The sequence below is a fragment of the Leptodactylus fuscus genome, chromosome 10 (genome assembly GCF_031893055.1).
Source record: "Leptodactylus fuscus isolate aLepFus1 chromosome 10, aLepFus1.hap2, whole genome shotgun sequence".
Taxonomy (NCBI): Eukaryota; Metazoa; Chordata; class Amphibia; order Anura; family Leptodactylidae; genus Leptodactylus; species Leptodactylus fuscus.
This window is the reverse complement of record NC_134274.1, coordinates 48,991,142-49,279,499: the sequence shown is the minus strand read 5'-3', so window position 1 is coordinate 49,279,499 and position 288,358 is coordinate 48,991,142. Positions and strand designations below refer to the sequence as shown.

At 42.2% G+C, this 288,358-nt stretch overlaps 4 protein-coding genes across 11 annotated transcripts; 1 reads left to right on the top strand and 3 right to left on the bottom strand.

Moving 5' to 3' along the window:
• Positions 1 to 10,811: 10,811 nt before the first annotated feature.
• Positions 10,812 to 24,604, bottom strand: SNCG (synuclein gamma). Its single transcript, XM_075258500.1, has 5 exons — positions 24,336 to 24,604; positions 19,591 to 19,632; positions 16,844 to 16,971; positions 11,975 to 12,049; positions 10,812 to 11,061 (listed from the first exon to the last, which is right to left on the bottom strand). The coding sequence occupies exons 1-5, from the start codon at positions 24,454 to 24,456 to the stop codon at positions 11,041 to 11,043; spliced, it is 387 nt and encodes a 128-aa protein (XP_075114601.1). The 5' UTR covers positions 24,457 to 24,604; the 3' UTR covers positions 10,812 to 11,040.
• A 33,418-nt stretch (positions 24,605 to 58,022) lies between these two features.
• On the top strand, positions 58,023 to 80,047 carry MMRN2 (multimerin 2). 2 transcript variants are annotated; one of them, XM_075288206.1, is made up of 7 exons: positions 58,023 to 58,357; positions 67,043 to 67,165; positions 69,444 to 69,550; positions 70,697 to 70,771; positions 71,992 to 72,138; positions 73,558 to 75,450; positions 78,608 to 80,047. In XM_075288206.1, exons 1-7 carry the CDS (start codon positions 58,068 to 58,070, stop codon positions 78,988 to 78,990), a joined length of 3,018 nt encoding a protein of 1,005 aa, XP_075144307.1. In that variant the 5' UTR covers positions 58,023 to 58,067; the 3' UTR covers positions 78,991 to 80,047. The 2 variants fall into 2 exon arrangements, with proteins under 2 accessions (XP_075144307.1, XP_075144308.1); XM_075288207.1 differs by lacking the exon at positions 70,697 to 70,771.
• A 14,270-nt stretch (positions 80,048 to 94,317) lies between these two features.
• BMPR1A (bone morphogenetic protein receptor type 1A) lies at positions 94,318 to 156,822 on the bottom strand. Of its 2 annotated transcripts, none has more exons than XM_075258440.1 (13): positions 156,697 to 156,822; positions 133,198 to 133,306; positions 119,043 to 119,195; positions 104,388 to 104,550; positions 103,689 to 103,791; positions 103,140 to 103,239; positions 101,856 to 101,958; positions 101,634 to 101,772; positions 100,782 to 100,974; positions 99,968 to 100,265; positions 99,501 to 99,676; positions 99,127 to 99,257; positions 94,318 to 97,739 (listed from the first exon to the last, which is right to left on the bottom strand). In XM_075258440.1, the coding sequence occupies exons 3-13, from the start codon at positions 119,107 to 119,109 to the stop codon at positions 97,614 to 97,616; spliced, it is 1,599 nt and encodes a 532-aa protein (XP_075114541.1). In that variant the 5' UTR covers positions 119,110 to 119,195; positions 133,198 to 133,306; positions 156,697 to 156,822; the 3' UTR covers positions 94,318 to 97,613. The 2 variants fall into 2 exon arrangements, with proteins under 2 accessions (XP_075114541.1, XP_075114542.1); XM_075258441.1 differs by having other exon boundaries at positions 101,856 to 101,955.
• An 11,623-nt stretch (positions 156,823 to 168,445) lies between these two features.
• On the bottom strand, positions 168,446 to 286,781 carry LDB3 (LIM domain binding 3). Of its 6 annotated transcripts, XM_075258448.1 has the most exons (14): positions 277,627 to 277,751; positions 253,944 to 254,095; positions 249,156 to 249,231; positions 238,177 to 238,199; positions 234,908 to 235,111; positions 226,111 to 226,280; positions 225,402 to 225,438; positions 195,646 to 195,654; positions 195,340 to 195,476; positions 185,181 to 185,499; positions 184,855 to 185,035; positions 180,962 to 181,082; positions 176,045 to 176,160; positions 168,446 to 175,436 (listed from the first exon to the last, which is right to left on the bottom strand). In XM_075258448.1, the coding sequence occupies exons 1-14, from the start codon at positions 277,717 to 277,719 to the stop codon at positions 175,347 to 175,349; spliced, it is 1,728 nt and encodes a 575-aa protein (XP_075114549.1). In that variant the 5' UTR covers positions 277,720 to 277,751; the 3' UTR covers positions 168,446 to 175,346. The 6 variants fall into 6 exon arrangements, with proteins under 6 accessions (XP_075114549.1, XP_075114543.1, XP_075114544.1 ...); XM_075258442.1 differs by lacking the exons at positions 195,646 to 195,654; positions 225,402 to 225,438; positions 226,111 to 226,280 and adding exons at positions 198,333 to 198,380; positions 286,690 to 286,781 and having other exon boundaries at positions 195,340 to 195,485; positions 277,627 to 277,756; XM_075258443.1 differs by lacking the exons at positions 195,646 to 195,654; positions 225,402 to 225,438; positions 226,111 to 226,280 and adding exons at positions 198,333 to 198,380; positions 277,870 to 277,974 and having other exon boundaries at positions 195,340 to 195,485; positions 277,627 to 277,756.
• Between the last annotated feature and the right edge of the window lie 1,577 nt (positions 286,782 to 288,358).

Genomic DNA, 288,358 nt, shown 5'->3' with positions numbered 1-288,358 from the left:
TCCCTGCAAATAAAGTAACGGTACTAGTTGAACAATATATACTATGTGTCCTTCATTCTAAAGCTTATTGTATATACTCCTTTAACTGTGATTTATTATGGAAATTGATCTTTAAGAAAAATAAACATTTTATGTGCTACCTTTAGAAGTTTCTTGGCTAGCTTTGTTTGTTTCATTGCAGTGCTCCAAAGAGTTCTGTTTCTTGATCAAATGAGTCTTCTGAGGTTGCACTTTACATTTGGGATAATCTTTTTGGTGTTTCATGGTAGTTTTTGTATGATGAAAGGAATGGTTATCTTGTTGTACTTCCATATCCTTGACCTTAGGAGCTTCCATTTGATTTTGTTTGACGGTTTCCGTGACCTTGAGCTTAGGAGGTTCATCATGCCTGGAAACACCTGTATTTTTACTATCATAGGAACCTGCTTCATTTTTTATTGGTAACTCCTTCTGATGGACTTTAGTTGGTTTTTCTTGATGAGTGATGTGTTTTTGAGTTTTTTCTTGTTTAGTTTGATGATTTTTATGAGAATCTTCTTGTTGATACTTTGAAACCTCCACTTGTTGCTCTTGTTGTTTTGAGAGTTCCTCCTGACTGTAGTGTGAAAGATCCGCACCATCCGCATGGTGCTTGTGGTTTGGTTTCGCTTGCATTTCTTGGTGGGAACGATGACATTCTTCTTTTTCTGGTTTTAGTTGTTTTTGTTGAAGTTTGAAAAACTCTTCTTCCTCTCGTTTGGAAAATTTTTGATCAGTAATTTTTGGAGGTTGATCTTTGGTAGTTACTTCTTCTTGATAATATAATGTGTTATGTTGATCAGTTATTTGATTTTTATTTTGGCTATAAGTATTTGAGTGGTCTTTATGGGCTTCGTGTTTACAATCATTATGGGTCAACTCAACAGGAACAACTTTGTGGCTAGCATTCACTTTACAGTCTCCGGGTTCTTTGTATGTATGATCTGAATTTAAAAAGTAATAATTAACTCCCAAATGAAATTAAAAAGTCATAATTAATTCCTAAATATAGATCTTATAACAGAAACATATATTTTCTATATTACTGTAGCGAATATTTAAAACATCTCCAATCCAAGGAAATAAGCTGTAACTAAAGCTGTCCATAGCCAAGATGGGAATTTGTATCTCTTTCTCCAGAAGACAGCATAAGGAAACAACATAACTAACTCTGAGGCACATATATTTTTTTTTTTAGTTAAAATCCATATAATATTTAGAGATTTTTTTAAAAAGCAAATCATTTTGTTCCATGTAAAATAATGCCTGGAGAGATAAATTATATCTGCAATTCTAACCCCACAGAAACAGTGACCAATATCTGACATGTAACATTAGCCAAAAAAACACTTTAAGGGTGCATTCACACTATGTATACTGAAGCTTATTCTGAACGTAAAACACGTTCAGAATAAGCGGCGTATAAAGCAGTTCCCATTCATTTCTATGGGAGCCGGCATACGAGCGCTCCCCATAGAAATGAATGGGCTGCTTCTTTCACTATGAGCAGTCCCATTGAAGTGAATGGAAAGTGGCGGCGTGTACGGCAAGCTCTGCTCATGCTGAGCTGTACACGCCGGCACTTCCCATTCACTTCAATGGGACTGCTCGCGGTGAAAGAAGCAGCCCATTAATTTCTATGGGGAGCGCTCGTATGCCGGCTCCCATAGAAATGAATGGAGCTGCTTTATACGTCGCTTATTCTGAACGTGTTTTACGTTCAGAATAAGCTTCAGTATACGTAGTGTGAATGCACCCTTACACAAAGCGGGGTTTCATGTTTGAGTGGTAAAGCATGTGCATCAGTACACTGGTAGAACCATGGTGCAGCTCAGGGACATAGCTATAAGGCTCTGAAGCCTGAGAGGGCACCAAAGGACCCTCCACCTCATAAAATATACCACTATTCTAAATGGCAGAAGGTAGATAAGCCCCATTACAGGTTTGCATTAGGACACAGCTACTTCACGTTACAACTCTGGCTCCGCTGAGATGTAGTTGGGTCAGCATATGCAGCCAATCCATGGTCCATGTAGTCGTATGTGCAGCTCATGGGCCCCAGTGCAAATTGTGTAACTAGAACGTTCACTTAATATGTGTTGTCATTGGGTAACCAATTACTCCTGGGCCCCAGGAATGACTTCTACTTCTGCACTACCTATAGCTACAGTGTGAATACACATGTCAGTCTCTTTAATACCTATACATAACCAAGAGGTTAAACCTCCCATGTGTATCCTGGTCTCACCCATTATTATGGATCTCAACTGTCCAGTCTCCACCATTATGATATTTTATATTTAATATGATCAATAAATACATGGATTTATAAGTAAAGTATTAAATAACTGGAAACTCTTCTACAGTCCTATCAGTTCTTAGTAAAACCATATTACCGTATATACTCTAGTATAAGCCATATTTTTTCAGCACAGTCTTTGGGCTGAAAAAGCCCCCCTCGGCTTATACTCGAGTCAGCAAGAAAAACAAATTTATTTTTTTTTTAGGGGGGGTCTATGACCAGCAGCAATATCAATGTGTAGAATCTCCCATAACATAGTGGGAAAAAAAAAACAAGCTTTAAAAAAAATAAATGAATAAATAAAAGTCCTAACTCACTCCTTTCCCTAGAATACATACAAAAGTAGAAAATGACTGTGAAACACATTCACATTAGGTATCCTGTGTCTGACAGTGCCCGGTCTACTGAATATAGGGGATCTGCAGTGCTCCTGTTCTGTCGGGAAGGAGTTAATAGGAGCACTGCAGATCCCCTATATTCAGCCAGGCTGAATTCCAAGTGGGGGGGGGAACCCAGTCCTCAAGCTCAGGGAAGGGGCAGACAGACAACCAAAACACCCCCTCCCCTTCCCCAGCACTCAACAACTACTGCACCCAAAAAACTCCGACCATTTTAATTTTTTTAATTTTCCCGTAGCTGCTGCATCCCCCCCCCCCCCAGGCTTATACTCGAGTCAATAAGTTTTCCCAGTTTTTTGTGGTAAAATTTAGGGCCTCGGCTTATATTCGGGTCGGCTTATACTCGAGTATATACGGCACTTTTTTATACTAAATTCAAAGGTAGACCTCTACCATGGGTTCTACTACAAAAGGTTAAGCAAATTTTGTTTGCAAAAATTTGTCCCTAAATCGAAAATGAGATCCTTCAATTGAAGTGTAGTATAGATAAAACAGCTACATGTATATACTGAATATCTGTACCAGCTCCATACCCAGAGATAAATACACTCAGCAGTCCATAGTGTCAGCTCTATGGACATGTATATGCAAACAAATGTGTGACAGATCTGCAGCTAAGAAAGCGACACGAGAATGCTTGCTCAGTAGAATTACAAGTTAGTTAGAGAAACCATTGCATTTAGGATAAGGCATCTGCTTACAGTCTTTGCCAGATTCTCCGGTATTCTTATCCACATAACATTGACTCTGGTTTTTCCTTGATGTCGACATACTGAATTCGGCTCGAGGAGGAAATATTGAAACTGTTGAGGAGCAGCGAGGAGATGTTCCAAACTCTTTTAGACTCTTGAAGCGCTTTTTATATACATAATGTATGAGTAATGACTTAAGCGTCAAGACTATAAACTTATAAATTTTTATGAAGACATTATGTATTGAAAAGAGATTTTAAAATCTCTCATAGAGAAGCAGAAGGGATCACTCGTTCCCTGATGTTTCTATAAAGGTGCTTGTTAAACTATGAAGACTTAATACACCACAATCACATAAAGTTTACGTAAGATTATATATTATATTTTACCATCACACTAAATGACAGACAGTTATACATTTAGATACTCAATATGTTGCCATGAAGTTCTGCATGATAAATGGAGGTTGGAAATCAGTCAATTTTCCCCTGGTGATCTTTTCTCCATATAACTTTTTCTCATTACAACTTCTGAAAATTTCTTGTCCCCAAAAAAGAACACCTATACCATATCTTGCCTGGTTTTGTTCCATTCATTGAGCAGAATGATTTCATAATTCACTGCAAACTAAATAAAACTAAACTTAATCTATGGTGAAACATTGTTATATGTATTCCAAATTCTAAAGTCCTCTATGTACTCAACAATTGTGATTTATTGTATTTTTAGTCAGGGGTATTGGTATATCATACTTTAGGGCTTATTAATAATAATCCAAGCAAAATTAGGTATACAGTACTGATCCAGAGAGGTATATTCAATTTGATGCTCAAATGTCCAACATCTACTTTGTAAATTTTCTGGAAGTTGTGTCAAACAATGTGACACAAAAATTCCACTTAGTCCCAATGTCAAGCTTATGAGATTAATTCCGTTAATAGGTAATAGACAAAAAGTCTGTATAAGTCAGGTCAGGTAAACTTGGCAGCCATGCAGTGCTCCCACATTGCTCTATCCAACATTGTGGAAGGCATGGTCAAGGTGGACAAATTATAGAGGAGTCCCCACCTTGTTACAAGACTTGCGTGACTATGTTAGTCCTGGGTGCAGGTTGTGACACCACCACATTGTCCAATATTAGGTAATTGTTACCAGTAAGGTTGAGCCGATCTTGAGATTTCAGGATCGTTTTTAAAAAATCCGATTTCCGATCATTTTCCATCCGAACCTGATCCCAATTCCGATCCTAATGCAAGTCAATGGGATTTTTTAATGATCGAAAATCGGATTTTAAAAACAATCCTATTCACTATACAGCATGGAGTCCAAAAATTGAACGCTTCAAGTTTTGGACTTCACCCTGTATAGTGATTAAAAAATCCGCTGGCTATTTAGTCCCCCCTGCTGTCCGCTTACCTGCACAGAACCGTTAGCTCTCCCCGTTCTTCTCAGTCCTCTCCTCTCTCATTCACACGCCTTCAGAGCGCAGTGCACACCCCGCCTCCCTAGGCTAGTGTTATTGATGCTGGGAGTAGGCGGGGCTTTTTTCTTAGGAGAATGTGGGCGGGTACAGCGCAGGGAAATGTGGTGCATCACTCACGTCTCCCCTCCCAGTACCGGCCACCACTCTCCTAAGCCACAAGCCCCGCCTTCCCCCAGCATCTGTAACACTAGCCTAGGGAGGCGGGGGCGCGCACGGCACTCTGAAGGCATGTGAATGAGAGAGGAGAGGACCGAGAAGAACAGGGAGCAGCAGAGGCAGTGGTTCTGTGCAGATAAGTTTAGAGATCGGAATTCCATTCCCGATCTTTTTTAGGTGGGATCGGAACCAGATCATGAAATTTATTCGATTGCCAATGGAGATCCAATCTTTTTTGATCCCGATCGCTCAACCCTAGTTACCGTCTATAGTTGTATCAGGTGGATGACACGATCTCTGGGGAGTCCAGCCCACCCTGTAACATAGGACTGGTCCAGCTCAGTTGTGATATGTAAGTATTTTTATTTGCCTGGTAAGATCAATTACAGAGGTGTCCTTCCTTATCTATTCTCATGTCTGGACATGTCAAGATATGTATATCACAAGTTAAACAGCTTCTCTAAAAACAAGATAATTTTGTAAATGTTGCCACAAAAGGATATGCTATCTTTCTTTCTTGTGTGCATTTGTGGCCACTCTTTGGGGGTGAGAGAAAGTTTGAATTGCAATATTCAAAACTTTTGTTAGCATGGCTTGCCATTGTGTTGAGTTGGCATGCTAACCAAACCATGGATTATTTAAGTGTGGGTATACATGTATGCCTCTTCATGTGTCCTAACAAATTGGGGCAGTACTGCTTATGTCATTTTGGAGATAGGGCTGAGAGGTGTATTCTATGCGAGTACTATATACATAAGGTACCAAAATGTGGGTAATTTTTAACGTGGAGACTAAAACTTGGAATATGTGATCAATGAGGATCTGACCTCTGTACCCCTCACTGGTTAGCAGAATAATATGCCTAAAAGATTCCCCTCCCTTCTAACAAATAGTGGCGATCCTGAGGGTTGGACGACCACTAATACAAAAACTAAGGGAGTGTTCACACTACTGTCGGTGTCCGACATGTAGTGTCCGCTCAAAATTTGTCACGGACACTAGGAGCGAACACTAGATGTGTCCGTGACACCTGTCATTCACTTGAATGGGCATCGGGTGCGTTCTTTTGCACTCCGTGCCCGTCCTTCCCTGTCCGCAAGAGAAGATGTCCGACTTCTCAAGCGGACAGAGGAACCCTGCATGCAGGGTTTTTGAGCGGACACTAGGAGCGGACACTACATGTCGGACACCGACGGTAGTGTGAACGCCCCCTTAGGTCAAGTCAGGTCACTAATATTTTATTTTTTATAAACCCTTTTAGATTAATGCATTGAATTTGATTTAGAAAAAATCTGGGGATTGTTTTATCTGCTATTGAATTATTAGATCATTGCACAACTTTAACTCTTCTTTTGGAAAGCAATATAATGTGATCAATAAAGAACATCCCGGGGGCAAAACTAACAACTTCTCTTCAGAACAAATTATTATGTGATACAGAGATGTATTTGCAATTTGCGTTTTAATTGGTGTCCTCGGCTGTAAGCCAGCTCCTGCCTTACAGAATAGGGAAGATAGAAGTGAGGAGAGAAAGAGTTGAAAAGGGGAGCAGTGTGAAAAAGGAGAGAATATGGCCAAGAGCTGGTGAAAAAAGAGGGCATGTGGAGCATTGTGGGAAAGGAAGGGGCATGGAGATCAGCCTGTGAGAGGAGAGAAGTCAGGGAAAATGGGAGCCATTGATGAGTTAGAGATAGCAATGAGGAACAGTCTATAAGGTATAGGTCACTTTGGAAAGGCATGTAAAGCAATATGTGTAAGAGAAGGGGACCATAAGGAGAAATCTTTGAGAGAGGAGGGGGCTTTGGGATCAGTTTATGAGAGAGGAGGGGCACAAAAGTAGTTTGTCGCGTGAACAAACACGGACCTGGAGGTCTGTATCAGGAGATCCGCACTCACTGGTGTTGATGGAGAAGAGGCACAAATCAGATTTATCAACAATAGACTCTTTATTGAAGTGAAGTAACAAGTCATCACGACACGTTTCGGGCCAAAACTAGGCCCTTTCTCAAGTGCAAATAGACAGGTCATGTTGGGCCAGGGGCTCTGCTGCTCTTTGTGATGTCATGCATACAGGGTCACTGCTGAAACCTGTGATTGAGCCTCAGTAGCGACATGGGCATACTAAGCATCATGATCTGTGATGTCACACACCTAAAGGAGGAAGACTCAGATCGCCGAACACCACAAAGAAGGAAAGTGAGTATAAATTTTTATTTTTTTATTTCTCCATTGGACCTAGAACTACTAAACTCTGACCCCAGAACATGATGATTTAGCGTCTGGTTCTATCCAATCAAGTTCATACCGTACTAGAGGATAGCTTTGTCCGAACACCGGACAAAACAAATGTACAGAGGTTTGCCTGTTGTTAGCAGCAGTCTGTGAGGAGGATGCAAAATCATCTGTGAGAGAGTAGGGGGCATTAGGAGTAGTCAGTATGAGGAAGGGGCATACAGGGCTGTCTGTGATGGGGTATAGGACCAGGGACGTTTTAACACATTGGTGGGACCAGTGCAAAAGTTTCATGCGTGCGCCCCCACACCGCCATCTGAAAGCTGCCAAAAACTGGGATTTTATGTGGTGACATCCAATGGGTGTTATCTGACTGACTAACCTCTCTGTGAACTTAGCCTAAAGCAGGGAGTAGAGGGCTGCCTGTTTCATTATTGTATGCATCTGGGGCAGACTGAAAAGGGACATCATATGCAGGACTATCTCACTGAGGCCCCCACTACCATTTGGCCCAGTGCAAGTGCATATTTGTGTTTTTTATTTGCTACTGTAAGGAATGAAATATACTCTATTTAAGCATAGCTTATCTCAGTAGTCTCTTATTGTCTCTAATATGCATGACTTTAGCTTGACACAACTGGCTTTATGACCTTACTTTAGATGAAATGTTGGGCAGTCGGAGCAATTCTGTAAGCATGGAAATGGGCATGAGGAGACACCGTAAAACTCATTACATAAAAGAAGCTAAAGCTGGAGTTTAGAACACTGTATACCTACTGTATGATTGAAATAGATAATACCCAACCTCAAGGTTTTTAATTGTACTTGCCCAACTGAACTCGTATTTGAGATGTCCAAAAAGGTTGGATTTTTATTGAGAATTTTAATGGCTTTTGAAATATGTGACTGTATCTTTGTTACTCATGTACTTTCAACACATTCCTCAAGAATTACATGTTAAACTCATTTTTTTTTTATTTGTGTGATTAAGAAAAGATCATTTCCAATATGGGCATTAATCTACTAATATTGCAAAAAATAAAATAACCAGTCAATAACACGGACTGTACAATGTATAGTATGGATCCAATAGCAGACATTAGTTTAACAGGTAGAGCATTTAAGACATACAGTAAATCGGACAAGTACGACAGATGGAATAACAAATTTTGCAAGTATTGAGTGACCACTTTCACGTTCCAGAAGGAATTGTCCAGGATTTTAAAAAGAGTTATGGCTGCTTTGCTACAAAAACAGTACCACTTTTATCCTATACGTTTGTGTGGAGTTGCAGCTCAGCTCAATTGAAGTGAATGGGCTTAAGTGGCAATAACAACACTGTGGACAGGTGTGGTGCTGTTTTAGTAAGAAATAGAGATGAGCGAATGGTATTCGTTGAAACCTCACTCCCATAGGAATGCGTGTAAGCGGCCGAACACCAGGTAGTTATGCGCAGTGAATATTTGATGCGCTTAACCCCTTGGTGTTCGGCCGCTTACACGCATTCCTATGGGAGCGAGGTATTCGAGGGAATACTATTCGCTCAACACTAGTAAGAAAGCAACCATCATTTTTGTAATTTTAGACAATCCCTTTAATGCATCAAAGGAAGACTAGGCTGAGAAATTAAGTGAAATGTTTAATAATTTATATTTTACAGAACCAAAGTAAGAATAAACAAGTCATGTACAAAGAGATTTACTACACCTGTGGTACAGTTATGGAAAAGTGAACCCATTGGACTTTCCTTGATTGCTTTATGAATGGCTCTTAAAATGTGCTCTAATCTTAATATGATGTAAAATTGCCTTATTTTTATTGGGTAAAATCATTTTGTCCTTTGGAAAGGTAATGACATTAGAATAGTCAATTGCACGAAAATTCGATTATCTGATTTGATACCTGTCGCACCATGGAATTAATGGTGCTATAGAAATAGACAATAACAATATATTTCCATATAGAAATTCTATTAAAGTGCTAAATAAAGAATAGTTGATCATTTTCAGAAGGGTTAGATGGCCACATGAAACAGTCTCTTAGACCCTGCTAGAAGGGAGTTGTTAGTGTTAAGAGCATTGCTATTAAAGAAAACTTTTTACCACCTCTACCAACTCCAGTTCTTTGTATCTTTAATATTTGTCACTCCACTGATTCTGGAGCAGTGGGAATTATTTTCTCTAGAAAACAGTGCACTTAGTTTTGTTGCCTCGTAGGCCAATTAGCCTCAGAATCACACCCTCTTGCTAGTTCCGACTGACATCACCCATTTGACAGTAAAGAGCCTAACTGACATATCAAGCACCAAAATTGAGTGCACCAATTGCTCTGGAATGGTGGGGAGCAGAGAAAATAGTTTCTACTGTGCTGGAATTATTAAAGAACCCATTTAATGATGCAAAGAACTCAAGTTGATGGAGGTGGTGAAAGGTCATCTCCATCACCAAGTCACCCCACTCCCATTGCCTACCCTCCGGATCTCTGCTGGTTTCTGCTTCCTGGTCTCTATTGACACATAGGAAATGTCCACTCCCTGGATCCCACAGATATTAGACACAGTGATTGAACAATATATCCTGCGTGTTAAGAAGGACCATAAAGCAGAGACCACTGGGGGACCTGCGGATCATTAGACAATCACTGGTCTTGAGTAAGACTTGTTTTCTGATACCGTGCCATTTCAAGCTTTTAGATCCACTAGACATCACCTTTGGCTGGATCTTGTCAAGGACAATGGGCACCTCCAAAGACTGCGGTGTGTCTGGAAAGTCATATTCAAAGGGTTCAACACTGACTTTATTTGAATGTCTAGATCTGTAGTTTTAATAGTTCATTGACAAAGAAAAAGTGCTCCGTCTTAAAAACAAAGACTGAGACCCCACTTTGCGGAATTGCAGCTCTTTTTTGTTGCAGATTTTGCTGCAGTTTTTCGAGCAAAAGTCAAGAATGGCTACAAAAGGAATGGGAAATATATAAGAAGTACTTCTACTTCTACTTTCTGCCCAGTCCATTCCTGCCTTTTGCTTAAAAACACAGCAAAATCTGCAACAAAAAGGTCGCGTTTCTGCAATTTGGGGCCTCATTCAAAAGTAGTGAATGCTTCCACAGGTAAAAAATAAAGATGGAATAGCCTACAGCATACACTGGAGAACATGGACAGCACAGGAGTAGAAGTCACTTTAACGTAAAGGTGGAACTAAAGAGATATTTTTCGTGCTTCTAAGGTAGGCAAAGTGAGTCACCAGGAGTAGGTGTCCTAAAAAGATCTAATATGAGAGTTTACGAGAATTCTCAAACAATACTTTGCAAGCTGACAACTAGCAGGAAACTCTAGCAGTACATATCATCTGTTGTCATGAATTTACCGTATGGAAAGAATTGATCAAGGGTGGCACTCATGAGGTTCAGTAATAACCTTCCACCCATTGCTAAATTCTTTCCATACGTGTTATATCAACTATAACAGGAGTTTGTTCAGTAAAAATATGGCGCCGCTTTCTGATGTCAAATAAGACTTTTATGACTTAGGATTTCATCATGAAATCCAGGTCTTCCCGAAAGGTTTTCGAACATTTTCGCACGACTGCTAAGATGCTATTTTAAGTGAACGGATATATCAGAAGTAGAACTCGTAAATCTTCATGATAAACAGTGCGATGGATGATGGTTGGATATCTTCAGCTATGGAATTAATGGCTTTCCTGCTTTTGTAGTAGCGATAGATCTTTAAGGATTTTGGCAGCACTTAAGATTACATGACTAATTCTCTGCGTCACCGACCTGCAATAAGAAGACAATCACTTAGTATAAAATGTAATATAATGTAATATCTACATGAATTCATACAATGGTGACCAGCCTGTGATTGAATCTGAAGGCATCTCCAAACACTTCCTTTGTCCCACAGCATTGTGTTGGAGCTTACTGAGGGATTTCTCAAAGATTACATCATTTATTATAAAATCTCTCCAGGTTTATGGTATGCAACAACCTGTCTCATATAAACAGTAAATTGTCTAATAAATGACACCACTCAAGTCACAGGTACATTCTGTATAGCAAGTAGATGATGCATGCCCTGATCTTTCATATAAGCTCGAGAAAAAAGTTGTAGTTGAGCACTCCAAGTGGACATTGTTATGAACTGCATTCTATGGTTACTATCAGGGTGAATGTCATCAATACATTTTAAAGATGAAGAATCAGGTATTACCTTCAGTTTTATTGAAGTTATTGGTGGTGCTCCTTAGATCTTTTCATTAGTTCTAGCAATAATCCACAAAGTTTTTAGGTTTGCAATGGAACTTGAATAACTAACAGTTGTGGGAACTTCTTGCTTGAATCTTCCTGGCTTATTAGGGTGTTAGGGCGCATTCACATGGAGTAATGTGGCACTGATTCGGCAGATTCAGCGCTGATAAAAAGACTCCCATTGACTTCAATGTATTATGCGCGTTAAACAGAACCCATTGAAGTCAATGGGAGTCTTTTTATGAGTTATCATGGCAGAATCAGCGCCACGTTACTCCGTGTGAATGCCGCCTTAGAAGTGAAGTATACAGTGTAAATCTAAAGCTGATCGTCCCAGGTTTCACTCCTGGAACCTCAGCAAACCACAGGTTTACAATAATTGTGAGTATGTTTAGTGGCCCATGTGAAAGGGAGATTTTTTGGAGTGCTCCTGACTTCCTACCTGCTCAGTGGCTTCTGAGGCCTCCATAAACGGCTCTTCTGCAGCACCGGCTTCTTCTGGGTGTGCAAAGTCCTCCTATGTATAAAAAAAAATATGCAACTTCAGTTACACAGAATCCTCATATGTGCTTAAAACATACGACCCAATATGAATGAGAAATTGGTATATTGAAGAAGCAACCTGAAGCACATCGATGCATTCTGTGGGTTTTCTTTGTGGATTTCACCTTTTACAATACATACGATAATAATAATAACACATTTTATTTATATACTGCCAACATATTCCGCAGCCCTGTACGATGAAATCCATGGCAGATCAACCACTAATTCTGAGTGTAAAACATCCAGGTTTTCCATTTTTCTGTAACATTTAATGGGGGTTTGGTGCTTATAGATATTGATGACACATCCTCTTACATCTTACATCTGACATCGGTGAGAGTCCATCTTCAGTACAAACGTTTGAGCCATTTTTCAGTAAACTGCTCAAACAACAATTGAAAACTAGAATAATATTGTAATCCCAATCCATCTATAGGGTTGCCCTGATTTATGAAGGTTCTGATATTAAATTGGCTTCAGAATACAGGTTCTTATTAGAGATGAGCGAACAGTAAAATGTTCGATATTCGTTTCGAGTAGCCCCTCAATATTCGACTACTCGAATCGAATATCGAACTCCATTATAGTCTGTGGGGGGAAAATGCTCGTTTCAGGGGTAGGCAACATTCGATCAAATTATACTTACCAAGTCCACGAGTGAGGGTCGGGCTGGATCCTCCGAGAAGTCTTCTCCGTGCAGCGTCCCCACGGCGTCTTCCGGCTCTTTATTCACTCTGCCAGGCATCGGGCCTGGGCAGAGCCGACTGCGCATGTCCGCTTGTAGTGCGGGCATGCGCAGTCGGCTATGCCCAGGCCCGATGCCTGGCAGAGTGAATTCAGAGCCGGAAGACGCCGCGGGCAAGCTGCACGGAGAAGACTTCTAAAGGTAGGAGAAGAACCAGCGTTGATTGGCCGACTGTATAGCATTCGGCCAATCAATGCTGGTTCTGCATCGAACTTTTACATTCGAACAGCGAGTGGTACTTGATCGAGTATGAGTATTTCGAATACCGTAATATTTGATCGAATACCTACTCGATCGAGTACTACTCGCTCATCTCTAGTTCTTATGTAGTGCTCTGGATACTTTATGTTGCATTGGCAACACTCTCAGAGTAACAGACACTATGGCCGCTATAGGGACTGAGTATAGGGGCTCATCTTCACTGAAAAGTCAGGTACAGGTAAATAATTTGTGAATTAGAAGGCAAAACAATGTCCTTATGTGAGGCCACATGTTATGTTTTGTTTTGGGCCCCATAGATACTTGTTACGATTTTAGTGGACATTGTAATATGCTACAGCTGCCTTATTGTCCAGGACACATGGATACTCTAATGCGCTGTATTGTGCGCTGAGATTTGGCAGTATCACCACCTAGCAATTATTGTCTGACAGAAGGTGCATAGGAGGATATAGAAAATAGCTTATAACTTATAAGCTAATATTTTCCACCTTAGGGGTTGTAAATATTTGGGTAAAAAGGTGATCTCGGAAAGACAACATGACCTGCTGATTGACAACGACTACAATGCGATGAGTAAAATCCTAATAAGCTGCTTTACTATGTCAGGTATGCTGATGATAATAGGTTGTCTAGAGTATTACTTATTCATCTTATGGCTCTTACATTCTCTACACCCATTTCATCACAATGCTGCACCTCCACATTATTGGGCAGCGCTTCCCACCCGCACCTGTTTTTCCAGTTTAACTGAAACCTAAGCGGCTAATGAGACTGGAACAGGGAGTTATCCCATAGGATTTCATCAGCCCATATCGTATGATCGTGCGTGAGCAAGACACATGGCACATCATTCCACTATAATACCAAAATAGATTGTTTGTAGCAGAGGAGGGTAAAGACTTGTGTTTCAGGGACAGGTATATAGATATGATGTTTCATAAGACTTCCTATATAGGTCTGGCATGTACATTGAACTTTATGTGGTCTATACAGAAGCGCATGAGTAAGGGGAGTATATTATATTCACAATACGATGCAACAGATGTATATGTGACAATCCACCAAAAGTAAGCAACCATCAAAACACTTTATGTGGATCCATAGAAGTCTAAGGTGCATTCACACGGAGTAAAGTAGCGCTGATTCTGGCACGATAACTCGCGGCAGAATCAGCGCTGAAAAAAGACTCCCATTGACTTCAATGTGTTCGGCGCGGAAAACAGAACCCATTAAAGTCAATGGGAGTCTTTTTATCAGCGCTGATTCTACCGTGAGTTATCTTGCCAGAATCAGCACCACTTTACTCCGTGTGAATGCCCCCTAATAATACAGATCTGTTACACAGCCTAAAGATACTTAATAGTATTCCCCATATAGAAATGATGTGTTTTAGATTTTTATCTATGGGGAAAATACTGATATGTATTTCAATGGAGTCTCAAATGACATCTCAAGGTACCTCAGATATTGCAATTGTTGTTGGTTCCTTTGAATAAATGCATTGTGGAATCTCAGATGACCGCAACAAAATTAAAGGGTTAGTGCAGGACTAGAAAACATGGCTTCTTTCTTCTCATCAGGAAGTGAGCTCACGTCCATTGGTCATATGGCAATGAAGCAGCTCAGTCCCATTAAAAATGAATGAATTGTGCTGGAGCATGGCCATGTCACCAATGGATGTGATGTCACTTCCTGAGAAGAAGAATTCAGCCATGTTTTCTGATATTGTAAAACCCCTTTAACTTCCTGAGGAATGACCAGCTGGTCTGCATGGAACTCTACAGAGAGGTCTCTGAATGTCTAAAAAAAATTTCAAAAATTCTTTAAATAACCAGATAGCTTTAAAAACCAGCAGAAACATGTTATAGGGCTGGTTACTCAATAAAACGGTCTGCAGTTTTGTTTTAAAGGCAAGGACAGATCCCTTTAACTTTATTAAGGCATTTTACAGGTGCTCTAATGTAACCAGTAGGTGCAGTTTAATTGAATCCCTAGAATTATTCTATAAGCCCAGGGGTGTAGCTATAGAGGGGGCACAAGCGTTACCAATTGCTACCTGGCCCTGAAATCTGAGGAGCCCAAAAGACTCTGTAAAACATAAGAAGATACTAGTATTAGGGTTGAGCCGATCTTGAGATTTGAGGATCGTTTTTCAAATCTGATTTTCGATCATTTTCCAGCGATCACGATCGTGAAATTTACTCGATCACCGATCGGGATCCGATGTTTCCCGATCGCTCAACCCTAACTAGTATTATAGATACCACATGGTAAGTGCGGCCCCACTACAGATTTCGCACTGGGCCCCTGAAGTGCCTCTGTTTAAGTCCATTTCCCCAATGTCCTGTCAGAAGCTGCTGAAGGGTTTGTATTGGCAAAGTTACTGTTTGGTGACAGATTGGTGATGCTGAGGAGACTTCAGGGTTTAACTATAGAGATGTTTCTGCTCTAGATGTATGTAGAGTGATCCTCCAAGCAAGGAGTGACATACAGTCCTATCCTTGGCCGGGGCAAGTCCCCCATCCCAGGTCGGATGTATAAATATGGCACTTGCTGCAAATTACCCTGCTCCTATATTTCACTATCTTTGTATTGCAATTGGGTTCTTTCCCTAAAATCTCTGTCAGTCTCTACATGTAATAATTGTTTGTACTTTGATTATGGATAGATGATCTTTGCTACAATCAGAAATAAAGATCCATCTCTTTGGCTCTGCTGATAGTCTAAGGGTCCAGTCTTACATCTACAGATGGAATACAAGCGGTGACCCACGGTTCAGTATTAGTGCTACAACACTGCCCTCTAGCTGCACACACACATACACTTTAACATTGTAGTTAGTCATGGCTTATTACTGTCTCAGTAACTTCTTATACTTAGTATCGTACTATTAGAAATGTATTTTAGATTTATTAGAAAATGATTTATTTGTAGTGTTAGAAATATCAATCTGGCATTACTATTTCACTATATGCATGAGGCTATTAAGGTAACTTTTTATATGACCCAAAAATACTCACCGAAACCCCATAGAAGACATACATAGACATTGTAAAATCTACCCCAAGCCCCTACTTACCATGTGACACTTTAGAATGTTGTCATCTTCATACCTGGTAGAGGGGCCTTCATGATGTCCTCAAGAGCCTGGACCTGGGGGTGTTACTGCTACTGCTTTACCCCCTGCATATGCTTCTATAGTGACTTACTATCTGAACAGTGACATATCTAAATTCTTGTGGGTTTTGGGGCAAACTTTGATCCCTGTAACTTCTTAAAGAGGATCTTTCACCTCCTGGGGCACATGCGGTGTAATACACCGCTAGAAAGCCGACAGTGCGCTGAATTCAGAACACTATCTGTGCCCCCGGTGAAGAGCTATCGGTGCTGGTACCGTAGCTCTTCACTGTCAGAAGGGCGTTTCTGACAGTCAGTCAGTCCAGAAAACCCCTTTAAAAGATCTATTCATTATTTATTGCACCATTTTGCACTAAAACTATAAATGTAACACTACTAGAGATGAGCAAACACTATTCGAAACAGCCATTTCGAATAGCACGCTCCCATGGAAATGAATGGCCGCCTCCATTCGTTTCTATGGGAGCGTCCTATTCAAAACGGCTGTTTCGCATAGTGTTCACTCATCTCTAAACACTACCCCCACATGCTGGTTGGCAACGTTTCTTGCTACTCAATGGTTGCTGCTCCATGTGGCCTTGTCCTAACATTGCATATGGCTCCTGCTATTTATCCTATACTGATACTAGTAAGTTCCTATAGCTCCACACGACATGTCACCTTTTTTACAACGCCAGCTGAAGTGACGACGTTTTCTGCTCCTTCTACAGTCTTGGTTGCCACTTGGTTGACGCCGGTGACCACTGCTCCTCCCACCACATTGGCCTGTTCTTTGGTTTTTTCAGCAACTAAAAATGACAACAAAAGAAATGACAAGTAAATATTTGAGCGCTCATTTCCTTCTGCCCGGCAGGACCTTTCCTTGGAAAACAGTGTTTTGACTATCAATGATTTCCTTTACTTTATTACCAGTGAAGTCACAAAAAAACAGCAGCTATAAATAGTTTACAGGCAATATCCAAACAGCGATGTGACATTTGCTTAGGTGTAAGATGTCCAATGGTAGTTTTTCTATAATTCAGACATGTTATAGCTATTAAAGTATCAACTCGGCATGCAGGATAAGTAACCACGGAAGATGGTGATATTATGTACAGGGGTCATATTCTGTTAGCTATGAGGAGTGTGAACTTTCCACTATCCCTAATCAGCTATATCATGGAGGGGTTGTTGTGTGCAAGGTCACAGTGTCCTTGAAATAGGGGCTTACAAGTATTAGTGTGCTTCACTCTTAAGATGCATGTTTGGTAGGGCTGTGTCTGCACGGAGACGCTGTGGGAAAAATCGCAGCATTGTACAGTGCAGGCAAAGTGGATGGGATTCATGCGAATCCCATCCCCACTTTGCAAAAAGATTGCGGCTTTGCAAATTGCAGCATGTCAATTATATCTACGGAAATGCCAGCGGCTTTCCAGTAGATATAATGTTAAGAGAAAGTCCGCAGAGGAAAACTCTGTGAACTTTCTCTTAAAAGTGCTGCGGAAAGAACCGCAATGCGTTCATGCAGCAGTTTTTCCCGCAGCGCTTTAGTGCTTAGCCTTAAATGAGTTTCCTGTGATCCTCTTATATTAGATTAAGGGAGATGAAATGATATAACTAGCGTTGAGTCGATCTTGATCGTTTTTAAAATCTGATTTCCGATCATTTTTCAGTTGATCCCGATCCCAATTCTGATCCTAATGCAAGTCATTGTTTTGTTTTTTAAGATTGTTTTCAAATCTATGAAAAGTTAACAAAAAATACATACAAGTTCTTAGAATGCATAGAAAGAGCAAGGGACCGCTTAAATGGCCATTGTTTTTTAATCACTACACAGAGAATCTCTATGGGAAATGTCACTTTTCACATAACTCAACCTCCCAGCTTCTCCAAGTAGCATCTCATGGGCTGCCATGAGCTGTACTTGGCTACTCTTCTGCTTCGTCCCTGCTTTACCGTATACTCAGCTCTGCTACATCTCCATTACTGTACATTGACTTGTCCATCTACTCTCCTGCTTCATCTCTGTTTTATTACTAATGGAGATGTAGCAGAGCTGAGTATACGGTAAAGCAAGGACGAAGCAGAAGAGTAGATAGACAAGTCAATTTATAGTAATGCAGATGTAGTGGAGTTCAGTATATGGCACAGCAGGGAGGAAACAGAAGAGTAGATACTATCTGTGCCGTATACTGGACTCTGCTACATCTCCATTATAGTACATTGACTTCTCTAACTACTAGGGTTGAGCAATCGTGATCGGAATTTTACTCGATCGCCGATTGGGATCCGATCTTTTCCGATTCTGATCGCTCAACCCTAGATATTACATAAAAAAATCTAAAATTTCTCATGTTCCCGTTCTCACAGGACTGTAGATTTTTCTTGTGGTGGAGACATACTGTTCATGCACCATAGCCAAACACTGACCTTAGTGGTTATGATGCCATAAGATAACTGAGTTTACCGGTGACTGGCTACACCAGGGGATGTTAGTTTCTAGGCATGTTGGTACTGGAGCAGAGGGGCATTTATCCAATGAGTGAGTTATGGCTCCCTTTAGCTTTAGCTTAATTTTTTGATCCCACAAAACTAAAATTGACATTGCATACATTTATTTATCCATCAGCTCTACATCCCCAATGGTAACCAATGGCTGCATGATTTTGCAGTTAACATTGTGGTATCACTTTAAGGGCGGGGTCCCACATTGCGAAAACACAGTGTTTTCCCATGCAACAAAAAAAGTAGCATTTTACTTTACCTGCAAAGTGGATGGGATCCTGGCTAATGCTACCTACTAGAGATGAGCGAGTACTATTTGAAACGGTAATTTTGAATAACACGCTCCCACAGGAATGAATGGGAGCGGCCAGTGCGCAGGGAGTTAAGTGGCAGGACGCCGGCCCCAGCTGTGTGCCGGCTGCATCCATTCATTCCTATGGGAATGTGCTATTCGAAACTAGCGTTTCGAATAGTACTCACTCATCTCTAATACCCACACATTGCAGGAAAAAATCTGCAGCGCAGATGCTGCAATTTCACAAACACAAGTGTTTTTGCAAAGCACAGCATGTCAATTATACCTACGGAAAGGCTAGTGGTGTCCGCATAGGTACAATAGAAGCAGAAAACGCTGCAGAAAAAAACACAACGCGTTTCCGCTGTGGTCTTTTCCGGAGTGTTTTTTGTCTGGGGCCATAGCCTAAAAAGCATTTGGGGTACAGTTAAATGTAACAACCATCAGTCCTAACAAAGTGAAGGCAAATATTACCCAATACAGTAAAAAATAAAGAAAATGAAGCAGTTTTGCAAACATTTCCTAGCTTTTTGTGCATGGAAGAATGATGTTTGATACCTGTTGGAAAGAATCATCATATGCATTAGAATGTGTGCTATGAAAGGTTGACGTGTCTTCCATGACCTACCTGTATTGACACTGTGCACCACACCTTCCTTAGTTTTGGCACCTAGAAAACAACATTGGGACAATATATCACAGTTATGCAAGTCTTGGGTTTCTGGTTTCGAAATTATTTTGGTTTTTATGTAATTGAAGGCAGGAGCAGAATTGGAGAAAGACGTGACATAAGTTTATATAATGGGAGTTATTTGGTATCATGCTCTATATGACATTGACATTCATCTGTTATTCAATTGTTTTAATGTAGTGGGGCTTTCCAATAATGACAATATATGATAGGTAAGAAGACATGACCACTATGGTCTATCATGTATAGTGATATGAAAGGGGTACTCGGGTGGTAACACGCTACCCCCCCCCCCAACTGCTGAATCGACAGAGACCCTCCCCTGAAATCAGCAAAATTGGATTAAAAATAATCTTCATTTCTGGACAGTTCGGAAGTCTTTAGTGGGATTATCCCCTTCCTAATATTATGTGAGGGTCATAAATATTAGATCTGCGAGGATCCAACACCTAGGACCCTCACATATCAGCTGCTCTGGGGCAACACAGTTCTTAGTAATGTTTTAATTCCTACATGTGTAGTGGCAGCTTCAACGGTGCTGTACATTATTATGGTAATTCCATGCTGCTGTACATTATTATATTAATCCTATGGTGCTGTACATTATTATATTAAAGAGGATGTCTCATAACAAGGATCATATCTATATTGCTAGCTTATGTGGATTTAAGACCTTTCCTAAATACATTGCTTAAGCAAAACTGCTTTGTTTAGCTGCTGAGATTATTCACTTCATTGTTTACACTGTGTTTCCATAACCACGGACCTGGGGATGGTCTTATCTCTCCGCCTAGGACAAGTGACAGAGCTCCCTGCTCTCAGGAGGGAGAGGGAGCTGAGTGCTCGGAGCAGCTTGTATTTCTGAGCTGTTTATCTCCGACTCTTCCAGTTATTAATTGGCTAATTGAATTTTGCTGATAAGGACTGAGACAGGGAGTCCATTAAACACAGACCTAAAAGTGAGTATATTGCAAGCTGACTCTTGGTCCTGTAGCATGTAAGTTTGGGATTCTCCTAACAAATCCATCTCTGCTACATCAGCTTCATATTGTGCATCTTCCAGTGATACTGTGCTAATTTATTTACAACCATCCCTCATTACTGACTGCAAAAATGGACTGCTATGAAGAGAAATAGCAAAGCTGGTTTTATCTGTGAGATAGCAAGGGAATCCCCACCTACCAATTTACAGGAAGTGAACAGAGCATACAGCCTGCAAATTGGTGAACAAGAAAGTTGGGAATACCCCTTTAATTCCATGGTGCTGTGCATTATTATATTAATTCCATGGTGCATACCGTACACAAAATACACAAAACACGTACAATACTAACAGTGGGGCTGAAGGTCCTGCCTGCAAGAACTTAGTCTGTGACAGGATAACTTATCAATATAAGATTGGTGGGGATCCAATACTCATTTTTTTTTTTCAACAGGCATCAGAACTAGCATTTAGAACAGAGCAGGAAGCCTAACCCTGTTCTATTGGTTCTTCTAGTGGCTGTGCTGGGCTACTGCAGCTTAAACTCCCATTCAAGTGCATAGGAGCTGGACTGCAGTAACTCAGCACAAGCACTATGTATTAAGGAGCTGTGCCTTCTGCTCTGTGTTTTTTGTGTTTCCTCTGGAGCCCGCTGAGCATAGCTAGGGGTCTGATACTTACCCTTTAAGTTAATATGCAACAGGATTTCTGGAATCCCATGTGGATGTAAAGGCATTATATGTTAAAATGATTGTCCATTGTCAATGTCTATCTATTTATGCAATATTTCATCAGACATTCAATAATCCATCAGTTATAAAAAATCATGCATTTGGTTTCATCATGAAACGGCAATATAATGTAACTTAACAAGACCAGAAATAGAAAACTGTCAGAGAAAAGTCAATTCCTAAAATTGAAGTTATGCACAGATTTTGTCTTAATATTTTATACATGTTGTATTGGTCATCATATAGTCCAGAATCTATCTATCTATCTATCTATCTATCTATCTATCTATCTATCTATCTATCTATCTATCTATCTATCCATCCATCCATCCATCCATCCATCCATCCATCCATCCATGTTTGTTTCTGTAATATCGGATGCCAGACTATCACATTACAGATGTTGCTCTTTATATGTTTTCACATGTATTTCCGTGATGATGATATAAAGTGTGTTCTATATCTGGTCCAGGAATAGCTGAGGTCTTTATACTATGTAATAATGGAAGCCTATAATAAATGACCCTATGACTATCTAATTGTAGCATCAGGCGATGTGACATGTGGCTTGTGAGTACTGGAGCGTACATGTCCTTGTTTCTGCCGGTCCAGCCCTGTACTACTCTTCTTTCCCAGAGTAATGAGGTTTCCTGTAGGTGTGAGGATAATAGGCTTGAACAGGGCATGGTAGCCGCACCCAAATCTCTGCAGCTTTCTCTGGTGAATGGACACAAGACGCCAGAGCTGGCTTGTCCTATCTTGCAGCGATATGTCAGGAGCTTTCAATCTGATTGATTCTGGCTTTTGTGGAGAATGTAAATCAACTGAATGCAGAGGGCAGATCAAGATTTATGAGATATAACCTTCTTAGGCTGGATGTCCTTGTATTGTTGATGTGATTGCTTTATTATCTTTGTGCATTTCTATGTATTTATATGTATATTCTGTACACATAGAGTTAATACACAGCTTTAGCCTTTAGCATTGAGCTGTATGTGATACTTTTTGTCACAATATTTTCCTGTTCTAACTTTTGAGCTACAGCCTAGAAGACATGTCAACCGAATATCACTCAGCAGTAAAGCTAGCCATATTATTAAAGCTAACATATTAGATTACTTGTTCATTTCAGCAGAACCAGCCATCTAACCTATAGGGGGGGGGGTCTTCTGACTATTCCCCAACAATAGAGGTTGGGGGACCAATCCTATGTTTAGCAGCATCTTCTCCCTATTCAGAACATGCTGAGCCAAATTATGTCTAAGGTGCATGACCAGAGTTAAATTTAGGAACTTACTGTGTAGACCAAGACCAAATATATACTCTTACATATGGATCCAGTATGGAAATGTATAGAATAGATTCAGTATGGAACTGAATATTCCCTAGAGCCTATGGCTAAAGTTACGGGATGATGTGAAAGGCCCAATGAGTCAGCTCTTCTCGTATTACCCTAGTAAGCCACAAGAGGCATAGTGACGATGCTGGCGGTGTAGCTATATTTATCCTGATTTCAGAAGTTTAGTATCAAGCCTTAATCCACTGTACTCCAATGAGAAGAATATCGATGAATGCAATTTCCAGTCTTTATATTATAGTACGTAGACCGAATCATAGCGAGAAAGTGAAGTAGATGATAGATAGCAATATGTGCATAACTGCATTACTTTTTATGCATGTTATCACTTTTAATAGAAAATCCTGCATGTAAAGAAAACCCACATCCAGTACTCCTTCTCTGCAATGTACTTGCCACACCCAGCTCAGCCCTCCCCAGACACCGTATTATCCGCCACACCCAATAACACTGAAAACCAGTTTACTTTCTAAAATCTGTCATAGGAATGAGCCTGCAAAATGTTTCAAGTCAACACATTCTAGAATATTGTCCGACATTGACTTGCTTCCATGTAATCACCTATAGTATATCATACTTTAACTGGATCCATGTGCAAGTAGTGATACAATACAATGTATTTCCTCTTTATTCACGTTGTTTCTTATTGCTTATATAGGGTCAAGATGATATTTTATATACAGATGCAATAAAGCGGATCATTTTCTGTTCTTTTCTATAGGACACCCTTGGCTTACAAAACCCAGCTATGCTACTTGTATATAGCTATGTACATATCTGTATTATGTATTAACTTGTGCACTCCGATAATAACGGAGACGACACAAGTTATATGAGAGTTGACCAGTTTTAGCATTGTAAAGTGTTTTGTAGGGGTCAGATGGGACCCCAGTTGTAGCCAGAGATCAGCACTTTGGACAGCTCACATATGGAGGGATAATAGGCCCCTTGTGCATTACATAGAGCCAGGAGGTATCCAGATACTGACAAGATGAAAAACATTCAGGTCCCTTTAAAGTTTGCAGTCATTTCAGCATGGCATGGAAAGGGTGATTCGGGATCTCTGCATCTTCTGCATAGTCAGGCCGTGTCCTTCCATCTGTTAGTCTCACACACACAATGCTTTTTATGTAGATCTCTAACTTTCCTTTACCCAGACAGATTAGTTGCAATCTTATTCCTGTGTCTACCCAGGCCAAGACAGTGGTACCCCTAGAACATACCCGACCGGTCCTTCTCACTCCACATCATAGCAGTTCTATAGGAAACCACAGATAGTGCAGAGATTGTGCCCAATGACAAATTCAGTGCTGCTACATCTCTTTCCTTCTCATCCTCACAATTTTATTATGCAGTAAATGTATCCTGTTCAAGGAACTTTATTCAGTCTGACGATTTAATAAATGAGAAATACAGAAAGCCTTTGGTATTATTCCACAGTGCTGAGTATTGGCACTGCTACAACTGAATAATCATGTCAATCACTGAATTGCTGAAATGCGCCCGTCCTTTAATAACTCATGGGTTGGGTTGGGCAGGGCTGAATTATTGTCAAAGGCAAGGTCATTATTGTGGGAAATTCTGCATCATCTATCTAAGTTGTATCACTCACCCACATACATGACCCCCTCTTTGGTCTTCTCTGCAGCCTCCGTCACGCCCTGCTTGGTTTTCTCTGCAGCAGCCACCACACCTTCTTTAGCCATGGAGAAACCTTTCTTGAAGACATCCATGTTGCTTTTATAAATATAGCAAAGTTTAAGCTTGACCTAAGTCCTACTTGAGATGTGCTGGTCCTCAGTACAGTGGTGGCAGTGTGATAGTTTTCAGATCTTTCTCTAGCTTCTTATCAAATTGCTGCACTGCAGTCTGACCAATGACCAAGGGTATCCAGCTCTGAAATATTAATAATGTCAGAGTTAGGTGGGACAGGGGGCTAGAGAGGAGGAGCTGAAGGATGGAAAAAGGATGAGGAGGAGGGAGAGCGAGAAATGCAAAGGACCACTGGATCATTTCCAGCTACTTCTAGGCTAGAGAATTGCTGGGCTGCAGTAGGAAGCGCTCCTTCAAGGACAAGCTGCAGATGCAGGGAGAGATGCTGTACAAGCATGATCTGCGTTTTGTAGAAGTAATCTGTCTGCTGAAGGCTTTTTTTTTAACCCTTTCTAGGTATTCCCAAATATATGCGTGAGCATTGAATTAGACAAAAGATAATTGTCATACCGAATAGTAGTTTAAAGCTATAAAATAGAACATGTATAGTGAGAGGGATGAGTGGGAAATGCAAGTCTATAGGTTATCCTTGTAGATTATGACTACATGTGGGGAAAGGCAAGAGATCTACTGAACTACTAAGCAAGTAAGACATATTATAAGAGAACTTCAGCCTGGTGTTGGAGATGTAAGACAAGGAGATATGTGTGTGTATATGCATATATATATATATATATATATATATATATATATATATATATATGTTTTATATTTCACAGGTGTATTGTATGTCATTATCCATCATTATTATGATATCCCTGCGTCACATAGGAGTATACGACTATGCGTAGACATTGGATGGATTTGCCACGTCAGATGCATTTTGCTGCAGAGTGATGTCACGTTTGCATGCTGGTAGAGAGCTGAGCTTCCCTGTAGGCAATAAAGCAATGTCTAATATAATGGACACTAAAAGCTTATTGCTATAAATGAACGCCTGGCGATGCGATGTGGTGTGTATCTTATCTACCCTCCCCCCGAGCAATGCGCTCACATCCACCACCGCATAGTATGATTGTTTCAACGCCACATAGGCCTGATAGTTATTAAATAGAAATGTAGTAATGTGAAGTGTTACAAAATATTTACAAAAATGAAGTTTTCTAAATGTTTCTCAAATGGGGCAAGTTAGACAAGTGCAAGCTAGGCCTAAACTAATGTATCAAAGTGTCTAATGCTATTTAGTAAATCTGGTGAACATTTACACTGTCCAATTTTTAGTTGGCTTAGATGAGGACAGAAAATTGCAACAAATGTTGGCATGTTTTTATAGCAGTGAGGCAGATTTATTAAGACTGGCACTTTGTACACCAGTCTTAACAAAGGACCTGACAGGCGCAAGGTGTGTCTGACCTATCAAGAGGCTGTGACCTCTTAATAAAGATGAACAACTTAAAGTGGACCTTTCACCATATCCGGGCACATGCAGTTTTATATACTGCCAGAAAGCTGACAGTGCGCTGAATTCAGCGCACTGTCGGCTTTCCCGATCTGTGCCCGGTGTGAAGAGCTTACGGCCCGGTACCGTAGCTCTTCTATGGTCAGAAGGGCGTTTCTGACCATTAGCCAGAGATGTCCTTCTGCCTCGCGGCGCCAATCGCGCTGTGCTGTGGAGCCGGGAGGAACCCCCCCTCCCTCTGCTCACACAGCTTGTCTGTAGACTAGCATTATCAGGAGGGGAGGGGGCGTTCCTCCCGGCTCCACAGCACAGCGCGATAGGCGCCGCGAGGCAGAAGGACGTCTCTGGCTAATGGTCAGAAACGCCCTTCTGACTGTAAAGCGCTACGGTATCGGGACCGATAGCGCTTTACACCGGGCACGGATCGGGAAAGCACCTGGGCTGCTGATCGATCCCACCTTCCCTCCATTTAAGGAGGCTGTTTTGGGCCGTCGGGTGCTCTAGTCTCAATTTCCACATTGTGCATGTCTGTGCAAGACTTAGTTTAGCAGTAAGCTGCCTTATCTAGGTAGGGCTTTAGTTGGTGTTCTTGCCCTAGTAATTGGCAAGGGAACTCCCACCTAGCTAGCCACACACCTCAATTGTGTGCAAGTCTGTGCAGATATTAGTTGGAAGATCTTGGCCTTAGTTAGGCAGGTAGGGAGTATTGCCCTTTATGGGTACCCTTTCCCTTAGCTAGAATTGTGGAATCCCCTACCTAGCTAGTCTGCTACCTGTGGTACTACAGCTGCACATGGCTGTGGTGTGAGTGCGGCCCAGTGAGCTACTGGGTGAACACGATCTTAGTGTGTTACTTTGTGTTTGAATTCATACTGCACTGCAAGACATTCAGGTATCAGAGAAGCACCCAGTTGGTGGTAAAGCCCGGCAGTGTCGGGCCTTATTCACATCAGGGTGCCCTGCGGTTCAGAGTCCAGTGGGCTCCGCAGGCTTTTGTTTGTTCTAGTTTTTTTTTAAATAAGCCTGCCAACCGTAACATAAACCACACTCCTTTTGCATGCACGTCACAGATGAGTCTAAAGAGTGCCTTAAACACTGGATAAATGTGACCCAAGGTGCATTAGACCATTTTATGTGCAAATTAGACCAGAATTCTGATGCTTTTTGCTTATATTTGTCTAAAATTTTTAATGAATGTTCAAAAGCGGCCTCTTCATCTTATACTGGTTCCTATGTCATTCCCACTCTCATAGGTCCATTGTAGTTGAGAGAGTGACACCCTGTGAAGGCTCTAACCACTATACCACTGGGTAACCCAAAACGAAACATAGAAAGTGTTGTAAGTGGTTGTCAACTTTCCAACATTTATATACATAGCATTTAAAGGGATATTTCAGGACTAGAATATTAATGACTAACCCTTTAGATTGGTCATCAATATCAGATCTGACTATTGGCATCCCCACCCATCAGCTGTGTACAAGAACCAATTGCACCCGAACCAGCACAGCTCTATACACTTCATAGTGGCCATGAAGGGTAATGCAAGCTCAATCCTGTTTACTTGAAATGTGTTTCACAAAGTGAAGGCAATGATCATGACTGATCACGTGATCAAATAGATGGCGATGGCAGGAGGGAACTTCTGGGTTATAACTAGGCCCCGCACGACCTTAATAGCGACATTTGTCTTAGTGGCTGCAGAGCTTCACACTAAGATTCTGGTGTGAATACTTATTTATAATATCATCTTTTATTATTTTTTTTGGTGACATGCCATAATAATAAAAAATAATAATAAAAATATTGAATCAAATATTTAAAAGATTAGGCAAATTTTTCTGTAATCCTATCTAAAGCTGACATGTCATAGAATAAAATTAATGCCAAATTTTGAGAAAAACAAACTAAGTGTATTTTAGGGTTGACTTGTATGACTACATGAAAAATGGAAAAAAATTACATATTAATAAGAAAAAAAGAGCTTTGTCCTGTAATCTCAAACTTAACCCCTTCCCGCCGGTGGCATTTTTTTTATTTTTGTTTTCCGTTTTTGACTCCCCTCCTTCTAAACCCCATAACTTTTTTATTTCTCCACTCCCAGAGCCATATGAGGTCTTAATCTTTGCGGGGCAAATTTATCTTCATGATGACACCATTAATTATTCAGTATAATGTACTGGGAAGCTGGAAAAAAATTCAGAATGGGGTGGATTTGAAGATAAAATGCATTTCTGTGACTTTCTTTCAGGCTTCGGTTTTACAGCGTTCATTGTGCAGCCAAAATTACATGGCCCCTGTATTCTGTGTTTTGGTACGATTCCAGGGATACCAGATTTATATGGTTTTATTTACATTTTAACCCCTTAAAAAAAATCCAAAACTGTTAAAAAATTTTTTTTCTAAAAGTCGCCATATTCTGACAGCCGTAACTTTTTCATACTTCTGTATACGGGGATGCATAGAGCGTCTTTTTTTTGCGGGGCCGGGTGTACTTTTCATTTCTATCATTTTCGGGAAATGCTATTACCTTGATCACTTTTTATTCTAATTTTTATCAGAATCAAAACAGTGAAAAAACGGCAGTTTGGCACTTTTGAGTATTTTTTCCCGCTACGGCGTTTACCATACAGGAAAAATATTTTTATAGATTTGTAGAGCGGGCGATTTCGGACACGGGGATACCTAAGATGTATGTGTTTCACAGTATTTAACTACTTTTATATGTGTTCTAGGGAAAGGGGGATGATTTGAATTTTTAATACTTTTTAAATTTTATGGTTTTTTTTGTTTTTTTTTACTTTTTTTTATTTATTTATATTTATTTTTTTGCATTTATTAGATCCCGAGGGGTCTTGAACTCCAGGGGGTCTGATCACTAATGCAATGCATTACAATGCTAATGCATTGCAATAAATCATCATTTCTTTTGAAGGCTGTATTGGTCCTGCAAAAGAAAGTGAAAGCAGACCAGCCGGGAGCCTTTACACAACTCTCAGCTGTCATGGAAACGTGACGTCAGCCCTGGAGCTTGCTTCAGGCGCCGGCAATCACCGGCAAAATGGCGGCACCGGAGGGGTTAATGCCTCCGACCGATCCGGGGACTAATTGGAGGCATTAGCACTGGCTGTCTACTGTGTATCACAGTAGACACCCAGCAGCTATGGTGACCGCCCGACCATGCTCCATGTTCCATAGAAATCCCGGATTTCATTGGTATGCAAATGAGTTCTCTTGCAGCACTGTGGGTGGGCCCCAGCACTCAAACAGCACTGGGGGTGCCCCCAATGCTGCGAGAGAACTCTCCAGTGACACCTCCATCTTCTTCAGGAACGTCCTCTTCACGCATCTTCTTCCGGCGCAGGTGGTAAAACTTGTAGGCCTCGGGCCTTGGTTAGAGCCGACTGCATATGCGCGCGACCACAAGAAAAATGGCCGCTTACACAGTAAGTGGCCATTTTCTTGTGGCCTGTGGGTGCTGCCACTACTTTTTCCAAAGACCCCCCACACACACATGCACACATTTTTCTTAAACATCGGTAAAACCAATATGCTAATGATGCTCAGTGAGCACCCTGGGTGTTCCCCAAGACCAGATAGCACCCCCCTGCGTCATACCTCTTTCACGCCCACACCGTTGCTTATGCTCTGTCTGCACTCCTCCTCGCTTGCTGTAACCGCCTCTATCCTCCATCCCGTCTTGCTCCTGCGCTTCAAATCCCGGGCATACGCAGTAACGCCCGAGCGCCATTTTCTTGTAGCTCCCTATAGAACTTTGCATACTGCTCGGCTATTCAGGCATATCAGTATCTCAAAACACGTTTTAGCAATGATAGAGCCCCTTTAATTCATGTTGGACCATCCTCACTGTAAGGCCTCACTGTAATCGCAGGGTCTGTCTCTATGTTCCTCACAAACAGATTTGGAAATCTAAATGTAAATAGCCTGCACGTCTGCGAATATATGGCAGGGACGCTGAACCAAAATGGAGTTAATTACATGAAATGGTCAATGTGCAGAATCATCAGTAGGAGAATATTGACTTTCTCAAGGTCAGATCTCCTAAGCTTTCACGTCTCCATATGTTCCTGCAGTATCGATTGCCTTCTCATTTAGCAGGACCAGATCATGCCGAACAATTTTAGTGCTTTTATGTTGCATAAAGCTTTGAAGGTTGCATCATTGATGGGACAGAAGAATCATAGAGGTTTCCATTCATAGTTATAAGGGAGAAAATTCTAGACCCTAGGCTGTGTTACTTCCTTTGGACGTCTTCTATATCATAGAATAGTGATGGGCACATACCAGATACCAACCTCCTGTCAGGGTTATGTCTTCATTTAGGTACCTTAAATCTATGTTATATAAAAGAATAGATGATTTATGTTTCTCCATGGTTTACAATGTCCATGCATGGAAAAGCAAGAGGTGCAAGGGCTGGTGAACTACACGCTTTTATCAATGGTGAGCACACTGTGCAACACTAGATTGTGTTTATTGTGAATCCGTGTGTGTGTGAAAGCCTGGGCATTTGGGTGTTTGAGTGGCTACTTCAATGTATGTTTACATCCCTTTTCATGTATTTCCAGTTCTTTGCCACTCATGGACGTGTGCTGCGGTTTACTCCATATGAGCAGTGCAGAAAAAAATTGTGACTGATCTTTTCTCGGACCATGTGACCACGTTACTAAAATATTATATACATGCACTGATGGCAGATTATGAGAATAATTTTATGTGGAATTTAGCACCAAGTCCATGCGGAAATCCTCATTAAAGCCATTAGTGTACTTATTGTACCTTAGTCTACCTAAGAGTGAAATTTTTTTTAGTATGGCTTACCCCTCGTTCGCATCTGCATTGGTATTCTGTCCGGGGGAGTCCACATGGGGACCCCCTGAACAGAATATCGAACACAACTACAGGTACTGTCCAGTAAAAGCACACTGACACCATAGAGTATAATGGGGTCCATGTGCTTGCTGCACGCTACCCACACGAATCATGCAGGCAGGAAAGTAGATTGTGAACTACTTTTCTGTCCGCATGATCCCTGCGGAGATCTGGCAGCAAGCACACAGACCCCATTATAGTCTATGGGGTCCATGTGCTTTCACTGTCACCCCGCTTGCAGTTGCATTCGGTATTCCGTTCAGGGGGGTCCTCATGCGGACTCCCCCGGATGGAATACCAATGCAGATGTGAACAAGGGCTTCTTTGGAGATAGTCTTGAAATTGGCCATGTCAGGTTGTGACGGTTATGACGTGACTGATCTATACAATATGTGATTTGGTCATGAGTAGTGACAATTCCTTATTTAACATCATGTGGCTTCCTGCCATAGTTATTTGCTTTGGACGTGATCCTTTATCTGGTTTTGTTTTAACTTCACAGTCAGTTTTCATCTGGCATTTGTCTGGTTTTTTGTTTCGTTTCAGTTTTACTTAAATGGGGAATTAAAGTAATAATAGAATAACTCTGCACTTAGTGTAAAACACATGAAACATAACCACTGCGACAATTAACATCAGAACAAGTGAAAATACAAAATGGACTCGCTGAAGAATAGAAAGCTTTGATCTAATAGGATTGGATTCTGCAGTGGATGACAAAGCAACATTTGCTAATTGATATCATCATTTATAATTTAATAACTACTTCAGTTAAACTCAGGCAAGATGTCTACAGTGTTCAACTGGCCGAGTTTTTCCTGGAACTAGTCACTCTACATTATGTCTATTTCTAGGGTGTCGGTGCATAATCCGCACCCGTAATCACCCTGGTGACCTCTCCCACCGCATTTAGGCAGGACGACATGGTATGTGCCCTTCATCTCTGCACATAGAACAGATGGAGGCCCCATCTCAATTGGATTTCTTACTGATTGATGCCATTACACATAAGGCGGCCTTACACATTAGATACCAAATAAGTGTTAGGCAGACTATTATTCCTGATTCCAGAATACACATTCACAATGGGCGCAGATAAGCATGCTTGTGTTCATTTGGAAAACTGAATAATAAAGGGGCATTTTGACATCGATCAGGCAGTCATGGCACTCCCATAGATATTGGATAAGATTACTATGTATTGCTGTGTTCATGGATACAGTCAACCTTGTACAAGCTTATCTCACCAGCATTAACATTTATCAGATATCTATTGGAAGGTGGCAAATGCCAGATTGGTGGATGTCCAAATAACAGAATGGTGGGTCCTTGTATTGTGTCCCTTTCTGCCTATATGTCCTCAGAATCAGACACAGTAGAATGGGATAGCATCACAAATATAACAGCAGCAGCCTTGTTGGAAGTCTGTTCTTGTATATGCGATAGCCACCCCTTTTTTAAAGCTGTAAGGTATGAACATGCAACAAGCAATTGTTGACACTATGATGCAAATTTGCTAATAAATAAGTACCAGAATTCTGGTACAATTCGAACCAAAATGTGGCAAAAATTCCTCGCATTTATTAGCTGCTTTATATACTTGGTCCTCTATGTGCAACAAAGGAATGGAGGTAAGGGGGGAAACAGTGGGGTTCCTTGGAGATGGGTGGAATTTAAGTAACATTTAATAGTAACAGTGTCTCTTTGTTAGGAACCTGATGCAACACATAACTCAGTAAGTCCTGGGCAACTAGAACCCCCAAGCGCTGAGGCAAAAACAGTCCTGGGTGTGCTACGCTCTCCTAACCGGAGCAGAACCAGATCCCAGAGTTCTTCACCAGAGCTCCTGATGGTGGAGTTGGACTTGGTAATAGTCCGAGGCCAGGATCCGTAACTGCCCAGAGATCAATTCACACCCAGCGAACCCCAAGAAGGAGGACACAGAAGGACCCAGACACTAACCTTGGAGTGAAGTGCAAGAGGGCAGGTAGGAATGGAGTAACAGATGAGTAGGAGGGTAATCCAGGGAATAACACGCAGATACCCAAGGAGCAAATCAATTGTCAAGCAAGCCAGGTCGGTATTTGGAGGTCACGTGGTAGCAGTAGGCAGAGGCAGAAGCGAAGTCAGGGAAGCCGGATCATACACAGGAGGTCAACTGAGTAGCCAAATCAGGATCCAAAAGAGAGGTCAGGTGGAAGCCAAATGTCATACACAGGAGGTCAGGAAGGCGTCAAATCAGGATCACAAAGGAAAGGTCTGTAAAGCAAGCCGGGTCAACCAATCCAGGAATCCAAGAGCAGGGACAGGAGGCAGGAGGTAGGAGACCGGTACAGGTGACAGTGAAGCAGGAGAGGCTCGCAAGGCAAAACGCTGCGCTGGCTCCAGCGCCGGGGAAAACCAGAACCTCTGCAAACTCCAGCGGAGGTCTCCAGCCTACTCTGCGCTGGAGCCAGCAACCATCCCGACGCTGGACGCAGAGTGGGCCGGGAGCCTCCACGCAGCACAGCGGAAGTCCCGGCCCCTCCTAACACTCTTATATGGTTGGAACTTGGCGATAATGGTAACATGCTTTAACAGTCTCCACAACAATAACAAAAGTCTCTTTCGTAATTCTGGTTTTGAACTAAAATGGTGACATTGTCTAAGTCTCTATAACATCAGCACAGCAGTATTATGAGGGGAACAATCTTTACCTCCATTTGATATCAAGGCCACACTATACAGGGTGCTCTTTCAGCTATTTTGGGCTGCTTAGAAACTGAGATAGTTTGGTAATCTGTGTGTGTTTGGGTTTGGGCCTGTTTTTGTCACTCAGACGATGCTGGCATGCTCCTCCTGACATACTACCTTTGTGCCAGATTTTATAAGTGTCTAATGCTGTTTCAAAATGTGGTACATGTACACAGCCATAGTGATTTGTAGTGACCATACACATACAGTATTAAAACATGTTCTTGACCACACCGCTAAGAGCATATTCACATACGGCAGATTTGTTGCAGATATTTATAGTAATGAATGAGTTTGAAGAAATCCATGTTCGGAGTCACAATCATGGCAAAATTGAGGTCGCAGTGCACACTTACATTATTGTGACCCAGTGACATTTGGTTACGCAAGAGTCATGGCTGAAATTGCCACATAGCCCCATTTCTTAGGTGCATACAATTAGCCATCAGTGTGATTTACTGTGACTTGGAGGTTTCTGACCTATCAGTGTCAGCCTACCTATGATAATTAGGGTTGAGCTATCGGGATCAGGAAAGATCGGATCCCGATCGGCGATCGAGCAAATTTCACGATGAGGATCGGCTGGAAAATGATCGAAAATCGGATTTTAAAAATGATCCTGAAATCTCAAGATCGGCTCAACCCTATTCATGTACTGTATATATCATAAATAGGGTTGAGCGATCGGGAAAGATCGGATCCCAATCGGTGATCGAGCAAATTTCACGATTGGGATCGGATGGAAAATGATTGAATATCAGATTTTAAAAACGATCCTGAAATCTCAAGATCGGATCAACACCATTGATAATGTCTAACGTCTGGACAACATATCTATGACCAAATTAACCAGCTTCAATGTGTATTCTGTTTTTCCTAAATTCTAGCATTTGCATACTGTTTAGTTGCACACAAATCTCTGCATTGTTATTCTATTGCTTGAGTTCTTTCCTTTATCTGGGGCAGATCCCAAGTAGTTATTACATTGATGATGAGAAATAAATCAAACTAACTTTGACACAATGGAACAGGAGTGTCTTGGCATTCTTCACATTGTGCAATCTATTATCTTGGTATTTACTATCATATTAACGTTAACTTGTCACGGCCAGATCATAGGGTGATATCATGACCTTATTTACTAGAGTCATTATCATGAGCCGTGTCTATTTCACTATTGCCATGGGCGTGCAGCTGGGATGACGATAAACCTGGAATCCATAAGGAATTCACCATGCCAGTGGATAATGGTACACTTCTCCTCGCAGGAATTCAGTCATAGACCATAGAGTTAGGGGGCGTTCACACTACCGTCGGTGTCCGACATGTAGTGTCCGCTCCTAGTGTCCGCTCAAAATCAGGCACGGACACTAGGAGCGGACACTAGATGTGTCCGTGACACCTGTCATTCACTTGAATGGGCATCGGGTGCGTTCTTTTGCACTCCGTGCCCGTCCTTCCCTGTCCGCAAGAGAAGATGTCCGACTTCTCAAGCGGACAGAAAAACCCTGCATGCAACTAGGAGCGGACACTACATGTCGGACACCGACGGTAGTGTGAACGCTCCCTTACTGTGGTGGATATGTATTTGTGAATCAAAGGGAAAGTAAAAATTAAAAGTCCCACCATGAAAATAGAAAAAAATAAGATATAAGGGGACATGACTGAAAATTGGCACACCATGTTCTCTATGTTTTCTTTTTTTTTAAGTAGATTGTGAGCCACATATAGGGATCACAATGTACTTTTTTTCCCCGTCAGTATGTCTTTGTAGAATGGGAGGAAATCCACGCAAACATGGGGAGAACATACAAACTCCTTGCAAATGTTGTTCCTGGTGGGAATTGAACCCAGAACTCCAGCTCTGCAAGGATGCAGTGCTAACCACTGAGCCACCATGTTGCCCCCATGTTCCCTATATCGTCTCCTATAGAGCTCACAATCAATTATCTGAGGAAATATATTGCAGACACCATGGAGGTTTTACCCTTGGTCTTATTTGAACCAAGGTCTTCTGGAGTGCAGGCCAACAACTGAGCTTCCATAGTGCATTATAAATATAAAGGGTGCCAAGCTTTCCTTCTATCGGCATAAACAAAACAATGAATGTCAAATGGATGTGGAAAGGAATGAATCTTGGTTTGTTTTACTGAAGCTGAAAGAGCCGGATCAAAACATAGAGGCCGAACAGCCTACCATGCATCCCAAAGAGATCATGGATTCTAAAGAACCTTTAGGCTCACAACTCAGTTTTGCTGACCCTACAGTACGTTGGTACATTAACAAATACAATATCATATGAGCAAATTCTTTTCCTGCCAAGGATGACCAAACCTTTTACTGCACTGCAGTGGTTACCTGTTAATGTTCCTATTGCATGGACCTTTTACATTGGAATTTCCCAGAACCACTGGTGCAAACAGGGTAAAACTGCAAATACTGTATTTATTTGTTGCTCTGTTACCTTATTGGGTAACTAACACATGAATGACATAGGTATTGGTGTAACCTTTATTTGTTAGTGGGTTAAAATGTGATTGTGAGAGTCGGAGTCCCCCCTCCGCAACACACAACTTTTCGACTGTACATTACCATTGGGATGGTCAAAACCAGCGGCCACCAGTGAAAGTATCATGAGTGGTAAATGGCCAGTGACTGAAGAGCAAACCAATTGCAGCACAGCTTTCAAGATTCAAATGGAAAATGTGCTTAAAGTGGGACATAAGATGGTGACATTGAAACCAGAAAAAGATTTTTGCTCATTGAAATTTGGAAAGACGAGGTCAGAGGTCAGGGCTAGAGAGGAGCAAATTTTTCAATAATTCAATTTGGCAGCTTCATTGAATTTTCAAAAAATTAATTAGCTGCAAATCGTGTTAAAAAACCCCCCAGGTATTTCCTGACTGCAGAGAGCCGGGATAATGGTGTAGAACACTGTGCCTTGAGGTGGTTTTTAGAGATGTCTCACTAGGGGACCTGAACCAGCGGCAGACTGATCGCCGATTCAGCACTATAGACTGCAATACATGTTTATTGCAGTCTATAGAGGAAGTCAACCTATGAAGACGAATAGGCTGACTTCCTCACTTCCGGCCAGGATCAACCAGGTACTGGGGGCTACTAACAGTCCAGGATCACTGGCCAGACAGCGGGCTGCAGAAGATGCATATCAGCACCCCAGATCGCGCCTCGGGTTGTCGAGGGGGACATACAAGGGGTTAAAACCATAGCATCCAAGGGGTTAAAACCCCAATACGATCTGTGTTCCGACTGGTGGTTATGAAGCCAAGTGTTAGCTGTCAGTTACAACTAACCCCCCTCCCGATGCTGTGGGCGGTCGCAAAGAGGTTAAAGGGCTGTGACATCACAGGGTTGGCAGCTGATTGGCTGCATGCATGACATTGTGAATGATCCCGCGTTCCCAGAGTTCCTTGCCCCACATGCGCAGTGGTCATTTTATGAAAAAATGCAATTCATTACCTTGAAGCAGGTAATACGGATTTGATGTGAATTTAATATTTACTGAAATTAACATTGAATTCCATTTGGCCAGCTTTGAGTCACTCATATCTAGTCAGGATGATTGACATTACACCAAAACTTTCAGAATGAATTTGGTAAAGGTGCTCCACATAGAAAAAGGCATTTCATATTGAGTGAATCAATTCGCACCCAGGGAGTGATTCTGTCATGGGAAACGGTGTAAAAGTGTAGTCCTTGAAAGTCACGCAGCTGACTAATGTGAAAGTATAGGTTCCACAAACCACGAAATGGTGTATCTTACAAAAATGTCTGCATTGCAAACCATACAGATTACATCATCTTCAGGAGCTGAAGCCAAACCGAAATGCTGTGATTTTTGCATTAACTTGCAGGGTCAAATGGACAAGAACAAATTCTCTAACAGACTGGTGTTCAGCGATGAGGCTAATCTTCATGTCTATGGGAATGTCAATCATACATTAGATTTTACCAGAACGACCAAGAGGAATGAAGATCACCGCACTACACCGAATAAATAATGCAAATCTTCTTTATCATAGTCCAGTATTGGCGTTATCTTTTGGACTACAATAAAGCAGATCTGAATTATTTATTGGGTGTAGCGCGGTGATCTTCATTCCTCTTGGTCCTTCTGGTATTTGGTGGCACGGATCCTGCAGCTGTTTATCACCCAGGGACCCCCTGTTCAATGGTTCTGATGCTGGTTTGGCAGTTGTGACTCCTCACAACTTAACAAGGTATCTTGCCCTACGGTACTTTACCATGTACAGCTTGGTGCTGTTTTTGTTTTTTTTACACATTAGAATTTGGGGCTCAGAAAAACCATGTGCCTATACTGAATACAAGAAGGACTCACCCAATATATATGTCTTCTGTGGAGTAACCAGGTGTCCTTTTTTATGCCAAGGATATTGTCAATGGTCACTCCTACCATTGACAATGGTTTATGCTACAGATTACTACAGACTATATTTGGCAGATATTCCTCTATCAACTGGCTATAAAAACAGAGAACAGCACCGAGCCGTATACGGTGAAATAACATCTGATGAGTTGGTAGGTGAAATAGATAGAGCCTCTCACCTTGTGTGGTTGTGGAGAACCACAACCACTTAATAGCCTTTGAACCACTTAGTGGGGGGGGGGGCGTTCCTCCCTAGGTGATGAGTAGCCACAGGACCCGTGCCACCCTGGGTGTCAATGAAGTTGAGGATCACCGCGCTTCACTAGATACATGCAAACATTCTTTATTGAAGTCCAACAAACACAACGCATTTCAGGCTTACAACTGCCCTTTTTCAGCCTGTCAGTGAAGAGTTCATTACACTTGAAAAAGGGCAGTTGTAAGCCCGAAACACATTGTGTGTGTTGGACTTCAATAAAGAATGTTTGCATGTATCTTCTGATGAAGCGCGGTGATCCGTAACTTTGGTCTATCAGCTGGATGGTGCTCATTCACATTTCTAACTGGATGTTTGACCTGAATGAAACTTAACCAGAATGTTGGGTGTAAATTCTAGCAAAGACAGAGATTATCTAGACAGGAGTGGAAAAACACATTTTGATAAATGAGCCCCTCCGTTCTGTTGCTGTTCCTGTAAGCAGCGTCCTCATATAGAGACTGCCAACTCTCATATTAGGCCTGGTTCAGATGGGGTTATTTGGTCTCGGAGGCCGCCTCAGGTTCCGGTCCAAAATACGGGTAGCTGCTACTGAATGCCGATGCAGTGAACCAGCATCCAGTCGTGCACTCCGCTCCAAATTAGGCCTAAATGAATAGAAAAAGTTGTAATTCAGCTCACCATATATACTTGAAATGTCCCAATTCCAGAGAGCAGGTGTTGGGTGGACTCCTCCCAAAGAATACTTGTAATCCAAAAATAAAGGTGCACCAGCTACATCCAGAATGGAAATCAGACGTATTGCAGCAGATATATAAAATTTAACTTTTATTCTTCATTTTCCGATAAAAAAGTTACATCGTAACTATGGTGGTACATCAACAATAAAGCGACGCGTTTCGAGACATGTAGTCTCTTCCTCTCGGCCGAGACAGTCTGATTTCCATTCTGGATGTAGCTGGTGCACCTTTATTTTTGGATCCTAAATGAATAGGCCTTGTTGGAAGGAAGGAGCGTATTCAGGCGGATTCGCGAGGCAATTCCGCCTGAAGACTGAGCATGTCCGTTCTTTTTTCCGTCAGGAACTGGCATATCTTTGAGGAGTGAGTTATATTAAATTTGATGGGCTGAGGAATCCCAGCCTCGGCCCGCATTGGTCCTGCCCCACTCCATCTACTTTTGCAAAGGGTGCAAAATAACAAAGTGGCAAATCTTTGGTGCAAGAAAGAGGCCTGCGCCAAAGATGTGCCACATTTACACCCATCTAGATAGGTTAGTTAATTCTCCCCTTCCTTTGTTTCAGTTCACCTGCTGTTTCTGCCTGTCTAAATACTCTATCCTGGCGTGGGCCCCTTTTAGTAGGCTAAAGCTCCTGGTAATGTCTTACATATTTCGGTGGGAAACTGACCCAGTCATGAATGGTCTGTAGCTAATCTTGTTGATGTCTTATGTTCGGGTGTTGCAGTATAATGATGTTAAACCCAGTTTTATATATGATATATATATCTTTATATTCAGTGTTCACCAATGATTCACTCAGGCGGAGCACTCATAAATTAAAATAGCATTCAGCATACAAGACTAGAATACCATTCAGTGAGTCAGTCGAGTCCCTCCCAGGTACCTTGTTACTATCAACAGTGTAAGAAGATAATAATATTTTATTTTATCTTGTCAAAATTGTCATGGCCTCAAAAATGTTAGCATACTGAGTACATGATTTTGGTGATAGGCCTCATGCCTCTGGCCATATCATGGCTCCATACAACCTTTGGTGGTACCAAGCCATAATACAGCACTATATACTCAGGGGCATAGCTATAGGTGATATCAGAGGCTCAACTTGAAGCTTATGAGCCCCAATGCAAAATCTGTAAATGGGCCCACCCACCCACCTTTCGTTATTTAAAATAGTGGTATATTTTATGTGGTAGAGAGACCTTTGTGGCCCCCTCAGGGTCCACTGAATCCACTATAGCTACAACCCTGGGTGATTCAGGAATAGACATAGTACTCAGGTTGTCTTTTGCCTGAAGATGCTACAAAGGCCGCACTCCTCACTACTCTCGGCTATCTTCAATGTTGGACCAGATGTCACGTGAGCCAGGCTTGTGTAGTAACGCACAATGACGCCGGCCTGGCCCATGTGATGTCACCAAACAGGTCTGCAGACCACCGGAGCGCAGGAGAGGTAAGTAACAGTCTTTTTTATGTTCCCTCACCTCCCCTGGCCCTCCGATCATTATACTCTGGAGTCTGAAAAGACCCCAGACTCTAATGATAGCAGTGTCTTTTGGGGTTCACGGGCCTGTGGCCTCACTTACCAATCCCTGCTCCTATTGTAGTCGTAGAAGGGGAAGCGCAGGCAGCCGTGAGCAGGAGCGGGGACCGTATGTAAATAAGGCCCGTTATGCCACTGCTCCTAGGGATATCCTCTCTGATACCAATTGATCTAAAGAAGAACATTAGCAAGATCTTTCTCTAGAGCCTGATAGACAGATGTATCTTGTGGTAAAACAAAAAAGTTCAAAAAAAGCAGACACTGTCACTCACCATATAGTGGAAACCAAAGGGTGCACGACCTTCCAAATCTCTGGACTCCAAAGAGAAAAGCTTTCATGTGAAGGTAACAAATTGTTGAGGTCCGCAATACTTTGGTCCAATTAAAATTCAACTTTTAATAAATCTTCTTAAAAATCCATAATAATGTACATGATATAACAGAAGAAAAAATAACAAACGACAAGTAAAAAAAAAACGCCCGTTTTTTTTTTACTTGTCGTTTGTTATTTTTTCTTCTGTTATATCATGTACTTTATTATGGATTTTTAAGAAGATTTATTAAAAGTTGAATTTTAATTGGACCAAAGTATTGCGGACCTCAACAATTTGTTACCTTCAGATGTATCTTGTAGTAAGTTGGACACGTCCCTCAACTTGACCCCCTCCCTCAACTTGACCCACTTTGCCTAAAGCTCAAACTATAATATGTGGGTTATTCTCAAGAGTATTGAGGGTTGATCTCTCCTGCCTAGTCAAGTTCTAAGGGATTGATAGATGTGGCCAACTCTTGCAACTGCCTTTCGACAGTCCCTGGACCTCCGTATCAGGAGTTCTTGCTTGATTTTATATATCTGTTACAATAGGAGTGAAAGATACACCTGAATGCAGTGACTAAACTATGTGTCCCAATACATTTGTCCATATAGAGTATCTGCTGTAGTGGGATAATGTCGTTTTACATGGCACCTTCCTTACTTTTGGGTAGATTGTTGAGAGGTACTCTTGAGAAATAGAGGGAAGGGTTGCTTATAGAGATGAGCGAACAGTGTTCTATCGAACTCATGTTCGATCGGATATTAGGCTGTTCGGCATGTTCGAATCGAATCGAACACCGCGTGGTAAAGTGCGCCATTACTCGATTCCCCTCCCACCTTCCCTGGCGCCTTTTTTGCTCCAATAACAGCGCAGGGTAGGTGGGACAGGAACTACGACACCGGTGACGTTGAAAAAAGTAGGCAAAACCCATTGGCTGCCGAAAACATGTGACCTCTAATTTAAAAGAACAGCGACGCCCAGCTTCGCGTCATTCTGAGCTTGCAATTCACCGAGGACGGAGGTTTCCGTCCAGTTAGCTAGGGCTTAGATTCTGGGTAGGCAGGGACAGGCTAGGATAGGAAGGAGAAGACAACCAACAGCTCTTGTAAGAGCTAAATTCCAGGGAGAAGCTTGTCAGTGTAACGTGGCACTGACGGGCTCAATCGCCGCAACCCAGCTTTCCCAGGATCCTGAATGGAATACACTGTCAGTGTATTCCCGTATACCCGATATATACCCCGATACCCGTTCCAACGGTGTGCCCCCCCACCTTCACCCCAGAAATACCCTGCAAGTCCCCTAGCAATAGAATTGGGGCTATATACACCCACAATTTTTACTACTGGTATACAGTGCCATTGTCTGACTGGGAATTCAAAGAATATATTGGGAATACAAATACCCTCATTTCTTGCTACTGCCATATAGTGCCAGTGTCTGACTGGGAATTCAAAGAATATATTGGGGTTACGTGCACCCACAATTTTTACTACTGGTATACAGTGCCATTGTCTGACTGGGAATTCAAAGAATATATTGGGGTTATAAATACCCTCATTTCTTGCTACTGCCATATAGTGCCAGTTTCTGACTGGGAATTCAAAGAATATATTGGGGTTACGTGCACCCACAATTTTTACTACTGGTATACAGTGCCATTGTCTGACTGGGAATTCAAAGAGTATATTGGGAATACAAATACCCTCATTTCTTGCTACTGCCATATAGTGCCAGTTTCTGACTGGGAATTCAAAGAATATATTGGGGTTACGTGCACCCACAATTTTTACTACTGGTATACAGTGCCATTGTCTGACTGGGAATTCAAAGAGTATATTGGGAATACAAATACCCTCATTTCTTGCTACTGCCATATAGTGCCAGTTTCTGACTGGGAATTCAAAGAATATATTGGGGTTACGTGCACCCACAATTTTTACTACTGGTATACAGTGCCATTGTCTGACTGGGAATTCAAAGAGTATATTGGGAATACAAATACCCTCATTTCTTGCTACTGCCATATAGTGCCAGTTTCTGACTGGTAATTCAAAGAATATATTGGGGTTACGTGCACCCACAATTTTTACTACTGGTATACAGTGCCATTGTCTGACTGGGAATTCAAAGAGTATATTGGGAATACAAATACCCTCATTTCTTGCTACTGCCATATAGTGCCAGTTTCTGACTGGGAATTCAAAGAATATATTGGGGTTACGTGCACCCACAATTTTTACTACTGGTATACAGTGCCATTGTCTGACTGGGAATTCAAAGAGTATATTGGGAATACAAATACCCTCATTTCTTGCTACTGCCATATAGTGCCAGTTTCTGACTGGGAATTCAAAGAATATATTGGGGTTACGTGCACCCACAATTTTTACTACTGGTATACAGTGCCATTGTCTGACTGGGAATTCAAAGAGTATATTGGGAATACAAATACCCTCATTTCTTGCTACTGCCATATAGTGCCAGTTTCTGACTGGGAATTCAAAGAATATATTGGGGTTACGTGCACCCACAATTTTTACTACTGGTATACAGTGCCATTGTCTGACTGGGAATTCAAAGAGTATATTGGGAATACAAATACCCTCATTTCTTGCTACTGCCATATAGTGCCAGTTTCTGACTGGGAATTCAAAGAATATATTGGGGTTACGTGCACCCACAATTTTTACTACTGGTATACAGTGCCATTGTCTGACTGGGAATTCAAAGAGTATATTGGGAATACAAATACCCTCATTTCTTGCTACTGCCATATAGTGCCAGTTTCTGACTGGGAATTCAAAGAATATATTGGGGTTACGTGCACCCACAATTTTTACTACTGGTATACAGTGCCATTGTCTGACTGGGAATTCAAAGAATATATTGGGGTTATAAATACCCTCATTTCTTGCTACTGCCATATAGTGCCAGTTTCTGACTGGTAATTCAAAGAATATATTGGGGTTACGTGCACCCACAATTTTTACTACTGGTATACAGTGCCATTGTCTGACTGGGAATTCAAAGAGTATATTGGGAATACAAATACCCTCATTTCTTGCTACTGCCATATAGTGCCAGTTTCTGACTGGGAATTCAAAGAATATATTGGGGTTACGTGCACCCACAATTTTTACTACTGGTATACAGTGCCATTGTCTGACTGGGAATTCAAAGAGTATATTGGGAATACAAATACCCTCATTTCTTGCTACTGCCATATAGTGCCAGTTTCTGACTGGGAATTCAAAGAATATATTGGGGTTACGTGCACCCACAATTTTTACTACTGGTATACAGTGCCATTGTCTGACTGGGAATTCAAAGAGTATATTGGGAATACAAATACCCTCATTTCTTGCTACTGCCATATAGTGCCAGTTTCTGACTGGGAATTCAAAGAATATATTGGGGTTACGTGCACCCACAATTTTTACTACTGGTATACAGTGCCATTGTCTGACTGGGAATTCAAAGAATATATTGGGGTTACGTGCACCCACAATTTTTACTACTGGTATACAGTGCCAATTTCTAACTAGGAATTCAAAATGCGCAAGGCTCCCGGAAAGGGACGTGGACGAGGCCGTGGGCGAGGTCGGGGGAATGGTTCTGGGGAGCAAGGTAGCAGTGAAGCCACAGGGCGTCCCGTGCCTACTCCTGTGGGGCAGCAAGCATTGCGCCACTCCACAGTGCCAGGGTTGCTTGCCACATTAACTAAACTGCAGGGTACAAACCTTAGTAGGCCCGAGAACCAGGAACAGGTCTTGCAATGGCTGTCAGAGAACGCTTACAGCACATTGTCCAGCAGCCAGTCAGACTCTGCCTCCTCTCCTCCTATTACCCAACAGTCTTGTCTTCCTTCCTCCCAAAATTCCGAAGCTTTACAGAACAATAACCCAAACTGTCCCTGCTCCCCAGAGCTGTTCTCCGCTCCTTTCATTGTCCCTCAACCTGCCTCTCCACGTCACGATTCCACGAACCTAACAGAGGAGCATCTGTGTCCAGATGCTCAAACACTAGAGTCTCCTCCATCTCCGTTCGATTTGGTGGTGGATGACCAGCAACCCACCCTCATCGACGATGATGTGACGCAGTTGCCGTCAGGGCATCCAGTTGACCGGCGCATTGTGCGGGAGGAGGAGATGAGACAGGAGTTGGAAGAGGAAGTGGTGGATGATGAGGACACTGACCCGACCTGGACAGGGGGGATGTCAAGCGGGGAAAGTAGTGTGGATGTTGAGGCAGGTGCAGCACCAAAAAGGGTAGCTAGAGGCAGAGGCAGAGGTCAGCAGCTTAGGCGAAGCCAGGCCACACCCGGAATCTCCCAAGATGTTCCAGTTCGTACCCAGCCCCGAAAAACTCCCACCTCGAGGGCACGTTTCTCGAAGGTGTGGAGTTTTTTCAAGGAATGCGCCGAGGACAGATATAGTGTTGTCTGCACAATTTGCCTCTCGAAATTGATTAGGGGCTCTGAGAAGAGCAACCTGTCCACCACTTCAATGCGCCGTCATTTGGAATCCAAGCACTGGAATCAGTGGCAGGCAGCAACGGCAGGACAAAGGCCGCCTGCCGTTCACGCCACTGCCACTGCCTCTGCCTCTGCCTCTGCCACTGCCACTGCTGACTGTGCTGGCGATGCACTCCAGAGGACGAGCCAGGACACCACTTCATCTGCCTCCGCCACTTTGTTGACTTCTACCTCATCCTCCCCTGGTCCTGTCTTATCTCCTTCTCCTGCACCATCAAAGGCACCATCAGGCGTTTCTTTACAACAACCCACCATCTCTCAGACATTGGAGCGGCGGCAGAAATACACTGCTAACCACCCACACGCGCAAGCCTTGAACGCCAACATCGCTAAACTGCTGGCCCAGGAGATGTTGGCGTTCCGGCTTGTTGAAACTCCCGCCTTCCTGGACCTGATGGCAACTGCGGCACCTCGCTATGCCGTCCCTAGCCGTCACTACTTCTCCCGGTGTGCCGTCCCCGCCTTGCACCAGCACGTGTCACTCAACATCAGGCGGGCCCTTAGTTCCGCGCTTTGCACAAAGGTCCACTTGACCACCGACGCGTGGACAAGTGCATGCGGACAGGGACGCTACATTTCACTGACGGCACACTGGGTGAATGTAGTTGAGGCTGGGACTGCTTCCCAAACTGGCCCGGTGTACCTCGTCTCCCCGCCTAACATTCCTGGCAGGGACACGAGAAGAACACCCCCCTCCTCCTCCTCCTCTACCGCCTCCTCCTCCGCCACCGCCTCCTCCTCCGCCACCGCCTCCTCCTCCGCTGTTAGATTGACCCCAGCTACGAGTTGGAAACGTTGCAGCACTGGCGTTGGTAGACGTCAGCAGGCTGTGCTGAAGCTGATCAGCTTGGGGGACAGACAGCACACTGCCTCCGAGGTGAGGGATGCCCTCCTCGATGAGACGGCAATATGGTTTGAGCCGCTGCACCTGGGCCCAGGCATGGTCGTTTGTGATAACGGCCGGAACCTGGTAGCAGCTCTGGAGCTTGCCGGACTCCAACATGTTCCATGCCTGGCCCACGTCTTCAACCTAGTGGTGCAACGTTTCCTAAAGAGCTACCCCAATGTTCCAGAGCTACTGGTGAAAGTGCGGCGCATGTGCGCCCACTTTCGCAAGTCGACAGTAGCCGCTGCTAGCTTAAAATCTCTCCAGCAATGCCTGCATGTGCCACAACACCGGCTTTTGTGCGACGTCCCCACACGCTGGAACTCAACGTTTCAGATGTTGAATAGAGTGGTTGAGCAGCAGAGACCTTTGATGGAATACCAGCTACAAAACCCTAGGGTGCCACAAAGTCAGCTGCCTCAGTTTCACATCCATGAGTGGCCATGGATGAGAGACCTTTGTGACATCCTACGGGTCTTTGAGGAGTCCACAAGGAGGGTGAGCTCTGAGGATGCGATGGTGAGCCTTACAATCCCGCTCTTGTGTGTTCTGAGAGAATCCCTGATTGACATCAGGGATAACTCAGATCACACAGAGGAGTTAGGGATAGCATCCGATCCGTCACAGCTGGAGAGTAGGTCCACACATCTGTCCGCTTCACTGCGTTTAATGGAGGAGGAGGAGGAGGAGGAGGAGGAAGAAGAGTTGTCCGATGATGTGATGGTGATACAGGAGGCTTCCGGGCAACTTCGAATCGTCCCATTGTTGCAGCGCGGATGGGTAGACATGGAGGATGAGGAGGAAATGGAGATTGAACTTTCCGGTGGGGCCAGAGGAGTCATGCCAACTAACACTGTGGCAGACATGGCTGAGTTCATGTTGGGGTGCTTTACAACCGACAAGCGTATTGTCAAAATCATGGAGGACAACCAGTACTGGATCTTTGCTATCCTTGACCCCCGGTATAAAAACAACATCTCGTCTTTTATTCCGGTAGAGGGGAGGGCCAATCGCATCAATGCTTGCCACAGGCAATTGGTGCAGAATATGATGGAGATGTTTCCAGCATGTGACGTTGGCGGCAGGGAGGGCAGTTCCTCCAGTAGGCAACCAAGTTCTCACCGGTCCACACAAACGAGGGGCACACTGTCTAAGGTCTGGGACACCTTGATGGCACCCCCTCGCCAAAGTGCCGCCACGGAGGGTCCTAGTGTCACCAGGCGTGAGAAGTATAGGCGCATGTTGCGGGAATACCTTTCCGACCACAGCCCTGTCCTCTCCGACCCCTCTGCGCCCTACACGTATTGGGTGTCGAAGTTGGACCTGTGGCTTGAACTTGCCCTATATGCCTTGGAGGTGCTGTCCTGTCCTGCCGCCAGCGTCCTATCTGAGAGGGTGTTCAGTGCAGCCGGTGGCATCATCACTGACAAGCGCACCCGTCTGTCAGCTGAGAGTGCCGACCGGCTCACTTTGATAAAAATGAACCACCACTGGATAGAGCCTTCATTTTTGTGCCCACCTGTGTAAAGCACCCCAACATGAAACTCCATGTCTGTACTCAACCTCTCCAATTCCTCCGCATCCTCATACTCATCCACCATAAGCGTTGCACAATTCTGCTAATACTAGGCTCCCTCCAACATGATTTCCCCCAACTCTGCTGGTTAGAGGCTCCCTCCACCCTGATTTCCACCAACTCTGCTGGTTAGAGGCTCCCTCCACCCTGCTTTCCCACAACTCTGCTGGTTAGAGGCTCCTTCCACCATGAATTTGCCCAAACTGGGCTGTTTAGAGGCTCCCTCCACCATGAATTGGTCCAAACTGGGTTTTTTAGAGGCTCCCTCCACCATGAATTGGTCCAAACTGGGCTGGTTAGAGGCTCCCTCCACCATGAATTGGTCCAAACTGGGCTGGTTAGAGGCTCCCTCCACCATGAATTGGTCCAAACTGGGCTGGTTAGAGGCTCCCTCCACAATTAATTGGTCCAAACTGGGCTAATTAGAGGCTCCCTCCACCATGAATTGGTCCAAACTGGGTTTTTTAGAGGCTCCCTCCACCATGAATTTGCCCAAACTGGGCTGTTTAGAGGCTCCCTCCACCATGAATTGGTCCAAACTGGGCTGGTTAGAGGCTCCCTCCACCATGAATTTCCCAAAACTTGGCTGTTTAGAGGCTCCCTCCACCATTAATTGGTCCAAACTGGGCTGGTTAGAGGCTCCCTCCACCATGAATTTGCCCAAACTGGGGTGGTTAGAGGCTCCCTCCACCATTAATTGGTCCAAACTGGGCTGGTTAGAGGCTCCCTCCACAATTAATTGGTCCAAACTGGGCTAATTAGAGGCTCCCTCCACCATGAATTGGTCCAAACTGGGTTTTTTAGAGGCTCCCTCCACCATGAATTTGCCCAAACTGGGCTGTTTAGAGGCTCCCTCCACCATGAATTGGTCCAAACTGGGCTGGTTAGAGGCTCCCTCCACCATGAATTGGTCCAAACTGGGCTGGTTAGAGGCTCCCTCCACCATGAATTTCCCAAAACTTGGCTGTTTAGAGGCTCCCTCCACCATTAATTGGTCCAAACTGGGCTGGTTAGAGGCTCCCTCCACCATGAATTTGCCCAAACTGGGCTGTTTAGAGGCTCCCTCCACCATGAATTTGCCCAAACTGGGCTGGTTAGAGGCTCCCTCCACCATGAATTGGTCCAAACTGGGCTGGTTAGAGGCTCCCTCCACCATGAATTTGCCCAAACTGGGCTGTTTAGAGGCTCCCTCCACCATGAATTTGCCCAAACTGGGCTGGTTAGAGGCTCCCTCCACCATGAATTGGTCCAAACGGGTTTTTAGAGGCTCCCTTCACCATGAATTGGTCCAAACTTGGCTGTTTAGAGGCTCCCTCCACCATGAATTTGCCCAAACTGGGCTGTTTAGAGGCTCCCTCCACCATGAATTGGTCCAAACTGGGCTGGTTAGAGGCTCCCTCCACCATGAATTTCCCAAAACTTGGCTGTTTAGAGGCTCCCTCCACCATTAATTGGTCCAAACTGGGCTGGTTAGAGGCTCCCTCCACCATGAATTTGCCCAAACTGGGCTGTTTAGAGGCTCCCTCCACCATGAATTTGCCCAAACTGGGCTGGTTAGAGGCTCCCTCCACCATGAATTGGTCCAAACTGGGCTGGTTAGAGGCTCCCTCCACCATGAATTTGCCCAAACTGGGCTGTTTAGAGGCTCCCTCCACCATGAATTTGCCCAAACTGGGCTGGTTAGAGGCTACCTCCACCATGAATTGGTCCAAACTGGGCTGGTTAGAGGCTCCCTCCACCATGAATTTGCCCAAACTGGGCTGTTTAGAGGCTCCCTCCACCATGAATTTGCCCAAACTGGGCTGGTTAGAGGCTCCCTCCACCATTAATTGGTCCAAACTGGGCTGGTTAGAGGCTCCCTCCACCATGAATTTGCCCAAACTGGGCTGTTTAGAGGCTCCCTCCACCATGAATTTGCCCAAACTGGGCTGGTTAGAGGCTCCCTCCACCATGAATTGGTCCAAACTGGGCTGGTTAGAGGCTCCCTCCACCATGAATTTGCCCAAACTGGGCTGTTTAGAGGCTCCCTCCACCATGAATTTGCCCAAACTGGGCTGGTTAGAGGCTCCCTCCACCATGAATTGGTCCAAACGGGTTTTTAGAGGCTCCCTTCACCATGAATTGGTCCAAACTTGGCTGGTTAGAGGCTCCCTCCACCATGAATTTGCCCAAACTGGGCTGTTTAGAGGCTCCCTCCACCATGAATTGGTCCAAACTGGGCTGGTTAGAGGCTCCCTCCACCATGAATTTCCCAAAACTTGGCTGTTTAGAGGCTCCCTCCACCATTAATTGGTCCAAACTGGGCTGGTTAGAGGCTCCCTCCACCATGAATTTGCCCAAACTGGGGTGGTTAGAGGCTCCCTCCACCATTAATTGGTCCAAACTGGGCTGGTTAGAGGCTCCCTCCACAATTAATTGGTCCAAACTGGGCTAATTAGAGGCTCCCTCCACCATGAATTGGTCCAAACTGGGTTTTTTAGAGGCTCCCTCCACCATGAATTTGCCCAAACTGGGCTGTTTAGAGGCTCCCTCCACCATGAATTGGTCCAAACTGGGCTGGTTAGAGGCTCCCTCCACCATGAATTGGTCCAAACTGGGCTGGTTAGAGGCTCCCTCCACCATGAATTTCCCAAAACTTGGCTGTTTAGAGGCTCCCTCCACCATTAATTGGTCCAAACTGGGCTGGTTAGAGGCTCCCTCCACCATGAATTTGCCCAAACTGGGCTGTTTAGAGGCTCCCTCCACCATGAATTTGCCCAAACTGGGCTGGTTAGAGGCTCCCTCCACCATGAATTGGTCCAAACTGGGCTGGTTAGAGGCTCCCTCCACCATGAATTTGCCCAAACTGGGCTGTTTAGAGGCTCCCTCCACCATGAATTTGCCCAAACTGGGCTGGTTAGAGGCTCCCTCCACCATGAATTGGTCCAAACGGGTTTTTAGAGGCTCCCTTCACCATGAATTGGTCCAAACTTGGCTGTTTAGAGGCTCCCTCCACCATGAATTTGCCCAAACTGGGCTGTTTAGAGGCTCCCTCCACCATGAATTTGCCCAAACTGGGCTGGTTAGAGGCTCCCTCCACCATGAATTGGTCCAAACTGGGCTGGTTAGAGGCTCCCTCCACCATGAATTTGCCCAAACTGGGCTGTTTAGAGGCTCCCTCCACCATGAATTTGCCCAAACTGGGCTGGTTAGAGGCTCCCTCCACCATGAATTGGTCCAAACGGGTTTTTAGAGGCTCCCTTCACCATGAATTGGTCCAAACTTGGCTGTTTAGAGGCTCCCTCCACCATGAATTGGTCCAAACTGGGGTGGTTAGAGGCTCCCTCCACCATGAATTTGCCCAAACTGGGCTGTTTAGAGGCTCCCTCCACCATGAATTGGTCCAAACTGGGTTTTTTAGAGGCTCCCTCCACCATGAATTGGTCCAAACTGGGCTGGTTAGAGGCTCCCTCCACCATGAATTGGTCCAAACTGGGGTGGTTAGAGGCTCCCTCCACCATTAATTGGTCCAAACTGGGCTGGTTAGAGGCTCCCTCCACCATGAATTGGTCCAAACTGGGGTGGTTAGAGGCTCCCTCCACCATGAATTTGCCCAAACTGGGCTGTTTAGAGGCTCCCTCCACCATGAATTGGTCCAAACTGGGTTTTTTAGAGGCTCCCTCCACCATGAATTGGTCCAAACTGGGCTGGTTAGAGGCTCCCTCCACCATGAATTGGTCCAAACTGGGGTGGTTAGAGGCTCCCTCCACCATGAATTTGCCCAAACTGGGCTGGTTAGAGGCTCCCTCCACCATGAATTGGTCCAAACTGGGGTTTTTAGAGGCTCCCTCCACCATGAATTGGTCCAAACTGGGGTTTTTAGAGTCTCCCTCCACCATGAATTGGTCCAAACTGGGGTTTTTAGAGGCTCCCTCCACCATGAATTTGCCCAAACTCTGCTGGTTAGAGGCTCAATCCACCCTGATTTTCAAAACAAATGTTGGTGCCAACCTCAACTTACTACAAGGGCCAAATTCACTGCTGGTGACAAGCTCTCCTCACTGCAAGTGCCAAATACACATGTTTCAAGGTGTTTTCCTACTGTCAGAGAGGTGGTATTGAGTGTGTAAAGTGTGTAGTTGTTAGGCTGTGATGTTGGGGTAATAGAGGGTCTTTGGTGTGTTAGATGCCCCCAGACATGCTTCCCCTGCTGTCCCAGTGTCATTCCAGAGGTGTTGGCATCATTTCCTGGGGTGTCATAGTGGACTTGGTGACCCTCCAGACACGGATTTGGGTTTCCCCCTTAACGAGTATCTGTTCCCCATAGACTATAATGGGGTTCGAAACCCGTTCGAACACACGAACATTGAGCGGCTGTTCGAATCGAATTTCGAACCTCGAACATTTTAGTGTTCGCTCATCTCTAGTTGCTTATTTAATTGATATTTTCCCATGCAGTCCTCCGGAAGGTAACTTTGTTATGTTCAAAGAGCAACTGTACAAATACTTTTCAAGGATGTTGTTGAGATAAATCAAGGGTCACAAGAGAATAGAAGTTTTACATGTAGACCACGGGGTCAGTCTCATCTACAGGAAGGTGAATGAGAATCTGAAATTTCCTGTTTGTTCCCGATCAAGCTCATCCTCTGCCTGTCATATGAATTCCGAGTGTAACATATCATATATTGCTTTATTGTTAATTTCCTATCATGACATGGTTAGGTTAAAGCCCCACGTAGCGAGCTTCATCCAAAAAACACTGCGCAAAAGACTGTGGCAGAAACGCATCAGGGTTTTTTCCATAGCCATTTTAACTAAAATTCTGCAGAGTTTTCCTTTGCGGACTTTCTGTCCCTATTATACCTGTATGGAATTGCCAGCGTTTCTGTAGGTATAATCGACATGCTGCGATTTACAAAATTTGTTGAAATCTCAGTATTTCTGCTGCAGATTTTTTTTCTGCAATGTGTGGATGGGATTATTACAAAAAAGCAAGAATGTCCACAGCTCACAAATATAAGGGAAACAGCCTAACCTCATGTGCATGAAAAAAACGACTTTAAGGTGTTATTACGGTGTTTTTATTTTTCATTCCTTTGAAGTACTTTAAGGTCTAAAATGCATTTGTAGCCTTAAAGCAGTTGTCCATCAGGGAAATCCAGGACATACAGACAACCTAAAAATGGGTTCCTTGGTTAAGCAAGATCTGCTCTGTAACATTTACCTTGTATATCTTGTATACCATATCTTCCCCGGAAAAATCAGCTGTTAGTTGGGAATCTCAGGGTTGATGCCATCTTTTTTTTTATTTTCTTTTTGTGCTTTTCCGTTGGGGCTCCTACATTTTTCTATCTCAAACATCCGCATCCTTTTCGGAGAGTCTCTTAAAAACTACAATATTAAGCCGTCTCTTCCTGCCGGAGTTTTGTCTCCAGTCAACCCCCTGCGAGTTTGGTGGTGTAATCCAATGCTGTAGATTTCCTTGTTTGTATACATGTTCTTTTAAGTATATTATAATAGTTTCCTCTTCCTATGAGTCATATTATTTTCTATACATTATGAAGTCATACCTCCAACTGTTCTCCTTTATGGAGCTGTCTTCTATCCTAATATACTAAGTATTGTCTACTCCTTGTTTGGACCAATCCTGTGTGACCAATGTTGTTATTTGTATAATAAAAAGTTAATTTACAATTTTCCTATACACTTTATCAATTCCCCCTGTCTTTCGTGATCACTGCTTGCATTCATCCTGCTTACTCCCAGCGGATAAAAGTCATCGAGGGAGGGCTGCAGCACGCGGGGCCTAGGGGCAGAGGCACAGGGGAGAAGAGGGGCCAGGGGCAAGCGGTAGGTAGGGGGGCCAAGGTAGCAAGTGGGGACTAAGGGGGACAGGGGGACGGCGAGGGGGCACACGCCGTGGATCATACACACCAGAACTTGGCTAACTATACGTGGCTCAGCACCAACACCAACGCGGGCAGATGCTAGTGTGATATATAGTTCATGGTCATGTGATACAGACATAGGTGCACAGCTCGCTACCAGGCAGATGTCTGATGTGCTGTGACTATTATGAGCTGTGCACTTATGTGTTCATCACATAACCATGGACTATACATTACATGACCATGCCACGGACTGATTTTTATCCATTTGGAGTACGCTGAATGAATAAATGACAGCGAGCAGAAATCTTGAAAAACCATGAGGAATTGATACAGAAAGTATATTGGAAAATTGTAGAATTTATTTATTATACCAACAATAACATTGGTCTCTCCATATTGGTCTGTAAGTGTTCAAATCCTTTAAGAAAGTAGGATTAAGATATAGATTATAGTCAACAGGATAATTTTCAAGTGTAAAAGAAACCACTGGCCATCCTGTGGTCACCTATCAGTTTTATGACTTGACACATCAAGAGTTTTGCAAGAACCCAGTTTTGGTTAAGTAAGTATAGGCGTGAACCTGTTAAGATACAATTTCCTTTGAAAGATATTGTGAGATTATTTGACAGTGATAGCATTTCAAGATGTACATTATGATAGATAGCTTGTCTAATATTTATGTGGGATAAGTTTGTCTTTGTCTTGCTTGTGGCTTTGTTACACCATTGATCATTCTGTTTGATGCATAAAGAACCTACTGCCAACAATCCTGAAAGGCAAGACAGAGATCATGTGTCTACTAATGTGATTTCCATGAGATAACATCAAAGTTGCATGAAATCACTTCCAGCTCAAACACTAACAGGTGTTAAGGTTCAGTAGAAGATATTAAAGGGCTAATGTCCTCTTCACCAGTAACAACATCCTAACAAAAAAGTTATGTAGCCCAAACATGAGACCCTAGAAATGCAACACTACAAATAACAAATATCCAAAGGATTGTGCTCATGTCAATACTTTGATGCCTCCACAAACCGTAAAATGACCATGTCTAATGGCTTATTGGAGATGTTATTAGATAAGTGTTCAGACCCACCTGGTTGATGTTTTTGAGAATGAGTTCTTATGCATATGACCTTGTGCACTGAATGTCAGTTTGCTGCCATACAAACTCTATTGGATACTAATTGTCAGAATACCTCCATTCATAGTTAGATAGTAGATGAGGTTGGATAAAGACAAAGGTCCATCAAGTCCAACCTATAACCCAGGAAGGCAAAAAATCCAATGAGACCTTTGTCAATTGCCCCATATCAGGAGCAAAAATTCCTTTCTGACTCCAATATGGCTGTCAGTATAAAACCCTGGATCAACGTGTCCTTAACAAAATCTTAAACCTGTAATATTTTGCTGTTCGAGAAAGGCATCTAGGTTCTCTTTGAACTTGCTCCATGAATCCAAACTTTCTAGCTATTCCATCGAAAAATAATCCTGAGAAAAGTATAAAAATGGTGACCTGGCGCCCGTCTGGTGGAAATAGTAGACTCCAGTCAGGAGCCCACCAGGCCAATTGCAGCTCTTACCCAGGCACCGTCCCACACAGTGGGTGGTGAGGCAAATAGGAAAGAAAATATAGAAACACCGGGGAATGATAGAACGCTAATGGCAACAAAATTCTAAATGAACTTGAAAATTAAAATAACGATGTGGATGGTTAAGATGGTTAATTGGTTCTGTTTATTGCTCCAAGGAGAGAAACAACAGCTTAAAATTGCTATGTGTTTCGACACCGGGCGGGTGTCTTCTTCAGGCCGAGCAGGAGGTGTCCAGCAATAGCCTTAGAACATAATGTTATAATAAAACCTAAAATAATATTACAAGATATGCAAAATGAGTAATGAATACAAACATACACCCATCACTTCTCTACAATGTTTTCCCAAAACAAGTGTTTTTGGAATAAAGCATTATTGGGTGCCTGCATGCTTTTTCCTAGGCATCAGTATTACAGGTAATAGTTATTATGAGATTTTCGGTGTTGAACATTGATCCAGGAATCTATTCCGATTGCCATATTGAAGTTGGGAAGGAATTTCTCCCCTAAAATTGGCTTCTACTTCATGGAATTTTACCTTCCTCTGGATCAGTGATACATTCATGTGCATGAGGCTGAATTGTCCATGTTTGTATTAGGAAGTGGATCTATTACCAACATCCTGTTTATTCTGATTTCCTTTTTCCTTCATTTTCCTTTTGCTTATTTCTATGCAATTTACATACTATACCAGCTACCATCTGGGTATGGCATAGGCTTCTGTAACCATTGACTGTATGATGTAGTACAGTGAGTTAGACATTTTCTACAGTGCAGTCATTGAAGTTTTTTTCAGATATGAGAGTATAAGTGTTATAGGTTTCCATGTTATTCTGTGTATAACACTGTATATGGTGATGCCTTGACTATGGGATGGTTTTGTAAAATGCTAGATCTACAAATGACAACTAGATGCCACAAACCAGTGCTGTGCATTCATATTTCCCTTGGATGACTGCAAAACAATATCTAGCTATGCTGTTATCTGAGTGCAAGCAACAGATAGCAAGCTAATAGTAGTAGAATAAAAACCCCACCACTTAGATGAAGTGCACGCCAGTGATCTGTATCACTCCATACCAAACCAAAAATCAATACATATTTAACAATGGTTAGCTCAGACATTGCATGCATTCAAAAAGGGTAGAAGAGAAGTCTAAAGGGGGGGGGGCATTTTTTCAGCTGGCGGTGAATAGACTGAACCTCCTGGGGACAAGATTTCTTTATTGTAAGAACAGTGAATAGTCAATTAAAAAAGTGGTTATGGCAGAGACACTTAAGGGGCTCAAGAAAGATTTAGGTTTCTTCAAACATAGTAGAAATAATGTCTAAAGATGACCTTTCACCACCTCCACCAACTCCAGTTCTTAGCACCTGTGCCAGTCTTCACCATTCCCGAGCACTGTGCTGTTATTTTTGGTCTCTGATATGCTATTTAGACTGTATACTGTCAAGAGGGCGGTGTCAGCTAGGAGTAGACAAGAGATGTGATTCTGAACTGACACTGGCTGAGAAAAGCCCAAGTGACCATCACATAAGAGATCCAGGAACGCTAAACTGCAAATATAGGGCAGGTTCCTGCAGGTACCCACTCCATTCTACCATGCAAACATAATACAGAAAAAAAATCTGCATCGTAAGGAAAACTGCTCATTGTCTGTGAATAATATCCCATCTGTGACCACACAAGCAGCCAGAAATAGATACAAGTACATAAAAGACTTTTCTTACATTGTAAACTCTGATATTTGGAGAACCTTAAGTCATTTGTACAGAGCAATTTGCAGATGTGAGTGAGCCTATGTGGAGAATCAGCCCCTCCCCTCTGCATTTACTGTGAGAAGAGACCAGCCCCTCCCCCCTTTCACTCACTGTTATCCATCTTGCACCTAGCAACATTTTTAATTAAAGTGCATTATGTTTTGGTCCAGAATGACATAAGACTGAAAAGTTAGTGACTATTTAAAGTGATGATGTTTTTCCTTGTGAGGCAAATTGGCTCTTGCAATATGAATTGTTCTGTTCTTGTTAAGAGCCACCCACGTTCCACAAAGTGACCTTAGGTGGGCGACTTTATCACATCCTTGCCAAGCATTGGCCTGTTTAATTGTTGTGTATATTTAGTGTCCTTTATGCTTCTTATTATGTTTTTATTATGTGCATTTTACTAAATATGCTAAAGATTATCCCAAAGAACTGGCCCCCACCCAGACTCCAACCCCCATATATTAAAAATATTGTATCCCAAGGTCATTGTAACTCGAGGGACCGCTGTATTACTATAATATAGTATTACTAAATATATATACATTTAGTTTTAATCACTCGATCTGAATTAGGAACCCACCAGTGTTATATATTTATTTTACAGTGCGCTGTATATTATTTTAGAGTATTTTAATATGAAGTATGAATAGCAATATACATATGTACTGGTTTTGCGGAAACCTAATGTAAACTTTACGATATTTGCTCTGTCTTGAACTAACATCCTTTTCCTCCCACTCTGTTACACAGAGCAGGCATAGGGGCTCCGATAAGACTGTTCCTGAGAGCAGTAGCTTTTACGGCGGCTGCCAACATGTAGCACAGCTTCCTTGAAAAAATATTCTTTTTTTCCCTATTCCAGGCTCTTCTCTCTGAGTTTTGTGTTCACCCCACAGGAACAGGCCCTTACATTGTCTGCTGACCTTTCACATTTCCACAGTAGCTGGGAGGGATTGTGCGTTTTTTCCGTTCTTTGTTAAAAAAGTTCCCCCACCCCTAGTTTTAAACTTCTAAGCAGTTCAAAGGGGCTTCTCCTAGTCATTCAGTTCCAGCACTTAGAAGTTCAAGTGGGTTTGTGAGTAGAAGACGGAAAGCTATGGCAGAGAAACTGTATCTTACAATGTGCTGTCTTGGACTGGTGATTTTGGACTCTTGCACTTTGGTAAGGAGTAGGACACATATCTATTCTGCTGGATCTTCTCCTATAGGCTCTATTTTTGAGGTTCATGGGGTGTCAACCTTTGCTCATGGATTGCCTGGTCAAGAAGAAGCAACTGAAAAGGAGAATGTTCACCATGAAAGGCACTTACAGAATGCAGAACCTACTTCAGCAGACACCAAGGAGACGCAGCCCCCAGAAATAGAACATCCAAGACCAAAAACAGGGTAAGTAAAATTCCAAAAACAGATGACAAGCAGTCAGATCCGTGCTAATGTTAACCTGTGTTCTATTATTGGGTTATATGTCATACTTTATATCAATCAATAGCAATTACAGCGGAATAAAAAAAAATCCCATCTAAATGTACAATGTAATTCTGGATTTACATTTATTATATATTATGCCAGTTCTATTTTTTCTTCTGTCTACAGGAAATGAGTCTCATCAGCTAAATGGGAAAGCTGCCTAGCTATGACATATCACTGTGCCCTATATCACTCCATACCTAGACAAAGCTTGGGGGGATAACTATGGGAACCTATGGCCATATGAGCTGTGAAGGTAAAGGGTGATATAAGGCTGGATGAAGGACTTTGCACATTGCTAGCACATTGCTATCCAAACTGTATTTATTTATTTATTTATATGTAGATTGTGAGCCCCATATGGGCATCACAATGTACTTTTTTTTTTCCTATCAGTATGTCTTTGTAGAATGGGAGGAAATCCACACAAACACGGGGAGAACATACAAACTCCTTGCAGATGTTGTTCCTGCCAGGATTCGAACCCAGGACTCCAGCACTGCAAGGCTGCAGTGCTAACCACTGAGCCACCGTGTTGCTGAAATGAAAATATTGTCATAAGGCATCTTGAACACAACACTGTCTGTGCCTCCACGTGCACCATAGTTATGCCCCTAAGGGGGTAATACTTGTCTAAAGCGGCATGTAACGGAACACGTCATATATAAAATAAGCAACATATGGTGGTATGGTTTAGACACACAGCAATGCATGGATACATTGTTAACAATTAGAATAACGCTGATCTATATTATGCCAGTGTGTATGAGCCTTATTACTCTACCTAAATAATACCATTACAGATTGACATAGAGAACCGTACGCTGCTTGGTTCTTTCCCATGGTTCTGGTACTGGAATAACGTAGTACTGAAATATACAGCTATGCAATGCCTTTATAACACCATAGTTGCCACTTTACTATATAACATATTACCAATAAACAATATAATATAGCATAAGATTTTGTGCTATCATGGATTGGTGGCACTACTTATTGGGATAACGTATTTGTCATATTTGATAGAAGAGAACAAATTGGTATTTTGTAATAGATGCTTTTTTCACAATCTGATGCCATATGGATAGGACTTGTCATGAGATCATGTTTACAAGTATGAGTCAAGGAAACTTGATGTCCAGTGTCACGGACTTGTCTGCCATTACTACCTGGTTGTTGGATGCCGCCCACTATCTACATGTATTCTGTATACACCTGTTATAAGAGACGCATGGCTTACAATGGTAGACTCTACCATAAATTACCAATTTCCATATTGGCAACACTTGATATACCGGATTAGGTATATATGAAAGCTTAGTATGACAACAGATCTATAACTAATATTCTTGCCGATCATCCTTATACATTCTGGACACCACAATTAGATTTTGCAATTTGATGGCAACTTAATAAACCATTTCCATTAGCTCTACCCTCCACACATTACTATGGATACTAGGAAGTATTCCTGTTGCTATGGAAGCTTGACACCTGTAATAGAGCTGAGACCCCCATTGGCAGCCATCACAAGCCCCTCTTTTATTACTGGTGCCCAGTCTGAATTTCAATTCACAAAGGAATATAGTGGCCAATTCAATAAAACCACAAGTCAATGCATTCTTCTTTGTGAAGACGGATGGGAATGCATCTTAGAAAAGAGAATTCGGTATAGATATCTATTCATGCAAATCTTTCCGTAGCTCTAAGAAGAAAAATACATGAAATGATAGGCTATGTGGCCTAAAAAGTTGCAATATAATTTGCATTGTGGTAATTAGAGATGAGCGAGTAGTATTCGATTTAATACCTCGCTCCCATAGGAATGTGTGTAAGCGGCCGAACACCAAGGGGTTAAGCACAGTGAATATTTGATGCGCTTACACGCATTCCTATGGGAGCGAGGTATTCGATTGAATGCTATTCGTTCATCTCTAGTGTAATGTTTTATTTATTAATATATTTTAGTGTTTATTAATCAAGGTCATCACATCAAGGTTATGTATTAAGAGTTATTTATTTACAACCTATTGAAGGTAACGCAGGGTCCCCTGATCCCCAGACCACTTGGTAGGCATGAAAAGATGGCTGAACATATTAGAAGTTTACTCCATTCTCCTCTTTTCTAGTGACAGAAATAATAAAATAGCTTTCTTGTCCATTTCCAATTCCCATATAGCCTAGTATGGGGCTACCCCCTACCATAACATAAAAGTCTCTCAAGCCAAACACTGGTTTGTACACCATATATTTATTTTTATTTTTTATTTTTTTTTTAAGAAAAAAACTCCTTCGGATCGGTCAGAAATTTAAGATTGGGGTTCAACTCATGGCACCCTGTGAATCAGCTTTTTGAAGTACACCAGAACTAGCACAGCTCTGTACACTGTGTAGCAGAAGGAAAAGGGAACATTCACTTCAATAGGACAGAGCTTTCACTACCTTTTCTAGCTACTACACAGTGTATAGAACTCTAAACGTTCTGGTGCATGGTGGCCCGTAGGGGGAGAAGCTAGTAGGAGGTTGCCAATCCAATATTGATGACCTATCCTAAATAAAGAATGTGACTATTCTAAGGTTAGGTCATCAATATTAAAGTCCTGGTATACTGACTAAGGATATATTAACAACACGAGCTCAGTTGGGATACAATATGCTATTTTCAGGACAGTGCCAAACCTTCTCTAGGTGAACACAGGTTTAACTGGGCCAGGGGTGGCAACAGGGACATGTGCCCCTTGTGATGAATGGCAGAGGGGGAGCCAACCAGTCACTTTGTCTTGGTCAGAGAATTTAAAGGAGATCTATCATTGGGAAAAGTCATTTTTAGATAAGCACATCCTTGCATAGGCTTTAGAAAGGCTATTCCACACCTACTTTTTGTATTTAAATTGCCTCAGTAGAATGATTTGGAATAATTCAATTTTTATCCATATGCTAATGAGCTTCCACCGTGCACCGGAAGTCTCACTGTGCACTGTCTGCTCTATGTGTATGTACAGCAGAGATGTGTTATCAGCACAGCAACCTCTGCTATACATACACATAGAGCAGACAGTGCACAGTGAGACTTCCGGTGCACGGTGGAAGCTCATTAGAATATGAATGAAAATGGACTTATTCAAAATCTTCTGAAGCAATTTACATACAAAAGGTAGGTGTGGAATAGCCTTTCTAAAGGCTATGCAAGGATTTGCTGATCTAAAAATGACTTTTCCCAGTGATAGAGCCCCTTCAAATACAGAGATAGGGTTGCAACATTATCCTTTGTCCCAGGTACAAGAAAGTCTATAATACATAAAAAGTCATAGGAATGTCCACATTGTCAAACCATCACATATGATTTTAATACACTATGTGTGTGTACATTTGTTTAATTTGGTTGGAAGTTATATGACTATTAAAGGCTTGGTATGTCCTATGCTAATTCTGGAAGCTGATCAAACCATAGAGCGTTCATGCCCTTGTCAAAAAAGAAACGGGAAATGAGAACAATGCAGGCTTTTCTACATGATTGCAATATATTGCTTTGGCCGGAAGAGGCTTCAAGATATGATGAAGATTTTCCTTCACTTTAGTTTTGTTCCTACTTTAACCTTACATGAGATCAGCTAATGACTTTACTTTTCCCTACCCGGAAAGGATAGTTAAATGTATTCAAGCACTCGTATGCCTTCTACGATTAGAAAAAGAAAGTTTTTGAAGTCAGGAACTTGTATTCATGTGTATTACAATGAATTAGGTACATATCTAAAATGAGTGTGTCAATGACAGCTCCATAGTTTTTAATGACTGTGCTAGCCGCCGGCTATGATTGAACACCACAGCTGGCACGCACAGATGTCATCCATGCACTAGCCCTGCTCATTCATTCATTCATTCAATGGATTTCAGGGCTGCAAAAACGGACAGGAATAGTACCTGTCCTGAGTTTTGCGGCCCAGACTATCGGCTGACACACAGGACCATGTAATTCATGGTGAGCCTACAGAAATGAATGGATCAGGGTGCTGTCCGGGAAAAGCCTGGATGGCACAATGAAGCATGCCACGGTCATCTACAAAGGGCCTTAGAATGGAAAACTAAAGATAGATAGGATAGGATTCATCATTGCCAATTCTGAATTATTAGTATATTACAAAATGTATTAAAGGGATCCTATTTTTTTCTAATGCGTAGGTATAGCCTTTAGAAAGGTTATTCTTCTCCTACTTTTAGATGTCTTCTCCGTACTGCGTTTGGTAGAAATCCCGGTTTTCTTTGGTATGCAGATGAGTTCTCTCACAGCACTGGGGGCAGGCCCAAGCGCTCATGCAGCACTGGGGGCATACCCAATGCTGAGAGAGAAATATCCAGCCCCCCTCCATCTTCATCTGGAACAGCCTCTCTCCACATCTTCTTCCGGTGCTGGGGTCAAGCTTCTACGAATGCGTAGTCGGTTCTGCCATTTGGCCTTGGGTAAAGCTGACTGCACATGCCCGTGGCCATTTTTTTTGTGGCTGCTTACGTGAGCAGTATGATCCTGTAGTTCAATAGAGTACAGAGCGTAAGCGACCACAATAAAATGGCCCTGGGCAGAGCCAACTGCGCATGCGTAGACATTTAAAACCCAGCACCGGAAGAAGATGCGGTGAGAGGCCGTTCCAGATGAAGATGGAGGCCGCCTTGGGGATTTTTCTCACAGCACTGGGGACTCCCACAGTGCTGTTTGAGCACCATGGACCGCTCCCAGTGCTGCAAGAAAACTCATTTGCAAAGAAAAACCTGATTTCTACCGAATGGCGACATGGAGAAGACATCTAAAGGTAGGAGAAGAATAGCCTTTAGTCAGAAAAAATAGCATTTTAATTATAGGATCCCTTTAATGACAAAGTTGTTTGAAAATGTACTTGCACTTTAAATGCTGTGTATATGGAACCGAACAAGCAGGAGACTCTTAATCTTCCCCTAGTAGAGGTTCCAGGTAGACAGAACTTTATATCTGTCTTACGCTGCATGTTTGTGCTTACCATTAATATAATAGACCCTTAGTCCCCTTATAAAGATATATTAAGACTAAAATCAGCCCAATAATGCCAGAAAAAGAAAAAAAAATATCATTATGTAGAAAATAAGTTCACATATTCATCCAACAAGTCATAACTCCAGTCATTAAACTGCAATGCCAATGCCATGGTCTTCTGATAGAGCTTCCATAACATACAGTATGGTGGAATTAATAGGAGGAGATCCGGAGATTTTCCTGTGACTAAATATAACTGGGATACGCCAACTTCTAGGTTCCCAATGATCTAGACATGTTGCAGTGTGTACCATAAAGATATTGCGGACCAATTGTTCATATTTTTTGAAAAATTAATTTGTTTTCCAAATTTCAGTTCTAAGGTTATTGAAATAGTTTGAGAGTGAATTATTATGTCATATTTGTGTGAACATAATCTTCATCCCCTAATCTTCTTTCCCTGCTGCCATAATCTACAAATAAATCTTTCCAGATGGCTTTTTCCATGTAGAAAATCAAGCAAAATGCTTTTATTCTTTGTATGCCAGAACAACTGCGTCCTCTGTATCCTTATATCCTCTCAATGGTAAAATAACTGGTCGCTATTGGAGGGGTCTGTAAATGGAAATGTATTTTAATTGCTCGGACGTGACAGGCTGCAAACCACTTATAATCCAGAGGAAATGCTTTATGTACAGCCTTGGCTTTGTGCCGCCATCAAAACACGCCCTGTTTCAATTGACAAAAAATTAAAACAAGGAATAAACATAAGTGATATTTTCAAGCTATTAAATTATCACAAAATTTATTGTGCAAGAGTAACAGCATAAAGGAAAGAAACTCCGTGCCCATAACTTCTGTTTAGTCACATCTAGGGTTGAGCCGATCTTGAGATTTCAGGATCGATTATAAAATCTGATTTCCGATCATTTTCCAGCCGATCATAATCGTGAAATTTGCTCGATCGCCGATATATACATGAATAGGGTTGAGCCGATCTTGAGATAACCTCCGACCTCGATCCCCCCGGAAAAGATCAGGATCAGAATTCTCCAATATTCTCCGATAACGATCGCTCAAACCTAGTCACATCACTTCCATAGAAATGGAATGATAATCCTTAAAAACGTATGCCAAAAGTAGTTCTTAAAAAAAAAAAAAAAAAACTACAGCTCACTCCACAAAAACAAACCCTCACACAATTTCATTGATGAAAAACAGAAAAGTGTCATGAGCTAGTGGCAGACGGCAACTTTGGTGTATGGCACGTTGCAGCTCCTACATGTAGGTAGATGCTGTTAAGTGACGAAAAGTCCCCATTCATGTATGTGAAGTCATCCAAAATTGGTGATTTCAGTGAGACCATCTGACTGCTGACCCCCAACAGATGTTAAAGGGGAAACAAGGACTGGGCATGCAAGATTTTGAAGCCCAATCCTTGTGTTCTCAGGAAAGATAAGTCACCAACAGTATTAAGAGAGTAAATGGATAAAGTTGAGCTCAGTGTGACTCTCTATTTTGGATAGATTTATACTGTATTATTTTTAATGTATACATTTGAAACCATTTTATTCCCTTCATTTCTAGTGTGAACAACATTAGAGATTTCCGTTTTAGAACAAATCTTCAAACCACTAAGATTACACTTTCCCCTAAAGAAAATAATTCAATACAGAAAGAGGTTGTGACATGAGTTTTTTTTTGTGTGGGAATTGGCAAAGAACCCAGTTTAAATGAAATCCTTGTGTCACTGATTCCACACAGTATACTGGTGAGCTGCTGGGAACTGTGAAGACATGAATGTGGTCATGAACATACAATGACCTCAAAAAAAAGTCCCCATTTCCTTACATTGTTCCTTGACTAGACATCTGCAATTTCTTAATAGCTGTGAGTGGGCGGTTGGTGGAGTGCGATGATTTATTGAATGAACTCTCAAGTTTTTAAGTAGCCATGGTGTTCAAAGGGTCAAACGAAATTCCGGACCTTCTATAACCTACTTTAGGTTGAAAGACTATGCAAAGTATTAGTTCTGGATATTCTATTACATACTGTAGATTGAGAGGATACACAGTCCTAGTCCTTGACAGTAAAAATATGGGATTGCTCTCAATGTGTCCTGTGAGCAGCTTGGGAAGAAAATGAATAAAACTTAAACTATAATGTACAATACAAGTGGAGCAAGAATGTGTGGTGAAACCACCAAGATACCATAGAGGTGGAGCAAGGACGTGTGGTGAAACCACCAAGATACCATACAGGTGGAGCATAGATGTGTGATGAAACCACCAAGGAACCATAGAGGTGGAGCAAGGATGTGTGGTGAAACCACCAAGGAACCATAGAGGTGGAGCATGGATGTATGGTGAAACCACCAAGATACCATGGAGCAAGAATGTGTGGTGAAACCACCAAGATACCATAGAGGTGGAGCAAGGATGTGTGGTGAAACCACCAAGATACCATAGAGGTGGAGCAAGGACGTGTGGTGAAACCACCAAGATACCATAGAGGTGGAGCAAGGATGTGTGGTGAAACCACCAAGGAACCATAGAGGTGGAGCATGGATGTATGGTGAAACCACCAAGATACCATGGAGCAAGAATGTGTGGTGAAACCACCAAGATACCATAGAGGTGGAGCAAGGACGTGTGGTGAAACCACCAAGATACCATAGAGGTGGATCAAGGACGTGTGGTGAAACCACCAAGATACCATAGAGGTGGAGCAAGGACGTGTGGTGAAACCACCAAGATACCATACAGGTGGAGCATAGATGTGTGATGAAACCACCAAGGAACCATAGAGGTGGAGCATGTATGTATGGTGAAACCACCAAGATACCATGGAGCAAGGATGTGTGGTGAAACCACCAAGATACCAAAGAGGTGGAGCAAAGATGTGTGTCGAAACCACTAAAATACCATAGAGATTGAACAAGGCTAGGCTTAGGCTAGGTTGACAACTGCACCTGTATTCCATTCGGGGTTTCCGTCCTCAACCCAACTTAAAAAATGAGGAGACAAAAGGAGGAGATGTTGGGACATTGGATTTGACGGTGCTGTGCTCGGAGTTCAGGAGGAACTGCAACTTATGACTAGACTTATACTCGAGTCAATAAGTTTTCCCAGTTTTCTGTGGTAAAATTAGGGGCCTCGGCTTATATTTGGGTCAGCTTATACTCGAGTATATACAGTAGATTGTAAGATATGTGCCATGGTATGCCACATTACAGACGTAGCATAAGATGGACAACAGTTCCAATGTAACGCAATTCAGCCACTCTTAAAGACACAATCCTACAAAAAATTCTATTCTCTGAGCCTTTAGAAGGATACAGTATGTCAATTGTTGTGATCTTGCTAGCGGATCTACTCCATTCTTGTCAAAGCCAAATAAATGCCACCGAGATGTCATGTCTAAACTTTGATTGTTATTATTAGTCCTATCCATTATTTCTCGGACATTTAGATTTTTGGCCTAAATGAATTTTAGATGATGATCTTTGCTTTAAAGAGTTTGTAATGATCACATTGACCATGGTGACATGAAGCTCATGCAAAATATTCCATATCTCCTCATCCCTTCTTCTGTGTCTTTAGGAAATGGTGTTCTTTTGTGCGCAATCGAATTGTGACATATGCGGATGTTTGCAAAACTGAGAAGTATGTCATAAGATCCCAACAGCCATGTCCGCAAGGAACACCTGACTGTCAGAAGACTATGTGAGTATACAGAATATTGTCATGGGAAATACAAATCAGTTCTATAAACTGCATATTGTAAGAGAGACAGAAAACTTTTTCCTAGGGTCTCATTCTGTTATAGAAATTTATTTATTTTTTCCTCTTTCTCTATATTCATTCTTTCTTCTCTTTTTCTCACTTTTTGTTCTTTCTATTTCTTTCCCCCTCTTTCTTCTTTTCACATCTTCTCTGTACATCTTTTGCTATAAATTTTGTTCCATTTCCCTTATTACTTAATAGAGATGAGCGAGTAGTATTCGATCAAATACCTCGCTACCATAGGAATGCGTGTAAGCGGCTGAACACCAAGGGGTTAAGCGCAGTAAATATTCAATGCGCTTAACCCCTTGGTGTTCGGCCACTTACATGCATTTCTATGGGAGCGAGGTATTCGATCGAATACTACTCGCTCATCTCTATTACTTAACTTGATGACTTTTTGGTAATTTTTTAGAATGTTTTTTTGGTGACTTACAAAGAGGACCCTGCCCGCAAGGCCTTACAATCTGTGAATTGCAACACCTATATTGTGCAATGCATTATATCACCCATCTTATTCTAACAGGCAGGGTATTAAGCCATGCCATAGGACTTTACACACATCAGTCCTGGGAGCCTCCCAGGTTGCCACGTAAAGGCATTGGATCCCTGCAATCTTATTTGCACAGGTGCCCCACTGCCCACAGGAACAATCTCCATCCTATCCAAAGCTTTTAGACTTGGAATCTAAAGTGTTAAAAAATTGGATATACACAACCAGGCTCCTGCATGTGATGTAGAAAGTCAATTGCAGTAGAAGATTGTCAATAATGGGTTAGTCACTGGTTCTGGTTGGAGTGTGAAGAGCTTGATTTCTTCCAATAGATCTCCAACCCATTTACTTGAAAGACCTTATTTGCATAAGGAATAAGGGCGGGTTCACACCAGCGCACGATCTCCGTTATGCAGGTTTCCTTTCCTGCCCGAGAAACTGGACAGGAGACGGAAGCCGGCAGTCAGTTTTCAAACCCATTCACTTGAATGGATTTGCAAAGTGTATGCCCGTGAGCGTCTTCTACCTCTCTGCGGCGAAACCGTTTGTTTTTTTTAACCGGACACAAAGTTGGACATGCAGGACTTTGTGTCTGGTTAAAAAAACCAAAAAACGGTGTCACCATGGAGACCAAAAGACGCTCACGGGCGGACACTGACTGCCATGTTTCCGTCTCCTGTCCAGTTTCTCGAGCAGAAGATGAAAACCCACAAAGCGGAGAGCGGGCACAGGTGTGAACCTGCCTTAAAAGTCATTTTTTGGAACAATGGCATTGTAAAGACACACAAGATGCCCTGCAAGATACTAGGATCAGTTGTGATATACCCATAGACTGATAAAGTGATAAGATGGTATTCCCTTCCTAAGGATGGGTTCACACCTGCGCCCAATCTCTGTTTTCAGGTTTCCATCTTCTGCAGACAGAAGACGGAAAGCTGGCAGATAGTGTCCGGCCGTGAGCGCCTGTGAGCGTTTTGTGCTCTTCCACAGCGAAACCGTTTTTTTTCTTTTAACCGGACACAGAGTCCTGCATGTCCGGCTTTGTGTTCGGTTAAAAAAAAATGGTTTCGTTGCGGAGAGCACGAAACGCTCACAGGCGCTCACACCTGGACATTTTCCAAAGCCATTCAATTTAATGGATTTTAAAAATAACTGCAGGTTTCTGTCTCCTGTCCAGTTTTGGGCAGGAAACGGAAACCTGCAAAACAGAGACCAGGTGTTGGTGTGAACCTGCCTTAAGCCATTATAGCATGCCTACAGGTTATGCCTGATGGGTTCAGGTCTCACAACCGGGTTCGTTGGGAACATTCAACATGACTGAAACTTTTTCTAGATTTATCAAGTTCTTTAGATAACCTGATATGTAAGTTTGTTCCTAGACAAACTATCTGGTCGGTCCAAATGGCCTAGCACCCCTACAAACAAAGGTCTTGCCTATTCTACTGTATTTAGATCATTTACACTACTCACTAACCCATTAGGCATATTTTTGCCATGGGTTACACAGCAAATTGCTGCAATTTTATGTTGCATGATCGAAAATGGGATAAAAACCCAGAAAAAAATTAATTTCATACTGTTAGTTTAGTTCTACATGTCATTGTTCTTATGGTATGCTGTTATGCTATTATTTTTTTATGTGTACCGTACTAAAATAAAACAGAAATATTATTAACATTACTTTTTGGTATTTTTTATACATGTTGTGCTCTTCTTGTTCTTCAGGTACCGGGTAGCACAAAAACCAATTTATGAGCTTAAAAGGAAATTTGTAACCAGTTTGGAATGGAAATGTTGTCCTGGATATACGGGGTCTGCTTGTGATTATGCCGGTAAGAACAGATTCTAGATGTCAGTTCTACTAAAGCCGAGCTAACCATCAAGGATCTCAGCTTGTTTATGGTCTATTCACATTACAGTGAAGTTTTCCCTAGTTGGTCAGGCACAGCTTTGGACACAGTCCGCTTGCCGCACCAAGTGATGGTTTATCAATACAATTGACTTAACACAAATGGCGCGATTTTGCTGCAGCGTTTTACAGTCCCTGCAAAGTGGAAGGGATTCTGGCTAATCCCATCCACACATTGCAGAAAAATATCCGCAGCAGACATGCTGCAAATTAAAAAACCGTTGCGTTTTTGTAAATTGCAGATCTCAATTATACCTAAAGAAATGCTGGCATTTTCTGTATTGTTACCATTGAAGCAGAAAGTCCATAGAGGAAAACTCTGCAGACTTTCTGCGAAAGGCGCTGCCGGAAAAAACGTTAAGTGTTTCTGCCAGTTTCTCCCGGAACTTTTTTTGGCTGTGGCTTGCAACATGGGGCATTAGCTTGGAGGGGTTGTCTAGAAACACAAAAGTTGGTGGCAATGGGTTTAGAATGGTATAAAGAATCTATAGCTACCTCACTGATCAACCAGTCCCCACTCCCTGTCTCGAAATGACTGGGAATGCCACCAAATATTTGTGGTTGGACATTCCCTTTAAGGTTCTGGAGATAAATGAAATCTATTGGTATAAACTTCTCCAACTTCAAGTGAGGGTTCACAAAGTCCTGTATGTCTGACTTTGTGTCCGGTTAAAAAAAAACGGTTTCCCCACGGAGAGGCAGAAGACACTCATGGGCGGTCACTTTGCAAACCCATTTAAATGAATGAGTTTGAAAAATGAGTGCCAGTTTCCGTCTCCTGTCCGGTTTCTCAGGCAGTAGATGGAAACCTGAAAGCGGAGACCGGGCGCAGGTGTGAACCCGCCCTGATTGTAATATTAGGTATTATACACACATCTCTACAACAGAAATGAAATATAACATAAGCAAAGTCTAACTATTAAAATAAATCTGTGATGGAATTGTTGGATGTATAATAGTACACTATAAGAGCTATTCCTTCCATGATGTGTAAGAAGAGTCCAATACCTGGACCTAAGAAACAGAATTTCATTTAAAAAACATTTTAACTTAAACGTCCCATTTACAGATCCCAATGCTATTCACATTCCTACGGACTTTGTATCCAGTTCTGAGAAAACTGAGGAGTCTCCAGTAAGTGCAGGTAAACTTATAGTTTCCTTAATATAAATAATTTACATTTTATGTTGCGCGTTGCATAGATAATATCATGATTTGAGGATATCACAATAAAGACAAATACAAAATACAGTGTTGGCCAAAAGTATTGGCACCCCTGCAATTCTGACAGATAATACTCATTTTCTGTCAGATAATACTCATTTTCTTCCAATGTGATACGCGCGTATCACATTGAAAGCAATAGGGAAAAAAGCCTCCCATTGATTTCAATGGGGAGCACTCGTATGCCGGCACCCATTCAAGTCAATGGGAGCTGGTTTTTATGCGCTCATTCTGAACGTCTTATACTTTCAGAATGAGCGGAGTGTATACTCCATGTGAAGGCTCCCTATGAGTCCTTACTCATAGTCACCTCAGTACTCAGTTTTATACTTTAAAAGGATTGTCTTGGATTGAAAACATTTCAAATAACTAGAGATGAGCGAGTAGTATTCGATCGAACACCTCACAGCCATAGGAATGCGAGTAAGCGGCCGAACACCAAGGGGTTAAGCGCATTGAATATTCGATGCGCTTAACCCCTTGGTGTTCGGCCACTTACACGCATTCCTATGGCTGCGAGGTATTCGATTGAATACTACTTGCTCATCTCTACAAATAACCTTTTAGAGTATTTTAAGTTAATAGAAACAAGTCCCATATTTGAGAACTCCCACAATTAGTTAAAGTACAAAGTATCTACAAGAGTTTTGGAGGCCTTATAATGTCATGCCCGAGCGCCATTTTGGCGTAGCTCACTATAGAGCAGCATACTGAGCAGTATGGTCAAAATACTGAGCAGTATGTTGAGTTCTATACCGAGCTACAGCAAAATGGCGCTCAGGCATGTGTAATACTGCTCTAAAAAGAGCGGAACTGCGCTTTCCAGAGAATCAAATGCAGCAGCGCGATCTGGCCAGAAAAACATCTAAGGAAGAGGAGGGTCAGATGGAGCACAAGCAATGGAGGGATGTGAACACAAGTATGAAGTGGGGGGTGCTCGGTACATAAAGTAATTAACCAGGATTAAAATGAAACAGAGAGGAGAATCGGAAAAAGGAAGGTAGTAGTAGAATAAATTTTTTAAAGGCTATGCAGGAATGTCTTTATCGCAAAACCACTGACACCAATGATAGAATCCCCTTAATGTTACAATTAGATTTATTTTCAACTTTAAAGTCAACTTTCAATCTGTTCTTCCAGAGGTGACTGAAATTATCAAATCTGTGGAAAGCCAAGAAAACCTCTTAGAGGATATCCAAAATGATATTCACCAAGCTGCCAGTCATCTACAAGATCTTCAGAATGCACTGGGCAATAACACATTAGGACAAAGTCAGAATCAGTCAGGTATGTTGATGTGTATACATTTTGTTTTTTATGATTGGTGGGCAATGAATATTTGGGAAATTTTTTTGCCTTCAAAAACCACTTGGACAATTTATATGGTAATTTATCCATAGTATCTCAATTCTTAGGGCCCCTTCACACGGCGTAAGCACACCGCCCATTTAGACACGTATACACGTGTCCGAGCGCAGCGCTTCAAAACAGAGCCCATTGATTTCAATGGGAAGCGCGCATATATCAGCATATACGCGCATTTCCCATTGAAGTCAATGGGCTCTGTTTTGAAGCGCCACGCTCAGACACAAGTATATGTGTCTAAATGAGCGGTGCGCTTAATCCGTGTGAAGGGGCCCTTATACCTAACCCTAGAGCAAAGGACAGCTTAGACCAGTGATGACGAACCTTTTAGAGACTGAATCCCCAAACTGCAACCCAAAACCCAGTAATTTATCACAAAGTGCCAACATGGAAATTTAACCTTAATACTGTGTGGATCCACAATTGCAGACAATGGGGCTTTACCGAGCTTTCAATTATAAAAATAACTTTGTACTGCATTTACATGGCACAGATTTGTTTTATAGTGACTGTGCAATGTTGTTATGATCTGTAATAATATCACGTCTGCTATAAAACAGATACTGTGTGATATAAATAGTGACGGGGTCCCCACTTTGTCCAATCTGCTCCACAGAGAGAATGCCACACAGTACGATATGCTCCACAGTGGCCCCCATACAGTACAATTTGCTCCACAGATGGGTGCCCACACAGAGGGCTCTGAGTGCCACCTCTGGCATCCGTGCCATAGATTCACCATCACGGGCTTAGACATTACATAGAGATGTGTTAACCCTTATGTTTTTACAAAGGTCTACAAAGGTCTCAAGATACAAATTTGATACATTTTCACACAGACACATCACACGATATATTGAAATAAACAGGAAAGGTAAAGGAGGACATATTTGTATGTAAAGGACAGCTTGAACATGTACCTATGTACCTAGAGTTAAAGGGGTTTTCTGGGCTTATTAGATTGACGACATATCCCTCGAAGATCACCAATGATGGTGCTCTGTGAGTAATGCTTCTCCTTCAAGGGCTATGTAACATCATAACTGTCTGTCACAGGACCTGTTTGCACCTGCAATACTAAGCATAGTCATTGTACAATGTAAAACACTGTGCTGTTTTTCAGTAAAGAGGCTGCAAAAGTCACCCAACACAGTGGTCTCTTCAATGAGCTGATCAGCCGGTGGCCCAGGTGACCGCCACCATTCTTCAATTAATAACATCCAAAAGATAGGTCTTCAATCTTCTAATCTGCAAACACCCTTTTAAATGTCTGGTTCCACTTCATTTGGATTGATAAAGTATTACAAAGCATTATTTTAACAGTGACTATTTACGTTGCAGAAATTGATGACCACGTCCTCCACGAGGTTCTACTGCCACATGTGGAAAACTTCATTAAAGTTCATTTTAGTCCGATATGGACCAGTTTTAATAAAAGTTTGCAAAATCTTAATAGTATGGTCAAAAACCTTTCTGAAAGTGTCGAGAAGAACAGAAAAACACTGGATATATTCCTAGAGAATTCTGTACCAAAGAAAGACCTTTATGAGTTGGGAACCAAATTTGAGTCAAAAATTCAAGAAAATGTTGATAAACTGGAACAAATGAAACAACAGATAGATAACAACTTTCACACACAACAAACTGTGATCGAGCATAACCTGACCATGATAAAGGCAGATACAGATGTCAAATTGAAAAGGAATCTGAAGTTTCATCAGTCACAGTATTCCTACTTGAACTTTAGCCTTGGAGAACTTCGAAGAGGACAGGAACAAATTGAAGATGATCTTCTCGATTTGTCTCAAAATATCACATCACTTTGTTCTCCAAGACAAGGAAATGAACCTTCTTCATATGACCATGTAAATGTAACCCTGGAAGAACACGACAGACAAATTAAAGATTTATTAACCGAGTCAGAAGCAGCTTTTCAGAATAGTATAACTCTGGAGATATGGTTGAAGGAACTTCGTACCGAGTTTAAACAGAATTCTGAAAAAGTCCAGATGCAGTTCATGGAGAAAAGTCTCATCATGGAAGAAATTAAAGATCTAATGCTGGGGCAGATAATGGAAGTGAATTATACTACTATGGCTTTACAAAATGGAACTGATGAGTTATTCAAGAATTGTGACTGCAACAAAATGAATTTGGACATAATGGCTCTTGAGGAAATCCAGCGGAACGTTACAAATCAATTTCGAGATGTTTTATACGGAATAGAAGATGTCAAGCAGAAGGAGGGAAGTTCGAAGACATATCTGCAGCATTCTGTAGAAGACTTAGCACAAGCCCTACAGTTTAACCGCCAAGCTCTTGCTTCGCAACAAGAACAAGGACGAAAGTTGACGTTCATCACCTCCCAACTGCAAGCCCAGATGAAGAACCTTACAGATGCTGTTAACGTTATTAGGGTGGACAATAGTCAGATCAACAAACATATTAAACATCTAAACAGTTCTTTCAGTTCTCTTCTAGAAGATGCAACAAGACATGAAAGGGTATTGGAAGCTCTTCTTGGTGAAGAAACTCTTGAGCTTCTCTCTGAAGAAAATCCAGAAGCTGTGTATATGACGGTGATAAAAATGCATGAGGTTCTGAACAACACCTTGCATGTGCTGGAAAAGCAGCTGCTCAGCACGGATTCCATAAGTGAACGTCTGCACTTCTTGGAGATGCAATATGGAATCCATAATTCTCCTGATTCCTCTGCTATTTTCAATGCTGAGCAAAATAATGAAAGAAAAAAACAAGACAGTCCTTTTAGGAATGGCGGCTTACAGCACACGGAGCCCAACCATGAAGCTTCTAGAGATATTGATGCTGATGAATCTCAATACAATGATATTATGATCTTGAAAGCGGAACTCCAACATCTCCGTGTCAAAGTGACTCAGATGGAGTCTTCATTCTCTAATTTCCTTCATTCTAAAAATGACACTATAGTAGATGCCTTAAAACCACTGAGCACCTCAGTTACTTCCATGAGGTTGGACATTGAAACCTTAAGAGAGCTTTATGATAAACATATGCAGTTATTCCATAAGATGTTCGGAAATTATGAGACTCTCATTTCCTCAGACGTCCCGCTGGACATAGAAAAGCTTAAGTCGATTGTGGATAAGAAAATGAATAAAAGACAAAAAGGAGGAGAATCACAAAGTAAAAAACAAGCTAAAAAACACAGGGAAGAACAATGGCAATCTGATGAAACAGTATTACCACATCAAGGTATGTCTCTAAACCTGTTCATGTGTGTTTTATATGGTTACTGGGTAAAAATGACATTCTGCCCCCTCACCCACTGGATCAAGTAGAGAATAGTAACAGGCTTTCTTCTTTTTCAGCATTTTAGCATTGAATATAGCTATTAAAGGGGTTGTCCAGGTTTAGATCAGTACTGAGAGACCAATGTTATTGTTTATATCATCAAAAGTTGTACAATTTTCCAGTATACTTTCTGTATCAATTCCTCTGTTTCCTAGAGCTCCGCTTCCTGTCATTCATTCTATTTACCTTTAGTGGATAAAAATCAGTCCATGGTCATGTGATGTACAGTTCATGGTCGTGTGATGTACAGTCTGTGGTCATGTGATGTACAGTCCATGGTCGTGTGATATACAGTCCATGGTCATGTGATATACAGTCCTTGGTCGTGTGATGTACAGTCCTTGGTCATGTGATGTACAGTCCACAGTCATGTGATGTATACTCCACGTTCATGTGATGTACAGTCCATGGTCAAGTGACTGACCAGAATAAGGTCTTCAGTGGATTACTGGCCCTAATAAAGATTTTTCAGCAAAATTAATGGATTTTTCTAGAAAAATTTCTGCCTGGAATAAGCCGGGGTAAACACAGCTTTGAGCTAAAACTCTAGGTCTGTCTGTTGGGATATGCTACATAACAACCACAGTCTAGTCTTGGGAACCAGTCTGTCTCAATTTAGTAAGGACATCAGTTCAAGACAGAAATGTCACCGCGTGCACAGGAAAGACAGAACTAGGTTCACACAAAGCCATTTGGTGCTTTTTTTTTATCTTCTTTTTTGCTTTACCAAGTTAAAATGTAAAAAAAAAAAAAAAAATAGTGTTTCCGGTTTGGGTTTCCTTTATTTAGGGTCAATTCTGGTGCTGTGATACTACCCATAATTACATATAGATGAAGAACTTATTGAGTGTTTTCTGCACTGGGGACGCTCTATGTAAGCTCTGTACACAATGCTATATAAATCATGTATAATGTTGGTGTACGGTTGCATTCTGCTGAGAAATGAAGTGCTATTTTCAGAGGTCTGTAGTGGGAACTCCTGTAAGTAACAAAGACAGGATGCGGCAGATAAGGTGAAAAATGCAATTACGTGACAATGAGAAGCGTGCAGGAAGTTATACAGCTAAACAGACTGCGCGTATGCACCGTTGTGTGTAAGAAGGTAATGTATATTACACACTATAATCTCTATATCATGCACCATCCCCTCGAGACCTGATCAAGGCACGACACTGGGTGGAATTGGTTAAAATTTCCATTTCCTAGGCCAGTCTTAGATTCTCTGCTGGCATGAGAGACGCCAGAAATTTTACCCTTTCCTGCCACAGACCTTTTTTATTTTTTTCGTTTTCAATTTTTACCTTCCCCGTCCAAACGCCATAGCTTTTTTTAATTATTTTTAAGCTGTATAAGGGTTTATGTTTTGAAGGAACTTTGTTTTTTTAAGCAATTCTTTATTCACAGCAAGGAAAAGGTACATAGGACATAAATGATCAAGGGAAACAGAAAATTGTACAAAAAGGCCACTATTTCATATTCTGTGCAATGTCCTGGGAAGCCACATTCAGCTATTTACAGGAGCCCTGGTTCATAGTTATAGGGGTTGCAGAATTTGCAGTCACTACTAGGCCCTGAACCCTGACGTGGCCCTAAAGGTCCCTCTGTCAGATGTAGGGGCCCCATTACAGATTTTGCACTGAGGTCCAGGAGCTTCAAGTTAGCCTGTAGTCCATCAGAGAACCTCAGAAATCTGAACGTCTGTAAATTGATGGATCTGGTTGGTTAGAATGAGTATCAGAAATGCCCTACAGATTAGAGGAAGATTCCTGCCGCCATATTTCTAATAAGAAGAACATATTAGGAATTGCTACTTATGAAGTTCCCTTCTAAAAGCTTTAACCTTCCTCAGATGATAGAAATGTACTTTCAGTCTTTGAGTCCTGTACCAGCGGGTATTTATCATCAATTACCTATTCCTACAAGGTAAATTATGTATGTGTAGATATTGAATTCCATCAGCATTGGACCTGTTTCAGCATCCTGTTTTTACAGCGAGCAAGAAATTCCCACATAACATAACTGTGTTTTTTTATTTTGTGATAACATTGGGAGAAATGCAGGATCCTCTAGAAACGTATTTACTGAGAGTTAAACAAGTTTTCCTGCACCTAACGCATGTTTCATACTGGTTATCATCAGTATCTGATCTGTAAAGGTCCAACACCCCAAACCCACAAAGATCAGGGCAAGTTCACACCTGCGCCCGGTCTCCGCTTTCAGGTTTCCATTTCCTGCCCGAGAAACTGGACAGGAGATGGAACCGGCAATCAGTTTTCAACCTATTCATTTGAATGGGTTTGCAAAGTGACCGCCGGTGAGCGTCTTTTGCCTTTCTGCGGTGAAACCGTTTTTTTTTTAACCAGACGCAAAGTTGGACATGCAGGACTTTGTGTGCGGTTAAAAACACTGGTTTCGTCGCAGAGACCAGAAGACGCTCACAGGCGGACACTGACTGCCGGGTTTCTGTCTCCTGTCGGCAGAAGACGGAAACCCACAAAGTGCAGACCGGGCGCAGATGTGAACCCGCCCTCAGCTAGCATGGCAGCTTTGGGGCACCACTGCAGGGAATGGTAACAACACTGCAGCCCTATCCAGTCTACAGTGTTGGCACCGGGGAATTGTAGACTTTGTATTACTTGAATAGGAGCAAAGTGGCTTCTATTCCCCATCCGCTGCAGCAGCTGATCTGTGTGGGATCCAGGTGTCAGACAGATACTCATCTATCCTGTGAGTACATCATCAAAATGAAGCTTGCATTAACATCATTATGGTGACTATTACAGATGCCATTGAGGTTTGAGGATGTAGCCCAGATTTCCTTTGTAGCATATGTGGAGGCAACAAATCTGCGTCATGTTCTCAACACACCTGAAAATGGAGATCAGACCAACCTGACATGGCCCCCCTCCAAGCAGGGGCCCTATAGCAGTCACATTTGCAACCTCCGTGACAATCTGGAGTAACCCATAAATGACTTACTAAAATGGAATAAATTGTGCATTTTATTTGTAAATGGTGTCTGTAAATTAACTCTTCATGGTCTGTGTCTTTCTTTCAGATCCTCTAGTTGCATTCAGTGCAGGATTTTCCGCCGGTGCTGACGGAGCAAAGATGATTAGATTTAATAATATCCAGCTGAATTATGGAGATGTGTTCTCCCCAGAAGATGGCCACTTCACCGCTCCATACAGTGGAGTTTACGCCTTTTCAGTAAGTGTGGATTTCGGTATTGGTAAAGGACTTGGACATTTGGTTTTTAATGGACGGCACAGAATTGCCCTTCAGAACAGCAGCACCGAGCCAGCAGAAAGCCTGAAGCATCAATTTGCAGTGGTGGAACTTAAGAAGAATGAGAAGGTTTGGTTTGAGCTTCTTCAAGGGTCCATCAAAAAGAACACGCTGGGAACGTCTCTGTCTGGTTATCTGGTATTCAAGACGTGAGATCAGTACTGGAAGATGGATCGCTGTATTTTACCAATGCTGTCTCCATGGCAGATATGGGGGGACATTCTCTGAGCTATTCAAATGTATATTGTCCATTCTTTACTTCCAAATCTTTCATCATGCTTTCTCCTTCGAGCAGATCGGTCAGCACTAGGGTTTAGCGATCGGGATCGGAAAAGATTGGATTACTATTGGCGATTGAGTAAATTTCACGATCGTGATCAGAATTCCGATCCCGATCTTTTCCGGTGGAATCGAGGTCAGAGGTTATCTCAAGATCAGCTCAACCCTATTCATGTATATATTATTAATAGGATTGAGCGATTGGGATCGGGAAAGATCGGCGATCAAGCAAATTTTATGATCGCGTTCGGCTGGAAAATGATCGGAAATCGGATTTTAAAATCAATCCTCAAATCTCAAGATCGGCTCAACCCTAGTCAGTACTCATGATGTACATTTTAGTAAAGACTTGTATCCAAATAAAGTAACAATATTGGAGCATCTTAAGTTATCACTGTCTCATCTGCTATTCCTCCTGGAAATGTTTGACTAAATTGACAAGTGGGCATTACCAGCTCCCTTGTCAATGGGATGTGTCCCTACATAGTCTGACATGGTCAGGACTTATTATGTAACATCAGCATGTGTAGGTAAAGTCCTCATCCATGAGGAGGTGGTGAATTTCAATAATTTACTTATACATTTCCAAGAGGAATAACAATGATGGAGCATTATAAAATAACATGGAGTATATACTAATGACTGCAGATTCTCACTACACAGGGCTTGTATATATGTAACTATGGAGATCTGTACAGAAGTTAAACTAGGTTCACACTAGCATTCAGGTTTCTGTCCTCTGGGTCCATTTGGGAATGCTAGTGTATACTTAGGCTCTGTTCTCTCTGCATGATTCATGTGGATATTGAGCGGAAGCCATACGGACCTCATTATCATCTATGGCAGGGGTAGGGAACCTTCGGCTCTCCAGCTGCTGTGAAACTACAACTCCCAGCATGCTCCATTCACTTCCATGGGAGTTCCAAGAACAGCAGAGCAAGTATGCATGCTGGGAGTTGTAGTTTTACAACAGCTGGAGAGCCAAGGTTCCCTATTCCAGGTCTATGGGGTCCGTGTGGTTTCTTAGCGAACCACTTTTTAATGCGGATAGGTTTCAGTTTGGGGGGTCTCTAAGCGGACTCCCTGAATGGAATACCAAAAGCAGATGTGAACCAGGCCTCAGCGTAAAAGACGAGATGTTTAGATGTTTTGCAAAGTTGATTTATTAAAAATGCAGAAGTTGTAATAAATTAATAAAATGTGGTTGCAAAAGTGCACAAAGCCTTTAGGGCTCCAAAAACACTTCTGGACTGTGCACGTCATGTATCTACTAACATTGTAGAAAATAATATAATAATTGATGACCTATCCAACAGCAGGGGCTCATGGGGATCAGCTGTTTTAAGAGACTATTCATTATGTATCAAGCAAAGCCCCATACATTTGCGCTTGATGTCGCCGCTCAGCCCATTTGACAAACGATTGTGATGTCACATGGCTTGCCAAGCATAAGCAGCGCTCAGAGATTGCTGCATCAAATAGGTAATCTTCAATTCAGTCCTTGCTGAGTGCTCAGGATAGGTTATCAATTAATATATCCTGGATAATCCTTTTGATCTAAAATTAGGGTTGAGCAGATCTTGAGATTTCATGATCGTTTTTAAAATCCGAATTTCGATCATTTTCGTGAAATTTGCTCGAATGCCGATCTTTCCCGATTGCTCAACCCTATCTAAAATATAACAGTATGTCCATATATTAAGGAAATCTTAATACATAGAGAAATATGACTATACCGACTGCTAGAGGATAACTTTTAGGAAATTATTGCAGGCAGACACTATATGAAATATATGAGATGATGAAGGCTGGCAAACCTCTTTAGTGACAATCTGTTTCATTGCACTGACATTTATCTGAGTAGGTGGGATCATGTCCTCTGTGATGTTTGTACATATTCTGTCCTTTACACGTCAGTTTGTTCCCTTGTCTATGGTTCACTTTTCCTCTCCACTTATTTATTGCATGTATATAGCGGCGGAATAGAAATGCTGAGTGCGCGGTTTTATTGTTTCATATTATTATTAAGACTTTAGGTCTGGAAATCTGTACTTGTAGATCGATGTACACAATGTGTGTTCTGCTTTGGAAATATTGTATGTGTTCGAGAGCTGGAGAAGCTGTGCATCAATTAAGAATAAAGTATACATATATACAGCAGGTGCTCTGGAAGCACAAACCTGACCACGGCATCTGTCCTCTCGGTTTTTGAAATGATACACCATTGATCACCACTCAGCTTAGTGATCCTGGGGTAATAATTCTGTTACACATAATTTCGGCATCAGATAATTCTAAATGGTCTTCAATCCAATTATTTCTGGGTCAAAATAGGATGAGCATAGCAAAAACTGTCCCCATATCATACACATTCAGCAAATACACAAAGGGGAATCTAAGCCTTCGGCTAGGCCCCTAGTAGGATAAGACATCATTGTGGCCTTTATGGTGTTTCCCATTTCACCAAGTTACCTGTTTCTCAAACCATGTTCAGCCAGTGACAGACATAGTTATCAGACCTGATGGTAGGACATATTATTGGATATTAGTGAACCTGACCTCCTTGATTGGTGTTGACTATTGTCCTACAAACAAATAAGAGAAATGAGGGAGGCAATGGTGTTAATACACAAGATTTCTTATTTTCGGGTTCTGGCAGTCCCTGATTTATTTTGGGTCGAACAAGTTCATAGCTCCCAACCGTCCTGGGAATGTCTGTGAATGTCCCGCAGTCCCGGTCGGCAGGAGGTATGTCCTGGTTTCAACTCATCGGCGTCCAGAGGAATGCATAGGCAATTAAAGCCTAAGTTGTCACAGCTCAGCTCCTGCTTTAACGCTGCGTGTAGGCGCGATGTGATGACGTCACATTGCACCTACAACTATGTGAGTGTTTTTTTGTGTTAAACATTGAGGGGAACATAATGAAGGAGGCCCATGAAACGTGGGGCAGATGGATGAAGGGGGGGGGATGGCATGAAACTGGGGGCAGGTGGGGGGCATGAAACTGGGCAGATGAAGGGGGAGAACGGCATGAAACTGTGGGCAGAGATGGGGGGACATGAAACTGGGGACAGAGATGGTGGGGGAGAATGGCATGAAACTGGGGGCAGAGATGGGGGACATAAAACTGTGGGCAGATGAAGGGGGGGGAACGGCATGAATCTGTGGGCAGCGATGGGGGGACATGAAACTGGGGGCAGAGATGGAGGGGGGACATGAAACTGGGGGTAGATGAAGGGGTTATATGAAACTAGGGAGAGATGGAGGGGGGGACATATAATGTACGGTTAAGTGTAGGAGGATTATACTGTGTGGGCGCACATGAAAAATGAATGAGAATGGGTGGAGTCAACATAAAAGTGGCCGGAGCTCAATTTGCCCATTTTGTCTCTCTTTCTGCTCTTCAAAAGTTGTGAGGTATACAAGTTCGATATGAACAAAAGTAGAATTATTATCCTCTGGGGTTTCTTTGGACATCATGGCGTTGTGGCCCAGTCACAGGCCTCAGTGGTGGTGGTGGCAGTACTGCTTTTCATCTGACACTTTCTGTCATAGAAAGCTGGTCTATGCTATGCCATCTGTGGATTAAGTATATGCACTTGAAAAAGGGTGTGAGGGCCCGAAACGCAGTGTTTTAGCGTTGTGCACCTTTTAACCAATAAATTCTACTGTGACCTCGAGCGCGGTCTATTGCCTTCTTCGTATCATTCTCTTTCTCAGTGGTGACCCTGACGTTTGATGTCACTGAATAGATCAACAGAGCGCTGGGCGCGAGGAGGCCCACAAGAGGTGAGGGAAGGTGACTTGAAAGGCTTGAAATATTTCATTTAAAGTAATTTGTAGTGTTTCTAACATAAATGACCCTGTTTTTATGACTTTTTTGCCTCCATGTGGTTCTGCTAATGCTGATCTGTGGTGATGGGGCGGGCTCTGTACAGCTGGCAATGTAGAACCTTTGTCCTTCCTCTGCAGCTAGGCTGCCATGCTGCTGTAGACATTACTTCTTCCCTGACAAGCAGAGCAGAAATGTGATGTGTATACTATCCTGCCAACACTTCTCTCAGAGACCAGAAGATGAATGAGAAGAGACCTGGCTGTAGGGAGAATGAATGAGCATTCAGTTCATGAGGTGATTTATACATTGCTATACACTTTGACCACCAGGTAGCGCTATACTAAGTAAACAGCAAAGATTGCTCTTTTTTTTCTGATCTATACTCTGAATATGACATTAATTGTCGGGACTACTCCTGGGATGGATCATGTTGAAATCAATTATTCCCAAACCTTCTGTCCCCTGACAACTACTGCCACATACAAAACTGTCTGACCGCTGTTATAAAAGCTTGTCTTCACCCAACTCAACATATCTTGCAGGATTGCAAATTTTTGATGAAGGCAACCAAAATTTTTAAGGGTATGGCTAAGTTATGAGTAGAGAAAAATAGGTAGGATCCCCGTTATAGATTTTGCATTGGATCCCAGAAGCTCAAGTTAAACCTATACACTTGTTATTCCAAGTAATACATCCTGGTTACTATTATTTGACTGCTAGTATTGCTTTGTTTTATTAACTTGAAATAAAAACTGGTTGACTGCAAATCCTGGACTTATACATTTGTGGCTGTTTACGTGAAAAGGGCCCAGATCGTCGATACTAATTATAGAGAAAATAGTCCAAAACATATTTGGGTAAAAAAATCACAATTTTGTTTTATGCAAAAATTTTATTTAAAAATATGTCAAGTTAATTTGTCAAATTTTTTTTGCTGTTTCGGATAATGTTACACCATAACCGTTACAATGATACCAAGAACTCCATATCGACAGTGTGGGCCCTTTTCACATAAACAGCCACATTTGTGTAAAATATTGCTTATACAGCTTTTCTATTACACTATAGCCATGTACATATGTATGTATTGTATACTCACTATTAGAATGTGTCCCTTTAAGATGTTACAAACCCTCTCTAAGATGGTTCAATACTGCCACTGACTGGTGAAAGAGAAATATGTCACACGTGAAGGTAATCTATAGGTCGCGTCATTCCTGGGTTCTAGAAAATTCATGAAACCTCCGTGACTGAACGTCACTAATTTTGTGTTTTTTGCACCCCATGTGTCACTCAGAACGTGGGTACAACAAACGTTGGTTAGTAAAATGAGTATATATAAATAAACAGGAGCTAGTATCTGTCTTGGGCTGGGAGATGGTATATGTCCATACTAGGGTTGAGCGATCAGGATCGGAAAAGATCAGATTGCGATCGAGTAAATTTTGCGAACGCGATCGGAATTCCGATCCCGATCTTTTTAGGCGGGATCGAGGTCGGAGGTTATTTCCCACAAGGCTTTGCTACTGGCCAAGCATTGTGGGAAAAGCTAACAATGTTAGCTAGTCTAGAGATGAGCGAGTACTATTCGAAACTGCCGTTTCATATAGCACGGTCCCATAGGAATGAATGGAGGCATCAGGCACACAGCCTGTACTGGCGTCCTGCCGCTTAACCCCCTGCGAGCTGGCTGCGTCCATTCATTCCTATGGCAGCGGCAGTTTTGAATAGTACTTGCTCATCTCTATTTAGCTACTACTACTACTACAATGTACAGTCCTCCCTACCGTGCCGTAAACTGGACTCTGCTACATCTGCATTACTGTACATTGACTTGTCATCTGAGATGTAGCAGAGTCGAGTATGTGGTAAAGCAGGGACGAAGCAGAAGAGTAGATAGACAAGTCAATGTACAGTAATGCAGATGTAGCAGAGTCCAGTATACGGCATAACATAGAGAAAACAGAAGAGTAGATAGAAGGCGGGGCTTGCGGCTTAGGAGAGTGTGGGCGGGTACTGGGAGGGCAGACATGAGTGATGCACTCACATCTCCCTGCCCTGTACCCGCCCACACTCTCCTAAGTAACAACAAGCCCCGCCTACTTCCAGCATCTCTAACACTAGCCTAGGGAGGCCGGGGGCGCGCACGGCGCTCTGACGGCATGTGAATGAGAGAGAAAAGGAGCAGAAAGAACGGGGAGCGGCAGCGGATCTGTGCAGGTAAGCGGACACCTAGGGGACTAAGTAGCCGGGGGATTTTTTTTTTAAATCACTATACAGCGTGGGCTCCAAAAATTAAAGCGATCAATTTTTGGACTCCATGCTGTGTAGTGAAATGTAAAATGTTTCAGTCGAGAAAATTGATATACTGTTCAGTTTCCACTAAGGGTTTTTTCTGCTGAATAATGGATGAGATTTTGTGAAATCTCATTCACTTTGATAGTATTATAATATAGATCAGGGGTGCTCACACTTTGTCAGCATCTGAGCTACTTCTTAACATGACCAAGCCCTAAGATCTACTACCCACTTCTTGTGGGAGGGACCGGGCCTGTGGGTGGGGCGTGTCTGTGGGCGTGGCCGGGCGGATCGTGAGAGGTGGCCTCCCAGGCATCTCCACTGTCTGCTTCTTCACAGCGCAGGCTGAGAGTTATCTCTGCACACTGGCAGGCTGGTGCTGCGTCAGCCCCGCCTGCCAGTGTCCGTAGATGACTCTCAGCCTGCGCTGTGAAGAAACAGCACCCCGGCCCCCTCCATCCCTAAGAGCAGCCTGCAAGTGCTTGTTCACAGCGCAGGCTGAGAGTCATCTATGGACACTGGCAGGCGGGGCTGCCGCAGCCCCAGCCTGCCAGTGTCCAGAGATAACTCTCAGCCTGCGCTGTGAAGAAGCAGACAGCAGGGATCCCTGGCTGCATCCCGCGATCGACCCATACGTCCATTGCGATCGACCAGTAGATTGCGATCGACGTATTGGGCACCCCTGATATAGATTGTCTGCATGCAACTCCATGGCAGAAAATTTCCATGTGTATTGACCATTTGTCACTATGACCATATAATTGTGACCAATTATAACCTATCCAGTGAATGGACACAATAGAGCACTCCATTTCCCCCCGTCAGAAGACCATGAGCTATGGGCCTTGATAACACCACAAAGATTCCCTTTGCCTATGATGCAACATCTGCTCCATTAAGTCTTCTCCTAGCTATGGTTTGGCGCCCAGGAGGAACACAATCCGAGGGTGCCCCAATCTTGAGGTCACTGGGGTCCCATTGTCCCTTACTTTAGCAGTTAATACTATACTCTGGATGGGGGCTAATTGTTTTTGATCAGAATTATTGGCACCAATGAAGTAGCAGATTGGAAGTGGAGACAAGGGTTATCACCAGTAGTGAATACTGTAGTCAAGATGCAAAAAAAAAAAAAAAAAAAAAACAACAGAGGAAGAGACAAGGACATAACCAGAAAACTGACCTAGTGTTGAACCAGAAGATTAAACTACAAATATTGGAGAACAAATACAAAGTAGCAAGATGGAGTCCAAGTCCAGAGGAACAGCTAAAGTCTAGGTCAGAGTCAAAACACAGGTTAGCTAGCTCCAATAGAATCGTTGATTATGTAGATAACCTGTTTTTCCTTAGTCCAAACCCCTTTAATATATCCCCTAATGCCCCACACTTTAAAGAGGTTGTTCAGCATAATTTTTTTTTTGTTTGTTTCTTCCCAGCTCGGCCTGGTCCTGGTAGTCACATACGGAACTGGAACGCACTGGGACACACTGAGGACAGGAGCGTATGTTTGTGGGCTTATGGCCATGAGGAGAGAAAAGTACTTCATGAACTACATACTTCTCTGCATGACTCGTACGGAAAACACAAGGACCCCATTACAATCTATGGGGTCCGTGTGCTTTCATTGCTCACCACTTGTCAATGCGTTTGGTATTCTGCTCAAGGGGTCCCCATGCAGACTCCCCGAACAGAATACCGTGAGCAGCGCAGCGCCCGGCATGTAAACAATACTGGGACAGATTACATGCTCGACAGTAAACCTCACAGTATTACATTCTCCATAGTGGCCCCCAAACAGCATTATGTGCTCAGAGTGGCCCCCAGACAGTATTATATTCTCCATGGTAACCCCTACACAGAATTATATGTTCACAGTGGCCCCCACACAATATTATATGCTGACAGTGCTCACCCCCATCAGAGCCTGAATCCTACATTCCCCCTCTTACTCAAAGCCTACACCCTATATACCTCTCTTGCCCACACACAGCCTGCACCCCCATTCCCCCCACTTGCACCCCAGTATACCCCTCTTGCTCACACATGTTCTCTTCTCACCTTCCATTACTGTCAGGATCTGAGTTATTTATAAAACGGTTGTGTGGTTTTAGTAGTGTTCATCTGGGGATTTGAGCCGGCGTCCTGTGGTTGATTCTCTTTGCCACTGAGGTGTTGGGATAGTTGTTGGGTTTCTATCACAGTTTTTACTTGAGCTTGCTTTGTGTCTCGGTGGATGCGAACTTCAGGTGTGTGTAATTGTCGTCAACCTATCAGGTCTTTCCAGGGTCTGTAAAAGGCTGACTTCAGTCCTCGCTGGTTTCAGAGCCCCGGAGCAGATGCAGGATAGGTGAGTAGAAGAGTTTTTTATTTATTTATATACACCTACCCCGGGCTGAAATTTAATGGAAAGGGGCCCAGTCAGCACCCGGCAGCCCAAAGCAGGGATGTACAGAGCAGGGATCAGAAGACCCTGCGTCTGGTAATAATGTCCTTCACTCCCAATGAGTGCTGCAGAGGCCCATTTGGGATGGTCAGGTGCCTGATCGGGGCCTTGACCAATGCATTTGCATTGGTAGAATTACTACTAATAGTCAGGCTCAGGGCCCTCCAGGGGATTCACCGGTTCCCCAGTGGGCCAGTCCGACCCTGGCCTCATGGTGCTTTTTGAGGTCATGTTTTTAGAAACACAAAGGCTCCGTCAGACCAGAAAAACTGATATCATAATGGGGACAGATTCATGAAAAAGACAAATGGATCCCTTCTATAGTGGGTTCTGCTGGATTGTCATACGTGATTTTTATAGGAACGTACAAAGCAAACGGGTTGAAAGTGATCCACGAACCAAAGCTCAATGCATATGTACCAAATTCTCAATAGCAACTATCTTCCACCGGAAACAGGTAACACAGCAAAAATCCATATTTATTACATCCAGTGACTCAGAGGTGATGTTTCCTTGGACTGTAGACATTTTATTCCCTCAGGTTCCCCCATTCACAATGTGTTGTTTCTGCAGAGATTCCAATACAAACATCTTAGGCTTCTTACAGTTTCACCATTCCTTCCCCCATCATGCTTCCCCAACAGTGGCATCCTGATGCCTCTAAATACTGTGATAGTGTCATAGAGATCGCCTACCTGAAAATACTAATTCCACACACATAATGCCCAACAGTGATTGTCACCTTTTTTCCACCTGTAGAAAACTTGTGCCCATCAAATAGTATACCTCATACATAATTGCTTCCACAGTGTCCCATTATGAACAGTGCCCCTCATAGTAATAATGGTCTGCCCCTTTTGACTCTACCCAGTCCCTTTGTTCCACCACATAGTATAATGCCCATCAGTGTCCCTCCACACAGTACAATGTCCCCTGCAATGCATTATATGTAAAGTGGTACAGGCCTCAGCCTTCAATTACAGTTCGGCTCAGAGGGCAATGACATCATTGTACTACTTGTGTCTAATGTAGTGGATGTAGGAAATAAGACTGCCGTGCCCTGCTACACTAATAAACTGTATTCATTAATAAAAAGTTAAGACTGACAGCCCCAATCAAGACTAAAATATAAGGCATAAATGATGGCGTAATTTAATGTGCCCAGACAATACCAAGTATTGGCCATCCAGGGTCAAATGTATCAGATGCTGATAGTGAACTATGAGGACGGGGACTTGGATCTTTTGCTGCAGACAACATTAGTTGCAGCCTGAATGGTGGAGCAGGAAACTGATGCCTTCCTGCCTCACCATTGTATTCAACGCTATGTGATTGACATGAAGACATGCTGGCAGGTTCCCATTGAAGTGTTGTGACATCCCAGTTAAGAGTGACTGCTTGAGAATATATCTGGTGCATGTTTAGACATTCTAGTCTAAATTTATACCGACTACATTGGGATAGAACCAATGTAGTCAGATCTTCAGCCCCAACCTTTGCTGTACAATGCAGAAGTAGCATCTACAATACTATAAACACAGCGGATAGTTTTTCATCACAAACTAAGCCAGAATTCTGACACATTTAACTTATTACATCTGTTCCCATGTGAAGACAGACAGAATAGCTTTCCTAAACCTATAGCCTTCACCTGTTATAGGTCTCTCCGAACATTTATGGCTTCAGCGTTTGGCTACAGCGAAAAACCCTCATTCCATTATTTTGGGGAACCACTACAACCCGTCCCCCCGCCCCCATCCAAGCTCACACACTTTGATGAGCTTTCCCAACAATTAACCTAAACAACAGTCAATATGTGCACCCTGGCTTGCCTTTATTGATAATAGTCACTATAAAACTGTATTATGTGTTGCATGTTTCATGACTAAGTTTTCCTTTGTTCACTTATACTATTGTATGACCTTGTCGTCCAACATAAAATTAAAAAAAAAAAAAAACATATTTGAAAAGAAAATGGCTGATCTCTACCACTCTCCTAGCTGAAGTTGATCCAGAGGGGTTTGCTACCAAGGAATTAAGAACTAAAATTATATCCTGGAGGCTACTCTAGATGTAACAGAAGGATATGGCCTACCCTCTGCATTAATAAATGTCCTGACCTTGGGCACTAAGAGCAGAGACCTGTAAGTATAACATACTATCGGGAAAACTCAAAGGAGGTTCAGGAGTGGCCAGAACATCAAGGGGTCCATCAACATAGGAAAGCCTTCCAGATTCTCAAGCATCTCAAGATCCTCTCTCTCAGGTAGGACCCAAGTATCTGCTATCAATAGCTTCCGAAGCCAAGAAAACCAGGAATGAGTATCACTTGAGTATTTTTTAATCACAAAATCCTAGAAATTACCGTATTTTTCGGACCATAAGACGCACTAAGGTTTTAGAGGAGGAAAATAGGGAAAAAAAAAATTTTAAGGAAAAAAAATTGGTGAAATATTTAATAACCTAATAATATAATATTTCACCAATGTAAATAGAACCGGGGGCTTTCGGACACAGGGATACCAAATGTGTATGTGTTTCACAGTAATGTTTTTGTTTTATATGTATTGTAGGGCTATGGGGGTGATTTGAACATATCTATCTAATCTATCCTATCTATCTATCTATCTATCTATCTATCTATCTATCTGTCTGTCTGTCTGTCTGTCTGTCTGTCTGTCTGTCTGTCTGTCTGTCTGTCTGTCTGTCTATCTATCTATCTGTCTGTCTATCTATTCTATCTAATCTCATCCAAGGATGGAAAGAGACACCCTGCAGTGAAGCTATGTAAGAAGAGAAAAAGGGGCGGGCCAGACGGGTGAAGGAGGTGTGGTTTTCTAAGCAAACTTGAAAACACACCTCTTTCACCTGTCTGGCTCGTCCCTCCTTCACTGCCTCTCAGATGTCGCTTCTGCAATGATGCCACACAGGCAGGGAAATAGGGGCGGGCCAGACGGGTGAAGGAGGCGTGGTTTCAAGCTTGCCGAGAAAACCACGCCTCCTCCTCCCGTTTGGCCCGCCCCTCCTTCCCTGTCTGTGTAGCATCATTGCCGGAGCCAGATCTGAGAGGCAGTGAAGGAGGGGCGGGCCAGACGGGAGAAGGAGGCGTGGTTTTCTCGGCAAGCTTGAAACCACGCTTCCTTCACCTGTCTGGCCCGCCCCTACTTCCCTGCCTCTCAGATCTCGCTCCTGCAAACACGCGACACAGACAGGGAAGGAGGGGCAGAGCGGGCAGGCAGGCTGCTCTTCTTTTCATTCGCACAGACGGGACACAGACGCTGCGCACGCTGCATTCGGACTATAAGACGCACACACATTTTCCTCCCATATTGGGAGGAAAAAAAGTGCGTCTTATAGTCCGAAAAATACGGGGCTCGTTCCCACGATGTAACGCGGCGCTCATTCTGACACGTATACACGTGTCAGAGTCAGCGCTTCAAAACACAATCCCATTGACTGCAATGGGTTCTGTTTAATGCGTGTCACATATTGAAATCAATGGGTTAAAAAGCCTCCCATTGATTTCAATGTGGAGCGCGTAAGACGGAACCCATTGAAGTCAACGGGATTTTGTTTTGAAGCGCTGACTCTGACACGTGTATACGTGTCAGAATGAGCGCCGCGTTATATTGTGGGAGCGAGCCCTAAGAGAGGAAAAGGAATAAAGGAGACTCTTGCTACAATATTGAAAATTTGCAAAAGGGTCCATCAAAGGGGACACTCCATAGGGAAGTTATCTGGTCAAAGACCTGGTGACTGAAGCTGGTTGTGACTTGGGAAGATAAACCCATTAGTCTAAGGGACCTGATTTCCCAGCAGGGTCCTAAGTCAGTGGTTCTTAACCTTGTTTGAGGTACCGAACCCACCAGTTTCATATGCACATTCACCGAACCCTTCTTTAGTGATAAATCAAATGTTTTTTTTACTGGTACACAAAATGCATAGGGCCTAGGGTTCGATCGAACCCTGGTTAAGAACCACTGTCCTAAGTGTAAGAGGAACAAAAACTGAAGTAGTCAGGTACACAGAGGATTCCTCTAAAAGACAAACCTAAACATATTACATAACTAAAGTACGGTAATATATAGGTGACATATCTTCTTCTAGGACTGATATACACTTAAAGGGGTGTTCCCATGATGCTTGTTCACTAACCTGCAGGCTGTTGTGCTCTCTTCACTTCCTGCTTTTCTCGGCACATAGGTGGGCGGGGTTTCACTTGCACGGAATTGGTTGCAAATGAATTACCACAGTGTGAATTTGTGAAGCTGATGTAGCAGAGCTGGATTTGAGTCAGTTTGCATTACATACAAAGGTAATGGACTCCCTATCACAGCCCTTATCAGCCAAATTGAATTAAACCGACTGATAAGAGCTCAGAAATCCCGAGAAGCTCCGCTACTTAAAAGACACGAGCTGCTCCCAGCCCCTCCCTTCCCCCCTGAGAGCTGGCAGCTACATCACTTGACAAATGAGCAGATAATCCCAAGGGCCATAGAAATGGAGTGTAAACAATGAAGTGAATAAATGAAGATAGCGGCCAAACAAAGCAGTATTGATAAAGCAATGCATTTAGTAAAAGTCTTAAATCCACATAAACTAGCCGTATAGATAGGATCCTTGTGATGGGACAACCCCTTTAACATAGTCCTGGCAGAAATCTGGCCAATACATATCCATATTTATTCACGTCTAGCGAGTATATTCCTGTTTTAGCGATCTAAGTAAAGGCTATACTTTAACATAGGGGAATTGGTATGATGTGTACTTCACTGTATTGAGCGATACATCCCTAAATAAGTAGAAAAAAACACAACTAGACAAGCTTTTATACTAAAATAAGCTTATTTACTTAGAAATGATACATTGGACATTGTGTACAGAACAAAGCAATTTATGGTAAACTTAATATAAGGCACCTTTGAAACCAGATGCTGTACAAAATACATTTAGTGTTACATTTTGAAAGGTTATTCTACAGTTCTGGCATATAGATATTGTCATAGTATAGCCACTGCTTTACGTTATAGTCTTATCTATTTACACTTGCTACATTACCTATAATGTTACTTTATTGTACAGATTATAATACACAAATCAGATCAGACCTTGGTACATGAGGACATAACACCTTGCACAATATTTCCTTTAATCCCCAGGAAAAGCCTAAAAAAGGAACAAATAAAACACGAACGGTTTAAACAAAGGCGTCACCTGAAATCTGCGGAGAGATTTTTTTATTTTTATCAAAAGCAAGGCAACTAAACAGGCTCGGCACTTTACATGAAGATTATTTTACAAAGGCCACTTAGTTTTCCATTAGTCTCAGATGGTCGATTCTTATTCCATGGGATGCGTAGTTTCTGAACAGACACCGGGGACAACTCCATTTGTTATAAATCAAGTCGCCGCTTTGGTTTTCTAAAAGATTTTAAGGGAAATGAAAACTTCACTCATTTTTGTTTTACAATTTTGGTAAACGACCCATTAGGTTTACAGGAACGTCTCTAAAATCTGATTTTTGATCATTTTTCCAGCCGATCCTGATTGTGAAATTTGCTCCATCGCTGATCGGGATCCGATCTTTCCCGATCGTTCAACCCTAGTTTACATACATCTTGTCAATGGACAGAATAGATCTCTAAGGACATGTTCACAGATGGAACCTCCCCAAAGCTGCAGCGCTCAGATATAACAGGTTTCTGTTATTCTGTATATTTTTCGGTTTCACTCAACGCATTTGTAAATTTCTGTATATGGCTCTGTTCACACACATAAGGGGGAGGTTCATCAAAATGAATGCAAAGTGTAGTAGTTGTTTATGGTAACCAATCAGATTCCTCCCCTAATTTTTTTTACAAAAAGAAGTGATATGACTGGCGGCCACAGACGACCCCACTTGATGCCTCTCCCCGATTTGTGCGGACTGTACCATTCTTTTAAGGATGGATTCTAAGCTTTCTATTCTTCGACAAGTCAAGCGATTATCCTAGTGTCTGTTTTGGGTATTGTTAATATGGAAGTCATGATACCCGTGTGTGAACAGAGACTACGCAAGCCATGTGCTTCATATAATCGAATGTAATGTGGTTATTGTAAACCTGACGTGCCAGGACGGAACAGAAGCAGAATCTGCAGGTATCAGATGCCGGGCCTCCTGTCAGTTATAGAGATTAAAACGTTCAGGTAAATTTAAAAAATGTAAATTTATTTTTTAATTTTTTTTTACAACTTAAAAATCAAATAGGACCTTATTTTGGCAAAAGTCTGGAATTAAATCATGTAAACAATCTCTTTTAATCGGAATCCACTATACTTAAGCCAAATACCTCAATACATTATAAGCTGCGATATAACGTAATAGTGTAAACAAATGCAGAGACGTCCTGTGTGCATATACTCCTAAAGCAGTCATATACAAATTTCACATGGACTTGCTAAAAAGGGGTTGTTCTCTCCATGAAGGTCTTTTTAAAGGGGGCAGGATGACAAAAAAAATAATTAAATAGAAAACAAGCCATTAGAGATGTGCGAGTAATATTCGAATACCTCGCTCATATAGGAATGCGTGTAAGCGGCCGAACAAGGGGTTAAGCGCATCGAACATTCGATGCGCTTAACCCCTAGGTGTTCGGCCGCTTACACGCATTCCTATGGGAGCGAGGTATTCGATCGACTACTACTCGCTCATCTCTACAAGCCATCACAAACTTTATCTCATTGATCTCTCCCCACAGATCTTCACTTTGTGGTCCCTCTCCCAGTCCCAGTCAATCTGTGGTCCTAGTGGTGACCTGTCCCAGACAGTGAAGCAACACCGAGAAAGAGAGAACCTGGGAAGGATTGCATCAACGTCATGAGATATTGGTGAGTGAAGAATTCTTTTACATTTTTTTATGCCATACATAGCCTTCAAGATAACCATACAGCTTGAACAACCCCTTTAATATTTAGCTTTCATTTTACACCAGGAATAGGTGGACATCTTGTGGTTTTTTTTTCAGAACCAGGCATAGACAACTTCCAAAGTATTCCTAACATGCATGTTAAAAATATTGTTATCACTAAGGTTATAGAAAGTGGGTCACATGAATAAGTCTCAATTGTTGTTGTCTGCATTGTTGATGGCTGTTAAAAATCGGATATTTGGCAACATCAAGATGGAATTCTCCACTTTTCTGAAGACGTCCTTAGTAGAGATGAGCGAGTAGTATTCGATTGAATACCTCACTCCCATAGGAATGCGTGTAAGCGGCCGAGCACCAAAAGGTTAAGCGCAGTGAATATTCGATGCGCTTAACATGCATTCCTATGGGAGCGACGTATTCGGTCAAATACTACTTGCTCATCTCTAGTCCTTAGGCCTCATGAACACGATCGTGTGTGCAGGTTGAGCAGGAGATGTGCCTCCCATGATGCAGCCTCTTCTGTGGGGGCTTCCAATCCATTCTTTTCCAATGGATACGACCTGCTCCATAATTATTGCTATAGAACAGAGCTAAATGCCCCTCTGGAAACCCTCGGCCTGCATATTTGGTCATGTGCATGAGGCCTTACTGCGGTAAAGTAATTTGCAATATACAGTGTTGGCCAAAAGTATTAGCACCCCTGCAATTCTGTCAGATAATACTCGTTGTCTTCCAGAAAATGATTGCAAGCACAAACTCTTTGGTATTAATATCTTCATTTATTTTGCTTGCAATGAAAAAACACAAAAGAGAATGAAAAAAAAGTCAAATCATTGATCATTTTACACAAAACTCCAAAAATGGGTCGGACAAAAGTATTGGCACCCTCAGCCTAATACTTGGTAGCACAACCTTTACACAAAATAACTGCGAACAACCGCTTCCGGTAACCATCAATGAGCTTCTTACAAGGCTCTGCTGGAATTTTAGACCATTCTTCTTCGGCAAACTGCTCCAGGTCCCTGAGATGTGAAGGGGGCCTTCTCCAAACTGCCATCAAGAGATCTCTCCCCCACAGGTGTTCTATGGGATTCAGGTCTGGACTCATTGCTGGCCACTTTAGAAGTCTCCAGTGCTTTCTCTCAAACCATTTTCTAGTGCTTTTTGAAGGGTGTTTTGGGTCATTGTCCTGCTGGAAGACCCATGACCTCTGAGGGAGACCCAGCTTTCTCACACTGGGCCCTACATTATGCTGCACAATGTGTTGGTAGTCTTCAGACTTCATAATGCCATGCACACGGTCAAGCAGTCCAGTGCCAGAGGCAGCAAAGCAACCCCAAAACATCAGGGAACCTCCGCCATGTTTGACTGTAGGGACCATGTTCTTTTCTTTGAAGGCCTCTTTTTTATCCATGTAAACTCTATGTTGATGCCTTTTCCTACTTTTGTCTCATCTGACCAGAGAACATTCTTCCAAAACGTTTTTGGCTTTCTCAGGTAAGTATTGGCAAACTCCAGCATGGCTTTTTTAGGTCTCTGGGTAAGAAGTGGGGTCTTCCTGGGTATCCTACCATACAGTCCCTTTTCATTCAGACGCTGATGGATAGTACGGGTTGACACTGTTGCACCCTCGGACTGCAGGGCAGCTTGAACTTGTTTGGCTGTTAGACGAGGTTCTTTATCCACCATCCACACAATCTCAACTGGCTGCAAGTGTGATTTAGTTATTGCCACCACCTGTTAGGTGCCTCAGGTAAGTAACAGGTGCTGTTAATTACACAAATTAGAGAAGCATCACTTGATTTTTCAAACAGTGCCAATACTTTTGTCCACTCCCTTTTTTATGTTTGGTGTGGAATTATAACCAATTTGGCTTTTTGACAATTCTTTTTGTGGTTTTCCATTGAAGACAAATTAAATGAAGATAATAATACCAAAGAATTTGTGATTGCAATCATTTTCTGGAAGAAAATGAGTATTATCTGACAGAATTGCAGGGGTGCCAATACTTTTGGCCAACACTGTATTCGCCTCCGGCATCATTTGTCTTTATTTTCTCTGAACTATAGGAAAATTAATTTCCACAGGACACTTATGGCAGATACAAGACACTAGAGAACAATGAAAAGTATATAGTTAAGTAATAGAGAATTTATTACACTGCTTTATAGCTAATAAAAAAAAAAAATACTGAGGTAAATCTTTAAAAATGGATGGCACATGCTAATGACAAAACATACCTGGGCTCTAAAGACTAGGCCAAATCCGCGACACGGTATGGGGGTGTTGTCTGTTACCATACAGCTCTACAGAGGAGTTGTAAGAACATAACAGGTTAAACAAAATGGGGTTGCAAACTTTTGCCAAATAGTTTGGGGGGGGGGGGGCAAGCGATAACCACAAAGCACCATTTAGTGGTGGCTGGAATGGTTGTCACTATTTCGGTCCCTGTAATGTTATCCGCTGTGGTTTGGAGGTGCGTATGTTTATTACAATGCTGACAGGTTGCTTCTGTAATCTCAAGAATATGTTTGGCATTATACGTAAAAAAAAAAAAAAAAAAAAAAAAGGCAAAAATGGCAAATAAGTGGTGGCACAAATGAAAATCTTGCTTTAGGTACAAATCATAAAAAGGCAATGCTGACTTGTTTCTTCTCCACAAGGGCGCGGAAGTGAAACTTAAAAAAAAATAAAATAAAATAACTTGGTGGTAGCTGCTTTCATAGAAAGCAAAATAGCTTGAACATGCAATTCTTTACTCGTAAAACTGGAACTTTGAAGTCATAAAAGTTCTTGATAAAATATAAAAAACAAAAATATTCTGTTGTGACGTCCACAGAGGCTCCCAATGACGAGGAGACGCTCTCGGCGCAAATACTCTACACAGTACTGAGTGAAGTCTTTATATAGCAGCCTGCAAAATATACCAGGGAGGCCGCTGAGTCTTCAGTTGCCTCTTCTTGCACTTTGCTCCCTCTATTTAGAGTCCCATTTCTGGAGCCCAATATTTCCACTGTCAAATCTTGACATCTTGTGACTCTACCATTTTTGCAAGTGTCTTTTTGATCCTTAGAGCTGTGAGACGGGAAGCTGGATTTTGGGCCCAACATTCAGCCATGAGCTTCAAAATTGCCCTCAGACACTGAAAATAAAGGTGGAAATGGATTAAAAACATTTTTAGAAAGGTAAAGATGACATTCCCATAATATCATACATAAAGGGATTTATCATTAAAATTGTATATTTTCTGCCTACCATGTCGGAATAGTCTTAAGTAAGGCTATTTTTCTCCTACCTATAAATGTCTTCTCCGTGCTGCCATTCGGTAGAAATCCCAGTCTTCATCGGTATGCAAATGAGCTCTCTCGCAACACTGGGGGCGTCCCCAATGCTGCGAGAGAATTCTCTAGAGCCACCTCCATCTTCATCTGGAATGGCCTCTCTTCGCGTCTTCTTCCGGAGCTGGGTTCAAACTTCTAGGCCTTGGGCAAAGCTTACTGCGCATTCCCGCCAGCCACAAGAAAATGGCCGCTCACACAGTAACTGTAAGCGGCCATCTCCTTGTGGCCGGCAGGCATGAGCAGTTTGAACCCAGCGCCAGAAGAAGATGCGAAGAGAGGCCGTTCCAGATGAAGATGGAGGCGGCGCTGGAGAGTTCTCTCACAGTATTGGAGACGCCCCCAGTGCTGCGAGAGTACTCATATGCATACCGATGAAAACCAGGGTTTCTACCAAACGGCGGGGCGGAGAAGACAGCTAAAGGTAGGAGAAGAATAGCCTTTCTTATGGCTATTCCGACGTGGTAGGTAGAAAAAAAATACAATTTTAAAGATAGAATCCCTTTAAACCTAAAATCTATACTGCAGATAGGTGATAGGCGTCTGGTGATGGTTTGACTGCTCGCACCCCACATGACCAATAAAACAGTGGAACTTGAGTAGTGATGGGTAGTTCATGAACTATATGTCACTGTGAAGAACGGTTCATTTAGTTGACATTCCTGGCAACAATTAGTTCAGGAAGAACTAAAGCAAATGGAAGCAGTGGAGGCAGTGATACAGCACCGCAGCTCCTGCAGACTCACTGGCACACTACTACTTACTATACTGGAAAAGCAAATTTGTAGAAAAAAAAACAAACACCATTTTGTTAGTCCTAAGGTCCACTAGCTTGAATAGCTTTTCAGCTCTCTCATACATGAGGCAGTACCATTAAACTACCATAGGTGGTGCTGATGTGCTCAGCTACATGGATCTGATTGAACTAGACTTTGATTTGTTCCACTAGACACATAATAGGTCATTATCCTGACAAACAGTAATCTGCTTCCTTAGTTTCTTTCTCGGAAACAGCACTAGAGTCATACAGGACAGTATAGAGAAGTATTTCCCAGCACTGATGTAAATAAAGCACTTGTGGTAAGATAGAAACTTCCTATAAGCAGCTGCAGTCACTGTATGTGTGTGCATATTACAAAATGGAGTATTTTAAGCATCCTTCAGAAGCAACAGACGACACAAGCCACTTACCTCATCGCTGTTCCACCTATTCGACACAGTGGGCCGTAAACACTTAATGCACACAACTTCTCGCATGTCCTCAAAGGATGGGTCACTTGGCACCATGTCATAATATGGCAACTGATATTCCTCAACAATACCTGTAAAAAACGTACAGTAACAGGAAAAGTTATGATCATACTTGGAAAGGGCTTTACTATGAATATTATCTCACATGTTACAGCGATGACTCCATAGGTCAGCACATATAGACAGACAATATACTACTGTAGCTGCCCTGCAAGTTTATTGATTCTCCAGTAATATTAGGAAGTTGCAGAAATTTCCAAATCTAAGTAAAGTTTCTCCAAATGCGCTAAGCAATGATTTCTACGAAACCTTACCGCCAGTGATACAGCGACGGGTCATCTCCCAAATGATTAAGCTAAAGCTGTAGATGTCGGCCATGATATAAGCTTGGAAATGGTTCTTATTCAAGCTTTCATCCAGGACCTCAGGTGCCATGTACCGCTTTGTGCCAACGCGGGTGTTCAGGGGAATATCCACTTCATGTGTGTCACTGAAAGAAAACAGAAGTATATGTATAAAGGGGCAGATAAACTGATAAATACTGGTGTACTTGCTGTATACCACCTTTACTATGGGTTTTAGACGCCTTGTGTGACATGTGGGCAGGGCTTGTTGATAAGGGGAGTGGCTTAATTTGCTAAATTGTAAGCCGCAAATTGTTCCAAAATTTCAGCTATTTCCGCCAACTTTTTGTGCAAAAATTCTATTGTACAAAGCAAACCAATAAGTTGTGTAAAGTTAGAGAAGACAGGCCTGCACCCGGCTGCAGCTGATAACTTACCTGTTAAACTTGACTGCCAGACCCAGGTCAGCAATACAACATGTCCAGTTTTCCTTGATCAGGATGTTTTTGCTCTTCAGGTCTCTGTGTGCGATTGCTGGCTTTCCCTGAGTACCGTAAATTTCAGTGTGCAGGTGGCAGAGGCCGCAGGCAGCGGAGTAGGCCAATTTAAGAAGAGACCTTGTATCCAGGGTGGCACACTTGAGAAAATCATATAAAGACCCGTTCTCGTGATATTCTGTTATCAGATACATTTGTGTCCATGATCCAGTCCCTTTAATGTCGGCAGCTATAAAGCCTAATAAAAACACAAGCAGGATGTCTTTATCAGTGCCATGAAATCTTTCACATAGAGTCTATGTAAGAAAGTGCTATAGCAATTCAGCTAAGGCCTTGTTCATATCTGCGTTGGTATTCCGTCTGGGGGAGTTTGCATGAGGACCTTCCCCCGCCAAATGGAATACCAAACGCAACTTCAAGCAGTGTGCCAGTGAAAGCACACGGACCCCATAGACTATAATGGGGTCCATGTGCTTGCCGCCAGATCTCCGCAGGGATCATGCGGACAGGAAAGTAGTTCACAATCTACTTTCTTGCCCGCATAATTTGTGCGGACAGCAAGCACATGGACCCCATTATAGTCTATGGGGTTCGTGTGCTATTACTGGCACCGCGCTTGTAGTTGCATTCGGTATTCCGTTCGGGGGTGTTCTCATGCGGACTCCCCGAACGGAATACCAACACAGATGTAAATGAAGGGTAAGCCAATACCACAAGCATTATGACTACATAGGAAGGAGTGGATTCTACTTACCTAATATATTCTCATGCCGCATTAACACAGTCTGGTAGATTTCAGTCTCCCGGAACCAGCTGGCTTCCTCAGCTGTGAAGAATACCTTCACGGCCACCTTTTCCCCTCTCCACTTTCCCATCCAAACCTCTCCATATCTTCCCTTTCCTATCTGTCGCACCATCTGAATCTGCTTTGCAATTGTTCTCTGGACCTGCAAGGACAAGAAACTTATTACACCTAGTGACAGACTGCCGGGGTGCTGCCATTTACCTCTGAAGCTGGCCAGGTAACTTTTCCCATTTGGATATAACAAACAAAGCAAATGTGAATATTCTTCCATAAGGGAATTGATTCCAGGAAAATTTTAGGGTATGCCCATCCTGGACTGTTACATTGTGGATTTAGCACAGCAGTCAGTGTAAAAACCACATAGGCAAAAATCACACTAAAAAAGCAGAGTTTTTTTATGCAGAATACACAACATAACTGCTGACGATTTCACCATAGGCACTGCAAAAGGTGAAATCCCACAACATAAAAGGTCTTTAGCTTGCACACTGGTCGCTTTGCCCTGCACTCTGCTGGTACTCTATTATACGGTGGATTTTCTGTGCACACTTCCATGGGAGAAAAACCTGCGAGCAAATGTGTGAATACCCTTAACCCTTGAGTACTATCATGGTGTTGATCATACACCACTACCATAGACATTTCATTATGATAGACACCATCATAGTACTTAAGGGTTAACCTGTAAAATGGAACTGTGTAGAGCACCATACTACACATACATCCTCGTGTGTATGAGGTCTTAAAGAAAGATAAGGTGTCAGTAGAAAGTTTATTTCAGTGATTTTACTGCTGATTTACCAAGAGTGGAAGCCCCGAGCCGCTGCCAGAACTCTGCGACAGGTCGATGAGAGCCTTCAATGACTCTCCAGCCGGTATAAAGGCCTCGTCTTGTTCCAGATCTCTATCGTACAGCATTCTCTGGGTCGCCAGCTTGTGCCTACAAAATAGAAAATGTCTATGTATCACGTGGAAAATCACAATATGCAGTGCTTAAATAATAAAGTCATGCTAAGATCTTACTTGTACATGCAGGAGATGAAGACGAAGACCACCAAGATTAACGAGCAGACCACAATGGATATTATCAGTGCGATGACATGGACACTTCGGCCAAAGATTCCTTCTGGAAAGATTTACTACGTTATTCAGGGCTATGGGAAACAGGTAAGACATTTTCCGTTCCCCCTAGGGCTAGGTTCACACCTGCGCCTAATCTCCGCTCGGGGATTCTGAGCAGGACTTCTCTCTCACCATTTTTCCACCCGAAACCCGGTGGACTCCATTATAGTCTACGGGGTCCACGGGTCTCTGAGGGTAACCACTTTTTTTAAGAGGAATAGGTTTCCATTCAGGGGTCCCCAAGTGGGCAACCCCAAATGGAAACCCGAATGCAGGTGTGTACCTAGCGTGACATTGTCAGTTCAAGTATTTTTCATTGTAATATGTTTTAGAGACATGCACAAAGTGTGAACTGTTGCTAACTCAAAACTATTAAGTTTATATTTAAAAAAAAAAAAAAAAAAAAAAAAAAAAAAAAAAAAGTCAGACAGACTGTGGGGAGAATTTATGAAGACATTTTCTCTGCCTGTCTTAATTCACGTCCCTTGATGTGTCTGAATTATTAAGAGACTCTGACATCAGTCAGGAATTCACGTCAGTGTTCGGTCTAGAGCCTTATCTATCTGTCAAATGTAAAATGTTCCCACATCCAGCATTTACTGTGTGAACACGATCAGCAGACAATAAGCAATTGGCTGATCACGTCTTTTATGAAGGCTAAAAAGTCATTGTAAACAGGGCTTGTGCTGCTAAGGACATAACTATATAAGGGACGAACAACCATAGTAATGGCAGTCCGCATACAGGTATATGCATTGTGCCGGGTCATTGTGACTGACCACTAATAGATCTGTTATATCACTGCTTTTTCTGGACAATAAGGGTAAGTTCACACAGAGTTTTTCAGTCCGGCTTTTGAGGCTGTACCCGTTTCTTCTGGCTCCCGGAAAAAAGCAGCGAGTTGCTCATTCATCAGGCCGATTCACCTCGCGATTCAGCCTGAAGACACTCCCTCCTCCGGACTAGGCCTATTCATTTGGGAGCAGAGTGCGCGGCTGGATGATGATGCAGTGCACCGGCTTTCAGTCGCGGCTAACCAGTTTTTGGATCAGAACCTGAGGCGGCCACGAATCAGGTTCTGATCCCAAAAACTCAGTGTGAACTTACCCTAAGCTCTATCTGGACTCTATTGGCTTTAGACAGTGAATTAGAAGATAAAGTATCTCGCTCCCGGCTATAAATTACCTGGTCTCCCATCCGGAGGTAAAGTTGGTGACAAATGTTTATTACAGAAGTCAGTCCGACAGCACTCAATAGTTCTTCGTATCTGGGCTTTGGGCGAATCCTAGATTGTAAAGAAGACACAAGATCATTAACTAACACAACCTGGACATGTGACAAATATGGTAACAGAGAAACTCTAGATCTTATCTAAAGTGACCTTTGTTGCCCATACTGCTCCATATAAACCAGAGGGGACCTACTGTGCTGCAGGCAGCTTGCTTTTTCCTGGCAAGGATATACACATTTCTAGACTATATTACCGTGTTTATTTCAGGAACTGTTGTCTGACCATACCCACTAGCAGCGCTACCTGCCCTAGTATACAGATGGCGCCCACCGTGTATGGAGAGGGCTCCATTCCTGAGCCTTCTATGTACGTCCCCGTGACATCATAAAGTAATAATACATTGTAATCCATTAAGGAGTTAAACCTTTAAAGGCATTCAACGTGCCGAGACTTTGTAAAGGTGTGCCGTCATCCACTGAGCCATCGCTTCTCTAAAACATTACCTTGCACTGAAAATCTGAGCCTTCCAGCTTCATGCAGCCCGAGGTCATTGAGATCTCTCCATGTTCATCCTCTTCGATTATAGCAAAGCAATGTCCATTTGTACTGCAAGACAGAAGTGAAGGGTTTCGTCACATATTGTTAAACCACAGAAGCAATGGCATCTCTTACTAGACTTGACTGTCCTTTTTATACACAGAATATGATATGGAGAAATGTAAAACACAATTATAAAATATTCCAGCAACTCATAAGCCAGTTTTTTTGGTTTGTTTTTTTTTCCCCAGTATCTATAATGCCACATTCTAAGCCCTAATCTGTTCTAGGATCGACAGTGCGAAGGATGTCTCAATAGAATTAGAGTGCATAACCATTACTCAACACTAGATGGCAGCATACCCTTACATTCCATATAGTCACAGTACGGAAGAATTCAGACTATTCCGTTCTGACTCCAGGGCTTTGTAATAAATTTTTCACACGTCACAGTCTGAATTTCTACTAGGCATTGCTGACACCACCATAGTATCTAAATTTACAGGAAAGGTGCAGGAACCAGTTATGAAACTTAAGGCTATACGGACACTTGGCTGGTACTGTGTTATGCGATCAGCCATATACAAATATATACATACACTACAAGCTTAGGCCGTGCTCTGTGCCTCAGACATGAAGGATACTGGGAGTTGTTCCCCACTTACATGCAGGTACTATTTGTGACATCTTCTGGGCAATATCCATGGCAATAGCAGTTTAAGAAAGGTAAAGTGTCCTCAGGAGCCACCGTCACCCCATTCTCTTGCTTCTTAGGGTCAGAAATCGATTTCATTCCAGTTCTGTGTGGCAAAATGTCGAAGTTTTGACCTACGGAAAAAGAGAAAAACAGAAAAGTCCTTTAGTAACTGCAGCACATATATTTCTGTTACTATCACTAACATGGATGACACGTCTTTTATGATGACAAAGCACATACAGGGGGGGATTTATTAAGACTGGCATTACCTATGCCAGTCTTAAAGTATGCCCCAATTGGCACAAGATTTGCTTAAAGGGGGTGTCCTGTTATGGATCGTATCCCCTTATACACAGGACCTAAAATGGGATTTTGTGGAATGGTGCCAGCGGAAAAACAAGGAGATGGTGGTGGACTTCAGTAAGTGGAGAAGTGATCCAAAACTGGTGGACCTCCAGGGAACAGGTACTGAGATAGTCAAGACCTCTAAGTACCTGGGTGTGCTCCTCAATAATAACCTGGACTGGGCTGATCACCTGGATCCACTGCACAGAAAGGGCCACAGCAGGCTCTACTGAGGACCTTTGGAGTCCAAGGGCCACTTCTTAGGGCCTTTTTCAACTCTATGGTTGCTTCAGCCATCTTCGTTGGAGTGGCCTGCTGAGGGAGTAGAATACCAACCAGTGATAGGAATAGACTTGACAGGCTGGTTAGAAGGGCCAGCTCTGGGGAGCCCCCTGGACCCAGTACAGGTGGTGGGTGACACAAGGATTCTGTCCGTGGTGAGCTCCATGCTGGAGAACAACTCCCATCCCATGTATGAGACTGATAGCACTGGGCAATACTGACAGTGACCGACTGCTTCACCCCAAGTGTGAGAAGGAGCGCTGTCAGAGATCCTTCCTCCCAACCATGGAGGAAGGACCTCTTATAGATAGATCACTCCGCACAGAGAACTAAATGATCCTGAAGTCTTTCTTTTCTCTTACTTGCTATGACTCCTAGTATCTTTTCTATCTGCTATGAGCTTGTATGTCTTCTTTCTGTAATATATTACTGTATTATCCATGCTGCTGTAACACACTGAATTTCCCCATCTTATTTGATTCTTCCCCCTGTATCGGCCTGTGTGATCACGAATCCCATGTCCACTGTGCAGTAAAAACTGCGCTGCGGACATGCTGCAATTTCAAAACTGGTGCGGTTTTGGAAATCGCAGCATATCAATTATACCTACGGAAATGCCGAAAGTGAACTTTCTGTCTAAAGCGCTGAGGGATGCGTTGCTGCCACGGTTTTTCCCACAGCACTTTTTTGCTGCAGAATGTCCCGTGGGGCCTTAACCTTCATTTTTTTAATTTTTTTTTTTTTTTTTTTAGTGTAAAATGATCCTCATGTAATTATGATTCCAATGCTGTTTGACATGGCAGTCTTTTTTATGTTGCTGATGTTCTGGATTTTGCATTTTATTTTTGTACCTTTTTAAAATAGGCGCAAGTTATAAATACGGTGAGAAAAGAAAATCCATTTTGGCCACGGCCCTTTCCTTACCAGAAAGCAAAACTGGTAATGAAAAAAGGCACAAATAAAGCACAACGAACAAACAAGCCCCCCAAAAGGTGCAAAATGCTTAATAAATCTGCCCCATTAAGTCTAATATAGCCGTTACGGTGGGCCAACGCGAGGTTACACAAGTCAATTGAAAACTCTTTGCTGGGTGTACATGAATATGATTGTTTGTCCCCATACAGGTTGCATATGGACAACACATGACCGGCCAATTTTTTTGACCCATATAAAATATGTGATCAGCTGATAGGAAAAAAAAAACACAACTGATTGTCGCCTTGTCTACGCCAGACAGGTGAATCAGAGAATGGGCCTTTAGTCCTGGGCGGTCTACTAGTAAAAACGTGTCCAAATGAGACCTTAAAATAATGTCCAGACTATTTATGTCTTTACAGGAAAAGTAGAATTACCAGACTCACAGACTGTTTCTTTAAGAGAAAAAAAAAAAAGGTCTTATGTTTAAAGTAACCAACATTAGAAAGTATTAATGTAACACGACCATAAGCAAAAGTGTAAAGAGATCCAAATCCTCTGGCAGCCGGACAAGGACAAGCAGACAGGTTTTCCAGACGTCCCCAAAAAACTCATTTAAATACTCCTTTTTCCTGCTGCAAGCATTTCTCATTTGGCCATGAAGAGAACATAGCATTGAGCCCTGGGCGGCCGACCCTGTGCCAGAATCGAGGCATTCCAGGGGGAGGGAGCCGCGGCCGGCCAGCGGTGTACTATAAACACCCTCCTGACCACATCCATAGAATAGCACATCACATCCACGCCTCAGACATTAGTGCTGTGACATCGCCAGACACATCGAAAATAAACTACAATCTGCTACAAATGTTGGAACTTACTAAGGCGGAAGACGGTCATCTCGCTCAGTGTCAGGAGGTCAGCCTAAAGCTATTCCTATGGGATACACACATTCCTATTATTCAGGAACAGAGGTCACCAAATCTACCATACTGGCTATTAAAATAGTTCATTTATTAGTAATTTACTAAAAATAAATAATACATAAAAATGTGAGTCAGATCTCTGTAGGCTGTCGCAGATTCTGCCTGAAATCGCCAGATGAAGTCTTCCACCCATAGCTTTCAGTTTAGAAACAATAGCCTCATTATATTCAGGTGCTGCTATTAGTTTGTAAAAAGACCCCCCCCCTTCCCCGTTTTTGTTAATTATCGTGGAAATTGATATGCAAATGAGCTCGATTGTGTACGGTGGGCGTTCCATGCACCCCTTAGCGTCATACCTTCTGGACACCCACGGCTGCCTCCAAGCCCTCCTCCTCCTGCTTATTCACCGCCTCCATCTTTGGCGGTTTCTATTGAAATCACGCATGTGCGCAGTAGCGCTCCCACCAGCGCATGCTCCAGCGCCAGCTCGCAATGTTCTCTATGGGAAAATGGCGCATGTGCATGTTTTCAATAGAAACCGCTGACGATGGAGGCGGTGAATAAGTCTGAAGAGGAGGGCTTGGAGGCAGCGGTGGGCGTCCAGAAGCTATGACGCTAAGGGGTGCACGGAACGCCCACCGTGCACAATCAAGCTCATTTGCATATCGATTTCCACAGTAACAAAAAAATGGGGGGGTGTCTTTTTTACAAACTAATAGCAACACCTGAATAGCCTTTTTAAAGGGTATTCAGCCATATCTTTAGCTCATAACATGTAAATCTAGTGATAGAGCCCCTTTAATATACATATTCAGCCAGGGATCTGTCTGACTGCCAGTATGGGGAAGAAAAGATTTTTATTTATTTTTTCCTTTTGGGTGAACTGGGTCTGCACATTATAATATGTCAGGATACCTCTGGATCATAAGCATGATGGCTGAACTTGATGGACCTAGGTCTTATTTTTAACCCACTAACTATGCTACCATATATACTATATATGTGCCTGCTCCCAAAAATCCACCTTTAGGCTGAGGCCCCACGTTGCAGAAACGCAGCTTCTTTCGTTGCAAGAATGGCTACAAAAGGAATGGGACATATATAGAAAGTTCTTATACTTCTGCCCTTTTCTCAGTCCACTCCTGGCTTTGGCTCACAAAAACGTAACAAATTCTGCCAAAAAAAAGCTGCGTTTCCGTAATGTGGGGCCTCAGCCTTAAAGGGAAAGGGTTGTCAGGAAATGATAATCCCATACACAATAACTGCTCCATCTGCACAGCATTCTGGATTTCAATAATCCAGATTCCTGGATTTCAATGTCTATAGAAGACAATATGGGTTCATAAGGGATATAACGGGGACATAATGAGAAATGGCATATATATATATATCCTATTAATATTATAAATGTGAAAGTTTGTGAGTTTGGATGTTTGTGGGTTTGTGTGTTCGGATGTTTGTTAGTCAATCACGCAAAACCCGCTCGAGCGATTTGGCTGAAATTTTCCACAAACATAGTTAATACACCCCATTGCGCAATAGGCTACTTTTTGTCACAATAGCGCACATACGTTTTTCCCAGGACCCCCACAAACCCCAAACTCACATCACCATCTCTGCAATCTCACACACTTTGGGCCATAGCAAGCCACAAAATTCATATTGCCCTCTGCAGCCTCGCCCCTAACCCCACACAATCTCATATACATATGAAGAGCTCAACGGAAAAATGGCCTAAGTCCAAAAATCAATATTGTGAGAAAAACGAAATTTAAAGTTTTAGCCTAAAGCAAACGGGCATTATTGTGGAATATATCTATCCAATGTAATCAGCTAATGAACACCGTTAATCCTAATCATAAATTGTATTATTTATTAAAAAAAATTGCAGCTTCATGTATAAATATTATTTATTTAATATTATTAATTAATTACTACTATTATTAAACGATGAAGAATAATAATTACCTGCCTCCCTTTTCGGCGCTAAATATGTGCAAAAGTCGATTTAGAGCCTTTTAAACAATAAGACAAAGTTTTTACACTAATATAAACAACAGACCGGAAGTCACGATTTCAATGAAAAAATGACCAACGAGAGTGAAGTAAGTAAGTTTGTATTGGAGTTAGGCCATTATTCCATTGAATGTAAATTCTTCTGCATTGAAATATATGGACTTAGGTCATTAATCCTAGGTACCTTGTAAACCCAATGCATAGAACGAGGTACAAAGAAGCTTTCTAGGTAATAATTTGAAATATGACAAAATGTGGACTTAGGCCATTTTTCCGTTGAGCTCTTCATATACTTTACCACTTTGCCCCTCACCTTAACGATACTCCAGGAGATTCTCTTTAACGCTCCGGAGCAGCCATGTTTGCCAACCCCCACCGCTCTGACAATCCGCGACACCGCCCACCCATGTCAATACCCCTAGGCGGTCTAATAAATGCAAAAAAAAAAAGTTTAAAAAAAGTAAAAAAAAAAAATATTAAAAACAAAAAAAAAAGGATTAAAAATGCAAATCACCCCCCTTTCCCTAGAACACATATAAAAGTAGTTAAAAACTATGAAACACATACATGTTAGGTATCCCCGCATCCAAAATCGCCCGCTCTACAAAGCTATACAAATATTTTTCCTATTCGGTAAACGCCGTAGCGGGAAAAATGGTCAAAAGTGCCAAACCGCCGTTTTTTCACTGTTTTGATTCTGATAAAAATTTGAATAAAAAGTGATCAAAGCAATAACATTTCCCGAAAATGGTAGAACTACAAAGTACACCCAGTCCCGCAAAAAAAGACGCCATATACATCCCCGTATAAAAAAGTTACGGCTGTCGGAATATGGCGACTTTTCAAAAAAAAAATTTTTAACAGTTTTGGATTTGTTTTTAAGGGGTCAAAATGTATCTAAAACCATATAAATTTGGTATCCCCGGAATCGGAATGAAACACAGAATACAGGGGACATGTCATTTTGGTTGCACAGTGAACGCCGTAAAACCAAAGCCTGTAACAGAGTCGCAGAAATGCATTTTTTCTTGAAATCCACCCCATTTTGAATTTTTTCCCTGCTTCCCAGTACATTATATATAGAATAATTAATGGTGTCATCATGAAGAAAAATTTGTCCCGCAAAAATTAAGACCTCATATGGCTCTGGGAGCGGAGAAATAAAAAAGTTATGGGGTTTAGAAGGAGGGGAGTCAAAAATGAAAATCAAAAAATGCCATTGGCGGGAAAGGGTTAACTTCAAATACTTCTGTCCCAAAGTCACTATGTAAAGTTTCTCACAACACCGTATATATAGCAGCTCAAATACAAAGTAACTTCAACACAAAAGTCTCTCGTATTCTCTGAATTACAGCAAAAACAAGATACAAAGTTACATTTCATATCCCATACCTTATACACAGTACGAAAACCTTACCCACGCCTGTATATACCCACTGCAACAATCACCGCAGACGAAGTCGCGGGTACCAGCTAGTGTATATATATATATATATATATATATATTATATATATATATATATATATATATATATATATATATACACACATATATATATATATATATATATATATATATATATATATATATACACATATATATATATATATATATATATATATATATATATATATATATATATATATATATACCCCCAATAGAGGTACTCAGCTTGTTCCCTTAAGATTCCCTAGATCTGTTGTGAAAGGATCTTGCTCGGGTGCATGAACATTTTTTGTATATTGAAGACAAGAAAAGCCAATGCAATGAATAAATAAATATAAGTTTGGCGTCAATCGGCCATCACTAGAAATGTTCTCTAGCGAACGCTGGCCATGATCCTTCCTAAGGATATGAAAGGCTGCATAACCTGCCACTGGAGACAAATTATCCGCTCATGGCTAGACAACATATAGACAAGCAGAACGCCGCACAAATACAGATCAATACGCCTTAGGACACGAAGACAGAGCCTTCACTTCAGGACAAAGAAATACACACTTAGCCGTGTTAATGACCTTCTATGAAATCATGGCCAGCTAGTCATTCACACGTCCTAGGGAAAACCACACATGCCTTCCCCTGATGAAGAACAACAAGCAGTGACAAGCATTGAACTGACCGCTATTCCTCCCGCTCCACATACACATGGACACTCAAGGCAGAATCCAACAGGTGAAACCTCTCTTCTCCAACATGCACCCTTGGATGCCAGGTATGACAGTACTGTAACGTGTATGGCCAGGCCAAGCTCTCCTTACACAAAGCCGAGCTGGTATACATCAACATTGTGTGCTCAACTGTATAGGGGAGTGTGGCCATCACAAAAGTGTGCATGTACCGGGTCCGTGGTAAAATGGCCCATGGATGCCCACGGCCATATGAGACCCTGCTAGTGCCATATGTGAGGATATGCCCATAGGCCTAATATATTCATCCTACAAGTATACAGAAGCCACCCTTACTGGATTAGTAGGATTTAGTAATACAGACTTTCCAATAGAAGGAAATGCAATTAATAAGGTGACGAAAAGATGAAAGCGAATTGGCGTGTTTGAGTTAAAAGAAGAATACAAGCAGCGCGAGCGCGTGGCAAGGAATTCTTGAGAACACAGCACACAACTTGTCTCCACATGTTTTTCCCCCCCTTGTTTTATTGCCGGAGCAGTCACAAAGGAGTCTGAGGTCTGGCAGTGTGCTCTGAATCAGCCTTTTCTCCAGCACTTGCTTTATTTCCTTTCTTGTTGTTTTCTTAAGTAAGGGACTTTATCCAGGGCCGCCCCCACTCCCTACTTCTAAGCTTGGTATGGAGACCATGAAGGTCCTCAGAGGGCAAGCGTTAATGGCCTCCCATAATCTGCTGTCATTGTGCATCGCTGCTCCATTCTGGTGGCAACATCTTCAGTAGTGATGAGCGAGTAGTATTCGATCGAATACCTCGCAATGTGTGTAATCGGCTGAACCCCAAGGGGTTAAACACTTTGAATATTCAATGCATTTAACCCCTTGGTGTTCGGCCGATTACACGCATACCTATGTCGGCGAGGTATTCGATCGAATACTACTCGCTCATCATTAATCTTCAGAGACTATTAAGCTGCCCAAGGCGGGTGGCTATATGGGTACAAAACCACAAACTTATATTAAAAAGACATATTTCTACGTTGTGGGAGCAGAAATTGAGAGGCGTACCATAAAACCATGCAGCAATATCTGCAGGCACACTATACACCCTGGATCTCTAGTGTGAACAAGGTGCTCTAGTTAGTCGGTTTTATTGCACACATTCCTCAGTCACCAAAAATGTCTGCCCGCTGTGACCAGACAGGAAAGTGTGCATTCTATTATTGCATTACCAGGTACAGCCACAAGCACATGTATGGATGTGTACCCCAAAAACTATGTTTCAGGGAGCGCTGCTTCCCTTCATTGTCTCTTATACTAGTTTTACATTAGCGTCGGTTGTTTGTTGTTCTGGTCTGTCGAAGGATCAGAACAATGGACAGCCAGATTGCTGAAACAGAGGCTACAAGACAGAGGCTGATGGTTCCCTTTGACTGTAATGGGATTGAAGAAAGTTGTATTCTATTCTATATAAAGAGGTGAAAGAAAATAAGCAAATACAATCAAATGCTTAGTAAGAAGCAGTAACAATGTGGTTACAATTGTCATGTTGGGACAATAAAGCCCCGTTCACATGGGGAGCGGAAGGGCGGATTTTGGCACCGAGAGTGACGCGGGGAGCCGCATCACTCTCGGGCCAAAATCTGACTGTCATGGGTTTTCCCTCCGGAGAAGTCTCAAATGAATGGGCTGACGCCGGAGGTTGCTGCCGCGAGGTGGAATCCGCCTGAAGAAAGGGCAGCTCGCTTCTTTTTTCTGCTAGCAGCAACTTGCCGCTAGTGGAAAAAAGATCACGAGTGGTCTCCATAGACCACCATTGTGAGGGCGGGGATTATGACGTGGATTACACACCATAATCTGGCCCCTCTGTGCCTTTGTGAAAGGGCCCTTATGATAGAACTGTTAACTTGCTGACTGAGTTGCAGACGTAAGGATTATATGGCATGAATGATGGATGATTTTTTTTTTTTTTATTTGTTAGTGGAAATTCCAGGTCATTCTGGGTTTAGGAGTCCAGTGAGTGATCCTATTCTTGGTACAACTGTGCATACACACACACACAGCGGTCAGTTAGGTACGACTTCCCACTAGACTACCAATCCCAGAATGTGCAGGAATTTCATTGAATGCCTTTCATAAACATGGCGCCTGCAGCGATGTGACAGGTTCCTCCCAAACATGTTGAGAAATCAAGGAGGTGACCCTATCTGTGATCGACAACCAGATCATCTCAGGCTGGATTCACATAAATTACTAGCTTTTTCGTAAATTAGAAGATCTTTGCTGCATCTGGCTGACCATGGGTGTCCGGAAAATAAAGAGTTGAAGTCTGAGATGATGTTTTGGTCTACTGACTCCATAGCTCAAAATGGAACCCAGAAACTTGGATTTTTACCATGTTAAAGTTATACTCTGATTGTTTTCTGGGGTCATGTGACGGAATCCGATACAATTAATAAAACGCGTCTGGCCTACAATATCGCCTGGACAGGTACAATTCCTATAATTAACTCATCCATTATCACCCGTAGGTAAGATCTAATGAAAGCCATGTGGTTGCGAGTCTGCACAAACCTCTGCTTTGACAAGCGTATCGGTATGGTGCCATGTTCTCCTAGTAGAATACACATCTCGGGGGCAGCAACAAATTACGAGTGTGAGTTTACAAGGGCTTTCAGCCTTGGAGGAGGAGGAGGAGTGTGTGCGTGAAACTAATGGTTTTCTTCTGTGTGTCACAGGTGAAGTACAAGACTAAGTCAATAAACCCCATTCTAACTCTGAACAAGTGTGCATTTATGTTTGTCAAGGTGATAAAGTGAACTTTCCTTTGGGTCTGATTTGCTTGGCGCCATTGGAGAGAACACTTTATTTTCTTAGTATAAGCTAGAAATGAGACACTGCTGGACCCCTTCACCAGATGCCATTGAAAACATAGGACTGGCAAAGAGACAGAATTGAGAACCAAAAGACATCCCGAAAAACATTGCTTTGGATGGGCAGAACTCAGTGGCATTTTTGACGGAAATTAGGATGTAACGTAGCCGTAATCCAAACTAAAGCTGGCCGTACATGGCCTTAGGAAGAGCAACCTGAAAAGTGTGTTTCTCTGAACAACTATTTAGTGCAAGACATCAATAGAGGTCTCATAAATCTCCTCCTTGTCTACACCTCTACTATAGACACAAAGTTTCTCCGAAAATAAGACAGGGTTTTCTCTATTTTTTTTTATACTCCGAAAAAAGGGCTAGGGCTTATTTTCGAAAGAGGCCTTATTTTTCAGGCATCGGAGTGAATCAGAATCTTTTCCGATTTCCTCTGGACAAATCTTGTAAAGTGGTAGGGTTAGTAACCCTAACCTACATACACAATTGACGGTGCAGGGTCAGCTTTTTCTCTCTCTAAACACTTTGGCAGTGGCCCCATGCCCTCTCTATCGCCTCTCTTTTACACTAAGGCCTAGTTCACACGGGCACAGAATAGAGTATTTTGGTCTTGATTTTGACGCGTCAAAATCGGGATGAAAACACGCCTGCCGCGACTGTCAGTCGCGGTTTCCCGCTCCGAAGTAGGCCCAAAATGAATGGGCCTAGCCCAGAGGGTACTTCCATGAGGCGGACGTCGCGGCTTAATGAGCCATGGAATCCCACTGATTAAAGGGCGGAAAAAAGATCGCTAGCAGTCTCCATAGACCACCATTGTGAGGGGGCGGATTATGACGTGGATTCTGTGCCAAAATCCACCCCCTCTGTCCCCGTGTGAACGAGCCCTAAGGGGGAAGGGGGAGAAGGGGGTGCTGTAGTGGAGTGGCTGCATCTCTGGGAGTGAGGAGGGGTGACACCTGCCATCTGGTCACGTAGGTAGTCAAGTCACAAGCGTAGTTAGAAGCCTGGAGGCAGCACTCAAATAGCACTCCAAACTGGGGAGGCAGGAGGCGAAACTCTGGAGTGGGATTTGGGAATGGGTGAGTAGATTTTTTTTTCTTCCCCTTCTCGATCAGTATGACTTTTAGAGTGTAGTAGAAAACACAGGGAGAACATACAAATTCCTTGCGCTAGGCAGGATTTGAACCCAGGACTCCAGCGCTGCAAGGCTGTACTGCTAGCCACAGAGCCACCGTGCTGCTGTCGGTTGCGAGAGCGGGGCACTTCGCCAGGATGGTTGGGAGCTACAGTAAGCCTATTCTCCGTGACATCACATGACATAACGTATCTCTGGAGTATGTGTACAGAAATGTGATGACAATCGAAATACAAAATTACGCCTAATGGTATATTTTTTGAATGTGGGAGACAACCGGAGTAAATGGAGAAATCCCACAAAAGACAGCGAGAATGTACCAACACAGTGACCCATTCTCTATTCAGAGTAGGCAGCCATGTCTGCTATATTATATCATGCATATTATCCCGGTCACGGTGTGCCATTCTGTCGCTGCCTTATGTTTTTGTATTCTGACCATAATATACAAAGTCTTTTCTGTTTTCAGCTCTCATAATTTATCAGAAACTTCACGTTGTGAGATACGGATGGCAGATTTATAGGATGTGCCAATAGTGGCAAAGAAAACGCAAATATTTTACTTCGTTTTATGAGGAAAGAATTTATGATGGGAATTCACACAGCATGTCATTGACTGATGCACTGAACTGTCATGAACTGCAATAACTTCAGGGAAAGCACATGGGAATAGAGGAAACTATCTGCAAGAGGAATCGGCCTCCATGAAGCACACAAAGACTTACTCTTAATAACTGAACTAGATTAAGGCGGAGGCCCCACATGGGCAGATTTTGCAATAGATTTTATCAGTGAATTTAGGACAGGTAAATGTGTCCAAAAAACGGGCAGCTGCGACTTGACACCGGCATTCAGTTGCGCACTCCGCTCCGGATTAGGGCCTAGTCGGGAGGAGGGAGTGTCTTCAGGAGGAATCGTGAGGGGAATCCGCCTAAGGAATGAGCATGTCGCTTCTTTTATTCCGGGAGCCGGAACAAACGAAAAAAAAAAAGAACTAGCCGGCTTCCATTGATTTCAATAGGAGCCATCTTTTTGGTTAGGATTTTGAGGCGAATTCAGGGGAGGGGTGGGGGCAAAGTAGATCCAGCAGGAATTTCTGTTGGGTGACTGCTAGCCATAAATCTGACCTGGATTATAATCTCACTGCATGTAAATGGCCAGGGAAAACATATAACCAAACATACACATACATCTTGAAAAAGTTTTGTAGATCTGATAATTAATTTATTTTTTTATAATTTTCCAGTTGCACAAAAAAACAAACACAACATTTCGGTATTTACCCAAAAAGTGCACAAGTGGAGCATAAATCATTGTGCAAATTTCAAGTGTCATGTTACATTTGACAGCAAAAAAGTAAGTCCCCTCAATATATCCTATTTATTACAACTGTGTATTAGAACCTATGTCAACAGCATAAAGGTCATTCACTAGCTAATAAGAACTTCTGAAGACATCCTGCCAGTTGAATACTTTCTTTACCGACTCTTAGGGTAAGTTCACACAGAGTTTTTTGGTCAGGGTTTTCAGGCTGTGTTGAAATCAATGGGAGCCGCTTAGTGACATGCTCATTCTTCAGGCTGAGTCACCTCGAGATTTGGCCTGTCGACACTCCCTCTCTGGACTAGGACCATTCATTGGGCCTAATCCGGAGCAGAGTGCGTGGCTGGATGCTGGTGCAGTGCATCGGCTTCCAGTCGCGGCTACCCGGTTTTTGGATCGGAACCTGAGGCAGCCTCCGCCTCAGGTTCCCATCCAAAAAACCTCATGTGAATTTACCCTTAACACCACCATACACACACTTCGGTCTCATGTGGATATGTTCTGAATAGGAAAAGGGGCCAAACCTCCTGCCAGGCACCTCTGATAGTGACTTACCTATCTCCACTGAGAACAAAGGATGGGGTATATTATTATTATTATTAATTTATATGTACCATTAATTCCATGGTGATGTACATTATTATATTAATTCCATGGTGATGTATATTATAATAATAGTTTCATGGTGCTTTACATTTGAGAGTTTACATACAGTACACAAAATATACAAATATAATACTAACCAACTGGCACAGTGGGGTAGAGGGCTTACAGTCTATGGGGGAAGGGGGTAGAGACAGAAAGTGAGGGTAGAGACTGTTCAGATGGTGATTTGGTGACAGTAGTGTTATTGCAGGTTGTAGGCCTTCCTGAATAGGGGAGTCTTCAGGGCCTTCTTGAATCCTATGATTGTGGGGTCAGTCTTATGTGTCTTGGTAGTGAGTTCCAGAGTATGGGGAATACACAAGAGAAATCTTGGAGACGGTTCTGTGAAGAGCGGATAAGAGCAGAGCAGAGCAGAGTAGGAGGTCATTGGAGGATTGCAGGTTGCATGTGGGGAGGTAGCAGATTAGGTCAGAGATATATGGAAGGGACAGGTTGTAGATGGCTTTGTCATGACTTCAGTGAATTTGGGGGTGATATGTGGCTGAATCGGGTTGACCCCGCAGGAGGTGAGGTGGGTGGAGAGTTTTTCATCAGTGATGGTGGAGAAACAGGTTAAAGATGAAGAGCGACTTTGAAATAAAAGGCAAAGTCGTCGTCAGCTGAGATAAGTGAAGACTGAGGAGGATGGAGAAGGTAGTTGAGGGTAGTGAATAGCTGGTTGGGGTTGCAGGAAAGGGCAGATATGAGTATGGTGTAGTAGACCTGCTTTGCAGAGGTGAGTGCGTTCTTCAATGTGATTGACATCCAACTACCCAAACCTTGGTTCCCTGATATGTGAAATTAGAGGAAAGTTGGGGCGGCCTGTTGCACATTAGATGGCCAGTTTCACCAAGTGAGGGTTGCCTGTCATTATTGTAAAGTGTATGGCTGGGGGACTGGAGAGAGGATCCACATATGTGATATACTGATACTGTCATATCATTCTATGCCTCTTCCTAGAAACAATGGTCATGCCAGAAAACCATACCAGCTCATGAATCATTTACCGTATTTTCCGGACTATAAGGCGCACATAAAAACCTACGATTTCCTCAGAAATCGTAAGTGCGGCTTATAGTCCGGTGCGGCTTATATATGGATGGAAGCGGCGGCAAAGACTGCGTGCCGCTTCCATACATACATAAAAGGCACCGTAAGGGTGCATTCACACTACCGAACGCCGGCGTGTATCACAGCCGTACACGCCGGAGTTACAGCAGGGCTGCCGGACACTTCCTATTCATTTCTATGGGAGCAGGCATGCGAGCGCTCCCCATAGAAATGAATGGACAGACACTTCCCATTCATTTCTATGGGAGCCGGCATGCGAGCGCTCCCTATAGAAATGAATGGAAAAAAGCAGTCCATTCATTTCTATGGGGAGCGCTTGCATGCCTGCTCCCATAGAAATGAATAGGAAGTGTCCGGCAGCCCTGCTGTCACGCTGAAACAGAACGTGAAACTTACCCAGCGGTGCAGGGCGGGCGGGCATTCAGGCCTCCTCTGCCTCCGATGTGCCGTCCTTCTCCTCCGGCGCTCGCTGATAATGGCCGGGGCGCATGCGCAATATCATAATGCTTCTACTGCGCATGTGCCCTGGCCATTATCAGCTTGCGAGCGCCGGAGGAGGACGGAACATCGGAGGAAGAGGAGGCCTGAATGCCCGCCCACCCTACACCGCTCGGTAAGTTTCACATTCTGTTTCAGGCTTTTATTTTAAAACGGGGTGGGGGGTAGTTTAATCTAACTTTTACGGTTGGGCTCTATCAGCATGATTTTGCTGATAGAGCCCCTCCTCGCCTGCCGAGCGCTTCCAATAGAAGCGGCTGGCACGCGGGGGATTAAGCGGCCGCTGGCAAAGTCTGCCTGCCGCCGCTTTCAATAAGATATAATGCGCACCGGACTGCGGCTTATAGTCCGGTGCGCCTTATATATGAACCGAGACGGACTATAAGGCGCTCATGGGCAATGCGGCTTATAGTCCAGTGCGCCTTATAGTCCGTAAAACACGGTAGTTTTCCAAATAACTCACCTTGACTGTGAACTGCTAATAAAATACATCCGACCAAAGTGGCCATGACACGTTCTACCATTTTCATGGTCTTCAAAGGCTCAACTTCACCAAATCACAGACGAGAGATAAGGAGCTTCGTACGATGTCCTCAATTTTTCTTTGGTAGCGATCCTGGAAATAAAATAAAAAAATTTATTAAAAAAAAAATAAAAATCAAATATTAAGTGCAAATCCACAAGATGATAACCCAAAAGTTGTCTTAAACTGTCCAGTTGCGGTACAGTAGTAGCTCATGGTCCAGTTCTTCCAATGACCTCGCTGGTCTCTACTTCCTGGTCATTTCCTGTGTGTCAAGTGGGACCAATAGAGACCAGCAGGGACCCTGGAGGCATGAGAGTGGTAACAGGAGACTACTGAATACGGAATATCACTGCTCTCTCTGGAGTCCAGTGGGTGGTCCTACACCTATACATAGCATTTCTTGTGTATCTCTTCAATGATAGCTATCAGTCACTGACCACAACTAGCCACTAGAGTGGACCTTTGCCCTATATATAGATTTGCTCTCTCCTTGGTCTATACATGATCCCCACGCGTAGGGCACCAGTTTAAATCTTTTAGCTCTGACAAATTCTGCCACGCTACGGCACAAAACATTGCATCATTTTCCATGTAACTACTGTAATATTCAGACTTTTGATCACCGGGGCTAACCAGACCTCAAAAGAAATTGTGGCACAACTCGCACACCTAAACGGTTAACGCAGACAAAGGAGATTTGTGTTAAGATGAATGGAAAGCAAATTTTTGGCTTTCATTGGCCTCTTGTTTCGGTGAGCTTGACCTGCACGACCCTGTCAGCCTGGCGCTATTCCTGAATGGAATAATTTGTATTTGTTCAAGGATGTGCCTCAATTACTGTTGGTGGCGGCTTCCACCATAAATAACTCAATCTGTCTGTTCATCACAACCTAAGAACTTTGCTTTTTAATTGGGGCTCTGGAGCTATTTAACACACAGGCAAATTAGTGGGGGAGCAAAAAGGATTCCTGTCATGTCCAATTTCCCTGGGTAAGGGGCACGCAGCCTTCGACCTGTGGCCTACTTTTCACACATCTGTGACTTCTCTGTAATGAGGAAACAAAGAGGATTCATCACCACAAGGGAAGGGAGACAGGCTAACAACAGGGGGGACCCATATTAAACACAGAAAAGACGGCAAGACGATCATGTGCTGCAAGATAGGCTGCAGCGTACAATGTACTTGGCACCTGGGATACACAGAGGAGAGGTCCTGAGATCAGGAGGGGGTGACACGCACACAAAAAATCCTGCAGACGTTGCAGAAGATGTGCACAACCCCAAATTTAGCAGATGATTCTTAAGAGGAGCTTATTTTTCTCCCCATTCATTTCATCCCTTATAGAAGTTTACTTATCAAAGGAAGTTAACCACATTCATTGGATGGGGGATAAGTTGGACGTCAGCGACCAGCAGTGGTTGGGCAGCCATGTGTGCAAGAGCTGCCTGATTTCTGCTCCAGTCACAACGGGGTCAAGGGTCCCCTGTTCTCGGGATCACTGATATCCTATGGATAGGAGACAACTTACATGGATGGAAAAATATAACTTCCCTTTAAAGCTAAGGACCCTGGCAAAAAAAAAAGCACGGAGAGAAAAACTGCAGCGGCAACGGATCACGGTTTTTCCAACACTACTCTTCACAGAAGGTCCACAGAGGTTTCTTCCGTGGACTTACCGACTCCATTATACCTATAGGGCGGTGATGGCGAACCTTTTAGTGACCAAACTGCAACCCAAAACCCACTAAATTTTCGCGGAGTGCAAACACGGCAATTTAAACTTAATACTGTGCAGATTCACAATTGCAGACAGTTATGGACCACAACATATATAAAACAAATACTGTGTGATATAAATAGTGAGGGGACCCCAGACAGAATTATATGCCCCCCCCCCCCTACAGTATTATATGCTGCACAGTAGGCCCACCACACAGTATTATATTCTCCACAGTAGCCCCCCAGTGTTATATGCTCCACAGTAGGCCCTCCACAGTATTATACGTTCCATAGTAGCCCTCCACAGGATTATATGCTCCAAAGTGGCACCCACACACAGTATTATATGCTTATAAATACAGTATTATACGCTCCTCAGCACGCTGTCTTCCACACACAGCATTATATGCTCCTCAATACACATCCTCCCCGTCTTATATGCTCCTCAGTATGTATCCCCTCAGTATTATATTATTATATACCCTTTAATACACCCCCCCCCCCCCCCGTATTATAAGCTCTTTGGTATGACCCGCAGTATTATAAACTCTTTAATACCCCCCCAGTATTATATGCCGTTTAGTACGCCCCCCCCAGTATTATATGCTCTCTAATACGACCCCCCAGTATTATATGCTCTTTAATACGCCCCCCCCTCCCTCCCTCCCCCTCAGTATTATATGCTCTTCAGTATCATATACACACATACAGTCAGCCACACTCAGCCAGTCAGTCAGCCACACACTCTCATACCCATGAAGAGCCGCCGGCGTCCACCTCCTTTTCACTACGGGCACTGATGACATCATCGCGCCCGCATCGGGGCAGATGTCAAACTATGCAGTCAGTGTAGGCCACGGTCGCGCGATCCGCTGCCTACACTGACTGTTTTCAGCTGTATGTGCATTTGCACGTACAACTGTACCGGATTCCCCGTTGGTGAGCGATATGGGCGACTGCACGTGTGATGGCATGCTTGCCATAGGTTCGCCATCACTGCTATCGGGAAACTGCTGGTGTTTCCATAGGTATAATTAACATGCCGCGATTTACAAAACCGCAGCAGTTTTGGAAACCACAGCATCTCCGCTGCATGTATTTTTCCACAAAAGGTGGATGGGATTCGCTAGAACTAGGACTTTTTATTTTTGTGGGACAAGTTTTATTTTAGGTGGCACTATCTGAATTCTCTTCTATTATTTCAAGTTATATTTTGTTTTTGCTGGATGGCTTTATACAATGCAATGCGCTAACAGAGCTGTAAGTCTTGCTTGTTCTCAGTTGGCGCTCAGACTCTATGTCGCAAAACTGACCCCACTATGCTCAGTGTAATGAAGGGTCAATCACATGACCCAGAGTCAGCAGCGGCAGAGAGACAAGATTACTGCCCCCCCTCCCCTCCCCCCCCGTAAAAAAATTAAGAATCATCACAATGGGGTACCAGGGTGTATTTTTCCAGATTTGCATATGTGGTGCACGGAGTCACCACCTGTGACCTGTGTCAATGACTTTACCAATACGGCCAAAATGTATGCAACATTCTGAACTGAGGTGCCCTGTATGAATATAACAGCGATTCTTTGGGATTGCAGGAGATAGGCGAGGGATGTAACACCTGGTTACCCCTTTAAGATTTAGTATTTTGCATCAGTATTTATATGCTAAAATCAGGAGGGGGTTCCAAAATATACAGCAGTCTCACAAGAAAATTTCTTCTAATGCCACCATCTTAAAAGGAGCCTGCAACCACTGCGCTACCATACGGGCAGTTCCTACTTCTACCTGCTCCTATCGATTTAATGTTATGTAAATGACAATAAATATCTAGGCATCATTAAAAAAACAAAAAAAAAAAAAACAAACAGATCCATGGCATAAAATGTAGAAGATCCTTAGGCTGAGGCCCCATGTTGCGGAAACGTAACTTCTTTTGTTGCAGATTTTGCTGCGTTTTTTTGAGCCAAACGTAGGAGTGACTACAAAAGGAATGGGAAAGGAATAGGAAGTTCTTCTACTTCTGCCATCTGCTCAATCCACTCCTTACTTTGGCTCAAAAAAACGCAACAAAATCTGCAACAAAAAAAGCTGCGTTTCCACAACGTGGGGCTTCAGGACACAGCCTGCCTACAGGACTTTGGTAGAAAGTGGAGATATTGTAATAATAATCAGAATAATGAAATCTCTATAACAAAGAAGCATTCATGAGAGCCAAATCAAGTTGTCCTGTCCATAGGAGTCTTTACAACATCCTAAATCCTTATCAATCACCGGGAATGTCTTGGAGGAGATAGACTTGTTTACACTCTGAACTGATCGCCCCAGGACAGGAAGCGCTGGTGACAACCAAATCCTCATCATGGGTGTTCATTCACGTCATGCTATGTTTGGCCAAATGTTATCAATGAGAGCAGGGATGGGCAACTTCCCGCACTCCAGAGCGCCCCCTTTCACATAAATATTATTAGAACCTGTTATATGTGTTACTTAAGGAGTTCATTTATCGCATATTCACACTGTCAGGTTTAGGCGCAGTACCCCCTCATCCACTTGCCCGCCCTAGATCAGCATCACCAACAGCAATGCCAACCTACATATCACTAGTTGACAAAAAGAAACAAACACTACTCCTTAAATCTTTCTGGATCTCCATGAGAGAACGCCACATTGCCTAGGCCTGCGCTGTAACGGTTAAAATGTCTTAATACGTAATTCAATGTGCAAAACCGCATTACAATATATATAAAAAGAAAATCAGACTTCCTTTCTCCCACACCGAGTAACCCCTTGTATTTTACAATCCTGGAAAAAAAAAATCTCTACTATTTGAGATTTAGCAGGCGGCGAGATGTTTACTTTTTCTGCGTTTCGTTCTCCCGAGCGCTAGGAAGTCGCGTCATTGTGCATCATCGGAGCAACTTTTTCTGAATTTAACAGCGTTCCTACTCGGACATGACTGCAAAGAGTTGCTTCGTGGAAAGGGTTACACGCACACAAAGAAAATTGAAGCCAGAAGAAAGTGATCCAGGGTCCTGCGTTTCTTGAATTAACATCTGCAGTCTTTCCTCCTGGCCTAGTGCCAGCACACTAAAGAAGCAGAGAAGCAAGGACCCTCCTCTTCCTTGAGCTCCTGCCCCCAAAGGCAGCCTCAGGCGCCCTGTCTGACATGCTTTTCAAGGCGCGCTCAACGACAGGCCAGACATCCTGGCTCCACTTCCATTGTGTGCAGGGGGCTACTCTGCTCCTTATCCAAGGCCTGGATTAGCATAAGAATACCATCCTCCCTTAAATCAGGCAAACCCAAGCCGCAGCCGCCTTCCCCCTTCTCTCCTTTACTACAAGTTTCTCTTCTTGTCGCCCCTTTGGTATAATTTCCCCACAAATCATTTCATCCCGGTCAGACATTATAACACTTTGCAGGCGATGACAGCTCGTCATATAACGCATGCCTATTATTTGAAGCCTTGACTAAGGGACGGCACGTTAGGAAAGCCTCACAGGCGATGCCCCCTTGCCAAATTTCTCACTTCCTGTTGACATTCTTCTATTACGCTCCTTGGAAAAAAAAACAAGAAATAACACCGCAAAGAATCAAGACCCTTTATTTTACTCTAAGAAGAAGCTGAGACTTAACCCCTTACGGGCAGACACAAACTATTAGAGTCTATTTTCTAGATTATTTTGCAGGATGTATATTTATTACCACTAAGATGTACATACTGCACTGCGTAAATCTGTGCTCGCGTCTTCATTTTCTTGTTTCCTTAAATCCCATTGGGGTTAAATCAGTTATAGGAACGACACAAACAGTCCCCGATTGACCCCATTGACTATAGTGGGGGGTTGTCGGGTTCCTGTTTTAGTGTCTGCAACTTTGGATGGGATCTGTAAAGGAGGCTCCTAAGGCCACGTTCACATCTGCGGCAAAGTCTCAAATGGCGACTCAGTCTCAGAGACTGACAAAAATTGAAGAAAAGAGTCCTGCAAGAAGGACATTTTACTCTGCCACTATCAGTTCAGAACAGTGGGAATCCAACGGAGCTTATCATACTTAGGGTGGGTTCACATCTGCGCCCCGGGTCTCCGCTTTCAGGTTTCCGTCTTCTGCCCGAGAAACTGGACAGGACACGGAAACCGGCAGTCAGTTTTCAAACCCATTCATTTGAATGGGTTTGCAAAGTGTCCGCCCGTAAGCGTCATCTGATCTCTCTGCGGTGAAACCGTTTTTTTTTTTTAACCGGACACAAAGTCGAACATGCAGGACTTTGTGTCCGGTTAAAAAAAAAAAAAAAAAACGTTTTGCCGCGGGGAACAGAAGACGCTCATGGGTAGACACTGACTGCCGGGTTTCCATCTCCTGTCAGCAGAAAACAGAAACCCACAAAGCGGAGACCCGGCATAGATGTGAACCCGCCCTTACTGGGGCCTGCTGGGCTCCATGGCTCTGTGTCGTCAGGACCCCCATAGGACACTAATGACAGAGAGCCAGTGCTAACATAGCAAAAGACTATATACATGTCTGTGGGTAAAAACGGGCATCCATGGGACAGTGGACTTGAGTCTATTTGGGCAGTGGTCCCCAACATTTTGTGCAATGAGGCCCATTTTCATTCAAGAATATTCTGTGGCCCAGCAGGGATGATGGAGGGGGGAGAGAAGGTAGTGGATTCACGTATCTAGCCCTAGAAACTAACTTTGGAGCTGATGAAAGACAAACCTTTGTTTATACCTCAAGGGGTATCCTGATAACCATTCACGGTGCATGGTTATGTCCATATGGAATGTATACAATATGGAACACAGCAGCAGTGTGGAAGAAATTTTTACCAAACTTCTACCCTACACTGAAAAAAATCCACATCAAATTTGCTCACAAATCGATCTGCAATGCTATTTGTAGTCATTTCAGTCTATGGTTCGGATCGTACCCTGCGCAGAGCACAGTGCGAAATCCATATCAAATTTCCAGATACAGCACGCATAAGGGAAAACTGCTAAAACTGCAGAATATAAACTATATAATGACCAGAAATCGTCTTACTACTCATGTACACGTCCTAGAAATGGGAGTCTGTCCCCAGACTCATTTCAGATCAAAAAAAGATTTTCATGAAAAAAAAATTGTAAATAAAACATTAATTTTAATAGTCTATTTCCACTTATTTTGAGGTATGGCCTTATTTAACATAGTTACCTAAATTGTCAGGAAACGTGATGTGCTATGACAATATGGAGGTTATTTTCGGATTCATTAGTGGACTCAGTTTTGGGTTTTTTTTCGATGACTTGCCCAGCCCCACGTCCCACTTGAATTAATTCTCAAGAACTTCCTAACAGTCTGTGGTTTGGTCTAGCGCAGTGATGGCGAACCTATTAGTGACCGAGTGCCCAAACTGCAACCCAAAACCCACTACATTTTCGGAGTGCCAACACGGCAATTTAAAATTAATATTGTGCAGATTCACAATTGCGGACAGTTACGGACCACAAATTGCAGTCATGTGAATGGGGCTTTACAGAGCTTTCAATACTACAAATAACCGTACTGAAATGTAAAGGTCTCTGCATTTTGTACTTTGAACAATTAATGTTCACTACTTACATTGCACAGGATCTGTTTTATAGTGACAGTGTAATGTTATTACATCCACCACACAGTATTACCGTATATACTTGAGTATAAGCCGAATTTTTCAGCCCAGTTTTTGTGCTGAAAAAGCCCCCCTCGGCTTATACTCGAGTCAGCAAAAAAAAAATAAAAATTTGATTTTTATTTTTTTTAAAGGGGGGGGGGGGGGTGTCTATGACCATCCACCATATCAATGTATAGAATCTCCCATAAAGCAGTGCAAAAAAAAAAAAAAGAGTTCTAAATCACTCTCACTTTCCCTAGAATACATACAAAAGTAGAAAATGACTGTGAAACACATACACATTAGGTATCCCTGTTTCTGACAGTGCCTGGTCTACTGAATATAGGGGATCTGCAGTGCTCCTGTTCCGTCGGGAAGGGGTTAATAGGAGCACTGCAGATCCCCTATATTCAGTAGACTGAATTCCAAGTGGGGGAAGAAAAAACAGTACTCAGGCTCAGGGAAGGGGCAGACAGACAACCTAAACCCCCCCTCCCCTTTCCCAGCATCTACTGCACCCAAAAACTCTGACCATTTTAATTTTTGAAATTTTCCAGTAGCTGCTGCATTTCCACCCCCCCCCCTCGGCTTATACTCGAGTCAATAAGTTTTCCCAGTTTTCTGTGGTAAAATTAGGGGGGGTCGGCTTATACTCGAGTATATACGGTATATTCTCCATTGTAGCCCCCCAGTGTTATATGCTCCACAGTAGGCCCCCCCACAGTATTATATGCTCCATAGTAGCCCTCCACAGGATTATATGCTCCACAGTGGCAACCACACAGAGTATTATATGGTTATAAATACGCCCCCCCCTCCAGTATTATATGCTCCTCAGTACACTCCCTCCCACACACAGTATTATATGCTCCTCAATACACATCCTCCCCATCTTATATGCTCCTCAGTATGTATCCCCTCAGTATTATATACTCTTTAATACACCCCCAGGATTATAAACGCTTTAGTACGCCCCTCCCAGTTTTATAAACTCTTTAGTATGCCCCCCCAGTATTATATGCTCTTTAGTACGCGCCCCCCCGGGGGCCCCCATTGGGGCAGAGGTCAAACTCTGCAGTCAGTGTAGATCTGCGGCCTACACTGATGGCTTTCAGCTGTATGTGCATTTGCACATACAACTTAAGGTAGCGATCGCTCATCAACGGGGAATCCTGTGGGCAACCGCACACGTGCCAGCATGGAGGTCTCTGCGTGCCCTCTCTGGCACGCCTGCCATAGGTTCGCCATGTAGACTCTAGCGGCTCCACAGCCCTGATGAATGAGTAAACTGCTGTGCGTGTACATCATAGTGAGGGAAAGGGTTAATATTGTGGCACATCAATTTTTCATACCATAGACGTCTAAAAGGACTTTCTACACTAAGACAGACCATGCGCCATCGCAATAATAGTATACTAACAAGTCTACCACCGGTTCCTGTAACTGAAAAGATAAGCTGTCAACTATCTAAGCTGCCCGCCATAACGTATATTTATTAACCATTAAGAACAATTTTGTGCTTGGATGTTCATATTCACCACCAGACGTTACAGCATGTCCATCTACATGTATAGTCCTATTCTTGTCTGTAGCCAATGCAGTTTTCCAGGGAAACAGCTCAAGTTGTGGCAAAGCGCTATATTTCACCAGCTTAACCCTTACAAGAAAGGATCAGTAATCTGTACCCAGTCATAGAAGAGTAAGGAGACCCAAACCACCCCATCACTAGTTCCATCCATCTCAAAACAGAATGGTGTAATGTAACACATACTATCGAGCAGCCCAGTAAGGTAATCTGTTAATGAGGAGGAGACCGAGTAAGGGTAAGTTCACAAGGGGTTTTTTTGGTCCAGAACCTGAGATGGAGGCTGCCTCAGGTTCCAGACCAAAATATGGGTAGCTGCGACTGGAGTGCACTGCACCGGCATCCCGTTGCGCACTCTGCTCCAGATTAGGCCCAAATGAATGGGCCTAATTGGGAGGAGGGAGTGTCTTCAGGTGGATGTCGCGAGGCGAATCCTCCTGAAGAATGACCATGTCGCCTCTTTTTTCGGGAGCTGGAACAAGCGCCTCCTGGAAAAAAACTGACCAAAATCCTGATTAATAAAACTCCATGTGAACTTACCCTGAAACTTATAACTACCGCAAGCATGGTGTGCAATAGAAATAAACCAGGAGGCTAATAAGTTTAAGGCTGGGGCCAAAGTTGTGGAAACGCAGCTTTTTTTTTTTTTTTTTTTGCCAAAGTCAGGAGTAGATTAAGCAGAGGCAAAAGTATAAAAATTTCCTTTAGGGCTCATTCACACAGGGGCAGTGGGGGCGGATTTTGACACAGAGAGTGACGCGGGAGCTGCGTCACTCTCGGGTCAAAACCCACCCGCCACAACCATCGTGGTCGTGGCTTTCCTCTCCGTAGCTGGCTCAAATGAATGAGCCGACATCTGGGGGTGCAGCCGCTAGGCGGAAGCCGTGGCTCAGCGCGCTGCGGCTTCCGCCTGAAGAAAGGGCAGCTCGCTTCTTTTTTCGCCTAGTGTTAAACGCTAGCGAAAAAAAAAAGAGCTAGCCCTCTACATAGACTAGCATTATATGGAGGCGGATTATGACGTGGATTCCGCTGTCAAAATCCGCCTCCATGTCCCCGAGTGAACTAGACCTTATATTTCCTATTCCTTTTGTAGCTCTTCTTGGTTTGGGCTCAAAAAAAAAAAAAAAAAGCATCAAATTCTGCAACAAAAAAAGCTTCGTTTCCGCAACGTGGGGACTTAGGATAAGGTAGTATTTTCTACATATGATCCCCAAAATATTATTAAGTAGCTGTTACACTTGGCACTACTTATGATGTCTGGTCACATGGCTGCACAAGGGAAAGGGAACAAGCATCTCCATGAGAGTACTCACAAAATGTATAGGATGGGTTAGGGGCATTTACACTACTGTTAGTGTCCGTTGTTAGCATCCATGAATAAACATTAAACTCTCCAGTGACGGCCTTAGTCTTCTTCTTGTGCACTCCTCTTCGTTAAAAAGTACCGACTGCGCATGTCTGTTGGCCATTTTCCTATGGCCAAAGGAGAAGAAGACAGAGGCCGTCTCTGGAGAGTTTTCAAGCAGCATTTAGGACGTCCTCAGTGCTGTGAGAAAACTCATTTACATATGGGAAAAAAGTAGATCTTTCTAAGGAATGGTGACGCAGATCAAAATAATAAAGGTAAGAGAAAAATAGCCTTACTTAAGGCTATGTCTACGTGCATTTAGTTTAAAAAGGTATTCTAGTGAGACAATCCCTTTAACGTATACTAATAGACCAGTTAAAAAATGAAGAATCCCATTGATTTCAATGGTAAGAGGAATCCGTAAGGAAATTACATAGCAAGAAGCAGAAGCAGGTAAACAAATGCAGGAAACACCCAGAAATCACTCAAAACAGGGCTAATAAGGTATATGGGTGCATTTATTAACCCATTAATAGCACTAACAGACACTTTTTAAAAAATATATATATAAATTTTGCCCGGCAAACCCCTTTATTGTCAATGGCTGACGAATGGTAACAGATGGGCGTTACTTATACCGTCTGTTTTGAAGGCAAAGGCTGATAGTTATCTGATTTACATTTCTCTTGTGTTCATTCAGTTTATATCTTATTAATGTTACTATATGATGTGTGTATATATACTCACACATACATATATAAATATATATATAAATATATATATATATATATATATATATATATATATATGTGTCTAGACAGCTACATGTATGAACGGTTTGTAACTGAATTGTTTGATAACTGAAGATGAAATGATGCTGACTTAGCCTGAAGACAGTTGTCAGAGATCCTACACAAAGACATCAGATAAACCACAGATACAGATCAACCAACGTAACAGTACAGGATATAAATATACTTGTAATAATGGACTTAGAGACGCTGTGTTGGAAGCAAGGCCTGTCAAGGGGATGTCCCATTACGTGCACTTATTCCCTATCTGTTGTCACAGTGCTGGGGGTCCAATCTCTAGGACACCACATGTCCCCCTCTATCGGTGTGCTTATTTGATTGGTGCTCCATTTACTTTTTACTAAGTAAATCACACTGACAGGTCACATGTAAGGGAAGGAGCAGGCCTCGGCTATGCAAGGAGTGGCGGTGTGGTGGGTCTGAGGCTGGGAAGGGCCACAAAGGTGTCTGCAGGAACCACACTGGCAACATATTACACAAAACTAAAACTAAGTTAACCTAAAAATGACACCATTTAGGAATATATAATATATATAGAGAGGCCTGTAGATATGTAACTAGGAACACCAGCTGTAGCAGAGGGCACTTTGCTTTCACCATGTAGACAAAGCAGGGTTCAATGGTCATGTTTACATGCCATCCTGCCTGGATACAAGTACTGCTGAGTATTGATACAAATCAAAAACACACCGTAAACGACACAGGGATGGATTTCTTTATTCTCTACAACGCAAAAGGGAAAGCAACTTAAAATGACTGATCAAGCGTACAAGAAGAAGCCTTGTCTGGCCAAACTCATGTATGTGATATCCACAAGCACAGATTGTCATAGTCCCTATGCCTAGTGTAGAAAGGGTTGTTGGAGATTTAAAAAAAAAAAAAAACCCAGCTGCTTTCTTCTCCACTCTACAGGCCATGTCTGGAATTGCAGCTCAGCCTCAGTCACTTCAATGTAATAAGAGTTTATATAATCCATGGACGAGGGATGTGTTTTTATCTCTGACAATCCCTTTATATACACTCACCGGCCACTTTATTAGGTACACCTATCCAACTGCTCGTTAACACTTAATTTCTAATCAGCCAATCACATGGCAGCAACTCAGTGCATTTCGGCATGTAGACATGGTCAAGACAATCTCCTGCAGTTCAAACCGAGCATCAGTATGGGGAAGAAAGGTGATTTGAGTGCCTTTGAACGTGGCATGGTTGTTGGTGCCAGAAGGGCTGGTCTGAGTATTTCAGAAACTGCTGATCTACTGGGATTTTCACGCACAACCATCTCTAGGGTTTACAGAGAATGGTCCGAAAAAGAAAAAACATCCAGTGAGCGGCAGTTCTGTGGGCGGAAATGCGTTGTTGATGCCAGAGGTCAGAGGAGAATGGCCAGACTGGTTCGAGCTGATAGAAAGGCAACAGTGACTCAAATAGCCACCCGTTACAACCAAGGTAGCCAGAAGAGCATCTCTGAACGCACAGTACGTCGAACTTTGAGGCAGATGGGCTACAGCAGCAGAAGACCACATCGGGTGCCACTCCTTTCAGCTAAGAACAGGAAACTGAGGCTACAATTTGCACAAGCTCATTGAAATTGGACAATTGAAGATTGGAAAAACGTTGCCTGGTCTGATGAGTCTCGATTTCTGCTGCGACATTCGGATGGTAGGGTCAGAATTTGGCGTCAACAACATGAAAGCGTGGATCCATCCTGCCTTGTATCAACGGTTCAGGCTGGTGGTGGTGGTGTCATGGTGTGGGGAATATTTTCTTGGCACTCTTTGGGCCTCTTGGTACCAATTGAGCATCGTTGCAACGCCAAAGCCTACCTGAGTATTGTTGCTGACCATGTCCATCCCTTTATGACCACAATGTACCCAACATCTGATGGCTACTTTCAGCAGGATAATGCGCCATGTCATAAAGCTGGAATCATCTCAGACTGGTTTCTTGAACATGACAATGAGTTCACTGTACTCCAATGGCCTCCACAGTCACCAGATCTCAATCCAATAGAGCATCTTTGGGATGTGGTGGAACGGGAGATTCGCATCATGGATGTGCAGCCGACAAATCTGCGGCAACTGTGTGATGCCATCATGTCAATATGGACCAAAATCTCTGAGGAATGCTTCCAGCACCTTGTTGAATCTATGCCACGAAGAATTGAGGCAGTTCTGAAGGCAAAAGGGGGTCCAACCCGTTACTAGCATGGTGTACCTAATAAAGTGGCCGGTGAGTGTATATACACATTGTACAGTACAGAATCTTCTCGTCCTCCCTACCAATATAGTAGAATATTAAGCCCTCACTCACAACAGCATTTGGATTCTGTCCGGGGGAGTCCGCATGGGAACCCCCCGAATGGAATACCAAACACAAGTAAAAGCACACGGACCCCATAGACTATAATGGGGTCCGTGTGTTTACGGTCAGATCTCTGCAGGGATTGTGCGGACAGGAAAGTAGTTCCCAATCACACAGACCTCATTATAGTCTATGGGGTCCACGTGCTTTCATAGCACAGCGCTTGCAATTGCGTTTGTATTCTGTTCGGGGCGTTTGTATTCTGTTCGGGGGGGGGGGGGGGGGGGGGGGTCTCCATGCGGACTCTCCCCGGACGGAATACCAATGCAGATGTGAACCAACCCTAAGACAGGAGTCTTGTGCAGTAACAAAATAACCTGCATAGTGTCTGTCATAAAGAATGGCGGTTTCCAATAATTGACCTAACATCCAACAAGCCCTTTAGAAGTTTTCCAAGAGTTTTAGATCCATGGAGGTCCAACCCCCATGGATAAGCTGTATGAGTACTGCTAACATTTCACAGGCCACTCACATGAACCCTGCAGCCTCTTTAAACAGCATATATATATATATATATATATATATATATATATATATAAATATATATATATTTTTTTTTTTATTGATCCTTGCGATTGGCAAGACGTGCACTGTTAAGGTATTACAGACAATAAAATAGACTGGACTGTTTACCTAATTATTCTGTACTAGGTTATAGACACCTAGATAATCCGTGATTTTACCCGTATTTCCAGTTCATTAACTCCAAAGCGGTGAGAAACTGACGCATATTTTTGCAGACCTAGAAAACAAAAAATAGGACATCGTAAAAATAAGATCTAAACAGTCCAGTAGGATCCTGACTACAGCAAATACATTAAGTCTTTATGAGTCAATGTAACACTGACTACACAGGACTAAATCATACAAAAACACCGAAAAAAGGAAGCCTGCAATAATCCCAGCTGCACCACCCAGTGGGTAATCTTATCTCCTCATGGCAGTACTAAAGAAGAATTCCAGGATCCGCGTGACCTCCTCCCAAGGTTACCAACCTCCTTCTTTTCCAATCCATTAGAATAAGTCATTTGTAACATGCAATTGTTTACTCTGAGGTAGACACCGGGGAACCGTAACCCTGCAGAGCATATCAAGTAACATCAGCCAATATAGAATAGGGTCTCATTTACCCACAAAGCATTTGGACGACATATTTTAGCACTGCCACCTGAATTCAAGGGTCCTTTGGGTACATTCCTCCATCATCTGATATAAAGAGCACAAAGAACAACAACTGATGCCGCCATGTTGCTCTATTCACTCTAAAAATTTTATTAAGAAATCCATCAAGAATAAATACACAAGTATAAGAAATATACAAAAAATAAACACCGCCTTACAGGCCGTTTCTTGCCCAGTTATGCAGCACTTTTGACATGTGGACAACCCGCAGAAAACACACGGATCCCATTATAGTCTATGGGGACCGTGCGCTTTCATTGCTCACCGCTTTTTAATGCATTCAGTATTCTGTTCGGGCTTCCCGAATGCAGATGTGAACTGGGCCTTAGGCTTATTTCTAGGTTTCCGTTTTTCTAAAGCATCTTACCCATTAGGACCTGACTCCCTTCTCCTAATACATGTGCAGGACCTACAGCACGTGACCATACACCGTCGCTGGCCCTAACTGTGTTTCATCACATAAGGTCATCACTTTAGCCAAGTAAATAGGCAAGTGCAGAGTGATGGAAAAGCAAAGACATTCAGCATATGTATGGGGGGGGGGGTGTTACTGTATGTTCAAACACATCAGATTATTACGGTATTTTCTTTTCTTTTTTTTTTTTTTTTTTTTTTTTAGCAAAAATGTCAATTTTTTTTCATGCAAGCTAAATCTCCCAACGTACTTTCACTCAGCACTTCTACCTTGTAACTGTCTATTGTGTAATATTCCTGTTGAGCTGCTTAACCCCTTGTCTGGGGTTTATTTTTGGAACTAGCTGTATCTTGGTTCTGTGTGGGACAACTAGGTTGGCTTTCCATTCTTCATTCCTGCAGTTCTCCCCTGTATGACTGCACAGACAGACATCTATACTTGGGATCAGAGTATTTCATACTAATGGCTGGTAAGGTGTGTCTTCTAGCACTGCCAAACCTTCCAGGATCCCAAGCCGTGAGTGCTGACAGACACAAACCTCGCCCTCTACTGATGACTGATAGCAGGATCCAGCGACAACACCTGCACCGGCAATGCCTGCTTGTTTACTAGTGTGCACATTGTGTACATGGACACACAGGGCTAGTAAAAGGCTACGACAGGCACCTTTCAAGGAGGTCATTTTCACCGGACACCTCATGTGCTTAGCACAGTTTACATTTGCCCCCTTTCTATGGAGACATGTCTGACACATGTGTATCTGAAGGGTGCCAGATGTTTGCAGTCTAAGTACGTAAGGGCTGAAATGTACAACTGATGTAGATTGTATGAATGACCCGCAATGCATTAGCACTAACCTCCAGGATGGAAACAAGGGATTGGCAAGGATTACTAATTCTAAATTTTTATCCCATTCAGAGTATGGGAATTTCATTATGTCCCAAGCTGTGTAGTGTTAGGTCTGTATCTGTGGGGTTTCCCTTGAAGCGGCTCTTGCTTTCTGTACTAGTTGTTGTAGTGACTACTCATCGGTCATATAACCAGCATGGCGTCTGCCTTGTGTAGTCTTAAAGGGACATAACACAGCATGACTACACCTGGTCTGCCAAACACTATTAAAGAGGAACAAGCAGCAAGCACTATTAGCTTTGGTGCCTGATGTGCCAAGTAAGCTCTGTGATGTCAGGTGGGCGGTGTCAGGCAGGGGGCGTGATTCAGTGCACCAATCAGAGGCAGCCAGTGTCAGAGCTCAGAATCACACCCATTGTCTGCTCCTGTTTGACACCGCCCTCCTGACAGTACAGAGACTAAATAGTATCTCAGGCACCAAAACTGACAGCGATGATTGCTCAGGAATGGTGGGGGCTACAGAAAAATTCAAAAATCAATGGACCAGCACCTATTAAATGATGTAAAGAGCTGGAATTGGAGGTGGTGAAAGATCCGTTATGAAACCAGTGACCACATGAAATATTGTATTAAATATGAAAATGTTTTTTTCTTTTCCAGTGGCTACAATGTTCTATGAAGTCTCCTACGATAAGATATTACGCAGCAGCTGTTTAACCAATTGCAGTCGGGGTTAGCTCTACTACATTTTTATCCACACTATGCTGTATACAGTATATATACATATAACGTCCAGTCCGCTAACAATCTGCTCTCCCAGTTTTAGGAGTTGCTTTGTATTTATTGAGCAACACAAGTATTTAGTATCTTTCCTTACGATGTTCCTTTTAGACAAAGAAGAAGAAACTGACCATTAGTCAATCTTATTCTGACATTGTATCTACGTGCAGAGATTGTTACAGGCTTTCCTCGAGATAAACTTATTACCTGTTCTTAAGATACATGAGAAGTGTCTGGCCAGTGGGATGTGATCACTGGGTCAACCATCAATCACAACAATGGAGTTCTTGTGCCCCCTCCTCACCCATTTAAATGGTGGTCAAGCATACACAAAGCCTCTCCATTCATCTCTAAGGGACTGCCAAAGAAAAGTCAAGTACAATGCCCATCAATCAGATGCTCATCGCATTTCCTGTTTAACCCCTTCCGGACACCTGCGATATATGGGAAAAATCCCTTTTAACTCAGTCGTCAATTTATACATTTCTGGTAAAACTTGCCATAAAAAAAATGATTATGTGAATAGTCCCATTGAAATCAATTGGTTTTATATGCAGCTGTTTGTGTGAATAGCAGCAAAGGGAAGGTGACCAGTCCTCCAGTAGGACAGAAGCCAAACAGGGACCATATACTGACCCAGATTTACCGATTTGCCATACAATGAGGCCTCTACCGCCAAGCACATCCCAGCATCACAGTACCCTTAGGGTAAGTTCACACAGAGTTTTTTGGTCAGGATTTTGAGGCCGTATCTGCCTCAAAATCCTGACCAAAAAGACGGCTCCCATTGAAATCAATGGGAGCCGCTCAGGAGTTTTTTCTGGGAGCCGTTTCTTTTTCTGGGACTGGATGCCGATGCAGTACACCAGCTTTCAGTCGTGGCTACCCAGCTTTTGGTCTGGAACCTGAGGTGGCCTCTGCCTCAGGTTCTGGACCAAAAAACCCAGTGTGAACTTACCCTTAATGCGTCACTCCAGCTTATATTCAAGTTCTAGTTAACCCTTTAATGATATCCACTGTACAAGAACCGCAAATGTGGGCGCAGTAGCTGAACCTGGTCCATATGTAATAAGATATGTGCTCTGGGTCCATACATAATTGATGAGGTTGGATAAAGACATTAGTCCATCAAGTCCAACCTATACCCCTACAATCACTACAGTAATTCACCCGTCAGAATTAATCCTCCCCACCCCAAAAAAAAAAAAAAAAAATCTGATATAGATACAGTACAAAGATATACATTTTTTTATTGCAATAGTGGAATTGCAGTTCTTCAATACTCTATAGATTAGAATAATACAGTAAAAATACTGGAAATAATTCTGAACAAAAACAAGTCATGCCAACAGGCGAATAATAATGTTATGTCTCCTGGAAGGCGAGGAATGTTTAAAAAAAAAAAAAAAAATTCCTGTATGCAAGTGACAGACGTCTTACAACAATTCTGTGAGTATAATATATAAGATTATACAGTGTTCAGGCTTTGCTCAGGTGTGTACGGAGGTGTGTATGGAGACGTGTGCTCTCATATGCCCAGCGTTCCTCTGTCCAGGGCAGGGGCAGGGCTGGACTGAATGCAGAGATTGCATATTCTCTCCTAGTCAGCATGGCTCCAGCCTTCAAGTGTAGCTGCAAAGTCTGGAACGCAGGCAGAACGTGTAACTTGATCCCGCTCCCCCCTCCTTCTCCCTCAGCCACATTTAGCGAGAAATTTGAGCTCTTTAAAAGAATGGCGCAGCAGACGGCTCAGCCCGGACAAGAAGTCACCCTTCATACCAGAAGAAAATATAGGGGGAATTGCAGCAGCCTGCTGCACACTTTACTCACAGACCACCTCCAATATATAGGTGCATGTACATAAGAGCCTTGGTGAGGGACAATCCTTCCAGGCAGACACTAAATTCCAGGGATCTATCTAGCTTCCTTATAGCGCCTTGTATAGCGCCATCATATTCCGCTGCACTCTACAGATATTGTCAATCACTGTCCCCTTTAGAGCTCACAATCTACGTTTTGGAGTGACTGGGATATAATAGCAGATACTATCATCTTTAAGTGATGCCTCATATTGTCCTGTATAATAATGACATTACTACATATGGTTTTCATAGAATCAGATGTGAAATATAAAAAATGGAGAGTCTTCAGTAGTTGATACTTTTTTTAATGGCTAACAAGCCTCTTCCTCAGGCATAAAACTATGCCTAGAGCCCCAAAAGCTTGCAATCTGTAATCATTTTAGTTAGCCATTAAAGGGGTTGTCCCATAACAAGGATCCTATCTATACTGCTAGTTTATGTGGATATAAGACTTTTCTTAAATACATTGCTTTATCAAAACTGCTTTGTTTGGCCGCTATCTTAATTTATTCACTTCATTGTTGACACTGGCCCTTGGGCTTATCTGCTCATTTGTCAAGTGATGTAGCTGCCTGCTCTCAGGGGGGGGGGGAGGGAGGGGCTGACAAGCACCGGAGCTCCTCATATAGGGGAGGGGGGAGGTGAGAGCTCCGGGATTACTGTGCTGTCCATCTTCAGCTTTTCCACTTATCAGCCGGTTTACTTGAATTTGACTAATAAGGGCTGAGATAAGGAGTCCGTTACCTCTGCATGTAATGCAAACAGACTCAAATCCAGCTCTGCTACATCAGTTTCCACATCAACATCATACTGTGGATCATAGCAGATAGCAGAGCAAGTGAAACCCCGCCCACCAATGTGCGAGAAATCCAGGAAGGGAAGAGAGCACAGAGCCTGCAGGCTGCAGAACAAGAGTTATGGGAATACCCCTTTAAAAAAGGTATCAACTACTGAAGACTATAATTCATATGCACTGGGTAACATGGTACAAAGATATTTTTCAGATAGTCATAGTATAGGTGCTTTATCTTATGCATACTGGGATCGCTCCTGTATAAATCCCCCTACCATTGTCCTCACAGCGAGACTATATGCGGTCGTACAAGGGTGAGTTTTTTAGAATATTTAGACATCTATAAGGTTTGTGTAGTTTGGGGAAAAATGTAACAAAAAATATAAATAAATAAATAAATGTAGCACTACTTGCCTGAGCGATCCCCCACTACTGCTGTTGGAATGGTAGCCAGACCGCCTGCCAGTCTTCTCTTCCTGGCCCGAAATGGCTACAGTAGTGACCCATCTTAACTAGTGCCTGGCAGAGCACCATTTACACTGTGTATAGAGGGACCAGGATCAGCCGGGGCCCTGTTCAGAATCTGGAATCTGACCCAAAATCAGCATCAGATTCTGTATTCAATGGGAGGCCGAGATCGCAGAAGGAACATACTGTGAGAACCTTAATACCTCTTTTATTCTTCTATCACTTTAACAATTATCACGTATTATACCCTTACATCAATGCTCTGCAGCTACAGACTAAAAAAAAAACCACAGGTCCTACTAGGCCTAGCCCAGGATCAGACCATATCTTGTTTCCGTCCACTGCTGATCTGTGTGGGGTCTGGTGTCATATCCCACATATCAGACGCGGATGGCCTTTCCTTAGGGATCGGGGAAAGCCCTTTTACATCTCAACTCAATTGGGAGACACTTTGTGACCAGTGTTTTTTGTCAAGGGCCTATCTAATAATCAGGAAAGAGGGCCCAAGAGCAGAGGAAAATACAGTAACGCTTGTGGCATTTTCTCAATCTTTTATCAAATAACGTTAATATTTTTTTCTACATTCATACTGGCCAACCGGGGTTTATTTTTATGGGTAGGTGCTTAATAAGTAAAGGGATATAAAGCAAAAAGCAGTGTATGAAACATAGGAGCTGCCCTTGTACAATTTTTAACTGGCTAGTGAAAACGGATCTGAGGCCACATGTCGCAGAAAAGGTGTGGGGGATTTATTACAGATTTTTTTGGAACCAGGTGTGGATTTAGAAGAAGGAAGAGGAGCTTAATTTATATTTTACATTCTATTAGAAGCCATCTTGGCAACAACAACAACAAAAAAAAGCTGCTTTTCCGCAATTTGTGACCTCGGCCTTAAAGCATCTGCACAAGAAACCAACAGACTCTTGCAAAAATATTATAAGGCAACATAAAGAAGGAAAGAAGATTAGGCGCCTGAGGAATGTGAGCAGATTATCTTACACATGGTGTCCATCTATCACCCAGCAGACCATGACTAAACTAATAAAAGGTACCTAAAATGTCATAGTACAGGGAATTCTTTCCACTAGTCATAGCAGCCATTGCTTCACTTTCTACATTTATGATACTACAGCTAGGCAAATCGGCATAGGACGTCTCCTCCATTTACAATCCATACAGGGGGTCTCATCTGCACAATCTTTACCACCTCATACTTGTATGGGGCCATAATATGACATCCCACCACTCCATGAGGTCTGACTGTACTACTATATGCAACTGTACCCTATAGGAAATGCTCCACTAGATGCCTTAGTACAGACGTGGGCCTGGACATTAGCGACTCGGTGGGACTGGACATTCGTAACGTGGCGGGCATGTGCATTCCTAAGATCATATGGTGCACGTGTGAGAATTCAGTGTAGAGCAGAGGACAACACTGGAATCTTCAACCAAGACCAAGTAGGCAGCACCGGGCAGGGCTTATAGTGAAGAGCATGTGCACTCTGAGCTCAGGACCGCCCACTGGGCACTTGCAACCTTATTAGAGTATAGGATAAATGTTTCTCAGCAATTTGCCCACATATGTTCTAGTCCACTGAGAGACAATGTTGCTGGTTTAACAGATATAAACGATCTGTCATATAAAAATATTAAATATATTTAATTGTCAATGCTCTGATATTTATCCACCATGTGAGAACATATAGCACTGCAAGTCACACGAACTAGAAAACTAGAAACTCCACTTCCCCATTTATTACATAAAGTTATCCACAGAGCCCAGCAGCATATGATCCCAGAGCCAGCGGGATATTTTCTCTAATAACAGAGTGAAACCAAATTTTCCATAGATATTCTATTTCTTAGTGGAGGGACTAGAGCAGCCGTCTCAATGAAATCCGTATCTGTCAAGGTCTGAGGCAGACTTCCATGTCTTGGCTCACGTGAGGTAGCCCACCCTTTTCTTCAAGTAAGCAAACTGCAGTTTTTGGAGATATCCTCACAGTGGGGGATCCAGACATCTCCATTATCCCAGGACTAGATTACATATTACATTATCACAAGTAGGATCTGGTTGTAGAATACTTACACTAATGCTAATTCTGGTTGTGCAATGCAAAAGGGAAAGAGATAACATCGAGAATTTCAACATCGTCAGAATTTTTGTCTAAGGCCTGATTCACATCTGCGTTAGGAATACCGAATGCATTAAAAAGCGGTGTGCAGTGAAAGCACACGGACCCCATAGAGTATAATGGGGTCCATGTGTTTTCTGTACGGTGTCCGAACAAATCATGCAGAGAGAAAAGTGCTGCAAGAACTACTTTCCTCTCCGCGTGATTCATGCGAACACCGCGCAGAAAACACACGGACCCCATTATAATCTATGGGTTCCGTGTGCTTTTATTGCTCACCGCTTGTCAATGCTTTCGGTTTTTCTGCTTGGGGACCCCCCAAACGGAATACCGAATGCAGATGTGAAACAGGCTTAAGATTTCTGCACATTTTTACTTGTAAAATATTAGTGCTGTGCATTCTTAGGGCTCGTTCACACGGGGCGGATTTTGATGCCGAATCCACCTCAAAATCCGCCCCCTCACAATAGAGGTCTATGCAAACCACTAGCGTCCTTTTTTACGTGAGCGAGAACAAAGAAGCGAGCTGCCCTTTCTTCAGGCGTGGCGTCCCCCTCGCGACAGCACCGTCCAGACGAGGCCCATTTATTTGGGCCTACTCTAGAGCGGGAAGCCGCGAATGTTGGAAGCCGCGACAGTCGCATTTTGGTCCTATTCTGTCGTGGCTTCTCGCATCAAAATCAGGACCAAAATACACCATCCCTTGCCCCATGTGAACTAGCCCTTATGATCTACTTGGATGCTGTTTATAAATATATATTATTGATGTTTCAGTCCCCGGAACACATTACCTAAACGTTCCATTCACGCTGTGAGTTAGACACACACGTACTCATACACACCAGCTATACAGCTACACTATGCTAAGCTTTGAAGTCACATTGCTATTTCCAGAAGCGGAATGGTTAAAAGTGGCCGTAAACTAAGAACATTTGGCTGTGGAATGTTTTTTGTTTTTTTTTTTATCTGGTTTTGGGAGATCCTGGGAAACCCGTCACATACAAAGACAGGCATCCAAGCTGTAAACTTGCTGGCCTTTCCAGATGCTATCAGTCCTCCTCCTTATTCACACTTCAGCTAGAGGAGGATTATTTATTTACTTTACTCTGGCTAAGGAAGAGGACAAAAAACACCCCAGAAGGCGCTCGCTGCCGCGCCAAGGAGGAAACGCTTTATATTTACAGGTGGTGAAGGATAGTAGAGAAAAGGATCCACTTTTATTTCTAAAAACAGCAGCAGATTTCAGAGGCGTCTTCTGTAACAACTCACACGCTAAAGACCAACTGTTTGAGAGAAGTTAACAGGGGGCAGCTCCAAAAAGAAAAAAAATGCAGGATTTATTATCAGAATTTGTAGATTTCAAAATGTATAATGACACAAAGACTGAAGAGTTGTCCGAAAGTTTAGTTACACTGGTAACAAATGTACATAGGATTAGAGAGATCTAGTGTAGTCTATAGAGTCCAGTTACTGTCTACATTCTGGTCCAGATTAGTATTCACAATTCTGCAGGCTTCAGAGCTGAATTCTAATAGTTGCTGGTCAAAGACATTTCAAGCTTACAGTGCTTACTTGCCTTGGTTAAAGGTGCACTCTGGTGACTAGTTTCAATTATGTACCTACCCTCCTCAATATATACAAATTCACCCATTACTCCCTAAGGGTAAGTTCACACGTCATTTTTTTTTGGTCAGGATTTTGAGGCCGTATCCGCCTCAAAATCCTGATCAAAAAGACGGCTCCCGGAAAAAAGAAGTGAGATGCTCATTCTTCAAGCCAATTTGCCTCACAATTCGGCCTCAAGACACACCCTCCTCCGGACTAGGCCCATTCATTGGGCCTAATCCGGAGAGGAGTGCGCAGCTGGATGCTGGTGCAGTGCACTGGCTTTCAGTCACGGCTACCTGGTTTTTGGACTGGAACCTGAGGCGGCTTCCTTATTTAGTTATTCCTTTCCATCAGAATGCTTCTCTTCACATGAGTCTCTTTGACTAGATAAGGGCACTGCCCTACAGCAGGTATATATAGTACAGTCTCTAGCTCCCCATATCTTACTCCTTTCCATTAGAATCCTTCTCTCCTTTAGGTCACATGACTCTTTTTGACCAGATGAATGCACTGCCCTACAGCAGGTATATATAGTACCGTCTCTAGCTCCCCATAAGTTACTCCTTCCCATTAGAATCCTTCTCTCCTGTAGATCATGTGACTCACTCTGACCAGATGAATGCACTGCCCTACAGCAGGTATATATAGTACAGTCTCTAACTGTCCATGTGTTGCATCATAAGATTGATAGCAGACGCAGAAACCAATGATCAATTCGGATCAGGAGCTGAGGAGAAGCTGAATTTCAGGAATATGACAGAAATATACACAGAGTCACAGACAATCAGGTGAGGGGTGTAGGGATGGAAAATAGTTTTTTGGTTTTTTTTGCTAGTGTGCTTCTTTAAATGCACAGTAATAGGATAAATGAATGTACCCACTGTATGGTAAGAAGTAAACTTAGGTGATGGGGATCTGTTTGATGACGGGGTCAATAATCGGGAATGCCGCTCGGTGCTATAATAAAGGCTAGACCTTGAGATTAGGACATTGTAAGTAACATAAGGTAGTCACAGTTACTCAGCATCATGTAGATTAAAACTATATATCATCTTCAAAGTTGTGTTCAGAGGAATGTCTACCCTTTGGGATTTTTCTATAATATATTATACAGCTGCATATCATAATCCCGGCTGTGATTTCAACTTGTGATATCTCTGGAAATAATTTACATCGAAGAGAATCTCCTCTTTCATATGACATCAAAAGCAAGTTTGTACATTTTATAATGTCCAAGATATAACTGGTTGAAGTGACCATCCCTCTCTCATTTTACACATATTACACAGCCCCCTACTCCATACACAGTAACATTCAATGAGAGGCAGGAACAGCTCTCAATACAGATGCCAGGGAAAGAGTGAAAAAATGCAGGATTTCACATAAAGGATCCAAACTGTTTTAATAAAGTATATTATAAAATGTATTAATGGCACAAATACTGCCAGAAATTCAAAAGTTGTCCGAAAGTCTAGCTACGCTTTAGTGGGATGGAGATGTGGCATTGCCATGTGAGTAGTATTCGATCGAATACCTCGCTCCCATAGGAATGCCTGTAAGCGGCCGAACACCAAGGGGTTAAGCGCAGTGAATATTCGATGCGCTTAAACCCTTGGTGTTTGGCCGCTTACACACATTCCTATGGGAGCGAGGTATTCGATCGAATTCTACTTGCTCATTTCTACATGTGACTAGCGGAGGTAAGAAGGAAAACAAAGCAGCCATGTTGCTGAAGTCTTACACAAACTGGTAGAGATCAGGACATCAGCACCCATGTTTTCTGCAAGTTTTCTACAAAGCTGTGAATTTGCAGGATCTTCTACATTTTCCTAATAAAGTGGTCAGGTTTACCCGCTGGTTTCTTTTATTATACAGGTCAGGGTGTCCCTGTAATACACATTGGCGCGGTGTTGCGATGACTTGTGTAATGGTGGAATGGAGCGGCTGGAGAATTGCTATAACCTCTGGAGCTGACAATTTGCCTCTAACCAAATGAACAGTCGGCTCCATATCAGATAACATTTTTTCCATTCCCTCTCTTCATCTCAAGCAGCAGCAGCAGGCTTGAATTATGGCAGTGGAGGGGAAGGCTCGCTCTATGGAAATGGAGCCGACATTACAGCATTGTGCAAGTAGATGGAGCGTAGCTGGCTCAAAGGGAAAATTTTGGTGGATGAATCTTAAGAGGATTTCCTACAATCTTTATCAAAAGCAAGTAAACAGCCTCATTATAGAAGCCTAACATTACTTGTACTGGTTTTTCTAGGATGGACGAATACTGAAGTTCTGCCCAACTCCTGAAACTTAGAGGACCTTTCATGTCCTCTGACATCGGTGGTATTATATAACTGTAGAAAGCTGACAACGCGCTGAATTCAGTGCACTGTCAGCTTTACCAGTGTGCCGTCCGGGGCCAGAGACATCGGTACAGTTAGACCAAAAAGTTGGCCTTACAGCTCAGCATCATCACCTTACAGCTCAGAAAAAGTTCCTCAATAATTCCTAAAACTCATTCGCTTCTGACCATGTCCTCTAGGCCAGACCACTGGCATGTCAGAGTGTTTTAAGCTAAGTGGCAATAGTTATTACAAGATTTTTAGGATATGTATTTTTTTAATATACCTATTAAATTGGAAAATTAAAAACATCACCAAAAATTCTTAAAAAAGAAATTTAAGATAAAAACAGAAATTTAAACAATAGGTCATTCCTGGCAACTCAAGACGTGCCAACGCATTAAAACTCAATTTTCTCTGCCCACCAGCCTTAAGAAAGACTATTCTTCTCCTACCTTTAGATGTCTTCTCCATGCGCCGTTTGGTATATAATCCGGTTTTTGTCAGTATGCAAATGAGTTCTCCCGCAGTACTGGGGGCGGGCCCCAGTGCTCAAACAGTACTGGGGAACATCCCCAATGCTGCAAGAGAAATTTTCAGCGCCGCCTCCATCTGCTTTAGGAACGGGGTCTTCTTCGCGTCTTCTTCCAGCGGTGGCTTCAAACTTCTAGGCCTCAGGCAAAGCCAACTGCGCATATCCACCGGCCACAAGAAAATTGCCACTTACACAGTATTGTAAGCTGCCATTTTCTTGTGGCCGGCATGCATGTGCAGTTTGAACCCAGTGCTGGAAGAAGACGCGAAGAAAGGCCGTTCCAGACGAAGAAGGAGGCGGCGCTGGAGAGTTCTCTCGCAGCATTGGGGACGCCCCCAGGGCTGTTTGAGCACTGGGGCCCGCCCCCAGTGCTGTCAGTAAACTCATTTGCATACAGACAAAAACCGGGATTTCTATCGAATGGCTGTGTGGATAAGACATCTATAGGTAGGAGAACAATAGCCTTTCTTAAGGCTATTCTGACGTGGTAGGCAGAAAAAATACAATTTTAATGATAGAATCCTTTTAAGTTCCTCAAGGATGCAGAAGTGTTGTGACTGGGGCGGCATAGTGATCAGCGAGATGAGAGCATTTTTTTTATTTTTTTTTTTATTGGTTTCGTTCAGTTCTACTGTCTGCCCTCTTGGTCTAGACTAAACAGTGCTAGGTGGTGGAATGTGAGGATTTCTAAAACATTCACCTATAGTAGAGAAACAAAAGGCCTATTGTAAAATGGTTTTCCATACATATTTTTTTTTAATATTTAAACAAAAAAAAAACGTTAAGAAAATTTAAAAAAAACAAGTAAAAGGTGTTCATGCCTCCAAATACTTAGGCTGTAGTTTACGTTACAAATGTGTGTTTGTGGCGATGTTAAACAGATAAGTTGGAGGGCTCTGGCGGCGAGGGGGGGGGGGGGTTGGCGGTAATTTCAAGATTTTAGCTCGGTTAATTGCACTCATAGATCTTCAGAATTAAGCAGTGACCTATTACCCTCTAAAATGAGTCAGGATTGACCTGACCCCTGCAGCAATGCAAGGTCAACAGCTCTGGAAAAGAACATGACATGGCTGGAACAGAACACAGGCTTTTATTTTTGTTTTTGGGGGTTTTTTTGTTTTTTTTTAAAGCATGGTTAAAAATAGCCTTATGTTCATACATGCCATTTATATTACATGTTTGGAAAAAGATTTTTTTTTTTATTCTATTAAAATAGTCTCGTTAACACTCTCTTAAAGGAGGACCACACAGTCTTAAGTCGGCCATACTCTTTAGATAGCTCAGCTTAATACCCTGCCAGACTACTCCATGTTACATGTATGCTCACGTATGTACTGGACATGAAGAGGGGAACAAAAGGATCGGGTAGCTGAAATACACCTGTCTGATCTCTTCCGCCCCCTCAATCCTCCACACAAACGCCGCCATATAGATGGTTGGCTGGTGTCAATGAAGTGAAAGGGCTCTGCCAATACACATCATAGGGTAAGTTGAGACAGTGAATTATGCCGCAGGGCACACCGTCCGAAATCCATCATGCTAGCTAGTGGAAAAACAAAACAAACTAAATTTAACTTGGTGATAAATCTTGTAGTTTTCAAAAAAAAAAAAAAAAAAGTGAAAACTAAACTATTATTTAATGGCCGTTGCTTCTTGAAGGATCAGAGCAAAAGACATTAAGTGACAGATGCAGACAGACGTGGGCAGATTTGTTTAGTGTTTTTCTTGCCAATCTTCATAGAGTGCCCCTCATGTACGAGCAGGCCATAGCTCAGGGGTATCCTACTTCGGACCATGCACTGGCAATGAAATCTACAAGGGCGGTACAAAAGTGAAAAAAAAGGTGGCACGTTTTTGGCCAAAACCCTGATTTATATGACAATTTTCTTATAAGGCGTGACATATCTACCCATAGACTTCAGTTTTTTTTACTAGCCATGATTGTATGAAATAGTATAGTCTACAGCAATGGCGGCCAAAAGGACACTCTTTAGTCACTGTCGGGTTAATAGAAGGCAGAGGCCATTAATCTGAACAGGCCCTTACTTCATCTCTGTAGCCAGGAGCTGCACCTAGCTGACAAGATAGAACTGCAGATTCTTCTAGAAACAATGCCGCTCCAATAGCTGATAAACACAAGGTCATGAGAGTCAGGAACACAATGTTATCTCTATCATCCAGAGCGTCTATTGTAAGGCTGGTCATATACAGTCCTATGAAAAAGTTTGGGCACCCCTATTAATCTTAATCATTTTTAGTTCTAAATATTTTGGTGTTTGCAACAGCCATTTCAGTTTGATATATCTAATAACTGATGGACACAGTAATATTTCAGGATTGAAATGAGGTTTATTGTACTAACAGAAAATGTGCAATATGCATTAAACCAAAATTTGACCGGTGCAAAAGTATGGGCACCTCAACAGAAAAGTGACATTAATATTTAGTACATCCTCCTTTTGCAAAGATAACAGCCTCTAGTCGCTTCCTGTAGCTTTTAATCAGTTCCTGGATCCTGGATGAAGGTATTTTGGACCATTTCTTTCTACAAAACAATTCAAGTTCAGTTAAGTTTGATGGTCACCGAACATGGACAGCCCGCTCTCAAATGATCTGAAAACAAAGATTGTCCAACATAGTTGTTCAGGGGAAGGATACAAAAAGTTGTCTCAGAGATTTAACCTGTCAGTTTCCACTGTGAGGAACATAGTAAGGAAATGGAAGACCACAGGGACAGTTCTTGTTAAGCCCAGAAGTGGCAGGCCAAGAAAAATATCAGAAAGGCAGAGAAGAAGAATGGTGAGAACAGTCAAGGACAACCCACAGACCACCTCCAAAGAGCTGCAGCATCATCTTGCTGCAGATGGTGTCACTGTGCATCGGTAACAATACAGCGCACTTTGCACAAGGAGAAGCTGTATGGGAGAGTGATGAGAAAGAAGCCGTTTCTGCACGTACGCCACAAATAGAGTTGCCTGAGGTATGCAAAAGCACATTTGGAGAAGCCAACTTCATTTTGGAAACAAAGATTGAGTTGTTTGGTCATACAAAAAGGCGTTATGCATGACGTCCAAAAAGAAACAGCATTCCAAGAAAAACACTTGCTACTCACTGTAAAATTTGGTGGAGGTTCCATCATGCTTTGGGGCTGTGTAGCCAATGCCGGCACCGGGAATCTTGTTAAAGTTGAGGGTCGCATGGATTCCACTCAGTATCAGCAGATTCTTGAGAATAATGTTCAAGAATCAGTGACGAAGTTGAAGTTACGCCGGGGATGGATATTTCAGCAAGACAATGATCCAAAATACCGCTCCAAATCCTCAGGCATTCATGCAGAGGAACAATTACAATGTTCTGGAATGGCCATCCCAGTCCCCAGACCTGAATATCATTGAACATCTGTGGGATGATTTGAAGCGGGCTGTCCATGCTCGGCGACCATCTAACTTAACTGAACTTGAATTGTTTGTCCAAAATACCTTTATCCAGGATCCAGGAACTGATTAAAAGCTACAGGAAGCGACTAGAGGCTGTTATCTTTGCAAAAGGAGGATCTACTAAATATTAATGTCACTGTTCTGTTGAGGTGCCCATACTTTTGCACCGGTCAAATTTTGGTTTAATGCATATTGCACATTTTCTGTTAGTACAATAAACCTCATTTCAATCCTGAAATATTACTGTGGCCATCAGTTATTAGATATATCAAACTGAAATGGCTGTAGCAAATACCAAAATATTTAGAACTAAAAATGATTAAGATTAATAGGGGTGCCTAAACTTTTTCATAGGACTGTATCTGTATACCATTCCTCTAGGTACAGTCACATGCTAATGCACCGCTCCACGTAGCCCTGATGGAAGCAACTGCACCGCAAAAGAGGAACTGCAGCAGCTTGTCCAAATGGTAGAGGAAAATTCACAGCACTGAAGTGTCCTCAATATGTGCTAGTGTTTTCAGAAAGTAAATAATGTCGTCATTCTTCTCATAGTTTGAACACTCTACAGTAATATTTATCAGAATAGAACATCTATATTTAGTGACAACCAACTATCGCCTGGGTATCCAGACCTCACAGACCCAAAAGCTTGCCAAGGATCCTGTGGCTACAGCGGATGAGCCTGAGGGTAAGTTCACACGGAGTTTTCTGGTCAGGATTTTGAGGCCGTATCCGCCTCAAAACCCTGATCAAAAAGACGAATCCCATTGAAATCAATGGGAGCCGCTCAGGAGTTTTTTCCAGGAGCCGTTTCTTCCGGCTCCAAAAAAAAAGAAGCGAGACGCTCATTCTTCAGGCCGAGTCACCTCCCAATTCGGCCTGAAGACACTCCCTTCTCTAGACTAGGCCCATTCATTGGGCTTAATCCGGAGCGGAGTGTGTGGCTGGATGCCGATGCAGTGCACTGGCTTTCAGTTATGGCTACCCGGCTTTTGCATCGGAACCTGAGGCGGCCTCCGCCTTAGGTTCCAGTCCAAAAAACCCGGTGTGAACTTACCTTTATTGTTTCTGAGACCAACCAATAAGTCCATGACGGAGAGCTGAAGCTCTTGGTTTTCCATCGTGGGATGCTCAAGGCCAGAAAGCAGAGGTGTAAACCCGCCATGCTGAAGGGTATGTATACTTCTTTCTGCAAATAATGTATTGTTCTTGGCATTCAACATACCAAAATAAAGGGGTGTTCACACTTTAGACATATATGGCATACCCTACTACTACTGTGAAACACTTACTATACCCAAACCCGCAGCGCATTTATCCCACGTGTACTTATAGTCACTAGGCTTCGCTGTCGCTCATATGACAGGACAATGGACAACCTTAGCGCACATGTGAACCATGCCTTAGTATACCAAGGTGTACATGGCACAGTTTAGAACAAGTGAAAGTGATCCCTTCCGTAGCTCCTTTCACTCACCGCTTCATCTAGGGCAAGATGAATGACATACATTTTCACTAGTCACATCCCTTTCTCATACATTTCTGCCACTTGTCATCCACACAAAAGAGCCCCGGAATCTCAGAACCAGGCAAGTTCATTTCCTATGTCGCCAAGTCTTATTGTAGTGGGAAGGGGGTAAATTCCAAAATCTCAACCATGAGCTGAAAGTGACACTGCTTTAGAACCGTTACAACTACTATATGAAGGAACTACCCCATAACCCCTTCCTCACACTGGAACAAACCCTCTCCTCGACAAAGCACATCCTCTATAGGCCGGCAGACATAGGGAATTTCTACATTGTGCTGCTATTGTCTTGTATTCTTGCATGAGGTGTATTAGGGAATCGCTCACAAAGCAGTTCCCCCAGTCCATGAACATAAAATCCATGAATGAGGGGGCTGAGTAAGTAAACCTCACATGCACGGAGTATAGAGAGTCCTGCACATGAAAACGGAATGTCAAACTTTTACCTTTGGACTGGATTTTTCCTCCTCACTCATTCTTTAAAGCCACAGCCTAAGAAAAATGTCAGTGAGCGGCGGCGTGTGGGTGTTTGGAGAGTTAACCCTGTAAGTCATGCGGCGCAGACTATTTCTGCCTCTGATATAAGTAACACAAAATATATGTAACCGCTCCAAAAAACTAATGATATTACTAGATTTTTACTGTCCGTTCTGTACCTTTTGGACATGGGGCGGGTGCGCAGCTGATTTTCCAACAGAACTGTGCAGGCAAAAACTCCACAGCGCACAGCATCAGTAATAGAATTTAATCCCACTCTTCAGTGCAATGCCCAATTTACAAGTAATACATGGAGACCTGTTGACTGGTTACCTGCAAACCCCACAGCACAGTTTTGATGTGGATGTTTAGGGGTTATGTATGAAAAGCCTACTAGTGCATTCCCCATTGTCCCTATTCTGCAGAGTATGGTGGTGTGCCAGAAGTCTCTCCTGCTGCTGCCTGGGCTCCCTGTCATGTCACCATCTCCGCTCTACTCCTCCTCATTGTACACAGAGTAGAGCAGTGCAGGTCATTTGACAGAGTCAGAGCCCTCCCATATAATCCATTTGGTTTAAAAAGAAAATCAGTAAATAAAAAAAAAAAAAGCAAATTTACTGGTCCTGTGTGCGAGTACTCTCACAGACATTGTGGAGGTACCGTGTGTACAGGTCACGGGTACCAGTGTACAGAGACTGAGTGCAGTAGTGATCTGAACAGAAATGGAGGATGACAAGAAGACATCCTCGAGTATCGGCAGCAGCGCTCCAATAGAGAACATTGTTGCAAAGTTGCAAGCGGTTTTTCTTTTTTTTGTCACAAGATATAGGTCTGTTTACCTAGTGTACCCATCTCTGTATGTCCCTAGCCAAATGTTAAAGAAGGTCAGTCACCGTCTCCGCCTCAAAATCCTGACCAAAAAGACGGATCCCAATGAAATCAATGGGAGCCGCTCAGGAGGTTTTTCTGGGAGCCATTTCTCCCGGCTCCTGGAAAAAAGAAGCGAGATGCTCATTCTTCAGGCCGAGTCAACTTACCTAAAGGTAAGTTCAGAAGGGGTTCTTTTGGACTGGAACCTGAGGCGGAGGCCACGTCAGGTTCCGGTCCAAATGCCAGGTAGCCGCGACAGAAAGCCGGTGCAATGCACTGGCATCCAGTCGCACACTCCGCTCCGGATTAGGCCCAATGAATGGGCCTAGTCTGGAGGAGGGAGTGTCTTCAGGCCAAATCGCGAGGCGTCTCGGCCTGAAGAATGAGCATCTCGCTTCTTTTTTCCGGGGAAAAACTCCTGAGTGGCTTCCATTGATTACAATGGGATCCGTCTTTTTGGTCAGGATTTTGAAGCGGATATGGAATCCGTGTGAACTTAGCCTAACAATGTTTCCCCCTTGAGAATCGGTGCCTCAGTTGATGAAATATCACCTTTTGTGTCAATATGCAAATTAGATCTTCGGAGCAATGTTGCTGTTGATCCAAAGGGCTTATTGGCATTTTGACACAAACGGTGACATCTCAGCAAGGGGGAAGAGATTCAAAAAGGGAAAAACGGATTGATTCAGGTGACCCTAACCTATTTGTGGGGCTGGGTTCTGTTAACAGATTCCTTTTTAACAGTACAGTGGTAAGGGCTAGGGTCACACCTGATCTCAATGGCCGTTCGGGGATTAAAAATGTGGAGAGAAAATTCCTGTTGTTCAGACAGAAACCCGGCAGACCCCATTATAGTCCGTGGGTTTCCACAGGTAACTGCTTTTGACTTGGATTAGGATTCCATTTTCCAGCTCCTGAAAAAAAGAAACCCGAACGCAGGTGTGAACCTGGCGTAAACATGCATACAGCCAAACCGACACTGTAAAAAATGGACTTAATGTAAACCAATATTACACTAGACGGCTCATATAGAATATCCCATTTCGCTGGCAGTATTACAGAGGCCTCTCTGGATAGACGCCGTATACACAGAGTGTAAGTCACTTTACTATGCAGATGCCAGGGTCTCTTAAATGTAATGGATAAATAGACAATTTGCCCAGTTATGCAGTACTTAGATGACGTTTGTCCAGTAGGGTACAGATATGGCAGATTTGCCACTTTGGCTTCTGCCACTCCGCCAACAACATGCTTGGAATAGCTGATGATTTTCAGCACCTCGGTCATAGCTGCCATTGATAGTGAAACATGAAAGCATCCATAAGGAAATCATTGCCACTGTGTATACACTGTGAATATGGAGCTAGTATACGGGCTGCTGGAACCGCTGCTTCACTTTCCAAAGTACAATAGGCAGGAACGCAGACTAATGGGATTGATAGTTTGTTATCGAGATCCTCCCGACACAGATAAAAAGTAAAAATATCTGAATTATTTAGCAACAAAGTATAGCCATTTATTTAAGTCCAAACTATGCAAATTTGATACAATTTTTGGAAGTCGGTGCAAAAAAAAATAAAAAAATGCAGCTTTGACATAATCCTGAAGAAGACTCCATTTCCAAGACTATGATATTGACTGGTGGAGGTCTTACAGGTACCCACATACATGAAGTGTTCGGGTGAATGTCGTAGCAGAGAGGTCTAACACCTGGCACCCCACCCCACTGCTTACCAAGCACAAAGCCATGCACGGTATAGCGGTTCAGTCCCAGCATGCTGCCTATCCACATGCACGGACAGCCCTGGTTACAAGTTAATTTGTTGATAGACAGTCAAAGGAAAGTTTAAGGGCTCATTCACACGGGGCAAGAGGGGCTCCCGAAAAAAAAAAAAGACCTGACCGGCCATATTCGCCTTAAAATGCTGTCCAAAAATCTGTGTGTGAACTTACCCTAACAGGATGCACATTATAGGACTGTACTGAGGACACATAGCACCCTATGTATCAGTGATAGGAAACCAAACATTCTGGTGTAAAGGCATCGGTCCTTTGCGAACACAATGACAAACACCATATCAATGATCCATTTTGACGCAAATGGTCGCCACTTCGAGACGTCATTTTTCAGTCAGCGTTTGCTAATGAATCATTTTCCACTTGAGAAAATTAGGAGAACGAAAAAACAGAAACACAAAACCACGGCATGAATGCGGTTCTAACTACTGCATCCAAAAACGTTACTAGACTTGGGGAGTATTCACACTGTCATACTTGCAGAGTGTAAAAATATTGTGGGAAGTGCTGTAAAGTAGGCTGAAGCCCCACATTGCGGAAACGCAGCTTTTTTTGTTGAAGATTTTGTTGTGTTTTTTTTGAGCCAACGCCAGGAGTGGATTGAGCAGAAGGTCGAAGTATAAGAACTTCTAATATATTTCCCGTTCCTTTTGTAGCCATTCTTAGCTTTGGCTCAAAAAAACGCAACTAAATCTGCAACAGAAAAGGCTGCGTTTCCGCAACGTGGGGCCTCAGCCTAAGGTTAAATTCACATTGATACATGACTGACACCAACTGTAATGGGAGTCATTAGGTTCCTGTCACAAAAAAAATGTCATGCTGTGTTATTGTAGTCCGCCATTTACAACAGAATGGAGCCTCCAATACAGATGGCTACATTTAGGCTTTGTGTGTAATACGTCACCGTTCACACTCTGTTTACATGGTAATGGCCTTGTTCTCATTAGTTGCTGCTCCATAAACAAACATTACCATGAGTATTATTACAGGTTTACAAACAATAACCTCACTCTTAATACATTATGTACATGGAGGATTTGGGAGTCATTTTCTTACTACTTCCCAGGCACAGCACCATATACTGGGTTTTTTGTAGTATTGCAGCTCAGTCCCATTTAGTGCAATGGGGCTGAGCTACAAGCAGGCTAGATTACCAATGAATGTTACATTACTAGCCTATGAAGAAGAAACAGCACTGACACAAGCGCTGCCGCCTCGAACAGTTGATCAATGGTGGTCCTGGGTGTCAGACCTCCACCGATATGATATTGATGTGCTATTACAAGTTACACTACAAAACTGCATGCAGCCTGACTGTCTGAATGCACCATTGGACCACCACCAAAAATAGAACGAAGGGGTTCCAAACTCATTGGTGTCCTCGTAGTACACTGCTGCACCTGACCAACTATAACGAAATTCATCACCCCATAAAATGAGGAGGACTTGGATGTGGGACATCACGGTGGCTCGGTGGTTAGCACTGCAGCCTTGCAGCGCTGGAGTCCTAGGTTCAAAATCTTCCAAGGGCAACATCTGCAAGGAGTTTGTATGTTCTCCGTGGGTTTCCTCCGGGTACTCCAGTTACCTCCCACACACCAAAGACATACTGATAGGGAATGTAGATTGTGAGCCCTATATAGGACAGTGACTGACAATATCTGTAAAGCGCTGCGGAATATGATGGCGCTATATAAGTAAGCATAATAATAATGCTGTGCCCAACCCTCTGTTATTACATATCGATGGCTAGACCCCCAATAGACCCTTAACCATATCCTGCTGCTTACCGTCTCTCTGTGAGTAAAAAAAAAAAAACATCTATAATATTATAATCAATGAGGTTTTTCAGGATCTATTTGTATCATCACTTCCAGGATCCGTAGATAAGACAGCACATAGGTGAACACAGCACAAACAACTGCACAAAAATCCGCTTATTAATCCCTATAAATATAATAAGGCGCGCATCATTTTAGCTGTGATCAATTTTTACCTTGGATTCATCCCGGTTTTTTTTTATGCAGTGTTTACAGTGGCAGCAACCTGGATGCCATTCTACCAGATCTCTTCCTCTTTGCTGATCCTGTTATACTGCAGATTATTCTGCAGTAGAAAATCCAACCTGTGTGAATATGCCCCAAAGGAGTTTTCTGTAGAGACTGCCAATAATAAATGGATGAATCTCCTACTGTCACCTCTGGCGGTCGCAGCGTATCCATATGACCAGTGACCTCAGCGGTATATGGCGGAGTCATCTGAGTAAATGGGCATCTCAGTGCTGTAGCCATGTAAACAAAAACAGGTAGGGACCACCAATGTGGCAGTGCTGGAGCGGCAGGAACCAGGACAGGTCCTTCATATTAATTATTATTATTAATAAATTATTATATTATTATTATTCCCTCCTGCTTAGCCAAATTTTTATTTAAAAAAAAAACCCTTCTCCATAACCGCTTACTTCCATAATGAAGAACACACAAACCCAGTGTCAGTCTAATACCAAACCAATCCCCTAGAAGGCCAGATAAAACCAGAATCAATCAACTAGAAAGGGTTAATGATTGGCTGCGATCAATCCAAATCATCTATAAAAGTGGTGCAGCCCCTTCCTGTCAGCTCTAAAGATCCACAAGACAGGAGGCCACGGCAGCGGGCAGGTAAGTGTGTATACTACCGCCATATACTGCTCACACATGGATCTGTTATCATACCTGGCATTATGGGATGGAACACCTTAGAGAGCTATACATTGTTACCAGCAGACATGGGACCTAGTTACGTGTTAGTGACCATGGCTTATATATATATATATATATATATATATATATATATATATACACTGTACATAGACACAAACACATGCGTGTATATATAGTGCAAGTCTTCCACACACAGGTATACAGTGAGGCACAGCAGAGTATAGACACAAGTCTAGCTCCGGCACAATCTCAGCCCCCCCTCCCGCACCACCACCTCCTCCCCCTCCCGCACAATACAATCTGTATACGCGCACAACTTCTATACCGCCCTGTATACCCGCAGCGCACTCACCCGACCCTGCCGTCCTCCATGTTCAATACTCCCAGCAGCACCGATAAATCCTCTCCGTGTTACACACACTTCTCGGTCGTCGTGGATCCCAGCCGCCGCCGCCTGCCCGTAGTCTACTCCTGTATACCTTCCAGTGCGCGTGCTCGCCGCTCCGTGCACGTCCCCGCCACGCACTACACCGCCAGAGAGGGGGCGGAGAAGCGCAGGCCGTGACGTCATCAGCGCTCTCCCAGGCTATACCTCAAACACAGGGAACGGTTAACCCCTGAGCTGCCTTTCAGGATCAGGGCGGAAGTGGTAGTACGGACCACGTTCATACTCACATAGTGTACTGTACACTGCGTTATGGCTATACATTTAGGCTATCTGTTAGCAGGAGTGTCACGTGTACCCGTGGGGCTGCATTGGTTATTACTGTACAGGAATAATGCACACCGTGATGTCACACTACAGGGATAATGCACACAGTATGGAAGAAATGTGCACAGTGATGTCATAGTACAGGGATAATGTCCACTTTGACCTCACAATAATACAAGCAAGAAAATGACTGTGTACAAAGTGATGTCACAACCAACATGATGTTTCAGTAAGGTAATGAGACTTCCAGTTATCCCGTACATCATCCCTGGTTATTACTAGATGCACCCTAAGGGCTAGTTCACATGGGGCAAGGTATGGTGTATAATGGTTGTGACTGAGACATGGGAAGCTGCGTCAGAATAGGGCCAAAATCATTCCCCCCTACCCCCTTCTGTCTCTTTGTGTCCCCCCCCCCCCCACGAGTACTTTAGTAATATGCCTCGCTCTCCTCCCCCCCCCCCCATCTTCGTTTGTTTTGTTGGATTTGTTATATTTCTTATGTTAAAATATTCAATAAAAATTAGTTTTATTAAAAAAAAAAAAAAACAGGGCCAAAAATGCGCCTGCCACAACTGTCACGGCTTCCGGCAATCGCGGCTTCCCACTTCAAAGTAGGCCCAAGTGATTGGGCCTAGCCTGGAGGGCACTGCCGCGAGGCGGACGTCGGGGCTGAATCAGCCGCGGAATCCGCCTGGAGAAAGGACAGCTCACTTGTTGCCGCTCACGGAAAAAAGTAAGCTAGCAGTCTACATAGACCTATATTGTGAGAGGGCCGATTCTGACATGGATTCAGCGCCAAAATCCACCCCGTGTGAACGAGCCCTAAGTCTCAGTGGAAGTTCCCCCATTAGCTTTTGTGCCCCCATAGCTGTGTCTGCTACCTCAGTAGTCATGCTCATGTTGGGGCAGGTTACAACTTGTGTAATATTTACAAAGGCTTTGTTCCACCTATTGCGACATGTTACAAATATGACCTGAAAAGAATGGCTGCAGAGTATCGCGCAGTAATAACTCCTTTATCAGTTATTTCTATCTTGTATCAACAGTGCACCCTATATGTCAAACCTATGTGTATGCCCTGTATAGAGATGAGCTACTGGCACATACGTGTTGCAACAAAAAAAGTAGCGTTTCCTTAATGTGGGGCATTAGCCACCTTATGAGGGACTCCAGAGGTATCCCTGCACCTTTCCATATAATTTTTGTCAGTTTTTTAGACTGAGTATAAGATTGGGACATCTTCCCAGGGATTGTGGCCAAGATTGCGGGGACATTCTGTCATGGTGACAGTCCTGTTAGCATCATTTACGGTATAAGGTAGCTGAGCTATTAGAACCGCTGCTGGCGCTGACTTCATTGGCACCAGAATAATGAACCGGAGTGACATGTTTTATATAGTATATTGAAGCACTCTGTAAATTCTCGTAAATTTAAGTAAATATTGATTTGTCCTTGTGGTGTTGCTGATGAAGATTTCATGCTGTATAGCGGCCTCCTTATTTCAGCAGCGCACAATAAATCATTCATTTATAGGACGTTATGGAGTTCAGATTTTGCTGCAGAATATCCTATGATCTATTGAAGGGGTGAAATCTGCTGTGAAAATCTGCTGCATTGCTGTGGATTTGAAACCTGTAACATGCTTTATCTTCCCAGCCACATGTAACGTGTAGCAGAATTGCGGCGCAAAACCTACCCTGCAAACTTTGCAGTAAATATGCCACTTACCCTTCTGCAATCTATGCACTGGGGCTAGAGGGAGTGCAGACGTAGAAATCATACACATGTCGTGATGTCGAGGACCCCTCTGCCATGTATATTATTATGAATGGAGCATATCATTTTTGCATTGGAGCTTAAAGGACATTTCACCACCTCCAAAAAGTCAATTTTTTTGGATTATTTAGTAGCTGCTGCTCCAATAATTCTGGCATAGTTGCAATTCCTTTCTCTAGCCCCCACCGTTCCTGAGCAATGCTCTTATCTTTGGTGTCTGATATGCTATTTGGACTCTGATTCTGGCCCAAGTTTTGATTGACTTGATATGTATTTTTCTGTGTGCATGTACAGCTATGGAATCGGACCGGTCTATGATTAATCTTCTTATATAGACTCAAGCATAAAAACTCATTTCCACCATCGCCCATGTTTATACTGTAACCATCAAATTTATCTAAAAACATACGGTTTCATTGCTGCCTCCCAAGTAATAGTGGCGGCCAGAGCTTGCCATACATCTGTTAAGATGACACCCACGGAGGACTGAAGGCCAATGTCTATTGTATGCGGAGCAGCAGGAAATACCGCTGTCTTCCTCTCTAGCGCAATTAATAATTTCCTTTCTACATAAAACTGTAAGTATTGGCCACTTTGGGAAGGTAAAAGGATTTCCTGCAATGCTTCTCTTATTTCCTCTGAAAAGTATATTAGCCAATGCTGAAAAATGATGAGTAGTGACAGAAGGCTCAATCCTCCTAGCCGTGCCTTATAACAATATTCACGATAGCGGTTATACGTACATGTAGCTCATTATGGAACTAATAGGCTTATTCAGGTGTTTGGTTTTCCAAGCTTTATTTTACATTGCACCTTAGATTAATAAAAAGAAATGTCAATTAACTTTACTGTAATGTTGTTCCAGAAAAAGACACAAATAACTATAAAGTAATTGACAACGACTTATGAAAAAATACCCTCCAGACTTGAGATGGAGATAAGAACGTCCTAGCTCCATAACCCCTCTCTCGCTCTTTATTAGATATGATGTATGATAAATCTTACTAAGTTTGTGGGTTTGTGTGTTTGGATGTTCCTCAAGCACGCAAAAATGGCTAAACGGATTTCCCTGACATTTCACCTAGATGGCCACCTGGAAGAAAACATAGGCTCCTTGTTATGCCGCTAAATGCCCCGGAATTCTCCACCGCTAGTGCCGAACGTATGCTCCGGCAATGCTTCAGGACCCGAGATGACGTCATCCCAGGTCCTTCAGCCAGCGTCCGATAGGTTCGCTGCATTGTGTGGGTGGGCCTATGGGCAGTGTGTGAGTCGGAGAAAATGGCGGCGAATCGCCGCTCCAGAGAGATGCGGGTATGCGGCCTGGCTGTGCGGCTCACAACAAGTCTAGTGGGTGTACCGGGTCTGAGAGTACCCCAGGGCACTGTACAGTTCGGGGCCAGGGGACCACCCGGGGGCGTGTGGGAGGAAGGGGGGGTGCAGGAGAGGGGTTTAGGGCCGCCGGGGGATGCAGGAGGGGGTGTGCGCACGGGAGGAGGGGGTGACGGGAAAGGGGTTGGGGGGGTGGCTGCACGGGAGCAGGGGGCCACGGGAGAGGATTTTAAGGGGGACATGCAGGAGGGGTTGGTTGCGGGAGAGGGGTACGGGGGTGAGCTAGAAGGGGGGGAAGAAAGGGAGGTGGGTGTGCCCGCATATACTGAGATGTACCACAGCCGAGGCGCATGCGGATCGACACCAACAAAGACACGCGGACAAAGTCGCAGGCAAATGCTAACATGATATAATGGCATCAAGAGGGATTTCACTTTTTTAAAGTATTTGTCATCATCACAATCTATAGAAATCCTTGAGTACTCTTAAAGAGGATGTTCAAGAGTAGATGTTAATGGACTTAATGGGATCACATCAGCAGGGGTCTAACACCCGACACCCCCACCCCCAGTGTTAAATTTGCACATAATACAAAAAAAAAAAAAAAAGTTAGGATACTGCTGCCAAGATCCCATTCAGGTGAATAGAAGCTGCAATACCATGTCAATGACCTAGTGCTCTGCTGTATATTGATCTATGTGTACATAGTATATAAGTTCAATAACGCTCTGATACTCTTTCTGTATTTCAGTCCACTAGTTGCCCGCCTTTGCACCCTCTCTATTTCGGCTATGTCTTTGTTAAGCACAGGTGGCCATAGCTGCACACAATATTCCATAGTTAGAAAAGTGTCAGCTATGAGTCACTTTCGTCATCGCTCTGCAGCTATGTCCACTTCTCCAGATATGTTTGCAGGTGTTGGAAAAAGTGGCAGTGGGGTTTCAGAACTATGGTGTGAATCTGAATGCCATATTTTTCTGTGTATTTCTGCCAGAAAACTGTTGATTTGAGTGTGTTTCTTCCTTGTTGTTAAGTGGCCATAGTCGGAGATCCTTGGCCTGATCTCTGGTAATATTATTCAGACAATTAACCCCTGAAGAACCAAATGAACTATGATTGGGTTGAGTGGAAATTGTACAGGGGAATTGTATGCACTGCTGGGGTCATGTCTTGGAGAATCAGTTGGGATCTGAAGTATTCCACATTGAAGGTAGTATAATCAGCATCTAATATGATCTTACATCTTTTCAGTAACACATGCAAAAGCTAGAGAAATGGGCAGCGTATCGGAACCTCCACTGATCCAAGGAGAATCTTAAAACCGGGATCCCATGACTTTCACCCAATGTTCTAAAGAAGTGGTGCTGTGTCTGTATTGGGTTAGAACGGGTTCACACGATGTATTATGGCACGTAATGTGGTACGTAGACGGCACGGGAGCTTTTGTGGGCCATATACGCTCCCATTGTTTTCAATGGGAGCCAGTACCGTATACACGGCGCTATTTTGCGGCGGCCGAAAATAGCACCGCGTATACGGTACCAGCTCCCATTGAAAACAATGGGAGCGTATACGGCCCGCAATAGCTCTTGCGCCGTCTACGTACCACATTACGTGCCATAATACATCGTGTGAACCCGGCCTTAGAGGGGTTTCCGGTCATCTGTCCAATTTTGATACTGATGACTTATTCTTTGGATAGGTCATCACTATCAGATGGCACTGGTCAGCAATATATAGGTATCCTCTCCACCAATACACTCCAGTTGCCCCAGACACATTCACCATTGACAACTGGAAAATCCCCCAGCACCACTCCAGTACTTCCCACTATGGAACAGTAATCTCTGCGCATTGCTGGATGTCTACCTGTAACATTGCATTGGCATTGAACACCAGTAATGAACACTAACAATGCACCCCGAAAATTTAATATCTATATTTTGGTGTTTGATGAGATACATAAATCAAGAAGCAAACCCACAAATGGCTCGCTGTTTTTCTCTTTTCTACTTGGACTGGTAATAGGCATAAGATCCTATATTGTAAATGGAGCCAAAGGCTGAAGTCCTTGTCTGTGCTGCAGTACACCAGCATGGCTGTAATACAGGGGTTGGAGACTTCTGCTTCAGAATTAGTCCCCCATATAGGTTCCAATGCTGAAGGCAGTCCAGAACAGATGACGAGTGAGATCTGGATGAAGACAGTAGTCAGTTTGGGGAAGAAAATAAGGAATTGGCTATATTCCTGTGGTGGCTAGCTTGACATTTGGTGGTTCAGGTCTTTTGGAAACTTGTTGTGGCATTGTGATGTTTGTAGAGTTAAAGGGATCCTATCATTTGGATCAAATTTTTTGTCCCTAACACGTAGGAATAGCCTTAAGAAAGGCTATTCGTCTCCTACCTTTAGATGTTTTCTCCACGCCGCTGTTCCATAGAAATCCCGGTTTTCGCTAGTATGCAAATGAGTTCTCTCGCAACACTGGGGGTGTCCCCAATGCTGCGAGAGAATTCTCCAGTGCCGTCTCCATCTTCTTCAGGAACGTCCTCTTTGTCTGGCGCAGGAGGTGAAATTTATAGGCCTCGGGCAGAGCCAACTGCGCATGCCCACAGGCCACAAGAAAATGGCCGCTTACTTACTGTGTAAGTGCCCATTTTTCTTGTGGCCACGGGCATGTGCAGTTGGCCCTGCGTGAGGCCTACAAGTTTCACCACCTGCAGCGGAAGAAGAAGAGTTAAGAGAATGCTCCTGAAGAAGATGGAGGTGACACTGGAGAGTTCTCTCGCAGCATTGGGGATACCCCCAGTGCTGCGATAGAATTCATTTGCATACCAGTGAAAACCAGGATTTCTACGGAACGGAGGCGTGGAGAAGACATCTAAAGGTAGGAAAAGAATAGCCTTTTTTAAGGCTATTCCTATGTGATGGGGACAAAAATTTTGAACTGAATGATAGGATCCCTTTAAATCTGTCCATATACTTTTAGTCTAAATGGGTTTCCTGCTTGAGACCACAGTCAAAATGGAGTCTGGAGTGATACTAGCTGATCACCATGAATTAGGGAAACCAGATTAGTGGAGATCAACTGTTCACCAAGATGGCTTCTTTATAAGGGCAAACAGAGTAAACGCGCGTGTATTTTGGCAAAGTACACGTGTAAAAATAAGACTCCCATTGACTTCAATGGCATTTTACACGTGTATTTTGATGTGTTTTTTTACACGTTTAAAAACTGTCTTTGAAGTCAATGGGAGTCTTATTTGTACACGTGTATTTTGCCAAAATACACGTGCGTTTACTCTGTGTGAACAGGCCCTAAGAACTGTCATACAAGTACGGTAAAATTAAATTACCCATAGAATCACCAAAACCAAAAAATAAGGGCTAAAGCAAACTGAAACAATCCATGGATGTGGCAATGCTTTCCCTCGACCATTGCTGCTGGCCATCTGAAGTTACTTTTATCTTATTTTATTTCAACTGTATAGAAAATAACATTTTCTAGAGGAAAAATAGTTTGATGGTCTACACAAGATGGTGTTTTAGAAAATAGTGTGAAGCTGTGACCTTACCCAGAGGCCAGAAGTTCACAAGTGACTAAAGCAAATGGTTTCCCTGGGGACAGTCTCTAAAATCTGCCCTCTAGCAAACCTGGGCGGTCCTGCCTACAGATAAAGGGATTTATCTGGCACTAATCTGGTGGGGGCAGTGCAAGTGACATATTCATTGGGAGGTAAGTAGATTCTCAAATTCCCTCCGACTACTTAGCAGGTAATTTATTTTTCTAAGCTTTCTGGAAAAACCAGACTAGATCTCCTACTGTGCCTTCAGTTACAGAGTGACTCTTCAGAATGGCGACACTGCTCTCATGATACTTTATGGGTACCTGGCATACAGCTTGTTTTACATTGTGTAGCTATGGAGATTATATACCGGGGGATGTTTAGAGACCTGTTGGTTTCTGCCTGGTTTAATGTCATGGTGGAGTTCTTAGAGACGTAAAAAACTTGTAACAGATTCCCTTTAAATCAGGGGCGTAACTACCGTGGTAGCAGCAGTAGCAGCTGCCACAGGGCCCGGGCCATTAGGGGGCCCGGTGACAGCCGCTACCGCTGCGTTTTTTTTTCAATAGGCAGTTACGGGCCCTATTCACTTGCCGATCCTGGCTGGGCCGGGATCGGCAAGTGACACCGCGGGCCCCACAGGGGCTATCATTATACTCGGGGGTCTTTGCAGACCCCCGAGTATAATGACCGGCGGATCGAGAGAGGTAATAAACATAAAAAACTGTTACTTACCTCTCCGCAATCCTGCCAGGCCTCCGTCCTGCTGTTGTCTGACGTCACATGAACCCGGCATGCTTCCCGGGTCATGTGACGTCTGACGTCATTAACGAAGGACGCGAGAGGAGGACAGCACAGGAGCCGGGGAACAGGTAAGAAGCAACAGTGGGTTTTTTTTTAATGTTTTTATTCCCGATTTAGTCTCCGATTATTATACTCTGGGGTCTGAAAAGACCCCAGAGTATAATAATTGTTTATGGGTGTCCACAGAGGGACACTATTGGGGTTAACACTGTGTGTGCAGGGGACACTATAGGGGTTAACACTGTGTGTGCAGGGGACACTATAGGGGTTAACACTGTGTGTGCATGGGACACTATAGGGGTTAACACTGTGTGTGCAGGGGACACTATAGGGGTTAACACTGTGTGTGCAGGGGACACTATAGGGGTTAACACTGTGTGTGCAGGGGACACTATAGGGGTTAACACTGTGTGTGCAGGGGATACTATAGGGGTTAACACTGTGTGTGCATGGGACACTATAGGGGTTAACACTGTGTGCAGGGGACACTATAGGGGTTAACACTGTGTGTGCAGGGGACACTATAGGGGTTAACACTGTGTGTGCAGGGGACACTATAGGGGTTAACACTGTGTGTGCAGGGGACACTATAGGGGTTAACACTGTGTGTGCATGGGACACTATAGGGGTTAACACTGTGTGTGCATGGGACACTATAGGGGTTAACACTGTGTGTGCAGGGGACACTATAGGGGTTAACACTGTGTGTGCAGGGGACACTATAGGGGTTAACACTGTGTGTGCAGGGGACACTATAGGGGTTAACACTGTGTGTGCAGGGGACACTATTGGGGTTAATACTGTGTGTGCAGGGGACACTATTGGGGTTAATACTGTGTGTGCAGGGGACACTATTGGGGTTAATACTGTGTGTTCAGGGGACACTATTGGGGTTAATACTGTGTGTGCAGGGGACACTATTGGGGTTAATACTGTGTGTGCAGGGGACACTATTGGGGTTAATACTGTGTGTGCAGGGGACACTATTGGGGTTAATACTGTGTGTGCAGGGGACACTATTGGGGTTAATACTGTGTGCAGGGGCAAGTAAGTAAGGGACATAATAGAGTGCGGAGGAGGGGGTCAGTCGAGGTCTTCGGCGTCAGTTGGGATGGGGGGGGCCCCATGTCAAAAGTTCGCCACGGGGCCCCGCCATTCCTAGTTACGCCACTGCTTTAAATATATTATCGCCAACCTCTGAAGGTAGGGATATACATTACATGGACTATAATGGACCGTATGTGTTCAAAAAATATATACAGGTAGTCAGTTGTAAGATAAGATAATCCTTTAATAGTCCTACCATGGGGAAATTCAGTGTGTTGCATCAGCTGGATAATACAGTAATATATTACAAGAAAGAACACATACAAGCTCATAGCAGATAGAAAAGATACTAGGAGTCATAGCAAGTAAGAAGAAAAGAGACTTCAGGATCATTTAGTTCTCTGTGCGGAGTGATCTTCACTTAGTGCGGTGTTGGTTGTACAGCCTGACCGCGGTTGGGAGGAAGGATCTCCGAATGCGTTCCTTCTCACACTTGGGGTGAAGCAGTCAGTCACTGACAGTACTGTCCAGTGCTGTCACGTTCTCATACATGGGATGGGAGTTATTCTCCAGCATGGAGCTCACCATGGACATTATACTTTTGTCATCCACTGGGTCTAGGGGGCTCCCCAGGACAGAGCTGGCCCTTCTGACCCTAACTCGTATGCTATGCCCCAAGAGGCCACTCTGAATCCCAATGTAGTGGCAAAGACACAGACTGGTCAATCTGCTACATGATACAATTACAGAAATTACATAAATAAGTGTATAGATAGTCAATTCCAAACCATTTTATCAGGAAAAAGCACACAAGCATTGAAAATTGCCAAATGTAAAGCACCATGGAATTAATGTGCTATATAAATAAATAACAATAATAATAATTTGGTCATTGAAAACCAGGTACGCTATGGCTGGCTTTGATAACATTCACAAAATAGCTTAAAGGAATTGTCTGTGCAAAATTTTTATTCTTTTAGTAAACTAGGGGAGGTGAAAGAATCATAATCATCATCTGATGCAGGACCCTAAAATAATATGATGTTCCAGTAGCAACCAGCAGAATTGTGACAACATCTCTGGATTACAATACAGCCTGTAATTTAGGATCGGTACAAGAAGGTAGTTACACAGCAGTATCTTTTTAAGAAGATTATATATTTCAATGGAAACTTTGTATAAAATGGTGAACAGGTGCATTAAAAAAAAAAGTAAAAAATCCTGTTGTCCTGGGACTTCATTATACATCAGGACCTTCTGCCAGAGCTGTGATGTAACCAATTATTGATGGGTTACCTCGCCTGTGACATTATGGGATGAAAAAAAGCTTAGCGAATGATTAAAAGTGTTACATTGCCTATGGGCTAAAACAAGATGTACTATCCCGGTGTGTACATGCATCTTACACAATGCACTATGGAGTTCTCATCACTAATTTACAGGCGCTCTTTTAGAATATTAGCATATGTTAAGACTGATTCCTTTAACGGGGGAACACAATAATGAACAATTCACCCTAATTATCTCATGACTGCGGGCAGAACACTCAAAAACATCCAGAACTGCAGAAAGTTCGCTGTCAGATTAATCCTTGAGCATTGTCTCTATCCTTAGAAAAATGACATTTTGTTCAATATGTAAATTATGGTTTTGAAGTCAAGGGGGTGGAGACTTAGTACAGAGTCAAGCTTTCTCACAACCCCATCACCTCCCTACTGTTGCAGTGTTCTGCCCCCAGACTCTGTGATGTACCTGAATGGACTGGTAAGTATAAAGTGTTATGCTATAGTCCTCCAAATACTGTATAATATAAGCACTCCTTTAAAGGTCCTTAACTACTGGTTAAGGTCCTGGCTACTCTATTGTACAGTACTCTTAAAAGCCAAGAATAAAACAAGACCACAATACAATACTATCCATAATTCATACAAATGACCATATGAAATAGAATCAGGTTGTGCCAGAAGAAACTTTCCTGTACCCTGGGTATGTTGTACTGTTCATAATGCGTGGGAACTAAGCCTAGACTCTTCTGGGTATGCATAATGGATGGCTTTAACACAGGCTTGTTTAATGTCCTATATCGACCTGACAGGTTCACTTTAGAGGTTAAAGGGGTTGTCCCATGAAAAGCATCCTATCTATACTGCTAGTTTATGTGGATTTAAGACTTTTCCTAAATACATTGCTTTATCAAAACTGCTTTGTTTGGCCGTTATCTTAATTTATTCACTTCATTGTTTACACTGCGTTTCTGTGGCCTCTGGGCTTATCTGCTCATTTCCCAAGTAGCTGCCTGCTCTCAGGGGGGAGGGAGGGGCTGACAAGCAATGGAGCTCCTCAGATAGGGGAGGGAAGAGGTGTGAGCTTCGGGATTACTATGCTGTCTATCTTCAGCTTTTCCACTTATCAGCCGGTTTAATTGAATTTGGCTGATGAGGGCTGAGATAAGGAGTCCATTACCTCTGTATGTAATGCAAGCTGACTAAAATCCAGCTCTGCTACATCAGTTTCCACATCAGCTTTATACTTTGTGGTAATGCATTTACAACCAATCCCTCATTACTGACTGCACACATAGCAGAGCAAGTGAAACCCCGCACACCAATGTGCCGAGAAATCCAGGAAGTGAAGAGAGCACAGAGCCCTGCAGGCTGCAGAACAAGAGTTATGGGAGTAACCCTTTAAAATTTTGGTAATGTAATTTCTAAAAACTGTGTTTGGACATGACACACGTATACAATGCATTTGTATACAGTTCATTGGTATGTTAGGGCACGTGTGGTAGTCATATTTATATTCCCCTGAATAAATCCTACATTGACTATCCTGTAGGGAAAGAAAAAAAAATAGCCGAGTCAGAATGCAACAACAAAAGCTTTTATTTCTTCAGTGTATGTCTACATAGACATATTTGCTAGAATTGTGTTTTTACAGAACAAAATTCATGCATTATACATTCACACGTTATTTTTGTAATACTGTAAACTGCAGTTCACATAGAGTATAAAAGCAAGAGCACTTGGTGGAGTAAAGGCAGTGTTTGGTGAACAGTGTAATACATTATAATAGAAGTCAATGGAGAGGTCAATGCTGTTATCTGGGGCTCTAGCATTCAGCTAGATTGTGCTGATCTGCAATCCATGGTGACGTTTTACATGCATCCTCCTTATGCTGCCACTAAAACCTGCAGCGCCAAGTGTCATCTAAATCTTTTTAATAGAGAACAATTCTAAAGTAACAAAGTACATGTATATTCCAACGTAACAATATACATGTATATTCCATGGCAAGTCATACTGTACTATGCCTACTGTAATGTCAAATGTTATGTAAACTTTGGCAACCCAACAGTGTTTAATGCTCCAGTACACTGGTAATAGTGTTCACTTAAAAATTCTGACCATTTTATGTCTACAGCTGCTATGCCTCTGTGTCTCCATTGTAACAGACCACAAACAAACCCTGTGTAGTCTGATTCTGCTACTTCCTTCTATCTGTCCTCTGCTTCCTGTTTAGAAAGCAAGGATTGGATATGTAAGTGACCATCCAATCCATTAACAGCTTAAACCGTTCACTGCTTATACATGTATATATGTACATTTGTCTTCATAGGACAAAGCTACTTTATTATGCAAAACTGTGACTTCTGACTATTACTTCAGTGTCTAGACTAAATATGTAGCGATCACAGTATACTTTCAGCATGTTAGTAATATCTTACAAAAAAAAAAAACGCACACACTTGGAAACAGTATAGACTCAATACAAAGCAAGATTAAGTCAAGAAAATATTTTATCTGCAAATGTTCCGTTAAAGGGATCCTATCACTCACATTTTTTCTAGGTACCACGTCGGAATAGCCTTAAGAAAGGCTATTCGTCTCCTACCTTTCGTCATCTTCTCCATTTGCATACAATCCTGGTTCTTGTCTGTATGCAAACTAGCTCTCACAGCACTGGGGGCGGGCCCCAGCGCTCTCACAGCACTGGGGGCGTCCCCGATGCTTCAAGAGAACTCTCCAGCGTACGCCTCCATCTTCGTTAGCAACAGCCTGTTCTTCTGGCAGTGGCTTGTAACTTCTAGGCCTCGGGCCTTGGGCAGAGCAGACTGCGCATGTCCACAGGCCATGAGAAAATGGCCGCTTAAAATACTGTGCAAGCTGCCATTTTCTCGTGGCCTGTGGGCATGCGTAGTCTGCTCTTCCCAAGGCCCGAGGCCTAGAAGTTACAAATCACTGCCAGAAGAAGAGGATGAAGAGGACGCTGCTGACGAAGATGGAGGCGGCACTGGAGAGAGCTCTCTCGCAGCGTTGGGGATGCCCCCAGTGCTGCGAGAGAGCTAATTTGCATACCGAGAGAAACCGGGATTGTAGGCGAATGGCGGTGTGGAGAAGACAACGAAAGGTAGGAGACTAATAGCCTTTCTTAAGGCTATTCCAACATGGTACCTAGGAAAAAATTGTGTGAGAGTGATCGGATCCCTTTAAATCTTATATTTGAGATTGAGATTTCTAAGCCATAAGGTCAGTCAATGTAAAATCGTAACATTCGCAAGAACCCACAGGTTACTTCTAGAAAGTGTCACAAAAATCCAAAGCTTGGGGCCACTCAGTGGCTCAGTGGTTAGCACTGTAGCCTTGCAGCGCGGGAGTCCTCTGGTTGAATCCTGCCAAGGGCAAAAAACCATCTGCGAGCAGTTTGTTCTCCCCATGTTTGCATGGATTTCAATCCTATGCTCCAAACACAGACTGATGGGGGGAAAAAAATGTACATTGTGAGCCCTATGTGGGCCTAAAATCTACGTTAAAAAAAAAAAAAATCTGAAGGTTAAACTTTGAAGTATAGAAACGAATTACGGTAATGCCACCATTCTACTGCGACTCATGACTGACCCCATTTTCCCATGGCACTGGAGCCAACGTCTACGAGGCTAAAATGTCTCCAGATTAGATTTTTCTTGCTCAGCATTAAGGCAACAAGTGTTCTCTATAAATGTCTCCAAAAGGAACATAAATGTGAATAAATATTAAGAACATTACTATCTAGTTAATAAACACCTATAGTATACTCTATGGACCAATATGGACCAGATGTGCAACTGTTAGGGCTCATCGATTTGAGGGACATCTTGCGAGTGACTTGCTATTGCTTTCATGGGGTCAAATGTTGTTCAAATTGGAGCGGATTAAACTGTCTGCAGTGTCAGACTCGGGTTCCTTTGGCTCGCCATATAAAATTATTCAGGGGGCCCTCCACAATCCTAAAAAAAATACCATAGTACTCATCAAAAGTGACCAACGTTGTGCTACAGCCCAGGCCACTGTAGGATCCTTTGGTTCTCTAGTGGACCCGTCTGACACTGACTTGTCTGTGTACATGGTCATTGGCCCATTGTACCAACTGGACCCAATTTATCAAGTCACTTGGCTTAAATGGAAAGCAACTAGAGATATCCAAACGTGACACCAAATAGTGTGCACCAATGGGACTCTAGTTTCAGTGCTCAGGTCTAGTGACTGGAAATGTAATATTCCTACTGATTGACTCACAAGTGTCCCCGTAAACAGCTGCACTAGTCGTGACAAAACCACTGCCTTTAACTCCTAAATATAGAAACTATAGTGAAAAAGTCGTTCTCACATGTTACCCCCAACTCTAAATATACTAAAGGATTTCCACACACCCATAAATAAATCACAAAAATATTTTTCACAATCTCCAAAATCTTGGACTATATCCGTCCACAACTCTAGAAGGCACCCATTGTGCATCGTATGTTCCTATATATATTTATGTAACAGTCGTGTATATCATTTTATGCCGTTAAAAAAAAAAAAAATTCATGTTGTATTAGTAGCACAATAAAGTACAACTGAAAATATTAGAAAGAAACACAATGAGCTGCCTTGGAAAACCAAGGCAGCTACTTCCAAAGCCTACCTACTTCGTAAATCCTTTGGTCTAAGCTACAGGGGTGATTTTTAGGGACATGGTCAGGCTAAAGAAATTGCCCCCAATTGGCTACTTCTTATTGGAACTTAAAGGTTTTTTTTTTCCAAGATGGCAATTTTTGGAGAAAAGGTCTCCTGTCCCTTGTTGGAATGGAGAGAGCACCTATGTGCACTGCTACTCCATTTAAAGTCTATGGATCTGATGGAGATAGTGAATCACTTTACTTGGCTATCTTTCACTCTCCCAATGGGCCAGATTTCTTCAGCTACAAGCTGGCTCAGAATTCATCAAACTCACATCCAAGTGAATGAGCCGCCACGTTTTTGATTATGATAAGATTGGTGTTAAATATAGCCATATACTTTGAATTAAGCAGTGTCTATACCAGGGGTGCCCAATACGTTGATCGCGATCTACCGGTCGATCGTGGGATGCAGCCAGGGATCCCCGGTGTCTGCTTGTTCACAGTGCAGGCTGAGAGTCAACTCTCAGCCTGCACTGTGAACAAGCACTTCGGACACTTTCAGGCCACTCTTAGGGATGGAGGGGGCCGGGGTGCTGCTTGTTCACAGAGCAGGCTGAGAGTCATCTACGGACACTGGCAGGCAGGGCTGCCGCAGCCCCAGCCTGCCAGTGTTCAGAGATAACTTTCAGCCTGCGCTGTGAAGAAGCAGACAGCGGGGATCCCTGGGCGGCCACAGAACACCGCTGTCTCCTGCTCTCATGCTCCACCTGGCTCCGCCCACAGTCACGCCCTGCCCTGCCCACAGACACTCCCATCCCACAGGCCCGCCCCGGGCCCGCCCACAAGAAGTGGGTAGTAGATCTTTCGACTTGGCCATGTTATAAAGTAGCTCACATGCTGACAAAGTGTGAGCACCCCTGGTCTATACAAACCCACCACTCCTTTCCGGGTGGTGTTGTGTTGCTTTCTTGAAAACACCTTTAAGCATTGGAAATTTGAGTTGAGTTCCCGAATTGAGCATGTTTTGGCAATGTCTATAGCCTGATAATACAAATCACTCGTATAGCTTAACTTGGTGTTACTATTCATAGCAGTGCACACCTAGTAAACCTCAAATGACACTCAATAAACTAAATTGAATAAAAGCTAATGAATAAGTCATGTAAGCAGTTTCCAGAAAATACAGATTTTTCATATTCGTAGGTAGTAAAAAATCCAACTTTGCTTTCCTCCTCGCAACCTGAATAACATACAATATAAAGGTAAAACTGCCAACTACTTGTGCTAGCTTCACGCCAAGCCTTTCTAGATAGCTTGTAAATTAAAGGTCTAGAAGTCATTTTCATTCTAGTGTTCGTTATAAAATTATCAAACATTATATATGAAATCACAATTGTAGTTTTATGAAAAATATGCATTGATAGAGGTAAAACACCCCGAAAAATAATTTGGAAAAGGTCCCTTCCTTGTCCAATACCCATTCTGGGATAGGAGGGTTTGGGGTCGATACCCTTCCCTTCTAATTTCTAATTTTAGGATGAACCTGGATTGGTTCTTGTTTCCTTAGTTTGTCAACACTGAAAGAACTCGAAGCAGATTTGCCCTTAGTGACTTGGATGGACATAACCTGAACGTATCCCCTTTGCTACACTGGACCCAGGCCACTGTAGTTGTTATACTTTTGCGCAAATTCTAAAAATGCGATGATCTATACGTTTGTCATTTACATATGAATAGATACTTGTTAGTAATGACTTTCTTGGATGTGATGTTTTTGCAGTGCAAGTCCGTTCTCTGAATGATTATGGCTTTTTGGGCTACTCATCCCATCACACTTGACTTATTCTATTTCAGCCTTACCATCTTTCTTCTCTCGGTTCTCTACATATCTATACCTCCATTATCTTTCTTCCCCTATCCGTAATCACCTTTCTTTACCATGACCGTTTATTGTATAGGGTTTTTTTTGGGGGGATTGTCCAAAATGGTAATCTTGGACATTTCATATGTGTCACTCCATGTGTCCATTTATGATGTATGTTGTATATGTTATCGTGGTTTTTATTCATATTGTCCTTTATAACAAGGGACTCCAAGGTAACCCACTCCCTAGTCACATGAAAGCCAAGGTTTGGTCAGTGTTCCTAGCACCCACAGGTTCTTAAATCTAATTCATAGGGCAAAATGAGTTGGTTCCTCCTACCACAAAATAGGAAAGAAGGTAGTCCCATCAGAAATAAGTCCCTGGGCCGATCACTTGATGACTCTGGATCCTGCCCCTCGTGTGGACACTGTGGGGGTATGTAATATATGGTGGACAGTCAAATAAATGGCCTACCATGTAGTTATACATAATAGGTTCTGTTTACTATAACGAGATAATTCTACAGATCGAGTCTCTGCTCTGGCTCATACAGAGGGGTCCCAAAAAGGGGATCTCCTTCAATGATGTTCAAAGGCCCTAGTATGACTAACTTATAGGGATTGACCCCCTTTAGATGTATAGGTATTGGTACCTTATGTCAAGAAATCTACATAGCAGCCTGTACCCATCTAACTCTAGATTTAATCCATGGCTATAATACACCTGTATTGGGGTGAGAGAATCAGGCCTTTCCCCGGATCACAGGGGTTTAATATCGCAAAAGGATCCTTCTGTTTTTGGCTGTGCCGTCAAAAGGCCGCCGTTACAGCAAAATCGTATTAGTCAGTTAGGTCAAGGATTTAGGCCACCAAGGAATGGTTACTGGATCCCCTTAAATAAGGAATTATTAGTGCAAGCTTGTATTGTGTGTGGTAGAACAGCTTTACTTGTCAAGTCGGCAGTCTAGTGGCGACATATGGGTGATTAATCTTCAGGCCGCAGTCGCAACTATTTTAGTAAAAAGCACACCCTTTCCTTTCGGCCTATTCTATTCTGGCAATCGGGCTATATATTGGCTAATTCCCTCTGCTTAGAAAGGTGCTGGGGGACCATGATATAAACAGTGGAGCAGCACTTCCTTTTTTGGCCAGGATGCACTTCATTTATTTTAAAACTCTATCCGCGGCAGCTCTAAAAATACCGTACATCTGGTTGCTTGGCACTCGGCTGCTTTCTCTGCTAGGGCTGTAGCTCTGTGTTCAATCTCCCATCAGAATTTTCTGAGCAATAATCTCTCCTTGACACTTGTGCGGGGCTGTTTAATAAACTCCTTTGGCGTCAGGACTGCGTTCTGCAGCCATAAAGTGTATATCTTGGGCAGAGGATGTATACAAGGGTCTAGGTTTAGCACATTTTATGTAATCACTGTCACTCTTGGACCCCACACCTTGGGAGGGTGACCTACACAGGATGTCATTCGGAGTCTATCGTAGGCCTGGAGCTTAATGGCTTCACTAATATCCTTGTGTCATTGCGGTCTAATCTTGGTGAGGAGCTTCCAGAGAAGCTTTAGGAGTCTTGGACAAGTTCTTGTTTTCTTCAGTGTGTCTAAGGATAGTGAATAAACCAGCAGGGACCAATACTAAACCAAATATCACAATGGTGGTTGTACAAGATTTATCCTATCCTCATCATATCAAGGCCTTGGTGCCTCGACGTAATGTTCTTGCCTCACAAAAACATCACATTCAGGTGGTCACGTAATGACAGATCTCTTCTAAAGTTTGTATAGATTTCTACATTTTCATCTAGAACATTTTTTTTTTACCTTTTTTTTTACCTTTTTTTTTTTACATTTTTTATGTTGCTCACAATTGTGTTAACCAGTTTTCAGCTGCATTGTAGCATGCAGTGATAAAATGTGGTGGTATTCATTTTTTTGGGAGCAGTCTGTCCCCAGCATTTTGTCAACTTATACTCTTTAGACATTGATAGCATGGGCATGTTTCTTGCACAGAGGCTTATCCTTCTTGGAGTAGAATGGTTGGCCTTCCAAGTTCACATGGCAAACCTAAAAAGCAAAAAAATGACACTTTTCTAGTTTTCAATATATTCATATATTTTCAGGAGGAATAACAGAGGAATATATTATCTCATAGGACATGCTAATATTTACCAAAGCAGAAGTGCAGTCTAAAGGGAGTCTGTCAGGTCTACAATGCCTCCCAAGCCAATAATAGGTTCCTATAGGGACTTTATAATAGATGCAGAGACATATCTTTGTTGTCATTGACCAATGAAGCAGAGATCATCATCATTATATGGTTATGCAAATTAGCCAGCAAGTGTTTTGTGGGTGGGGCCTAATTTCCAGTGTTGCCTATAGATATCGGTGATGCGCACAGACTAAAAATATCAAAGCCAAAGGGGAGTTCTTGGGCGTACATTGAATTCAAAGGTTAACCATTTGCAACCATCTATAGGCCAATCTAGGAAATCAGGTTTTCTCCACAATGCACTTAAGGCAATGTTGGTATTTACACTGGAGTCTATATTGGAGGTGTCCGCCTGAAAATCGGTGGAAGAAAAAGTCCTGCATGGAGGACTTTAGCCACCAATTTCAGTTTTAAAATGACAAACACCCAATGGACCCTATTACCTAAATGGTAATGTACTTACAGCACAGATAAAACAGGTATCATGCCAGGTGTGTCCCAGGGCCTCAATGAACTTGTCTCCTGCTTCAACAGGAAAATCACATCCGTGGCATTTTGTACTGAAAAGGGCAATATAATCTGCAAGATAGAAAAAATATTGTAAGCCTATATTCTGCTATAATTTATCCTAGATATTCTTAGAGGACCTGTCACCAAGCAGAAACTGCTAAATAACATATATCAAATGATTTTTACAATTCTCCTCAACAATTTGGTGGTTTTCTTTTTAAAATCCATCCACATGTTCAGAAGATACGAACCCAGGAACATATATGTAAATTAGTTCTCATTTCCCAGGTGGGCGGTAACCTTATGTTTTTCTATAGGAAAATGAAAGGTTCCAACCCACTTGGAGAATCAGCGCTAACTTATTATTATATTATATTATATTATATTATATTATAATAAAAGGGCTATATATTCTGAATGATAGCACAGATTAAAAAATAAAAGGGAATGATGTATGTAATTTATCATTGTCTACTAGATGACAGGCTCTCTTTAAAGGGAGTCTACCACCTCCCTCAAGCATATTCAACTGTCACCATTACTGTGTTAGGCAACATACCTCTGTTATGTAGGTCCCTTTTCTAGTTTATGAAGAGGCAATTGGTGCACTGGGGGCGGGACCTTCATTTCCCTGGAGCACTGATCGTGCCATACAGATCTTTACCATGTCATGCCCGTGCCAGCCCATGCAGTATGAGTGACCTGACCCATACAACTTGAGCAACCAGAGCAGTGCTCCCAGGGCTGAAGGCCTGCGCCCAGTGCACCAATACCCTGATTTGCATAAGAACTAAACATTGTTTTCTCCAAATCTACGAAAGTGACATGCAAAACAAAGGTATGTTGATTACTGTAATGTGCTCTACAACACAATCATGGCAGTTTAATATGCTTGAGGAGAGGGTATAGTCCCTTTAATACTGGTGACCTTCAGACTGCGTCAGAATACTGGTGACCGCGTCAGAATCCAGCCCAAAATGCGGCTGCCGCGGCTTCCAACAGTCGCGGCTTTCCGCTCCTGATTAAGCACTAATGAATGGGCTTAGTCCAGAGGGATTGTCTTGACGCAGACGCAGTGGCGGTCAAAATAGGGTACGTTGCTTCTTTTTTGGCCCGCGTCAAAATCTGGACCCAAAAAACTACATGTGAACTAACCCTTACAGATTGCTAGCCTTTGCAGATCGTTCTCACTCTCATTGCACCAGTTGGTTATGAAGTTAGTTTATTATTCGGGATTTTTTTTTGTATGTAAAACATTGTCATGCACAGTGCCATGGAATTAATGGCCAATACTTTACCTAATCATCTTATCTTTACATTTGTATGAGTGCTAATATAACTAATGACATTGTGTATATAAACTGTCGCCATTGTGGATCATGTGTATTCAGTGTTAGACCATTGCCTAGGTCTCACAAAGAGCTGCATGTTTAGGGGCACAGATGACTATTTTTGGTGCTATTGTTTTGCTGTATTTACTCCTCCTCACCCTCATGTCTGTCTTTGCTTTCTTCATAGTCAGACAAGACTTTCACGCTAGATTACCTTTTAAATGCAAGAGTTAAGTTAAGCAAAACGCTGAATGCGGCTGGTGAGATGTTCAGACTGGTTTCTGATAATGGACTTCCTGTTACAGGGTCTAAAACTATAAGGGTCGCTAGAATCAAACGTGTGCATATCCCTCTATTGTGACTACTGCCCGATTCAGGCTCAAAAGCTGAAATTTATAAAAAAAAAATTTCCCCTCAAAAACAGGATTGGTTCTCCATAAGAGGAAGAGAGAAAATGTCTCGAGACAGATGAAATGTAGATAATAAATATTCTGGAGAAGGAGGCTTCTCAAGTACTTTAGAATGTGGTCTCACTAGCCAGAATGTATTGATACTTGCACCTAGTACCTGCTAGACAAACAAAGATTCCCAACACCTACAAGGGTCAGTTGTTTTACAGGAAGACAATTTGCCTATCAGTATATTTTTGGCATGTAGGAGGAAACGGGAGGAGACCCACGTAAACATTTGGAGAACATACATACTCCATGCAAATGTTGGCCGTGGTGGGATTGATACCCAGAACCTCAGCACTTGAAGACAGTCTTGTAGACACATTGCTAACCACTGAGCCAGCAATAAAAAAAAAAAAAAGTTGATTTTTCTCCTAATCTGAATATTAAGGCTTCCATACGCATAAGAAAGACTTTGAAAAACCCAATATTTTCAGTGGGATTGGTCAAATATCTTATGTGGCTGTGGGCTTCCCAACTCTAAGTGGCCATCCAGAGAGAGAAACTGGAGATTCTGCATCTGATTTAATGGCTCGTTGGCCCTTATTGTATCTGAGGACAATTAGTGTGCAAACCCCCGGAAGAAAGCTGAAGCTCTGCTTTGACTCTCCACCATGGGCTCCATAGGGCTGGAATTTGTACAGGAATCAGAGGCAGGAGACCACCTCAAATTACACTTTAACCTTCTCTATTTGAAATCTACAGTAGTGGCATAACTGTCGTGGTTACGGGGTGTGAACAGGCCCACAGGGGTATGGTGCAACATCCATCTTCTACTGAAGATGGCTGGGGCCTCGGACCACCAAGATAGCAGTCAGGAAAGCCTAGATCAACGATCGCTATACATACGGTTATTGGAAAAGGGCCCGGCATGTTGCTGGGCCCCTTTACAATAGGTGTCTGCCCAGGGTATCTGACTTAAAAAAAAAAACAAAACAAAAAAAAACTCGTACTCCTCTGTTCTAGGCTTTTTGGAACAGCATTCCAGAATGCTCAGGCCCAATAATAGGCCCCAACAGTAACATCTTGGGTGAATCTTTCCTCAGTCACAGGTAGAAGAGGACTGAAGAAGATGTTGAAGAGAGCCAAAGTGAGGATGCCCAGAAGAGGAGAGGCAAGGTGAGTATAAGTGTTTATTTTTAATCACTTCCCCTGGTTTGGAGGAGACCCTAGATTATAATAGTACCGATCTAGAGGGCCAAATCTCAAGAATATTCGTTGAATTTTGTGGGGTTCATCTGAAGCGCATAAAGGGCGGCTCTTTAAACTGTTTGGGGCCACTGTGGAGCATATAGTACTGTGTGGAGGCCACTGTGGTGGATATAATACTGTTTGGGGTCCCTTCACTATTCACATCACACACCATCTGTTTTATAGGAGCCGTGCACCATTATAACAGGCTGTAATAATGCATGGTGACTATAAAACAGATACTGTGTTCTGTAAATAGTGAAAGAGTCACAGTGCACACAAGAGCACCACAGTAACTTCAAAGAGGTGATCAGCAGGGGCCCTGGGTGTTGAACCCTCACTGAACTTACACTATAAGGTCCCTGCAGATTAGCTGTTTCCCCACAGCTTTGTTTACATGGCAACCACTGTGCAGCTCACTCACCATATTCTTGATATCTGCAGCTGTGGATACTAAAGCTGTATCTGAGATACCACTGCAGAACCCATAACCGTCACTTTCAAGAATACTACACTGTAGGGAGAGGGGTAAGGGGCCCCGGATGAAATTTTGCACCGGGACCCACAAGGCTTTAGTTACACCACTGCTTAGCAGTAAATGTAGGAGAAATGAAGAATTGGCCATGATGAATTTCTGTGGACACATAAACATAAGAGGTCTCACAGTTGTCCCCTTACAAGGGATCTTAAGAGAAGGGCTGGACAAATATGGAGGTCTAGGGGATGCCTGACCTCCGACCCCATTGATATAAACATGCATGCTAAGCTAAGTGTACGAGTTTATGGAAAGGGGGACTTAAGAAAAATTGTAGTTCCTTCACTACGGTAGTTTTTCTTATCTTGTGTGTATGACCAGCATGTATCTATAGTGAAAAGCTTCTTTGACTTCCCTGAAATGTATTTATATTTGCCTATCATCTATCCCTGCAATGTTAGTTCTGCTCATATGTATTTTCCATGTGATCCTTTAGTGTCCTCTAAAGGAGAAAGCTAATTTAGTGATTGACAAGTCTTAATGTCTATGGTCACCTTAAAAAATGGATTGGGCGTCCAGTTAGCAGTGTCACTTCCCTTGAGTATTTTATATGCATCCCCCTCTTATGAGATGAGCTTTTGCTGAAGACTAAAGTGCTGGATATGCTCAAAAATAGTTATAACTTCCATTTACTGCCCTTCATTTTCAGTAACTCATTATTGGAAGTGGGCGGTGAGGAATTTTGTTACGGCTTATAGCTTCTTTGTTACTGTGTTGCATTTCCTCATGTCTAGCAACTAGGGTTGAGTCCATCTTGAGATTTCAGGATCGTTTTTAAAATCCGATTTTCGATCATTTTCCAGCCAATCGTGAAATTTGCTCGATCGCCAATCGGTATCCGATCTTTCCTGATCGCTCAACCGTAGTTAATTTACGTTTATGGAGTAGGGTTGAGCCGATCTTGAGATTTCAGGATTGTTTTTAAAATCTGATTTTCAATAATTTTCCAGCAGATCCCGATCGTGATCGTGAAATTTGCTTGATCTCCGATCGGGATCTGATCTTTCCTGATCGATCAACCCTACTAGCAGCATAATGGTAAAACATGAAAAAAGCTTAGTATAGACCAGACTATACAATGTAATGTAGATGCTTTCTATGTAAACTACATTTAACACAGGAGTCTATTGTAGTTTACTAATAATAATGAACATCGCGGTGGGACAAGGAGAGGGGCGTTCTGACTGGGTTCATTGGCAATGCAATGCTTTTTATTTTCTCCTTAATTCAAGTCCTCCATGACGCCCTAGGCACTTGCCTACTAAGCAATACCCTCCTCACAGTCCTACTGAAATACATAGTCTGTTAATCTATTGACTATTTTATAGGATTAGGAATAGAATCTGCTCTGCAAAAGTTACCTTTCTCACAGTATGGCTCTCCATCCTCCATATGGAAGAGGCTATTACCAAATGGCTTTCTGCAGGCAGCACACACAAAGCAGGTGGTGTGCCAGGTCTGCCTTAGGGCATGCATCACTTCCTGGAAAGACAATGTTAAAATGAGAATTAAAGGAAAAATACATAAAATATCTTTGCAATTGTCACACTTGCAACAAAATTCACTTTTTATATTGACTTCATTGGAGAGTTTTTTTTTTTTTTTTTTTAATTGCTCATTAATTGCTCTAGTTATCGGGTTTGGTCTGCAAAAGACATGTATTGAATATCCATGGGAGAGGTAATGAATATATAACTGCTGGGGTCCGACTACTGGGACTTCCCTGATATAAGAACACTTTAGCTCAGTGGTCCCCATCCTTTTTTCCACCAGGGACCAGTTTCAGCAAGACAATTTTTCTATGGCACGGTGGGGGTGGGAAGGGGTGTGGATGGGGGCGGGGGAAGGGGTGTGGATGGGGGGCAGAGTTAAGCATGGGGGTGTAGATTAGAATCATGTACATATGAAAACACAAGATAAAGTGCAAACTGACGGTCACTGCATTTTATGAAGATGGCTACTGATGACACACTTATGAAGATGGATACTGATGACGGATATCCCTCCTAATGCTGCTATTAACTTCACTACAGCCTCACTACAGCTACATTACACGTCACAGGGACAAGTGATGTGTAATGTAGTTGCCCAAAGTTTGGTAGGCGAGTGCGGGGTGGAGCCAAGACCCGCTGCATGTCCTGCATAGTACTAGAATCCCGGACATACAGCGGGTCCCGGCTCAACCCCGCACTTTCCTCACCTTATCCTGATGAGCAACAACCAAGCGTTAGTGTTGCCACAGCAGCTGCTGACTCCTCACCGCTGGTACGCAAACCGATGCAACATGCCCCATGGACTGGTACTGGTCCGCGTACTGGGGTTGGGGACCCCTGCTTTAGCTGAATGAAACGGTCAAAAGCGTAACTTGAATTTCCAGGGCCCCCAATACAAAATCTGTAATGGGGTTCTTACTAGCTTTTTCTATTTAGAATAGTGGAATATTTGATGTGGCAAAGAGTCTTTTGGGGCACCCTCAGGGCCCAAATCCAATAGCGGTGGCTACACACCGCTACAGCTATGCCCATGGAAAAAGTAGTCACGCATGCACTCTACTACTCCATTCAAAGCCTATGGGATTAATGGATAGTGTCACCTTCTGTATTTGATTATCTTCAGTCCCATGGAGACTGCATGGACTTGTACTACACAGGTGTGACCATTCAGCTTTTATATTAGGGGTGTATTTTAGTAACCATAATAAAGTTCCAATGCCCAGACCTCCTACAGTTCTGCTGAACCAGACCTGGATCACCAATGGTCCCATGATGAACAAGGTAGAACAGAAGGAAGCCTGAGAATGAAGACTGTAGTATGAAAGGTGAAATGTGGCTATAGTCCGTTCACTGCTAATGCAGAAACCTTATAATGTTTGCAAAAATCCATCTAATATCCCTGCACTATGTTATAATACTATAATTCTTCCTATTATACCTAGTACATAAATAAACTGGAGGAAGCTACAGTATATTTGACCTGTGATCTAATCTATAAACCATGTGTTTCTGAGACCAGATACCTAAAAAGATAGCAATGATAGTTTATCTCTGTGCGCCAAGGATGATTACTGTGGTTAACCCATAAGTAGAGATCAGGTCTATTCTTACACATAGAGAGCCATAAAAGAATATTTCCAAGAGTTGGTTCCCAAATATTCAAGCCTCCTCTTCAATGGTGCCAGTGAGTAAAGCGAGATAAGGTCAGGCTGCTTTTCTGTTCTTCTGCCAGGTTTCTTCTAATCTTGCTAATGGTGCATTGTGACCTTGTAATGTGCTGCCGGGTCTATTCACAGTTTAGGAGTGTTATCTGGACAGTCTGTCTGAAGTTTATGACTTAACACATGGCACTGAGCGGTCCTTTACAGTAAAATGAAGGAGTATCTGTATTCATGAGATTTCTCAAAGCAATAAAACAAGGCCGAGTGTAATAATCTATGATGGTGGCGGGTACAGTAGACTTCAAAGCTTGTCTAGTATATGACTACGCAGAACTATCTCTCAACAAACTGTTTTTTCTTTATTCTTTTTTTTCCCTCCCTGAATTAAAAAACCCTATTACTGAAGATAACCAAAGTCCGGGGTATCCGTGTGAGCACTGTTTTTATGGATGTTATACTTTGTGCCCATCAATAACTAAAGGCCTCAGAAATATAAAAACAGCCAAACCCACCAACTTCAGCGGGAACACTTGTGTTATGTGCATGTAATTTGGGCGGCAAATAAGGATGGGGCATGTTGAATTTTAACACCCAGTCGTTTTGTTCTCAAAGGAGATAAGCTGCCCCCATGTGACTCTTCGTTCACATCTGCGTTCGGTATTCCATTCGGGGAGTCCACATGGGGACGCAACTGCAAGCAGTGTGCAGTAAGAGCACACGGACCCCATAGACTATAAGGGCTAGTTCACACAGGGCAAGAGAGGGCAGATTTTGACGTGAAATTCGCCTCAAAATCCAGACCCTCACAATAGAGGTCTATGTAGACCACTAGCATTCTTTTCCGCTAGTGAGCTGCCCTTCATTTGGGCCTAATCCGGAGCAGAAAGCCGTGACAGAATGTGTTCACGTGGAACCCCGTGTGAACTAGCCCTAATGGATTCCGTGTGCTTGCCGCGCGCTGCTCGCATGAATCATGCGGACAGGAATGTAGATTGTGAACTACTTTCTTGTCCGCATGATCCCTGCGGAGATCTGGCGTCAAGAAAACGTACCCCATTATAGTCTATGGGGTCCGTGTGCATTCACTAGCACACCACTTGCAGTTGCGTTCGGTATTCCGTTCAGGGGGAGTCCTCATGCAGAGGCTTCGAATATTTGATGCGTTTAACCCCTTACTGTTCAGCTGATTGCACGCATTCCTATGCCGGCGAGGTATTCGATTGCATACTACTCACTCAACACTACTACTGAACCTTGCCCGAATGTCTATGGAGAGTCCATAGTGTTCAATTGAAACTATGAATGGATCTACAACTGGGCTTATTTCTGTATACACAGGGTAAGGTACACCCCCAAAGTACTTTACCTCTTATAATTTACTACACCTAAGCTATTGCAACTTCACATTTATGTCCCCCACCTTTTAGTTTGTGAGCTCAGATGAGTATCTATCATTGCTATCAATGTTATACCTGTACTGTGCTCTAAACTGCCAATACACATATACAGTCAACAGGCAGACTGTAATATACCGTACTAAAATGGTTTTCCAGGAGTACAAAACTGATCATAACATTAAAGGGGTTGCCCCGTCACAAGGATCCTATCTATAATGCTTATTAATGTGAATGTAAGACTTTTCCTAAATACATTGTTTCAGCAAAACTGCTTTGTTTGGCCACTATCTCACTTTATTCATTTTTTGGTGGCCACAGCCCTGACCTAGCTGCTCCTGAGTCAAGTGATGTGTCAGCCTGCTCTCAGGGGGGAGGGAGGAGGGGCTAAGTGCACGGGAGCGAGCCTGGAGGGGGGGTAGTTTACCCTTTGGGGGAAGGGGCCGCCAATGCAGGGTTAGACGCCGTCACAAGTGAAGCCAGCAACATCACTATGCTTCTGCCCTGCATGAAGCAAGCAGCGGCAGAAGCGATGCTGCTATTCCGGGGCGGGGGGGGGGGGGGCAGAGGAGCGTCTAACTCCTGTGCCGGCGTCTAACTCCCCGGCATCCGCTGTAATAGGCGGATGCTGGGGACTGTCCTAAGCCACCTAATATGAAAAGCTAAAGGTAAACTTCCTGTTTTCTCAGTTTCGTCGTATACCTACCCCCATAATTTTAGTGTTGCAGCGGGCACAGGTTGGAGCAAAGAACTGCTCATAGCATCGTTCACAGTACACGCTCTTCTGCTCCTCCACAAAGCTCACATCAGCCAGGGAAGTCTTGCAATAGGCACAGTTAAATTCCTCTGGATGCCAGGATCGACCCATGGCCACTAAGAAGGGACCCCTGTATAATAAGTGGATATGAAATAATTACTCATCTTATTTTATTACATAAAATACTAAAAACCATTTATTATAGATATAGATTTCCTTTAACTTTTGGCATGCTCCAGAGCATACATGTTACGTTGCAAACTACTTGACATTACCTGATGATGCTGTTGCAATGTCCACATAGAGGGGTCCTGCTGCTGGCTGGAAATCTCTCAGCACGCTGAATCAGCCCCCTTGGTGCTTGAGCTGGTGGGTGGCTCGGGGGCTGAGGGGTATAGCTTGGGGTGGTGATGGGAGCAGGTGGAGGAGGTGCAGCTTTTGGCAGGATCTGTTTAGAAACACTGGTTGTAGTTTTTCCAGGTGCAAATTTTTGAGAGAAGGTTTCATCGGTTATCCAAGGTGGGCGATTGGATGGCTCTTGCTGCATTGCTGGGTAAGCTGCGGCAGGCGCTGGAGCAAAGCCTGGAGAAGGAGCTGAAATGTGCAGTAATACTAGTGAGTACACATGCCGCCTGTAAACTCCACATATAAAACTGCAGGATTACTGTATATTATTAAACTCAACTTTAGGCTCTGTCAGTTGTCATCTAATGTCCCACAACATTTTTCTCACTTGAGGTCTATTAATGGAAGATCTTGACATTTTTTTTCTAATATGACGATCTATTCTTGGTCAAGGCAGAAACAGATAGCAGGATCCCCAGTAAGTAAAACACTGTGGGCCAGGAGACTGACCATGAGAGACAAAAATGTGTGTTTTCAAAGCATGTGGTCAATAGTAGCAAGATTTATCCAGAGGTTTACATGGGCTCTGGTGCAAAAACTCAGCTTGAGACCCCTACACAAGTATCAGCTGTGTGCCATCCATACATTTTTAGTAGCACAGACGTTTCCATTTACTTCTCTATCTGGGCCCAGTCCACCTTGGCTTTCATAACATGCCATCATTGCCATCCCTGTCAATGATCATTTGTCTCGTGTCCCCTGCAAAATCCAATCATGGATTAATTTTAGTCTTTCTGACAGTGGATGGTTGTCATAAACCATTTTCGTGTGTTTAACTCCAGTGCACTAGAGGGGAATGGTATTAAATTTAAAGGCATAGACCGCCAACCACCAAAGGAGATCAAATAAAGTTTAACTAGCTTTAATACGATGCGGGTGACAGTGGTCCCCTGCTTGCCCTCTAGACCTGGTCACAGCTTTGACGGCTGTGATCCCTGTAGTTACTCCAGTGGATTTATTCCATATCACCTCTTGTTATACTGCATGAATCATTCAATAACAAGTGAAATAATATGCATTTTATATTATAGGTCTCGGCATGTTGTGGCATATCTCACAGCATCTTAAGCCAAAAGCAGGAAGAGGCAACACACATAGAATATTGAGAATAATCAGGTGCCCAGACATGTTTTCTGGCTACTATCTTATATCACAACAAACTACGTACAGGTGTAGGTGTCTGATTCTGCAGTCAGATAGGAATAATTGAAGCTCTTGGCAACCATATGTGTGTAGATGAGTAGTAAAGACTATTTCAATCTCTAATTTTCAATTGTCCCTGAAATAATGGATAGAGACTAGCTGTTAGGGGGCATTCACAAGGAGTAACGCGGCGCTGAATCAGCGCTGCAAATCAAAATCCCATTGAATTCAATGGGTTCCGTTTAGCGCGCGTAACACATTGAAATTAATGGGAGGCTTTTTAACCAATTGATTTCAATGTGTTGCGTGCGTTAAATGGAACCCATTGAAGCCAATGGGATTCTGTTTTGCAGTGCCGATTCTTATGTGAGTTATTTTGCCAGAACCAGTGCCGCGTTACTCCATGTGAATGCCCCCTTATATCTTCTAGAAATGGCTCATGGAGAAACCTGGATATTCTGTGACATAACTTTTTTCCACTCTTTCTGGAGTAGCGAGGGAAACATGAAAGAATAACATTGGATAGTGTTAACATTAGAGATGAGCGAGTACTGTTCGGATCAGCCGATCCGAACAGCGCACTCCACAGAAATGAATGGATGCACCTGGTACTTAAGCTTTGACGGCGGCCGGCCGCTTAACCCCCCGCGTGCCGGCTACGTCCATTCATTTCTATGCGAGCGTGCTGATCGGATCGGCTGATCCTAACAGTACTCGCTCATCTCTAGTTAACATGTATAAGGCTACTTTCACACTATTCTATACAAATGGAACACTTTCCAAATAAATGTTAAAATGGAGGGGGCAACACGGTGGCTAAGTGGTTAGCACTGCAGAATTGCAGCACTAGAGTCCTGGGTTCGAATCCTGCCCAGGACAAAATAATCTGCAAGGAGTTTGTATGTTCTCCCTGTGTTTGCGTGGATTTCCTCGCATACTCTAAAGACATACTGATAGGGAAAAAAAGTACAATGTGAGCCCTATATGGGGCTTACAATCTACATTAAGAAAAGAAGAAAAATGTTAAAATGGAAAAGTGCTGGTTCATTCTGAGATTTTAGTATAAAAGCAGCCTAAAGCACTTCGGGTGAGCTAGAAACTTAATATTAGCTGCAGCAGCCTTTGTTTGCATGTTTCTCACTTGGTTTCTCCTCCCCTCACTCCTATTTGTATGATTCTATAGGGAACTATAATGATACTAATACTTCTACAGTGAGCCGACAGGCCATTGTAGGAGTCCAAGGTACATAGATTTTAGAATAAGTGGAGGGAGTCAAACAAGTAGAAAAGGGGCATTTTTCTCTGATAAGAGATATTACAATGTATTTTTTTTTTTAAATGTAGATTGGGAGCCCCATATAGGGATCACAATGTTTTTGTTTTTTTTTCCTATCAGTATGTCTTTTTGTAGAATGGGTGGAAATCCATGCAAACACAGGGAGAACATACAAACTCCTTGCAGATGGTGTTCCTGGCGGGATTCGAACCCAGAACTCTAGCGCAGCAGTGATAACCACTGAGCCACCGTGTTGCCCCCATATTACAATGTATTTTGTACTATGGATTAAAGGATGCGACAAATGCAATCAAAAATAAATTTTATTGCAAATTGTTCTGTACTTTTTTTTTTTGGCTTCAAATTTATTTCTTAGTGGCATTTCCCATTTTGGCAGACTCTGTACACTCTTAAATTACTAGGTTATATGACAACTTATGGAACCCACTAACCAATACATGATAACCTTGTGGATATTTTCATACGATTTTAGTTTATGTACAAATGGGTGTAGCCTTCTGGTCACATAGTGACTTATTTAAGTGTGATTTAATGCCGCCATTCTGAAAAGAATTGTGTTGGTGTAGAGCTTCAGGTGCGACCTGACATTGTTCCATAGTTTGCAGGAGAACATGCTCCACTGATTCTCCACACTTCACCGGTTTTAATAAACATTAGGTGCACAAGTGTGTGACTGCATCGCTATATACTCTTCGTTCTACATGTAATACTTGGATTTAAATGTGAATACTAATGGACAGATTAGAATGACTAATTTTTCCACGTGAAGACAGTATCTTCTATCTAGCCACTCTGGTGATCAGGTGTCTTCACTGGTGGACGTAGCTTTCACCAGATTAGAGCAATGCAGTTTTCCAATACAGTTTATAGAGGGATGGGGAACCACATCCATGGTATCCATATGCCCTTGAAGGGCATAGGAACATGGGTTGTCCATATATACATTTCATATAAGTTTGCTGATAGATGTAGAATTGTATTGGCTAAAAAAAAGGGTCACTGTCTAGTCTGAAGGGTCAATAGACATCTTGGAAACTTCTCACATTAAAAGGAGCCATACTCATTGGACTAAAAATGACTGAGCCTGCTGACCAGAACTATGGACCACTGAATCAGTATGCTGGTGCAGGGTAAGGCCTCGTTCACATCTGCGTTTGGATTCCGTCCGGGGGAGTCTGCATGAGGACCCCCTAATACACCCACCCATCCATTCCCCGAACGGAATATTGAACACATCTACAAGCAGTGTGCCAGCAGGGGTGAACCTGGGCTTTCTGCCGCCTGAAGCGGCGTCAGAAAGCCGCCCCCCCGGAGGAGGGACGGAGCTGAGGGGGTGAGTCGCAATAAAGGGGCGGGGCCGATCGGAAGGGGGCGGGGCCGATCGGAGCGAGAGGACCTGCTCTCTGCCTGAGTGTGAGGGGCGGCTGCTGGAGCAGCGCTGCGTCCAGCAGGGCCGCCCCAATACACCACTCGCTTCCCGTGTTGGGCTGCAGACACGGTGACACTAAGCCAGTCCAGGACAGCTTGTCCTGGACTTGCTTAGGTCAGCAAAAATGCCGCCCTCCCGAGGCCCTGGCATAGTGCCGCCTGAAGCGGTCGCCTCATGGGAGATGCGGCGCTGTGTGCCAGTGAAGGAACACGGACCTCGTAGACTATAATGGGGTCCTTGTGCTTGCCGCCAGATCTCCGCAGGGATCATGCGGACGCGAAAATAGTTCACAACCTACTTTCCTGCCCACATGATTCTTGCGGGCAGCCACGGCAAGCACACGGACTCCATTATAGTTTATGGGGTTCATGTGCTTTTACTGCACACTGCTTCCAGTTGTGTTCAGTAGTCTGTTCGGGGGGTCTTCATGCGGACTCACCGAACGAAATACCGAACGCAGATGTGAACGAAGGGTAAGTGTAACGGGAGGGTGAAGAATTGGGCTGTTGTTCTGATGTCACACCCTCCAACATCTAGCACTATCTGATTTTGAGTATCGATTTTCCAATATTTAGCAAAAACTGCCACGAGAAAATGTCACCTTTTGTGTATTTAATTTAACCACATAGCATAGATCAATCACATGATAAAGCCCCTACGAGTCAGTGAAGTTATTAGCAAACATGGCTTATGTAAAGGTATATATCAGTAAGCAGCCATGTATATAGATCAGGGATCACGCTATGCTGGTTATTTAACGTTGTCTGCTGAGACTGAAATTTTTGGATTTCCTCCAGTGGTATAAAGTAAAACCCAGTACACTATCCATCACTGATGCTCTTGTGGTTCCCTGCCAGTCAGCAGCATGGACGTGACCAGAGCCAGTTTAACACTTTGAACAGTCCAAAGTTTCTAGAAGAGCCCCTCCACCCATTACCACAAACCTCACAACTTTCAGTGGACGCTAAGACACGTAATTGTGGCAGTATGAATAGTGGCCATAGCAATTTTTGGCCATAACATTATACCACACAGTATAATGTTTCCTAAGTTACCCCACAATATAATGCCGCCTTTGTAGTCTCATATAATATAATGCACCGTAGTCGCCCTCATACAGTTTAATGGTCCCTTATATTCCTCATACAGTATATTGCCTCATTAGTAGGCCCCATACAATATAATGCCCCCAGCACTGCTCTCTTAAAACTGTACAACAGGAGACAGGGAAAATCTGAGTAGCATTAGTCACGTGACACAGCCAGGGGGCTGAATGCCGCAGCGCCTTTACTCTATGATTACAGTGGCCCCGGACATGATCATATGATGATCAGGTGCCATATGTAATAGCAGTAGTCACGTGACAGTACAGCACAGCTTTGCTTTGGCATGCCATCAAAGACAGTCAGGGATCACAGGAGCTCTGGCACCGGAGCATCAGGGATTTAACAGGCAAGTAATTTGTTATGGGTTTGTTTGGTTTTTTTTGTAGCGCCCGCTTAGGTGCTGCTACATAGTACAGAGAATTAGTCACAAAGGCTGTGTTCGCACTGGTGCTGTGGTTTTCGTTAAAGGTGTAAAACGCAACTCTGATGGTCCTACTACATGTTATACTACGTTAGATCTTTCTGACTTCTAATGGGGCTCAGTGGGTTCTGGTGAGGTGCCCAAAAACATGATGTGAAAGAGTGCGGCATTTGCACAAGAGCTGTGGTGCAGACCCCTGACAGTCTTTGATCCTTACAGCTACCCTTATAGGACAATACAGCTGGAGGGGAATAGGGGCAAGGGGATTGACATTAGCCACCAATGAATCATAGCTCGGGGCTCCATTGCATAGTCGGGAATTGCTGCAATGTAAATAGTGGCATCAATACTAGCAGCCAAAGAAAGTAAATAGTAATCCAAAAAGGAAACTGTCACATTAGATGTACAAAGAAAGTCACCACCAGGGCATTTCTACATTTATTGGGCTCCACTGCAGTCAATGTAAAATGCCTATTACATTGCAATGACACCTTGCACGTGTTTTACACAGAACAGAATGGCTGCAAAGTGGATAGTTCCTGGGATGACGCATTGCATTATAAGGAATACAACACTTAAAGGGGTTGACAAATGATGGGATCAGTTTCTTGCAGGGGCCCTTCTAGTAAAAGGGATTGTCTAAACCAGTTATTTGACTGCATGCAATACTTTAGTTCCTATGGTGGTGCTGCTCGCATACATAACATTTGGGTATAGCCACAGATAATGGTTTGGAGTTACAGCATAGAGATTACCTAGGATTAGATTATCATTTGGGGACCCCTCTAAAACAAAGGGCTTGTTCACAGCTGCTGAACAGTTCACCTTTTTTGAGTGGTTTTCTACACCTGAGTGAGCCCCTAAGCCTCTGCGCCATATTGCGGTGCTATGGCGGTAGTTATGCCCTTGTCATAATGTGCAGGCTATGAGGGTGAATGTATTCCATTTTATATGCTTCTATATTGTATTTACAGGCTGTAACTTACAGCAATTACCTAATATATACCCATTAGCCAAATCACTCTTTTTACAAGCAAAAGCCATTGGCAAATAGGGGAGAGCAGGTGCAGAAATAAAATTCCTTGGCTGTGTTTCCTGGCACTGACCAGAGAATAAAAGTGCCATGTAAGGAGACTGCAGTCGTCATATGCTGCAAACCATTACTGCCTTCAAATACACTTTAAGACTGAATTGTTTGTTCTTGTTGTTGTATCACACGCTAAAAACGGATGGGTTTGTATGCCACCTAGTGGAGTATATCTGAAATACCAGTGTGGAATCTGTCTAGTCTCCCTACCCGAATATAAGATATTGTGTGACTGCTTTTTAGAACATGGCATGATTTAGAAATGTCTTACTATCTGCCAAAAGCGACTGACACTGTCATAAATATATAACACTGGAACCTTGTAGTGATTGCCAAGTGCCATGCATGTCATAATATGGCAACTGCAGACAGTCGACAATGTTGGCAGCGGTAATTGTCATCGTTCACCTCATTACAACAGTGCAATGTTGCAATTAGTGATGAAAGAGTAGTATTCAATCGAATACCTCGCCGGCATAGGTATGCGTGTAAACAGTAAGGGGTTAAACACATCGAATATTCAAAGCGTTTAACCCCTTGGTGTTCGGCCAATTACACGCATACCTATGCCGGTGAGGTAGTCAATCGAATACTACTCACTCATCACTAATTGCGATCGATAGGGATTAAATATGTCACATTTAATGGCCAACCCAGGACTGTCCTAAACTAATCCCTATTAGAGCAAATCTCTGGTATCCCCTAAAAGCTGCTGGAGAATTTTATAGTACTGAAAAAATTGTAATTTAAAAAACAAAATCATAAAAAATAAACTTGATTATTAAATGTAATAAAACAAAAAAAATCCATATACATATTAACTTATATTAATTTATATTCTGACATATTGTAGAAATTACAAACTTAAACTTTAAAGTTGGAGTTTTTGCATATTCCTCTGAACAAAATACTGGAATGAAAAACCACTAAATGTTATGTAAGATTTACCTGGTCTCACAACTACGCAGAGAACAAAGCTGTCTGCTTCCTGCTCCATTCTCTTTATCTGCCGTTGAGTACAGATGATCTATGGGGGGTGTCAGGTGTTGGACTCTCATCAGAAAGTGGCAAGTAAGGAAGTGAGTTTTTTGTTAGTGTCTTAGGCTAAGGCCACGTAGCAGAACACAGCCAAAAACACTGTGTGTCATTTTCCTCTACAGACTTTCTGCCCCTATTATACCTATATGGAAGACGCAGCTTTTCTGCTCAAGATTTTTTTTTTTTTTTTTTTCTGCAATTCGTGGCTAGGATTAGGCAAAGTCCCATTTTCTTCCGCTGCCTTTTTGCAATGTGGAACTTCAGCCTGACACTGTTTCTGTAATGCCTGAATTATATATATATATATATATATATATATATATATATATATATATATATATATATATATATATATATATACCCCCTCTATAGGGCATGTGAAGAGAGGTTGTCCTGGTGAAATAATCTTATGGTGACCTTTAGGCTGAGTTCACACAGAGTTTTTTGGTCAGGAATTCGCCTCAAAAATCAGTCTCCAAAAAAAGCCTCCCAATAGAGTTCTATTGGGAGGTCTTTTTTGGAGGCTGATTTTGAGGCGGATTCTTGACCAAAAAACTGTGTGAACTCAGCCTAAAGGTCACCATAAGATTATTTCACCAGGACAACCTCTCTTCACATGCCCTATAGACTCAAATTCCTCCTCCTAATGCTAAATTCAGTTTTTTGGTCAGAGTTTTGGCAGAAATCTGCCTCCAAACCCTGAACCAAAAAACACCTCACCATTCAAAGTATGTGAAACGCTTCTGAGTCTTTGCTGCTAGTGTTTTTTCCGCTAGCGGCAAAAAAGAAGCCGGTTTTTCCTGCTTACTTTTTTTTTTTTTTTTTTTTTTTTTAAGTGGAACCTGAAGCGAAAATGGCAAAAACCTGATCACATCCCAAAAGGAAACGTATCGGGGAAACTCCTCGGAAACAGCTTCAGGAAACTCTTCAAATGGCAAAAAAACGCCTCAGGAAACTCCTCACGCGTTTTCCGGTCCGGTTTTGACAATACCAAAACACTGACCATAAAACTCGGCGTGAACTTAGCCTAAAATACTTCACTGAAATCCAAACGAGCATGGAGTCCAGTGATATCCTCTTTTCATTAAAATTTTCTTTTTATTGAAACATACTTAAAATTGTAGACATGCAGATGATATATGCAGGTAGTACATGGACATCATAATATATGCGGTCAATTGACAGACCCGATGAACAAACTGACGTGTTTCGAAACTATTGTTTTAGTCATAGCATAAAATGCTTCACCATAGGACTTTATGATGAGGTGTTTTTTGGAGGAGGTTTTTGGAGTCGGTTTCCTAACCAAATTCCTGACCAAAAAACTGTGTGAACGCAGCCTAAGGATAAGTTCACAGGGTTTTTTTGGTCCGGAACCTGAGGCAGCCTCCAAAAAAAAAACAGGTAGCCACAAATGAATGCCGGTGCAATGCACCAGCATCCAGTCGCGCACTCTGCTTTGGATTAGGCCCAATGAATGGGCCTAGTCGGGAGGAGGGAGTGTCTTCAGGCCGACTCATGAGGCAAATCGGCCTGATGAATGAGCATGTCGCAGTTTGTTCCGGCTCCCGGATAAAAGACCTGACTGACTCCCATTGAAATCAATGGGAGCCGTCTTTTTGGTCAGGATTTTGAGGTGAATACGGCCTCAAAATCCTGACCCAAAAAACTGTGACCTTACCCTTATACTTTGTCTTACATGGATCAGATTTGTGTTTTATTTTCTTTTTCTTATTTTTCCTTCAATATTAGTAGACTTTCAGCAGCAGCGTATGTCATATTCTTTGGATTTGATGTAGAACTTTCCCCACAGGATAATAAAACATAAATAATCTGCTTCACATGCCAATTTTTGTGTGAAGATTTTTCTGCTGTATTTGGATAAGATTTGGTAACGTTGTCCTTCACATGGCTGCTATTGTAGAATCCATTGTGGATTTTCCATTTGCAAATCCACATGGATAATAAACAGTATTTCCATGAAAATGGTGGATACCTGCCAGACCCCAGGTGAATGGAGTCCACCGGTGTTCGTGTGTAACCACTGTTTTAGTGGTCCAGCTCTCTGTCATTTGGGTCATGGGGGTGTTAGCAGTAGTTCTGATTAGAGATGAGCGAATTGAAACTAATGAAGTGGAATTTGATCCAAATTTCAGGAAATATTCAATTTTGTATTGCCAGTTTTCATTAATCTCCCCCATTGAGTCTTTATATAATCTTGATGTATTTGTCAATAAAAATGTAAAAACGTAGGAAATACTTAGAATACTACAGTATAGCTTACAAACAGTTGACTAAAACCTTTAAAAACACTGAAGCAGCAAACTTTCTGAAAACCCAAATTTTTCAATTTTACTAAATTCTGGTTCATGTGCCATTAAGAGGATACGTTAGAAATCTTTTAGTACCTGTTCTGACCTCAGCTGCACATTAACATTACTGGAGAGAAAACCAATTATGTAAGCATTATTAGAGGATATGGTTTGGCTTTATCTGGCATTTTCTCACCTTGGCTTGGTTGATAAACAGATGGTTTGATACTTGCAGTCGTCACTACTCGAGGCTTGGCAGCTGGAGCTGAAGGCTCATTGTACCCTCCATAAGGCGTAGGACCTTTGGCAGCAGTTTGTGAAGAATAAGCTTGGCTGGAAGAACTAAAATGAATGAAAATATTCAGCATTGTGAGGTGCAGTAGTATTTGAGAACTGAATTCATAGTTGTCAGATCAATGACCACAGTTTGACTGTAGACATTGGAGTATTATTGATATGTCTCCCATTTAAAGTAAAGATCCCCGTTTAGGTTGTGTTCAACAACTGAGGTCTCATTCACTATTGCGTTTGGTATTCCGTTCAGGGAGTCTGCATGGGGAACACCGAATGCAACTGTAAGCGCTGTGCAGTAAAAGCACATGGACCCCATAAACTGTAATGGGGTCCGTGTGCTTGCCGTGCACTGCCCGTACGAATCATGCGGATGGGAAAGTAGATTGTGAACTACTTTCCTGTCCGCATGATACCTGTGGAGATGTGGCAGCAAGCCCACAGACCCCATTATAGTCTATGGGGTCCATGTGCTTTCACTACACACTGCTTGCAGTTGCGTTTGGTATTTCATTTGGGGGGGATCCTCATGCGTAAAAATGATAGATATACTATAGCTATGACAATGGAGTATTAGTAGAGATGAGCGAACACTAAAATGTTCGAGGTTCGAAATTCGATTCGAACAGCCGCTCACTGTTCGAGTGTTCGAACGGGTTTCGAACCCCATTATAGTCTATGGGGAACATATACTCGTTAAGGGGGAAACCCAAATCCGTGTCTGGAGGGTCACCAAGTCCACTATGACACCCCAGGAAATGATACCAACACCCTGGAATGACACTGGGACAGCAGGGGAAGCATGTCTGGGGGCATAAAAGTCACTTTATTTCATGGAAATCCCTGTCAGTTTGCGATTTTCGCAAGCTAACTTTTCCCCATAGAAATGCATTGGCCAGCGCTGATTGACCAGAGTACGGAATTCGACCAATCAGCGCTGGCTCTGCTGGAGGAGGCGGAGTCTAAGATCGCTCCACACCAGTCTCCATTCAGGTCCGACCTTAGACTCCGCCTCCTCCGGCAGAGCCAGCGCTGATTGGCCGAAGGCTGGCCAATGCATTCCTATGCGAATGCAGAGACTTGGCAGTGCTGAGCCAGTTCTGCTCAACTACACATCTGATGCACACTCGGCTCTGCTACATCAAATGTGTAGTTGAGCAGAACTGGCTCAGCACTGCTAAGTCTCTGCATTCACATAGGAATGCATTGACAAGCCTTCGGCCAATCAGCGCTGGCTCTGCCGGAGGAGGCGGAGTCTAAGGTCGGACCTGAATGGAGACTGGTGTGGAGCGATCTTAGACTCCGTCTCCTCCAGCACAGCCAGCGCTGATTGGTCGAGTTCCGTACTCTGGCCAATCAGCGCTGTCCAATGCATTCCTATTGGAAAAAGTTTATGTAAAAAAAATCACAATTACACACCCGATAGAGCCCCAAAAAGTGATTTTTAATAACATTCCTACCTAAATAAAGGTTATCCCTAGCTATCCCTGCCTCTACAGCTATCCCTGTCTCTTAGTCACAAAGTTCACATTCTCATATGACCCGGATTTGAAATCCACTATTCGTCTAAAATGGAGGTCACCTGATTTCGGCAGCCAATGACTTATTCCGATTTTTTTCGATGCCTCCGGTGTCGTAGTTCCTGTCCCACCTCCCCTGCACTGTTATTGGTGCAAAAAAAGCGCCAGGGAAGGTGGGAGGGGAATCAAATTTTTTTGGAGTTTGCCACGTGATGTTCGATTCGAATCGAACACATCGAACAGCCTGATATCCGATCGAACATGTGTTCGATAGAACACTGTTCGCTCATCTCTAAGTATTAGTGCATCTTAAATGAACATTAAATACAATGCTACTTTAAGACCATGGTCAGTTTGGCCCACCAATTCTAGAGGATTTTCCAGTGATTCTTTGAAACAATACTGGTCTACAGGGCTAAAGCGGTGACCACTCCATTTAGTAATGGCTTTTGCAGCCAATGACTTGTCATTGGGGTCTCCTTTTTTTTTTTTTTTTTTTTTTTTTTTTAAGTGCTTACAGAATACATGTCTTGCATGCAGAAATAACCAAATTTATGATAGTTTATAGTGTATTGGTACGTGATCTGTGGGATCCCAGGGACTACAATCTGACCCCTGATACAGTGGTTTCTTGTCTATTAGTTACACACTTTATTCATGCATACAACATCTTTGGGACACACTCCATCATGCGTGCGACACCATGACCATTGAAAACCCAGGAGGCATCAGAATGAGAATAGAAGAGATTGGTAATGGGGCTATTGCTACTTGTATTAATTTCTAGCATTCTAAGTTTTTTTTATAAATATTTCTAAGAACTGTACATCGCCTTGGGAAGTTCTATTCAGATGTGATTAGGGTTGAGCCAATCTTGAGATTTCAGGATCATTTTTAAAATCCGATTTTCGATCATTTTCCATTGGATCCCAATCGTGAAATTTGCTCGATCACCGACCGGGATCCAATCTTTCCCGATTGCTCAGCCCTATTTAGGGTTTTAGGGTTGAGCTGACGATCTTGAGATTTCAGGATTGTTTTTAAAAGCCGGTATTGGATTATTTTCCAGCTGATCCGAATCGCCAAATTTGCTCGATTGCCGATCGGGATCCGATCTTTACCGATCGCTGCTAGATGTGATTGATATAAAAACTAACAATAAAATCACTGAAATTTAATCTACTCTATCAGTGCACAGCCCACGTATTGATCAAGCAAACTGTTAAATCAGAATACTTTGCGGATTATGTATATGCACATCCATCAGATATAACACACTGTCTTGCACAAGGTGAGGTGTCACAGGACTTACAAAAAACACAACTTTTTTTTTAGTACATCACAATTTTATTTGGACACACAACCACTTTGTCAGTACCTGATTTTTGACTGGTAGCTGGAAGAAAAGGATGCTTGCTGATGAAGGCTAAAAAGAAGGAGAGGTCACCTTTGTTAAATTGTGGGGTAGACCCAAAAATTTCTGTGTACCCTCAATACTTCTCCATAGTGGGACTTTACAAGACATACTGCATTTCAATTGGCTTTGTGTAGATCATTGCATTAGGTGTACAGTAGTCACAAAGTACAAAAGCAAATGAAAGAATGACAACTTCTGCTCCGACATGTAGATATAGCATTTAGTATGTTAATATTGATGCTTGTCAACATGTCTATTTTATGAATTAAGACAATGACTCTTTAACATAATAGGCAAATTACAATCAGCAGCTAATACTACATTATCCCACAATACTGTAGAGTTACACAATTCTCTATTTAGACCAAATATCTGAAAACCAGAAACCTTGCCCTATAATTTTACTTGTATTACTGTTACCTTTACCTAGGACACTTAATAGTGACATGTTTCCACCAGAGACCAACTTTTGCCTAATAAACATGTCATGAGATCGTCTTTATCTTACACTTCTTATGAGAGGTTTACGAAGATGTGCAATCCTTACCATCGAGTACTGAGTTAGAAGTGGCAGAACAGAGACAAAAAGAATTGGATTAAATTCTAACCATGAAGGGTTAATGATTCAGGACAACCCTGAGGGCAATAACCTAAAAAGGAAACCAAGAAATGCTACCTAACTTCTCTAAAGCCCCCAATAATGAGGGTAGTCAAGGGAACAAATGCCCCTTAATGTATGCCCTTGAAATGCGATAGCCCTCCATATGCACAAAGGTCAGTTGACCCTCCCAATTTTGACTGGACCAGCTGAAGAAATCAGAGAATAAGTTACCCTATGAGTATGGTGTTAGTTGATGGGCATTCATATCATTGAGGCAGGGGCTATAGGGCCCTTACAGAGAGGGGGGACTAGTACTGGTTGGTCTCATCCTCTTCACTATTGGGGGCTAGTATTGCAAGGACTCCTGTCTGCAGATCTACAAATACTAAGGTTTAACATGAGTATACCATATGAGAACCAACGGAGCTTTACGGATGGCATTTGCCTTCATACGAGTGCTAGAAGTTGGCTTAAGGAATGGGATGGGGATACTTGTTAAAGAGAACATCTAGATCTGGGAGCGTTCATATGCCTCAATAGGACATATGGACTGAGGTTGTCAATAAAAGTTTTGATCCACCTTATGTCTAGATCAAAAGTGGGTGTCCCCTAATTGTGAAGACACTATGTGATCTTAGGCTTTTTTGTGAGGTGTCCGCACGGAACATGCAGAGAGAGTAGTTCACAAAGTACTTTTCTCTCCTGTTTTCTCACATGTTCCGTGTGGACACCGCGCGGGAAACACATGAACCCCATTATAGTCTATGAGGTCTGTGTGCTCTCATTGCTCACCGCTTATCAATGCGTTCGGTATTCCGTTCAGGGGGGTCCTCAAACAGAATACCGAACGCAGATGTGAACCGGGCCTTACTAGCAGAGAGCCCAGAGTAGTTTACAATTGGGGACCACCTATTTGATCAGGGCACAAAGTGGATAAAAAACTTTTTTCTTGGTGATGAAGCTAGTATATCCAGCAACATTTGTACCTGTTTACATGTCACCTGTCTAGCACTGAGAGAGATCAGACTGCCTTTTGAGATGAAATGTACAGTTTTGATTCACCCCAGATGGTGGTGGATGTATAACGTTAAGCCGTTGCTGCACCCAATATGGTGTTATAGAATGGAGTGATGATCGGTGGAAAGTGGCTTAGACTAGTTACATGACGCGGTGGACAACGCCAGCAGCTTTGTTAGCCGTTACTACTAAGCAATGGAAGAGCAAGCTCAGCATAACGCCGGGATGCCAATAGGACCACACGTGTTGAGGAAATATGGATTTCACTCAACCCTTAAGTGCTTGCAAGGTGTTGAATTGAGTTGAACTCCTTAAAGGGAAATTATCACTTTTACAGAACAAAAAGTTTGTATTTAGCGATACTTTATTTTTTTAGTTTAATTATTGAAAAAATAGTACCGTAACCTTTTCTTTTGAGTCAAAGTTTAAGGAATTTTCCTAGACTAAAAAAATCGATCTAGCTATAGGGTAAGGTATCAATATCAGATCAGCAGGGAACTTAGGACACTCACACATTGGCCATTTTTCTGCTTTACAGGTCATGTGACATCCCCTTTGTCAGTCATATGACCTGTTTGCAGCGGAGTTAAATTTAAGTGAATGGGGCTGAGCTGCAATACCAAGCACAACCACTATACAATATACGGTTCAGCGCTTGGCAAGTTGTGAGGATGCCGCGGTGTTGCAGCAAATGTAGCGGTCTCGCCAAACAATTGAATGTGGATGGATAGGTCATCATTATGCTAGTCCTAGAAAAGAGGAAGGGGGGGAATTCAGACACCAATGGTGTTGATTTATCTACAAGATCTTAACTTGAGGGTGCAGTTGCACCTGAGCCCAGAAACCTTAGTGGACACTAAGCACTGACATTACTATTGGGGACACAGTGGCTACAGCTGTGAGCTGTTCTACAAGTTAGGGGGGCCCACAGACCACCTTCACCACACACTCTTTTCTGATTTCTAGTGGTACGTTACGTGCATAGTAAATTTATCAATTCTGCCCTTTGGTACGTTGAAGTGAGACAGGGGAAAGAAGATTTATGGTACACAGCCTTCCAAAGTCAGAAAGGGGACAATAACCTAATCTGTGGGGAAGGCTGTGGTACAAAAGGGGACACAAGTTCTCGGGGGGGGGGGGCACTGATATGGGATGGGCATGACAGGAAGTAGTAAATAAGCCTTACTACTGGTCTGAACTCAGATAGGGAAACCTAAGGAAATGAAAATGCTGCTAAATTGTATGGTTGTGAGGAAAACCTGTATAGTAGCCTGCGAACCTTTTACTACACCTCTGCTTACGTACCCTAATAACAAAAGCTTGGACGTATTTTAATCGATCACCTCTTTAGAAGCATGCTTAATAGACAAGCCTAGTATAACAAGACATTTTAATAATGTTTTAATTTTTTTTTTTGTCATTAAAAGTGGACAAAATGTTAGTTTAAAAATGTCTCAAAACCAACTTAAAAATATCTCTATATAAAAGTGATAATTTCCTTTTTCCGTTCTTCTGACAGCGGAGTGAACAGTGACAATCTCTGAAGAGCATTACGTGTTTCGGCACTTTCCACTTGTTGTCAGACTATGGATAAAGAGTTGCTGACTAGTGTTGAGTGAGTAGTATTCGATCGAATACCTCACCGTAATAGGAATGCGTGTAATCAGCCTAACACCAAGGGGTTAAACGCATCGAATATTCAAATCACTTAACTCCTTGATGTTCGGCCAATTACACGCATTCCTATGCCGGCGAGGTATTTGATCGAATACTACTCGCTCATCACTATTGCTGACCTCTCAGCACTGAAGGAAGGGGTTTTGTTAATAACCAGCCAGCTTTTGTAGCTGTACCTCTGATACACTTTTCTTGGTAGATATGAGGAACCAATTCTTTTGGGCAGACCAGTTCTTTTGGGTATGTTTCTCTTCTTGAGCAGAGGTGAAGTAATGAATATAGGAGTAATAGGAAGGGCTTCCAAGGCTGGTGGTAGCATGGGAGACTTATATTTGTGTCTACCCAGTGAGAATATTGAATGGGAAGAAAAGGAACACGTCAGGATAGATCATAACTGTGTTTTGAGAATGAAATGTTAATGTTTTCAGGCCATTAAAGGGGCAAAAAAAAAAAATGCATAAAAAAATGTATCCGGTAAATCCCCCAATATACCATTACCTCTGCTTTGGCCCTCCCTGTTGTCGCGTGCTGGCTTGTTTTCAGCCAAGCGTAGAAACAGAACAGCGATACTGGAATGGCAGACGATATACTGGGAAAAATATTGTTTTGGTTTTTTAACCCCATTACACCTCCATCCTTTTACGCTACTCTTTTGCCTAGATTTTCTTAGTAGTTTTTCCTTTAAGTAGGAAAAAAAATCTTGAACTTTGTATACAATGGAAAGTTGTTTAGACTTCCACTACTTGCCAGAATTGACACCCCAGTCCCTCTCCTATCCACATGGCCATAGGGAAGAGGAGGTTGTTTGGAATGACAGGTGAGTTTGTTTTTGGAGTGACAGGCAGAGGCCCCACATTGCAGAAATGCAGCATTTTTGTGTTTTTTTTTTTTTTAGTTTTTATACTTCTACATTTTGCTGAATTAACTCCTGGCTTTGACTCAAAAAAAAAAAAAAAAAAAAAAAAAAAAAAAAAAAAAAAAAAAAACAAACAAAAACAAAATCTGCAACAAAAAAAAGCTATGTTTCCATAACATGGGGCCTCAGCCTGAGGCCCCACATTGCTGAAACGCAACTTTTTTTTTTTTTTTTTTTTACAGATTTTGTGGATTTTTGAGCTAAAAAAAAAGCAGTAAAATCTCCAACATAAAAAGCTGCATTTCCGCAATGTGGGGCCTTAGCCTAAAGGTGCCTTCACACGGCGTAGCGCGCCACTCCTTTAGACACGTATACATGTGTCCGAGCGCGGCGCTTCAAAACAGAGCCCATTGATTTCAATGGGTGCCGATGTACGCGCGCTACCCATTGAAATCAATCAGAAGCTTTTTTACCTATTGATTTCAATGGGTAGCGCACGAATATCGGCACCCATTGAAATCAATGGGCTCTGTTTTGAAGCGCCACGCTCGGACACGTGTATAGGTGTCTAAAGGAGCGTTGCACTACGCCGTGTGAAGTCACCCTAAGGCTATTTTCACATGGTGGAATTTGAGTTGTTTTTTGGCCTCAAATTTTCAAAAACAGACCTCAATCTGAAAAGCATTTTTTGAGTCCTGTTGAGGCTAAGTTCTCATCTCATTTCTATTAATGACTTAGCAGATCTAGAAACATATAGAAATGGGCGCTAATGGAAGGGCTTCCATTTTACACGTCACTTGCAAGCTTCAGGTTTTGACTGATCCATTTGGAACTGATCAGTTTTCTGGACTTAATTTTATTACAGTCAATGGATCAGTGAAAATTTGAAGCTTGCCAGAAATATTGGTTTTTGTTTTTTTTGTTGGTCCCAGAAAACCTGGTAGACAATGTTATTTAGACATTCTATGTAAAACAGACTAAACAATGGAGCAGTTTGCGAAAGTGGAGGAAGTATCCTTTTCCTGGAAACCTAAAAAAGAATAATGTTAACATCTGATTTCATTGTACTGGCACCTAAAATGTCAAGATGAAGGTATTGCAAGTTACCCCAGTCCACCTAAAATTGTTCTGCAAAAAAAAAATCCTGCAAAAGAAAATATGTAGTACGGAATATAACATGCCGGAGAAAAGGAATATGTAATGAATCGTTTTGTGGATCACAACCTTACAGGTAAATGTATTCAGATGACGACTTTTCTCCTAAAATGAAGGTATCCACACTTAGGAGAGGGGCAAGTTTGCTTAATGTTGATAAAAACAGTAAAATTATGGCAAGATTGTGGTGGAAACGATGCCAAACTTGCTGGAGTGGTGGAAGCCATGTAATACAGACTACAGAGACTTCACTTAACATTGAGGAGGGGGAGTACAGGTAGAAACAGGGGACGGGTTTGAGGTGGAGATAAATAGAGGCAGGGACAGCACACTACTCATGAATAGTGTTGAGCGAGTAGTATTTGATCAAATACCTCGCAGTCATAGGAATGCGTGTAATCGGCCGAACACCAAGGAGTTAAATGCAGGTGTTCGACCGATTACACGCATTCCTATGCCAGCGAGGTATTCGATCGAATACTACTCGCTCAACACTACTCGTGAGTACACCAAATTCATAAACGTGAGCCAAATGTTGCAGAAGAAGTGAGGCCTAATATGACCGACACCCATTTCTCCATAGAATTGCTGCAGTCCCAGTGGTTGTCATGCCCACTTATTTCATCAAGACCCCAGAAATGTTCGATCCTTGGACTGAATGATGAATCAGAAAGTAAAAATTTTTTTTGAATATTATTATTAATAATGTCAAATATAGCAGAAATAAATAGTTGTGATATTGCCTCATTTATATTGTAAAAAAAAATGTAAATGGTTTAGAAAATTAAATATACAGATAAGCAAAAAAAAAAAGTGAAGCATAGAAGTAAGTGTATACCTAGACTGTGCTGATATGGCACAAGATATAGTGGAGGCTGCGGCGGACATGTTCTTAGCGCCCTGGCTGGGTCTGATTTGTGAAGGAGAGATGGTGGCGGCTGTTGGTGCTCTGAAAATGATATGGCAAAGCATGAGACACAGAGCAACGACAAATGAAACAAAGACACCATGACAATTGGGTTTAAGATGTTCTACTTATTATATATCAGAAACATGGTTCTTGCTTATACCTAATATACCTCATTGCAAGGGTGAAAGAGATATCCAGGGTATTGCCACTCCCTTACCTTCCCAACATCTGCCATAATAGATAGCAAAGACCTGATGGCAATGTCCTTTATGATCATAGGCATTGATTCTTCAGATGCCTCAGTTAAATGTGTAGTCCTATTGCCTAAGGTCACAGTCCCACGTACATGCAAAAAAAATTGCAAAGAATTGGCCTCGTCATTTGGATTGACTCATTGGCCTTGGTTCATACTGCTGCGCTTTTCATTAGTGGTGGTGCAGGGTATTGCAGCTTTATCCAAATATCCTGCACCAACTCTACTGGCTGGGGCAAAGCTGCAATATTATGTACCGGTGTAGACTATGCATTTATTTTCTTTAAATTCTCAGCAAAATGACTAAAGCTTCTCCAATGGAAAAGAAACTAAATAAACTAGGCATTAGACACCAGTGTACAATGTAGTAACTATAGTCCTATGGACCCTGGATGCCATTTTTGAATGGGGTGCCCCTATCCTAGCTGATCAGCAGGGATAGGTCATCAATATGAGATCTGTAGTGGGACACCTATTGATCAGCTGTTTGAAGGGGCTGTAGCACTAGTGTGAGTGTGGTGACCCAGTGACCGATTACATTTTATAGCTATAAGATATAACCTTGTCCCATTAACATCAATGGGATGATGCTGTAATGAAATCACGTGATTAGTAGAGATGAGCGAACACTGTTCGGATCAGCCGATCCGAACAGCACGCTCCCATAGAAATGAATGGAAGCACCTGTGGCACTGACTTTACCGGCGGCCGGCCGGCGTCACATTCATTTCTATGGGAGCGTGCTGTTCGGATCGGCTGATCCGAACCGTGTTCGCTCATCTCTAGTGATTAGGGTTGAGCGACCAGGATCAGATTACGATTGGCAATCGCTTAAATTTCACAATCTGAATTCTGATCCCAATCTTTTCTGGCGGGATCAAGGTCAGAGGTTATCTCAAGATCGTCTCAACCCTATTCATGTATATATCATCAATATGGTTGAGCGATCGGGAAAGATCGGATCCCGATCAGTGATTTGAGCAAATTTCACGATCATGATCAGGATCTGCTGGAAAATGATCGGAAATCGGATTTTAAAATTGATCCTGAAATCTCAAGATTGGCTCAACCCTACATGTGATGTACAAAGTGAAGGAGTCATGGCACTCGCATAAGTTCCTTCAAACAGCTGATCAGCAGGGGCCCCAAGTGTCAAACCCTCACTGATCTCTTATCAATGACCTATCCTGAGGCTAAGAAAGAACTCAAATACCCCTTTATTGTTTGTGACAAATTGACTGATGGCTAAGAGGTTAGTAGGGAGTAAGGGGCCTGCTGTGAGCAGGAAGACCCGAGAACTCACTTCATCATGACAGCGGTCAAGTAAGGCTGTTGATATCCCCTAGCATGACAATATAGCAGCGGCAGAGCTTGGCTCTCATTGGCGGAGTTCAGTAACTGTACAGGCAGCAACATGGCTGCCGTTCTCTTCTACAGCGGCTGTACTGTGGTGCTAGTAGAGACAGGGTTTGGCTTATCATTAGTCTTACCTGACCACTGTCATGTCTGGCAGCAGGGTCCCAGTCATCTTCAGCTGATTAAGACCCCCCTAATGGGGCCAATCATGGCACACCCCCTTCACATCTCATTCTGCCCCTGATGGAGATTATATTTGGTATAGCAAATACCTTCAGTAAGTAGAACTGCATCTTAAGACGCACAATGAATTAGTAACATACATTCTAATCAAATACACAACAAAACTGTTACAGTGTAGTTACATGAAAGACACCACACTACTTGACTTCAAAGGTATCTGGAAATAAAGTGAACATTGTCTCATTAATATTTAGCCATAGTTGACATCCTAATACCTTTCCTGTTCGCCTACTATGCGCCTATTATGGGGAAAATAAACCCGATCACAAGGTGCCCACATGGAAGTATTAAATATGACTGACTAATCTTAGGGCTATGGGTGTTTACGGATAGATTGGTAGAGGTTAGATGAGTAAGACAGACTTCTCTTCGGCAGTGAAATTGAGGTGGATGGAGCAGCCACTCCATTTATCCCCTCCATATCACAGTCTTAGGGTAAGTTGACACTGGGTTTTTTGGACCGGAAACTGAGGGGGAGGCCGCCTCAGTTTCTGGTCCAAAAGCCGGGTAGCCCAGACTGAAACCGGTGCACTGCACCAGCATCCAGCCACGCATTTTGCTCCCGAATAGGCCCAATGAATGGACCTAGTCCGAAGGAGGAAGTGTCTTCAGGCCGAATTGCGAGGCAACTCGGCCTGAAGAATGAGCACCTCACTTCTTTTTTCCGGGAGCCAGAAGGCTCGGCTCCTGGAAAAAACTTGTGAGCGGCTCCCATTGATTTCAATGGGAGCTGTCTTTTTGGTCAGGATTTTGAGGTGGATGCGGCCTCAGAATCCTGACCAAAAAACTCAGTGTGAACTTACCCTTAATGTGGGGAAAAAATCTGGACATAGGATAAACCCCACTGATCCAGCAGGTATCACCTGTCCAGTACATAGACTTGACTACCTCTTCAATATCTCAACTTCTTCTATGTGTTGGACCATACCTAGAGGACATAACCCTCTTGAGATGCAATTTCAGGCACAGATTTTCCATGATTGAGAATCATCTGGCCTTATAGTTTTCTAAGTTCTTATAAAAACAAAAAGTTCTCCTATGCATCACTTGATGTCTTATGATGACTCCATGTCAGTGAGACCTGTGCCCCTACATATGCGTGTTTCATGTTCAGTAAATAGCAATGCCGGACCCCTCATATTCCATATTGCCCTAGTTAAGTTGTTGAAGGCCAAGAAGGGTTTCTCGTTAGTTGTTGGGTTTAAAAACAACAACACATTTAGCCTGCAAGCAGTTGATGAAGGCGGTGAAGTAGAATAAAACATACAGACCATATATGTAAAATGCGTAAAACGCGTTACCTCTCCATGGAAGGTGAGAAAGCGGCAGGCGGGACATAGGAAGGCGTAGCAGCTTGAAGCGGTGAGACTGTGTACTGTGCGGTGTAATGCTCAGCAGTAGCGGTTTGATGTACAGAAGCAGCTGGCTCGTTCACATAGTCTACGCTGGATGTTGCTGGTGCATGCTCAACGGGGCTACTGATCAAAGTTAAGACATGGTTATGAGAAACGTTTTTTTTCCAATATTTTTTGGGAAAAGGTATGCAAGTAAGTTTTCCTAGATGGAAAAAGCAAAAGAGGACAAGAATCCCAATATCTATATTGCGGATCAAGCGCAGTTTTCCTGATACAGAGCTCCAAAACACCTGCATAGACATAGGTATAAATGTAACATTTTAGATGCTTAGAGATGGCGCTCAAGACTAGTTATTAGTTTATTACACACGTTTTTTTTTTTTTATTAACTGGATATTGTCAAGCGATCTTCTGCTTGAACTGTGGGATCCCAGCCACAAGAACAGGGGTCCCGAGCCCCTCCATTATAATGGAGCAGCTGGACATGTGTGCACTGCTGCTTCATTCATCTACATGGGACTGACCAAACAAAGCCAATTTCAATGCTCTTCTATCTGCAGATGGCCATATAAGAGGGCAGTAGCCACTCTGTTGAAATGGGAGACTCCGAATTTCTATTCTCAAGATCCATAGGGGTCTGAGAAAAGGATATCTGTCTATGTGGGGGATTTGCAGCTTTGTATGGAAAAAGCACACTTCTAATATTACCTGAAAACAAAAATAATTATATATCATGCATGTTTCACCAATGTGACTCTACTTATAGGATCATTTCTTAACATAGATATTAGCGAGAAATAACCTGCGTTATTTTGCATAATTTCAGTAAGGTCGGGTTCACACCTGCGCCTGGTCTCCGCTTTCAGGTTTCTGTCTTCTGCCCGAGAAACTGGACAGGAGACGGAAATCGGCAGTCTGTTTTAAAACCCATTTGTTTGAATGTGTTTGTAAAGTGTCCGCCCGTGAGCGTTCTGTGGCCTCCGCCGCAAAACAATTTCCTTTTAACCGGACACAAATTAAGACATGCAGGACTTTGTGTCCGGTTAAAAAAAAAAACTGTTTCGCTGCAGAGACCACAAAACACTCACGGGTACTCATGGGCAGACACTGTCTGCCGGGTTTCAGTTTCCTGTCGGCAGAAGACGGAGACCAGGGTGCAGAGGTGAACCCGCCCTAAGCAGTAATGTTATACCAGTTATCTTGTCATAAGAATATATTGCAAAGCCATTCCAAGTATCCCTGCAGTACACGGACTTATACAACTTTGTCCAACTTTGTCTTGCAAGTTGCCAACAGAATTGTTGATTTACTAATGTAACAGTAACATCCTATACCGACAGATTACATGTTATGATGGATTATGAGCAGTAGATTATATTATACCATATGTGTGTGACTGAGACTGTACTAGATTTAGGAGGTGCGACTATATAGGAAGAAAATATAAAAGTTAAAAAATTGATCGATCATGATACAGAAAATAAGATGTCAGGAAAAAAAGGTATAAGTTCTCAACTGATTTTCACCAGCCCAAGTCCTAGAATATAAAATAAGGAAGAATAACTATTTTACAAGTTACCATGCTTCCTAAAGTAACACAGATTTAAAGAGGACCTTTCATCAGATTGGGCACAGGCAGTTCTATATACTGCTGAAAAGCTGACAGTGCGCTAAATTCAGCGCACTATTGGCTTTCCCGATCTGTGCCCAGTGTAAAGCGCTATTGGTCCTGGGACCGTAGCGCTTTAGTGTCAGAAGGGCGTTTCTGACAGTTAGCCAGAGACGCCCTTCTGCCCAACAGCGCCGATCGCGCTGTACTGTGGAGCGGGGAGGAACTCACACAGCTCGTCCATAGACGAGTATTATCAGGAGCGGGAGGGGGGAGTTCCTCCCCGCTCCACAGTACAGCGCGATAGGCGCTGCTAGGCAGAAGGGCGTCCCTGGCTGTCAGAAATGCCCTTCTGACTGTAAAGCCCTACGGTACCGGGACCGATAGCGCTTTACACACAGCGGGAAAGCCGACAGTGCGCTGAATTCAGCGCACTGTCAGCTTTCCAGAAGTATATAGAACTGCATGTGCCCGATCTGATGAAAGGTTCTCTTTAAGAATGTGACACAAGCCAGAAAATGTGTTCTGTTTACCCAGAGAGTAGTTTCTCTTTGGACTGATCTCTGGTATTCCTACTGTATGGTACATGCATAGTGAAGTTGAGGTGCGCATGCACCTAGAGCAGTCATTTCTCACAAGTTTTGGCTTTGTAAACACTCACAGTATAGAATAAGCATTGTAGGAACTCTAAAACCTTGTTCATGAGGACATGATAGGTGTTTAATGTCCCAAAATGTCTGGGTCTGGAGTAGGCTTCAGCCCAGGTGTAGATCCTCAGCTTATTACTGGGCCATAAAAGGCTGAAGAGCCTCCACTTCAGGGCAGATCCTGGGAGGAGAGGAGGCGTCTGGGTCTGTTATGACACACTGAGTACAATGAGACGTGCTTATTTATTTATGTGGCTGTTAGTAAGCCACATGTATAATTAGCTTATTGTTAGTAGCTCAGACGAGCAGGATTTTGTTTCTTACTGTTTTGATGAAGTTAAGGCTGGATTTTATTTTGCTCATTTTTTTGTGCTTTATGTAAAGGTTCATTTATTTTGCTGTTTTTTTGGACTGGTTTGTGTCCCTGTCTCTGCCTACTTGGGTCTGCACCACTGCTGCTACCGAGCGACCTTCCTCACACTCCGTAGACAGTGTGTAAGGCAAGACTTTGCAGGGCAAAAAAGGAAGCAATATATACTCACCCCATCATTGTATGTGAATTCAATCCACATTTACTATGTCATTTTCGCAAAGGTTTTAATAGTCCTTTACTACACCTCCCTAACTCATCAAACTCATGAGGAAGGAGAGCGTGGGGGAGGGTAAGTTCCCTTGTAAATGTAAGTGTAGGCAGGTGCGCTTTTGCCTTGCAAACTGTTGATCTATGCTCTACTTATGTTGATTTATTTGGGTATCTATAGGAAATACCAGAAATGTTATAGATATGGGTCCCAACTCTGGGATACCCACATGCTAATAAGCATGGAGACATGGCTGTGCATGCGTGACTCAACCCATTAATTTCTATGGTAGTTCTTCAAAACAGGCTTGCATACTTGTATGTTTGTTCAAGAATGGGGGTAGAGTCAATTTTCTAACATTCATTTACTGAAACATTCATTAGAAGAAAATACTAACATGATCTAGTTTATAGAGGAAGAAGGTATACACTAGATAAAATGGCAAGTAGAGCTAAGTGGAAATACTTGAAGACAAGACTTTCATCAACAAGGAGAAGGAGGAAAAAGAAAATGCATTATGTAGGTGGGAAAATCAGAAGAAATCCATGGCGTAGGGGGAATATAAAAGATAAGTGTATATAGATAGGCAATAACAGACATGTGGACAGACAATACAGAGCATGAAATAGCCAAGATAACATTCTGTGTAGAGGGAAATGACATATAGATAACATTCTATAGATAGGGGGTGCACATAATAGATGGAAGAGGAAAGATAGATATTCTGACATGTAGAGGGATGGAAAATGTCAAACAATGGATGGAGGAGAAAAGCGCGGCATTACCAGGGAAGTGTAGAGGTCATGTTTATCCAAGTACATATGAAGGGAAAAAAGAATTCATTGGAAACATTGAGATTTCTGTCTTTATAAATCATTGTCTTGCTTATCTATCTATCTATCTATCTATCTATCTATCTATCTATCTATCTATCTATCTATCTATCTATTACATTGCTTTGTATGGTCAAATAAAGTTGTGTGTAAGCCCATCAGATAAGGTTGGCAGCTTGGCATTAAGTGTCCACTAAAATTATTATAATTGGCTAAATTTGCCACATCTTTAAGCAATACATCGTAGGATAACAAGAAGATTTAGGGATACTCGGAAAACTCTATGCACATACAGTATGCAGTAGTCACAAGCAGCAGAGCTAGCAAAATAAGAATAGGCTTCAGAAGCAGGGAGAGGGCAACTGGATTGGAAAACACATATGGAACAATCCTGTATGTTTGTTACGCACGCTAAGGTTTGACTTATGGCTGGTGTGAGAACACCAGAATTGGCAGGACCTGGGGGAAATTACATTCTATTCAGACCTGCAAGTAGAAGACTCAATACCATTAGCTTTCTTTTATCTGGTAATGGATTTTCTTAGTGTTGGATCTTTTGGCAATGCTTGGCTTCCATGTCAAGAAGAGAAGCTCTTTGTAGTGTAAAGCTGTAGGCACCCAACAGAGCCTATATTGACGTTGTTTTGTGTCTGGAATCATACTAGAAGTATTTTCTCCAAGAAGATTCCTAATTCCCCATCCTATACCTTGTTTTATATTATACCCAAGGGCATAGTGGTATAATGCCCTAAAGACAGCTATAGGCACCGTACTATGGCCTTGTACAATGATGAGGTTGCACAGTGTCCTAATGCATCTTTGTAAAAGAGACGCTTACCAAGCGGATCCTGGAATTCCACTTACTCTTCTTTAGTACGTACTGTATGTGTAGTACATTCACAATATTGAAGGATAGTTTCTAATTCAAACACATTTAAGGGTCTATGTTTAGACTCCTCCAAGTATATACTGCAGTAGTTACACCCAAGAAGTACTTGGCTTTCAGACTATCAGGAGTGGTGCATTCATGGAAAATTACTTTAAGGGTAAGTTCACACAGAGATTTTTTGGTCAGGGTTTTGAGGCCGTATAATCCTCAAAACCCTGACCAAAAAGACGGCTTCCATTGAAATCAATGGGAGCTGATCAGGTCTTTTTTCCGGGAGCCGTTTCTTCCGGCTCCCGGAAAAAAGAAGCGAGATTCTTATTCTTGTGATTCGGCCTGAAGACACACTCTGCTCCGTACTAGGCCCATTCCGTTGGGCCTAATCTGGAGCAGAGTGCGCGGCTGGATGCTGGGACAGTGCACCAGCTTTCAGTCGCAGCTACCTGATTATTAGATCGGAACGCAGCCTCCGGTTCCGATCCAAAAAACCCCGTGTGAACTTACCCTCAGCCTATGAGGCAGAATTATTACTGACTAGTCTTAAAAATCCTTTGGAATAAATTGTGCCAAATCTATTAGAATGTGAATGCTTCTTGATCGATTTGGTGCATCTTTAGGTTATCCGAAAGATAGAAAATAACTCTCTGCCTTCTAAGACCAAGTATACACCCGGACTTGACCTCTTGCTATTTTTTTGCTTTTGGATGTTTTTGGTCATGCCTTTTCATACACTTAACCATAATCCTTAACCATATATAATAATATATACTTATACTATAGAATGTTCACCAAAAAATAAGTTAAAAGAAACATCAACTGTAAAAATGACACCAAAATATTGTTAGGAATGTAGTATTTTTCTAAAGAAAAACTTCAATATCCAAAGTGTTATGAGGTTAATGCCTGTTACCTTATACCTTTTATAAGAGGATGTAACAGGGGGTGAGGGTTTAAGCACTTTCTGGCTGGTATAAGTGGGTTGTCTTGGACTTTTGTCGGACCCAAACCTCACGGAATAACCTCTGGCATTTGTTTGGGTAGCATTGCCATTCATGGTTGAAGACCTAGTAGGTTGCCAAACCCTAGAGGTGGCACTTTGTGGCACTGAAGTACCTGTAGGACTGGGTGATAGAAATTAGTGTGCATTCAGCACATACCAACTCAAGAGATAAATAAAGGTTACCATATATATGATATCTGAAAGCAATTGTTGTATAACCTGGCTCTGTGATGATCGAAAGAATCCTTAATCATCTTAATACATTAAGAAGTAACTAGAACCTTTTAACTCGGGTTAGTATAAATTGTATAAATCTTATAGAAAAGAAATGATAGTTTAAGGGGATGTAAAACTAACAAGACTTGTCCCCTATCTGCAGGAAGGAGGAAGGGTCTGATCAATGGGAGCCAAACTCCTGGCAACCACGCCCATCATGAGCAATAGTAGTCCAGGTCTTCCAGTTTCAGTGGAGTTGCAGTTGCATATATCTGCTTGGATATGCCAGAGATAAGAGTACTGTTCTCTACCTATCCCATTTCTTGATTTGTGGAAGTTCCTGTGGTCAAACCCTCATTGATCAGACTTGTTCATTGCTCAACCCCTTTAAATGATAAAGAATCTGAATTTCAAAGATCTTCCCATCTCCATAGGTACTTTAGAATCCACTATCTGCTACTATTTGTATTCAAGTGTACACTGTATATCATTAAGCTGTGTAAAAGGAAGCTAAATGCACAGTGAACGGCAGAGGTTACCTTTGTTCAGGAGATTTGGGAGCATTTTCCTTGCCACTGTAATAGAAGAGGATACGGTGAATGTGCTTTAGGAAAGATGTGTATTTACCTGTTGAGTGCAGGTGTCCCAAACCGATAAGATAGTGGGCATACCTGCCATTCATGATAACATTGTCACTATGACTCACTCAGTCCATCAAGGTAACAGATACGGTTAACAATTTACATCTAATAACGCTTGAATAAATCCATATATCATACCTCTCTCATATACCTTAAATTATTACTGATTTCACAGGATGGAATCCCATCCTCTCATTGACTCTTGGGGTCCATTGACATGAAGGAAAATGGTGAGTAATTTGGTGTGGAATTTCAGTGCTGAAAAAAAAAAAAGCCTCCCATTGCTAGCAGAAAAGGAACCCGTTGAAGTCAATGGGAGGCTTTTTTTTTTTTTTTCAGCGCTAAAATTCCACATCAAATTCTTAACCATTTTCCTCCGTGTGAATGGACCCTTGATGTTTGGAAGGACTGGTGTATATAGAGCTTATTTCTTTAAAGTGTACCACTTGTGAAAAACAAACTGCATGGCTCCTATCTATCTATCTATCTATCTATCTATCTATCTATCTATTTATCTGTCTATTATAGATGAGCGAATAGTATTCGATCAAGTAGATATTTGATTGAGTACTATGATATTTGAAATACTCATACTCTAATATCACGCAGTAAATACAGTAAAAATTTGATTCCCCTTCCACCTTCCCTGGCGCTTTTTTTTTAAACACCAATAACTATGCAGGGGAGGGGGGACAGGAACTAGGACAGCGTAGGAATTAAAAAAAAAAAAAAAAAAAATATACAGTAGAGATGAGCGAGTAGTAATATTCGAAAATTCGATTCGAGTAGACCTCAATATTCGACTATTCGATCAAATACTACTCGCTCATCTCTATCCTTCCATCTATCCATCCATCTATATCTATCCATCTATCCATCTCTTATTACTAGTAATGCAAGTGAGTTCTTACCCTGCTAAATACTGAAATTAAGTATGCAACGTGAAACTTTATTCTAGATGAAAAACCTCTTTGGCTATGCAATTGTCTGCTAGGATAGCTTACACTATGCCGCTCACATTACACTGGACACGTAGTATACTAAATATTACTTAAATCAGTGCTGAGGCTGCTGGAATCACAGAACTTTACTATTAAGTTTGCTCTTCTCAAAACTATTTGTGGTTCTTTCTATTGGTAACAAATAAGTATCTATCTGTCCATCCAACGCTATAGTAATTCTACGCTCCACCTATAGCACTTTGTACAGTGCGTCACTGGCGGTACACTCTAAATAAAAATACATTAAACCTACTGCAGATGGAAACGATCTTGTTACCCTTGACTTATGGTGAGTCATAGATTTCAATGCCTCTGGTGAAGCTGAAGTGGAATGATGAATCACAAGGTGGAAAAGTGGAAAACAGAAAAGTGAAGCAATAATATACCAAGAACCACTAAAAAAATTTTTTTAAAAAATCATGCAATACAAGTTAAAGATCACTCCTAAAGCAAGTATGTGAGAAGCGTGATGAAAAAGCAGGGTGTTCCAGATGAATGAGTAGTCCAGGTATTCAGTGGCAGGGTAAGGCTTCTAGCAGCATAGGCCTTAGGTTTAAATTTAGTTTACCCAAATAATATTTATTTTTTTTATTTTTTTTTTTTTTTTAAAGAAAATAACATAAAAATTATGTTTTTCACCTATACATAATGTGTGGGAAATGTTTCTGTTAGATAGCAGGGGATTGACAAATGTTAGTAGAATGGGTGAAATAAGGAAACGTAAATGTAACGTCACACAAACATGTATAACAATAAGGGGTAGTCACTTCGCCTTCGACACTGGTTGTATTTTGTTTATATTCTGTCTTTTATTGTATTTGTACAAATAGTCATTATTAATGATTAATATTCTTATTGTTTTTATTAAATGTTGAAGTTTACAAAATTTTAAAAAATTTAAGAATTTTAGACTAGATAGCAACATTTTACCTTTGTAGTTTGTGTCTAAATGGTAAATTCTCTTAATGTAATTCTAAAGTTAAATTCCTGTTCCCATAGACTATTAGGAGCCATAGGCAGAAGACCTAAAGACTATTCTCATCAGTCTCATTCACATATCTGCATCTGTGGGACTTCGATGCTATTGAACCTTGCCATGCTCACTTGCAGATGGTCTGCTGTCCGTGGTTGATCAGCATTTTTATGTTTGTGAAAAAAATCTACTTTTTTGTGAGCCTTTTACACAACCAGGGATTGTATGAACCCTCACTTAAAATCATTGGCCACTTCAAACTTATTTTCTTATTTCCACCCTTCTCTCACCAACCATCAGCATATAAAGGAGTATTCCCATCATACACACTTGTGGCCGGGCTCCACTTTAAGTTCACACAGAGTTTTTTGAGGTGTTTACGGCCTCAAAACCCTGTCCAAAACGACAGCTCCCATTGAAATCAATGGGAGCCGCTCAGGTCTTTTTTCCGGGAGACGGTTTTTCCGGCTCCAGGAAAAAAGAAGCGTGGTGCTCATTCTTCAGACCGAGTCATCTCACGATTCGGCCTGAAGACACGCCCTCCTCTGAACTAGGCCCATTTATTGGGCCTAATCTGGAATGGAGTGTGCGGCTGGATGCTGGTGCAGTGAACCGTCTTTCAGTACCTGGTTTTTGGATCGGAAACTGAGGCAGCCTCCGCCTCAGGTTCCGATCCAAAGAACCCAGTGTGAACTTACCCTAAATCAACAAATGGAATTACAGAACTTGTATACTCCCAATAAGTAAATCTAAAGCCCCACGGGACGTCCCACAGCCAAAAAGCACTGTGGGAAAAACTACGGCGAGAAAACATCACGGTTATTCCCGCCGGTGTTTCCATAGACAAAATTGTCTTGCTGCGATTTCCAAAAACGCACCGGTTTTGGAGATCGCGGCATGTTTGCACGGCGGTTTTTACCACAAAGTAGGCATGGAATTCGCTTGAATCCAATCCACTTTGCCTATACTGTAAAATCGCGGTGTTTCTGGCCCCTGAGGCCCCAGGCTCAAGGTGCAAAAACGAGACCTATACACATATTCTTGTGCGTATATTGTAAATGTGTAAGATACAACTACCCCTTAAATAATCGCTATTTATTATAATATAAAATTGTTTCTTCTTTACTTGGATTTTTCTTTTGTTGACATTTTTATTGCTATATCATTAGTTTAGTAGTTTGTGCTTTTAATAATTTATGGTACAAAAGAATAATCTATGTGAATGGTCTAAACAATATTTTTTTTCCCAAATTAATGTTTAGACGTCAATCAGAAATAAAAACAATTTTTTTAAACTATTTTAATTTTTTTTGAGTTTCAAATATGTGATACTTTAAAGATGACCTTAAAGAAGAAGACAAAATCTAATATTATAATTGATAATCTTCTCTCTATAGAAGATGAATGCTTTTTATAGAAGAAATGCTTTTTGTGCTTTCTTATATTGTAGTAAGACAAAATGAGATTAAAGTGACACCTGAGAACACACAGAAGCAGAGCTCCAATTTTTTTCGGTTACATGCAGAGTTTAATGTACGAATCTGATATTCAGGAAAAATGAGCCGTTCTCTCTTCTCAGCCACAAAAGACGAACAGCCCACGCTACAGGCCTTTGACAACAAATCTCTTTGGCGTTCCTAATTATAAATAAGTGTGCTCTTCTAGCCTATCACGTATATTACAGAACTATTGACATGGGTACAGATTCAATTTTTGCCCGTTCCTGGATTCGCACAGAATTGACCACATTTGCCCTAACATAATGGTGGTTTGACTTATTTTTCAAGGCATATTCTAGGAAAATCTGAGAATTTATATTATACCTTGTGCGTGGTCTAAAGGGGTGGAGCATGACATAGAACACCAAAAATAGAAGTCGGTCACCTTGGGTCCTGTGCCTGGTATAACACAATGACCTGGTATAACTCAAGCAAATAGCCCAGTGGACAAAAATATCATCTTGAAGAGGCAGGGATATAAGTGACTACACAAGTACTAGATAGATTTCAATATCATGACACAGATTAATAGATTGATAGAATGTGACAAACTGGATTTGTATTTGAATACACATGTATGTATAGGCTTCAAGAGTTACTACGAGATAAAGAAGCAAATGGATGGTCTTAAGTATGGCCATGAAAGGTAGGGCGATTACTATCTAGTCCATACATGACCATAATAGACCTATCACTATGCAGCGTTATTTACACATTTGTAGCTACATTTTTGGAATACTCAAGGACTACTCTAGAAATCCCTTTTTAGACACATTAATGGGTACGGTATATTGTCTGTGTTAACACAAGCAAAGGTTATGGGAAACGGTATCTGTTGCCCCAAACATCTCAATACCCAGTGCAAGCCATATCTCCATGCCTTAGATCAGATCTGAGAAAGTGATGAGTCTACCATGAAAATTACTACTAGTTAACCTATCATTGCCATCATAATACATACTTGTATAGTTTAATGCATGCAGTTGACATTTACTGCATTCAGTACGTGCACCGCACAGTCCTATGGTATTGCATTGCCCGCTAACGTTGTAAGTACGAATAGAATTGAGGAAAAGTGAGCGGGAAATGAGGAAAGGGATGAAATGTTAGTGGAATTAAACAAGCGCAGGCCACAGCAGAAAATGGTACTTCCCTATATCATAAGCAGTCAAGCAAATTTACCTTGAAGGCCGATAGGTTTTTTTTTTTTTTTGTTTAAATTAAGACTGGCAGCCCAATGGAAGCATCTTCATGGATGCACAAGCTTGCAGCTTATTGGTTGAGGTTGGGATTGCAGGAAGGATAGGTTGCCCACGTGCTACATTTTATCTACTGAAGCTGGTTTTTAAAGTCCACCTTAAACTGACTGAGTCACTGCCTTCAACCAAATGCTAATTGTCAATGGGTGGAACAAAAAGTTAGAGATTTCAACTTTGACGGCAAGGGCCTTTTCATGAAGACTGGGAAGGTTTTGTTGTGAAGACTAAAAAAAAAATATAAGTCCAGCAGTTCTTCTGAACCTTGGTTCCATGGCACATCAAGGTTCCTAAAAAATGACTGAAGAGTTCACTGGCAGAAAGCTGATCAGGTCTGAGCCATTTAATGCTTTCTCTGTCCTCACAATGTGTGTGCTTAGATAAGTGCAGTGTACATTGTGCTAAACTGAGCAAAAAATAGAGGGTACAATATGGTGTATGTGTTGTTGTTCCTAGGAGTGCGAGGGTTTTTGTATCCATGGACAGTAGAAGTTCGGCTGGCCACACTACTTGGATAGCTGTTGGCCAAATCTTTGGTCAACTTCTATCTTTCCTGACCCCATGCACGGTTATACTTGGCTTGTGTGAGCCTTCATGTTTTAAAGATGGTGATGGTAGCTGCTGCTAGACTCTCTGAGAATGCTTCATTTTCCCCAGAACCAAAGGGTCAGACATGCTGGATTGCAAGTACAGGTGCATTCGAAATTCTGTATTCCCTGTGCTCAGCCATTGGGGGAGAGTTGAATGGTTTCTAGAGTGGCCTCCTGAAAAACTGGTTGGGAATCTCTGTAGTACAAAATCTGTTATTTTATTGGGGTTGAGCCGATCTTGAGATTTCAGGATCGATTTTAAAATCCGATTTCCGATCATTTTCCAGCCGATCGCGATCATGAAATGTGCTCGATCACCGATTGGGATCCGATCTTTCCCGATCACTCAACCCTATTAATATATACATGAATAGGGTTGAGCCGATCTTGAGATGACCTCGATCCCGGCGGAAAAGATCTGGATCGGAATTCCAATCACGATTGTGAAATTTACTCGATCGCCGTTTGGAATCTGATCTTTTCTGATCCCGATCGCTCAACCCTATATTTAATTAATGTTGATAATGTGGGATATGTAATATTTTGTTCAGTTTTGTAGTCAAGTTTTTATTTAATATTTTACCCTGGTGCTATACAGTCATATTAGATAATATCCTATGTAATCTATTAGATATTGTCTAGCAATCCATCAAAAGTAAATGAAAAGTCATGTAATATGTATGTATTGCACAAATTATTATATAATGTATTATATAGTTATACTTTAAGCAACTTGTGTACAAAATGCAAAAGCTGGTTATATAGATATATTTTATATCCCTTGTAGATTGTCATTTTACGGATTACAATACATGACTATATCACTATGCAATCCCTATGTAGGATAGGGTTGACTGATAAATACCCTTCATTCCATTTATCTAAGAAAGATAAAATTATTAAATAAATTCATCTGAAATCCCCTATATAGCCCCTGTATTTGTTTATGGGCCACACTGCCAAAAACTGAAGTCTGATGGTTATGGACAGATGGATCAGGCACGTATATGCTCAAGTGCCATTAGCTAGTATCAGTGGTGGTCATTGTATTATGATAGTATCAGTATATATCATAATATAATGATAGATCAACTAGTATCAGTGGTGGTATTAGAATTTGCGTAGTGTCTTGGTTAAACCTTGTGATACAATATTGCAGTGGTCTGAGTTGCGATTGCACTGGAATTTCTTTTGTAAGCTGTATGAAGTGGAACAAATAATATATTGTCTTAGATAAAGTTAGGGTTATAGTTAGTGAGTTGATATCTTGCAATATCTTTGTCCTATATGATATTTAGGTATTTAGATATTTTAAAATATCTGCCTGTTGTCCTATTGTTTTAGGAACATGTTTCTGAGCAAGACATTATGTGGATCCCAATCTTATCTCGCATCACTATCCCTATGAAGATGATCGACCACCATGACACAGGTGTGTTGAAGTTTCTTTGAAGTGAATATTTTGCCATAATTCTATATTACTGCCACAATTCCTGAATTTCCCCATAATTCAAGTAAACCTACCCAAGATTACCATGGGGAATCCAAGTTCAATTCAGTAGAACTACGGGCAGCCCTAATACCAACGTTAAAATGAGGTTAAAGCTTTGGTAATCTTCATTAACAGGAGTCTGTCACCAGAACCCAACGTATCAGCCCAGCTCTGCTGATTGGTTGGGGTCACCTGATCCAAAAGTGTTTTTCCTTTGTGAATTGCTGTCGAGATATCATAATTTTTGTCTATATAAATAAACTGTTTGGAGCAATAAGGGTGTTTAGAGATGAGCGAGTAGTATTCGATCGAATAGCTCGCTCCCATAGGAATGCGTGTAAGCGGCCGAACATCAAGGGGTGAAGCACAGTGAGTATTCAATGCGCTTAACCCCATGGTGTTTGGCCGCTTACACGCATTCCTATGGGAGTGAGGTATTGAATACAACTCGTGTTGCTGCTTATCTCTTTGGAGCAACTGCAACACCCTTGTTGCTCAAAAAAATTCTCATCTACTGAGGTTCTGGTAACACACTTCCTCCTATATGATGTAGAATAGCCCTACAGTTAACGTGCCAATGAAGCAGCTGCCTGAGGGTGTGCCAAACCCCAGGTACTGCATGTGGATTACATCTAACTCAAGGCCTGAACCTGGATTGCCATTGTTTCATGTAATACAAGGACAACATGGCCTTTAGTGGTAAAGCTCAGCCAAATAAGTGTAATCCCACTATGATCGTCCATAGACCCTGAAGACTGTATTACTGTTGTCAACCAGCCCACAGATTAATACAAACAAGAATAATGTCTTTTTTATTAACCACTTTATTTGCATAACACAAGCACATATTGTGGCTCTATTAATACAGAATATCATAAGCGAAAGCAATACAAGAAAGTTAATGTGTAATTCAAACATTAAAGCAAACCAACATCAAAACCAGTACAAGTAAATCTTATATTACATCTTTATCTCAACTACGTATGGTGAAAACCTCATCAAATCTGCCAGCTAGAAGTAGAATTCATGAAAAACCTATTATTCTACTACAAATTCTACAGAAAACTTCCTAATATAAGTGATACTTTGATCCTGACTTGACAGGACTATTCTTTGCATGTTTGTTAACATTTTTTGCATTCTTCTAATGGTTTAGGCTTTATTATTACCTGACGTATAGCATCTATTCTAAGCCACTAATAACAGAATTATAACCATCTCCCTATACTTAAAGAAACACTAAACATAAAAACTGCTGTAAAGAATAATACATATCCCACTAATGCTTCCCTTCAACATATCCTTTTCTTATATCCCATATATATCTCCTATTACAATTAATACTGAACAAATCTATCCAGAAATCTTTGCTCAGCAATGTCCTCCCTCTCACAGTCCTGTGTCTGCAGCAGGAGCCTCCCCCCATTCTGTCTGCAGTAGGACACAAAGATCAATAAGCCTCATCCTCTTGACTTCCTCACCAGACCTCAAACCAAAGATTAAACAGGTAAGCAATGGATTATACAGAACTTGTATGTTTAGTGTTTCGATAACAATCAAGAACTGATCTATAAGATATTATCTATGAAAACCAAGGATCGGAGTATCACCTTGAAAGCATAAAACCATGTCAAGTATACACACACTGTACAAACGTGAAAGCACAAAACTCGTATAAGACAACTATATGCACAATAATTGCAGGGCCCTCTCTGATATTGTCAGCACCAGAAGCAGAAAAGTAATAAACTGCACTGCTGAATATCGCACTGCTATAAGCAATACTGATGACCAGTGGTAATATTGGTATATGTAACAATGCAAAATAATATTGGCGTGTCTTCACTATAAAATCACTCCTATTCCTAGTAGTGCTAGTGAAAGCAGTTAAGCTATTCAGGTTGCATATGTTCATGGCGTCTGCCATTCATGGTCTATAGTCAAACAGCTAATCCGTCAAGCCAGAGTCCATTATTCACCTGCATGGCAGGCATGTACCTCACTCAATCCTACAGCTTCAGCCCTACATACTAAATTCCCAGCCTATACAGTGATCACACAAATCCTCATAAATGTTAGTTTACAGCTTTTTTATTTATAGGAAACAAAATACAAGATCTAGTTTATTTCTTTCAGATTCCAAACGGCATACGAAATGCAAACTCAAAGCAAATATCCACTATGATTATATGAGGGATAACAATGGGATAGGCACTGTAACAACAAGCCCTTGTTTTTCTATTTATATATATATTTTTATGTATATCGTGTGCAGTGGATGTCTTAGGTTTATTGCCTTTCAATAGATATTGTGTTACACGTGGGCATTTAGCTTTTAACATTAAGGATTTGTGCCGAAAGGCCATTATGCCAGCTGCGCAATTTGGCAAAGCGTGGGCTGTTGCGTTCCGTTTCAAACTTTTCCCTGTGGCATGGAAAAACAGAGAGAGAGAAAGAGAGAGAAAGGAGGAATAAAGGGGTTAGGGACAGTGACCTTCACTTCCCTGCCTGCAAACATGGCAATTTATTTGGATTTTTTTCTATGCCAAGGTGGCTCTGAATTTGTGGCTTCTAAGAAATTAATTGTATGTAAGTAACTACATCTATGTGTGAACGTTTTTTTTGCATTTTTTTTTTAAAGGAGAGCGAGTATATATTAGGATTTTCAGGAAGAAAGCAGTAACCCGGGGATACAGTAACGCCCACTAAACCTCCTTCTTAATGCCTAAATGGAGATGGTTGGGCTTATTTTTGGGTGCCCGCCAAAGCTTTCATTGAAGATTATGCTGACACCCCCATGGCAACTGGTTTCCATTCAATGGCTGGTTGAGTATTAGCTGGTTAATATTTCCTTTCTTATCTTTTCTCTTGGCTTGAACTATCCCAAGATGAGTGTCTCAAGATGGCCAGCTTTGAAGACAAAATTTTGTGTCCTTCACGGAGACCAAGTAAGACAAAATTTTTCTTCTTTAAAGCTGGTCGTCTTCTGCCACTGATTTCAGGATATTCCAAGTTAAGAGGAAAGGGAAGAAAGGGTGTGTGAAAGTGGGCACATCCTTTCTCTACCTTGAGGCATAAGTTATCAATTTTTTTAAAATCCAGCATTCCAGTATTTTTTAGTTAAACTAAGCTTTTGTTATATATTATAGCAGAGAAAGCCTCAGGAGTAAGTCCTATAGCTAAATATTCAGACACAAAAAGCTACATAGAGGCTTCATCATGAAGATTAATAGAAAGCCCCTATCCAGTGGTTCACTCTTCCGAGTGAAGAGGAAAAATATTACAGATTACGGGTCTTAGATTTTTTTTTTTTTTAGAACAAAGGTTGAGTTGAGAAGGATTTTTCTACTCCTGACATGGGGTAACTGGTATCCGATTCATCGGAATTCCAATCCCGATTGCTCAACTTACCTGCACAGATCTGCTGCCGCTAGAGTGCCGTGCATGCCCCCGCCTCCCTAGGCTAGTGTTAGAGATGCTGGAAGAAGGCGAAGTTTGTGGCTTAGGAGAGTGTGGGCGGGTACTGGAAGGGGAGACGTGAATGATGCACTCACGTCTCCCCTCCCACACTCTTCTAAGCCACAACAAGCCCCGATACTCCCACCATCTCTAACACTAGCCTAGGGATGCGGGGGTGCACACGGTGCTCTGAAAGCATGTGAATGAGAGAGAAGAGGAGCGAGAAGAACGGGAATCTGATTTGTGCAGGTAAGCAGACACCAGGGGGACTAAGTAGCCAGCGGATTTTTTTTTAATCACTACACAGCGTGGAGTCCAAAAATTAAAGCGCTAAATTTTTGGACTCCATACTGTATTGTGAATAGGATCGTTTTTAAAATCCGATCTTCGATCATTAAAAAAAAAAAAAAATCCCATTGACTTGCATGGTCGGAAATTGGATTTTAAAAACAATGCTGAAATCTCAAGATCGGCTCAACCCCAATGTTGAACATGATGAACTGGTGTCTTCATCCAACCTCATCTACTGTGCTACTATGTTACCACCACCTACGTAAGAGGAATAAGGTTTGGGTGTGCCTTGTTCTAGGAGGATGGACTTAATTTTCAGGGGTTTATTATTTGTGAATTTGCCTATTAAGTGCAATTGCATTAAAATGTCTACTGCTTTCCATGTATGCTACAATATCCAAATAAATTGCTCACTTAATGCCACAACATCATATATAGATGAATTTGCTAGAGTCTATATTTTTAAGAAGAATTGGTCACCACTTTTTTGGCTATAGCCAATTAAAAAGCCAATAGCAGATTAACATTGGTGTTAAATCTGGTTTACTTTTGGGTTTATTAATTCTGCTTGAGAGCTTTAGGCATTTTGTTATCTATTTAGATGGCCGCATGGTTTTGCTGCTAGTTGCCTACCTTGCTCTTCTCAGGGCATCTTCATCAGGGTCTTGCACTGGAAGGTAAGTACAAGAAAACACATCTTAAGAAACTAGAAGAATAGCAGAATGAGTATAAAACTTATACAAGGATATGATGCCAAGGCACTCTTCCATCTTGTACACATTCGTCTTGGGCCCCATTCATATGGTCCTATCAGGACTTTGTTAAATAGGGAGCTGGAAGTCAATGGGACATTTACTATACCTTCATCTTCATTATGGCATGCTCTATAGTTTACTGTATGTAAAGAGCTCTTATAGTCTATAAATAGGGAATAGCTCCATATATTCAGAGTGCTCTGGGGCAGTAGCACACAGTCATGTATGTGGTGCCATGCACATGAGGCCTAAACATTGGTCCAAGTCTCTTTTCATGCTGTTTTTAGGAGTCCGGTGGGAGGATCTCAGAGATTAATGCCATCCCAGTCAAACACAGATAACTTGATCACTCACAAGGACCGCCCACTGGACTCCTAGGAACAGAATAAAGAGATATAGTATCTAGTTATACTGAATATATCGCTCTGCACTATAGCATGCCGCCGGCAGATTGGACATGAAGTATCATTGCTCTTTAGGTAAAGCATTTTCTTTTGGTTTTCTGCAGCAATTGTTCCAATAGTGAATACTAAAAACAGTCCATTAACCATAAAATATTGTTAACTTAGAAGTTAGAATGTACTCACTGTATTCTGTTCCTGTCAGCTGAGCGAGGACACGGAATGACTTGGACTGCAGGTTGGCAGCGCGACGTGCCCAGTCATCAATCTCATGTTCACTTTTGCCCTGATTTTTAAGCACAGCCTGATATACTGGAGAAGCAATGTCTACATGAGGATCTTTAACTGTGAGGTTACTGCAATGTAGAAAGAGGGGAGTTGAAGATTTGCTAGAAGTAATTCATGCAACCAATTTATGCCGAAGTATATCTGGGAAGAAGGTGAATGAACAGATCTCCAAAACATTTGTTTTATCTCTAAAGTTTGCACCTGTTCACTCTTGTGGATTTAGGCAAGTCTTGCATTTAGGAAAACTGGTAGAATATTAGAATTAGAAATTTTGTTTCCATGACTCCTTCTTAAATGGAATGTGAGTGAATATTATATGGATCCGGTCACCACCTGCATGAATGTTCACATCCTAGCTAGCTGGAATACAAGTAGCTATGTGGATATCAATTTATATAGTTCTTCACATGTTCCTGGAACAATAGTAAATTAACAGAGAAAATACAAGACCTGTCCAACCAGAAACAAGGTCATGGTAAACATGTTTGATCTTTGTGGTAAACCCTAACTAAGGTTTATCATGTTCAAATAGAATATCAATGGATGTTTCTATGTAAAACAAAATTGCACTCTGCTTTGTTTCTCCTCACAGACTTCAAGCTTCTGAGTTATACTTCATCCTTCACTTTGGACAAATCCTACTTTCTAAGAAGACTTGCCTGATCATGAAATGATCACAGTCAGAAATCAAATGGAATCGGGAGGAGAGCTCAGCAGTAAGGCTGGCCATATATGAGATACCGGTCATCCAAATGCCCTAAGTGCTTGGCCAAGTATGCTTATAGTGTAAATGGCGATGGGGTGAAAGCTACTGCCACAGATGGCGGCTCATCTCTCTGGTGAAAGCTACTGCCACAGATGGCAGCTCATCTCTCTGGTGAAAGCTACTGCCACAGATGGCAGCTCATCTCTCTGGTGAAAGCTACTGCCACAGACGGCGGCTTATCTCTATGGTGAAAGCTACTGCCACAGATGGCAGCTCATCTCTCTGGTGAAAGCTACTGCCACAGACGGCGGCTTATCTCTCTGGTGAAAGCTACTGCCACAGATGGCAGCTCATCTCTCTGGTGAAAGCTACTGCCACAGACGGCGGCTTATCGCTCTGGTGAAAGCTACTGCCACAGATGGCAGCTCATCTCTCTGGTGAAAGCTACTGCCACAGATGGAGGCTTATCTCTCTGGTGAAAGCTACTGCCACAGATGGAGGCTTATCTCTCTGGTGAAAGCTACTGCCACAGATGGTGGCTTATCTCTCTGGTGAAAGCTACTGCCACAGATGGAGGCTTATCTCTCTGGTGAAAGCTACTGCCACAGATGGAGGCTTATCTCTCTGGTGAAAGCTACTGCCACATATGGTGGCTTATCTCTCTGGTGAAAGCTACTGCCACAGATGGCAGCTCATCTCTCTGGTGAAAGCTACTGCCACAGATGGCGGCTTATCTCTCTGGTGAAAGCTACTGCCACAGATGGCGGCTTATCTCTCTGGTGAAAGCTACTACCACAGATGGTGAAATGAACATGCCTAACCCTTGGCTCCCCAACATCTGCCGTCAGGTTTGGCCAACCAACATCCAATATGTATTTGTATGTATGCCCACCTTGAGTTTACATTAAAAAGCATTATAAACAGAACGGTCACAGAGATGGTGATAGATCCACTTTAATATTTGTCTTTCACTTAGATGTAAATGTAAGAGCTTGCCTAAACCTTTATAATATTTAAATGACCAACTTCAGATATTTTAGGCCAGGTTCACATAGGTGCATCACTTGTGGATTAGGAAACGTTCTAAGAAATGTTCCTAGTATGATAAATATATGGCGCTATGAGAAAGCCTATACACATATCATTTTACAAATTCTGGTATTTCCACGCTAAAGTCAGCAGTGGAGAAATGGCACCAAGAATACTGTATATTGTATATATGGAGTGACCGCCATCTTCTGTGTCAACATGGCCTAAAGGATGCAAACAAAGGGTTTATTTAAAGGGGTTGTGTGCAGGGTATTGCAGATCTTCACTTTTCTAATCGCTATCAGCCCCTTAATGTTGGAGAATGGATGAGAATATCTGTGTGCAATACTCTCAATGACTTAAAGCTAGAGTTGGCTCAGTAAGTGGCCACGATGAATGTAGTATTTTAGGTTTGCTTGAGAAAGCCTTTGTTTGCATCGTCTTTTATAACAGAACATACATGTAATATGGAAGAAATAATCACACAATCAAACCTCTAAAATGAATGACATTGTCTTTGAAGGTATAAACTGTTTCTCTCTATATCCCTATTGGTTTCCATATAGTTAGGCACGTATATCTATAACTGCCTGATCATGTCATGTAAAGGTTTGATTGTGTCATCAATATAACAGTAATACTATGACATTGACTGTTGGTTCTTGGTATATATATATTGCCACATTGTAAATACGCAACAATGGATGGTTTTGTCAAATGTACTTTACCCGGAGCAGGATGGACTGAAAGTTCTTGGCATGAGCTTGTAAAATATATATAAAATCACATTTTTACTACACCTGGTCATAGTAGTCGATGACTTTCGTGCCCATCATTAAGGAAACTGGGACTTCACAGTGGAATTATATAGTCTATTAATTTTACGTACCTGTTAGTTTAGTACCTGGATGAATTAGTACAAACATTATCATCACTAAATTTGATCAGGATATGTGCGGTAAACTCGGCCAAGTTTTCCCGCGCATATCACGAAGTATGACTGAGCCAGCTTTACCACACGTATGACGAAGTACCATTGGGCCAAGTTTACACTTGGATTCCCTGCATTTGCTTGTGTCTGTTATCAAGATGGTCACCATATGTTAATCTAGCCAAAATAGCTATCCATATGGTGTATAGGATTTTATTTTTTTTTATATACATTTCCATTTCTTCTTTTGCCCAAGGGACACCATACGGATGGCAACCATAAGGGCCAAACTGTCTACCTCCGAAATCTAAACTACATATACTTATTCATTTTTAGTGACCTGTAAATCCTCATGGTGAGGTATGTGTGAAACAGGCTAGAAAGCACACGTGATAGGAAGAGAACAGTATTTGGACATGTGACAGCCACATACAGACTAAAGCAAGCACATTGATGGGTCTTGTAGAAGTGTCTGCAATGACTGCAGCCATATGATGGCCGGTGGGATCAGTAGTAAAGGTCAGCTGAACTTGCCCGACTTGTAGAAAAGTAGATAAGTTTATTGTACCCTCATATTGTGTAAGATAGCACAAGATTATACCCAGAGCGACTTACAATTCAACCCTTGAACAGTTGCAGTATATCTTCGACTGAATAGGACAAATAGTTCTAGAATTCTCAATGTCTTTTAAGTAGGAAGGAAACTAGACATCTATTGTGATGACACAGTCTTATTAAAGGGAATCTTTGGTAGGACAGGCTCCTTTTAATAAGGGTATGTTGAACCGCCAGTAGTATATCAGTGGGGAGTGTAACTGAGCTATATATATATATATATATATATATATATATATATATATATATATATATATATGGACTACCCAGGGTTTTCCCAGCTTAGAAAGTGATTGTATATGTTGGCTATGCCATCGCTCCATGATCAGCATGGGTTGGACCTCGCACTCACTGATCCTAAGAGTGAAGACTTTCTTGCAAATCATTATTGGCCATATGGCCATAGCGCTTACTTTATTCACTGGCATGGGTCTTTGCTGCAGTTCCCTGTGCAAGTCAGGGCCAAAACATTTAGGCCTAGTTCACGCGGGGCAAGGGGAGCGAATTTTGGTCCTGATTTTGATGCGGGAAGCCGTGTCAGTATAGGACCAAAATGCAACTGTCGCGGCTTCTGACAGTTGCGGCTTCCTGCTCCAGAGTAGGCCCAAATGAATGAGTCTAGTCTGGAGCGTGCTACCACGAGGCGGACGCTGCAGCTGATTCACCCGCGGAATCCGCCTGAAGAAAGGACAGCTAGCGGTCTACATAGACCTCTATTGTGAGGGGGTGGATTTGGACATGGATTCAGCTCCAAAATCCGCCCACTCTTGCCCCATGTGAACGAGCCCTTAAAGGAGCATAGCCATAAATCACCAATTCAGCTCCCTTTGACGTTTTGGTGGGGAGGTCTCAGAAGTGAGATCTCCAGTGATCGTAAAATGATGGGATTTGTTATCACTTCATAAAATTGTAACCAGTAAAAAGTGTCAAGATGCTAATTTTTCTGCCACCTGTGGTCCCACTCAATCCAACATAGGGGTGTTAAGTGGGGTGGTCTATTTGGCACTCTAGCATATTTGGCACTTTTCACCTCAACTTTTAGACCTTCGATAAGCACTGTGGAGCGACGTTCAGTTTTTAGGGGCCTTTGTTATATCTACCTTTTTACCTACACAGACAGTGTCCTTATTCCATCAGTTATGGGCGTAGGTAACATAGTCTGAAATGTAAAAGAACAATTACTCGGAGAGGAGCTGTATGCTGAGTTAGTGCAGCAGGAATACTTAGAATGACTTTTTTTTTTTTTTTTTTTAATACAAAAACATTCCTGTGGAGTATAAAAGCATGGTGAGTATCCACCTAAGAGGAATAAACCTAGCCTTTGTAGGATGAAGTGAAAAAATGTCTACTTACGGCTCGGCCGTTTCAGGAGGACTGTGAGTGATACGACCAAACCCAACAGACCAGTGCATTGAGGTTTGGTAACCATCATTATGGTGATGTGATGGGCAGAGTGAAGTTAGTATGAGAAGTAAGTTAATAAGGAAAGAATGGATAAAGAGGAAAAAAAAAAGAAGAATATAGTCAGTAAAGGAAAACAGAAGCATCATTAACATGTCAAATTTGCCTGAGAGAAGAACAAATGGTCTTATATATACACGGAAAAGGGTCCAAGAAGCTGGAACGACTATGAAGATAGTGGGCCGGAAATACTGGACCGCTAGTTTTAGAAGTCAATATGCATTACAGACAAATGCACTCAACTTGTAAACTAGTTAATAAGAAAAAACACTGGCAGTGTTAAATATTAATATTTAGTTGTATAGTCCCTTCTATTAATGTATAACTTAGCGCTCTTGGATCTGTGCTCCATTGAGAAGACTTTTTGGACACTTATTCTTCTTCTACTTGTTTTCCCAAAGTTAAAGAAGCAACTAGAGTATGTCAATGAATACAAGACAATAATACAAGAAACACAGAAGTATGGAAAGTTACTGCAAATGGAACAACACTGCAGATTGACAATTTACAGATCAGTAGAACAGATGACAGGCACAAGCATTGTATACGTTTGTGGGAAACTGCAAACGATTGTAAATGCTATGTTCATACCTTGCTATGGTTGTATCTCTGTAGTCAAACCATTGCGGGAATGGTGCACGGTCATGCGATACTTTACGTGTGCATTGCTGACTCAACTTCCAACTGGCTTGGTATTAAGCTCTTACTTAGGGTTGCAGGATTGGGATCGGGAAAGATCGGATCCCGATCGGCAATTGAGCAAATTTCACGATCGGGATTAGTTGGAAAATGATCCAAAATCGGATTTTAAAAATGATCGTGAAATCTCAAGATCAGCTAGACCCTACTCCATAAACATAAAGTAACTAGGGCTGAGCGATCAGGATAGGGAAAGATCGAAACCCGATCGGCGATCGAGCATATTTCACAATTGGCTGGAAAATGATCGAAAATCTAATTTTAAAAAGAATCCTGACATCTCAAGATCGGCTCAACCCTACTCTCAGGCAGCAGAAGTGGCAAACTGGATGATCAGGCTATGATGTGCAAAGTTGAAACACGTTTTTGGCCACTTTTGAGGTCCATAGACTTGGTAAACGTGGACCTTAGATTTTACGGTGAGTCAATCATGTAAACTGACATACATGTACATCACTTGTAAGTTTTAGTTATATTATATAGTGGTCACTTAGCGAATGGTTGGGATTGGAGACTACACCAAGCCATGGGGGTTAACCCCTTAGTTGCCTCAAAGCAAAATCTTAGTGAAGCAAGGTGTTCCGTTAGCCACCCTGTGGGGCTAATAGTAGGGTGCAGATGGTTATCATGGCAGCTGGGGCATAGTAAAGGCTCTTGAGTCTGCCATTTTTGCAAACCTGTCAGCATTATCCTGTCCTCATCAAACTTACTCCAAAATGGTACTATGATGACAAAAACAGTTTCTCAGAAGGCTCGACTAGACCTTTGTCAACTTGGAAAATGAATAAGACTTGGACTTGAGCCTTTATCTAACCTTAACTACTATGTTACTACGACCCGACTTGCACTGAAAGTGCACAAGACCTAAATGATAAGTTTGTGTATTTCTTCCTAGAATGGGACAGAATCTTGTCTGTTATGCCCTAATAGTGAACTCCTAAACATCTTAGTGAAATGAGCTGATAGAATATAATATTACAGTCAGTAATATACACACACAACACGTTCATCCCATCAAGGCCAAGTCTTAGAATAAAAAGATCTCCCTCCCATCCCACACTGTTTAGTCTAGCAAGATGGAAGTTGAGTCAGTAATCTGCGGTTACACAAGACGAATATCTGACTGATAACCTTGGTTTCTAAGCTGTATGACACCCATAGACGCCAAGAATATGAACACCGGTCATATACAATCACTGCACACGTATTGCCTACAGACCACACGGCAATGACTTATTGAACTAGGTTTTATTGCACGGTATATCTGCTTTATATTTCTCTTACACATTTCTGTAACTTTTCGAAACGGACTCTCAGCTCATGTCTGCAACGCCGCTTCTAGACGGTGACTACATCTTCCCTGACACGGGATCTGTACCTATTTCTGCACTAGGTTTACTATAGCTATGAGATTTCTTTACGCTATCATTTTACTTGTCTTTTTGCTTGTTCAGCTTGACCGAAGACCTTATTTAAGTGACTCGAAAGGGTATCTTTAACGTAGCCAGCATGACACCAATGGCTGACGTTGTCGAAGGACTTTTTCTGCTTTTAGACTTGGCATAGGGCACTGCTGTAATATTATTTTATTGAAAAGTTCTCATCCAGTACCTAAGATATACTATGCAAAGTAAAACTGGCATATCGGCTCCAAAAAGTCGTACTTCTATGATACTAAGAAATAGCTTTGGATTTTTCTGTGCAGTTGTAGTCCTTGGCGGCCACATGGGGGCAGAGGTTAGCTATTTTTTATTCGGTTTGCATTGTCACTGTTCCGTCACTTAGAAGATTGCATACAATAACTAAATAGTTAACATTTCCAAATTAGTCTAAGTGTATAGAGATATTCAGCCACTAGGATCAGTAGTTTACCATTTATCAGTATGTTACCATTGGAGCTAGATCTGTCCGGAATTATGGGAGAAAAAAATGTTAACTGGTATAAAGCAATGACTTTTGTCTGATTTTGTATTTGGCTTCGGCTTTCCTAGAAATAGAACGGAAGGTAAAATCTGTAATTGACAGACAAGTGGCAAACTTGAATTTCAGAAGGAAAGATTTCTCATTGATTTGTTACAGTAAGTACAGGAGACATTTTACATACATAGGGTTGATGTTTTTGTATTAGAACCCGTCACCAGCTCCTGACACGTCAGTTTTAGTATATACTTATTTCCCATATTGTATTACAACTCAGCTTACTGGAAATGTATACATGGCCTATACATACATAGCCACCTGAATGTTACCATTAGTTTTGTCTATAGGGTGTGTCAGAGTATATAAGGTTGCACACTTACACGGCCGCTTACACGCATTCCTATGCCAGCGAGGTATTCGATCAAATGCTACTTGCTCGTCACTAGTGTTTACTAAAACAGATTTGTCAGGAGAACTGACTGGTCAAGTTTCCATGAGAAAACCACCTAAACCCAGGATATCCTTCTGCATGATGCTCCATTTAAGAGGACCCCAGAGCTGAGGTTGCACAGGGGGCTGTTGCATGTCTGAAGATGAGCTGCAGCGGCGTAATTGCTAAAGTCAGTAGTCGCCATGGCTGAATTTTTACCGCGTACACTGGCAACACAAAGCAAGCCTATGCCATGAATGGATTTGGACTGCTTGCGGTTTTCAGAAGCTGAAGTCATTGACCACCTGGGTCTAACTGGTTTTGCCAAGATCTCAAATGACATAGTAGGAAATCTATCCAAAGACATGATAGTAAAATTGAGAATCCTGTACAGGTGTAGCAGAGTATAGCAGGTTTCCCTAAAATGTTACGGTAAATATCTCACATTGTAACATCAAAAATAGGTTTTGTTGCGCTCCGCTACATTAACAAACCTTCCTCTGCTGTACCTGTACAAAAACTCTAGAAAACATACTTTGGTTCTCAGAGTTAACAATGTAAAGCTAAATATAGAATTTTAGCCCTGTATCTCAATGAAATTTATTAGAGATGAGCGAGTAGCATTCGATCGAATACCTTGCCGCCATAGGTATGTGTGTAAGCGGCCGCACACCAAGAGGTTAAATGCATCGAATATTCGATGAGCTTAACCCCTTGGTGATCAGCCGCTTACACACATTCCTATGCCAGCGAGGTATTAGACGAATACTGCTCGCTCAACACTAATAACCTATAGTATATCTGGATAACCATTTCCTATAGTACAAATCCGTAAACAGTGATACAGAAGGTGTGAAGGGGAATTAAGTGTCCAACATGCAAGAACGTGCCGTAGATTGCTTACCCCGTGAGGTCACTGCCTCTGGCCTGTGCTTGACCAGCAATAGCATCCATAATGGCATCCTGGGAATACATGCTGATTGGGGTGTTATATTGGGCGTGAATGATTGTGGCTTTGCCTCCAGGACCCTTCACCTCAATGGGCTTGTGGGTGGAGAGGGCTGAGTCCTTCAGGACATTGGGGTTGAATCGTTCCGTAAAATCAGGGCTAAGCGGAGGTGAAGGAAGTGGTGAATGGTGCAAAAGAGAAGGAAAATAAACAAAAAAAAGAAAGGTGATTGTGATCAAGATAAGCTATAGGTGAATAATCCTTAGAGATCGTGGATTTTTTAAGGTTAGAAGTAAAGGGTTAACGCATGCAGAAAGGGTTCATAAAACACATCAAGTCAGTTTAGAGTTTTATTAGAGATGGTGACTGTGCTGTAACTATGAAGGCATATGGTGGCATCATAGGGGGTCTTCCAGAATTTAGTAGATCATCTCAATTTACATATCAAAAGGAGACCCCATTTTTCTGTTCTTGCTGAAATAATGGTCAATCTCCGTTATCCTAATTGGCCATTGGATTCACAAGTAAGATCTTACAATAAATTGAAGCTAGTTAAGATAATGGCTTAATTTTCATTTACTTAGACAACCATAGTTCGTATTGTTAAAAGGGAACTAAACTCTACATTGGCTGCAAAGGCAAAGGAAATGTAGTGTTTCCTATAACCTTATTACAAGTTAGGAAAGGATGATTATAGGGACGATCAATGGGATCACTGAGGAGAATGGTCTGTCGCTCAAGTTCTCAGTGCCTTAATTTACATACATATATATATATTTGGAAACCCCAAGATGCATTAAATGGATGGGCAATCCTGATGAATTTGGTGAGTTCAGTTAACAATAATCTAATATGCATGGCTAGTGTAAAGGGGTTGTTCAGGTTTTTTTGATGGCCTGTTGTTAGACTAGGCTATGAATATCTGTTGGGAGCAGAGAGCTGATTGCCGCACTTACTAGCTTTTTGGGCTTGCTCCTGAACCCTGTACTATACTGTGTGCAAAGTCGGAAGCCTATGGCTCTATGTCCTGTACGGTGGTCCGGTGCAGCTCTGAGCCTATTGATGTCAATAAGCGTAAACTTACTGTAACCGTGCTCGCTCACTATAGGACAAGGCGCCATCTGCATCTGGCTCCGTGCACTGAATAGTGCAAGAACCGGAAGCAAACCCAAACAGCTGATCCATCTGTCGGCCCTCACTAACTACATATTATGGCCTGTCCTTATAACAAGCCATATAGTCCTGGACAACCCTGCAGTCTGCTGGTGGGCCTACATGACAACCACTATACATATAGGATTGCAGTAAATGTGATGTAACTCCTATTGCACATCAGGCCATACTCCATACTTAGCCCACTGTCTTTTCCTTACCATTGGAACTTATTTACTTGCTTGGAAATCTTTATTTCTTTTTTTTAAATTTAATGTAAAGTAAAATGTTTGGGTTTTTTTCCCATTGAATAAAATGTATACTATACTCTGTGGAAAGTGAGCCCTACGCCCCTTGATCTCGATGGAGAAGAGACAGATTATTCACAGGATAAATATTTATACCAATGCCATTAGTACATGTGGAAAGAGATCTCGGCTACCCCTCCCATTAAATGCCAGGACTAAGACTGTGCAGCAGATGAATTACATTATGTAGTCAATTATTTTATGACCAATTTATTTTGGTCTTTGTAACTTTTACAATTTTGGTTTATAGCAGCGTTTATTCACAGAAGTTGTCATTCTAGATTCAGCAGAAGTAACAGGGTGAGGTTTGTTAGGTTAGATGTGTAGGAAACAGACATACAAAAGCACAATGTTTAGTTTAAAGATTTCTCTATTGATAAAGTCAATTGTTTGGTGCTTAAATCCCTTATTCCTGTGTCTCCATTTGTCATCAATGGACATGACAGATGGGAATTGTATTGTCACATGTAGTATATTGCAAATAGATTGATATTTTGGAGAGTTTAGGCATGCCCCTTCAAACCTACCCCTTCGATTTATGAACTGGCTAGATTATGTGAAACCGCTTCAATCCAAGGCCCCACGTAGCGAATCACTGCAGAAAAGACTGCAGCATTTTCACATTAAGTCCTGCGGGTAACATTGAGCGATCGGGATCGGAAAAGATCTGATTCCGATCGGCTATCGAGTGAATTTTACGATCACGATCGGATGGAAAATGATCGGAATCAGATTTTAAAATTGATTCACAAGATTGGCTCAACCCTTCCTGTGGACTTTCTGCTTTCATTATAAACCGAGACCGCCAGTGTTTCCGTATGTATAATTGGCATGCTGCGTTTTTCCAAAAAAATTTCTGCAATGTGTCAATCGCTTACACTACGTGGGGTCCCGGCCTTTAATGGGTTTCACTATATTTCGGTAAGAGAAGGGAGTCTGGCCCAGAGGAGTTGTACCCCAATCACAGCTGATCCCTGAGGATTCAATGGTTATGAACCTCACCAATCATGAGACTAGAGCTCATAGGCCACCTTTTTATATGGAGCGACCATATTGCATATGTGATCCTGCTCGTCAATGTCTGACATTGAATAAGACACAAAGGAGAGGGGGGGCACAAGGGTCCCATTGTCATAGATACACAGGTTAGATATGATAAAAACCCTGTGTATAGATAAGCCGTGATTCTGGGACAACCCTTTTAAAGTGACTCTTTCACCAGCTTTACCAGTTTTTACATCCTTTAAAAAGTGCCGCTCTACTGATTCCGATGCAGTTGTCATTTTGACTCTATTCCCCACCATTTCTGAGCATTCAGTTCTGTTAGCTTCAGTACCCAGTATGCTGATCAAACTCTCTACTGTCCCAAGCTGAAGCAGAGAAACGGGGACCACCCAACTGACAGAGAGACCCCAATTGTGCTGAAGCTAACAGATATGATTGCTCAGGAATGGTGGACACACAAGTAAAAATTCCCACTGTGCTGGAATTGGTGGTGCAGCAATGGAGGATGCAAAGAACTTGAGAAGGTGGAGGTGGTGAAAGGTCCTCTTCAATATTTTAGAAACGCACCCATGTTTCTTTATAAACATACGTTACCAAACTTTAGCAGCATGCTCTAGTACCCCCAGTCTACAGATAGATACGGGAGGCACGACCCCTTATGTTATTGCCTCTGTAAACAATGCATGTACATGCTACCAAAGGGACAAGCTACACAAGCACACAAATCCAAAGGACACAATGCAACAATCTTATACTAACTTGGCAACAGTGTTGGCTATGACCTGTAAAGGTAAAGAAGAAATAAAGTAAAGAGAAGAAAAATATCGGTAATCACAAAAAGGTTGAATTTGTATGTTAGAATCAAGAAAACATTGCTATGTATTGACATTTTACTAGTAACAATTTCTAGAAGGCCTGTGATTGACTTGCTGCAACAAAGTGGGTCAAGAAAATGCTCCATTTATGTAGATACCAGACCTTAGAAAGCCAAATAAAATATGATTATTATGAAATTGGGTACTTTTCCTAGTATTCCTTTATACCTTACAATTGCATCTACATTGTTAGCATGTTAGGCCTGGTTCACATCTGCGTTCATCCGCATGGGGATCCCCCCAAAATAAAATACCAAACGCATTGACCAGCCGTCAGCAATGAAAGCACACAGACCCCATAGACTATAATGGGGTCCGTGTGCTTATCCATGCAATAAAAAGGTATGTTTCTACATATCAGCCCAGTGTATGCCATAACAAAACTCATTTAGCATATGTCAGATCAAGGGGACATCACTGCAGTACCTAAACCCACCACTACATATTGAGTGTGCCTCTCAGTATGGAAATGCTACTGGGAGCCATACTATCCCAGACCGGCTGATCTGCAGGGGTTCTTGTTGTCTGATCCCCACAAATCTAATAATATTGGTCTATCCTCCGCCTACGCCATCAATATTGGGTGCGAAACTCATTTATTAATCAAAAACTATGCTCTGAGAACCATTACTATACTGTAAATGCTAAACTTTGTAGGCTGGTCATGCATAACCCCTCATATACATCCAAGCTTGGCTTAGCCTATTGTACATGTGTTGTGAATTGATAAATGGGCCATTGTCGGACCCCTGTGGTGGTGGCTTATCTCAGAACTGGATTGGGCAGGTTGCAATCCAAGAAGGTCAATACTCATCCCCCTGACATTTAGTGTTGTGAGACCTCCTAGACATTAGGTAAATGGCCAGTTCCAACAGACTCAATGGGTTTGGCTGACCTTAACTAGTGTATATGGCCAGCTTTATTGGCCACCTTATTTTAGCATCATTCTTGAATCCCAATGCAAGCCTATGGAACAGAATCATAAAACTGGCTGCCAAGTAACATAAAGCCGCATCTTATAAATGGAAAGACAATGTAAGGCGCTTTAGAGCGGCTCTGAATGTACATGCACAACATTGTCTGTCTCCGCATTGAAGTGATCGTATTGTATGGTAACATTTAACAGAAAGACCCTTGACATTAACCAAAGCTACAAGCTGTTCAGAAGCCTCCACAAATAGAAGAGGAAACAACTGTATTGCTAAATGCTGCTATGAGCAATAGACAGAAAATGTGAGGATTACTCTCTTATCCAGTAAGACTTATAGAGGGTTCATGGCTGCTGGCCGACCATGAAAAGTATTTTCGAGAGACATTTTCCCAAGGACATAGTATGTTATGTTAAGCTCTACTGTTCCAGTGGATGACACTTAGTATTACGATCCTTTATCCCTGCTTCATTGAATGGTTGGAAGTCTTCAGTGATGTCCTAGTCCTCTCATGCAAAAGCAGGTAACAATTTACAAATGTCCACGGCTAACTTATTTAGCGCTCCGATTTTTTATTTAAAAAATTCAATATGGCATAGCAAGATGTTAGCAAAAGCACAGACAGGCTGTTATCAGCAGTACAATGACTGGAGGGCAACTCATGGCATCCCATATATAGTGTAAGTCTTTGTGACAAAATATACATATAAAAAAATTGTATAATATATATATTCACACGGTCGCTTTAACCATATTGGCAACGGTGCACTTGTACCAGGCCCTATGGTAGCAGGAGCCCCGTTGGGACAGTCGTGCATATGCTGTCCCATCATGCTGCCCCAGATGCTGTCCACTCCCTGCTTCACCATTCATCCTCTCTTTCCCTGGAGCCGCAGGCCCGATGTGATAACGTCACTTACATCACGCATGCAACTCCCTGAAGACTTCTGACCAGGGACACTAGAAGGGCGAGGAGTGGTGAGTATTGGTGTTTTTTTTTTTTAATTTTAATTTTGTGCGGTAGGAAAGGGACATTGAACTGTGGGGACAACTGCACGGGGACTTTAGCCTTTACCCTGCCATGATGCCAGGGTGGCATTTTAGTTGCAGAGGACGTATGCTATACATTCTTGCTACTAATGCTGATTTTTTTTTTTTTTTTTAAGCATTTGTTAGGACTATGAAGAATCTCATCTTTAAAATGATACCAAGATCACCAAGATAGCCCTTAAAGATCCAGAGCGAGTCGCTAGTGAAAACGCTTTTCGGCATTGAGATCCCAATTCATGACAGCATTTTTAACCGAAAATTGTTCTGCATCTGTAAGGGCTATTATGATTCTCATCTTTAAATTGAATCCAAGATCATCGTCATAACCCTAAGGGATTCTGTGATATAGAGCTCTAAAGTTCCCCCCCTCTTTCTCCTCCAATCTCAGGCAGCATCTTAAAAGCTATGTGAAGGAGGGACGAGGGAAAGCAGTAGAGCTGCAGACTGCAGAGACAATGACAAATCATCATGGTCTATGCATAACCTGTATGTGACCCCAATGGGATAGCGAGGACTTCTGTCCATGTTGTCCCCTCTCCTATGGATCAGAGTGCATACTATACCTTTCGTTCTGATTGTAAAATAGAGGTATAATGTAATACCCCTCTGAGCCTAATACCAGGGGTATTCTTATGGAATACCCCTCTGAACCAGGAAGTTTACTGGCGCTGTGACCTACTGAGATTGTAGCGCAAAAGAGTTACACCAAACATTTACAGAAAAGATAAAGGGTCAGGGGATAATAACACTCCTTGAGGAGTGGGCACCTTTGCAGGCGTATGGAGACTTACAAAGCCATTTTCGCTCCAAATGTATGAATACATAGACGACTGGGTTTTACTACTCCTCTTGTCACAGGGGCGTCGGACAATATAAACAGTGATTGGACAGTGTTGCTGTATGTAGGGACACGCCCCCAGCTAATAGCATTGGCAACATCCAGTTGTCAATCTAAGTCAAATAACAGCCAAATGGTATAAGAAAAGATTCTCCCCAACTGTTGTTTTTTACAAATATGCCCTAAAACAGAATTTTCAAGGGAAATGACAGGTTCTCTTTGAAGAAAGCACTGTACGTACAGTGTGCATATGTATATATAATATGTATGGGAATATATCTATTATCAATGGCTGGGTATTTGTATCTGTCTACTGAAAGAGAATTTAAGGACGCAGAATCCCATCTCCCTTACTGGGCACCTCCAGACATACTTAAGATTTTCTTTACCCGGGTCAAAGGTTACGTTCGCCGAGGAAGCCTTGTATCTAAATACACTGGCCAGGTGTTTTTGTTTTTTTTCTTACCCCAGGCACTTGGAGCAAGTCAGCCCCCCTGCTAGATCCCTTTTCCTGTTTTTGTATTATTGCTTCCTTTATGTATATTGGTCTTATTCTTTCGGTAAGTCTAGCTTCGGAGATTTTCACTGTACATGGTGTCACGCCTCTCACACTGAGAACTATTTTGCCATTTCTCCTAGCCTCTAAAATATCTGTCCTGCTATATTATCTACTGAGATATATTAAGAACGCGCTGGAGCCTGTAAGCAGATAGTCATATAGCCATTTTTGGTATGCGTTCAACAGCTGAGCATCTCCTTACAGTCAAACACAGTGTAACAGTATCATTTGGTAAAAAAGGACCCTGTGTCTGTTTTAATCCTCTGAACCTCATCCACGCGCGTCATCTGACATTTTTAAGGTAGAACAGGCGGCAAACGTTTAGAGAAAAATCTAATTTATGATCCGGTGAAGAAGGTGGAAAAAGTAATGTGTTATTTATAAGGTGGAAGTGCTGAATGGGTATATACAAGTGCACATAGTCCAGATGTTCTCTTTTATTATAATGGTTTGGCAGCAGTAATGTCCATTTGCAGTAAATAGTCAAGGAATCCATTATCGGATTCCACGAGGAGTAGTGTGAACGTTGTAGTAGAGCTAGGACAATGCTCATAGGGAAGAACTGCACGTAGAATTTTAATAAATGGAGAATTTGGGGAGGTTCTAACTCTGTAATTTTATATATCCCTTTTGTATTGTATAATAGAGGCAGAAATAAATTTTAGTTAATTTTTAGGACATAATCCCGGTTTAGTACATACTGTTTATCTTGCTTTTACTCTTTGCAACACTCGATCAGGCATAGGAATCCTATCATAATACCATAATGTAGTTGGGTTTACTTGGAGATCAATAGGCAAATGAACAAATAGCTGAGGATCTAATGAACATTTTTTCCCCTATCAGTATGTCTTTGGAGTGTGGGAGGAAACCCACGCAAACACGGGGAGAACATACAAACTCCTTGCAGATATTGTCCTTGGCAGAATTCGAACCCAGGACTCTAAGGCTGCAGTACTAACCACTGACCCACCGTCCTGCCAGTCTAATGAACATTTCTATCAGGATGTTTGTTTAGCGGTTATATTGTGGGAATATCTTATGTAAAATGTTGCTACGAAAGAATTTCTGTTTACTGGTCCCGCCATTGGTGGTCTTGGGGCACTAGAGCAGTAAGCGGAGGCCCCTCTATGATGTGTCCATCTTTACAACAAGACAAAGGATTTTCTAGGCTTGCATATTGATGATGTAGCCTTATGGCACCGATCAGCTGACTGAAGGGGCAGTACTTTGGCCTCTACACTACATTTCTACAGCAGCTGTTTTTGGTATTCATTCGCATGAAAGGGACTGAGCTCCTAACAGGCCAAGTGACAGATGAATGTGATGTCATATGGCTTGTGCGGTTGATCCACAAGGATGCCCTTGTTGGACCCCCATTGATAACATATAGTAATGGTAATACATCAATTGATAAGTTGTTGAAAATCCCTATATAGAAACCATTAAGTAGTAAACATGGACAAGTTTTTGACTGTTCACTTCTAGATATTGCTAATAGATAAAATACGAGACTAACATAACTAGGACTACACATTATATTCTTCTTTTCAGGTAAAGTATTTGTTTTTCTTTTGATGTCCCTCTTCAGCCTTCAGTCTCGTCTGTTTGATACATGATAATACCTTTCCAGATATAAGAGCTGTTACATTCTGTTCTATTAATGGCCAACGAGCCCTTCATGTAAGGCATTCTCAGTGAGGGTATACCAGTATAGGTATCCTCCTCTGCCTAGGCGATCTGATATTCATCTTGTTTTACATCATAAAACGAATATACTAAGCAAAGGTTCAGCTGGATTTAATGGTCAGCAATGGTCGGAGCCCCCAAATGTAGGCTCCCCACATACAAATCCATGTAGTAGTACGTAGCAGTGGAAGGATGTAGCAAACGCTAACATGACTCAGCATTTAATGCCATGGAATTGAATGGTATGCAACACATTAAATGTCAAGTTGGCATTTGCTGAGTCAGGTTAATGTTTGCTACATCTGTATGCCGGGATTTAATTGCAACATTAGGTGAACCTTATAAGGGAATATTATCTAAATATTGTACTATTCACTGTAAAGAGGCATTATGTAGGCTGAATATGTCCATATTATGTGGGATGCTGGACTGTAACTTGAGGGGGGCAGAGGGTGCAGTCGCACAGGGGCCCAAAAGTACTGGGATCAGTATTGAGATTGCCGGTTCCATCTGGTCCATAAACCAAGGAGACCACAGATTACCCTAACTATGCTAGGGTTGATAAAACTCCTTAGTCCCCGTAACCATCATTATCAAGCATTCGCTGTAGGGATGAGGTAGGGGCCCCAGACAAAAGATTGCTTCGGAGCCCACAAGAATTTAGTTACACCACTGCCTGCATAGGTTACCAAAATCATTACCTAGGAAATCTAACTCTCAAAACAAGAAAGTTGACAATGCACTTCTCTCCCGACAAGATGGAAGGAAGCTGAACGCAGACCCCCCTAATCGTAATTTATATTTCCGAAAATAGGAAATTTTGGCAGATTGAAGTCCAACTGTTTGCTCTTTCGCTCCAATGAGAGAATCACAATCTGTCCCCATATAAATTAGCTGGTCAGGTGGTCCCAGTAAAATTATCAGGTTCAGCTGACAATATGGAAGGACAGCTTAAATACTAATATTTCATTTGGGTCGGGTTCACATCTGAGCCCTGGTTTCCGCTTTTAGGTCTCAGTCTTCTGCCTGTGAGCATTTTGTGGTCTCCACAGCGAAACTGTTTTTTTTAACCGGACAAAAAGTCCGACTTTGTGTCCGGTTAAAAAAAAAAAAAAAGTTTTGCCACGTAGACCACAAAACGCTCACGGGTGGACACTTTGAAAATCCATTCAAATGAATGGGTTTGAAAAGTGACTGCCAGTTTCCGTCTCCTGTCCAGTTTCTCAGGCAGAAGACTAAAACCAGAAAGCAGAGACCGGGCGCAAGTGTGAACCCATCTTGAACGTCCATTATCAATTCATATTGCAAAATACTGATGCACACTGCGTAAAGTGAAAATATATTTTTACAAAATAAAAAATCATCATGCCGAAAATATCCAGGAAGAGAAAACTTGACATCCAGAACACTGGTCCCTCCTTAGTAAATAAGTAGTCTTGATCTAGTATCCATATATATACCAACACCAAAAGCTGTCAATTGTACTATAAATGAGTGTGAAAAACCGTCAATGTCTATGGCCAAATTCATCAACATTTGTAGAATCATAGAAATGAACATGAGGAGAGTATATACATATACAATATCCAAGGCTTGGAGTGTGTTGGGATTCAGCGTTTTAGAGAATATTTTCTTTAAAATTCAATGGCAATATAATGTCTGAAAGTCTTAGAGATCAGAATTTGGGTAATTTTATGGTGTACTCATGGCTTCTAACAAGCTGATGAATTGTGCCAGGCATAAATAGCCAGTGCCAAAAAAATCTTAAAGGGGTTGTGCCAAAATCACAAGTTATTACTTAGTCTGTGGACAGCCGATAAGCATCTGACTGGTAGAAATCCAACCTCTGGGGTTCCCTTACTCATAATAGAGATCCCATCATCTGAATGGACCAGTAGTCATACAGGCATGCCGCCGCGCCATTCAACTGGAGATAGCCAAGCACTGTAGTCTGTTCCTCTTCAGCAGATCCATACACTCTGAATACAGAGGTGATTGCATGAATTCAGATTTGATACAAGGGACCCTTGTTCTTATAATGTGTGGGGGGGGAATCAAGTTGAATATCTCATCAGTCAGACACTTATCACCCATCTTAATAACCCCTTTAAGTTGTTATAAGATAAAAATTACCAAAAACTAACTTATGTTACGTACCCTATAAGAAGACCACCTTCTGAAGCCCTTCCTTTGAGCCTCATATTATGCATCTCAGTCATTTCATTGAGAGTTTCTATTGAATAAAGCCCAATGGGATTGTTATATAGTTTTTTCTTAGCAGGGCTAAACTGATTGTTGGAATTGTTCTCATCATTGACTAAACCATCAGGCTTGGTATCTACACTATGCCTGACGGAAGACGCTTCAGAAGCCATAGAGTGAGATGACATGGAGGATCTAAGTGATGATGTCTTTACAAAAGAGTTGCTATGTGAATGGAGAATTTCTTGCTTGTTGGGGTAGCCTGACATTGTCCCATTGGTGGTCACGCCACCACTCAGTGGCATAGCAGTTGTGTTAGACAGAGCACTGAAGACTGTTCTGCCATTAATTTCCAAAGCGTGGTCCTGTAGCATACATGCAGGCCAAGAGAAAAGAACACGGTTATTAGAGCAAACATGCAGAAGAGATAACATTCTCATAACATAGTCTTTAGATGCACATTCACATTCGCAGCAATCTATTCATAACCCAGCTTCAGGATTTTGGCTGCTGCAAGCAAGACACTTATAGCTCATCACACAATGTTCTTCTTATTAAGGCGGCTTTTCATTGTGTTAATTTTCCTTTAGAATCAGGTCAATCTAAAGATTTCAGAATTTCTATTTCTCAAAAACATCATTGAACTTCTATGGAAAACCATACATGGTAGATCACCTGCTTAGGTTAGGGCTACGTGGTGACTGATTGCGACTCCCAACTTTTTGAATATCCTGAAACACCCTTTTAAGATTCAACCAAATCTATAGCCAAATGTTAGCTATAGGCCAATGTAAACTATACTACAAACACTACATTTTTGTAGCCTTTTCTTGGCAAAAAAAAAAATGCTTGTTAGGCTAAGACTCCATGTTGGGGAAACGCAGCTTTTTTTGTTGCATTTTTTTGAGCCAAAGCCAAGAATGGCTACAAATGAAATCGGAAATATATAAAAAGCTCTTGCACTCCTAACTAGAGATGAGCGAACACTGTTCGGAACAGCCGTTCCGAACAGCACACTCACAGCACGCTCCCATAGAAATGAATGGAAGCAACCGACCGCCGGCGAAGCGTATGTGCCAGGTGCTTCCATTCATTTCTATGGGAGCGTGCTGTTCGGATCAGCTGATGCGAACAATGTTCACTCATCTCTACTCCTAACTTCTACTCAATCTAGTCCTGGCTTTGGCTCCAAAAAACACAACAAAATCTGCAACAAAAAAAAAGCTGCATTTCCGCAACGTGGGGCCTTAACTTAAAGAATGCGTGTGAATGAAGCCTAAGGCTAAGACTCCACTTTTAGGAACACAGCTAAAAAATACCGCAGAGAAAAAATGCAGTGGAAAAGCATTGCTTTTTTTTTTTCCGCAACTTTTTTTTTATTGTGTTTTTGCTCATTTTTCTCTGCAGATTTTCTTCCCTTATTAAACCTGTAAGGAAACATGGCAAAAATGTGGGGATTTAGCCTAAGGATTTTTAATTTTTTTTTTTTTTATTCCAGCAATGGCTCCACATCTGTCCATGGCTTGTGTCTGGTATAGCAGCTGAGCACCATTTACATATAGGGGGTTGAACTAATAACACGGTATATAGGAACAAATGTTACAGTGCCAAAAATAGGGTTGAGCGATCGGGATTGGAAAAGATCAGATCCTGATCGCCGATCGAGTAAATTTCATGATTGCGATCGGTTTCTGATCCCGCCTAAAAAAAGATCGGGAATGGAATTTCGATCCTGATTGCTCAACTTCCCTGCACAGAAGCGCCGCCACTGCTGCTCCCCGTTATCTCTCCTTTTCTCTCTAATTCACTTGTCTGCACAGTGCCGTGCGCTACCCTGCCTCCCACACTAGTGTTACAGATGCTTGGAGAAGGTGTGGCTTGTGGTTTAGGAGAGTGTGGGCGGGTACTGGGAGGGCAGACGTGAGTGATGCACTCATGTCTCCCTGCCCTGTACCTGCCCACACTCTCCTAAGCCATAACAAGCCCTGCCTACTCACAGCATCTGTAACACTAGCCTAGAGAGGCGGGGTCGTGCATTGCGCTCTGCAGGCATGTGAATTAGAGAGAAGAGGAGCGAGAACGGAGAGCGTCAGCGATTCTGTGCAGGTAAGTGGGGAGGACTAAGTAGCCGGGGGATTTTTTCAATCACTAACACAGCGTGGAGTCCAAGAATTGAAACATTCAGTTTTTGTACTCCATGCTGTGTAGTGCATAGGATCGTTTTTAAAATCCGATCTTCGATCATTAAAAAATCCCATTGACTTGCAATAGGATTGGAAATGGGATCAGGTTCAGATGGAAAATCGGATTTTAAAAACGATACTGAAATCTCAAGATCGGCTCAACCCTAGCCAAAAACTAATAGCATTGTATATAAATAGATGTTAATATACTGTATTTGGTTTCAAGAACCTAAGGAAACTGAAATCCTACATATATCTGGCAGTGAGATGAGTTGTAGAAGTATCTTAGTAATGGGGCATGCACAGTAAAAGCTAAAGCAAAGAGGCTATTTGGAGGCTGGTAACATACAACCATCAACATCCGGTAGGAAATGAGGGTTGTGTGAATGTTAAAAAGTGGACATCTACTCCTACTACTCCCTGCATTATTATAGAGGTTACAATACAATGAACGGAAGTTTACCGAACTCCATACGCACTGCAGAGCAAATCCATAGATGAGAGCATGCTGCTTGGTAACACATAAAAAGCATGCCCTATCTTCCATTACGTTTTTCTATTTATTTGCATTGAAATTTGCATAGAAATATTCAGCAAAGTATCATTCATAATTTGGTTGTGAATCTTAGGCTATATTGATCATGGTAAGGCAGCCTATGGGCTTTATTAAGCTGGCCAGTTGAATTATTGGTATTTTCAATGGATAAAAGACACAATGCGAATAGTACACCCTTGTTGGAATTGTTTTGGCTATATGACTAATCCTTTGGCTGTGAAGCTACAACTCCCACCCTGCTCCCTTCACTTCTGACAGTTCCAGCAGAGCAAGTATTCATGTTGGGACTTTGGGAATATTGCTCTAATATATTCCCAACATGGACATAACAATAGGGGGGTGCGTAGGTAGCAGTTGCCCTGGCCTAAAGCTCTTCTGACAGTCATGGCAATGATCCGGTACTTGACAGCTATTGCCCCCGTTACAGCTTTTGCATTGGCACTCGAGTTCTGAGTTCTGACTCCAATTTGAAACCGTTTTCTAAGTATTTTTTTCTTGGTTTGGTTTGTGAAATGCAAAAATCTCTTGTATATGGCAACAAATAATCAAATAAAACTTCAAACTTTTATTGAAATTAATTAAAATTGAAATTTTAATCAATTTCAATAAAGTTTGAAGTTTTACTTGATTATTTGTTGCTATATACAAGAAATTTTTTAATTTTGGTTTGTGCTACATGGAAACTATGAACCAGTGGGCTGGTATCTGCTTGCAGAACTTATTATGCCTCTTGCAAAACTCAAGACCTTTAAGACATGAAATCCAAACCGGATTATTACATATTCAGCGCCATAGATTTACATAATGATACATGTTCAGAAATTCAATTCTGTCATCGTATGTAGTGCAATACTTGCCTTCTGATGAGGGATTACTGGCAATGGAGAGTCAATTCGTGGTGTGGCTGTTGGGACTGGTCCTGGACGTTTTGACCTGTGAAGTGAAAATTCAGATGCAATAAAATTCTTTTAACAATAAAAGGCAAATTCTTGGCATAAAATCAACAACTGGTTATATATCTAGACACAGCTTCATGATAAGATGCCATCCAAACAATGGACGTATTACCATTCTTTCCATGTGATGGAAACTAAAGAGAATAGAGGGATTCAGAACATACTAAAGGGGTGCAGAGCAATGGCCTCTATCTCAGGAAGACACTATAGACAACATATGAAGGTGGTGAAACGCTATCGAAATTTTTTTGTTGAGGCCCAAGATCTTTAATGGAGTTGTATGGCAGATATATTTAATGTCTGAGAATTAAATAGTTAAAAAACATAAAACTCGCCCTGATGCTTACCGGTACCCACTGCTCTCTACTTCCTCATCCAATCTTGACGCACAGGAAATGCCAGAAAATGTCCACTTAGCCTCAACCATTGCTACCCTAAGCAGGTATTTCCACATATTCCTCCTTGTGTTGAGATGGGACGCATTACTCAAGCGCCTCGACAAGTCTCAAGTGACTCTCAGGAGCCGTGGTCATGCAGAAGGTAACAGGGTTTTTTTTAAGATGTGTACTAATGGACAGGTAACTAAACCAATCCCCTATTAGCTGTGGCACATGCACTTGTACCTTATGTAAACCTCTCGTAATAAGGTACTGTTATGCTATGGTATTATTTTTAGAGATGAGCGAGTAGTATTCAATCAAATACCTCGTTCCCATAGGAATGCGTGTAAGCGGCCGAACACCAAGGGGTTAAGCGCAGTGAATATTCGATGCACTTAACCCCTTTGTGTTCGGCCGCTTACACGCATTCCAATGGGAGCGAGGTATTCGATCGAATACTACTCGCTCATCTCTAATTATTTTGATTTGACTATAATGGGGTTTGTCGGATGTCTGCTATTTTTATATTCAATCCGGTGGAGAGAAAAGATCTCTCCCATTAGCAATATACTGGCTTGAGCGTCAATCCAAAAACTAATAAATCAAAACGTCATTTCTCTAAAACTAGATTACGTATGGTCAGAATTCTGTCACAAAGTGCAATGATTGCTTTGAACTGTCCCCACCATAGAAATACGTTAGCAATCATCCAGCCTTTCAGTTAAGAAATTGCAGTACTTGTTGAGAATTCTCCAAATAATTTCCCATCTCTGGCTTCTCGCAGCATTTCCTATGTACAGTTTATGGAATAAACCATGATGTACGTAAAGAAAGCTTGAAATGTGGATGTGTGACCTGGAATCCATTGGCAATGTTAAGGATGATGATCATGCTGATTTCCCATTCTCATAATAAGAGATGTGAGAGTTCTTTGACAGGTAATTTGTGTATTTTGTAGAACGAAAAGTTATAGAAATTTCTAATAGACTTCTCAAATTCCTTAAAAATTACATGTCTATTTTTTCAGCCTTTGTTGGGAACCTTTTATTTTTTACTCTTACTATTCATTCCATTTCTCTCCCACTTTTCGGTAGCGTTTTACAGTTGTCATTGCTCACTGTCCTCTGTAAGGCTAAAAGTCTAAATTCCCTATTAGTATGTCTTTGTAGCATGGGAGGAAGCCAGAATTCCAAGGGGAAACCCACCAAAACATGGAAGGAACAAATTGGCAAATTCATATACTTAGAATATGAAAAACTTTTGAATTCTCGGTACACAATAGAAATGCTTTATTTGTTGAAGCTGGAAGCAAAAAATCAATGGATCTGGTTGTTCGACAGTAAACGAATCTGTTTATGTCCCTAAAAATTCACCCCATCCATGCCATTCCTTTCAGCACCAGATAAATTAATGAATTAATTAATAGGTGATCTCCAATGTCAAGGGGGCATTACCCTGCAGATAGTGACTAGAGATGAGCGAGTACTATTCAAAACGGTAGTTTCGAATAGCACACTCGCATAGGAATGAATGGACGCAGCTAGGGCCAGCGTCCTGCCACTTAACCCCCTGCGTGCTGGCCGCTCCCATTCATTCCTATGGGAGTGTGCTATTTGAAACTACCGTTTTGAAGGAGGCCGCCTCAGGTTCCGGACCAAAAACCGGGTAACCGCGACTGAAAGCCGGTGCACTGCACCGACATCCAGCCTCGCACTCCACTCCGGATTAGTCCCAATGAATGGGCCTAGTTGGGAGGAGGGAGTGTCTTCAGGCCGAATCGCAAGGCGACTTGGCCTGGAAAATGAGCACCTTGCTTCTTTTGTCCGGGAGCTGGAAGACTCCTGAGTGGCTCCCATTGATTTCAATGGGAACTGTCTTTTTGGTAAGGATTTTGATGGATATGGCCTCAAAATCCTGACCAAAAATCTCTGTGTGAACTTACCCTAATTCTCATGAGGTCACATTGCTGGGGCTTATCTGACACTGCCCAACTGAAATGCATCAGATACTTCTTATTAAACTTGTCCACATTATCATGGCAGCTTTGTATAAACCTCATTTACTGTTGCATACACTTCCCTACAGAACATACAGGGAAAGACATTTTCTAGGGATTATGTCATGGAGAAATAGTTTAGCGATCGCTTCTTCTACCTGGCACCTTTTGTGTGGTTATGTCCATCCACAGTTTTACATTTCATCTTGTGAATGGAAACATTTGAGCATTACATCTAATTTACCCTGTGGCCTTTACTTCTCGCTGTATTGAGAAGCCAATTTTACTTATCCTTTGTAGCTGCAAATACCAAGAAATTGTCAAACTCAGAACTGATAATGTCTCTCTATTTATCTCTGCTAGTTGAAGGCAAAGTTGTGTTGGGTGAACGCTACACATTGTCTGCTTTCAATAGAACAATTTTCCAGCAGCTTAAACATTTGCTACGGCTTTGTTGTGATTTTTTTCTATGCATGGACCCGGTTTCTATATTTTGCACGGTTCTTAGTTTATTCTCTTAGTATGTAATCCTGAACTTGAACAGCTTCCTTTAAACATGTCAAGAGGAAACATAATATCCAATGTGAATGTATAACTCCAAGTTATGATAAATCCTGATATTATATTCTACTTTTCTATAATATAATTTTCTACAATCCTATATTAATTCTTTTTTTATCATTCCAGAAGACTTGAAAGGCTTTAAAGTTATTTGCTGTATTTCTATCATAAAATACCCGTTTTTATTATTTTTTGTGGTTCTGATGCTAATCCATGATGATGGGGTGGTCTTTGTACAGAATCAGTCTCCTTCCCCCTCTGACAGTTGACAATTTAGACACTTTATGCTTCCTCTGCAGCTAGGCTACCATGCTGCTGTAGACACTACTTCCTCCCTGACAAGCAGAGAAGAAATGTGATCTGTATGCTATCCCCTGACCACTACTGGCAGAGCATTTACAGAAGGCCTCCATACAAAACTGTCTGACAACTTTTATACAAGTTTGTATTCAGTCAACTTAAAGAGGACCTTTCACCTCTTGGGGCACATGCGGTAACATACACCACTAGAAAGCCGACAGTGCTCTGAATTCAGCGCACTATCGGGTTTCACGTTCTGTGCCCCCGGTGAAGAACTATCGATGCCGATACCGTAGCTCTTCACTGTCAGAAGGGCATTTCTGACAGTCAGTCAGGAATGCCCTTCGTCACAGCAGCGTCTATAGTGCTGTACTGTGAGAGGGGATGTTCCTTGCCACTCAGCAATGACGCTGAGCAGTGAACGCCTCCCCCAGTACTCCTCTTTGGACGAGTACTATCAGGAGGGCAGGGGAGCGTTCCTCAAGGGCGTTCCTGACTGACTGTCGGAAACGCCCTTCTGACAGTGAAGAGCTACAGTACTGGCATGAAAGCTCTTCACCGGGGCACAGAACGGGAAAGCCGATAGTGCGCTGAATTCAGAGCAATGTCTGCTTTCTAGCAGTGTATAAAACCACATGTGCCCCAGATGGTGAAAGGTGCTCTTTAACATATCTTGCACAATTAATATTTGCAAGTTTTTGATGAAGGCAACCAAATTTATTTTGGATATGGCTTAGTCACGAGTAGAGATGGGTGAACCATCTCATACTGAGCTGGGTTTGAGACAAAAATTTGAAACAAAAATGGCCACTGCATTATACCAGGGTCAGCAGTGACTCATGTCACAGGAGAGTGCCAAACGCTACAAGGAAGCCCAGAAGAGGAGATTGATTTTTTTTTTTTTTTTTTTTTAAAACTCCTCCCTTGGGCCTCCACCTATTATACTATGGGGCCTGACTCTGACTCCAAAATATAGTAATGTCCCTTTCGCATGTTTGCCTTAGGCTAGGTTCTCACCTGCTCCCTGTATCTGCTCAGGGATTCTGTTCCACATTCTGCTGTAAAAATGCAGGACTTTTCAGGTGAAAACCGGCGGCCCCATTATAGTCTATAGAGTCTTCAGTTTTCACAGGGTAACCACTTTAGGTGTAATAGGTTTCCGATCAGGGGGTCCGCAAGTGGACTACCCGAACAAAAACCCGGATTGGATTGATAGGTTCCTAGTACCCTGAGAGTGTTCTACATTATGGTTTAAGCCATTTTAAGTTGTGCTTCATACCAAACTTGTTCAACTCAAAACTAACCTTGGACCCGCGTCACCCCAATCTGAAACAAAATGAATCCGAAGAATCTAGTTGAGTTGAATGAACTTGAATGACACCTTGACAGGGATCACTAAAAAGCTTACAACCATCTCCATAGGTTAGTTAGATGACTTAAGAACAGACTTACTTTTGTAAGGTAAGGCTCAGATTGTAGCTTGCAGACTTGATTTTATTCTGGGCCTCTAAGTGTGTCATGCCATCTGTGCTTACTCCATCAATAGCCACCACCATGTCCCCCTGGTTTACATTGGACTGTGCTGCTTTGCTGCCTGGAGTTACCTGGTGAGAAAATCAGAATATATTGTATAAATGAAGGATACATATGGCATATACAGTATAGAGTTGGGGAGGGGGGTAGTAATAGTCTGATTTGTGAAAATGTAGGACTCCTGTATGGTGTATAAAAGCCGCCTTAAAAAACTGAGCATGTATTTCTTAATAAGGAAACACCGCCCACACTAATGACTATTAAGACACTTGAGAAAATAAAACCACTTAGAAAGAATTTCAGCAATGTCTGTTAACCTCTCGATGTGATATCTTAGGCTGATGTTTATTTTCAGTCTTTGCTCCTCAGCTCACATCATGAACTTAAGAACTCAAGGTAGTGAGAAGACCAAAACTGTGAGAGTCGGAGCCATTGGAGTACTGCTTAGACAACATTGTGCTCCTCGGGAATTATTTTCCTGCATAGTGCCATGACTGTCCAGGCTTAATGCACGTATCCACAGAATATGGAGATCTCCTATACCTCCAACCTAATCATGGCACTAAATGTATTCTAAAGCCAGGCTAACCCACAGGAGTTTAATAGCTTCACAGGATATGCCATAGATGTCTGATATATGGAGATCCCATCTCTGGAACCAGCCCCTGTTTGGAGAATAAGGATCCATTGACCCTCTTTCCACTGGCACTTGAACAACTTGGTCAATCTGTCGCAGACCTTAACTTAGAGAGGCCACATATTCACTCATTGAACCTCTAGATGTGTGTTGCTTCTGTCCTGGCAGAACAGGGACTAGGCCTAGAGCGGCATTTTAGAAACATTGGTAAAGTTAACATCACTCAGTTTGTTATATTATACTATTCTAACAAGCAAGCAACCCCTTTAACACATGAACAATCTATTTCCCATGTCATACTAAGGATGGTACCTACTTTTTAGTACCACTGGTGCAGATATTATGGCAATTATGGAAAATGTATTGAGCATTTCCTGGCTCTCCAGACTCAAGATTTGATGGTGCAAATCTCTATTCTTCCATCTCTTTGCATTTCTTTAAATGGTTACAAACTTTTCAGACAACTTAGCCTCATTTAATAGAGCATGTGTCAGAATCCTGGTGTATTTTGCTAATCTGCCACCAGTGGCCGCTGTTTCTCTGACGCTTAACTATTGTGTTGCACTTCCACTCCTCACCACTGGAGGCTGCTGTGTTTATCCTGGAATTGCCTTTGACAGAGATAACTGACTGACCTGTGCCAATGTGAAGCCATCTTGTTTCCTGTTCTGGGCCTATTTGTACCCATGAGGCTGTACAGCCATTGCTTGAGTATTTGACTTGTTCCATTCTCCTGCTCCTCAGAGCTGTCTTTCCCAGACTGTTTCCTTGCTGTAATACCCATGCAATCTACACTTCAGGCTGCACCCCGAACTACTGCTTTGCTATTCCTGACTGCTCCTGGTTTATTCCCTCTGGCTACTGGATTCCAGCTGTGTCTACCAGAATCGTAACAGCATGTGAATTCCTGCCACTAGGTATCTCCTTTCAAGCTAATTTGCTGTTTACTCCCTGTAACTAGGGAAGTTCCATCCATAGATACCATTAGATGAGAAAGCTTTACAGGGAGTGGAGGGGGAGGATCTGTTCTCTCTTCACACTGTGAATGTATGGGGAATGGAGCTGACTTTCCACACAGCCTCCACACACATCTGCACACAGATTTCTCTATGCCCTGGGCTGAACATTCTGTACATATCAGAGCTTACCATGTAAGAAAAGTCTACTTATGTTCTTGAATTTACTTCTGGCTGCCTGTTTTATTGCTGATGGGATGTTAGCCATAGACAGCTAGCAGCTTTCCAGACTGAGCTCACAGAGTTCTCCTTCTGTTTAATTGCATCTTGCCACGTATTTAGTCCTGGTATATAGGTGAGGGGACAGGTGTCTCCAGTCATAGAGAGAAATGTAAAATGTGCTGCAGCCAGAGTGGCCATATTAGTAGCATAAAGACTTACAGGACACCATGTATGAATGTTTCTACATAGTGATGAGTGAGTAGTATTCGATCGAATACCTCGTCGGCATAGGAATGCGTGTAATCGGCTGAATATCAAGGGGTTAAACACTTCTAATATTCGATGCGTTTAACCCCTTGGTGTTCGTCTGATTACACACATTCCTATGCCGGTGAGGTATTCGATCGAATACTACTCGCTCATCACTATTTATAAACTCAAAGAACAGACTGCTCAGCAGGTATTTCAACTTTTTATGAAGACTCGGGTACCATTTATAGACTACAATTTTCCTGTTGTTAGTTCTATACATTCTCACACGTACACAGGTAGCATTTTTTACAAAGCTGATCATCTTGTTAACACTACTACTGGGTTATCTCGAGGAAAAGTCATTTGTAAGACTATAGCTACTGTATATGCTATAATGCATTCACAACAAGATTCAGTGGGGCATGTGCGGAGCATTTTATTAAATTTGATATTTTTGCCGGAGGACCTCAGGCCAGTGACGTGAAACAGTTCTTAATAGGAATCGTGTTAGGCCCAAACTGGTATATTTGCATTTACAAATATGCCCCGGTATAATTCAGAAAATATTAATTCTTGTCATGATGATTCCTATTGCGGAAATCTAGTCTGGAGGAATAACATTTCCAAAAAGAGCAACTATTTTATCTATCTATCTATCTATCTATCTATCTATCTATCTATCTATCTATCTATCTATCTATCTATCTATCTATCTATCTATCTATCTATCTATCTATCACACAGCCATGAAAAATATTTGTATAAAATCTAAACCTATTTCTTAAATTTCTCTTTATCCCCTACATAGCCAGATACCGTCAGACCTTTTTACTGGATTAATTTCACTTTAAAGCCCTAGTCATGACCAAGGCAGTGGAGATTGTTGGCGTGACCCCCAGCCTCACAATTATGCCTATAAGTACAGAATAGGACTTTGTAAGCCGTTCGTTTAGGCAGGTATTCCTCTCGACTCTACAATACTACATTTATTTTGTATTTTTTTTGTATTTGTTTCAACAATTTTTTTTTTCGAATTCATGATAAACTGGAATGGCTGTGAATTCTGCACACCCACTATACGTATAGCCGGCCTGCCATCTCCTATACGCCACCTTAAATTGCAATTAGTGAATAAACAAAAGACGGCCATGCAGGACGGAGGGAGAGCGATGATGAGGATCTCTAATGTAGCCAGCGTACAGACATGTCTGATTGGCTGCTGCCCGTTCCCAAGACAATGGGGTATTTATATCTCCTGTTTCTCACAGATCTCACAAGACCGTTACTGCATAATGCAAGGGACGTGTCGCTTCACTTTCACTACAATACAAGCAAGCTAAAGCCTCTGTAGACTCGCCATGATCTTCAGGTCAATTACTAAAATACTTTCTAGAAGTCTGACAAGTAGCCTCCAAGTGTATGGAAATGCTTACAGCTAATAGTTTCATGGTATATTGTCTTCATCACTTTCAATAATGTTACCGAGTGCTGCCGACTACTTGTATGGGATTGGTGTGTAGGAATAAGCCAAAGCCATATAAACTAAGAGGAGATATGTTATAAGAGATTAATACTTGGTCCTGTCTTTCAAAAACAGCGCCAACTTCTCTCATCATCTGGTACTGCAGCTCCTCCTTATTCTTACTTGAATATTGGAGTTGAGCCGATCTTGAGATTTCAGGATTGATTCTAAAATCCGATTTCTGATCATTTTCCATCCAATCGAATTCATGAAATTTACTCTATCGCCGATCAGAACCCGATCTTTTCTGATCCCGATCGCTAAACCCTATTGAATATATAATACTGCACAATACTGCATCCCCTATGGTGGTGTTTTTGGAAAAAAAAAATAATATATATTTTGTATCTTATAAAATCCTATAATAAATCAGTGACTTGCAAATATGGGAAGATTGTAAATATTCACGTGTTCATTCTGCAACCCTAGTACAGACCACTTTTAAGGCACCAAAGCTTTAGGCAGGACTGAACAATTGTTATGAGTCGAGAGGATCCGCCATTGTCTGACAGCTATTGAGGTTCATATTCAATTCTGTTACTTTGTTTTCCTACAATTAGCATCAATCCCCCACCCACAGGGTACATCATAAATGCATTAGTATTAAAACAGTCCCAAACCCACCATTTCTCCTAAATGCAATACATTGGCGTGTGGGTCAAATATACATACTGCTCCTCTATTCACAGTCTATGTGTGATGGAAATAGCCAAGCGTTGGGCTCTCTCTTCAGTGCCATAGACTGTGAATGGAGGGGCAGCATCAGACTCAACTGCTTCTCCATCCAAACTACATTACTGCAGTGAGGTTTGGCGTTATAGGATGGGTATCCTTTGGCATCAGTAAACTTTTACCTATAAAATTCCATTAAAACATAATGGATCAACTAGTTGTCATTCCATATATAGGGATAGATATAGGGGTATCTTAATACTAAGATGATAGCAGATCGGCAGCAGAAAAAAATACTACAAGGTCCATCTAGTCTGCCCTTATGTTATGCCCTTTTTATTTATTTATTTATTTTTATGTAGATTGCAAGCCCCATATAGGAATCGCAGTGTACATTTTTTTTCCCCTCCCTATCAGTATGTCTTTTTTTAGAATGGGAGGAAATCCACGCAAACATGGGGAGAACATACAGATATTGTTCCTGGCAGGATTTGAACCCAGGACTCAAGCACTGCAAGGCTGCAGTGCCAACCACTGAGCCATTGTGTTGCCCCCATGATATGCCCTTTTTACCTTGGGCTAGACATGTGTATATCCCAGGAATGTTCTAAGCATCTACTATTCTTTCTGTACCATGTTTTTGATCTCATATTGTGACCCTTGTGCTTGTTTAGTTTCTTATTAAATACCATTCTCTTTTGAACTTTCTTTAACCCTATAACATAGGTTTCCATGATGTCTCCACCCTCCAGGCTACACAACCACATTCACTGTAGTTAGTGGAATGTTTTGTTACATATCCTCACATGACAGGATGGATACTACAGAAACCCCAAGAGCCAAGAAAGATATCAGTCTAATCTCAAAAGACAGACTTACCCTGGAAAACGGAATGATTCAGGCCCTCCTTGTTTTCTACCACAAACTCTACAGAATTTGTCTCCAGTACCACGACTCTTTAATATTCAAGAATCATGCAAATTAGCTTAAATCTGTATGAAAGGTATCTCATATTAGCCAACCGAGACAACCATCTGATTTGGTTAATGGTTTTTCCTTTTGCAGAAGAATTCATACATTTGCCTGTAATGAAAACTCCAGACACCTGTACTAACTCCTTACTGAGAGCCAGCACCCCCTCCATATTAACGAATTGTAATACTCTAGAATCCAGTACTAGGTAGCATTATGGATTGATGAAGTCAATGGGAGCTTCTGCCATACCTTAGTACAGAAAACATCCAATAAAAAGTCATAAGTAGGGTTGAGTGATCAGTATTGGAAAAGATTGGATTCTGATCAGCGATCGAGTAAATTTCACAATCGAGATCGAGTTCCGATCCCGCCTAAAAAAGATCGGGAATGGAATTCCGATCCCGATCGCTCAACTTACCTGCACAGAACTGCTGCCGCTACCCAGAGCTTCGGGCCATTGTTCTTGGTCCTCTCCTGTCTCATTCATACGCAGCAGAGCGCCATGCGCACCCCTGCCTCCTTAGGCTAGTGTTACTGATGCTGTGAGTATGTGGGACTTGTTGTGGCTTAGGAGAGTGTTGACAGGTACAGGAAGGGGAGACTTTTTTAAAATCTGATTTTCAATAATTAAAAAATCCCATTGACTTGCATTAGGATTGGAATTGGGATTGGGATCGGGTTCAGATGGAAAATGATTGGAAATCGGATTTTAAAAACTATCCTGAAATCTCAATATCATCTCAACCCTAGTCATAAGAAGAACATTTTTCAATGACTTATCACAGAAGAAAACAAAAGATGCAGAAGTTCAAGTTAACTCTGCTACATCTGTAGGGCTTGGCAGTGCCTTAAGCTACATTCACATGACAGGGATTAATGGTCGCTTGACCTCTGTTTTTTTAATGAACATCACATGGCAACATTAAATTCAGTGTCCGTGAAAGGGGGCTAGTCACGTGAACGTTATTTTGACAGTCTTTTGCAACGGACTGTCAAAATATAGGTCACGTTCTATTGTTGTCCTTCTTCTTGTCTCCTTCTATACACTATAATATAATGGGGATATGTGAAAACAAGTGCCCCTGGAGTGCAAGATGGCCATGAAAAATGGACATAGTTGGAAGAGATTACTTCCCACTATCCAAGTAACTGGGATAGTTAACCCCCAGAGATGCCTCTCAGAAATATTTGACATGCCAATACTGATGCATTGATCTGTGTCCAGAGGTGAAGCTCCTTATCATTCTTTGGCTAAGCTGTCTAGGTGTCTATGGTGGGTGCAGAATCCTACATAGCTGGTGATATGGTTATACTTGGAGGAGCGCTCCCCTATAGTTAACTCCCAACTGCAGTTAGGCTGTATAATCTACATCAGGCTAAGTGAAGATCACTCCGCACAGAGAACTAAATAATCCGGAGTCTTTCTTTTCTTCTTAGTTGCTATGAATTTCCCCATGGAGGGACTATTAAAGGATTATCATGTACTTTATAGCTGTTAAATCTATAAACACATCTGAGTCCAGTATACCAAAAAAAAGTGCTAATGATATAACTTCTATGTAAAAATTATTTTTTAAAAAAGTTGTTCATTGACCAGCCCTGTATTGTGAGTTCCTTTTTGCGACAGTCAAAACATGGCTACAGCTTAGATTGCAATGCTGACCGGTAACAATAGCTTCTTGACTTTTCTGTGCTATTACTTACTAACAGGAACTTGCTAATGGTATAACACAACTACTGCAGGGCACAGATACTAGAACATAAAAGCCTTACTACTGGACTGTTTATGGGAGATAGAAGAACCTTCACTCAGAATGTATTTTCCCCTTAGACTGTGGAAGTCATATGGCGCACCACTTTTACAAGCCTTTTACTTTTTATTGTGTGGGAATTTGAACAACCATATCTACAGCATAAGACCTGTTTCCCAATAAACTCTTGATATTTTCTTCATTATTTTGCCAGGTTAGCCCCTCCAATGGCATAATATACCCTAGTACTAATATGGTGCTAATAACAAGCTATTTGCTATGCAACTGTACATGACTCCAATTATTTTGGGGTGCTCCATCACAAAGGAAACAATGTTGGAGCTGCAATGATATTGCTCACACCATGTTATAGATCACTACATGTTTCATATTCTTACTCATGAAATATATATGTCTATGTCAGTATACAAATAACTTGCTATCAGCCAGTTCTGTCTTCTTAAGGGGGTTCTTCAGTCAATAGACAATAAACATAGCTCACTGTTGGGACCTCCAACAATGATGAGAACTTGGGTGTCTTGCTCCCCAGTTTGAATGTAGGAATGTAGGGGCTGCTTGAAACTGTGTTCAACCACTACATTCATTGAATTGGGGATTCGATAGTACTATGCACTATCTCTGGTGGTCCCCACTAAAATAAATTGAGCTTCAGCATACATTACTGAACAACCACACCATCCAAACCGGAATGCAAAACACCCAAGTGGGGGTCCTAGTGATGGAACCTGAATGAGATAGGGAGTAATTTGGTTTTAATTTCTGATAACTGAGCAACCTTTGTAAGCATGCCATATCCTATATTCTCTCAAAAACAAGTTGAGAAGGGTTAAATACATAAGAGAAATTATGGAATCAATCAAACACTAAGCTGATAAGTTACCAGAGTCCACCAGAAGAATGAACATGAATATCCACCACCTTGTGTGTCCCTTTCACCTATATGCTATTATCAATGTGCACATGGACAATTTAATACATTTCTTGAGGACTTCTCAGCTCTTTTTCATAGTTCCTCAACAACCAGAAAATGGTTACAAGTGGGTGCTATTGGTTATGTACTGTACACACAAAAACGTATAAATATTTCGGTCTAGTGTTCCTCTTTATCGTAAACGTTAATGTCACAGGCAAGTGGCGCACTAATGCTTTCCTCTAGTGTGTATGTTTATTTTTACCGTCACGTGTGGACAAATTGTTCATCTAGAATTCATGTAGTAGGACAGATCTACTACTCTTATCAGTGTCTATATAAAACAGCCATGACTCTATCATTTCTGTCTTCATGCCAGAATAGAAGCCCTGCTTACTGCTAGGTTCCCCAGGTCCGATCACATTACACGTTCTCTAAAGGTCACACACAATAACGAAGTCTCAAGGGTCTCCCAAAGGACACTGGTGTAATGTCTTATCAGCTATGCTCTTTACCTCCGAGATTTACTTTCTATGCACCTGACAAAAATATCTTTAACAGGAACCTGCGGCCAAATAGGTAAAAATAAAATAATTTTGCATTTGATCCAGTCAACTTGTAACCTTCCTCCTACTGTTGACAATTGCTGAGTAGTGGTGGTCCTATGTCTGGGACCCTCATCTATCGGGGAGAACATTATTTGGTGTCTTACAGTAGTCACCCATTAACTTAAACCAATTTATGGAATATCTACAGGATGTTAAGATGTCATTGGCATACAAAGGAACTTGTAGGTATACATATCACCCATGAACAATCTCAGAGTTAATATGGTGAAGATGTACCGAAGACTCTCGTTGAGCATCACATGTTTAATGTCAAGTAAACTTCATGCACCCAAATAAAAAGTCACTTTATCTACACAAAGAAATCTCCTAAGCCTCCTACACTTAGGAAAGTTCTGCTGACCTTCATAAGAGCTATGCTAAAAACAGAGCAAGACTGTCATCACATTCAAGTGAGACTTCACATTGCAGACCCTGCTGGGCAGGAATTCCAGAAGGTGCTGTGCATTAAAGACATAGTCAAAGGTTCATCTTCTAGATCTTTCTACCTAGCCTATAGCTGTTCAAATCTGAAATACTATCTTCTGAAAGCTTGACACAGTATGTATAATTTCATACTCTGTGACTTGACTTAACCTCAAAGTCAATTCCATGTATGTGACCCTCATGTCAGTTAGAGAACTAAAGTGGATTCAGGTTCCACAAGGATAGCCTATGTACTAATTGATTTATCATCCATATAGTAGCATCAGAATTTCTGCAACAAAACTGTCATGTGTGAATATAGGTTTGCTATTTTTATCAGGTTCGCACAGTTTGCTGGCCTAATATAATCATTTACTGATTTATAGGGGTGTCCTGGCTTTCTGCAGATCTTTAGGATCAGATGGGTGAATGTTGATGGATCAGACAGTTGCTTTCGAATATGCTCAACCCTTTTGTTCAGAGGGAAGATAAAGCCGACCGCCAATAGCCAAATGTGCATGTGTATAGAAGAAATTGGAAGAGAGATTTACCGATTGAATGAATGTGTCAGTCATGATTGAGATGGGAATATAGGGGTCGATGTGCAGTCCGCCAAGTTCGGGGCTTTTAGAAGCAGCCACTACCTGATCTCCCTCCCCTACTTGATCTCTCTCCCCTACCCGGTCTCCCTCCACTTCCTGGTCTCCCTCCACTTCCTGGTCTCCCTCCACTTCCTGGTCTCCCTCCACTTCCTGATATCTTTCTTCTACCTGATCTCTTTCCTCTAGCTGATCTCCCTCCCCTACCTGATCTCTTTCGTCTACCTGATCTCTTTCGTCTACCTGATCTCCCTCCGCTTTCCTCTGTTAGCCTCGTAACGTAATTTTTTTTTCCAATAAAAACTACATAAAAAAAGTTAAAGGGATTGTCCAGGACACTTTTTGAGATTGATCCTCTTCCCTGCCACCTGTGATGTCACGTATACGGGCACATCTGTATGCATGCCTCACTTTATGGGTGCATCATCACCTCCTTCCCTTACTTTGAGCTGACTCCTCACTCTCCTGTGTGACAGCTTTGGTATATAGTATACATGAGCAGTAGTGTAAGTGTCTACACTCTCCCTGTACTCATGTGCATTATATAGTGGTGCACACAGGGGAGGGGCGAGGATTGCAGAGTAGGAAGGAGGAGCGCCTTAAGAGCATAGACGGATGTGCCTGGTATACATGATGTCATAGAAAGCAAAGAGGATGATTACGTGACCAAATTAGAAATTCTGCTTGCTTGCAGCACTATGCCGTTTCCACCACTCCTACTTGCCTCTATGGGACTTACATAGAGCAGCTATGTTCAGCTGTTACTGTCACTTCCAACCAACTCAGGCAACAGAGACATGAAAGAGGAGATGATGATACCTCTTTAAAGCATAGGTCAATTACCTTTACAACACAACCTTTAAAATGGGTATTCGAGTATGGCCAAAATTAAATGGGTCTTCCGGCCTCCAATTGAATTTTTATACTGATGATCTATCCACAGATAAGCCATCTATAGGGGTCCTACACCCTGACCCCACGCAGATTAAATGCATAGTGGTGCTTCCACTGCTTCTTATTCCTTGAATCCATCCACTAGCACCCCGAGGCTGCTGCAACAAATGATCTGTTGGGTTCCATGTGTCTTCAGTATCAAAAAAACAAATTAGGGGTTGAAAAAGTCCTTGAGGCCAAGTCCCCACGTATCGAATTGCAGCTAAAACCCGCTTTCTGCAGTTCTTGTTTTCTTTTGTGGATGAAATTTACCAAAATCTCATGCACTTTGTAGGTACAATAGAAAGCAACTTTTTTTTTTTTTTTGCTGCGTTTCCACAGAAGCCAAAAATAACGTTTCCGCAAAGTGTGGCCTTAGGCAAGTGAAAAAGGTGCCGTGTTCCTGATTTGTCAGAGTAGTGCAAGCTGTACAAAGACAGAAGATGACTGTAAGTGTTGGTAGTGTGAATAGGGCCTTAATGAGTGTCTACCTTTCGATGTTATTAGGTCCAAAATCCTGTGTTTAATGGGCAGCATATTTATCATATTTAAAGTAAATTTATTTCCTTTACACTAGCTGCATATTTTTAATAGTGGATACAAACTGAAAGGGCTTGGGTGCAAGAACCATTCATGGGCTCCTAATCCTCCATAATGAAAGATGACATGTAGGGTACCCTACAGACACCATTATAATCAGTCATCAGTAGGATTGAGCCAATCTTGAGATTTCAAGATCGATTTTAAAATCCGATATCCGATCATTTTCCAGCCGATCTCAATACCGATCGTGAAATTTGCTCGATTGCCGATCGGAATGCGATCTTTCCCAATCGCTCAACCCTAGTCAATGCTTCTCTAAGGGAAAAGTCACTTTTAGGGTTGAGCCAATCTTGAGATAACCTCCGACCTCGATCCCACTGGAAAAGATTGAGATCGGAATTCCGAACGTGATCGTGAAATTTACTCGATCGCCAATCGGAATCCGATCTTTTCCGAACCTGATCGCTCAACCCTAGTCATCAGAACTGATATATTTCTGTGATATGATTAATCCATCACTGTATGGTATGTCTGCCCAAGACTCTATCTTGGAGTACTCAAGTAGCTCTACGGTGATTTGGAGCTCAGCATCAGAAAGCTTTGACCATTACATGGATTTAATGACCATTTATTGAACGCAGATTAATTAGATAAATAACATTCATGCTGTATATTGACTTATTTTTAATCGAAAAAAAGCTAAAAAAATTTTGGGTGAATGAAAATATTTCCATGAAATTCTAATTAGCGATTGTAGTCATTCAGGCCAGCAGTTTAATATTTAATTTATTGTATGTTTCTATATCTTTAAGTGTTTGGACAATGATATCCCACTTAGAAATGAGCCACTTTAACAGGGACAGACAGCAGTCAAGTGACAAACCGGGCATGGTGCCCACCTGATTTAACACATTATAATAATGTCACTATGACAGTCTGGAACAGTCCAAGCTGTTTTCTTGGATGAAAGATCAGCGATATAAATACACTACAAATGCACACTGTTGTGTTCAAGTGGTTTTACATGACAGGTGACATTTTAAAGGTATGTTGGAGAATGTGCACAAGTTGTTAGCGCTTGTTTCAAAATGAAGGTGCACAAAGGATCTGTTAAGTAAGAGAGAATGGGAATTTGTAGGGCCAGGCAGGGTCGCTCATTTTATGGAATTTTGGTTGGGATGCCGTGCAGTTGTAGGGGTTGGCTGTGCTGAATTTCTTAGATTTTTTTTTTTTTTATGTGAAACCTTAGTCTTAAAGATGCATACAATCCATGTTGATGCACTTTCCTCATGTCTACATTACCAGCAAACTGTGGTTTTATTTAGGTAATTGGGCAGTGGGTGTTTGAGATTTTGTGCCATTTTATGTGTGTATATTAGGGTTGAGCCGATCTTGAGATTTCAGGATCATTTTTTAAATCCTATTTTCGATCATTTTCCAGCCGATCCCGATCATGAAATTTGCTTGACCGCAGAACGGGATCTGATCTTTCCCGATCACTCAACCCTAGTGTATATAGGTAGACCATAATCCTCAATGGGGACAAGGACTGACACATCTGGTTATAAGGCTTCAGAATATGTTGTCATTGGTTTTGCATCTGACCAAGGGAAACATCTGCATGTTTATGTGAGTTTTCTCCAGGTATTCTATCTAGTCCTCCCCAACAGCTATACTAAAAGAAAATTTAGATTGTGAATCCTACTTGGGACAGTGGTGATAACATCTGTACAGAGCTCCAGAATATGTTGGCGCTATAAAAACAAGAGAAACAAAAAAAAAAAAACAGTCCTAAAGGAGGCTAAACTATTGGTTAACCATATGCTATGATGAAGCTGCATATAATCTAATGAAGCCTCCTTTATTACACAGTCATTATTGACGTGAACTCTGACATCTTGATGTATAATGAACAAGTCAAAGGACATGTGCTCAGATGTTTGTGTTACTTAAAGGGGATCTGCCATGAACAGCGCTGACTGGTCAGTATTCAAGCATCCATCAGTTAAGGGCAAGGTGACAGGTGGTGGAGGGCAAAGTGCACGGGGTATTACTAGTGTCAACTCTTGACCAATTCTGTCGCCCTATATTGCATATTCTCCAGGCAAAACCACTTTCCATCAAGCTATGAAAAGGAACCTATAGTGGTACGTATTATCATGTCTACATATTTCCTTCAGGTATCCACTTTTGAAAATCAGTAATGTGGGATTTATTGCAAAAAAAGGGGGGTAATAGATCATTTAGTAGTTGTATTTCAGCTATATAGAAGTGGATTATACCTTTAAGCATTGGAGTCCCAGTTTAAAATCTGACCAAGGATTCTTATCTTTGTGTGAGTTTTCATTGTATACTCCGGTAAAAGAACTATATGGGATAATTCTAGCCAAGGATAGATGGGGAGTGGGTTAGGGGTTGGGAAGATAACACAAAACACCTACATAACTACATAACTACATAACTGGTAAATATCAAACCATTCCAGTGCTGTGGCTCTAGTTCTCCCACTGGTTTTACTGGAGCAGTGGGTATTTGTCAGATAAATAATGGACTTTTTTTATGGAATTGACCATTCCTACGTACCTGGAAGACTGCTCATGCATACATGTCAGAAACTAAATATTTGATAGTCTTATACAATTGTTATATTTCCTATAGATCAATACCTCCAATGGCCTCTTAATAATTGTGCAAAAGCAACCCTCCATTTCGGAGACATAAAGCTTCCTTTGCAGTCGTTCTTTTTCATGTATCCAATGTTGAGACCGCTACTAGCACTCCTGATGTTCTGCGATGCAGTAACTAGCATTATTCACTTGGTAGGATGCCCTTGACATTTCACCTTAACACATCCACTTCCATTGCCCTTTACATGTTAGCAGAGGTGAGAAATTCTTATGCTAGTCGCCCAATGGTCGATTTTTTTTTTTTTTTTTTTTTTTTTTTTTTTTTTTTGGGGGGGGGGGTGGAGAAGTGTGGGGCATGGGGGATAGGAGAGAGAGCTATCTGCTGACGGGTATCTCATATGTACGGGTGGCCTAACTTCCATTATTAAAAAAAAAAAAACATATAGTCAGTGCTGGATCAAGGTATAGAGAAGCTATTGATACATGATTGTCTCCAGAGCTTTCTTATAACGTCTCAACCCTCTGTGCTGATCAGGGACCCCAAAAAGTGGCAGTGACTAAGGAAAAGGTGTAGCGTCAAGCTTCTGGATCTGTTACAGGGATCCCACCTGACATAATACTGGTGCGTCTGATGCCCCTACAGCTTAGACACTGCTGTTGGGGACTCAATTGTGGTATAGCTATATAAAGGCTGTAAAGATAAGCGACACACTCCTGCACTAAGCCTCCATAGCCTAATAAACAGCCCTGGCACATAGAAGTACTGGCATCAGAAGTATCTGTGAGAATTTTACTGAAATATCTTGCTAATCCCACAACAAGGCAGATGGCAGAATACAAGTGTATCCAAAAGTGTAATAGATTTGCATATCTAGTCAATGAACGAATATTTCTGCATTGCCTAAAATTTAACTAGCCCGTCTGACATGACTTTCACCTGTCCTGCTGGTATGTTTTGTTTGTCATATCCTTTATTTTATCTGTAGTAACGTCTTAAGTAAACTCTAGCTCCAGCTGCAGTTCCAATGTATATAATACTTGACATGCCTAAGTGTGAGCTGCATTGTAAATCCTAACATTGGGTGACCTGTGCTTACATTTACTCTGTATGATAGAATGAAGACGGTCCAAGACACAGCCGCTACAAACCACATATGTGTGAAAGTTATTGCCCATTATAGATGCGCACGTTCCTGAAGATTTGCTTGGATTATTAAAGCAGAAATGGTGTTCTAGGGGCCAAGCAGAGGATGAAGTGCAGTTTTAACTTAAAATTGCTATACCCCATTAAATACACTTCAGAAACTGGGGGACATTATAATTGAAATCACTCAGCTGGCACAGATTTGCATTTTTGGCATATGGAGGGCAATAGATGCACCTGTGCCCCGTCTCACTACTGCACAAAGTATGTCAAGGGATTGGAAGAAAACCATAGATAGACGTCATGTACCAGCTCCTCAGACCTTGCACAAAAGTCACAATTTATACCCATATCTGCTCCCATCTTATAAAAAATAAGCTTTATTTATTATCATATAACTCCCATAACCAGCATCAATAAATGAAGAGTAATCCTATTAATCCTGTGAAACTTTACATTCTCATTAGAAGTATATGGACTTGTTTTCAGCAGGACGTCCCACCATCTAATGTATATCGGATCCGATCAACAGCATGTGTTGACTGGAATCAGAAGAGATAGTACAGCACGGAAAACGCAGGGACCACATTATAGTCTATGGGGTCCGTGTGGTTACTTTGCTTAACACTCTTTAATGCATTTGGGATTCCATTCGGGGGGTCCCCAAGCAGACTCCCCAACCAGAATACCAAATGCAGATGTGAACCGGGCCTTATACTCCATCACAAAAGGAAAACTGTTCCACTAGTGACACTTGTTGGAAGGCAGATCAGTATAGATCACTATAGATCCATATAGATCAGTGCCTGGCTTTAAAAAAGTTTAGTGACCTGACCTGGGATTAATGCCAAACCAGAATAAGCGCTCCAAAATGAGAGAGAAACTGATAAGCAGGCAGAATTTCAGGGTTATTGTCTCTCAATAGAGCAAGCATTGCTTGCCTAGATGGAAGTCTCCTTAAAGGGGCTGTCCAGGATATATAAGAAAATTAAAGAGAAAAAAAAAACCCTCCATACTCACCTGTACCCAGTGCTCTTGTGCCTCCCAGCATGGACTGATCCTGTGAAAGACATCGCCCCAAGTGACCACTGAGGCCAATCAGCGGCCTAAGGAAAGGGACAGGGGACATTACAGCCGGCGAAGATTTCTAGCAAAAGAAGACAGCAGAGCTGCATGGCTGGACTGTGCTGGGAGGCTCGGGAGCATCCTGGGACAGGTGAGTGTGTTTTACCCCTATCTGAGTATTTTTTACACCTTTTCCAGAAATAATCTTTATCCTGGACATCCTCTTTAAGGAGACTGCCTTTGCTGGGTACCTTTGCAGAGTCTTACAGGAAATTCTGGGAAAGATGCATATATGGAAAACTAGTTAGGAGAGATCTGCACCACTGCCGCAAGGTTTCACAAGGAAACTAAAGCAGCGACATTTTTATTTTTCAATGGAAATACAAATTAATCCTATTTATATAAAAACAATTGAGGAATCCCTTAAAATATCATCCTGGGATATTCCTTTATTATAGATGTAATATCTACAAGTGGAGCAAGGATATGCAAAGAAGCCTACAGAAATGTAGGGGTGGTGTATACAAGTGGGATGTGGCCTTATGTTTTCAGAATAAGCACTAGCCCTGACCACACAGCTATGCACTGCTAGACATGTATCTGTGTTTCTGGATTCTTCCCAATCCAATCTCGGCAACAGATGTATTTAGTTTGGTTTGTTCTGTCCTCAGCATGAATTCCAACAAGGCTAAGGTAGTGATTCGGACATCTGAAATAGACGGCTGTGCTCTAGGGTGTATTATAAATAGCCCCATGCTTTCCACTATGTCACTTGTACAGGTTTAGTTCCACATGCAAGCCTATAGCCGAATACTGTCTCAGGTCTTCTATTGACTGATGGTTTGGTTGTTAGGAGGTAATTCATTACATCACTTGCATACGCTGGGAATATGGCTGATTGATGTCCCGGGAAGCCTTCCACAATTCTAGTGCGGTCAGTGGTGTAGTAGGCGGCACAATCACATACAGTCCTATGTCCACCAATGGGATGGAGGAGTCCTAAAGAGCTCTGACTGTAGTAGAGACTCGTAGTGTGCTGGTGTAACCCCACCGAGACAACTTAAAGGTGTTGTAGATGGGGACCCCAATCTATCACCTTAAATATAAAGCCCCAGACGGTGACCCTTGTGGGTCCAGCTTTTTTATATTTTACATCCATACATTTGAATGCCTGGCGTATAAGACTACACGCACGTGGCCATACTTTATAAAGGCCTTGAAAACAAATGAAACGGTCTATTACTCACAGCTGCTTGGCAACCATTTCTCACATATTGTGTCACCCATTTTCATCTGTTTCTAATGGACCATTAAGAGAACGATGACAAACAGAATGAATGTCAGTGATTTTTATTTATTTATATTTTTTTTGTGTGTGTGTGACCCAAACGACTTATCCCTTTTTGAAGGGTCATCGATTACATGTAAATCGGTGGCCAAATTCTACTGGGATCATGGGGCCATGAAAAGAGTTAAAAATAGGACTTGTGAATAGTCCCATTGAAATCACTGGGCAGAATTTATTATCCCATCTATGCCATGTGACAGCTGTGACCAAAATGCTGTTTTAGGGTGGGGCCCTATGTTGCAAAAATGTAGCGTTTTGGTCAACGCAAAAAAAAAAAAGCGCAGCATTTTACATTACTTGCAAAATGGATGGGATTCTGACTAATCTATCCACATATCGTAGAAAAATATCTGTAGTGGAAAATTCTAGCTGCAGAAATGCTGGCATGTTCTGTATAGGTATAATAGAGGCAGGCGGTAGGCAGAGGGAGACTTTGCAGACTTTATGTGAAAACCGTTGTGGAAAAAACGCAATGCGTTTCTGCTGCGGTCTTTTCCTCTGCATTTTTTGGTTGCGGCTTGTTATGTGGGCCTATTGAGTTGTGTGAATAAGGCCCGACACTATATGTATGGTCAGTGGTAGGGTTGAGCGATCGGGATCAGAAAAGATCGGATTCCGATTGGCGATTGAGTAAATTTCATGGTCGCGATCGGAATCCCGATCTTTTTCGGTGGGATCGAAGTCGGAGATTATCTCAAAATTGGCTCAACCCTATTCATGTATATATCATTAATACAGTTGAGCGATCAGGGAAGATTGAATCGGCGATTGAGCAAATTTAACTATCGCAATCTGGATCGTCTGGAAAATGATCGCAAATCGGATTTTAAAATCGATCCTTAAATCTCAAGATCGGCTCAACCCTAGTCAGTGGTTTCTGATGGGGACTCTTGATTAAACAATCACACAATACACCTACTGTAAGGGTCCGTTCACACGGAGTAAAGTGGCACTGATTCTGACATAACTCCCGTAAGAATCAGTGCTGATAAAAAGACTCCCATTGACCGTGCAGAAAACGGTCATTTTTTGTTATCTAAATGCATGTGAGGTTCCGAGGGGCAGGAAAGGTATTAAGGAAAGTTCCCACAGAGCTGACCTGATGCAAACATTTCTGCAACTGACCCATGACCTCCATGCACAACCTTATTTGAATTGGGACAACAAATCTGCTGCAGGAGAATTTACTCTAAATAGAAAGCTTCTCCTTTTATGGATCCATGGAAAACTGCACCACACTTTGCCTGAGAGGCCTTCCAGTCAGGAGCTCAAAAATGATATACAAGTCCCCACATAGTGAAATGCAGCAAAAAACAAAACAAAAACTCAACATGGGGCTCTAAAGCCTTAAAAATTTAGCATTCAACTTTACTATGACCCAGACATTTAACATGTTTATTCAGTGATGGAGAAAGACTTACCATTTAACACTTACATGCATGTTCGGACTATGAAAAGTAGAACTGTAAATAGCACCCAAAATCTCAGGGTTAATGTATACTGCCACTAAGGTACTTAAGAGAAAAGCATTTAACCTACTTAGTATAATTACGTCATATGTACAGTTTAGAAAATTTTGGCAAAATTTCCACAATTTTTCATAACTGATAAATGAATGCATCCTTCAATGCTGCTAATAAATCTCCTCATTTGTGTTCTATTAGTGGTGTCTACTTAAAGGGGTTGGACCAAAAATTGAATGTATCGTTACGCCCATTTATCCTGTGGATAAATCATCAGTATCTATTATACTTGGGTCTCAGACAACCCCTTTAAATGGAGTCCGTCAGCAATAAATTGGTTCTAAACTTAATCCCCATACTTTGTAGAGGTGATCCCACAGTTTCAAAATATACCTCTGTTATTTCGCTTTGGAGCCTCATAGTTATGTAAATGTCTGTTGTTCATATGCAATTGAGTCAGAGAAAAGTGCAAAGGGATCTACAGCTGAGACCAAAGTCGACAGTATTCTTTTATAGCCTTGTACTATCAGGGGGGAGGTCCTGACCACCCAGCCATGACCCTGAGCGGTAACGCCCTCCCTTCCACCACCCGGGAGAACCATGAAAGCTGGACATAGAAAACCATTGGTGGAAGAGGATGTCAAAGGTTCTCTTTAAACATTTCTTCAATGAAACTTTCTCCAATTTCTTAATTTACATCTTTGGTTTTTGCATCAAAATTTTGAAATTTTTTTTGAATATAAATGGTTAAAAATAATTTAAAGATTTTAACTATTTCATTGTCATCCTTGGGACTTCAGAGGCGTCACTCCATAGCTGTCAGGTTACTGTATAACATGAGATTATAGGGTCGTGTCTGGGATAACTTGACAGCTAGATAACCCTACAAGCATCTTTCATGACCGCTCACATTTGGCCCCTGGTTTATTTTTAGATAGAGGAAAGAAGGGACAATGTTGTCTGTGACTGGAGCGCACAAATGGATCTTCACCTGTCACTGTTTGATTGACTGTGACCTCCTGCACCAACCACCCTAGGACAGGACCTCCTGCCACTTGTTAATACCTGAAGCAGCTCTAATCCTGCCCATCTATAATTAGGAGATAACAGGACTTCAAAGGGATGGAGAAGAGCGGGCACCATATACAACTAAACCCAAACCCTATGTCTATAGACAAGTCTATATATAGAGCAGAGAATGTATCCACGTACATAATAAACACACACAAACATACTGACTTTCAGGTTGTCTGTTTTTTTTTTCCTTTGAAACCCATAAAATTTACATCATATATGTATATTTGATGCAGAGGACCCAGGAGACTTAAACTAAGGCCCCCACATAGTGAGTGGCTGCAGAAAAAACCAAGGCTGCATTTTAAACAAAGTCCGCAGAGTTTTTCCCCTGTAGACTTTCTGCCCCTCTTATACCTATATATACCTATATGGAAAGGCAGACAGAAATATCAATTGAAGCACAGCGTGGGGAGAGAAAAGAGGGTAGAGGGGGGGCGGGATATGGGGAGCAGGCAAAAAAAACACCAAAAAACAGGTAAATGTTCTGACGCAGCAGAGCTGGCAAACAAAACTTCTCTAAACCTGGGACACTCGGGTGTCAATTGTCAAGTAGAATTAAAGACAAAGTTTCCAAAAAAAAACACATAGAGACCTCACACAGGGGACACAGAAGGAAAGAGGGTACGGAAGTCAGCGGAGTAGTAGAAGTGATTCAAAAGGAGCCACGTCTGTCGGTGCTTGTCATCAGTCTGGTGGAGCTCAGCTACCAGGGTTTCCATAGTACGTAAGGCAAGAACCTCGTTCAACCAAGAAACTAGCGAGGGGGTGGGTGGTTGTAGACTTCCACAGCCTGGGAATGAACATTGTGTTTTTACAACATGGGGACCCCATCCTCAAACTGGGTGTCTGGGAATTGTAATTCACATCCTTGGTCCAGGAATTGCTGATGATGGATTCAAGGGTTCCAACTACGTTACAACCCCATGTGATCCAAAGCTATGTTCCACCAATCCCCCCTTCCCTGAGTTGCTTCTTCATAAACTCACAGGCAATTCATTATGTAAATGCCCATAGAGATCCCTTGTATATGGCATATAAAAGCCATGGTAGGGGGTCAAGCAGTGGAAGCTTTATGTTCAATACAATTCTTCCAGCTACGTAAGTGTCTCTAGAGCCTTTTTTTTGAGGGGGATGCTTTTTGGACCCTTCCATTGAGCAATCTGTTGGGGTCCCAGCACCCATCCACTATTTAGCAATGAGCAGTTTCATAATATAATAAAAGTTCTTCTCTTCGTGTACCCTGAGGTGGTGGAATCCTAACTCTTCCACCACACTGAGGTCTTGCAGGTCCATTCATCTGTCTCATGTAGTTCAGGAATGTGTTCTGCACAAGACCTTTCACAATCTGCAAACAGATCTGACTACATACAGTCGCTTAAGATTACCATGTGCAATGCCCAGGCTTCTTAGCTGCATGACTGCACTCAGTATTACCAGTAATTATTTACGGTATTTACTTTCACCTGTCACTGGGATTTTAGGTCATTTAGAGTAACAGAAGAAGGGAAGTGGCTCCCATAAAATAAGATAAGTGACCTGGGGAAAATATCTCCATCTGTTAATATACTGCAAAAAATAGCTCTGAACAGAATTCAGCCATCAGCAAAATATCAGCCAGTTCCTTCTTACTTTACTCCTCTCTACTGCCGTAATTAAAATGAATGAGGACCTGGCCAATCCATGTATTATAAGGGCCGCTCATTCAATTTAATGGGAACTTTGTAATACTTAATTTCCCCTGGGGTGGCGCTACAGGAGAATTGAATAAATGACTCCTAAATTAAATGCATTTTTGCAACTTTATAATGGTGACCAAACCCAGCGCTCCCACTGATCAGCTGATCGAAAGGGCCATGGCACTCTGGAACAGGACAGCTAGTACATTGCGTAGTACTATTCACAGCCGCCAAGCAATGACTGCTAGAATTTTCACGTGCCAAGCGTTTGTAAAACATAGATATATGGATCCATTTTTAAAGACTGTTAAGGTGGATTATCATTAGAGATGAGCGAATAGTATTCAATCGAATACCTCGCTCCCATAGGAATGCGTGTAAGCGGCCGAACATCAAGGGGTTAAGCGCATCAAATATTCACTGTGCTTGGTGTTTGGAGCTTACACGCATTTCTATGGGAGAGAGGTATTAAATCGAATACTACTCGCTCATCTGTAAATATCATCTGAGTGATACCCATTGGGGCAGATTTATTAAAACTGTTTTAGTTACCCATAGCAGCATTGTCATTGGTTTTTATGGACAACCTTTTCTATGGTTGCTATGAGCAGCTTTTCTTTTAGTTTAATAAATTTGCCCCATTGACTTCTATTGAGTCTGTGTGGCTGTCCAAACATAAAAATATAGGACATGAAAGATTTTTTGATTTCCACATTTTTCTTTTTCTCACCAAGGTGTGAAGAAGGTCTAAATCTTCCCTGCCCCCTTGCAGACGACCGTATGAATGGTCAGTGTGTACTATTCGGGTTATTCCCAGACAGCACACTGATCCATTCATTTCTATGGGCCATACACTTGACCGTAAACTACACGGTCGACAATCTGGGCCACAAAATATGGAACAGGTCTACTGTCTACTTTTGTGGCTGCCCTTCTGTGGCTCCTATTCATTAAATGCACAGGCGGCACACAGGTGACATCCATGCGTCGCCCATGCGCCACACGTGCCTTTCGTTCATGGTCAGGTGCAACCAGCTTTACTCTTCCTACAAGGAAGATATTCCTTCTTGTTTCACATTACATAGTTACATAGTAGATGAGGTTGGATGAAGACATCAGTCCATCAAGTCCAACCTATAACCCTACAATCCCTACAGTGATGATCCAGGGGAAGGCAAAAAAAACCATGAGGCTCGTGCCAATTGCCCCATTTCAGGGGAAAAAATTCCTTCTTGACTCCAATCTAATACATTCATTGCTAACTTGCATTACTGGCACTGACAATATTTCCTATCCCTGTATAATGGCATCTATTATAATCATAAAAGAAGAAAATAAGACAAAATCGCTACATAGGACCATACTGATGCCTGCAGCTCTATTAAGTTTTTAGCAGCGTAACATAAAATGGCCATTTATTTCACACGGTTATACGATAGCTGAAAAATAACACAAATGTTAATGGCGTGCCTTCTATAGTACTAAACCAAATGACTTCTACTGCTAAGACCTAATAAGGATCCAGTCCGCACTTACTGTTGTTATGGTCACACCTACGACAATGTGATTATAGGATATTTTGTAATATTATCTCCATCCTATCTATCAAGACATGACAAAGTATTCAGACAAAAACCAATAGACTTTGCTCTTGAGTTCTCTCAGTAGATGGTCTGATCAGACTTCTAAGAAAGCTGGGTGAAACCCAATAAGAGATCCTTAATACCTGTCATACTAATAATATACAGATAAACTTAGATTTCTGTCCAGCACAAAGTAACAACCACCACGGAAACATAATCTCTTTGACAACCTTACATGCCCGACATTACAAACCAAAAACAATCACATGTCTATACAAGCAGAGATGTAAAATACAAGGCATATAAGTAATATTACCAATGTAGAAATGACATTTATCCTAAATAAGTCCTACATAAACCGGAGATGGCACATAATACACAATAATACTAAGCTGGTGCCCAGTGACAATTTCTATTACACGTGACATTGAGACAATTTCCAGTATACGCTATACCCTCTGCAGACAGGAAAGAGTTAAGACTCAATCTTGTATGTATTAACAAGTCTTCCCCTATGGAATATCAGTTTCTTATATCAGACACACGCATAAGTCACTCAAAGCGTTTTCAAGGTGTCTCCACTCTTTACACTTACTCTAGAGATGGTCAAGGGCATGTTAAAGTCCTTTCCTCCTTGCAGACGGAATCCCCACGGGCCGGGTCCAGCGAGGGATACGGTGTAAGCCATTTTTTCCAACTTTTTCTAGTGCAGCCACTTGAAGGCTCTAAAGGAATAAAACAGACAAATAAACTTGGTTTTCTTTCTCCAGTAAGGTCAAACTAATGGGAAAAGCAGAAAAGGGCTCTTGGAGCAAATCTAAGGGAATTGTAATCTTGCCTGTTCACTCGGCTTGAAGTACCACCTAAGAATAGATGGGATGTATAATGCAGATACAGATATCCCAGCTGAGCAGGATCCATAAAAGGTATGTAACCAAATACCTCCCTTGCAAGGATACTGTGACTCAGAGATCTATTATTGCCTCATAGCAGTCAAGAGGATCTTTCCAAGCATCCCATTCCCCTATCTCTGTTCAACAAATTTCTGACATAGGAAACACTACATACTTTCTTCAAAATATCTATGTAGCGATATAGAAATCCTAATCTGTGTGCTTAAAATGACTATATACTTTACTGCTGGGTGTCGCCATACTATATATGTGATGGTATGTAACGTGGTAATGTCAGTTTAAATCGATTAAATACTAGATCCACTGGATCCAATCCTAAAAATAAACTAAAAAAAATAGCCTGCATGTAAATGGATGGCTCAAGCTTCTCCTATAATACAAAAATATATATTAGCTATAAACTCTATATAATCTTTTAGACACTATAATGTAATCTATACAGCTGTTTGGTTTAGATATGCACAATGTATTTGTTTTTGGGGAGGTATATGGCAAAGTCTTCACCCCCTCACCTCACTCGGAACAGACACTTGTCTGGCTGAGTTGAGTATAGCATGTGATGGGATATCTAATGGGTATAGCCAGACATACATCACTTTTACACTGAGCAGATTTGGTCAGAATTTTGCATCAGTATTAGGCCAAAACCATATGATGAGCCAGACCCAGATCGCTTTCAGATGTACTGTAGAGACATATTTGTGTCTGTATTATGACAGTGGACTCACTTGGGACTCTTCACTGTTCAAGTAAACCAAACTTAGCCCTCGCTCACATTTGCGTTTGGATCCTGTCCGGGAGAGTCCCTCCAAACGGAATACCAAACGCAATTGCAAGAGCTGGTGCAGTAAAAGCACATGGACCCCATAGACTATAATGGGATTCGTTTGCTTTCCGTCAGATCTCCGCAGGCATCATGCGGACAGGAAAGTAGTTCACAATCTACTTTCCTGTCCGCATGATTCATGCAGGCAGCGGGTGGCAAGCACACGGACCCCATTATAGTCTGTGGGGTCCATGTGCTTTTACAGCACTAGCGCTTGCAATTGCGTTTGGTGTTTCATTCGAAGGGTCCCCATGCAGACTCCAACGCAGATGTGAACAGGGCATCAGATCACCATAGAACCTTATGGTAAACTACTGCCCATACATAATACATTTGTATCAAATTGAACCTGCCAAGGTTTGGACAACCATCTAGTGTGTATTGGGACTCCTGATAGCAGATATTGGGCAAGATAAGCTTTAGCAAGTTTGATTTCAACTGCCCGATCCTCTTATTCTCAGGAATTTGAGTCTAGCAACAGCTTTCCTCCATCTTCCACTTTCATTACATATGCATGTCCAACATACCCTTTGTTCACATCTGCGTTTGGTATTCTGTTCTGGAGTCCGCATGGGGACCCCCCAAATGGAATACCAAATGCCACTGCAAGCGCTGTGCAGTAAAAGCACACGGACCCCATAGACTATAATGGGGGTCAGTGTGCTTGGCGCGAGTTGCCCGCACGAATCATGTAGACAGAAAAGTAGATTGTGAAGTAGATTGTTTTGGGATCCTTACATTTTTTGGAATGTACATGTCAAAAACTATTGGGTGGTTCCTTATACTTTGTATTGATATCTTAGATTGTCATGTTGTACTTGTTTAGGTCAGCTAATAACACTTAGTTTACATCATAACCTGGAAATCTTGAAGCAAGTATTCAATGTCTCCTTAGACAATAGACTAAGTCGCCGGAGGGATGCAGTCACTAAAAGTGACTTAACCCAAAGCCAAATGATCGTGAGTTAATGGGCGTTAAGGATTAGCACTCTTAAGACTGTGCAGTATAAAGCCATGTCATCTAAACTGTGCTATTACATGTTACCCACGGTACACAAAGTTCACAAAAAAGGCCATGCAGTCATGCCAGCTGTTGTCAAATTCATCTTCCATGATGCTTAATGTGATTTTCACTTGTAGACTTTCAATGGCAGCTGTAACAGTGATCTATATTGTAGGAGATTTATCAAATGGTTTACAACCAAAAAAATTACAGAATTTGCACTTAATTTTACCCAGATTAAATTTTAATCATCCTTTAACGTAATTTTCGAACAGATCTGCACCCGTCTAGTAGTAGTTGAGATTTCTCATGAGAAATGGGTTTGTTCTGCACGGTACTGAAAAATTAGTCAAATTTAGCAATTGTGTCCAATTCAAGAGCCGCATTTCTTGGTGCAAAATCACTCCTACCTGACCCTGACATTAAAAAAATAAATCAAAAAAATTGCAAGTTCATCAAGCATTTGAGGCTATTTGATGAATCTATCTCTATTTGTCCAATTTTTTTTAACATGAGCTGACAAGGTAAGTCAAGTCATTTTTAGGCACAATTGATGAATCCTCCCCATATGTTTTTGTGTCTGACGGACAGTAAGGGTATGTTCACACAGTTTTTTGCAAGCGGATTTTGACACAGAATCCGCCTGCAAAAATGGCTCCTATTAGCTTCAATGGGAGCCACTCGCTTTTTTTTCCCCCGCTAGCCAGTAACGGAAAAAAGAAGCAACATGACCTATCTAGCCGCGAATTCTGCGGCTGGTCCACGGCTCGAGACACGCAGCAGTGTAGACCCATTTATTCGGACCTAATCAGGATTAGGCTAGCCACGTGGAAAGTTCACAAGGCGGAAAAGGTGTCCGCCACCTTTTCCTCCATGTGAACATACCCTAAAATGGTTGAAGAGAGGTTTCCAACTGTAATTATTGCCCTTTATGATCCCTCTTGAACCTTATCTAATTCCAGATTTACGAGCATCTAGAAACATTTAGATGCATACAGTGGCGTAACTAGGAATGGCGGGGCCCCATGGCGAACTTTTGACATGGCCCCCCCCCCCCATCCCAACTGATGCCGAAGACCTCGACCGACCCCCTCCTCCGCACTCTATTATGTCCCTTACTTGCCCCTGCACACAGTATTAACCCCAATAGTGTCCCCTGCACACAGTATTAACCCCAATAGTGTCCCCTGCACACAGTATTAACCCCAATAGTGTCCCCTGCACACAGTATTAACCCCAATAGTGGCCCCTGCACACAGTATTAACCCCAATAGTGGCCCCTGCACACAGTATTAACCCCAATAGTGGCCCCTGCACACAGTATTAACCCCAATAGTGGCCCCTGCACACAGTATTAACCCCAATAGTGGCCCCTGCACACAGTATTAACCCCAATAGTGGCCCCTGCACACAGTATTAACCCCAATAGTGGCCCCTGCACACAGTATTAACCCCAATAGTGTCCCTTGCACACAGTATTAACCCCAATAGTGGCCCCTGCACACAGTATTAACCCCAATAGTGTCCCTTGCACACAGTATTAACCCCAATAGTGTCCCTTGCACACAGTATTAACCCCAATAGTGGCCCCTGCACACAGTATTAACCCCAATAGTGGCCCCTGCACACAGTATTAACCCCAATAGTGGCCCCTGCACACAGTATTAACCCCAATAGTGGCCCCTGCACACAGTATTAACCCCAATAGTGGCCCCTGCACACAGTATTAACCCCAATAGTGTCTCTTGCACACAGTATTAACCCCAATAGTGTCCCTTGCACACAGTATTAACCCCAATAGTGGCCCCTGCACACAGTATTAACCCCAATAGTGGCCCCTGCACACAGTATTAACCCCAATAGTGTCCCCTGCACACAGTATTAACTACAATAGTGTCCCCTGCACACAGTATTAACCCCAATAGTGGCCCCTGCACACAGTATTAACCCCAATAGTGTCCCTTGCACACAGTATTAACCCCAATAGTGTCCCTTGCACACAGTATTAACCCCAATAGTGTCCCCTGCACACAGTATTAACCCCAATAGTGGCCCCTGCACACAGTATTAACCCCAATAGTGTCCCTTGCACACAGTATTAACCCCAATAGTGGCCCCTGCACACAGTATTAACCCCAATAGTGTCTCTTGCACACTGCAAAGACCCCCGAGTATAATGATAGCCTTTGTGGGGCCCACAGTGTCACTTGCCGATCCCGGCCCAGCCAGGATCGGCAAGTGAATAGGGCCCGTAACTGCCTATTGAAAAAAAAACGCAGCGGTAGCTGCTGTCACCGGGCCCCCTAATGGCCCGGGCCCTGTGGCAGCTGCTACTGCTGCTACCACGGTAGTTACGCCACTGGATGCATGTGTTTTAATATCAGGTTTTATATGATCTTCTTTTATAAACTGTTAAACTGGCCATACACAGACAGAGAGGAAAAGAGAAGTTTTGCTTCAGTGTAAGACCCAGTTCACATGTGCATTCAGGTTTCAGTTCGGGGGGTCCTGAATGGAAATCTAATCCACATAAAAAAAGCGGTTACCTTAGGAAACCCATGGAACCTATAGACCATAATTGGGTCCATGTGGTATCCTCTTGGTTTCCATGCAAAAAGGGTGAAAAATGCAGAAAGAAAATCGCTGCTTGCAGTACTTTTCTGTCCATGTTTTTCATGCAGAGAGTGGAACGGAATCCCCGAACGTAGAACAAGCGCTGGTGTGAACCCTGCGTAAGGAGGTCTTCCTACATAATGCAAATCTTCTACAATATCAAGAGTTTCTGGTCGTCAGGACTACTTCATAGCTACTTTTCAAGGCTTATCTGATTTAGGAAACATACTTTGAAATACTCTATTACAGAATCTATTACAGTATTATAGGATGGAGGGGATATCGTCACTCCATAGGGAGAGAACCACGATTTAGGTGTGTGGAGTCTTATTAAGCCATGAGTGCTCCACAGTGCAAAGGAGCATGGGAAGAATATGCAAATCTGACTTCCATGATGTAATTAGGATGCCAGTGCCTCAAGTATGCACACCAATAGAGGGCGCTGACTGAGAATGTGCAAATCTGTCTTCCATGATGTAATTAGGAAGACAGAGCATCCTAATTACATCATGGAAGTCAGATTTGTATCTTCTTCCCAGGATTATTGGAGTTATCCTGAATTAGAAAAACATGGCTATTCTCTTCCAGAAACACTGGTACACGCATCACATGCATCCTATGTTCCAGTGTGATCCTGTTTTGGTAGCAAACAGCCATGTTTTTCGAACCCCGCACTACATCCTCAATGGAAATGGTTGTTCATTGAGGCCATTCATGTAATAGTCGGGCTAGAGAGTGGCCACAATGGCAGTCTCGTTTTCTGAAGGACTCCACGTGCTCTTAAAGTTTGCAGCAAAAAAGATTAAAAGAGATGAGATGCCTTGTGGGATATCCTTTCGTCTGGAAAACAGGATTATCCAAAAGAGACACCACCTCTTAGGTTATATGCACGTGACTTTACTGTCCGCAAAAATGGATCTGCATTCCACAAAAACATGTTCAGACTGAGTCTGTATGTCATCCATATTCATGGATCCACAAAATTACTTTTAGGATCCTAAACCCTTGTATGAGCGAGTCTGTGTCGCAACAATGGACAGCCATAGGACCTGCTCCATATTTTGCTGGTGGTTTCTATGACCCAGACACAGATCTGTACAAGCAATGGACATCTGTATGGAGCCATAGAAATGAATAGGTCCATATAATATCCATAATTATGGATTTGTGATGGCGAATAATATAGTTAAGCCCTAGTACTGCAATCTAGCAAGTAAATGCTGAAGTTATTTTTGTTTTCTGTTGACATTTCTTAATTCTAAAGATAGACCCTTTATCTGAGGACATGTGATATCCGGAAAAAAAAAAAGGTTTAAAAAAACAACATTTAGCACTAAAGTAGTAGGATTAACCTAAGTGCCTAAGTGGCCACAATGTGAATAAGGCCTCGTTCACATCTGCGTTTGGATTCCATCCGGGGGAGTCCACATGAGGAACCGCCTGAACGGAATACCGATCGCAACTACTAGTGGTGTGCCAGTGAAAGCACATGGACCCCATAGACTATAATGGGGTCCGTGTGCTTTCCACCAGATCTCTGCAGGGATCATGCGGACAGAAAAGTAGTTCGCAATCTACTTTCCTGCCTGCATGATTCATGCAGGGAGCGCGTGGCCAGCACACGGACCCCATTATAGTCTATGGGGTCTGTGTGCTTTCACTGGCACACTGCTAGCAGTTGCGTTCGGTATTCCGTTCAGTGGGTCTCCATGCAGATTCCCCGAAAGGAACGGAATACCGAACGCAGATGTGATCGAGGGGTAAGGTTGTTAGGTGGTTTCCTTTTGTCCAATGAGAACACGCAACAAAATGTGGGACCACTTAATAAAAATAAAAATTAAAAAAAGTCCTACAATATGCCATGTTACCATGTATGAGAATCCACTCAGTGAAATTAGCCGATAGATAGATAGATAGATTTAGTATCTTCACAGTATAGCCCAGAATTTTTGGTCCTGTTCTGTTAATTGAAGTAATATATATATATATATATATATATATATATATATATATATATATATATATATATATATATATTTTCTAGTTTTCTTACACTAGAACTATGCTCTAGGCTTAGATCACGTGTATTCGCAATGGGATGTGGGCGTTTTACATGAGACATAACTATGTACAAATGTTTCATTTTTACAGCTGCGTTGCCTGATCCATTTTATAGGTCCTGGTCTGGGACACAGTTTAGGGACATGTCACACAGGGCAGCCCTGAATGTATGCTATGTGACAGGTGCTAGTGTAATCAATCTCACAGTACAGGGGAGGAAGTCCAAGGACCAGATCCCACAGAATACGGCTCCTCCGAGCTGTCCAGTGCAGCTGGTCAGACCATCAGGCCTTCGCATAGGCTACGTGAAAGTTGAGTACAAGCTTTTCTGAAACATGGGTGTATTTTCTCACTGTCTTTGCAAGGAATATAAATAGGTTTCAGTCTTGGTTTATGGGCTTACTGTATATGAAACTGGTGGTCATCAGGAAATATAAAAAAGTAAGACTAAGATAATGACCACCAAATGTAATATGTATTTTGCAGACCCCAATATTAAGAACACATAAAATAATAATTCATGTCAGATATTCAGGAGAGGAGCATAACTAGCCCCAGCCCAAACATGGCATCAGCTATTCAAGAGAATGGGATCATGAAATCTGACCCCTGTGAAAGGTGAGAAGAGACCTGGACGTTATGTGCACCACACTACTGTTCTTCTACATCAATTCTTGTGCCTTTACTACCCCGTTTAGTTGTTATGACTTTAGATGGGTTTGGATGGCAGTGACATATTATTAGATTATACATATACAGAACAAATAATGCGGCCATGCACTAGTAAGCGTTGATGGATGCAAACAAATTTTTGTGTTTATGTCAATACAGTATACAACGTCTAACCATTTGTTACATGGATACAACCAGGCGTCATGGCTTAACCTGACCATAATTTAACTTGTAGACAAATAAGTTATACATTGTTGCAAGGATGACTTATGTTTTTTTTCTAATTTTTTGCAGGATTTTTTTTATAGCGATGATTTCTTTAGTGTGGTCAGGTCATTAGGCACGGGACACTACATGCATGAGAAGATAACCCGACCACAATAAGGAAATCATGGTTGGATTTCTGATATGTCCCAGGCCTTATAAAGTTCCTGCATTCATGGTCGTATCCTCTGACAAACGGTCAAGACAACAGACTATCAACACTGACATGATTCGGTGGTAGACGGCTTAAAATCTGCAAACTATTACTAAAAGTATTTGCAAGGGAACTGGAGATACTTTGCTTGGTCTGTAACACATAATGATGGTGGAGTCGGCTTGTTCTATGACCAAGTAGATATGCAGTAGTTGGTAGATCTTATAGGTCAGGGGTAGGGAACCTTAGGCTCTCCAGCTGCTGTGAAACTACAACTCCCAACATGCTCCGTTGACTTCCATGGGAGTTCCAAGAACAGCAGAGCAAAGAGCATGCTGGGAGTTGTAGTTTTGCAACAGCGGGAGAGACGAAGGTTCAGGTCATTCATGGGAATGGTCAGCTCTTAATTCCGCATCTCTATTTTTATTATGGCCTGCAAACTATAGAATTTATAGTGTTATCCAGTATATTTTGGTTAGGACAGGTGATAGCTTAGCATGTGAATAAACTATATTAAATCACATACTTGCTTGATGCAAGCACATATGATACTTAAACCTCCGAATGTGTTTCCTACTTTAATTCGGACCTGAAGAACAGACTTTTTGGGGATAGCACGAAACCTGGACAGCATTGTATAAGGTATGACAACTCTGCGTCCATATAACTTGTCTACTGGATTCATTGGTGGTTAATGGTTACAAAGAAGGGCTACCCCAGGGGCAGAGATTCCTAAAATAGTGGAGAAACTAAAAATGCACTATCAAAATTTGAAATTTGCAGTGTCCTGTTACTATTAGGGTTGTAGAATCATTCTGATTCTGTTACTATACAATGCATTTTGGAAAGAGTTATCAGGTGCAGATATTGGTGACAAATAACCATCGTGCTGAGCTAAAGGCAGCGATAGAGTCTGGCGCTCGGAGCACAGCTGATCCCCCTGCGATTAGTGAACAAATGGCTTGCTGTAAGTCCCAGCTGGCACAGTAAGCTCAGGCACACAAAATGCAGTCATCATACTGTCAAACACAGCTTAGAGGCATTCAAGAAGTGCTAAGAGCTAGGCAGAAAGTTAGCAGACACAAGAGTCTTTTGTGCCTCTGTAAGAGGTGTTAGTTTAGTCACACAGCCTTTAGGGCATTGGATTCTACCTGGGAGCTGTTCGGCAGATCCCCTCTGGTGCTCTTGTGGCTCAGCAGTTGCTCCATAAGCACATTTATCTGATCCCTGTATCCAGTGTGACGTCATTCTCATGGAGAGGGGATGAGGAGGGAGGGAGTTCTTAAGGTGGACTCATTACAGTTGCAGTTTATTTGTCTAGCTGGATGGCTTATGACCCTATTATCAAAGGAAATGCAAAAATAAGCCCTAATCTGTCCTCTTATTGAGGAAACGTGCAGCTCGACCCCTTTAAAAACTTTTATTATATATTGAATATTACAGTGTTATAATATTTTGGGTTTCCATTTCTGCTGTTGTGAGAAGTGCAGCTTATAAACCTCTATGACATATATGATGTGGCCCCAGTGATAAAGTAGTGACTGTAGGGTCAGAGGGGAGGGGGAGGGCTCCGCCAGCAGCAAATCACATTGCTTATGAGATTTAGCACATATGTAACATTTCCAGGTTTGCCAGCGACAAATTATGAAATTGAACAGTATAATGTAAAATTTGATACAAGAATCCCATACATAGATTTGCACATGGTGGTGTTTGTTGATGTTGAGCACCACCTTACATTGTATATATGTACTGTCAGGACACAGATACAGTTGAGTAATGCCTGAGGCTAAAATGATCTGAGACTGCTGAATTGCAAGCTCTTAGTAAGGATGTAGGGACATGTGAGCAATCACTGATCGGCCGTTCGCTGCCATGTCACTGTCTCATAAATGGGGGTGTTACAAGGAGCCCTGCAATGGAAACTGGCTACTGTTTATGAAGGCAAGTGTAGTATACATCATATCTACCACACAGGACCGGTTTTAGACAAAGTGGGGCCCTGGGCAAAATTACAAGTGGGGTCCCAAATGTTGAAATATTGTACCTATTACATAGTCACGTTCTGTTAATTTGATGTTCTGTATTGCTTACAGGGGTGTTTCTAAGGTCTTTAAGTCACCCATTGACTGCTAGACCTGGACTATATACTGTCACGTCACCCGCTGACCACTATACCAGGACGAAATATTGTCATGTCACACAATGACTACTATACCAGGACTAAATACGGTCTGTCATGTCATCTGCTGACCACTATACCAGGACTACATACTGTCACGTCACCCACTTACCACCAGATTTCCCTCTGACCTCATAGTGTAATCTACAAAGAGTTGTTTTTACTATATAATGTTCCTTTTATAGCAACAAACACTTCACTATTATCAGAATTTCCTCCATTCCCCATATTTTATTTGCAGATGCCCCCTCATAATACCAGCCAGCAATTAACTCTTCCTGCCCTGCACTGTAATAGGACGCTGCAGTAAGTGGGTGGTTTCTAGGAGCCATGTACTACTCACTTGTGAGTGCCGGCGCCTCCCAATGACCTACATGACACACTGCAGGTTTCTGGCTGGACAATAGTCCTGGAATACCAGGAGACTAATGTAGGCAAAGTGCATTATTAATTTATTCATATTTCTCATCTGACTCTGCTTTGATATCTTTGTCTCCATACCCGGTTACCTCCCCCCCTCCTGTTCTCACCTTCATGTCTTTGATTGTGGCCTGAGTCTATCTGCATTTAGCCACACCCCAATTCACATTTGATAGTCATCTTACAAAGCTTCAGTTGTATAAATGTAAGCCCCCAGG

What these genes read in the sequence shown, in the direction of transcription:
- MMRN2 (XM_075288206.1), top strand. Translation starts at nt 58,068, where the DNA reads ATGGCAGAGAAACTGTATCTTACAATGTGCTGTCTTGGACTGGTGATT. An exon ending in GTCTGCTTGTGATTATGCCG is followed by an intron (nt 69,551 to 70,696) that starts GTAAGAACAGAT and finishes TCCCATTTACAG; the next exon opens with ATCCCAATGCTATTCACATT. An exon ending in GGAGTCTCCAGTAAGTGCAG is followed by an intron (nt 70,772 to 71,991) that starts GTAAACTTATAG and finishes CTGTTCTTCCAG; the next exon opens with AGGTGACTGAAATTATCAAA.
- LDB3 (XM_075258448.1), bottom strand. Translation starts at nt 277,719, where the DNA reads ATGGCTTACACCGTATCCCTCGCTGGACCCGGCCCGTGGGGATTCCGT. An exon ending in CAGTAATCCCTCATCAGAAG is followed by an intron (nt 238,200 to 249,155) that starts GCAAGTATTGCA and finishes TTACCTTTACAG; the next exon opens with GTCATAGCCAACACTGTTGC. An exon ending in ATAGCCAACACTGTTGCCAA is followed by an intron (nt 235,112 to 238,176) that starts GTTAGTATAAGA and finishes ACCTCCGCTTAG; the next exon opens with CCCTGATTTTACGGAACGAT.
- BMPR1A (XM_075258440.1), bottom strand. Translation starts at nt 119,109, where the DNA reads ATGAAAATGGTAGAACGTGTCATGGCCACTTTGGTCGGATGTATTTTA. An exon ending in GTCACAAATAGTACCTGCAT is followed by an intron (nt 103,792 to 104,387) that starts GTAAGTGGGGAA and finishes TCTGTCTTGCAG; the next exon opens with TACAAATGGACATTGCTTTG. An exon ending in ATAGGTGGAACAGCGATGAG is followed by an intron (nt 97,740 to 99,126) that starts GTAAGTGGCTTG and finishes CTTTATTTTCAG; the next exon opens with TGTCTGAGGGCAATTTTGAA.
- SNCG (XM_075258500.1), bottom strand. Translation starts at nt 24,456, where the DNA reads ATGGATGTCTTCAAGAAAGGTTTCTCCATGGCTAAAGAAGGTGTGGTG. An exon ending in AGAGGGGGTCATGTATGTGG is followed by an intron (nt 19,633 to 24,335) that starts GTGAGTGATACA and finishes GTTGTTTTCTAG; the next exon opens with GTGCCAAAACTAAGGAAGGT. An exon ending in GGTGCACAGTGTCAATACAG is followed by an intron (nt 16,972 to 19,590) that starts GTAGGTCATGGA and finishes TGTCATTTTTAG; the next exon opens with TTGCTGAAAAAACCAAAGAA.